Source organism: Colossoma macropomum, unplaced genomic scaffold, assembly GCF_904425465.1.
Source record: "Colossoma macropomum unplaced genomic scaffold, Colossoma_macropomum, whole genome shotgun sequence".
Classification (NCBI taxonomy): domain Eukaryota; kingdom Metazoa; phylum Chordata; class Actinopteri; order Characiformes; family Serrasalmidae; genus Colossoma; species Colossoma macropomum.
The window spans coordinates 14,293,698-14,582,055 of NW_023494785.1; the positions used below are offsets into that span (position 1 = coordinate 14,293,698).

Here is a 288,358-nt window from a genome sequence, read left to right on the forward strand (position 1 = left end):
CTTGCATTGGATCATGTTCTATTTGAAGTGCAGTAGAGACAACCAGTGAAAATTCTGTTTTGCACTTTCTGATGTAATACAATGTTTTTCATTACAAATTACTATCAAAAACCAATTTAGTGAAATATAGAATCTTTGAAATACATGAATTTCAGAAGTCCTTCTGTGGAGTTAGATTTAAGCCAGACGATATTTATTGAAGTGTCTACATTTTGTACTTCACGTTCATATCTTATCAGCTTGGACAAGTTCGTGTTTTGGTTTGCTATGTGCAAACCTTTGGCAGCACTGTAGAATCACAGTCGTACAGTGTGCTATAAAATATGTACGTTACCTTACTTGTAAAGTCTGCACTGTGGCTATATTACAGTTTGTGAACATGAAAGCAAAAAGGTGAACTTTACCCACCATCTTTATGATACTTTCATTCGGTTTGACTAACACAAGTGTGCGCCTCATTCCTGACGCGCGAACTTTTGACCGCGCCGTTGCGCCTCTTTCGGAATCGCAATCGTAAGACCCAGAGAAGACCTGGCAACTGTGGTCACTTCTGGATTGTGATTGATTGACACTCTTCACAATAAAAGACCATGTCTTCACTGGGCGGTTTTTGAAGAGGCTGCATTTTAATGATTCGGTGCGAGCTCGCTAGTAACTAGACAGAACCAGAGGTAGGAGCCCAGGCGCTTTCTGTTGCTCCCAATAAATTAAAAAAAAAAAAATCAAGAAGGCGTGTCAGATCTGCGTCACCTGCCCAATTTGCACAGCGCATGCGCACCATTGTCACACATGCTTAGAGAACGTTACTTTTAATTGCGTTACTCGATCTTTCTGCAGTTTGGAATTGTAATTGAGCTGTAACAACACGACTATAGTGTGTTCTGCGGCAGTTTACACTCTTCTCTGCTCGGGTGGTGAGCTGATACTTGTATAACATGGTAATAAATTGTGTTAAGGTGTGATTATCTACCTGAGCAGCGTTCTTGGCCTCAAGCATGAACAAAGCTGAGCAAAAAATGTCTTAGTTCCTATGTAGTGTGCACTATGTAGGTCATTATATAAAGACCGCCACACACAAATAGTACACTAAATGTCTAAATGAAAGCCATTTATATTCAGTCATAGCTGCACAACATCTTGTCTAACATTAAGTACGCTATTTGGGTGTCGATGCCATAATTTCATGACCTGTGCAGCGCACTATATAGGGAATAAGGAGCCATTTGAGATTTAGCCACAGACATGCTCTCATGCTGAACCAAAGTGATAGTAACACTTTGTCCGTACCCCACTTGCCTCTCCGTGCTCTAACCTGAATGTTCTTACCCATAAATGAAATATAATACTGAATCTTGGGGGGGGGGGTTCCCCAAAAAACTCGGGAGAGTCAAGATCCATATTGCAGCTTTGCTAAAACAACTCAACAGAGTCAGCTTTTTGAAGAAAAACAGCAGCTGTGTGCTTAGCTTCTACTCAGAATATCAGATCGAACTGATAGCCATCTAGCCTACTGAAGCTTTTTACACAACGCTTCCTTGCAGAATACCAGCCCGCACTCTGCAGAAGAACATGTGAAAGGGGGTTTGTAAACTAAATGAACCTAAACCCTTCTTGACTTTTTAGAACAGGGTATATTAAATTCTTTAAGTGAACTAACCTAGGCGTGCACTGATGCCACAAAACAAAGTAGCATTAAACTAGGACAGAGAATGAGACTGCTTATGCTGTGGGTTCAGCAAAGCACCCCAAGTGGGGTACAGATCAGGCAGTGTCGTAAAACACAACGCAGTGTGCACGTGTTACAGTGGAGCACGTGCACGGTGCAAATCGGGTAGCGGCAGGGCAGCTGACTGGATGTGAATGGGGCAAAATGTCAAAAAAAGTGAATAATACTCATTTACAAATTGCAGTTTTGCATAAAAGCTCCAAATGAACCCGTTCATTTTTGCTCAGGAGCGATCTTGCAGCATCTGACCAGAAGGCCTGGTGAAGTGATAGTTACCTTAATTGTAAATGCCTTGAGACAACAGGGACAAGTCTTTTACTGTGAAGAGTGTCAATTAAACACAACCCAGAAGTGACGTCTAAAGTTCGCATGTCAGGAATGAGGCGCAAACTTGTGCGGGTTAAACCAAACAAACTAATCACAAAGATGGTGGGTGAAGTTCACCTTTCTACATTCATGTTCACAAGCTGTACTATAGCCACAATTCAGACTTTAAAAGTTAGGTATATATTTCATGGCACACTGTACAATTGTGGTCCAACAATACTGCAAAAATTTTGCACATAGCAAACTGAAACACAACCTTGTACAAGTTGTTCTGAATGAACTGGAAGTACAAAATGTCAACAAAATACAAATCTGAAAATGGAACTGAAGGTAAGACCCCAAAATTAATCACAGAAATACATTTAAATTTAAAAGCTAATCTACGCCTTTAAAACACAATTCACAAATACAGTGTTTTGGCTTAAATGTAACACCTCATTCTGTAGGTCAGATTCACATGAGTCATCTGAACATGTGCTTCAAGGCTAGAAGGAATAAAAAACTCTTGACCTTTTTGTACAAAAGCCTCAGTGGTCTGTTGTAACTACCAGTCCAGAATCTTTAATCTTTTTACTTAGAACTTTTTGGACCCCACTGTAGCAATAGAGTAAAACACAAAGCAGTCCATCCTTAAAAATAGGTTTCATGTTTATTGCGTAAAAATACTGTATACTGCATGATAAACACCAATCTTTGACTTCCCCTTTCAGTATTTACAAAAGGCAAAAATTCCAGACGAACACTCAGCACTGATGTCGTCTTTGTACTGATACAAACGTGGGATTTATTCACTGAGATGAGCGTAACAAGTGCACAATCTAGCTCATGTTTCCTCTGTTACTGAACTTCTATTTTTGTTTAAATTAGATCAGCCACTCACCGTGAAACTTCCCTGGAAAACCTTTACCTGGGTAGTTTGCTTAAGGGCACAAATCAGTAGGATGGTAAGCTAACACTTCCACAACAGGCCATATACCTTCCAGGTCATCAGTGATTAGCTTAGGCCACATAAGCTGGGGTAAAGAATTTTTAGTTAGTGTCTGAAAGTGTAGATTTCCTGGGCTTTCGGTCATGCTGAAGTGCACAGGAGTTCAGAGCAGCCTGCAGACTTCACTCATCTGGTGTAGCCAGCACAGGGCCAGTGGGCTGCCTATTTAGTTCAATCTTTATCCACATCTGTCAAACGTCCATAGCAGGTTCTCCATTCTTCACCTTCAAGGCATTGACTGGCTAAACATTTTGCATATATCCATGTGTTTAACAGAACGTACTGGTTGTTTTCACTACAATCTGCATATCCGTTGATAAATGTCTTCACAAGCATGGTATTCTTGTTTTCCAGCACAGTCTGAAATGCCACTAAAGGTCCAGTGAGTTTCAGCATGACTGTTTGATTAGTTCTACCAACCAGAAATGGAAGAAATTCTTTTTAGGGTGTTTGTCCAAGTCCATTAATAAGTCATAGCTAAGTCTTCTCTCATGGTCAGTGCAATTAGAATTGTGCAAGTCTGCAGCACACCAACGGCCCACGGCCGGTCCACGCTGGTTCAACAGCAGAACAGCATGTTCTCAATGGTTACATAGGGGTAGGGTTGGGGTATTTCCTGGGATGTTGTGGGCCCCTAAGTGGGGGCAATGGGGCACGTCTACATAAAAGAAAAAAAAAGAATCAGTATGGTCCGCAACAATTCAAATAAACCAATTTTAGATGCTTAAGTTTCCCTTTTTTGAAAGCTAACAGTGGCATATTATTCTGAGATGTTCCTTTGCTTTTGAACAGAAAATTCTTTTAACTAAGTACATCTTAAATATTATAACACAAAACTGAACAATTTATAGATACATTTATGTAATTACTGCTTTCTAACACTAGCCCCGAGGGCCTGGCGAAAATGGTTGCTAAATAGATTTGTATTTGGCAGCTTTTCGTTAGAATTTTCCATTCCACCTTAAATGGAGTGGCAGTTACCGTAGTCTTTAGCAGTTACATTCTGGCACCTGTACAGGCATTATCATTTATATATACATGCACACACATACTGTGTTAAGACAGTATGCGAACCTTGTTGGAACAGCAGCAGCAGAGGGAGTGAAGCTGGAAGAGGGAACAGCAGCTTTATGGTTCCCGGCTGGCTCAGAGGCAGGCAGCAGGCGTAGGGGAGGGGGATAACCAGAAGGGTCTGCAGGCAAAGGCTTCTTGGGCACTGGAGGTTTGGGGGGAGGAGGGGTCTGGATCTAAAACAGCAGACAGCAAAACGTCAAAAGCCAAGATTCTTTTAATGAAGGAGAAAGATGATCACTTAAAGTGATGATTCAAGGAAAAATCAAATGAACAGTTTCCAGTTTATCCTGAATACAGTTGATCAGCTAAGGCATGTTTGGTGGCTGAAGTTTGCTTCTTTGGTTTTGTACTGGAGCTACAAGATTGGAGCTATATTGTGACATACAGCTTGCACAGTGCTAATTTGTGGGGTCTCTCATTACCTTTTAGTTACATTTATCTTGTAACTCCAGTGCAAACCTAAAGAAGCCAACACCAAATGTGCCTGAAGTGAAAAGACATTGTGAATTAGATTTTTTTGCTGAACCATCACTTTAACTTTCCCTTGCTTTCCAAACAGCCCAAATGAATTGGAATTCATTCTAAAAAGAGGTACCGCAGCAATCAAAGACAATAAGAACTAAACAGAGACTTGAATGTCCAGCAGAGTGGAGCAATAAGCACATGGCCTGACTGCAGCATACAGGGCTGCCAGCCATCTCTCTGCACAGCTGCAGGGTGCTGGTACCTGTCTGTGTGAAAGGACAGGGTCGGGGGGGAGAGGCTTGCTGGGTGCAGCCGGGCGCGTCACTGTCAGCTGGAAGATCCGGTCAAAGATGCAGGATTTTAACAAAGAAGAAGATGGATGAGGACCACCACTCAGTACTACCTCTTCATCTTCACATTACAACACTCATCCACCCAAAATCAAGCACAGAATCACAGGCCATGCATCGCTACTGCATCGCAGGAGAACGATCAACTCATTCCCTTCATTAACTCAAACACATAAGCTTAATTACATTATTTTCAACCAAACTATCTCAGTGTTTACCGTAACAGGTGACAGAGCAAGTTGTCATATTTTAACAGTTAATGGTAACAAATAGCAGTTTCAATTTACTTAAGTTTTGAGTGACTTTTACTAGTAGGGTAAATATGTCTCAACTGCAAATTCAGAAAGCATTTCCCCCAACAGGCCATCGCAGATTTGCTTAATACTTTCAGGAAAACTGAAAATTTCATGCATTTGTCATTCATATATATCAAAATAGCCTTTTAAAATGGCACTCATTTTAAATCAAATTGCATTTAGAAATTGTATATGTGGGCTATGTCAATGTGACAACAGCTAAAATCATACTCATAACACCAACATGACACCAACAGATGTGAGAATCCTCACTAGGGTTTCTGAGTATCTGCTAGACTTTGACTCACTCTGTCTCCCTTGACAGCAAACAAAAAAACCCAAACAAAAACCACACCGATTACAACCAATAAGCCCGGCAACACATTCAAACACATATTAAGTAAGGTTTCTCACCAGGGGCTCATAATGCACATGGACTGTTTAATTGTGGTCAAAGAGACTTCTTTTTAACCCTTTCTATGTCTAGCATTATTTCTGCCGTGTTATCTGCTTTTCTCCTTTAACAGTGTGAATTCTTAATTGTGTTGTCAAATTCATTTTGATGTGTAAAGAATGTGATTAACAAAGTCAAAAATGTCAATTTGGGTCACCAACTATCATTCTGAACAAGCAAACAAATACATGGGAACATACTTTATGTTTGATTCACCCTTTATTGTTACTGAGATGGAACAAATAAAAAACAAGTCCTTAGAGATCTGAATTCTGTTTTGAACGTGTGCTTCTTTTAAAGAGATAGAAAACATGGTACCATACAGAAGACTTCAGTTCCACATGCAAATACATGTTACTATACCTTAATCCTCTAGTGGCAGAATTTAATGATAAAAGCGTGTTAATCTCTAAATGTTAGTCTCTGAATGTTTCACAATGAGAGATTAGGTAAGATAAATACAGTGTCCTCCATAATGTTTAGGAAAAAGACATATTTCTTTTTATTATTTCCCTCTGCAGTACACAGTTTTAAATTCCTACTCAATATTAATAAAGGGTATTTTTATACATTTTACTTTTACCATGTAGAAATTTCAGCACTTACCCTAAATACCCCCCCCCAACAAGATGACTGTGACGTGGCAGTAGTGTGTACAGTAAATTTGTCATGTTTAGTACTTTGTTGAACATCTTTTGTGTGCAAAGTCTATGACTCAGACATCTTCCTTGGCCTACATTTATTTAATTAAGGTACTGCGTATCTTCTGTGGTGATGCTCTGCCAGGCTTGTACTGCAGCCACCTTCAGCTCCTGCTTGTTGCAAATAGTACCTGCTCTGTGAGGGTCCATGGGGGTCCTGACCACTGAAGAACAGGGTAAAAGGATGGACTACAGTCTGTAATTGTAGAACTACAAAGTGCATCTATATAGAAAGTGGAGCTGATAAAATGGACAATGAGCATAGAAACAAGGAGGTGGTCATAATGCTATGCCTGATCTGTGTAATTCTAACATTTTCTGGAATCCTTGCCACAAAGAATTCAGGCTGTTTTGAGAGCAAAGGGAGGCCCTACCCAGTATTAGTATAGTGTTCCTAATAAAGTGCTTGGTGAGTATATAAAAACACCCTTTATTAAAATCTGAGAATGTCTACTTTAATCACGTGAACTGTTTGAGTACAAATTCCAAAAGTACAAATGTGTATGCCTTTGTCCTAAATATTATGGAGGGCACTATATAAAACTGTATAATGTAATTAATTTGCTGCTGAGAAACCCTGCTTTAAAGCATTCAGATCTGTTCAAACACCCAGTGCACCTCAATAATAATTAATAATCAATCTCACTACTTGTACTGGAAATAAACAAAGACACATGCACTGGCACACACATCTAGACCACGAGCCATACAGTACTGAAGAAAAGATGCTAGATGGAGATTAGGTGTGATGATTAATATCGTAGTAAGGTGAGAGTCTATGAGACACTGAGATGAAGACTATCTGGTTGTGCGAGTTGGAGCACACAAACACGCCGTCATGCGTGGCAGCAACCCATCTCTACCTTTCGCTGTGTCTTGCTCTCTGAGGGGGCTGGGTCAGGAGGGAGGGGCTTGTTAGGAGGGGCGGGACGTTGCCCTGGTGACTGGGGCGGCAGAAAGAGCAGCAGAGTGTCATACACACACATATACTAGTAACAGTCTGCAGGTACTATGAATCTTTAAGACATCATAGTTACAAACAGTTGCAAATACATGTGTGTATACACAGCCCTTTCCTACTCATACACTATGGTAAAGAACTATCTAAACCGAAGCAAATTCATTGCCAATGTTAAGATACACATAGATCAACTATCCCTACAGAATAGCTGAAAATTCCAGTAACTGATATCTGCTGATTTAATTTAAGACGCTCAAAAATAAAATAGCCTTCAATATCTTTAGTTAAACAGTGCTCTATTGACTGTATGACTCGGTTCTCAATTGTATCATTTCTTAATATCAAACAGCCGTTAGCAGTTCTGTTGGTTTCTTTTATCTCTTTTTTTTCATTTTTCATCAGTTCTATTCATAGAAAGGCACTCGAGCTATGCTCATGCTAAAAGTGAGGTTTAGATGCATTTTACATGTTTTTATTTTACCACTGATGGTGATGTAAACTAACCAGTTTATCCTAAATAGCTGTAATGTACTGTACAGTGCAAAACTCAAAGACCTCCCTACATTTATTTAATTTCCAGTCAGTACAGCCATTAACTTTAAGTTATTAATTTTCAGATATTTATGAGAAGACTAACTGACTAAACAGAAAATAATCCATTTGCATAATATCAAAGACATGCATAAAGTCAAAGGAAAGTGAGCAAAAAATCAAGAAGATACACAGAAATTGGCACTCCTAACAGCCTTGCAGGACCTAGAAGACCAACAAAACTGTCAGATAAACAGTCCTTAAAACTTTCATCTTTGAGAGAGAGGAGAAAATCAAGCTCCACTCTTGCTTTAGGTCTGAAAAAATGCACAGGTTTTTCTGTCTATCCTTCAATTGTGAGAAGACAACTCAACCTTATTAGCCTGAAGATGTGTATGACATGAACATGCCGAACTGTCAAGAAGCGCAGAAAAGGAAATAAAAGAAAAAAAAAGAAAAACTGCAAATCAACCAAATCAACCTGCTGGTGTTTTCAGAGCAATGGACTGATCACCGCAAATCCAGATCTCAACAATCACTGAATGTGTTGTTGGGACGTAGAACATACAACCAACTTCTAAGACTGAACTTTGGAGGTGTGAAAAATATCCCTGCAGATTTCTTTAAAAACTGAAAGCAAGTTTTCTGAAAAGAATAGGAGCTGTAATAAAGGCAGAGTGGACACACTAAATATTGAAAAAAAAATTGTATGTAATATTTAGTTGCAGACACTTCCATGTAATTGTCTTTTAAATATGTTTTCTGCTTTTTTCCTGATGCTGAAAAATGAACAACCTGTAATTAATGGCTGTCTTGACTGGAAATAAAATAAATGAAGGGTGGTCTCTGAAGCTGAAATGGGTGCTTAAGCAGGGAAAACACTTAATTTCGCAGGACTGGGGTACTCTATGACCAGGACTGGGAACCAATGCACTAAGCTGACAGTTGATCTTAAGAGTGCAATGATTTCATGCTTTATCATACCACTGATACTATGTATTTGGTTACTAGCTTGTGCCAATAATGGCGCCTATGGTGTGCACTCTTGTCCTCCAGTCTCCTCTCTGGCAGAGGGGACAGTTTACCTGAGCAGGCTGTTTAGAGACAGGATCAGGTGGGAGAGGTTTAGTAGGAGGAGCAGGCCTGCCCTGAGCCTGACCAGAGAGAGAGAGAGAGAGAGAGAGAGAGACGTAGACAGCACATGCACATATCAAGTTAACAAAGGACATTGCCAAAATGACGTGTATTTCAGTTTAAAATGCAGTAAGCAAGAAAAAAGAAGCTGTGGTTTTCATAGAACAAGCAGTGGGCTGAGGTTAGGTAGAATGATGTACAGAATTAAGTCATGTCTCATTTGAGATGGATGTGAGATTAGAAGTATTTACACTTCCTAAAATGCTGTCACTCTCAGTAAACGATGTGCGAATTTTCTTGCACCCCTAAAAGGAAAGCAAATGCAAGCAGGAAGCAGGTGATGCAAGTGTTTTCGACACAGCTTTAGTATAACAGATAGTTGGCAATTACAGGGAAGCAAACATTCAGTCAGCGTAACTACCTGCAGTACAAATCGGGTGTGGACTTGCTATGAGCATTATAGCTGTAAAACCATCTTAACAGATGGAGAATTGAGATGCATCCATCATAAGATGCTTTTGGGAAACCTGTCTTTGTTTAGTTTCGTAAGTACCTGCCTAAAAAACACAGATCATACAGTAGAAATAGGCTAATCAAAAGCTTCAGTCCATACAGACTTTAACATTATTCTTGAAACTGATACCACAATCATTTGACTCTCTGCACCATATATGCATATAAATTAACCCTCTAAAACTCTAGCATGATTAATCATTCCCTGAATGACAAAAAACACATACCAAAAACAAGCTGCAAGCATTTATAATACGAGGAACTGAGAAACTAATTTTAAAGGATCAGTGTTGCGCTGCTTTCGACGACCATGAAAAACAAAGCATTACATCTAAGTACCCCTTTTACATGTAACATCAAATGCAAGTGTTTCAGTGTCTCTGTGGTGTCTGACCACAAACAGAAATAATGTCAAAGGGGTCAGTCTGTACCTTGCTAATGGCCTGTGTGAGCGGGATGTCATTCTGCGTCCACTGGTACCTCAGTGGCAGTACCTGCTCTCCATTACGAGCATTTCCTCGCTCAGTGGCTGGAGTCCTGAGACAGAGACAACACAGACAGTCAGATCGGTTCATTTTAGTGGAGTGGTCTAAAACACATGTACAGTGTAACTGTACATCATAGATATAGCTACTGAACACTAACGAGGCTACCGCAGAGCTGGTGTGAACTCAGGGAACAACCCAAGAGAGAAACATGAATGTTGTGAACCATTCAAAGGTATATTACAGACACGTTGAGAAGAGACATACATCTTTTACAGATGACTGTTGAGAATGCCTGTAGTAATATATACAATGGACATCATATTTCTTAATGGTATAGAAGTTTGTTAGTGTAAATTCTTGACAAACTTTCTTTTTCTGAACAAACTCATTAAAGCACACACCGGGCACTGAGCTACCAGTGATACACTATCCTAAATTTACTAAATTCACTAAATCAGACACAGCTACCATCGCTGTACATATGTCTTCAATCACAAAATACCTCTCCAAGTCCACCTCTGGTAGTTTCACACAATATTCAATATGGGCCACAGACACTCTACTGTGATCAAGGGTAAAACAGAGAAAAGTGGGAATCAACTTCTGTTGTGGTTTACATCTGCATGTCATAGCCACTCTTTGATGTACTGCATGAAGCTAAGACGTTATACATTTAAAATCATATAGTTTTCAAATGAGTGTGCTCAGTGAGATTAAACAGGGACTGTACAATGTCACATGCTTTGCAAGTGCACTTGGCACAGAACTTCAGTTTACTTAATTTCCATTAATGTCTCATTTTCTCAAAATAATTACTTATGATACTGAAATAATCTAATAATAAGTCTCACTTACCAAGTTGAAAATTGAGAACAAAAAGTAATTATTTTGACCTTATGAGTCAAAGTTTAATTCAAAACTTTTTATGGTGGGAACACATTGTCATACAAATGCACATTAGCCAAACACATGGTTAAGTGTTGGCAGACTGTTGGTAATTAGCGCCTCTTTAAGTAAATCTGCCCCATAACCTGTCACACTTACTATCACAGCGAATAACAGCGAATAAGGAGAATGAGGTTTGGTTTTACGCACTGTTTTTCTGAGTGCTAATGCTGCATAATTGGCACTATTCTTGATTCAAACTGCATTAAAAAACAAATTGCAAGCATAATTTTAAGACACTTTATTGTGCAGTCCTACACTACTCCGTCATTATAACAGTCTACACTCTCAGTAACACAGCCTGCACTCTCATTTTCTCCCTCTCTCTCACCGGCTGAGCTGCCTGGCCTTGCTGAATGGAGTGCTCTTGAAACAGAAGATGCTTCGTCGGCAGCGAGGGAAACGAATGGCCAGGAACAGCAGGATGACCGGCAACACAAACAAGAAGATCACTAGCAGAGCCACACGCATGGGATTGGAGTCTGAACACACACAAACACATACAGATATTTAGAATAGAGAATATACAGAAGGTTAGAATAGTATTTACATCCATGATGCCATGGGTATTAGTGGTATTTATACATGACCATGCATGACTGTACACTGTGCATGGGTGAGTGTGAAAGCATGCAGTGAGTGGGCACCTTTGGGCTGGCGTGCAGGGCCGCTGTCTACACTGCCTCCAGCTCCTGAGTATCTACAGTCTGGTGGAGCCCAGCCCACATCACAGTGACAGTTCTTGTTGCTGTTGCACACCTAGACAGGCAGAGAGGGAAGTGAACAGTTTTTCTTCGTTTCCTCTTTGTGGTCTCAGGATTGAAGTGATACTGTCTGTTGGTTTTGTGTTGTGTTCTAACAGAAAAATCTTAGAATCAGCATCATACATTTACAGTTTAACGGTGTGCACACGTTAGCCCTTAGCTCCTAGGTGTGGCTCTGTGAAACTAAAGTGAGGTAATCAGAAACCTCAATTACATCTGTAGTGCTCTGAAATCAGAACCAATTCTGATGTTTTGGCCTTTTTTGCAAGACAGAGATTACAGCACCTCTAACTGTAATCTATGGGCAAAGGTTAAGCAGAGTGTCAGTTCTGCTTTTAAAGTCAACTTAAAACCAAAATGGATCCTTTTTACCTCGTTAGTTTATGTCCCTGGTCACGTTAAGCACAATTCATCACAACATACCATTTAATAGACAAAAATTCTTGCTTTCCTGCAATCTTCCATCGAATGTAAAAACTTCTGCCTGCCTCTAAAATGTCTTTTTTTGTATTATTATGTATAATGTGAATACAGTAAAAACAAACTGTATTATATCTAACTTTCCCTCATGGCTACAGGTTGTGTGCTGAATTGACCAACTGCTCAGAAAAAGAGAACGCAGGTTTCAGTAAAGAGGCAGTGCTAAAAATGTCAACTGCTCACCCCATGACCGTTACACTTCCTGTGACACTCCTCAACACCAAACACAGACGCATCCTGACAATGCTGGTCTAAACACACCTAAAGACAGAGAGGGAGAGAGAGATGCACACATTATAAAACAACAAACTACATTATCTCTATAGCATAATTGATGCATCAGCCACACAGCTAATAGATAAATGTTTAAAAAAAATAAAAATACAACAGACATGACCACACAGATGAGAGCTGCATTAGCTATACCAGTGTTTTTAACCCCAGAGGGCATTGGTGGTACTGCTAAGGGTCCGCTGGCAGTCCAACGTAAAAGACACAGCCAGCTAGATAAGTTTATATTTTCAGTGAAAGTCAAGCCAAGCTTTTGTGGTCGGTTGTGTGGGCCACAAGGTGCAAAAGGTTGGAAACATTTTTACTTCTGAGAAAGTTTTCCCTCAAATAGAAATATATAAATATGTTGCTTGCAAAACTATTGGTTTCCAAAGGCAAACAGGTAAAATGCACTGATTCGTATACAGCACCTGTATTGTACAAACTCTCACCTTCCCAGGAGCACAAGCTGTTCCCTGCGCCACCATGGCTGGGTCAGAGACATCGTCACCCAGGTCAAAATAAGCCCCTCGACATGTGAAGTCACTGTGGTTCAATCTCACCTTAGTTGTCAGAATTTCTGCATTAGAGCCCAGCAGGGGGCGATCATTCCCACCCTGACACTGGATTCTGCCACAGTGCACATCCCTGGTGAAAAAAAGGGTGGATTTCTTAAATAAAGAAACAAAAGTGCAGGACTTCAGCTTTACAGCAGCGCTGTTCTATGTACAGTAGCATGTACTAAGCATCACAGTGGCAAAGAGATATTTCAAGTATATTTAAATTAAAAGATATAATAAAATATTCAGTACAATATTCAGTCCTCATTCACTGCAGCAAGTTAAGGGGTCTGTTTTATTACATTTCCAGAAATCAGTGTGATTTTGGTGAAAATTTCAACAGACTTCAACACATACGCATTGGAGCAGGGGATGTAGGTGCCGTTGGGCGCTTGGCCACAGTTGCCGTACTTGTTTCCCTGTTTGTTGACGGAGGAAAAGCAGACAGGAGGGGCACGGGTGGCATCTGTGAAAATAGCAATCACAGATTAGTCCTCACAAAATTTCCAAAGCAATAATTTTACAAAATGATTAAATAAAAGACATTCAATTATTGTCTTGTACTGAACTGGTAGGACCTGCTGCTGGTGAAAAGACACAAACCCACAAACTCCTAAATAGACAGGTGCTACTCACTGGCTCCCCACAGCAGCTGGCACTGGTCATCCAGACTGGCACAAACTCCACTGTAACAGTAAGAGGCACCATCCTGGCACGGCTCGCCATTCTGAAGGAACACATTGGGTGGGCAGTACGGGGAGCTTCCAGTACAGAACTCCGGCAGATCACACTCTCCTAACGGCTCTCGACACATCCAACCAGCAACACGCAGCTGCAGAGAGCGACAGAGAGAGAGACAGAGAGAGAGACAGAGAGAGAGACAGAGAGAGAGAGAAGGGGCATTAAGTGCAGCTGTTATTTCAGTGCTAGCAGTGAATATGAATGAGGTGTAATGTAACAGAATCAGCAGCAGAATAAAAGTAATACATACTTTACAATTCTCACAGCAAATGCCATCAGAGGAACACTGTGCACCTGGAACCAGCTTACAGGTGCTGGCATTACAGCATGGATCATTACATTCCTGCAAACATACAGAGGACATTTTTCTTATAGACATCTTTCAAAGCATCTTAAAGCAACAGTTTTTTAAACATTAAAATGTACACAATTTTCTACTTAAGCTAAATGTATATAACAAGTAGCTTGTGTGCAGTGATCACCATTGTACAAATTGCAAGTTTTCAAATAGACATGCTTATGCGATTTATGACACTCTATGATGCACAGTTATCTATAAAAAGAGACAAAAATGGAGAGAAAATTCAGGCATCAAGATTGCCAGTACTGTTTTTAGCTATTCAACATACTTTTTCCATTTTTATAGAAACCAATATACCACATTTGCATAAACCATACTATCAATATCATGTACTTAACCTGGAATACATGTCCAACAACTAAATTTAGTAGAATAAGGAAAATTAATGCAAAATTTGTTTTGACTACAGTGATGTCATTTTGTACAGTCACACCTTGAATCTAACAGTTGTTTCTTTTTTGGTTATATGTAATTTCCTTACTTTTATTCTCAACAGAAGCAAACCTCAGAAACTAAACATGTCTTAACTGATTTACTACATTTGACAACAATACAACAGTTGACTGAGGGTGTTCAAACTTTGCATACAATTTTATGTAAATTAATTGTTGCCTCTTACATCGAGCAGACCACAGTCACACTCCTCGCCCTTCTCCACATACAGGTTCCCACAGCGCGGCCCTCCCAGCAGCTTCTCTGGCTGGGGCACGTTAAAGAGGCACATGCCCCCACCGTGCAGCAGGCTGAGAGAGAGATCTCGCTCACTGCAGCTGCTGAACAGCTGACCAGGCATGAACCTGCATTAACAGAGCACACAACTGAGGTCATAGTGTGCCAAGTGTGCAGATGTTCACACACACTCTCACACACACAGAGTGGTGATGATTAGTCAACAGTCAGTTAGTTGTCCATGCCACTGATTTCAAAATTCACTGGGTCGATGTATAAATTACTCAAAAACAAAGTGCTATATAGTGTTTTATAATGTTCATGTAACACACATTCATTCTAATAGACTGCAATTCACAATAACATGCCCAGGGGGCGATATTGCTTCTATTGTTTCATTGCCCTGTAAAAGAAAATAACTGATTATTGCTGGGTGACAACGGTCAGAGAACTTGTAGAGAGGAGAATTACCACTCTGTAATGAGTTCTGGGTTTCTCACAGGTTAGAGGGCTCACTTCGCGGGCGCCCCTTGGTGTTTTGCAAACATGTTTTTGATATAATGAGGGAAATAGGAAAAAGGCCAGGCTCTCCTTAAACTGGCTCTGGAAATGGCCAGGTTTTGACCTCTTTTGAGGTCAAAGCTTGACTTTTCTTTACATCATGACCTTTTTGCTGAAGGTGAAAAAACAAAAAAACACTTAATGTCTGCATGTTGAAAGCAGCAGCACTTCTGATTAAATGTTGCAAATAAATCAGTTTAATTGCAATTCAAATCTCAGTCTTAATCCTATTTATTGTTTTCTCACAAAAAGGAAGAAAAATGTAGGAAATTTGAAACACTCTAAAACAACTATATGTAGTTTTCCCTATAAAACAACTGACTAGATTTCTAAATCTGAGCTGGAACACCATTCCATCCCAACGTTTACTCCCAGAATGGCATTCTGGTGCTTTCTTATCCATTTTTACCCCTGTTTACTGCAAAGACAGAACATTTAAAGATGGGGGGGGTGCTGTGATGGTGCGAAGTGAGAGAAGACAACACAAAGCTTCATGGTTTAATTAATACAATAATAGTTAATAGATTAATCAATAATCATTAGTTGCAGCCCTACGACCCACTTCTTGAAGCACATTACCCTGTGGAAGGCTCCATGATGCAGCCCCCAAGGCGCGGTTCGTTCTGGCACTCGCAGAGACGGTCTGCCGTGTCATGGCTCATGCCCAGGTTATGGCCAAGCTCATGTGCCACTGTGGACGCCACGCCCAGCACACTCACCAGGTGATCCTACAGGACAGAGAATAAACAGTTGTGTGCTGCCTGCTACCCCAGAACCACAAACCAACATCCTCACTAACTGTCTACAAGTTGATGAGATAAGCTTAGCTCAGTAACAGATCTTCACACATGCAGGTAAGTGACAGGCACAGGATCACACATGCTACTGGCTGGTTGTCAGAACACCTCAGTACACTGAGATGTTTCTCCTGCTGCATAATGTCTGTCTGTTACTGTCTAAGTGAAAACGTGTCTGCGTTCGGCTGGAACAAAAAAGAGAGAAAAAAACAAAAACCTTCACTTTTCAAAACCTAAAAGCGGGAGGACACTCAACAGAATATATTATCATGAATAAAACCATGACTGTGATAACTGATGTGAGTTATCATCATGAATAATATTACAACTGTGATGGTCTATGGTAATATTTGCTGAGATGGACGGTCAGTGCTGTAATCAAAAAGAGCCTCACCACATTAACACCTCCAGATCTGTCCTTGGAGCACATGGAGGACTGAGAGGCCATGCCCACTGTTGTGCCATCAAACGACTCACCCCTGTTGGAGAAATAAGCAAATATAATTCCACTGTAGGAAAAAATAAGTCCGAATTATTATTAACACTATAGTAACAAGACTAACTAGCCCCACATTAGATCCCTTGAGTCAATTCAGAGTGCATACACAGTGCACCACTTCATCTCATGCGTCATAGTTTACTGATTATGAAATATAATTGCATTCTTGCCCACTTTCCTACAAAGCATCAGAACCTACATGACTAGCTGTGCATTGTCATGGCGTAGTCGTGGCAGCAGCTCTCTGGTCCTCCACTCCAGGAAGCGGTTGAGTGTGTCAGTGGGGCTCTTATCTACCAGGATTTTATCTTGATCACTCCAAATCTCCAGCCCCAGCAGAGCTACACGCACATTCAACGGCCGGTAGAACTAATGCACACAGCAAAAACGTGACAGGAGAGGGAGAACCAACATCAGGCACAGTTCATTTGCTTTATCATAATACAGTTCAATACAAACACAACCTTAACCTCTGGCTTCAGTCTGACCATAAGAAGTTTGCCAGTGACAGTTGTTTTCAAAGTGAGAATTTAGTCACATTACCAAATGGACATCAATATGTCCTAATGGAGCACTATGCTGCATTTTATTTTGCTTGTACTAAACAATTAAAAATATCTACTGGTTTGCTGTTAACATGGTAAATCATGTAAGAGAAACAGCATTTTATAAATATTGTCCCACTTGATAACACTAGGAGGGCTAACTATATAAATATATCCTAGAATTCAAAGAAATACATTTTCTGCTTTATTTTTAGATTTCAGTGGAGAAAGCTACTTAATGCTTATTTAGTGTTGCTAGCACGTTATAACCAAAGAGATAAAAAAAAAATTCTAAATGGAACTCACCCAGTCTACCTGGTTGGCCACATCCAGCATTCGATAAATAATAGTCTTGTTGTTCTTCTGATAATTTAGGTACTGTGACAAAGAAATGTAAGCAAGAAAATAAAACCACTGCATTTGAATAGCTACAATTTTAAAATATCCCATAAAAGTGAAACAGGGATTTATACATTACCAGCAGATGGCGTTAGAGTACGTGCTAACATTTCATGAGGGTTCGTGAACTATATGTTGTGCATTTAAAATTATTTTTTTTTACCTGATTAAATGAATACCACTTTCTCTAGCAATACTTTTAAACAACACAGAATGGACTGCTGAGGATCAAGCGTTTATCCTTTAGGTCAGTAAATATCACAACAGTTAGAATCTACTGTTATTTTAGAGCACATTAGATTTGAAAATAAAACTATGATTCTGAAGTTTAAGTGCAGAATGTTACTTTTAATTTGGAGATAATTACAACTACATTGAGTGAATCATGTAGGAATCAAGTTTCTTTTTGTTCCGCAATTTTGTGAGACCAAAAGTAATTAGATGAATTAATATTAAATAAATAAAGTAACTGACATTAAATAAAATTATGTTTAGTACTTGGGTGAAAATCCTGTACACCAGATGACTGCCTGAAGTACACGACCCACAGACATCATCAGACACTGGATATCTGGATATAAGGGTGTATAGTAGCCTAGCGGTAGGAAAGCAACCAGCAACCAGAAGGTCAAAAAACCCAGGACTGAAGGGGTATTTCTTGTTAGGCAGGGCACATGAGCATATACTGTCCCAGGCCAAACTATTTTGTTGGTAACACTGTGTTGCTTCCATATGGGGCACAATTAGGCAGCAAAATTACAATTTTCCATTGTTGGATCAATAAACCGCATTAATGATGTGGCCATTTATATATCTTGCTGGTTTCACAGGCTATTCAGTAAGGAAAATGCATGCTCAGTGGAGCACAGGACAGATGATTAAGCTGTAAATCAAAAGCATTCCAGTTTCCATTCTAGTTTTTGGATGTACAGCTAATTTTGAGGCATTTAGTTAGATCTGAGCAGCGAAGACGCTTCTATACACTTCAGAATTAATCATCACATAGCTGCTGTCAATGATCACACCTCACACCAGTTCCACTGGCAGCTGTAGGTGTTGCACAGGTGGTACAGTCTGGATTATTTACTTTTTTCTCTTCACGCTTTCCACTCTCCACTCTGGTGCAGGTTAATCATGACCTCATTTGCCTCAGCATTTCTTCAGGAACTTTATAGGCTACTTTTTAGCAAACTGTAACTTTGCTTTTTTGTTCTCGAAGTTAAAAGTAGATTCCATCTTGTGACAAATCCTCTAAGGCTATGCTGGAGTATTTTTAGATATCTCTCTGATTGATTTATTCTCTTGTGCATGAACTACTAGCGCAGTGACAAAAAGCTGGCCAAGAAACTGAAAAGACAGCTATTCAATTACTTTTCTTCTACTTTTTCTTTATAACTGGGGGGCCTACATTTAAAAAAGAAGTGATACAATTCACTCAGTATTGGCTCTTTACCAAATAAGGCTTTAGACCCCACCCTCCCTCCTCACAACATAACTGACTGTCTGAAATGCATTAATGAGGAGAGACATTCCACTAATTAGTTTTGAACAAGAAACATGGTTTCCATGTTTTGGACATGAATTCATACATATTTATTGATTATCATTTAGATTTGTCTTAGAAACAACTTTAAAATGTTTTAAATCTTTAGATGAAAATGTATTTAAGAAAACTGAAAAACATACAGTCAGGTGTATCAAAACATTTAACTGGTCATGTATATGTATCCTCAAATTAATTTTGGCAAAAAAATTCCCACAATTTTTCCCTTACTCCAAATGCACTTTATCAAATGTTTGCTTCTTATAGTTGCACTGTAACTACCAGGCTAATGTAACAGAACTATGTTCTTGGGTGACACAGACATCCATTACTTGTTAGCCAGATTAGCCTCATAGCTTGTCTTGGCTGGTCAACTACATTTGTGGTAAAGGGGGAAAATTGTATGAATTTGTTTTTTTGCCAAACTGTTCTTTGAAAGTTGACATTCTGCACATTATCTTTATTGTCAGTGTTTTATTTCAAATCCAACATGCTGGACTGCAGAACCAAGCAAATATTCTGTCACTGTCCAGAAACATACATACTGCACTCTATATGGCACAATATAATAACAATAGAAATACATGCTCACCTCCTTGTGGTCCGCCACCAACACCAGTTCAATATATTTGGTCTCTGAGAGAATGTCTCTTTTACTCTATAGAACACGAGCATACAGAATCAGAGGAGTGCAGAATCCTGGATTCACTTCATATCATGATCATAGACATCTGTGTGAACAATCACAAACACACTCATCTCTCCTCTTCATTGCATCCCTTACCCTGTGTACGTGTGGGTTGATCTGAATGGGTGGTATAGAGGTGTGAGAAACGCCACAGCCCCCCGACGCAGAGCTCAAGTGGTGGGTTGGATAGAGCAGGTGCATTCCCTTCTCTTCCTCTGATCTTCCACTCCCCTCCACTCCTTCATCATCCTCCTCGTCGTCTGGCTGAAGCTCAAAGCTTAAACTGGCATTGATGAAGATCACCCCTCTACAGAGAACAGCAGGAGAGTTACTTTACTAATATTGACTTCCCATTCCCCACTGCAGATTACATTACAGTATATACATAAACGTCTTGTGCCAATATAAATAAAACACTGCTGAACATGAGATGCTGTTCTGGACAGACATTTGGTTCAGCAGAAAGCTTTATGACCATGTCTTATTTTTCAATAAGATACAACCAAAGAAGAGCAAATCATTGTAGGTTCTCTTGTCAATCAAACCGGCCAGACAGAATTGATCCTAATGTCTGTAATCTCAGCGCACTGTTCTAATGTTGACTTGCCAGGAGCATCTCTTAACACTACACTGTCATTATTGATGTCTTCTCTGTTTTTTGCTCTAGGCATTTTTTCTGCATATTGCAATTATGTTGGACATGCACAACATAATTGCCATGCAGCTTCTAGTTTTAAATCTTTATTTATGTACACACACAATTAAGCTACAGCACTGTACAAAAGTCAGAGATCACCCTTTCATTTAGTCAATTTCCGTCAAAACAGCAAAAGCAAGTTCTCAGTTACAGAAAAAAAAGAGACAAAAGCCTCCAACATTAAGAATGAAATTAAATCTATCCGTATTTTAATTGTTCAGTATTTTAATTTTGTGCACTCTACTGCCACTTTAACTCTTTTACCCTTCCAATCTTACAACCAACCAGTTATGGTTGCGTCCTCTTAATAAAAGCTGCTCCCAAAGGAGTCACTGCCATTATTTACCCTTCAAACACTAAGATTCACACAATCAAATAACCAAACTCACCTAAATTGCCTTACAAATGTCTTTCTTATGTGCATTCAAAATGACTAAAGGAGGTATTTCTGAGGAAATTACATATAAAATAATCCACTTGCATAAGAAAAGGTAAAGTCAAAGGAAATAAGTAAAAAAAAACAGAGTTTAAAAATCATTAGAAGAGAAAATGAGACTCCTAAGGCCTGGTAGAACACCAAAACTGTCACCATCAGATAAATAATACTTAAAGGTTATATATACAACATTTATAACATTAATATAGCAGCAAACAACTATTTTTTTATGTAAAGACATAGTGGAGTAATGGTGTCCTGAGCAGAGAATGAGATCCCACCCCCTCTTTGTGTGTTGCAATCTGTTTTTTGTTTTCATAGCCGGGTTGGCTGCATGTGCATGTTAGTCCCGCCCTGTGAAAACGGTGGCTCTCCGCACATTTTGTTTTGCCCTCCCCAGACAGCGACCGCCCACATAGTGCATGCACCACTTAAGGTGGAACGACAAAATTCAAACAAGAGACTAAGGCGCTAGAATGTAGTCCTAACTGCTGCACCTTTTTTGCGCTGAAGCCTCAGTATTTACTGAATAATAAGTCTTAATATGTAATAAGCCTGGGATTTTCAGGGGTTAAACCCTTCCTACATCTAAAATGGTCTTTCCTCTTCACAGTACAGTATTTCTCAGAGAAAAAAGTTTTCACATACTAGGGGCCTGCAGTGATGACATCATTGAGCACATGGTTTTCCAGCGTGAATGAATGCAAGTTGTAATTATGCCTCTGCTTATAGCCCTACACAAGAAACACTGCACCAGCTCCTGACTCAGCTCAACCCCATGCTAAAGCTGAGCCTGGAAGGAGAGATTATGGTAGCTGGGATCAGTGTTCCCTTTTTAATCCAGCTAAAAATTTCATAACACTTATTCCAGCTCTTGCACGTTCTAATGATCACTCTCACAATCCTCCAATTCACTGCATTTACTTTTGACAAGTTGTTTACTTCTAGCAGTCTCTGGCCTCTGTTCAGATAGCACTGATCCTTAAGACCAAGCAGCCTACTTTCCTGTTACATAATACAGTAGAATACATGATACAACAAAGTAATTTTCTTTTAACACATGTTGTTCCAACATAACTATAAAAAAATACTAATACAAAGCTTAAAGCAGATTCTCAGTAGTAAATGCCACCAGTAATACAACAATCATAAGCAAAGAAGAGTTTAGAGAAGGGGTGTGCGAGGCACAAGTATGTACGTGTGTAAAATATATTGACAGCTAAAATATTATTCTTGTGTGTGTATTTGTGTGTTCTGTATGTACATGTAGTCACTAGTGTTTACTTCAACAGACAACATAGAGGATAACCCAACAAGGGATGTGCATTCCAACAAATTTTTATATTTAAGTACCTGCAAGGGTTCCTGCATGGATATACGGTTAACTGCGGTTAACTAAGAAGAAAAAAAAATGCAGAAAGAAAAAAATAATTTGGGCTGCAATGAATGTGGAGCTGCTGTGCCTTTGAGGTGAAAGCACTAGTGTTGCACAAAATATTTGCACCAAAATACATTTGGAGTAAATACACCTGAAAATGGGTTATATTAATCAAAAATAATCAAAGTCAGTAAGTTTTCATATCTATCAATTTGATTAGTAGCATAACAGAGGCTGCCTCAGATGAACTAATAAGCTAAAATTACAGCTAATCACCATAACACTGGAGTTATGGAGTAGCAAAATATAACATAACATGATTATTCGCGAATATGAGCAAAACATTCACATTTTACATTTCTGTTACAACATAAAATCACCATTTTATTGAATTGTTAGTCTATATATTTTTTACCTCTTCCTGTGACGAAACACAACAAATACCTGTACCAGTCCCTAAACCCAAGCAAGAAAAATTAGAGGTTCAATTCCCTATCCAGGCAGGACCACTGCTGATATGTCAACAGTAGCACTTTTCCACCAGACAGTGTAGTACAGCACAGTACCGTTACAAATTCATGATCACACATTTTGTCGTAATTTCCACCGCCCAGTGAGCTGTACATTCAGAGTGCTGAATTTAGGTACCATTTTTTTCCAGGGTACCAGACATATGGTACTGAGCCATATGGGTGCAGATAGAAATAGTGCAGACCATTGTTTGGTTACACGCAATTGTTGCAGAATCGTCAAAGGTTGTCACTAGAAAGAGACAAACATCATACATAAAAAAATAAAAATAGTAACTACAATTGCTCTGTGTGACTTGTCACATAAAATCCAATGCAGAATAAAAGGTTAATCAGAACTTGAAGATTCTCCATTATTGTTGCTGTTGATCCCTGTAACACTTGCATTGTGTGACAGATCATGTAACCATTACACAACCTCAGGAGAACCCCACCTACTTTCACAGGTAATGGGAAACAGACACAGGAACCTGATCAAGGTACGGATATTTCCTATTATAAATAACATAATATATATATATACATACTCATATATATATATATATATATATATATATATATATATGTGTGTGTGTGTGTGTGTGTGTGTGTGTATTCATTCTTCAAAGATTATTCCTTAGAGTTCTAACCTGTCTTACACTAATTGCACCTTATGCATAAAATAAAAAGTAAAATTTCAGGTTAATGGTATCAGTATCAGCCACAACAAGGTGCTAATTATCAGTTATCGTTATTACCCACAAATTGTATTTTAGTGCATCCCTACTAGTCAAAGAAAGTACAAGTACTAGGTCTTACCGTAGGCCAGCACAGGTGCTAATAGCCACACGGGACTCAGGGAACCCTCTGACGGAACCATGATAATAACAGTGAGTCTGAGAACAGAGAACAGGTCTTACTGAATATTTCCCTCTCCTTTAACAACACTCCTTCCCTCTCCCACACATGCATGCTAAGAATTATTTTAAAGTAATTGTTGAGTAAAAAAGGTAATGGAAGCTTATATTCAACCAACTAATTCTGTCCATCTTTACAGACACTACACAGGCACGCCTTTTTGAGATTACTCAACAATTCGCATGCTCTAAGGCAAATCTGTGGTGTAGCCATGCAGTTTGCATGATGCTAACCGGTGATCATAAGCTTCCGCTACTTGTTAGCTAGTTTCATAGCTCCAGTGCAAAACTAAAGAAGCAAACTTCAGACAAACATGTTTTGGCTGTGAGAAGAAGCAAACTGTGCATTTGATATTTTTGTCAAACTATCATCATTGAAACAGGCAAACGTACTATACTATTATAGTTCTATGTTTGTTATTTTGAGTGAAACTACACTTTAGAACCTTTTTTATATGGCAAGCATCTACAATAGTAATATGACACCCACCATTAATTTAAGGGATTTAAACACCAGGCTCCAGTAACATATAGTCAAAATATACAACACCCTTTTGCCCTTAGACTTTCAGCTCCTGCCCTGCCCAAATATCTCCCCACACCCCTGCCTTCCATATAACACTATCACAATTCAATATTTCTATGGCTGAGACTGACTGATTAGGCATATCAGTGGGTAACATTACGAATTGATATGTTCTGCACTGTGTAAGACAATGTCAATATACGAGGTAAAGAAATATACAGTGATATGCATTATGACTCAGAAATAAACATACCACTGGGCTCTCCTCCATGGACACCCCAGTTCCATTTGGCAAGTAGAAGAAGACATTGGGCGGCTTAGGCAAGAGATCTCTGCAAAATCCAGATGACGTGAGTAAACAGGGTGGAGGAAAAGGAGATGATTAAACATAAGGGAATGTAAGATGGACATTGTGGAGCACTGCAAACATATGCTGTGTGTGACTGTGCACACTCACTGATTTTTCTCCAGCTCCAGTAGAAGGAGGCTGTCTCCTACTCGCAGACCACATAGCAGCGTGTCTGGGTGACCGTTCTGCAGAAGAAGAGCAAATCACGAATCACTTGAAAGCCACCATCCAGGGATTTTATATTATAATCAATGAGACTTAATCATGCAAAATCAAAGTTATAAAAAGGATATATCCAGTTCTAAAATCAGATTTCGCAAGACACATTTAAAGACACTGTAAAATGCTTAATCCATACATATATAACTTCACACATAAACCGAATTTTGTATTAATGAGCCAAGTTATTAAGAAACTGTGGACCTCATGAGTAATCTTTCATGGTTATTTCCTCATTGTTTGGTGGAAGAACTGTATATTGTGATTATTATTGATAACTAATTAAACTGAAGCATTTTATTGCATTTTACCACTTTATGCCTAACAACACCCCAATAACCAAATCATTAACTAAATAACCATACTAAACTAAACTAAACTAAAATCTACTAAACTAAAATCACTCTAAAGTTTAAAATGGAACCCAACAGGCAAGTCGCAAGCAGATATCGATGACCTTTGCTATCTTCTTTTGATACCTTCCAAAATAACATATAAATGCAATGTTCAAAAAAAGGAAAGGATATCATAATAACGATATTAGAAGCTATAAATTCTGATTAAAACAGCTTGTCTCAAATACATTTTCTGTGCATTGTTAGGTTGTCAGCATTCCCTAAACAGTTTTTTTTCTGTACAGGCTCCAAAATTAAAAAAATTATATTTAATTCCTTAAAAAGTTCCTTTTGGTGATGCAGGTTTGTTGTGACAGGAGCCATTACTGTTTCACAAATTTTACAGCACTGAGAGTGAGAATAATCGTCACTGCTGAAGCACAGGTTAGCAGTTCAGGATACAGTAGTTTTTGTGCTGTGCAAGTGTTTATATTTAGTAACTGGCTGTTTAGTTGAATGGTTAAATGGCTCAGCCTACACTTGGGAGAGCATGATTTAAGCCCCGGATAGGAAGGCTCTTGCTGGGCTTCTACGTTCCTCTCTAATTATGTCACGCTGGCGCGGTGCATGTAAGGTAATTTGGATAGGATCCATGTTGTCATTGCAGCCTTTAACAAATCATTGTCATGATAACAATAAAAATATCATTTCTCATGCAGCCCTTGTGCTTTAGTTAATTATACATACTGTCATAGTCTTCTCCATAGCAAAACGGCTAACAGTAGATTCATATGTTTATTTGTAGATTGTACTTTTTTCTTTTTTCTCATTAAAGTGGAGTTCGGTCTAAAGCCCTACAGCGCTAAAGCTATTGAGAAATCCCTGAGTTGTTGTGCTGAGATAATCAGACCTTTTACCAGAATTACTCAAGTGTCCTTCATCATGACTGTCTGTGATTCACACTGTGTATCCTCTTGTCTACATGAATCAGCACTGATTCAGAACTGCTAGCTGTGTGGGAGCTTTTTGTGTCAGTTAGCACAGATGATAATTTGCTGTTGCTTTCAAGTTTTGTCTGGTGCTTTTACTGGATGGTAATTGGTGTCTGGCTTAAACATATCATCTTAATCAGGTTACTATTTTGCCATGCATGAGACAAATTCAGCTGCATAGCCCAATGTTTTTCCAACTCAATCTCTTTCTGCTGTATCCTTATCTGTTGACCGATTACCACAATCATTTCCCTTTACTCTAAGAAACAGGAAACCCACTGGCTGCAATCCCACTTAAAATGGAATCCAATAGGCAGATGGTAAGCAGATAAAGACACCACTGAAAAATGCTGCAGTATTACTTCAAAATGCCACATATCATTTTCGAAGAATAAACTACCGGAATGATTCTCTGTTGTCATGTCAGTATTAGAGCCCATTTCACAGAAAACTGAATTGTCACTTCTTCGTTGAAATAAAAGTGTTTGTTAGACACTGTTAAAAACCTACAAATCACACTCCAGTCCAATTAGTCCTTCTATGGAAACTAAGATGCAAATACAGGCCATTTTGAATTCACTGTTTTTATGAAGTCACAAAAATCACCGTATTTACATGTGTCTGCTTATTCAGCCTATAGCAGTTTATCTTCGCCCATTCATGTTAAAGGAGTGTTTCAGTCCAGACTGCCTTTTAATTTAGGCACAATCAAGTATCAGAACAGAGCACATTTGAATATACCAGTGTTAAAGGCACAGTTATAAAAACAGCCCATTTCATTCCGGAATAAAGGGAGGTTAGAAAATGGTCAAAAATGAATCACAACTGTTTTGGTAAATAAAACCAAACAAACGTCATAAGCTGACCTCAGCGGGGGAAAAATAAAATGAAATAAAATAGGAATGATATACTTTACTGGGCCTGGGTCAGTCGCTGATGCCTCTAGAAATCATTTATGAAGAACCCTGGTGCCCGTTGAGCCGCAGTTGATATATGCAAATACTTCTTATCTCCTCCTGCTCTCAGTGCACACCCCACACACATCTACATTAGCAGGAAAGATCTGCTGAGTAGGCTGCTGACAAAGAGTAAAGCGTGCAGCAGCGAAGGAGACAGAGCTGAGCTATAAACAGACTGCTCTTCCTCTCTGCTCTCTCAACACACTCATCTACCGCTTGCTCCATTCTCTCACCTCTCCCCCCCTCTCTCTCTCTCTGTAACTCACAGCCAGCTCACTTCCTCACTGATCAGCCTCCACTGCACTGTTTCCTGCTCACAGACACTGACACACACTCAGACAGAGACAAACGCACACTGATACACTGATCTCGCTTTCTCTGTGTTTCCTCTGTCATTCACATCCATTTTTAGCTTATGAACGCTGCCGGGTCCGCTCATGTGCTGTGCAAAAGTCTTTTTGTTAATAAATCACGACTTGTTTGCTTGGCATTTAAAAATCTATTTTTGGCAAATGCAAATGAATCACTACTTTTTGTCCCTTATACAATCGATGCACTTGCAGAGGAATTAGAAACAAAGCATCAACAAATCTGAAAAATGAAACGTTACACCACTAATCACAATATTGAGTTTTTCTGTTCGATGAGGTGGAACTACACCATGAAATACTATAAAATATCATATCACACAATGTGCTGCACTGAACCCAATTAAACAGAACTAACTAAGCTTTTTTTGTAATAAAACATGCAGTTGGTCACTATTCTTTAAGTACTGACAAATATACTCATGGTATGCTCATAAAAGTGTTTTGATGTAATTTATCAAAATAATGACAAAATATTGTGCCCACCTCTATGCACAGACACATACATATACAGCATACTGACACACAGATGTAGACACACACAGATTGACACAGACATACAATGACACACACATACCTGTATACATTGGGGCAGATTGATTTGAGGACAATGTATAATAGCATTTTTTTTGATTGCTGGAATGGTACAGTAAAATAACTAATTTACACAATTCTCCACTTAGTTGATCAGCCATGTTTGGTGCCCAAATTTTGTTTCTTTAGCTTAGCGCTGGAGGTACAACACTAATGTTGCTGACAAACACTGGTCAATAGACACCTGAACGTTTTCTGTCAATGCTGTTTAAGACAATGCGTGTATGTGAACTATAAACATGAACAAAACTTCACCATGTAGCTGAACACAGCCATAGACAACAGGACTGCGACTACCCTTTGTGTTCATGCATGTCAAGGACAACACAGATTACATTTGTAATTTCTGTTGTTTCTATTTTATAAAACACTAAACTTGAATCTCCAAAATTAAGATTCATGATGCATGTGAATGGGAGTCAGATCCTGTGTCTAAAAAGGCTGACAGCATTATTTTGCAATACAGTAAAGTTTTGTTCATTTTACAGTTCACAGTAAATCCCAAACCATCAACAAGTCTGTGCGACCTTAATGAAGACCTAGATGCCGCCTGAGCAGGTTGAGAAAAAAATTCTGAATGTATTTGCAGAAAAGATTTGGGTGACTATTGACTTCTAGTGTTTGTAGGCAACATTAGCCTTGTAGATCCAGCGCTAAACTAAAGAAACAAAATTTGGGCACCAAACATGTGTCGGCTGATCAACTTCATATGGGATAAAGGGAAAATTGTGTAAACATGTTTTTAGCCAAAACATTCCTTTAAGACAACTTTGATTCATGTAATATATAATTAAACTACAACTCTTCAGCGATTTGAAAACTGCACTTTTTCAAACTATATATATATATATATATATATATATATATATATATATATATATATATATATATATATATACACAAAGTTAATCATACACACATGCCCCCACCAACTGACACATAAACACCAACACTAATAACACAAACATTCACACACACACACACACACACACACACACACACATACATACAGATACACTGACACACAGACGCACACACATAGGCTGAAACAGACACACATCCCTGTATGAGTGTGGTGTAAAAGTGAAACCTTAGTGAGTTTCCTGCAGCGCTGCCTCTGTTTCCTGCCTTTCTCTTCTCTCTCCTCATGGGAACAGAGGGCTTCACCGCTGAGCTCTCTCACCATAGCTATCTCAAAGGAAAACCACCATTATCACATATCACAGCCTGACTGGCACCAGGGGACTGGTTACTGCCCATCTGAGAGCTGCTAAACACTCTCAGGACCGTACAAACTTCGCCTCAGGGTCATCCTTTATAGATTTGTATTTAGAAGTTGTCTGATGTTTAAAATGCTGTGGCATTCAGTTACAGCCAAAAACAAACACAGTTAGGACTTCAGACAACTATGGCTTGTTGCTACTTAACTTTTAGAAGTCACAAGGTATTACTACTTAAGTGTACTATTCAAACAGAATTACACAATCACATGACTAATTGTATAGTAACATAGTGAAGTACAGGTACAATATATATTAACAGATTTGAGTCTGTGCATCGGTCTTTTTTCAATGCCCTCCCCAGACTCTGTACATTCCACATAATTTCTCCGCTTGTTTTAGTGAGTTCAAAGTGAGAATGTATATCAAATAACACCACACCTTTGTTATGTGCGGCAACAGCTGCAACATCTAGAGAGGTAAAACCCTATTTTCTATTCTGATTCCTACCCAACATGACTCTGCTGCTTTCATGTTGAAATACAGTGAGCAGGGATAATGATTTAGAAAAAAGTCAATTTTCCCATGATAGTTTTAATCCTACAGATCCTGGAGAGTCCTGAGAGTTAAAGAACAGCCTTTCACAATTGTGACTGATTCATCATGAGGTTGTGTGAATGTCAGTGTGGAGAGGTGTGGGCGATGAGCATCATTCATTACTCCCCATCTGCTATCAATTAAAGCAGTGGAGTGACTCCTTAGACTCTCTGTTCCACTGCTATCAACTAGGGGAGTAATTATTCATAGATTTTTAGGCTCTATGTGATTTTGTATGAGGTCAAGATTCAATACATTTACTAGATGGTTGTGGTGAAGAACTTAATCACAAATGCCTGAAAGCATTACTGACTATGTGGATCGGGGTGGATTCCAACCTTTGAGCAACCCAGGCAAACGGCCAACTGGTGACTGCAACACATATGAGGCAACAGATACTGGATTATGTGACTATAGACTGATCAGGAACTAGTTTACACAGCTGGACAAGAGAAAGGTAGATGGGGGGAGAACCAAGAAAATCCTCATGGGAAAGTGCAATGGAACAGAGGAAGAAAAATGAAGTGAAACAAGGAGAAAGTGAAAAAGAAAAGAAAGCAAACGGAGGAAGAATACAGAACAGGAAAAGAAGCACATTGGGGGAGAGAGAGAGAGAGAGAGAGAGAGAGAAATAGGAGTGATTGACATCTCTCAGAAGTGAAGATTACAGGACAATAAGTTTAGAGGAGACAGTGAAATCTGGCAAAGAGAAGGACAGCGTGAGAGACAGACAGAGAAAGAAAAAGATACACAGAGAGAAAGAAACACAGAGGGGAAAAGAACGAAAGATTAAGACTGAAGGACAATCAGTGTTCCATCTTGAGCTGTCCAGAGAATTAATGATGCAGAATCACGACCAAGACAAGCAGCTAACACCTCCTACACCTCCTACACCACACAGAGTTCTTCTCCTTCTGTTCTCCTCCTCCTTCATTTCAAGTTTCTCTTTTCTAGGGATGCACTGATATGAAATTTCTGGGTCAACGATGATCAGCAATAATTGTTGTGTTGTGGCCGTGCAGTGAGTGTAAGACAGGCCAATTCTATAAAGGTTAATTTTACACAACCATAACATACATAAATTTTACATGACAGTTAATATTAATATTTACAGATCTATCAGCAGCTCTTATCTAGAGTGACTTACAGCAGTAGGTGTCTTGCCTAACTGGTATAACAGTGGAGTTCCTGCTTGAACAGAGAACTGAACCTCACATCTTTTGTGTAGGCACTAGTGTTATTGACTATGCTTCATCTGAGTGAGCTCAAAGGGGTAAAAATCTCCAGGACTAGTCAGTATACATGGGTCAGAGTGTGCGTGAACACAAAAAGGACACCCAATAATGAGTTGCAATTATCAGCTACAAGTCCAGTATTGGACTGATAATAGTAAATAAATGTCCCTTTTTCTGCAAATCCTGATATATCCACCTCTGACTTTCTTCCAACTGGTCTCCTTCACTCACTTTTTTCTTCCATTCAGCCTCCACCCTCAGTTTTTCTTATCCAATCTTTCCCCTCATTGCATTCCCCTCACCCCTCTTGTCCTCCATTCATATCTCACTACTCTCTGCAGCTCGCCATCAACATCAAACCCTTTTAACCTCTCTCTGACCCCAATCACTCGCACTCTGCTCTGCCCTGACTCTCCCTGTACTGCTTTCTCTCACTGTTCAGCATACCCCTCTACTCTCCCCATAACCCCCCACCCACTCTGTCTGTGAGGTAATGTCCCTAGGCATGTGCTCTAGCCAGCAGAATGACCTCAGCAGTACATGAATGCTAGGTGTGGTCCACTGAGTTAGAGGAGGAGAAGAAATAGAGGGGGCGGATGGAGTGCGTGAGCGACGGATGGAGAGAGAAAGACAGAGAATGGTTTCCTTCCATCTTCCTTCCAGTTACTCACAATGGAAGACCTGCCCTTATTGCTTATTACATTAGCACTGCATCGTCTGTGGCCATGAGCAGGTAATTTGTCATGAGGCAAGTGAAGTCAGGGCTGTTACTGCAGTGTCTCAATATTCAAACAATCTATATCAAACTTGGCACACTCAGATACAGTTACTCTGTCTGAATTTTTATAATGATGGAAAAAACATGTTCTTTGATCACGAGCCAAACTTGTTTGTGGATCCAAACCAAAATGTTTTGCAATTCTATGATTTACAATAAGGAAACAACCACTCCCAGTCTCTTGATGTTCTCTTGGCTTGCACACACACACACACACACGCACACAGCCTCCCAGCATTTCCAGAGTTTTAAGAGGATCAGAATGGGAGAGTAAAGCTCAATGCAACTCTGTGTTCCCTCTGAAGGAGCAACGCCCTGCCTATCACACTCAGCTGCCCTCTCTTCTTCCTCTTTCTTTTCCTGGACTGTGGTTGAAAAGGAGAATTCTAATTTTATTCAGTGCAGCAATAAGTCTGTAGATTTACTCCAGTGTAGAGCTAATTATTTTTATAATGAAATCACAATTTGAAATAAGGCAATTTTGAAAAGAGCTTAACATTATTCACGGTTGTCTGAACAAGTTTTATGTGGAGAAATCTGACCATTTGATTTAATAATGCAGAGGCCGTGGCCTGGCATTTTGGCACACTACATTCAGCAGTCAAGCTTTGATCCTGAAGGAATGGATGTTCTGGTCTTCCTGGCAAAACAAGGCCTGACGCATAAAGAAAATAATTGTAATATTGGTAATAAAAATCGCAATTAGAGATTTTCCACAAATGCTTCAGGCCTACTCCAGAGTTTTTAACATTATCTTTATCAGTGTTTACTTTTGCTCTGGCTACATTTTATGTTTTTCCCCCAATATGTTCAATTCAGCAAATAAACAGAATGCATTATGTATGTGCATCAAAATGTGAAAATCATTAGCAATTTAGTAAATTAGCACCCGAAATTTTGCCTATGACTGCACAGCCAGTTAACATGTACAATATGTTTTACACATTTCCCAGAGTTCTGCAAAAAAATCTGCCCCAACACCTGTCCATTGGCTTCTAATATAAGTCTGTTTCAAGTCAACGAGTTTCTTCTCCTTTTCTATGTACAGGGAAATGATTGACTGTGGTAACTGAACATGTCACAGTTGCTGTAGACATAGATTAGGTTGAAAATTGGCAGAGTATTCCAGTTTAACTATTGTGGTGGGAAACATTAAATATACACACACTGAATTAGAAACCGATCCGTAGTCTAATCAGCATTACAGAGGAGCAGAGCAGGGACATTCTAAATGTGTGTTTAGCCTCTCACAGCAAACCACTGACATTTTAAAGCAACAGAGTTCAGATAAACTAGTTAAACGTGAGCCAGTCGTGTGAGTATGGCAGCTATTTAGAATGTAGGAAAGATCAAAGGACTGTTAAAGAAACTCTGATTAACTGTGCTCAACTGCAAACTCTCGCTTTTCTTTCTCACTGACAGCTGTCCTCCCTTTGGTCTGCCACATTCCAGCTTCAGAAAAATCTGTAGAGTCAAGTAGTCACAACCAGTCACAGCACACTACACACACACACACACACAACTTGCAGTGCATATGGTCCACTGTTCACTTACTGTGATTATCTGATAGACAATGAACTCAAGCATGCTTCTGAATGGGAATGTTTAATAAATACTGCCTCCATTGTAGATGTCTGAGATAATGTTCATCAGCAAGCGCATTTAATTGGGAGGTTTTTTTTTTTTGGTCTAATTCCACATCCTCTGGATACAGGCCACCTCCCTGAGGCCAAACTTGGCTTGGAAAGGCTGATGGTAATCATTTGAATGCCTGGACAGAGAGAAAGAGCAGACTTTGTTTGTGGATGGGTGTCAATGAGAGAGAAACGGAAAATGCCTGTAAAACACACATATACACACACTCCCCACACCCATGCCATCCCCCACCTTTCCTCTTTCTCTGAACATAGACACACACTCATTATTCCCCACCTTTCCTCACCATTGGAAAACAAGCTAAAAACAGAGCATGGTTGCCGTGGTTGCTCTAGTCAGCCCTCCAGCTCTCTATTCATTCTGATTCACTGACCAATACTCCATCAGCATATTAAGAGTTTCTTGGAATTCCAGTTTCAGTTATTAGATCAGTTAAGCTTTGTTAACCTAAAATCACAACTTTTAGGCTGTTTTCACAACTTGTTTGTTTTCTAAACTCTAAACCAGAGTTTGGGTTTTTGTGACACTGTATCTTTTTCATTTGGTTCAAATGGTCTCGCATAGCAATGGATAAAGTGCACCGAATTATATACGCAGGTGTTTGATGATTGGTCAGAAATTTGGCTGGGACTGAAGCATTCTTACACGCAAACCAAACAACATTTTTAACTTTCACTAGCCTAACACTGTATAACATCCAGATTCATCCCTCATATATATTCTTAATATAAATGTACTATCCTACCTCTATTTGGTATTAAAATAGAGCCACTTATTACACGAATGAACTTTTGCATCAGGTTGCTGATGCTTGGCCTAACATAAGTTCTGTGATTCATGTGCCAAAATCAAATGCATTGATTTGTTATTCTTTTATTGCTTGTCTGCTGTTATTAGCAATATTAGCCTAAAAACTACACAATATAATAATTGTGAATTACCTTCTGTAATTGGCTGAACCCAGTGCTCCCCCAGTAATAGTAGCCCTGTTCAAACTGACTCACTGTAATGTAACAACAAAACCTGCTAATAAACATGGCTGCACACTGTGATATTCTAATTATTATGCCTGGTACGTAACACTGACGTGTCAATACAAGCTATCTGTGGTAATCCGTGGAAATCAGACATACACACTACCAGTCAAACGTTTGGTATTATATGCACAATTAATAATTGCTGTCAATTTATTCACTTATATCTTAGACAGCATAGATTGAAATACCATATGCTCACAAAAAGTCATTTTATGATGTTTTATTTAATATTTCACAGTTTTTGGAAGACCAACGGCCAGATTCACAAAAGTGTTTTCAAAAAAGAAAATCTTCTTAAATGTGTTTTTTCCTAACTTCATTCTTAAGAAAAAAAATCCAAAAAGAAGATTATCTTAGGAGAATATTTGAGAACTTCTTATGTTTTTTTTTTGCATTTAAGAACATTGGGCCTCTTTCACCAACTGGTTTTAAGAAGCAGTTTTGATGAAGATTCAGATGTTCACCAATGTTTTCTTATCTGGGATTTGTTCTTAGGTAAGAACAGAATCTAAACATACTCAAGAGCTTGAAGGTGAGAACAATTCTGAAAGAACACGTCATGAATCTTACCTAGACTTATTCTTAGGACCTTTCCCAAGAACAAATATAAGAAAAAACTTAGGAAGATACTGGTGAATGAGGCCCATTCTTAACTTCAACTTCTTAGTGTTTGTCTTAAGAACCTTGGCAAGTTTTTTTCTTAAGAAAGCTTGTGAATTTGGCCCCAAGTTCTTTATAAATATGTACTGTAGAGCTGTGGAATATGGCAAAAAAAATTGTAATATCATGATTTCTCATGAAATTTTCACGATACATGATATATGTCACAATATTTATTTTTTTAGACATCTGATCAGCTGGAGGACAAAAAAAGAACAAATATAAATAGAAATAGAAATTTTAGAAAATACTCTCAAAAACTGTGAAGACTGTGATTTTAATTCAATATTTTGCATACCGTGTTGCACAAAATCCAGTAAAATGGGACTAATTTTGCTCTCTTTATAATGAAACATGTAGTTGGTCAGTGTTCTACAAGTACTGACGATATCCATGCCATATTGCCCAGCCCTTATGTAGTGTAAATATTTATTTACAGTAATTTCTTAATTACCAGCCTCAAGATTTCTTCTGGATTTTTTCTGTTTCCCAATTAATAACAAATCTTCTATAGCTATAGTCATCATTCTGCACACACCTTACATTGCTTACAGCTTTCTAATAACCAATTACCTATGAAGCTGTGGAGTACTAGCATTATATTAGAATAATTTTGTACCTGCAACCAAACTGCTTTTACATTAGTTTTTTATTACTATTATGATGATGTAAACATTAACTTTTAAATGGATATTCCAAACATTTGAATGATAAGGTACCTTATCCTGTACAAATCAGCCAGTGAGATTTCTTATAAATGACATGATAGAAGCTTCACTGTTAAACTAATCCAGCTGAAGTAAAGCTTTGGAAATAGATGACTTTGCCATTGTAGGCTGCAGGTTACTAAACAAACCTAAGGTAAGAATATATAACACTTGATGATGAAAACTCAGACAGGGTAAAACAAGACGGGTGGGTGTTTATTTGTGTCTTCTCAACACCTGCCCTTCCTCACCAGAAATGTCCAAAGCTAAGCAGAAACCTTTGATACTGGAACAACTGTTAGTTTAGTCTAGTCCAGCTCCTGAACACTCAGGGGTTTTGCCCAGTCATGCCTTTATTGTGTGCCTTCCTAAATGAGGGAGTGAGGAGTGAGGAGAGGTGGATTTGCTGCCTCGTTTCCTCCTTTCTGCCCTCCTACAGTGAGGGAAGGAAGTAGGTGCTCTGGCATATTTTACTGAAGGCTTCCTGAAATAAGTCTGATCTGAGAGGAAAGGAAGCGGAGGCAACATTAAGGGGACGGACAATTCCTGTGCAGCTGAGAGGACCTCTGAAATCATATCCTGCCAAATTCCCCCCTCTACCCTGATCTAGATTAGAGAGCAACCGAGCGAGCAAGAGAGAGAGAGTTATTGCAATATTTAATACATCACGGTATTTGATGATGTATGATTCTGCATTAATAACGTTAATGAACGCTCGCTTTCATAGTACTGCTACTTCATGCAACAAGAATGTCTCACAAATCTGACACAGCTTGTTTTGACTGGGCTGTTTTCTTCTATTTTCTTCTCTTAAGACTGCATCAAATAGAAACTCACACAGCATTGTGAACATTACCTACACAGAAACCACATTTCCAGAAAGGAAACTTACTATTTGTTTTAAACCATTCTTTCTAAATTATATGGGCATCTGAATGACATACAGTACTGTGTAAAAGTCATAGGCAACCCTTTCATTTATTTAATTTCCAGTCAAAACAGCCATTATGTACAAGCTATTCATTTGTCAGCATCAAAAAAAAGCAGAAAACGTATTTCACTGAAAATGACACTAAATTCTCTGCAGCCAAATATAAAATCATTCTTTCAGTATTTAGTGTCTCCACACTTTGCCATTATTACAGACATTCCTTTTGGGGGAATTGCTTTGAGTTTTTTTAAGTTCTTGCACCGTTGTTAAGAGTCTTATGTTTTAATCTCCTGTTTTGGAAATTCAAGGCCTCTTTCGAGTGAATCTCCCTGTATTTCCTTAAGTCATTTTAGATTTAAATGAGAAAGAAACCTGTGAGGCAGCTAATGTGTGTTTGGATAGTTGCTAGTGTGAATGTTCGATAGATACAGATATAATGCTCACCATCTTTCAATGAATACTGCAAAAACTGAAAAGTGGTTGCTTGACACTAACACTTATATACCAGTATAGACTATACATTACTTAGTACTATCTGCAGATCACTGACATTTCATCTTACTTCACTGGGATCCCATAGGGAACCCTATCTCAAGTCCTGGAATGCTACTGTATTGTTCTCTTTCCTGACAAATCCTTCCAACTTCCAATCATGATTATAGATCAGTGGCACCCGTAGCCTGGTTCCGCCTGGGTCTGCTCATGAGATACAGATACAGCTCTATCACTGACAGATGGATTAAAGCTTGCAGCTGCATTAGCCTTTTGATAAATAAAGTGTCCGACCAGACGCCAGGCCCCACCTACAGGGAAAATGATGGGAATAGGCACTGAAAAGGCATTCTTGGACTAATTAAATCTGACTGCAGTCACAGATAACCAGCCTCAGTGTCAGCACACAGAGAAGCTCAGCACCGAAATGATGTTTACCCGGTCTCATTTGGTGTTCCACAAAAACGAACTAATCCACTTATAAAAATATGATTATCTCTGCATCTCTGACACGATTCAGCCACAATACCACACACATGCTAAACAGTAGCTGCAGTATGTAGCTAAAGCCTTGAATAATGAGTCTGAAAGTGAAATTTTAATTTTAATATGGATTATGGTAAAAGCCAAGCTTACATTCTGGCAAGTAAATAGGGAACTAGAAGAAATATGAAACAAACTCCAAATGTGCATAACTGCTCACCCAGCTATTTTTAAATTTGTTTCTTTGTTCAGCTGAAAGTTTAGTACATGCCTCCAGATTGCACCACAAAACATCTCTTGAACTTTCCCTCACCTGCAAAACGTCACTCAGGCTCCTCCGGTGTCCATCCACAATAGCAAACGGCCTCGTCCTCTCCAAAGGCTTAACTCCTCTGCTGCGACCTGGCACTAAAGACAGAGAAAAAGACAGTGAATTATACTAATTATTTATATTATCAGTGACAGTGAATCATACAAATTATATATTAGTAGAAAAGCATAATGAATACAGATGCTTCCAGACAGACATACTGCATGATAAAATTAAACAACTGACGTCCTACCATGCTCTGTGGCATGTCTAAAAATGCTGAGCAGGTCCACCTGACCTTGCTTTTGGATGAAGATGGCAAGAGGGACAGATTTACACAAGAAAAAAAGAAGAGCAACCGTTCCTCAGGTGCCCAAGAATGTCAATGCCTGTCCAATGCCTGTCCACAGCTACACAGACAGGGATTTTATAGTAGGTTTGCAGTGCATAAACCCCTCATTACAAAGGTGAGTATACATGAACGCGGTCCGATGAGACATCCTTCACCATATTCTCCACAAGTGGTAGAGTGCATGTGTGGCTTACACCAAGAGAACAGTACAGGCCTGAACGCTTGAGCCCTACAGTGAGGGGGTCTGGTGGTTTTGTTGTGCTTTGGGGTCATTTTTCCAGCATGGTTTGGGTCGACTTGTCCCCTTAGAGAGAAGGGTCACTACAAATCAATACAAAGTTATTCTGACTGATCACCTTTATCCTATGATGAAACATTTCTATACTGATGTGAGTGGTCTCTTCCAAGATGTCAGTGCCACATCCACAAGGGCACAAGGGGTCACTGAATGGTTTGATGAGTATGAAAATGATCATATGCTGAGGCCTTTGCAGTCCCTCTATGGGAGATTTTGAAGTGCCAGACAGTGTTATCCACCACCATCATCAAAACACCAACTGATGGATTATATTTTGAAAGAATGTTGTTCCATCCCTCATGTACAGCTCCAGAGATGTATAGAACCTATGCCAAGGTGCACTGAAACTGTTCTGGTGGCTTGTGGCGGACCAACACCTTAATAAGACACTTTTTTTTCCCTTTAATTTGTTACTCCTCTATTATTATTAATATTATTAAGTGCCGTCAAGTTGTTTCCAACTCCTCAGAGCATCAGACTTGTCAATGGTTAGTTCAAGATTCCTCTAATTGTACCCATGCATTTTGTAGCTGGTGGTTCTCTTCCTCTTTTACCTTCAACTCTTCCAAGCACAATGGTCTTTTTCAATTAAATGGTTCTTCTCAGAATGTGTCCAAAGTAAGATAGCTTTGGTTTGGTTATCTGGGCTTTGAGTGAGAGGTGAGGCTTGATATGGTCTACGATCCATTTGTTTATTTTTTTTTGCCATCCAAGGTACTCTCTAAAAGTCTTCACCAACACCAAAGTTCATAGGCATCTATATTTCTCCTGTCACACTTCTTTATTGTCCAGCTTTTACATCCATACAGAACCACAGAGAAGACGACAGCCTGGACAATTCTGATCTTTGTTTGCAGAGACAAATCGTTAGATTTAAAGATCTTTTCAAGCTGCTTCTATCATTATATGATCTGCAAACAGGATGAACAGGTATGGTGGTAGTGCCAATGTAGAACCATTCTGTTTGTCCATTTTCTGTCCTGACCGTGGCTTGCTGATCAGTGTAGTTTCCTCATCAGAAGAATAAGATGCTCTGGTATTTCCATTTTCTTGAAGGCTTTCCATAATGTAATGTGGTCAACACAGTCAAAGGCTTTGCTGTAGTCAATAAAACAGATGTTGACTTCCTTCTTGAATTCCTTGGCTTTTTCAGTGATACAATGTATAGTGATTGAAAAATGAGGGGAGGTCAGCATTTCTTATTTTCAGGTCTAACTGTTACTTTTTGGGAGCCAACTGGATGTGATCCAAACAGGGAACCCAACCCAGTCTCAATAACATTATCATCATCATCATCATACTCATCAGCAGGGCATTATCAACAATAGTGCACTACAGCAGGCTCAAACAAGCGAACTTTCCCATCACTGCTACGTAACAGTCACCCACCTATTAGATGGCTACACGCAGTTTCTATTCTTTCTTGTAATTTTCACTGTAAATAGTATTAAAAAACATGGTTCATCTTGGAGGTCCAGTCAGTACTCCTTTATAGAAAAAAATATCCAGAATAAATATTGTGCTTGCTAGTGTACAGAACATGAAAGAAGAGGCAGCTGAGGTATAGTGAGACATTTTTCCAGGTCACTGACAACAGGGAGTTTCCACTTATCTCCATGGTAACATGCCATATCGACTACTTGTAAGCAGTTATTTATTGATGCCAATATTATATAAACTGTAATGGTAACTTCTATACACTATTAGGATGGGTCATATAGCCTAAAATGTATCATGATAATGATAAAATGTTATATTGCTCAGCTCTACACACTACACCACTAAACACTGAGCAGTTTTGCATTAAAATTCACAAGGGACTGTTGATACTAGGTGTGTTACAATATGCATATAAATAAACTCATTTTTATTTTATACACTGCTTAGATAATATTTATTGCAAACTGAATACAGTTACATTTTAAACTATTATGCTTTGTAATATTACATATAAAGACATAAATGGAATTGTTTCCACTGTTCTACTAAAAAACACTCCATGATAATCCTAAAAAAAACAACCACAAAACTCCCTTGTCCTGCACCCAAAAGCATGTATACTTTGTGTATATTTACATGTATGTTTTCTATGAAAATGACTTGTTTGTTATACTTTCACCAGGTTTTGGGACTTTGACAAGAAAAAAAGCAAAATAAACCCTGGAATTTATTTTTGAAATGTATGTACTGTTACAGTCCTAATGGATACTGTCTGAGGAACATAACTAACATTATTATATAACTGCCTGCAAGTATATGAAACTTAGTCCCAGGATGCAATTCATCCCTATCAGTACCCCTTCAACACTACAGGCATCAAGGAGTCTGTGTGTTACAGACAAGCATCTCCATGTGGGAAAAACCTAAGGGTCAAATGAGGACAAACAGTAATTCTAGTGTACAATGTATAACTTGCCAAACATGAACACAATCTACTGGACTATAATGTGCATGTTTCCTTGACATCTACGGTTACAGTAGTGGAGATGTGTCCAAGCGTGGTGAAGTTTCTCAGGCTACTCTCGGGAAATAAGCAGCTGCACATAATGTTTGTGTATGTTTTATGTCTGTGTGTGTTACCTACAGCTGCAGTAACTCTGTATACACAGATGTGGATTAGCAACAGTCTCAACTCTGAGTAGTCTGTGCCAGACAGCAAAAGCAATGCATTTAAATTAAAATCTGAACTATACACATTTAGATACAGTCAGAGTAGTGACAATATTTATGAATTTTACAATGACGTTATTCAATACTGCTGCTGTTCATTCATTCTATAATTTCTCAAGCAGCCACATGTATAAGCACATTGCCTGCAACAGCAGTAACTCTGTATACCATTCCCATTGTCTTTTCAAAGAATCCAGGTTTTGTGCAGTTTGTATTTAGTAAATTACTGTTAAAGTTGTGCCCAAAATATTAACATAGTAATACCAATCACCTTTTTAATATTAATTTTGGGAAGCTCTGGTTTGTCTACACTCCCCTTAGACGACACAATGCTGTCTTATTCACTTCCTTTCATGCTGCACTGTAAATGACATCTGTGCTCAACCTATTAGATCTTGGATACATCATCATCCAATCATCCAAACATCATCTAATTTTCTCACATGAATCATAACACAACACTGTGTACCATATGGTGACCATGGCAGTAAAGTACCATCCAGTGGTCAGACCTGAGAGAAGCGTTTGTGTGTACTGAATGTGAGTAAACATTCATACATGCTGGCTCTTTACTCACTACTGAACTTCATAGTGAGAACCCTTGACACTGGACCTACTTTACAATACAATTTTTGCTCAGTTGTAAAAAACAACAAGGAGTTTATTGACTTCATTCACACTTTTTGTTCTTGTGAAGCCCATACATTTACATACTCCAGATTGAAACTATCACATTTTTCTAGCTTGATGTTATTTAACTAACTCAACAATTATCTATTAAGACAAATCTGGTAACTACTCTATAGGGAAACTTAACTTACTTTAGTGTACACTCTTTTAAAATAATTGTGCCAAATGAGGTTCTCTGAAGCAATGCCATAAATGAACCACTTTTGGTTCTCTAAAGAGCCTTACAATTTCAAGGACCCATATCATGAAAATAACACATTTTCAACAGTTTTTTTTGGAATAAACGAGTTTGATGTAGAATGCAAATATGCCAAAGTGTTAAATCATACCATTCACTCCGCAGTCCATATAGTCCATATGAGCAGCAAAAAAAGAGCCCATTTTGAGTTAATTGTTTTTGTGATGTCATAAAAAACGAATGCATCTACATATGTCCATCTATTCAGCCTACGGCAGTTTAGCTCTTCCCATTCACGCGGAAGTCAGAAGAATTGTACCAGCCTAGACTGCCTTTTGACTGATGCACAATTTAGGACAGTCAATCAGAATACAGCATATTTACATATATCAGTCTTAAAGGCACAGTAACAAAAACATCCTGTCTAATTATAAGAGACAAACAGATATTGGAAAATGGACATGTAAATATTAAGCATGACAGATTTTGCTACAGAAAACTACAATGACCGAGGAGGAGTTCTCATAGGAAATGACAAGTAGAAAGAATCCTCATGACTTTATGACAAACTACAGATCACAGGTGTTCATTTCTGATTCAAAATTAAACATAATTTTGTGATCTCCTTGCTTAAATATACCTGATTCAGTTCATTCATTTCCAGATTTAGTTGGTGTATCTGAGCAAAGAAATCAGCTAAATAAACTAAATCTCCCCATGCTTGTCTTGGTGTGAATGGGAAGCTATGTGGTTTGTGGCCTGCACTGTAAATCTGACAGGTGCTGTTCTGACTCCCCGTGTAAGTGCACGAGGTGCACGAGACACACACTCCTGAAAAGTGCCGTCGTGGCAAACAGTTCAATGCCTCATAAATCTTCCCAAGTTTGGTTTTAATATATGGCATAGTTATCTGGGTCTAAAGAGCTCTTTGGATCATAGGGACAGAAAACACACCTCTATGCTCTTAAAAGTATTCTGGCTCTTGGCTTGGATGTATGGCTCTTGGAAACAGAAGAGCCTTGAGCTGATAACTGAGATAATTAAATATTTCAATAATTTGAATACTGCCAATATTATGCAAATTGTCATTTTTTCATTCCTCTTTTGCATTCAATGTGAGTTTTTTAATTGCTGCACTTTTACTTAAACATCCCTCTTGTACAATGATTCTATTCATTGTTCAGTTAAAAATGCATGCATTATATCGTTTATCAAGATAATTCTATTGACAATACTTGTTTGTCTGTATTTACATTACAGAACTTTTATATTATGTGAGTTTTCTGAACTTTAAAAAGGCTCTTCACACAGCACATCTCATTTAGAAAAGTGGTTCTTTGAAGAACCATCCACTGAAAGGTTCTTTAGGGCTTCAATTAGTCCTTAATGGCATCTTTATAGTACCTATAATTTTAGTAACTTACATTGTAGGCCTACCAAGTACAGCTCCCCTAACCAAGGCTCAGTGAATGAGTGACTCATACCTGAGTGTGAAGAGTGAGATATTTCAGTACTGTTTGGTCCATATCTGTCTGCAGCAGCTCTGCTATCAGTATTCAGCACTCCCACAGGTGCAGATGATGCTGCTGGCTCGCCATCTTCCAGCGGTCCAAGGCTAGTGTTTCCAGGTAATAGAGTCTGTGTGGAGGCCAGAAGAGGAGGAGTGCCCTCAAACAGCAGCACAGTGAGAAAGGCTCGCCATAAAACCGTTATCAGGTGGCAATCGGGGGTCATCCTCCTCTATGTTTCATTACACACCACAGGCAGCAAAAAAGTCCAGATCTAGAGCCAGTCTGACCTCTCACAGCTCTCACAGGACTTCCACGGAGCCAGCACTAATCAGAAGACTTAAATCCAGTCCTTAGTCAGTCTATGGAACAGCAACACAGTGCCTGGCTGTTCGCACAGGCACTAAAACAGCAGTGTAAAAATGCGTAAAGGCGTAGTAGCTCGTGTGTCTTGTCTCGTTCACCTGCTGCTGAGTCTACGATCAAAACTGAAGGCTGGATCTCGGCCCTGTCCGCTTATCACTCTTTCAGAATCAGAATCAGTTTCACCAAGACGAGAAAAGAAATCGCTTCTACTTTTTCTCAGTTCCTAACCTGCGTAGATCTCCCTCTCTCTTCGGCGTGGCCGCACGGCTCTGGAGCTCCTGCTGAAGTGAATGTTTACATGGAGGAATCGCGTCTAGCTCCGAGCCCAGCCCAGCAAGGCGGGATTTCCTTCAGCATGTTAACCCTTCACTGCCCGGTGATTTGGACTGCAACATCACTGCACCTTCTTTCTTTATTTGTTTCTTAGTTTCTTTCTTTTTGGGGGGTAAATATGAAAAGTAGTCTTAACGCTCTAACAAAATAACTCATTTAATGTACGTCAGTTCTAGAGATAATATCACATCACAGGACAGATCTTTATTTAAAGAGACAGTAACTTCAGGGACATAAAAATATTGATAATATATAATCTAATTATGAAAATAACATTTATAGTTTAGAAACGACTTAAACTCTCATACAATATGAAAAGACTGAAAGAGTTTATTGATTGTACCTCCTATATTCATAATGGAAATAAAAGACAACCATAGGAAGCATGAAAAAAACCTTATGTCTAATAAACCAAAACATAACACTAATATATGAACATAAAAACATAACCTAACACTAATGTGTGTGTGTATATATATATATATGATTTCTAATTTAATAATATATATAGAGGTTTACTGTTATGCTGCTAATTTAAATTTGAAAATCTATATATCTATATATCTATATATATATATATCTATATATATCTATATATATATATATATATATACATATGACCCAGAGTTTTTTTTCTTGATAACATTAATTTGTCCATTTTACATTCTGTTTTTCAGCCTAAACCACCAGAGTCGAATAAAACATCATAAATAAATCCATAATAATCCATAGTTACTGACTACAATAAGACACACTTAAGACACTCTTAATTAGGCTATGATTACAGTAGCTAACTTTCTGCATAAACAAATCACCTTTGTAACCTTTACTAAGGCTTGACAAAGATATGCATGATGGGTAAGAACCATCAACACAGTGGAAGTGACATGCTTGTTTATTCATGGGGATGTTTTTTTGTTTATATTTTTTCTATTTAAATAGTAATGCCTAGTTGTGTTGAAGGTTAAAATAGTTTGTTTTGCTTGCTGAGAGAGTATGAAATCAGTTGACATAGTAAACATCTGTATCAGAGTCGCTGTCCTGAGGCTCACTCTGTGTGTAGACTGAGCAGACGTAGCAACTGCTCATGTCTCTCCAGCACTGCAGACAGTAGAGAGCGGTGCAGTGAGGAGCAGGACACTGCACGGCCTGGCTCTGTCTCACAAACTCCTCACATACCCAGCACCAACAAAGCCTACAGCCCACCCACTCCAGAGGAGACAGCAGCATAGATAACACCTGGGAAAGAGAAAGAGAGAGAGACGGGGGGAGGTTATCAGGGTGATTCTGTCATCCTAGTTTCTATTTGTTGATTATGGTGATATGATGAAAGTGTTGCAGAATTAATTGCAGAACTGCAAACTTAAGTTTCCTTCGGTCCATTATTCTCTCAGATTCCTTCCATAATATTCTAGGACTAGGATCTGCATTTACGATCATGCCAAAAACTCTCTCTAGAGTTTATTAAAAATTCATAGTAGTATTCATAATGCATATGAATACAACTTTTAATGCCACTGAAAAGTGGAATTTTAACCCTTAGAAGTCGCTGGCAACAACAAAAACATAATCTTTTATCAATTATTTGTCAGCAGTAGCTCGTTGAAACAAGCTGAGAAATTCTGTCAAAAGTGCAGATTCAAAACTTTCAAATGCTACCAAACTGTAAATAGAAGAGAAGATATTTTATGATTTGAATGTAATGAAAACGTATAGTTGTGCTTAAGATCTTGTTTTATGAAAAGAAAATTAATCTTTAACATTTCTTTTTCTGCAATTTATTAACATTGAAACAAATGGGGAGAAGTCTGAGGTGCTGATTTAAACCTGTTTTACAGAATGTAAATTGAATGTAAATGATACTCATTATGTAGCTATGTAATTGTCTAAACAACAATAACTCTAGACTTCTAAGGGTTAAGCATTAGCAATAAAGTTCTGAGCTAAAAACCAGTGTGGATGGTTTATAGTTCTTTTTAGGAATGAAAGTTTAGTGAAAGTCGTGCATACAAACCACGTTTGGTGGTATTTGTCGCCTCCTCAGTCGTTTGCACAGTCTGTTGACACATGAAATGCGTCTCTGGATCTGCAGGTTATAGAGGAAAAGAATGCGTCTTTTCTCTCTCTGTCCAGGACAAAAAACAGGCAGGTCAACACAAATGGAAGATCCAAACACATTCACAAGAAATTAGTTATGTGTAATATATAAGATACTGTCCTAATTTTTTTAAGTGCTCAATTTTGTGGGCAATGTTTAAAGCTCTTCAGCCATTGTATCGTTAGGCTGACCACTGCATGGCTGACCACTAACATATCACTGCATGCATTATTAAATTTGCATGTAAATATTTGTCTTATTGTACATGGCATAATTAATCAAATTTTTTACATTTATTTTTTTGTTTTACACTGCCGAAAGACATAACCATATTCACTGCCCAAGCATAAAGAGAAAAAAAAACATTAAAGCCAAGTATGCATAAAGTGCAAAAGTATAAAAGTATCCAATGTTAAACATAAAGCATTCAGTTTCCCAATGAAATGGGAAAATGTCTTCTATATTGTAGAAACAGAAAGTAATTGTTGCCATATGGCAACATCACACATTAAAGGGTTCATGAACTTATGAATCCTGGAGCTTTCAGGGAATTCTACAGCTAAACAAGAGTGGAGTCTGACTGCTATCACCTAGTTATGAATCTTATAAATTGGACAATATAGAGCATTGCTGAAAGCAGTGAGCTATATATCTGAGAGTGAACTGTGTAATAGTCTTATTGATGTGGCAGCTGTTTCAATCCTGAAGGAGCACCTAATCCTTACGGCCGCACGGGCCCTCAGAATACTGTGTCTAATGCTATTACTGTAAACCCTCTTGGCTTATTACTACCACACACACACACACACACACACACACACACACACACACACAAACACACAGGACGTTTCTCCTCTCTCACACTTCATTTTCTGTTAAGCCAACTGAACTCAGTGAAACCCAATGAAGCACAATTCCAAGTTTCAAAGTGCTGTGAATGATGCTAACAGCCAAGTCCTGTTTTTATTATGTAAGAGTTTTACATCATTCTGCAACTCTTCTGAGACATCAAATGCACTGAAATACTGCATTATCTTTTCAATGGTCTTGTTGCCTAATTGGGAATTAAGATTAATCATCCAAAACAAATATGAGCCCAGTTGGCTGTTCACCCTGAGGAAGCTAAAATGTTATTCAAGTTATAAGTAATAACATTTATTTAAAGTCCAATGGGCCTTCATTTCCACACAGAGCTTGCAACACTGAACAACGTCTGACCCTGTATCACAGAAAGCAATCTGTGAGAACTGAGTGGAACCCTGGAGTTTATTGTTGTTTCATAAATGACAGTAAATAATAACTATATGAGGGAAAGTAATTTTGTGCAACATTGTGCACTGTTTGTTTCGATTTTGCTGGATATGGGGGACCTTTAACGTTTGTTCAAACCTTCCTGTGCCAAGAGCGCAACAGCAAAACAACGGGCTGCACAATAATAAATATTCTCCTGCTGGAAATCCTGATTTAAACACGCATTGACTGGGAGAAAGGCCAGCAGCTGAACACACATCATGTGCTGAAGTCCCTCTATTTGTCCTTTTTGAGTGTAAGACATAAGCTCCTTGCTCCTAATTAGTTGCTTATGTTTCATGCTTTTCAATGCATTAGTTACTATAACAGATCTTTTTAGATCACTGTAGCTGTGTTTCTCAGCTCCAGTGCTAGAAGCCGCTTGCACTGCACATTTCTTCTTTTACCCATTCTCTTAAACCAGCAGGATCAGCTCAATTTAAAGAGCTTAAGAATGCATGTTTGTGCTGGATAAAATACAATTACAAAAGTGAGCCGCATAGGGAACATGGCTGGAATCAAGAACTGTGGCATTAAACAGTGAAGGTGGTATTTTTTAATCACAATTTGATTTTTCATAGGCTTCATCACGTGACTAAAATGAAAGTCAACACCCAGACAAAGCCTCCAGGCAAATGCGTTTGAAATACAAAGCTCCATTAATTCCTACTGCAAACTGACCTAATTTGTACAAAAGAAATTGAACAAAACAGCTTTGAGAATGTAATATAGTTCATTCAAACTAATTGAAAACAGGGAACCTACCCTTTAAAGGGACAATATTTCCTCTATTTTATTTTTACCCTTGAGGTCCACTAATAACATTTGTGTCCTTTTATGCACCAACAACACAGTAGTACGTCATTCTTACATGACCATTTTCCTTCCTCTCTTTATCCCTCAGAATTAAACAGGCTGTTTTTGTTACTATGCCTTTAAGACTGATATAAGATAAATTACCTCTGTTCTGATTGGTGGCCCTGTATTAGGCCCCATTCAAAAAGCACTCAGAGCTAAAACACAGCATACAACTTCAATATGAATGGGCGCAGCAAATCTGCTGTGGGCTGAAAAGTTAGATACTTGTAAATGTGCTGTTTTTGTTGTGACATCACAGATACAATGAATTCAAAACAAGCTGTTTTTGCAGTTTATTTTTTGTAAATTGACCAAATGGACTGGGTAGTCAATGGTATGTTTTGAAACTTTAACAATGTTTATATATGTAACTTCAAACTCCTTTATTTGAAAAAAAAAGATGGATATTTGTTTTTTTTCGTGATATGGGCCCTTTAAGACTTATTTATGTAAATTATCTCTATACTGATTGTCTGTACTGTATTGCGCATCATACAAAAAGCAGCCCAGGCTGAAACACTCCTTATAACTGCAATATGAATGAGTTGAGCTGAACTGCTATAGGCTGAATAGGTGGTTATATATGTATAAATTTTATATCTCAAAAACAAAGAATTTTTGAGATATAAAATGAGATTTGAGATATTGCAGCTGTTTCTATTTATAGGCTAGGGAGTTAATGGTATGTTTTAAAACTTACACATTGTATTCACATTTTCCACGATATGGGCACTTTAATGTGTCTTTTGCAAATTTCCTGGTCAGTTATATCTAGTGTAGTTATACCTTGGATGAACATCTAACATTACTCATTTGACTTTTCTTTATTGATTGTTTTATACTTTTACTCACAATCAAATTGGGATTGTAGATTGTGTTGTTAATAAGTAGTCATATGTGACCAAATGACTAGATTTAATATGGTAGATTAAGTAATAAAAACTCAGTATTTAGCCTTATGGTGTTACTGATTTAAGAATTTTGTATATAAGAAAGTTCAGAGAGGATATGGAGCAAGGTAAAATTTCAGATATGGACATTAATGGGTTAAATCTAAAGTTCAAGCTGAGTATTGAGTGTGAGAGGTGAGCTGATCATGTGGTACTGTGTGTGTGTGCGTGGATTAATGCTAGGCATTAGCTGTGTGCATGTACAGTATGTAATATAGTACTAGAATTAGCGCTATGGATATCATGTTACATCTGTTTGGTTATGTAATACTAAACGTGATCGGCGCTTAGCAGGGAGAGATTGCACATGCAGCACAGTGAGTCATTCAAGCTGCTCTGCCCTGGGACGGATAAGAAGTTCCTAATGAATGGCCAGCACACTTGATGACTTGTTTACTGTGAACGTACTGAACCACCTCAAAAACTAAAACACCCACTTGTTACAAGAAAAAGAAGAGTTTTGCAAAACATGTAAGTAAATTTAACAGGGTCTGAATAGCTGGGTCTGAATAGCATGAATAGCAGGGTCTGAATAGCATGTTAAACACACGTTTAATAAACAATCCTCAATATAATTATCATTAAAGCAAATGTTTATTGTTTATTAAATCTTCTGCAAGTGACATATTCCTGCCATTAGAGTAGGTAGTGCACTATGCTGTGCACATGTTGTGCACTAAAAGCAGTCAGATCATAACTTAGTATTATACTGTATATTTGCTGTAATGTACCATGTTTCTATGCATATTTTAGTGTGCTTTACAATAGGTTGTTTGTAGAATGTGACTATATTTTCTAAGCATACAAGCACTATGAGAGCTATGAGATATGTAGTGCTGGAGTTGAAGCCTACAATCATGTGTTTAAGCAACTATGATAAAGCAGATGCCTTATTACGTATGACACTATACACTAAAGATGTCTGCTTTCCTTCTTCTTATTTATCAGTAAAGGTTTGTTGTATTACCTTGGGGAAGTAGAAGGTGGTGATGACCCTCCGCAGGCGGTTAGTGTAAACCTGCAGGCAGCACATGAGGCCCATCAGCAACAATGGGAGGACACTCCATAGGTAATCTGCCTGGCTCAGAGCACGAGGCTGTGGGAGACACTCTGCATGCGCACATACACACACACACACACACACACACACACACACACAAAGTTTTTTTAATATAATGTTCGTACACACATACATTTGGGTCCAAAAGTCTGAGACCACATTGAAAATCTGGAATTCTTTCATTTAAACATAAATGAAGAAGAAATATTACCGATTCTTCATTTCTGTTTACATTTAAGCACATGTGTGACACTGACCTTGATGCTGTGGTCAGTGAACCATTTGTGTGTTGATTTTGAGGTGTGCTTTGGATCATTGTCCTGCTGGAAGGTTATTAATCTTCCTACCTGAGGCGGTCAGGTTTTGATTGTAATTCTTGATTTTGTTGCTGGAAACCATGTATCTGAATAAATTGACTAGGGCCTTTGGAAGAAACATATCTCCCCAGTATCATAGATCCACCACCATACTTCACATTGGGGATAAGGTACTTCTCTACATGGCTTTCTTGTGTCCATGCCAAACTCACCTCTCTATCTCTATTTTGGCCTCATCTGACCATAGAACACCGCCCCCTTGAAAGTTCCTGTAACGTCTGGCAAACTGTGGCCACTTGAGTTTGTTGGTCCTTGACAGCAGATTCTTAGTTGTTTTAAGCTACTTAATTATTGCTCTGATAGTGGAAATATGCATTTTCAGCTGTTTAGCTATTTTCTTGTAGCCACTTCCTGATTTGTGCAGTTCAACAAACTTTTGTCTTACATCAGTGCTGTTTTCTCTGGTCTTTTTCTCTGGTCCTAAAGAATTTCTAGGGGTGCCAATAATTTTTTTTTGTTCATCACAAGATTTCTTTCAATCACTACACTTTAAGTAAAGGTTAGATTTTTGCTAATATTTTGAATCAAAGATGAAAAAGAATGAGTAATTAAGAATTTTTTACAGCTTTTTTTGCTCATAATTACCAGGGGTGCAAAATTCAGTCTTAAAAGTTAGTTTCCTTTTCTGCTTCTCATGAGCCAGGGCCAAACACATTCAATGATGTTGAGGGCTGTTCAGTCCATTGTTCTGAGAACACCAGTAGCTTTGATTTTCACTTTTTCTTTCTTCATGTTTCTTGTTTTTTCAGTAATGACTTCTTGACATCTACACATCCTTTCATGATTTACCCCAGATGCAGTTGATCAGGAAGATATTTGGTTTCTTGAATTCACTTCTTTTGTTTACAATGGGATATGCTGGGCTAGCATATTGCTAACAAGCACTGGACTGTCTTCATACGCACCTCAAAAAGATCAACCAGCTAGTCTATAAAAACAAAAATAAACTTCTCTGCATAAATGAGTGACAGGGGGGCCATTGTAAATAACCGGAACTACTTTTACCTCAGCACAACATGTGGTATCATTCGACGCAAGACATCCAAAGGTGGGGCTGTGTGAAATCTTAATTACAGAGTTGATACTTTTGCAAGATACTTTTAATGAACTCTTGCTAGTTTGTGGTTTATTGCCAAAAGCCACAGTTTTCATGTTTCTGCATCATTAGAGAATTTGTGGTAATATTCCTAACTGCACACAGACTTTTGTGTCCTGTTTACTGTTTATACAAAATGCTTCCTTTTTGTAGCTTTACTGTTATTCAAGGTGCAGATTCCAGCTAACTGTCTTATAGTTATGAAACCTTAGCTATGCTAAAAAACACAACGAAATACCTGCGTAGTGATGGTTTGATGTACAACACACCCCTTGCAATCCAGCTTGAAAGTGGAGTAGTACTACAAAGCAGGACGTCGTATGGATAAAAATCTAGTTCAAGTTTTAGCTTACATGTTTAAATAAGGTCTATCTGTCCAGACTAAATTATAGTACTAACTAAATTATTTATTTTTTAAACTTGTTTACATTGCTTTTTGAAGCAAATAAATTGCCAAGATCTTGCCATGTATTTCCCAGATAAGATTAGTGATAGCCTAAGTTCAGTATTTGTTAGTCTAGCATCTTTCTCTGTGAACTAAAGAAGCAGACATCAGATATCAAACATGTCATAGTTTACCAGCCTTATCTAAGGTATTTGATATATCATTCAATTTTTTTCGATTTTTTCTCCAGACTATTCCTTTAAGTGCTGTTTATCTGATGTTGACAGTTTGGTGGTCTACTTGGTCTTGCATGGTTGTTTGGTTATAATAATAAAAACTCTTTGGAAACTTCTGTTTTTTTCACTTATTTTCCTTACATGTAGTCTCCTTCTACATGTAATAAGGGTCCTATATGTATTATATGTTTATGCCTATATGTAGTAAGACCGACTCTAAAGCTAACCTGTTCGCATACACATATACACGGACGTATTTTGAAAAAAGTAGGCCTTCATGAACCCATTTTGTCCTTGCCTCAGAATCTGAGACCGGAACAAATAAACAATTCTAGTGACAACTGAACAGATCAAGAGCGATTACAGGATTCAGAGCCACCTTTTTCTGAACGCAGGATGACATTCTAAAAATATGACTGACTTAACATGCCTGGATGGCCTGATCTTCATTTTTTGGTCCCTGAATGATATAATGCCATATAAATGAACTAATAATGCAGAAGGTAATCAAAATAAAAACTACAGTGTGTGAGATCTGCCATGGCCCTTGTCCTGCTTAAAAATAGCCCTATCAACAGCCACTGCATGCACCCATGTGCTGCTGGCCTACCATCATCAGACCTGGTTGGACAGAGGCCAGACTAAGCTCTCCTCAGTTTTAACTGCCTCATCCAGCAACCTTGATCAGCTTAAGCTCACAGCCAGACCAAACATGCTCATGCAATATTCATGTTAACGCAGCTCTTTTATTATAGATCTCTGGCCTGAAGACACTGTCACACATTTTAAGTGACAGACAGACTAAGAGTATTCTTATAGAACGCTATTCTCAGAGAATGCTTAACAACTCTCTGGTTCTCACCATCCGTTGTGTTTGCATATTAAATCAAATATCATATGAGTGATATGACATGCACGAAGAGTTGAATGCAGTGGAATGGAAGTGGTGTTAGCCTTACTGTAGGCTATATTGTGAATGGACTATAACCACATTACATGCCACCTCTGACCTCTAAAGGAGGAAACCAAACAGCTCATTAACTAAATCCAGCTCAGCAGAGGTTGAAGAGGTTGCTAAAGACTGTGTGCCAAGGCTTCAACTATAAATGTGGGACCTTGAATGCTACTAGAATCTATGATTCACAAGACGGATTCTCTGAGCCTTGGTGTCTGATTTGGATTAAACAATGGCAGTAAGTCAGCAGGTAGGTCACTTACGCTGGTTACTGGATTGCATGTCCAGCTTGGAGGTGGTGTTGAATGCACCGATAGTTTTCCGCAGGAGCTTAGCTAACATGGACTCTCCATCAACATCAATGCGTATGTCATGACTGCCTATAAAACCAGCAACAAGAATTGGCACACATTTCAGAAACATTTACAAATACATCGTCACTGTCATATAAATATGTAATTTTTTTGTTTTCATTTTTACACCATTTGAAAACATTTGCTGGCCTTTACATTGTGTAAACATTTCATAATATATGTACCAGTAGAAACAGTCCAAAATTGCTGGGAATACAATCTTACTACATTAGTATACAATAAAACTACTCATCCTATAAAGTTACAAGGTTCTGTTACCTGTGTTAAAACACATATGTTATACTCACTTGTAAGGGAATACTCTGTAAAGGTGTGTCTACGGATGATGTTGAAGATGTGGTAAAGAATACCATCAGTGGCCAGAATAACACTTACAAAGAGAGCCAGAGAAACAACCTGCACCAGGCCCGCTATCTATACAGTAGAGATTACATTTTATCACATCTTTATGTCCTTTTATGGTTTAGTAACAGCAAAGCTAAAGCTTCTATTTACAAATCCAAAAAGGGTTAGTACTTATTTAACGTAATCCTAAAGACTGTACCACAAGTTTGAACTCGCTGGGATGGATCTTCAAGCTCCAAGGGTCTATAAAACCGCTCCTTTCTGCTTTCTTCAAAGGCAACAGGTACCTCTTACCCTGAAATATTCATTCATAGTCAGCTTAGAGAACAAGGTAACAAGTATCCGTGGTATAGGGAAACAACCTTAGTCTTACTGCTCTCTTTCGCCGTGTATCAATCTGCCTAAAGTAGGTTGTAACGTAGACGTTGTCAAAGCAAATATCTCGAGTGTACTTTTGTGCGTATCCAAAAGCCCTTTGGAGACCAAAATCAAGAAAAATAATATGTTTATGACCTTCAGTAAATACAAACTACCTCTACAAAAACTACTTCACATCAGTTATAAACCTGTCATTAAGTGCAAAATCATGACATACTAAGTAACCAGTAGTAGCAAGGTGTGTATAAGAGAGAATACGTAGACTTACGAAGTAAAAATAGTGATGAACGTGAAAGACAGGAGCATCTGCACAATCTTTGCTATCTGCTCAACAATATCTCTCTTCTCCTGAAATGACCTGCTCAGCTCGTTGCGAAATTCATTCTGAAGATCTGTGACTCCGTATGTGGACTGATCCAGTTTCTACAGAAGCCACAGTACAAGACTAACTTTATCTGATACTCAGGACATGTACATGTACAGAACAGTCTGCTACTGGTCCCAGTGTGTATTGAACCTTTAATCAAGTAAACTTTCATAATTACAGAGCCAAAGAACTACATTGCAATAGTGATTCTCAAACTGGTCCTCCAGGCCCCTAGACGATCCACACTTTTGCTGTCCCACATTTTTGTGTTTGGAGTTGGGATAAAGCAAAAATATAGCCCGTCTGGGGGTCCCTGAGGACTATTCTGAAAACCACTGTGCTACAGAATTTCAACAATGTTCTCTATCAGAATACAGCACAGACAGACCAAACAGGTAATTAAAGTATTCCAAGACAAACTGTACCTGAAGCACAATGTTTGTTGTGAACTGTTCTCCAAGTTTACTGATGGAGAAATTGAGCTTGTCAAAGGTTTGGCCAAAGTTGCCCTCTACTGGGATCTCCTCCTTGCACCATGGAGTCATTACTGAGATAAATATAACTCTGATTTAGCACAAACAAGTGTTATCATAGTAAAACTACATTAAAAAAAAATAATTGAGTTTATTCAAGTGGTTTAGAAAAACTGACTGCCTTGATTCAAAGTTATGTCACTAAATCAGGTAAAGTCATCTATGCCACATCAAGGCAATTGATAAAAAAAAAAAGTAATAACTTGTCCAAAGCACAAAAACAAGTTTTTCTACATGATCTGAATACAGAAGCTGTCCTTTAGATTGTGTGGCAATTTCATGATAAATGGGCCGATACAAATGCTCTAAAACTACTTGGAATAAAATCTCTTCATATTAACTTAATATAACATAACATAAATAGCCATTGTATTTTATTTCTATCCTCTGTGGTTTACTTGTAACATCTGTGTGGGTTTATATGTTCATATTTACATGACTATTTTCCAACTTTATATCTCAGAATTAAATAGGCTGTTTTTTTGTCACTGTGCCTTTAACACTGATATATGTAAATTAGGTCTGCTCTGAATGGCTGGCCTGTATTGTGACTCATTCAAAAAGAAGTTCAGGCTGAACAATCCCATAGGGTGAATGGACGGATATAACCTGATGTAGGCTGAAAAGGCGAATATATGTGAAGTAACACATTTTATGCAGCTTAATTTCCATATAAGAACCTTATACACTAGGTATTGGGGGTACATTTTACAACTTTAATAATGTTTATATGCTACATCAAATTGTTTTATTTAAAAAAAAAGGGGGGAAAAAAGATTTTCCATGATATGGGCCCATTAAAAGTTAAGAATGTTTGGACATATGTTTTTGGGATGAAAATACTGTTACCCAACAGACAAACATAGTCATCAACATAACCACTTACCTCTCATGACATTACACAGGAATTCGAACTTCATAGGCACACAGAGGAAGTGGTTGATAACAGGGGATTTAACTGTGTCCATGCACTCCTCCCACTTAGCACTGAACCACTGCTGACAGCGATCAATGCCTTGATTCACCACATCTACACACAACATTATATCCATTACAACACAAGACACAGTGACCATGCAAATTCATCTAATTTACAGTGTTGATGAACCAGCTTAATGGATACCACCAAATGATGACTACAGCAGAACATAAAACATAGAATGCTCTTAAAAATAAAGGTCCTTTGGTTTGGATGAAGGGTTCTAAATAAAACCTTGTAGTGATGTAAAAGGTTGTTGAAACTTTATAAATTCTTCACATATCTCATCTAGAAAAATTTGGTTTTCTAAAATCCACTGAAAGGGAATGAAAAGTGTTTTTTTTTATAGCATCACTGTGACGAACACTTTCTGTCCACTGTTGAACATACACCTCCTTGAATTATAAAGGTTCTCCATATAATACGGTGAACTAAAATAACAGTAACATTCAAGTTGTTCTGTAAGAGTGTGGCACCCACAGTCACAGCGCATCATGGTCTTTGCAGCATACTGTTCCTGGGTACTATTTCCTGCAGCTATGGGATTCTGGCTGTCATATCCGTACTGGCCCATCACCTCATCCCTGATGCCCTGGAACTGCCTGCTCACATTCTGGGCCTCTCTCTGGAGCTTCACATTGTCATGCTGTGGAACAGGAGAGAAGCAGGGGCTGGACAGAGCATCACAGCACTTGTTCAAAGGCTGCGCAATTGTTGATTAAATGATAATCATGATTTTTTTTTGGTTTAGAATTGAGATCACAGCTCTGACAGTTCTTTAAAATATAACATTTAATTTGTACAATTTGGATGCACCTGGTTAAATCACATGTTTTGTTGAATTTTTTTTTTGTTGACTGAAAATAACTTAACACATCCTCTACAGAGTGCAAACCTCTGCATATTTTGATGCACAATTATTTTCTTCCTATTATTTAACATCATGGAAAAAATAAAACATAAAATATGGCATGTACAAAAGTTTTTAATTTTTAATTAATTTGTTATGTCTCAATGTTTTTCCAACATGTCAAATAGAAATTGTGCAGTATACTGTGCAGCTTCCTGTAGAGGATGTGTAACTTATTTTCACTTAGAAAAACAAAAAACATATCATTTGACCAGGGTTGTTTAAACTTCTCCATGTGACTACATATTTAAGCACTTACTTTGCAAAACTTGCAATGTTTGAGTAATAGCAGAAAAAATGTCTTATGTGTTATAAAAATATAAACAAACCAAAGTATAAACACTAGACTCATTGTCTTAATGAAATCAAGAATAATTGAAATAAATATCCAAATAACATATATAAAAATAATCACCACAGTCATCAGTCACTGTAAATAGGGGGAATGGGAGTGTTCATTTTCTTGTGCTGGCTCTTAGTGCAGAATGACCCAAACTGGACTGCACTGAAATGAATTGTGACCCCAGTTTTGAAACAAATAATTGTGCAGCACAAGCTTAAACTACTGAATTTGTAAAAAACTGTAAACTCCTAAAAAACTGAATCGTTTAGGTATGTATGAACTGCTGCTGCAAAACATCTGAGTCTTGAAGTGCAGACTAGTAGAGATGCAAATACGGATGCATTCAGAGTACACTAAGATATTAGCTGTATGTCTTGAATATGACACTATTGCACAGTTGAACTCACCACTATATCCTGCAGCACCTGAACAAAAGGCTCAGTCACTGCCCTCCACATGATCTTACTATGGCTGATTTGCAGGTCTATGTTACAGCCCATGGAGAAGGCCACATCCTGGACATTATTTTGGATATTTGAGATGGGACCTTAGAGAATAAACCATGGCAAATGAGACTAACATGTTAAGTCTGGTAATTGTTCAAAAGAGAGGTTTAAACTCAGCATCAGCATTGACATATCTCCTTCTTTGCCACTGATGTGGAGCAACCACACAAAAGTTTATTGCTTAATTGTTTGACCAGCGTACCTGAACCCAGTCTTAACTCTTAGAAAAGAATAGCATAAATGGTGCTATGAGTTATACAATGATGTGGGATTAAGTATAATGAGTTTGATTCTTTAAAGATTAAGTTGTGTCTCAATACTACATCCACCCAGACTGCATCATCTGTAGTTATTTGATTAATAAAGTGGCTCAGTTGTGTATGAAGTTGCACTACACAGGGCAAGACAAATTATATATATATATATATATATATATTTTTACCTTGATAGAGACCATGTAGGACAAATACTATAAGGTACGCCTGTCCACGGGAGCCAAGCATACTAGGAAACATCAGGAGCACTGTGCAGCGAAAAAACGAAGAAAACATCCCACCTAGGACACACGCTGCTGTAAAAGCACAGACAGTTGATCGGGAGTGCATTACTCTTAACCAAAACACCACATCACCATCACAAAATTAACATGCTGTATGCTCACACATGCTAACATGCTGACATACCTACAAAAACATATCCAGCAATGACTCTGTGGAAGGTGCTCATTGAAATGTTGTGCATAAGTCCAAGGAATAAAGCTATAATAAAGATGAAAACAACATAAGCCCTCTATGATTTCAACTAACCATAATGTTAAAATACAATGCAAATACAACAGTATGCTCTCACCAGACCCACTGAAAGCTCCAAAGACAGCCCCCATGAAGAGTCTGGCTACAGGGAACTCAGATGCTGGACTAAACAGGAACTTGTGTACTATACTGGGCAGGATAAGCTCACTGACTTTCTCCAAAGCTGGGGTGAACAACAAAATCACACTATCAATTAATTATTCAGGGAATAGTGGTGGCTGAGGTCTCACTTAAAGTTTTAACATACTTGAATGGGGTGGCTTTTTTCGCTTAGTCCTACCGAGCTCATCCATTTCTGATTCCCTCGTTGCCGATTTGGAAAAGTCAGATCAACTCAAATGGAATCAGTTGTGTGATGCAATAATGAGATTCCACTGAAGCTGAATTGTGTGATGCAATTATGAGATTCCATTCCATTGAAATGTGACCAGAAACGGCCTATGTGTGCTGCCTAATAGAAGATCCTCTGAGAAAGGTGTCCATCTGTTTGGGCGTTGAGATTGAAAGCAATGTGTCCTAGCAGCACAGGTATATCATCACCTAGAACTTTCAGAAAAAGGTAAGCTCAAGACAGTGCAGAAAATATATTAGCTCATGTATCATTATCAGGATAAACACGTCTCATTTTGTTTCTCATCTGGTTCAGGATGAAACCCAGGAGGAATGTATTCACACCTGTTGGTAGACGTCTGTCATGGCTGCTGGGTAGTTCAGCAATGCAGCAGGCCCGACGCAGTGTAGTAGGCTTTTTCATTGGCCTCCTCCTCGCCTCTGTGTATGGCATGACGGCGCTGTATATTCAGAACTACGGCCTGTGGTACTGTCTCATCACCACCACCACCGTTGCTGTTTTCACAGCGTTTGGAATGGGCCTCTCCATCCGAGTACGGACTAACGTAACACTGATGCTGCCCATGCTCTGCTCCAGTAAGACTCCATACATATGACTTTTAGCATAAAACCAGAGGTGGGTGGAGCCTAAATCCACACTGAAGTAGAAGCAGCAGTAGTGTTGTTTCCGGAATAATGACAATCTAACATATCACAGCTTGATAAAGACTAGGTCTAACTCTAAAATAAAACGTTGTCTAAAATAGAAAGCTAAAGTTTCAGTAACTAAAAAACTAAACTAAAGTGAGTGCTGTGAGCAAGCTGGTCTCTGCTGATCTGGTACTGGTCTGGTGCTGGTTTAGCTGGTCACTCATCATGGTCTTGCTGACTAACCAGCATACCAGCATCCAAAAATCGTTTTGCTGGTGACCTGTCATGCTGGTCTTTGCTGTTTTTTCTCGCAGAATAGTTTCTGCCGGTTTCTGCCAACAGTCTATACTATCGAAGCAAATTTCCCATAAATATGCTACAATAAAATACATACATGAGACAAGGACAAATGAGGCTTTTTAAAATGATTATTTTAAAAATTAGTTTTTGTATCTGCAGAAATCTATGCAATGTATTGATATATGTCTTATAGCATTAAAAATGGTATAAATATATTTTTAAACAGGCTTATCAATTTGACCAACCAGAAAATATCAAGTGATGTAATCAGGCATTAATGAAAAATATTATGTTTTAAAGTTATTTATGACTAAATCTGTATAAACTATTCTTTGTACCTGGACACCGTTTGGAATAAATCTTTGTCCTTGAATTCAAGTTCATGCATACACTTTTTCAAGTAAATAAAATTTGTTATAGTAATAACACATGTTTATATGGGACATTCAACTGAACCAGCCTGACAATAACTCAAAAATGACATTCAAAAAGTACTGCTGACCACTGCACCAGGTCACTCGGGGCCTTCTTTATGGTGCAATACCCTGCCCTCTGTTTCTTAAAAGCAAAATAAAAGTCCATTGTTGTTGGTTGTGCTGCATGACATTTAATGAAATCACAGTTTCTAGACAAATGCTTTGCAATGAGTTGAATGCTTTCAAAATTACCTTATGTTTGTTGGTTGTATTTTGAAGTACTGAAAAAGTAGAATAATGTGATTATATGTCATGTATTTGTTAAATTATTTAACCAGAAAATAGTGGACACAAAAAATAAAATACACATCATATCAGTGACCCACAAATGTTTATGTAACAGGTCTACTTGTTAGGCCTGTGTCAAAATCTCAGTTTCTGGATTTTAATTTCACTTTCATTTAAAATTCATCATGCTTACTGATCATATTTCACCACCCTCTCTCCCCTCATATATTCAGTCTAAGACAAAGATGTAGAAATAGTACGCAAACTACCGACAATCATGCACTAAAATGTATTTTATTGTTTTTTCCCTCTGTTTTGAAGAGGAGGGCAAAAGGTTCCTGCTCTTTCTCATCCTCACCCTGCTGGTCCAAGGCCCCTTGAGCAACACAGTGGAGAACTTTGAGCGAGCGGCAGACAGTGTGGTGTGTGGGGCAGAATTAGCCATGAACCAAACCCAGCTGCTCATGCAGCGAGCTGCTACTCCTCTGCTATGTAAGACTCATACACGGCAGCTGTTCACACACACAGTGCCCACTGCAGCATATTTATAACACAAAAGATACCAACAGCAAGCACATGCTATCCTCAGGGCTCAAAGAGTACTGTTTGTGTTCAGCTGACTTTAATTTTGTTATAACTGTGCATTGATTTGAACTTTCAGCGTCAGTTATTTTCAATAATTATAATATTTAATAAAGTATGGGCTTTTTTGTTGAAAAGATAACTGGGGGTATTTTAAAACATGAAAATATAATTTTATTTTAAAATATAATATAGTTAAAAATATAATTAAAATTATTTGGTCTTTATTCTATCACTGTAGCTCCTCCAGTTAAATTTGCATATTCAGTATATTTTTAAAATAATACTGGATTTTAGTAAAATAACTGAATGTAATCCCACTGTGCTAAAACTTGGTGCACTGAATCTTTTTTAAGAATCAATCATGAATCTAATCATTGTGAATTTACAGTTTTATGGCATATCTATGATTTAGATGTTCAAGTGACTGTGTGCTTCTATCTTCCTGGATGTGTAGCTGTGCTGAGTAAGATAAAGGATGTTAGCAGGAATGCCTACTCGCTGTCCGGCAGAGTCCAGAACTTCATCACTGCACTTACAGAGTCTGTGCGCCATGTCTGTGAGTGAATCTTACTGTACTACAGTGACCAAAGGACGAAGCAGAGGACTTACAGAAACTATACTCAAAAAGATGAATCAAGGGGGTGTTTGACGCAAACAGAAAACGTGACATTATTTGCAATTGAACTATCTCTGTCCATGAATGCGTTCTTTAATAGCAGCTGTCACTAGTTTGGGCAAGAAATCCCTTTTAACCTACTCAGAAAATGTAGCACGCTTGTGTTTACAATTGCAACCTGACATTTCCGGTTTAAATGAAGTGCTACTAAGCTGGACTACAGATATATACAAAAATTTGGGCATTGAATTTCTAAGAGAAAATAAGTTAACACATCCTCTAGAGAGACACTTCTGCACATTTTAATGCACAATTCCTGTTTATTTGCTGAATTTAACATATTGGAGAAAAAAAAATGAATTGTGGCCTGTGCATTTTTTTTTTATTTTCTTAAACTCAATAAATAGAAATTCTGCACTAACAATTCTGTATTTAAGTTCTCTGTAGAGGATGTGTTAACTTATTTTTATTTAGAAAATCAGCAAAACATGTATTTGACTGGGGGTGTTCAAACGTTTGCAGATGACTGGACGTTGTGGCAGCTAATCAAAACTAGGCAGGTTGGAAACAGAGACACTTAAAAGGATGGGTAGTACAAAAAAACAACAATAATGATGAGCCTTAGCTTAATTACACAACAAAAAGCTACATCTAATATACCCTAACAATGCGACCTTTAACATGCCCATGAAATAAATAGCATTTTCTAATTGATAACTAAATTTTTGAAATGTCTCTAATGGTCTCTCTCTTTCTCTGGTCTTTTTTCAGCTCGAACTCTGAGAAATGTAATGCACTTCCTGGCGAGCATCGGTGACGTATGTAACGATAAGATGGGCACACCCTATAAGAAGTGCAACATAGTGTTTGATGAGGGTCGTGCTGACTGTATGGAGTTGCTCTCAATCTTCTCCTTTCTCTGCCACATCGTAGATGGCTTCAGACCTCTCTGTGGCCTCACTCGTGGTCAGCCTCTCCACAGCTTTGTTATTATAACCTTTGCAGTCCTGTAATTAGCATCTTCACAGGAAACCTCTGACCACAGCCTGCCAACTCCTTACTGTAATAGAGTTTGCTTTTTTCCTTTTAACCCAGCTTGGTTTTGTGATATTGGCAATGGTGTGATTAGTATGCATTAGCACATATAATTCATTGTTTTATTATGTAATTTTTCAGCATTTTAGAGGAATGTATAATCGTCATTTATTCATAACAGTTTAATACACACCGTGTTGCCTGTTCATTAGGTACACCTACTTGAATCTGCACTCATTGGTTGTGTTATCAGGGACATCTACCATATAGGTGTAGTTAGTGTTAGTTATTTTCTATCCATTCGTCAATGTTCACTTTCTGACCTTAGGTCCACTGTTGGCTGGATATTTTTGGGCCGTTTTCAATCCAGCATTGACACTAATACTAACACTAATAATGTCATTGTGTGATTCCATAGAAGAATCCTTTTCGTTCCCTGCATGTTTCTTTAAAGAACTGTTTTTGGAAATGAGATGAGTGAGTGTGAAGAACATTCTTTAAGTTTAAAGAACTTCCATGAAATGTAGAAAGTTCTAGGTAAAACCCTTGAATTAAAAGTATAACTTCTTTATGTGAAGGTTCTTTTAAGCCTTTAAAACAGGGATGTACAACTCTGGTCCTGGAGGGCCGGTGTCCAGCAACGTTTGGTGGTTTCCCTATTCAAACACACTCACTAAACCTGGCAATTAACAGTTGAGTGTAATCAGGTATGTTTGAGTTCGCAAATCATCTAATTGTGCTGACCTCCGGCCCACCAGGACCAGAGTTGTGCATCCTTGTTTTAAAAGGCTCCTCACATTTACATATCTCTTTCTTTAGAGAAAGAAAAGTGGCTCATCTATGACTTCACTCAAATAACCCTTTTTTTAAAGAGTGTCGTGTTAGTGTCACTACTGTGCTGAGAAAGATCCACCACCCAAATAATATTTGAACGTGGAGGTCCTATAGTGATCCCTCAATGAATGGGATAGAGGGGAGCTGATAAATTGTGCAGATGGTCTCAGTAACTGTATACATACATAGTGCATCTGTATGGTAGGAGTACCTGATAAAATGGTCAGTGAGTGTAGGTACTAAATGGTCAAACTTGTTACTCTGGTAACTCAGTGTAGTTTAGCTTATATTCAGTTTAATATTACTATGCAAAAGTACTTGTCACAGCTCACTACTTTGTCTGCCATCAGTGCTGTGCTCCAATGTCAGTGGTTTAAGGTTTATGCTTTTAAGGGATCAGTGTTTAATGGCTGAAGTAGCTTTAAAGGTTTTCTGAATGCTGAGGCTGCACTATGGCTTTTCCATCCCATCACATTCCTCTGCTGCCTGACCATGACTCACCCATTTCCCTCTTTTCCTGCATGTTTTCTTTTCAAATGAATTATTGTTTTATATCCGCTGTTGCCTGAGCGGCACTGCTGCCTCTAAATCCAAACATGACCTCACACTGCACACACAGCTCAGGACAAACATTTACAATGCCGCTGAATTGTAGAAGTCTTTTTGAGCGTGCTCCAGTTCAGAATGCTGTGAAAGATATTAGTGAATTTTGTAAAGATGTGTTTTTATCAGTGACTATATTTGATTTAATATTTCTCCCTCACTTCTTCCTCAACAGTTGGCGAACTCTTCTGTATTTTACCCTCATACATTGCTGAACATCTAAAGACTAGACTGGCTTCCCGTAAGTGCAGAGGCTCTTACTTTGCACTCTACATTACACTGTTTTTCAATATCGCTGGTTTTTCATGGCCCATTAACTTCCTCATTATATAAATGGGTTGCCTGTTCTTGTCATGTGTTTGTTGTTTTCTCACTAGCGACTATCGCAGCATTTGATCAAATGAAGAAGGAATTTGAGTTCAACATGTCAGCTTCTGTGGACTTTGACATGAACCTGAACAGGAGTCAGTCCTTGCAGGAAATGGCTCAGGAGATCATGGAGGAGGTGGCTCAGGAGCAGGAGCGCTTCCTGGAGCTAATGGCTGTGCTGGCCTATGTGAGCCTGTTCCTGCTGCTGTTCATGTACCTACAGTGCGTCCAGCAAAAAAACCCTTAGTTACTATTGCCTTTTAGTCTACAGTGTAGGCAAATATTCACCTTTCTATGAAGTAATGGAAGTACTGGGTTGGAGTGGGCAATATGAGTGTTAAATATAATGTAATGCAATAATATAAAATTGTAATATTTGAAATATGACACATCGCAATATTTTTTATTGAAGAGAATTTGAAAGAGACACAGTGTGCCAGCTAATAAGTAGTATTTTTTTTCAACAGTTTACTACACATCACTACAGTTAATTAAGCCATTTTAAGGTGTTTTCATGACACACGACACATATTGCAAATTTTTTTCTGGAGCAGAATTTGAGACAGACACCAGCAAAGCAGCAGTGCCATGTCAACAAAGAGTTCAGCACTTTTGGTCACACTTTATTTTGAGAGTCCCCTATAGGTTATTTATTGATACTGATGTCTGGTGAAACACAGTTGATTATCAACAGTGTTTGGTCAGGGTCAGGGTGATGTTTTGGTTGTGGGTGGAGGTTGGAAGTTAAGGTTAGGGTTAGGTATAAGATTTGTGATGTTTAAGTTCTGTGTGGAGGTTAAGGTTAAAAGTGATGTTTAGGTTTTGTGTGGAGGTTAAAGTTTGGGTTATGTTTAGTGAAACATGATATTAATGGCTAATATTATTTTCCCTGTCCACTGGTGTATGATGACCTAATCAAAAATCAGATGATGTTTTAGGGGCAAACAAAAAGGAAAGAGGCAAGATTCTGTCTTTTAAATTATATGATGAATCATGCTTAATATGAGGTAACAAGGTAAAAAGGTCAATAAGGTTAATTTTGATCTCAGATTGACTCTAAGTGCTGACTACCTTCACAGTATGCTCAGAAAGGCTTAACATAGCATAATCATATCACTTACCCATAGTACTCATTTTAATGCAATCTGCTAACTGATGCTTTGTGTGTGCATTTTGCTTTTGTGTGCAGGGCTGTCCTGTACAAAAAACATTACCTTCACACGGATGATTTCGACAACTTCTACATAACAGAGCAGTTTGTAGAGATGGATCGCAAGTTTTCCAGACAGGGAAGACCAGCAGTACTGCCTCTCAGGGAGAGAGAGGCACTCACCTACATCACACCCTGTGAGAAAGAGTGTGTTTGTGGTGTAAGAATGCATTGATGAATTGTGATGCATTGATCTAAAGGTGGCGATTCAACTGCATTTGTTCTGGAATGATAATAGTTTGGAATTATAATATTCAGTAACGTATGAGGTCATTTCTGGCCTAAAAAAAGTCTTGGCCTATTTTCAAACATAATAATCCATGCTTTAGACATAGCTAACCTAAATTAGACTTGTTTCCTTTATCACACCCTTGTAAGACTCTTTGCGGATGACGGCTCGTGAGAGGCAGGCTGTTGCGGCTGGCCTCGTGACCCTGCTGCAGCACATGGCAATGGGCTGTGTGGTGATGGCCCTGGACCTCATGGTGTTCTGGGTGTTTGACATGCTGCATCACCAGGCTCAGGGAGAGATAGTGGCCAGAGGTGAGAGGCATACCGTCACGTCGTCACTGTGCTTCCTTCAAGGAGATAAAAACTATTTTATATCTAGGCCTGGTACGATAAGCAGTTTTGAAAAGTCACTGTATCAAAATGACCTATATTAGTTCTGTGCAGTCCTTTGTGTTTAATTTCTAGTCAAAACAGATGTTAAGTACAAGTTATTCATGTTTCAGAAGATATAGTCCAGACCTTAACATCACTGAATGTGTTTGGGATTACTTGGATTGTGAGTTGTCCAGAACAGTTTACATTTGCACCAGTGATGGTGAAAAAACCTTAATCATGACTAAATATTCAAATATGGTAGCTAGCACCCCAGTGTGTTAGCTCACATTTGCAATGTAAGGTAACTTACTGTTGTGTGTGTAATTTAAGTAAAGCCACAACCAGAGTTTCGTAGTGCTGAACACTTATGCATGCAAAAAGGGAAAAAAAAAACTAGACCAGTTTTACCTGTAGCTTTCACAGTTATCAATAAATAGTGCTAACTCACTAAGTGGTTCCAGCTTTAATTACTTCATGCATTAACTAGGTTCAGTGTTAGTTGCCGGCATATTTTGACTTATGATGCATACATGCAAAAAATTAAAAAGAAATTGTGAACATACTTAATTTATTTAATGATGTTAGATTGAGAATGAAATTGTGATAAGTGGCTTTTCCATACATTAAATATTGAATAGTAATCACTACTGAAATATGGGAGAAAGAGACTGGCACGCTCAGTCCCCACTGACACACAATCAGTGCAGATATGAGTTTTGTATAATGTATTAAGATCTATATTTATAAATATTTGTATCTATATTGGGTGAAACCTATACAAATTATTGCCCTTTTGATAAATAGTTCCCCAATTTCAGAGGAGCAAAAGTTTTTGGACAAATGGCTGCTCAGCTGTTTCTGTGTCTTTGCGTCAGTAGTTCATGAGTCGAGAGTTGAGACCACAGTGGATGACTGAATAATTCTATCAATCATTAGGAAAATCTGTTGAATAATAAATAAAACAGATCAAGAATATTGCACACTTTAAAATCCCCATTTTCTCTGCAACATATTTACTTCCTGTTTTCTGGCATCACATGATCCATCACTGAACTGTGGTGTGTGTTTCTCCAGCTCCTGTGGTTGTTGATGTCCAGGTGAATGGATCTGGATATGCTTCTGACATCTTCAAGGACATTGTGGCCTCTTTTGACATCTTCCAGAGAGGAAACATCACAATCCTGAGCAAGAAGTGTCTGATGGAGCCTTTAGAGCCAGACTACATAAGCTACCTATTCATAGGTATTTGATGCATACGGATGATTCAAGCTGCTACACACTTGTGTGTGAACAGAATAGTTATCTAGGGACATCTAGTGGTCAGAACTGAGACAGTTCAGTGTGTCGGCCATTTTAGTGTTATCGATAGCAGAAGTAGAAAAAAACACAGACGCAAAGTATCTTCCCATTGCAGATAAAGCTATAAGAACCACAACAAAAATTTATTTTTAAGTGCAAGCTTAAAAAAGCCATTAAAAAGCAGCCATCTAGTAGCTGCTGATCAGGGAGTAAAGCCAAAACTGACATTTCAAAAGAATTATTCAGTTGTGGATTACAGTTGTTAATGTATGATTCATTAAATACACAAAGTGCAGAAAATTTACTTAGGATTAAGCAGGTTTGTGTCCTTTAAGCATAGGAAAAGCAGTTATGGAAGGAAAAAAGCCCTATTGTTAACTTACTAGAACATAAGTGCTTTTCTTCTAAAGTCTTGCTGCCAACTTTATTTTATATGGTGCAATTAGACAACAAGTTTCAGTTTTATGGTACAGATGGTTAACAATTTGCTTTCTAGAAGGTGACTTGCAGTTGCAGACTTTTGTCCTTTGCTCATTTACAGGCTTTCTTTATGGTCTTACCTTCTTCCTGGTGCTTGGAGGCAGTTATGCTAAACGTCTCCAGAGATCTGTGTGTGCACATTATCATCCTCAGCGAGAAAAAGTAAGACAACTGGCACTGAAATGTGTTAAAGGTTCATTTTGCATTAATATCTGATTTTTTTCTCAGTAACCCTCCTTTCACAATACCTAAAGATTTCTCTAGACTTCATTCAAAATTCTTTTTTTTTTTCTTAAATTCTTTTCAGAAATTACATCTGCTTTTCTACCTAAAAGAGTGGAATAATGCAGTCTGGCATTTCCATACAGCACAAATGGATTTTAAAGCACAAGTTTGAACCCTTAGCAAAATAAAAAAAAAAGTTTCTTCAGAAATCAACTGTGATAATAGGGATTATAGGGAGTTTGTCCCTATTAACAGCCGCTACTCTTCTGGGAAGACTTTATACTAGATGTTAGAACATGTGCTGTGAGGATTTGATTGAATTGAGCCATAGGTACATTAGTGAGATCAGCCACCAATGTTGGATAATTTGGTTCTGGATCACAAACACCACTCTAGCTCATCCTAAAGGTATTGGATGGAGCTCCATCACTCCAGAGAACACAGTTCCACTGCTCCACAGCAGGTGGGGATTTTTACCACTCTAGTTGACACTTGGCATTGGACAATGTCATTTGTGGATGCTTGTGAGTATCCCATTCTATTAGCAGTGCTTTTCTGTGGAGCTTGTACAATTCAACATCTATATCAGCAATGGATGCACCTTAAGTAGTTGAATTCTCCAATTGAATACTTCGGGACACATGCTGTTTGTTGTATTTCAAAATTGTGTTGTTTTCACAAAAGGTATCATAATACAGCACAACAGTTAACTGATCCAATACAACAAACCATAAAATAATCCATACAGAAGTATTATAAAGGATTACACAGTTCAGGTCATTCATGGTCAGAGTGAACATTCATTTTTTTGCTTTACCTCTGTGTGTATCTGCCAGTCCTTACTGAAAGGAGGAGGAAGACAAATGGAATGGTAACTATTTGAAGAATGCTACACATAGAGGAGTTTCCTCTCTATACCTCTCCATGGAGAGTTATAGAGAGGAATGTTAAGTACTGAAAACAAGCACTGAGTGAAACATATAAGAATATTTTATACAATAATACTTTTTTTTGCAATATTTTCTATTGTACATATTGCTACATTTACATTATCTGTATCTTGATGAACCTTGACATACCTGCACAGTACCTTCATTTTTAACAGTGTACATAGTTCCCCCTTACCATAAGTAATAGGACAAATGGCTGCTCAGCTGTTTCTGTGTCATTGCACAAATGTTAAATGTTCAAGAAGGATGTAGCAACAAGGCTACAGATCTCAGTAGTGGATGGCTGAGTAGTACCTTCATTCACGAAGAACATCTATTGGACAGATCAGGAACGCTGTCTAGGTTGCAGCAATAGATGTATGAAAAAGATGTATCAAAAATTAGCATAAAGAGCAGAATTCATCAACTTCAAATAGATCAAGAACAAAAAGACTAGTTTCCATCTGTTAAAAAGGCCATTGAAAGCCTTCTAGCAAAAGGCGCCACGGACAGATGAGGTGAAGGTTAACCTGTACCAGAGTGATTGAATGAGGAAAGTGTGGAGAAAAAACAGAAATGCTCATGATCCAAAGCATCTAAGAAACACAGTGGTATGCTCATGTATGGCTGCCACTGAAACTGAATCACTTACTTTATTGATGATGCAAGATGAATTCTGAAGTGAACAGAAGCACCTAACTGCTCAGATCCAACCAAATGCCTCAAAGCTTACTAGATGGTGTTTTACCTTCACCAGTGACTTAAAACACACTTCTAAGCAATTTTGGAGTTTTTCAAAGCTGCAAAAAGTGGACTGACCAAGTCAGTCATTCATCCTGAGGTCCACTGAGCATAAATTCTGCCTTCAGAAGAAAAAACTGAAAGCACAAGCAGAAACTGAAACTGACTGCATCACCAAGGAAGGAACCAATGTCTGGTGATGTCTTTGAGTTGCAGATTTTGGACAGTCATTATTATCCAATCAAATATAAACTGGCAATTTGTCCAATTGTTTATGGTCCACAGAAATGAGGTCTATATTTAAAAAGAGTTGTGATTCCTATATGGTTCATCCAGTGTGCTGTATCCCATTGCTTAGCGAATATTCATGATTATAATGATACATTTTGCAACTGCAGTGTACTAAGAACACACTGGTAACCCAATGTGGGTTGGCTTGCAAGCTTGGCCTACTTTATTTTGACCTTTGATTAATATTTGTTGGATCATGTACACGTCCACACCCAAAGAATGTCCATGATTGATCAAAGGTTTATTTTTTATAATTCAGACTTCTACAATATCAGTATTGTGGAGGCTGATTTCACAATAACGATTAACCACAAACAATACACTGCATCCCCTTCATTGTTTTATTGTTTCATTTTAAATGCAATATGCTGGAATACAGAGCCAAACAAAAATGTGTTACTGTGTAATTATTCACGTATATGTCTTGAAGAGACAAAGAGACAAATGACTGCATTGTTGTTTCAGGAGAGGATCCTGTGGCTCCGTAGACATATCCTCTCTCAGCGTGGGTCTCTGGGGAAAGCTCTGCTAAGGGCGGTGGCCAGGGGCAAGGAGGACCAGGGACACAGTAGTGTACTGCAAATACTAACACTGCGGTGAGTCATACCCTGCGCTGTTTGGGTGGGTGGGGTGGATTAGCTAATGATTAACCAGTCCTGGAGTAAATACTATTCTGATAAACCTACTTTAAGAATGGTTTAATGTTAGGTGCTTGAAAGAGGGATAGCAGTGAAAAGACCTGTGAAAATACTACTAATTTCTGTAGTAGCAGTGAATGACTACCACCTGGCTAAAGTGGACATTGGTGCTTAGAGTGCCTGGCCAGCAGTTGAGCCACCAAAGCCAAATATGTGTGTATTTGTGTGCAGCCTGCCTGGTGGAGCCACCATAGCCAGGTTCCTGGGTGTGTTTGATAAGTCCTGCCTGGCCTGTGGGACGGTGATGAAGAGCAAAGACTGTCCTGATGCGTACACCTGCTCTACCCCAAACTGCACAGGTTCCACAGTCAAATCCTTTTAGCATTCATATTCCTATAATTATTGCCTTTTAGATCACCATGGCATGGATTAGGTATCTCTAACCCTGCTCCCAGAGTCACCCTTCTTCAGATTTCAGTCTAACACACTGGTATGCACATGCATTTTAAACCCTCATGGACTGGATCAAGATGTGATAGATTAGGGTTGGAACTAAGCTAGATGTTCTCCAGGAAGAAGGTTGGGTACATCTACACTGGATGTTAGATATAGATATTGAATCAACTTGTGTATACAGTATCGTACGAAAGTCCTATGTGAGGAAACATATGTATATGCATATACATATGTATGTAAACTGGTGTTTTAACTTTAAAAAGTTAGTTACTGGGCTGCCTTAACAATTTGAGTTAATTGAACTTCAAATTAAGTAGACAGAGTAATGGGCAGATTTTTGTTTTGTTAAACATTAGATGTTCAATTTGCCCAAAAATTTGAGGCAGCCTTGTAATCTTTTGAAGTTAGAACACCAAATTTTTAACAGTGTATTTATATGAGCGGGAATGTATTTTTTGTTTGGAAAAAAAAAAACACTACAAAACATTACAATAACTTCAAATACCCAAATAAACAATACATTATGCTCTTATGTGCGTGTCTTAGCTTAACCATTTTCTAAGCTCTCCCAGAGCAAGTCTAGTAATCACAGTTACCATCCAACACCTGCTGCAGTTAACCAATTCTTCATTAAATTAATTGTGTGTACTGCTGAAGACATTTTACAAATACAAGGTTCATGGCTGCCTAAGTCTTTTCTACATTACAGTATGTGAACTATATACACACTAGACACCATGTGCATGTAACTCTGTCTCTGCAGGCTGTTTCTGCATGCAGTGCTTTAGAATTATGGGGAGGATCTGTGCTGTTTGCATGGGGCCCCTCACATTCCAGGAAGACTCTGAGCAGGAGCTGTGAGTTGACTGTTATTTCCTTTATGAAAAGACAGACATGAAGGCAAACCTGAGGTTTACAGGTTTACACTTGATTCGTAACAACAGAAGAGAAATAAATCAACAGTGAACAGAAATGCTCAACAATTACGTTACCGTTCAAAAACTTCGCATCATTGTTCAAAAGTTTGGACTGTTTTCAACAATATAAAACCAATTTTGTTACTTGTAGAGAATTATTGTAAAATGATTCCTACAATTTGTAGGAAGTTGTAGAAATGAAATCTTTTATAATGAATAGAACTGTAGACATTAATAATGGGGAATGCTGTACAGCATTGAGAATGAACTTAGAAAAAGGTCTAGAACAGGGGTGTCCAATCTTGACGTGGCTGCAGGTTTTCAATCCAAACAAGCTGGAGCACACCTGATTCTACTTGTTTAATCAGTTGGTCTTAGTCTTCAAACATTTCATCAGGTGACCTCCTGCTTTGTTGAAGTGAAAACCTGCAGATAAGATTGGACACCCTGCACCAGAATTTCTCACATTTGACAAACAGTGACCAAATCTTGCTGATCATTTAGCTATTCACAGTAATTTTGTAAAAAAAAAAACAAAAAACAAAAAAAAAAAAACAACAACTACATCTACAGTTGTATGCAAATGTTTAGGCAGTCCTGGTCAAATTACATTTTATTGATTTTCTATGTGAAAATAAGTTAACACATCCTCTGCAGTAAACACCTTACTGTACATTTTAATGCAAATTATGGTTTATTTGCAGAATTTAACTATATAAACTCTACTAAATAAAAAAACAAAATCTGGCCTGTATGCATTAAACTTAGTAAATAACTAAAAAATGTGTATTAAAATGTAATTTGACTGAGTATGCTCAAACTTTTGTATTCGACTGTAATTATAGTTTATTATTTAATAACATATAGTACTTATGAATTGTGAATACGCAGAGCAGTGGTACTGCAAGACCAGGATGGAGAACGACTGGTTTCTCACATTTCACTACATGGTATTAGTTGTCCAGATTATTACTGAAAAACAAGAATCAAACTGACAAGTGATTCCAGACTTTTAAATGCTGATGTATATAGACTGATACAACAGCAAACATACTTAATAGAGCATGAAATAACTAACATTTGGGAGGAGGATCATGAATAAATTTCATATCCTCATCAAGAGGGGCTCCAGTCTTCCAGCTTAAGGAAGAAGCCACTTAGAACTCCAGCCCAAGTTTTCAGAGGTCTCTCCTTTCCTGCAGTCTCTACTCATATTGCCTCCATATGTTGAAGGCACGGTCTAAACTCGTACAATTAAATTAGTGTTTTTAGACATTCATCATTTATCTGCATTTTCACTCGCTGTCAGTGTTTTCAAAAGCTGGTAAAATCTGCTCTGCAACGTTTAGTGTTTTCCCCTGCTGTAACAAATCCACTTCAACTCAGCCCACTTGGATCAGCAGGACAAATGCTAAAACCTGGTGGTACACACTTAAAAAAGATGGTTCTTCAAAGGTTCTTTAGTAAAGGAAATGGTTCTATTTAGAACCATGAGTTCTATATAGAACCATTTCATGCTTAAATGTTTTTTTGCATGGTAAAATAGCAGATTGATGGAGAATGTGTTGTGTATGGTTCTATATAGACCTTTTTGAAAACAAGTCTATACAGCCCCAAAAAATGTTCTTCTATTGCTACAAGCTTGACATCATTATAGTAGAAGAACACTTTTTGCTGCTATATAGAACCGTTTTATTCTAATATGTGTATGCAATTTGATGTTCCACCACAGTGTCCACACTATAGTGAAAATTGTTTTCTTTGCTGCTGGACAAATGCCCAAAAGCAAACACTGTTACAAGCTTGACATCATAACAATAGAAGAACCCTTTTTGGTGCTATATAGAACCATTTTCAAACAAGTTCTATATAGAATCATATACAGCACATCCTACATTAATCTGAAGAACCTTTTCACCATGTAAAGAACCATTTAAGCATGAAATTATTCTCTATATAACTTATGGTTCTAAATAAAACCATTCCCTTTACTAAAGAACCCTTAAAGCAGAACCATATGCAGAACCATATGCATGCTCTCCAAAGTGTTTAACCACTGTTACAAGTGGATTTATAAGATCCACCCCAATCATGCTGTCTATACTGCATGTGTGTGTTCAGAGACTCCAGCGATGAGGAGCAGGTGAATCTGTGGGCAGCGGCTATCACAACACCACACATCAGTCTGAGCCGTGACAGGAGGAAGCTGATGTGGAGGCGTTTGTCTGTGGCTACAGGGAGGCCGTTGGGAGAAGAAAGGAGCACAGAGGAACTCAGTGATTCATGCAGAAGTGATTATGACCTCAGGTGACACTGATGTCGTTGTCCCTCAGCATAAACATAGGCTACCTCATCATAATACAGTTATATTTGTACCTGTTCGTGTTTTGTTCCTTGCATGTCTGAAAATCAGTTGGTGGTGTGTTTGTTTCACTGACAGAACCAGTCAAGACCAGTCCCATGACTTCAAAAGAGACACACCACCTCCACTGTACCCACCTCCTGGTCCTTCACATACCTTTATCCTCTAGTGTCCACTAAGAAGTGTCACCAACATACAGGACACAGAAGTAACACCAATGCCAATTCTTTTTGGCAGTAAAACAATTAAACATGTATACAAGAATCTCTGCCAGTGAATAAAAGTGTTTTCATTGCCCATTTCCGTCATGAAGCTCTTATCAGCTCAGTCCGTATGAAAATGGCTTTGTATCAGATGTGACCACTAGAATGTGGTCAGGCTGGTTTGGAGTTGCCTAATTTCTCTGCTTTTTCTGCCTCACTGCTTGTGGAATGCTCAATGAGGAGCAGCTCTCATCCTGCCATGAAAACATCTACCATCTCTAAACTAGCCAACTTATAGCTGAATTTCTGCTCGGTTTTCGAGGTGGCTAAACTATCACATATAGTTCCACATGTAGTGTACACGCATCAAAATCTTGTTCAAAACAGATCCTGTGGACCGCAGACTAAAACCTGCGAGTACTTATCACTCCTGTCATCGTACCGGCTGGAGCGCGGCGGGCCTGACGTGGGTGGTAGGAGGATACCAAAGTCCTCCAGGCGCTGGGGCGGTGTTAAAACACCAGCACTAACTTTAGCCACGGAGTTTAATCCAGATCCGGAGGCTAAAACCGACCAAATGGCCTCACAGGTAAGCGTCTCTGTGTTACTTTGGCACGATATACCTGTAGTGGCATGCTCGAAATGAATTAAAAGTAGCTTTATATATAAAAAAGAACGTGCTGTGGAGATTGTTCCTCTGTGTGGTCTCAGCATGAGGAACATCCTCATTCATAGGCTATTTCAACCCGTGCGTATGATAATGTAAAGTAATTAAAATATTACTCTGTAAATCTGTCATTTACGTACTGATAATTCAGCAAAAAAAAAACCCAGATACGTTCTGGTATCAAGTTAACATAAGCGAGCTTTTTCATAACTATTACTTTACATTCTTTTTTTCCTCTGTAATATTATATTAACCGCAGATAATTGGCTTTACAAACCCAGGAAAACCGCACATACTTTCTGTGATCCAAATGATTGTATAGTAAATTTCACCTGAGGGCAGATATTCCAGCGCAGTGTCCACACTATAGTGAAAATTGTTTTCTTTTCTGCTGGACAACGCCCAAAAAGCAAATAGTAGTGCTGTGTGCTTAAAGCTGCCAGGCCCACACTAGCATAACTGCTTCCTGAGCCGCTCCATTGTCTAGGCTTGGTTACCTGGCTATAGTAAAAGGGGATTTTACCTTAATGGGGGCTAATCTACATGGTATGATTATCAGGATTACTTGGAATAAATCCTGTTCTGTATGAGTGCTGGTGAAATGCCAGGCTCACCTATGGATTTGAGTTTTATCAGTGCTCTAAGCAGTGCTGCATTTGTCATCTGCTATTTGCCTAGGATCAGTTTTATCTATGAGTCATTAAGCGCAGGTAGTACTCAATTGTTGTAGTTCAGGTTTTTAAAGATTACTAACAATTTTGTTTCCCAAAAGTGATAACTTGTTTTGCAGTTTTGTATAAAAAGTATTTGGAATCATTTTGTTGTTATTCTGTAATTCATGTGTAATTCAAATCATACTCCTGTCATTTTTGGTTTAAAATTGCTCTCTTGAATCAAACTGACACTGAATTCAGTAAATTATATCCCAGAAATTAAAATAAATTCATTAATTAGGATAAAGTGCAGAGTACTACAACAACCACTCCTTTTCTGTAGTGCACAGATCTAGAACTGGCCATCAATACCCTGGTGACCCAGTTCCATGCAGCCTCACCTACTGTAGGTCCAACTTTGACAGTGGAGGAGTTCCAGAGCATGGTCACCAAAGAACTGCCAACCATGGTGAAGGTAAACTGACCTCCCTTCCCTTCCCTTCTGTGTCCGTAGAACACTTCAGCGTAGTGAATTGATAACTCATCTTCAGCAAGACTTAACAAATCTACTGTGAAACTAGAGTTCCAGTTCATTGATGAATTCCACCAGCTCTGTCTTTCCAAAGTAGGAGTTTAGAGAGCGAGCACCAAAAGATTTAAATTCATATAGAATGTTTAGAATAGACATGTTATAATGTCTTCTGTTTATGGGGCTCATGTGACCCTGCTATCCATTTTATGAATATGAGGGGAGTAAAGTTTTATGTGCTTCTTTTGCAGACTGCTGGTGAGCAGGAGGGGCTGAACGAGCTGCTGAAGGAGATGGGAGTGGAAGAGGGGCAGGGAGTCACCTTTGAGAACTTTTGGGTGCTGGTGAATTCCCTAGCCAGCACTCAGTTTGGGCTGCTTCAGAAAGACAAAAGTGTTAAATGTAACTGCCTGTTACTCTGAGGTCTAGGCAAGTGAATAAACCAAACCCGAGCAAACAACTCCAATCAGCCTCTCCCACTTTCTGCAGTCTGGTGCAATGCTATCAAAGAAACCTAGCAGGCCCTGCATCACACCTCTCAGACCTTATCATTAGCATATTATCAATTTCTCCAGACATATTCGACCACACCTGCAATCTAAATGGTTAAACACAGCCAACATTACAACTGAAACTTACAACTGGCTAATAGTTGTAAATGTTATAAGGAAGAACCTTTTTTATTTGCTGATAAGCTCTGGTGCTGCAGGTTTTTGTTTTTGTTTAAATGTTTCTGAATCATCCTGTCTTTATGATATTTTTGTACAATAATGATGATAAATGAACTGGAGACCTAGAAATTATTTTATTTTGTCTCTGTTGTTTCAAGACAAATTATTTGATAAATATCTGTTTTACACACAATACATTTTTGTATACAATGAAAAAAGTGTTGTAACAGATTATGGTGTGACATTAAAATAATACAAAATATGGAATCTTGTTAATATGATATGTACATCTATGTTGGAATAATTAGAAGAGTTCAGTGACTCAGCCACTTGTTGATACATATATTTAAGTTATACTTCTTTGTCACCCAACCACTGCAAAACTTGTGTTTGTTCTTCTCAAGCAAGCCCAAGACAAGACAGTCATTTATACCAGTGTTTCTCAATAAATGGACATAAAATATGTGCATATTCAAATTAAACGGTGCAGCTGGGTGAATTATCGAATTATAATTTATAGTGTAAGACAGAGGCAGCTCTGAGCAAAAAAACTCACCCGTGCTATAGTACAATATACTCAGTACAATATATATATATATATATATATATATATATATATATATATATATATATATATATATATATGTATGTATGTATATATATATATATATATATTGTACTGAGTAACATCAACAACAATTCAGAGAAGCACAAAAATAATATTTGGATTCCAAGATGGAGACTTGAAAAAAAAAGTTCTCTTGTTATTGAACTTGCATTTGTGAATATAGAATTTAGCAAGAAAAATCAATAAATTAATAAGCTGATTCTTGTTTTGATTGCAAATATCAAAGAATCCAAATAATAAATTTATTAAAAAGCAGAGAGAAATCAACTAAAATATTGTCAATTATATATCTTGTGAAATCTTGCTCGAATTTCGTTGTGTATGAGCAGTACCAAAATAAATGGAAGAGGGTTTCAGGATGTTCAGTGCAGACGCTGCAGCTGTGGTTAGTATCATTTTAAACCTTTATAAGAACACACCCTGCTGAAAAAAGACCATTAGAACCATTATGATTAAAACTTGATGGTTTTGCTTTCTAATGGGATGCATATGGTATCGGTCCCAGGATTCTTGTTAAACCATTAGAATCCTTTACACTGTAAAATCAACTCATCAGGAAAACACAGAATACCATTAGTGACTATTACACACCACCAGAAACCAACAGTTTTATTAGTTTCTATATTTTTTTCAGCAGGTCATTCACTGAGTAATATCAATGCATGAATTTTAAAGGACACTTTTTAAATTTTATTTGTACTTAAATACTTTTGGGGTAAAGTCTAATAACAGCTTTCCATCTTATATTATTACTAAGCCATTGCAATAAGAACAAACAAAAGAAAAGAGACGATGTTTCTGTGAAAGAGTGAAGGAATTTTTCTGATGTTTTTTTGACTGTTCAGTGAAACTAATTTTTCCAACAGGAGATCTAGAAGTCTCAGTCTTGGGTACTGTGGAGAGAATGTGCAGACCTGTGCCATCTGCTGGTTGCGTCTAAAATGTTTTGAGTCGTCATTCATTTCCCCATAAAGACATTTTGGATAAAGGAGTACAAATTTGGTAGACATTTAGAGGGCCACCAAAACACAGTAGCTACAAATAAAATTTAATTTTAACATTTTGCTGAGCAATGTAAATGTTAAAATTGAATTGAACTGCAAAACTCATGGCTTGGTGATGGTCAGCGCTACTGAAAATAAAAAAAAAATTGTTACACTAAAAAAACTGCTCCATCCATCCATTTATTGAAAAAAATTAAGTTTTTCTTGAACTTTCAAAATTAAAAGACAATTTTTTAAAGTGCAAAGTTATTTTTCAGGTCTATTTTATCACTATTACTGTTTGGCTCTAGAGGGCCTCCAAAGAGTGTCCAGGGGCCTCGAGAGCCTCAAAAGAGTGCCCAGGGGCCTCAAGAGCCTCCAAAGAGTGTCCAGGGGCCTTGAGAACCTCTGAAGTGTGTCCAGAGGCCTTGAGATACGCCAAAGAGTGTCCAGGGGCCAGAGCCGGATTATGAGGAGCCTGGTCACTTCCTATTTCCCCCAACATAGCAAAAACAGAACTGTAGCAAATACATTTTGGGCAGAACAATGCTCGCTAGCCTTACTGCTACTGAGCGCTGACTGGTTGGCGACCTAAGCCGTGCTCACTGACGTCACGGACGAACATGAGGCACTGTTTTAAGTTCAAAAGCCTTTAAAAATACAACAGTGGTGTTAAAATGTTTTATGCTGTTCTGAGTTCAGAATATTAATGTATTCTTTTTTTTGATTATTTTACTCAAATGCTCCATATTAACCCATTCATTTTGGACTCGCTCGGTAGTGCCCTCTAGCGTTTGAGAAACCCAGAGTGGTAATTCTCCTCTCTACAAGTTCTCTGCAGGGGCCTCGAGAGCCTTTTCCGTCCCTGCCCTGCTAGCATTGTATCCCACCACTTTAAAGACTTTTAGCTGCCTTTCCAGCAATAGAAAAACATTAAAGACTGTAGGAGTCTGAAGACGAGAGTAATAACAATGAAAATAAGTATATGTATAAATTAAATTATAAAGTTGATGTGACTTGTTTGACAAAAATATGACTAATATGTTCCAAAAGATGCACAAATATGGCTGTTCTAGAGCGTGTTTAAAGTGCAGAACAAGGGGAAGGTCTTCGCTCAGAATCATCTTAATTCAGACTAAATAAAACGAATATTTACGTCAGAGGCACACCGCCCCATTTCCCCGCCCCGAGTTCCTCTGATAAGGTCTAACTTCCGCCGAACACAGCGCAGCAGCTGCAGGAGAAACACCGGAGGGAGATAAGTGCCGCGGAGGAGCCGCAGCTGGTCTTATGAAGCGAAGAGGGTTTCAAATCGCTCCAGGTTAATTAGACAAGATGTCTTTTAATGGCCGAGAAGACGAGGAAGGAGAAGGAGAGAGCGCCAGCGTCCAGAAAGTTCAGAAAGAGCGTCAACATTTGCCGTCTGCAGATCTACAAAGAGATGGATGGCAAGGGTGCAGTGTTTGCGGAGCCACGCTGAGCTCCAGCGCCGCCCCCAATCTCCTTCCGTGCCTCCACGTTGTTTGTAGATCGTGCGTTACACAGAGCAATGGCGGAAACACCAAAGGTAAAACTTCACTGAAGACTTTTTTGTAGACTTTCTTTCCTAACTTTTCTAGAGCAGGCGTGTAACTTACTGGTCGACGAAAGCTAGCAGATGGGCTCGTGGCTGATTATTGTTGGTATCCGTAGGGCCTATTTACCGAGGACCTCAGTGCTGAGATGTTCACCACAGCCATCATTTGACTTTGTTCAGTTTAGATGGTTTTTATTTGCATGTCTGCAGACTTGCAGTGTTGTTAAGGCAAAGCAAAGATCCGTGCTGGTTAACTTCATATCTAACTAACTAGGCCTGTGTTAAAAAAAAAAAGGAAAACGGGTGCTGACTTTCCCTCTCATGTGTGATTCAGTATACCATACAGCTATAGCATATGTTCAAAAGTATCCAGACACCCCTTTCAATTAGTAGAATTGTTAAAAGGTGCCCCAACTGCTAACACAAGTTTTCAGTTGTGCACAGTCTGTATAATCCCCTTACAAAAGCATTGTAAACTGAAAGGGATACACATGAACGTAAGGTCACCATGTCCAATGCCAAGCGCCAGCTGTAGAGGTATAAAGCCCCCAGCATTGGGCTGTGGAGCAGTGGAACTGTTCTCTGGAGTGATGGCGCTCCGTCCAATACCTTTAGGATGAGTTGGAGTGGAGTTTGTGATCCAAAACCGATCATCAAACATCAGAACCTGACCTCACTAATTCTTCTGTGGCTGAATGCGATCAAATCCTCACAGCAATGTTCCAACATCTAGTGTAAACCCTTCCCAGAGGAATAGAGGCTGTTACTGCAGTAAACAGTAAAGGGGGATAAACTCCCTGTTAATTCCCGTGATTTTAGAATAAACACTGGGTGATCAGGTGTCTACAAACTTTTGGACATATGCTATATGATTATGTAATAATATATGCAGTGACTGCAACTGAAATTCTGATTCTATAGAGATACATATGTTTTTATGGATTAAACTGGTAATATCATGAGAGGTCCTTCAGCATGCTTAGAGGGGATGTCTGTACCTCGCGCTTCTGTATATGGACTAAAAAAGTAGGTTGTGGACACCTGTCAACCGTTAATCTTCTACTTTGACTGTCAAGGAAGTCAGAAAGTGTGACGTGTTACTCTTCTAGGCAGGTGCTGATATGAAAATGTAATATCATTCTAATTATATAAACTGTTGTCATTGTTTATGATAAAAACATACAAATTCTTTTTTTAAATAGCAATAATGTGTTGATAGTTTTACATTTCAGTCTTTGAAAAGAAGATTTAAAAAGGGAGCCAAGACCAAAACTACTAGCAGTGTCCAGGGATTATTTGTAAACTCTGAGTGTTTTCAGGATTGGTAGCTGGAAGCAAGGAAGGAGAGGGTAAAACGGCACTTTCTCTCTATGTTTGTAAATCTTTCGCTTTTAGCCTTCATAAAACTTTTACTGGCAGACAACTTTTTCTGAATAGGTAGCGTATGACCTCTGTAAGCTTGAAGCATATGTTTAGTGAAGAAAGATCCCTGTGTGTCTGTATGATTATACATGATTATATCCATCCATTCCAAATCCTGAACAATACAAGATTAACTCAGTTTTTCAACTTGTCATTTTCATTCAGCCCAGTTATCTGTAGGTAAGAAAGCTTACATTTTTTGTAATAGGGCAAAGATTAGTGTACACTCTTAGTAAAAAATGCTCTATTTAATACCTGAAGAAGGATTCTTTGACTCATAACAACAGTGGAACCCTTTTTTGGTGATATTTAGAACCTTTCTCAGAAGCATTCTTTTAAAGAACCGCATCCAGCTGGGTTTTCGTCATGGAGAAAAACCATGCAGAGAAACATCTATGCATTCAGATAGGTCTTTGAGTGTTGATGGTTCTATGTTAAACCTTTGCCTTTACTAAAGAACCCTTGAAGATCCCTTTTTTTTTTTTTTTACATTGAGGAGGGCAGTATGACCATATTTATTGTTATCGTGATAAGTCACATCACAATCTGCTTTTTTGTCTTGATGCTTTTTGAAATTGTTTTTCTGAATGTGCCACTAGTCATTCTTTTTGTCTGTTCTGTCTTATCAAACCTCAGTAAAACAAAATACCATAATGCATGAAATGAATGAATGAAATGAACCTTTTTAGCCAACTGTGTCTGAACACATCGGAATTAGACCTCTGCATTTAACCCATCCGTGCAGTGAAACACCACATACACACTAGTGAACACACACACACACTAGGGGGCAGTGAGCACACTTGCCCAGAGTGGTGGGCAGCCCTATCCACGGCGCCTGGGGAGCAGTTGGGGGTTAGGTGCCTTGCTCAAGGGCACTTCAGTCACGTACTGTCACCTGAGGGGATCGAACCAGCGAAAAATTCTGGTCACAAGGCTGGTTCCCTAACCTCCAGCCCACAGTGCATATTGTGTGTCGAGAAAATGCATCAAAGTATCCTGATGATAAATTTTTGTCCACTCTTAGTTTGTTAAATTTCTGTTTACTGCTTTTGCAAAATGCTGTATTTGGTAGACCCCTATGATCAACTTGAGAACAATGTCCACAGATAAGTAGTGGAACGGCCTGGAGAACAAAGTATGACAGCATCTTCGGCCAGTTATTTATTGGGGTTTTCTTCTCTCTTACTTTAGAGTGCCAAGTGTGTGGCCAATCTTACAGCCTGTCAGAAGTCACAGATTGCTTCATTTTTGAGGACTCTGCTCCTAAGGTAACCCCTCTTCTTCTTCTGGTTTTCCGGTGTTCTCCACAGCAGTCCATGAGTATTGTCTCAGTCATTTTCTATTTACTTTTTTTGTAGAGAGTCATTGAGCCTTTTGTCATCTATTATTGTAGTACATGAATTGGAATACATGAGTAGCAGCAATCTCAGTGAACACTGTTTGTCCTACATTTGAACCTATGGCTGTAGTTCTGTGTTTAAAGAACTGTATCTGTGTGTAGTGTGGAGGATGTGAGGAGTCTGCACTCAGTGGCTGGTGCGTGCAGTGTGAAGAGGCTTTGTGTTCCGACTGTGTACTGGCCCACCAACGGGTGAAGGTGACACGCAACCATACAGTCATACCAGAGGAACCTCCATCAGGTCAGTGAGAGAGTGTGGATTGGTTCAGTATGTTCATATGTTCATATGTTCACGTGCAAAGAGAATAGAATAAATTGTTACATGAACTTAAGTTAAGGATGTTTGTTCCTTCTTCTGTAAGGTCCCTTTTTGGAGATAAGATTTTGTTCTGACTGTGATGATCTAATAATTTAAACACAGCCCTTCTGCCTATTTCATGGGACCAAAAGTAAAAGGACAGGACAGGAAAGGAAAATAAGACTCCAAACAGCATGGTTTATTCCCTTTAAATCCCTAACGATTACTAGAGGCTTTGCAGGTGGTAAAATAGTAAAAATAAAGCGATATATAAATAAAGCAGGTATGATAAGCTTTATTAATATGTGGCACTTACACACAGCGTACTAGCCACAGATGTTTGAATCTTGTTCTAGATTGTCTCAAGTAGGTGTGAGCATCTTTTCCAGTAGTCAGGTTGAAGGGAAATTCAATAGATCTTTCAACATTTGTGCATAATTCAGCGGCTGTGATGTAAACAAAGCCAAAGTGATTCAATGTAAAGTGCTCTGTTCTAGAGAAACTTACTGACTTGGATTCCTTTTTCCTTTTGGTGGTAATACGAAACATGGTTGTGATGTTTGCAACACAAATATAGCTATTTTATTCACTAGCCAAACCAACAAGTGAACCCACATGTGTCTTTGGACAGTTTATATGTAATTTTGTTTTGTAATGTTGTGGTAAATTGGAAAAAAAAAAATTCTTTGGAGACTAAATTGCCTTAAAACACCCTGTATGTACCACTCTGACATAAAAATATGTTTTAGTCAGAAACCTTTTTTAAAACTATTGTGAAAGTGTCTTGGACATCAGACAGTGTATTCTTCCCCATTACATGTAGTAACTGTTAGTGAAGGAGCTTTTAGAGGTGGAGCTTTTTTCCTATCGCTGCCGCTGTGAACAATTCGAGCTCAGCAAATTTCTTTAAAATGGATTTCACATCAAACCACTCTGAATGACTTTCTTTATATTTTAAACATTTGATTAAACAGAAATCTTGAAAAATCAATGGATTTCCCATTAAATGTGTTGTGTTTGTGCCATTTTATTTTATTTGTTTGTTTTTTTAGGTTTCACTGCCAGCTTGCGCTGTGCTTCACACAGGCAGGAACGACTCAAGTTCTTCTGTCTCACCTGTGATGAGCTCACCTGTAGAGACTGCCAGCTGATCAACCACAGAGGCCACAGGTACTCTAGGCCAGGCATCCAGAACATGCCAAAAAAAAAAAAGTTACTTATCGGCTTGGGAGTTATATGAAGGTTCTGCACCATTTATATTATTACGTTGAAGAAGACTGCTTTTGCAAATATTTTTCTCATATTACGTACAACACAAAAATAAAAAAAATGTAGAAATTAAATGTGATTTTGCTTAAGATGAGTTGGGTTGGTTAGTTCACGTGTGTCAGGCCCCAGTCCTCGCAGGCCAAAACACTGCAGACTTCAGCACACTGCCACACCTGATTCAGCTCATCAGCTAATTAGCAAGGCCTTCATGAAGTGAATTCAGAGCGTTAGAAGAGGGTAAACGCTAATCTCCACAGCACTTTGGCCCTAAAAGTCCCCAGTTTAACATGCCTGGGTCAGTTTGTAAGAAACTAATCTGTGTCAGAAAATTTGAGTCTGTCAAATGACATTTTTTAATGAATCTTCTCGCTGCTGGTTGCTTAGGAAGCATTATATAGGCCATGTAGAATCAGAATTGGTCTGCTAACAGTAGTTTTAGCCAGGCTTAAGCACCCATTGTCAGAGAATATCAGGAATAGAAGTTTGACCTTGGAGAGGCAACTTTTCCCTGGATTGTTGTTTTTCTCTAATGTGGTCTAGATTTAAACCTTTTTTTACATTTTGTTCTTTTTTTGTTCTTTTCAAAATTCCAATATGCATGATTCTTTGGTTTTCTCCTTTTAGTACTTCCACTCTGTTACACCCAATCTGGTAAGTCTGTGTTGACACAGATCTTAGGCCAGGTTGCCTTTTAGACACACATCTTTTGTTCCCTGTCAGTTTCCTGTTGCTGGAGGAAGCCCTAGTGTCTCAGAAAGAGCAGCTGCAAGGGCTGCTGAACTGCATCAGAGAACAGAGGAGCGGCGTGAAAGCCAGCCTGTTGGATGTGGATGGAAGGTAATTAACAACATAAGAACTGACGTTGACATTATTTTCCTGTGATATAAAACAGTTGTTAGTAAATTATTAATACAAAGATTTTCTCATGGATTAGCTACATCTTTATGTTCACTAAGTGATAACAGTACTAAGTCTTATGTTGTTCTTGGTTTTGGTAGATTGCAAAACATAAAAGAATCAAAAGCTGCAGCAAAGAAGAAAATAATTAACTTGGTGCACAGCATGCGCTTGATGATGTTGGTAAGGGGTCGCCAGCTGTTTAAAGAAGTGGAGGTAACTGCTTTTCATTGTTTTCCTTTAATTTACCCATAACTCTTTTCCTTTATTTGCTAATGCTATTATATTTAGGGAAGGCTCTTTTGGTTATTTCATCACAAACTGGATTTTGAACACTGTCACAGACACATAGGCACTACTCCATATTACATAGTGATATAGCATTATACAGTTCTCTGAGCTCAGTCAGGCCCTTTGTAAATAAGCACTTATACAGTAAAACCCTTACAGGGCCTTTTGATGCTGTGGCTGAGAATAGAGGGTTGGAGCACTCCAAAGATGTTTCAGCTGGTAGATAAGACAGCTAGTCACTTACTTTTGTTCCTCATGTTTTTATAGTCAGGCTAGTAAGTCTCCCAGCTGGGCACCTGCAAAGTCATATGACCGAAACTTTCTTATTGGGATGTGGTTTGGTACCACAGAATTTTCAGCAGGAAAATTAGGTGAAAAAATAAGGATGATAGTACCAGTTGTATTATAGATTTTTTTATGGAGGGGAAGCAATTCAATTCAACAATTCAAACAAAATTGAGTTTATTTTTTTATACATTCATTACATTTACTGTGATAAACACCACTGTGCTGAATCTAATTTCAGATGATTGTCTGTGTTCTTTTTATTTTATATGAGTGGCACTCATGCAATACACTTTCAGTTGGGACTGTGTGGTTGGGCGTTTCAAACTTCTACTTTGTCGTTGCTCATTATAATTAAAACAAGCAGCCCAAAATGAGCTGCCAATTTAGCATCTCTGACAAGCGTTTGAATTCACGATTTAGTTGCTCTGACATGGAGCCCTGATTTTCATCTTTAGTGTGATTGATCACCTTTGGCATCTGTACATTAACCCTTTTGTTGCCAAATGAAGGCTAAAGCAGAGAGCTAATAGAAAGTTTTACAGTGGTTATGGCTGTGTTTGGAGCTGTATTTCTGGGTTGTGGGATGTTAGAGCTGGTTTCTCTCACTCTGGCTAGTGATAGCATGTTCCTTGAAGTGTTCTGGTGTGTGAATCATGTTGTTTTAACCCTTTGTTGGAATATGAAGGCTTGTTAGTTAGGGGCGGGTCTCCTGAATGTCCTGATATGTGGATCATGTTGGTATCTTAAACCGTTCTGAAGTTATGAAGGCTAGAAGTGACCTACCGTTTTGCAAATTGCGGGCTTAGGGTGCTAATGGTTAAGAGCTTAAGAGTTAGAGGGCTACTTTATGTGGTTTTGTTTTTATGGTTTTATTTATGATTTTGTACAGGAAGATTGTAGAATTTTTATGTTTTTGTTCTTTAGCTAATCACAAGTTTTTAAATTGTGTAATCATTCAAATGTGTTACTACCATTGTAACACAGGATGTTTATGCTGAGTATATTACTCATGGAGAATTAAAGTTGAAGCCTTATTTGATGTGATGTAAAACTAATACCAATTCTAAAGAAAGCCTGGTAAGTAAAGTAGCATATACAAAGTCTAAAAGAGTTTTATTTGAAGGGATTGGCCAAAAGAACTAAACTAATGCTACATTGATATGTCTAAAAGGACCTGTATGAAGAGGAAGAGAAAAGTCTGATGGAGATGAAGACTACTCTGAGAAGTCTGGAGAACAGACAGGAACACATCACTGCCTTCATTCAGAAGATATTGAGCACTGAGGGCCAATGCATCCTGCTGCACAAAAAGCAAGTAAGAGTGTTTTTCTACCAGGAACCGCAACTACTCTTCTTTCATTCTTATGATCAGGAATAATAAGAACAGGCTAGGATAAAGAGACTGAACGCTAAAGTTACAGAGAAACTAAAATGGCATGTGTGATGTAGCTCTTGTTTTTCACCATCAGATTCGGAAACGGGTGGAGGTGCTTCTGTCGCAGAAGACATGCCAGTGTGAAACTGTACTTCATCCTTTACTCCTCCTCAACCAAGACCTCTTCAAGATGTGCAAAACATTTGGTAATCAAGTAGTGATTGACCTGTACTCTGATGCATTTCATCAAACATTTTATTAACTGGATCAATAACAGTCAAAGCAAGGGGGCTATCTGATGATATGATGTCTGACACACACACTCACTCAGCCACTGACCTAAGCAGCGGCAGTATCCTAGATTGGTGTTAAAAATGAGGCGGTATCAAAAATGAACAAGTTTAACAGTTTGTTAAATGACATTTTGGACCGTCTAAGCGTTGACCCTGTTGTTCAAAGACTGCAAGTTCAGTCCATTTGCCTTACTGTCTCTGGGTAGATAGAGTGACTCCCCCTCCATCACAGTGCGAGGCTAGCTCATGAGCATGACTGTTAGGTTACGTATCAAAATTGGTAGTAAGTGTTCTCTCCAAAGCACGTTTAGCTGTCCAATGATGGTATGTTTGCAGCATCTCAAGAAGACATGGTGGCATCATGTGTGATAGGCAGAGGAATTGCTACTAGTGGGTAGGAATTGGCCATGACTAAACTGGGGGAAAAATGTACACAGTACTGTACTTAGTCTTAGGTCACCAAAGCACATTATTAGGGACATTATTTTCAGAAGCATTTATCTTGGCATTAAGTGTGTTTTTGTGTGTAAAACCCCCATACATCATTACAGTACATGCAAGTGAAAAGTAAGAGAAATTACTTGTTTAAAAAAAGGTATTACTATCACATTTCTTAAACTCTATCAGTCACACACTTGATTTAACATAATGAAGTAATGGATAGCCAAACCAGGTACTGTAACGACCAAATTATAAATAAGTAGTAATTGGCTTACTCAAGGAGAAGTTTGGAAATGGTTAAAAGAACGCATTCTCATATATAAAATCACAGTGTATTGTAATAAAGTTGTTTATATTAATTGTGAAGTTATTGTTTTTCTGGGCAAGTAAATGGTTATTGCAAAGATATATAGATTTTTAAATATAATTTTCTCAGTTGCTTACAACCTTTGTAAAGTACTGAGAGTGTGTGTTATGCATATGCATCCAGTTGTATCATCAACAATTGAATCAAATGTTGGGCTACATTTCTGGTAAACTAAACATTCAGAACTGTGACCATTACATTTTTAATTTGTGTATTATCTTGTCTTTCTCCAGGTTCAGTCAAGGCCAGCAGAGTTCCATTTATCTCTGCAGGGGGAAACAAAAACAGCAGTAATCTTAACGAAGCACTCACCGAAGATGACGGCTCTTCAGGATTAAACTTCAAGTCTGTTGCAATCCCTCAGTTATTAGCCCACTCACAATCCAGCACTGCCCCTGAGCAGTCTCTGAGTGAGGAGTTTGTGTGCGACTCATTGAAACCAGCACAGCCCAGTCAAGTGTTGTCAGACTCTGCTTTGCCTCTAGCAATTACGTCAGACCATGTCCAGTCTAAAGCTCCTAGTGTTAGCTGTGCTGGTGCTCCCTCTGTTTCCACTCCTGTCCAGGCCCCTGAATCTGTACCTGCTCACACAAGCCTTACTTTGCCTCAGTCTGCCTCATCTCGTGCTGTCTGCTTTCAGCCCTCCCAGTCTAGGCAGGTCGTTAGAAGCCTGTCTCACCCTCACCCTTTTCCTTCACCATCTCAGCCCCAGTCTCGCTCTGCTATACCTGGCCAGTCTGTGTTAAAAAATGTTGTTTGGGTTCCTCCTCCGCAAAGAAAAAACAAAAATTATGTGTCCGTTCAGCCACTATCTTCTCGGCCTGGTAATGTCCCTGCTATAGCGTCTCATCTGAGCTTTACTTCTTCCATGGCCCATCACTCAGCCTCGCTCCACACTGCCACATCCCAATCTTTTAAGCCCAATGACACTGTTACCACACAGTCTCCCTCTATCACACTCAACCGTCCTGGGTCTCACTCTGTTCCCTCTCTCTCCACTCTAGCTCCCTCTGCTCATTCTGGCCAGGGTGTGCCTAATCCTCAGCCAAATATCTTATCTCACCACACACAGCAAGGTCTTCCTTTATCTCAGTCCGTTTCTGTTCTTTCTGTTCCATCTCAGGCTTTGCACCCTCACTGGCCTCCTTTAGCTGTTCCCGCTACTGGACGCTTGCCTGTCTGTCAAGCCCCCCCTACTCCTCAGACCGTCATTTTGCAACATGGTCAGCCTGTTGCTGTCCCATCCAGTCCTCTAGTCTTCACGATTCTCAAAGACAAAAATACTTTTCACTCCTTCACTCCCATTCCCACTGTAAATCAGACCTCTGTTGTCACCTATACACCACAGCCAACTGTCCTACTCACAGCGCCAGTCAGTGTGCCTACAGTAGCAGTTGCTGCGACCTGTAGTATACCAAACGTCCCTACTGCCAGAATGTCAATGGAAAATGAGAAATCATCGTATCCTGTGTCAAGCAAAGTGTCTTGCCCCCCTCTGCCCATTCCCCCAAATATCTCTGTTCTGCCAGGCAGTAGTAATACTGTTTCTAGCAAGCCTCCACACCATGCTGCCCAAAAGCCTTGTGCTTCCAACAACCCAGACCGAAGTGAATGTGCCACTCAGTCTACCCAAAAGCCCCAGTGTGAGCTCCCAGTGCAGGCACCCGCTGATTCTGTGTGTGAGAGGGACATTAGCACACATGGCAGGACTTCTCCTGCTGCTGAGGAGCCAGATGACAACCTGCCCACTTCCACCGTGTCTGAGATGGACACCAGAGAACTCCAAGAACAGTGCATGTCCTTATCCCCCTCACCTGATATCATTTCTGCTGTTCCAGTACCAGAATGCCCTCCCAACAAGAAGTCCCCCAGTCTGCTAAAATCACTACTCGAAAGCACCTCCACATCTGAGCAACGGAGCTCAGACACTCCAACATCACTGCTCCAGTTATCTGAAAAGACAGATGCTCCAGCCAGTAATTTAGACGTTGTACCCACTGAGGATGCTCTCTTCGCATCTGATTCAGAACGCATATCTCCCCCTAATGTGACGGTGAGGAGACACAGAAAAAGCACACATCCCATGCCCGTATACATATGCCATAACTGCATAGACTATTTGCTGAAGCTATTACATCAGTGCTGTCACACAAAACCATTTTTGTCATGTTTTACTTTTTTTCATATTTTGTTATCTCCTATTACCCTTTGCATTGGATTAAACTTTTATGGCTGGGCTGACAGATATAGTCCATAATTACTTGGAAAAATATTTTTGTTATGTTAATATCCAATACAAATTAAGATGTTTTTTTTTCTTCTCATGTAAAGTTACCATTTTGGAGATTTGAAAATTGTTACAAATGGACAGACAGCATCATATTTTGCATTTTTATAGCAAGGTGATGATGATGATGATGATGATGATGCTGATGATGAAGATGAAGAGACTGATATTAGTGATTCTGAACTCATGGAACAGGACGACTCAGCCACAACATCAGAGAGTAAGCCTCTGTTTTTTCAGACATTTCAATAACAATGTGTCAAGCAGATTATTTTTCCACTTTCATCTTTGTTTTTAATACATCTTTATTCTTCTTTCTCTTTTAGAGGTTCCTGAATTAACAGAAGCTTACAATAAGTATGTCTGTTTTTGTTCTATACTTAAGAGTACCAGCGCAATATCTCAGTATGTACATTTGTGCCATAAACTTTGTTATCTCTTGTTGCAGGTCACTGTGTGTATCACTGCTGCGGTTGCCCATTTCTTTTCCTGCCTCAGGATCAGAACTGCCTCAGTTTCACATTGTTTCCAGTGGCCAGACAGATGAAATCCTGCTTCAGGAGATCCAAGGGGGCCAGGTATATCCTGCACTCAGCTGTGTGTTTGAGCATATCTTGAAAGTACGTGCACTCTTTTCAGGTTTCCAACAATGGAATCTTTACATTGGTCAATTTAGTGGTTCAAGAGTAACTGCAGGTGTGGGTCATTTTTGCACTTTTAAGCTACATTAGAGCCATAAAAGCCTCTCTTGGGACAGTCAGATGGCTTATCTTAATTGTTGCATTATTGCTTTTCTAGTCAGGGCAGAGATGGCTCAGGATCCCTGCTCCGCCAGATGCTGTCTCACTGTCACGGTCCAGCACTCCTGACGGCCCCCAGCTGAACGACCTGCTGGACTGCGCTGTATGTCTGTCTGCTGGAGCCACACTAATTTGTGCAGAATGTGGGAGAAGCTTTCATGCTGACTGCCATGTGCCACCAGTCCTCGTCAGACCCATGTAACGCAGTCATTCTGTTTTCATTCAATAATGTTTCCTTCTTCTTTGTATAGATGGGAAATATGTACACTACAATTCAAAAGTCTGGAATCACTGTTTTCAGTAATATAAAGGCAATTTTGTTGCAGCTAAGAATGTATGAAAAACACCCATTCATGATTTTTGTGATTAGATATACCCCAATGTAACAACTTTAACGATGGGTGGAGGAAAGACGCCGGGGACAGGTGTGACGACGGAGAGCTTTCTTTTATTATTATTTATACACAACGCAAAACTCTCAGCTTTTCAGCCCACAAAGTAAGACAAGATGCTCGCTGGGACTTTTCGTTACTTTTCTTTCTTTCTAGCTTAGCTCAGCTCAGCTGAGCTCTCATGCCTTCACAGGTCTCCTTCTCTCTCTGGGCTCTGCCACCTACTCAGGGAAGATATGACTATAAGTAGGCTGGCAGAAACATGGCACAGGTGAACATCATCAGCTATTTAGCCCGCTGGTTCAGCCTGACCGGCTTCTCTGTCCTGCATTCGACGCTCGGCCACGCCCCCTCCTCCACACCCAACAACCGAAAAGACAAGACCATGAATTGATTTTAAAAAGAAGAATATATTTGAAAATTTACAGAAACATGTAAAGGGAACATAGTAAAATGAATGGAAAATTGGGGAAATTGTGTAAAAAATAAGCAAGTTATGGTTAAGAAGTTTACACAAACGCACACTAACCGCAAACACAGAGGTTTAACTAAAGCAAAAGCGTAAAGACAGAAATCAGTTGGCAAGACACCAACACAGACTTGATCAAAGCAGTTATACATTGATGCAAATTATATGCAAATTAGACAAACTACATATACAATTCCTGTTTAATCTGTACAGATCAAAACTACTATAATGCAGACTTGGATTGGATCAGAAACAAAACTGAACACCGTGTCATTAGTCAGGTTCAGTCAACAAATAGTGTCCCTCATGCACACCCTAATGTCAGCAAGAGTCGCTCTCAGTCAGGTTTAAGACCCTGAAGGTTCCCGATTGGTCACCTTGAGCCAGTTCCAACTCCTGTACCATGTCTGGTAGACTAGATTGGAGATGGGCATAAACAAGTCCTTATCTCATGTCACAATAACTTTCTCAAGGAACAATCACTCTCCAAGCTCTGTGATGTCCATGAAGAGAACAAACATCACACAAACATACTACAAGCATCAGAGAGACACAGAAGCCAAAGAATCTATTCCTAAGTATAAAAAATATATTCTTAAAAAAGCTATTCTATATTTAACGATGAAAAAAAATCTATGTCCCTTCAGATGCTAGCCCTTTAAATAGAACAGTGTCATAGATGAGACTGATTTCTGATTAACATCTAGAAAGTTTTATATTTGAAAAGTGGTAATCAAATCTCTAGACATGTAGCTCATCAGGAAAGTGCTATTAATAGATTGTTACAGTATACATTTTGAATTCAATGTTATTGTTGTTACCAAAACATTGAAACATTGACAAAAATATCTGCTGGTATCCAGTATTCAATCTACAATATCTAAGTTATTTTTGAATAACAGCAATTATTAATATGATGAGCGATTCCTTTTAAATGATAGTGTATCTCTAGAAGCCTCTTATATATTGCATAAAGAGTGGTTGAATTTGTCTGAGTGTTTAATGCCATATACTTTAAGAGATGCTTCAAGAGAGGGGGATGGTGTTTTATAAAGTCCAGTTTCTTTTATTGTGAGATTTTAAAATAGAATTTTTTATAGTCCATTATATAGATATCTTAGTTCTGTTTCATATGACTGTAATAAATACTTTTATAGGACCTTTAGATCAGTGCCACCTGTATGATGAGTAGTCAGAGATGTAATTAATCTGAGTGTGTTTATATGTGCCCTGCAGTGTGGTGTGGGTGTGTTCCCTGTGTCAGGATGTTTTTGATGACACTGACCCATTTAGTCGTGATAGACTGACAGAGCCCTACCTCAATGTGCAGGACCAGAGGGTAAGCCATAAATAATACTCACTACTAGTTACCAGTTTATCAGGTACACCTCCCCTGTATTTGCACTGTAGGCTTAATTACTGACTGTAGCTCTTCTTTTGCTGTGTATCGCACCCCCCCCACCCTGTTCATCAATGGAAAGACAACACCATGCACTGCCACTGTCCAGATATTCGAGTGGTGGAGATGCATGTGTACGGATAGACCCCAAGCAGGGCTTAAGCCTTGCCTTTTTGCCCCATGACTGTGCAATTGCCTTTTTGGCCTGTGTATATAATAACATATTTTAAACGGCCATACTTCAAGATCCATTTCACCAAAAGGAAAAGACTTTGTAGGCCGGCTCAGGTTCCACAAGCTTCATCACTCTTTGGTGCTCCTTCTGTTAAAGTGGCAATAATACACTGTTGATCTGTTTAAGAAGGTGTCGCGGTCCATGATGTGGTTATTAATGTGGACAGTAGGGGGCACTAATTACCAAGTTTTTGTTATTGTAAAATAAAGGGATTTATGCCAGGTTCATAGCCCTTAACTCAAATTATAACTCACTGATTTGTAGTAGTGGGTAATGTTACAGCCTTCTACACTGGAGATTGATTGCCCATCTATATTTATCTACAATCTAGACAGTTGCTCAGAAAGCATTTATACTGTGTGTTTAAACATAAATAAGCTGTACTGTTCATGTAAACATATATAAACTATAGTTTCTAACTAGACATTTGCAGTTGCCCAGAAACTGTCTGTATAGTCCATATAACTACACATAACTCATGCACCCCTGCACTGCTCACTGCTCAGACAGTATTCTGGCATTTCTGGAGAATGTGTGCTTTGCCACTTCTCCAGAAATGGTTAATGAGTATTTGGCTGCCTTTGTTTTCCAGAGGTGTGAGCAGCTCTTGCTCACGTTGATGTGTGAGGAACACAGCTACCTGCTGTACAAAGCAACAAAGGTATGAACTCTCCTATGCAGTTCCATCTACAGCTGGCAGTATATAATCATTTCTATTGCTCAAGTAGTAGAGCTTATTTGCTTTGCATGTGCATGTTTGCCAGACATTATACCGTTGCTCATTGAAAACTAATATGTATTTTAAAATAGTGAATTAATAATGTACCTATTTGCATACCCATAAAGCGTACCGCAGGAAGTGTGGAATTTGATTTTATTCGTGGACGGCTGCTGGGGAAACAGACTCCTCCATACCGCTCTGCAGCTGAACTGGTCTCAGATCTCTGGGCTCTTTTTGACATCTTGTCAGCAAACTCCAAGGTAATTATTTCCAAAACAGGTTCAGCGAATGACAGAGGTGAACAAACTACAAAGCAGGAGTGAAAGTAGAAATAATCTTTGTAAAATATTAATTGAGTAAAAGTATTCTATCTATATTTCTGCTTTACTTAAAGAACAAAAGTGGCTGCAGACATAACCAGCTAACTTAGTTTTTTATGTCTTCAGCCCCAAAGGTTTATGTAATAATAGATATTTTTGGCAATATAATAGAATTGGACATGATGCTAAAGCAAATTGAACATTTTATAATGGTTTCTTATCAATACCAGGTATTCAGTTTAGAAAATCTTTGTGTATGTGTGTGTCTGTCTGTTTATGCAGAGGAGAGACTCAGTCATCAAGCTTCAAAATTCATTCCAAGAGAGACTTGATGTGGCCTTCAGTAAGAGCCTCCATGTATCCCTCCTGAGGCCTCCTGGCAGTGAGGGGCAGAAGAGGGCGCCAGAGACTGAGCTGGAAAAAGACAAGGCCAATAATACTCTTAAGAGGATGAGGGAGTTTTTAGCTGCAAACTCTGCTACAGTATCAAAGAAACCTCGCCCTGAGAGGTCCACAGAGAACTCTCCTATTTCCCAAGTCAACGAAGACTGAAATGTTTGTGTACCTGTAGGTTTACATACATTATCATTTTGTATGATGCATTTTAATCCATTTTGAACCTGTTTTGTATAGATTTTCTGTAACTTTTTGTTTTGACAAGAGTAAAGATGCACTTTATTACTTCAACTGTGTTTTGTGTTCTTGCATTATAAAGCGATCATTAGTCTATACTAGGAAGAGATGCCCAAAAGTATGCTGGCCAGTGAAGTGAAGTGGAGAGAATGCACAATATTTGTAGTGGCATGTTCTCTGTTCTAACCAAACTTACTGTACCCTGTTTTGAGCCACAGTACATTTTGATTCTGTACTGTTATAAGCGGTATCACCATGAAGAGCTTATTATTTATACCGCATGGTGCATGCAACGTGCATAAACATGGACTGAAGGTGGTGCTGTTTTAAATGATTTTCTAGACTTTTTTCTCTTCATGGCATATTTGCCTTTTGTTGCAAACCAGCGCCATGTATATAATTATTACATTTGTGACCATAGATGGCCTAACCAAATACAAATCTGTCACATGCAATCAATGATAATGGTAAGTCCGTATTTAGAATTGCAGTATATTAGTTAAACATCTCAGTCAGGGTCCCCTTAAAGCATTAATCCTGTTTTTCAGTGCTCTGCAGACCTCTAACTGGCATAGACATGCATAGCCTGCTTTAATAAATAGGAACTACTTACATAGCTGAATGACACGTCAAATTAAGGGGCTACCTTTTTGTTTTGTTTCATATCAATGTTTATGTGAAGCAGATTTGTCTGTGAAGGTCTTCAGTCACCCAGGTCTATCAACTGTCTAGTAGAAGCAAATAAGCTGGAATCAAATAATCTTGAAGGACTTTAAAATTTAGACCCCAAGTTCAGACACCTGTATGTGCTGCTCCTGCTAGACGGTTTTACTACTTGTTGTCTTTAGGACTCGAGTCCGTGCTGAATTTGAACCATCTTGACACAAAAGAAAATCACAGCGCCAGTGATCAGGGACTACAGTACCGTCGCTGTGAAACCTTGAGAGCTCTGCTTATCTCCAAGCCCGATGGCAACGGAAACCCACGCGATGCTGATTGGTGGAAAAGCCCGCTCTTCCTTAAGCCCCTCCCTTTCGGGCTATATATAGAGGACGAGCTCGGAGGAGAAACTATTCCTCATCATACTTTTAAGAGTGGTGGTTCTCTTTGCTTAGAAGCTATTTCACTAAAATGGTTGTGCAAGTTAAGTCGAACTCGCACCAGTGCAGCAAAACAATGGATGGAAACCAGCAGAAGGTGGAAGCGAATGTTCTGTTACTTGGAGCAGAAAATGTTGGCAAATCAGGTAAGAATGAAGTGAAGCTGTGGCTTTATTATTATGACTGTATGTGATGTTTTCAGTGTATTCTGAAATTGTGAAATGAACAATGTTTTATTAATATTTATGTTTTTGTTTTTTTTTATCACCAGCTCTCACTGTTCGGTTTCTCACGAGACGATTCATTGGTGAATATGGTGACATTGGTAAGTTTATTTGATCATTTTGAGGTTTTATTCCACATGCCTACATATATTTATCCACTGTGCTTACAAATGTATCATCTTTTACAGAATCAATATACAGTCATATTGACAAGATTGACGGGCGTGAGATCTCCTTCAACATTTGGGACTCCCTGTATCCACAGGTGAGGAGGCCTTCATCTCCATCACACTACAGTCTCCTATACTGAGTGTTAATAATGCTATAGCCTTGGCAGTGCGACCACAGCCTGATTTCATGAATGCTTTTCTTTCTTTCAGAGCTGCGAGACGACTGAGTCGATCAGTGAGAAGCAGCTGCAGTGGGCGGACGGGGTCATCCTGGTCTACAGCATCTGCGACCGCTCAAGCTTCGAGGTGGTGCGCCAGCAGGTGCAGCTCATCCGCCAAATGGGGAAGCTCTCTGCGTCGGTGCCCATCATCATTGTGGGAAACAAGAGGGACCTTCAACACCAGAGAGTCGTGTCGAGCGAAGAGGGCCGGCTGTTCGCCCTGTCTGCTGACTGCAGCTTCTTCGAAATATCTGCAGCAGAGACTTACCACGGCGTCCTCCTGGTCTTCCATGAACTGCTGGAGCTCATCAAAGAGACCAGGGCCCTCAAGAAGGGAGTGGCCGGAATTAAGGGCATTGTGAGGAGCGTGTCGGCTGTCTTCGGGAAGAAACGGGAGTAGAGAGGCTTTTCCTCACGAAGATAATGTTACTGACAGGCTGTGAAAGTCATCCTGGATGGTCCGATGGCAGAATGAATGGCCAGAGAGGACGAGATCTGGGCAAACTGCTGATCTGAGTTTGGGAAGGGAGAGAGGGCCAAGTGTAGAAGTCAGGTTGGACTTTGTAAGTTTAAGGCCCAAGTGAAGGTGCTAGAAAGTTGTTAAAGATGTTTCACATGTTTGCTTGATATGTAGGCTATATGAGCGTTGGTGAGGTGATAGGCCAGATCCTTGGGTAGATGTACAGCCGACAGGGTCCCAAGCAAGGAGAGAAAACAGTCCATGACTACTGTAATCGTACAGTTACAAATCAGCATAGATATGACTTAAGCAAGATATTCAGACTCAGAGTTGCTCTAAGAAGTCTGTACTCTAGGAGGATCCAAGAGGTATATGAACACATTTGTGATTCCAATGAATGTGTGAAGATTTGAAAATTATTTGTACAACCTTGTATTTGTATATATTGAAGAGTTGTGTAAATGGTTGTTGATTTTCTTGTATATCTACCACAAAGATTTCATTCACTGACTGGGTGTCTGGGGTCTATGAGATGTACAGTATACTGTCACTGTTATAGCTTATGGAAAGTACAAGAAACATATAAATAACCATACACTGCTCTGCTCTTATGATTCTCATTGAAAACTAAGCCTAGCACACGTGTGTGAGTTATGGATTTTATTGAAAATAAAATGCTGTAAATTTCATTGTTAGAGAACATGACGCAAATGAAAAATAAATATTTCAAAGAAACTGAGTTTTTTGTTTTGTTTTGCAAGTTAATACAGTGATGAGGGAGTAAGACAATGCACAGAAACATTCACATTTTCACATCTTTATTCCAAATTCAGCATAATAAATTTTGAGTTAGATGTTTTTTTATGAGAAGACATAAATTTTACAAAGTGTATATATGAGGTGATATACATTTACGTTCACAGACAAATATAATACTAGAAATGAGCCAAAAATTGATCCTGCAAATGTAATTAAATCTGACATTCAGTACTGTTCTGCCGCTGAACATGTCTTATTTGTAGCTGTAGCTATTGCAGTGCAGCTCAGGTTTATCTGGGCAAAACAAGTCATAGAACAATACTATACTAAAGCAGCGTAATTAATATCAGAAAAATTAATAGCAAATATGTATGAGACCGTGTGTGTTGGTCAGCTATACCTCCTTCAGGAAGTGAGTAGGATAGCTGACTAATGTGTGATTCAGCTCATCACATACACTCTCATACACTTCCAGACAACTTGCCTACACTCCTACACTTGCTAATCCTCCGTTGGTGTGAGATATTATGGCTGTTGCTAAGCGCCGTACCAGCTCCCCCATGTTAACTCCATGAACTGCCCTTGTATGCCCTTGACTGCCAAAATCTTGAACATTCTCTTGCTTAGATTATACAGGTTCTGTGCATGAATACAGTACATTCTTTTACTAAACAATGATTTGCTCTGTAGCTATATCCACTGTTCAGGTCAGATCTGATCTGAGATCTACAGATTCACTGAAGCTTATCATAATGACTAAATGAATGAACATTGTGATGAAAGCAAAAAAGACGGCACTCCTTCTAATCTTCTCATTACAGCAGGAGAGTGAATTAGTGCAGCGAAGCCAGGTAATTTGTGCATGATTAGTGTTAAAAATCAATTTAATGTGTAATTACAATTAACTTGCTTTCATCCTCAGTCCTACCTCTCCCATGCACTATAAGAGTCTGTACGTTATGCAACATTATGGCATTAAGGTAGAAAATGGGGTATGTATAAAATGATTAGCTCATAGACAGAAGGTAGACACTGTGCCCCACTTCTGTTTAGTTTTAACATTTAACCAATGACAACACGCAAACTGTAGTTTTGCAAAGATTAACAAAGGTACTGTTAAAATGACAGTGAATAGTTGCCAGGCCAGTGTTTGTTTGGCTATTTTAGCTGACTGTCTTAACCTGCCTAGCCAGGTTATTCATTTTCTCTTTTCTTCACACCCCCTTCCTTACACAGAACAAAGATTCACCGAGATGTGGCCCTAGATGAACTTGCTGTGTTTTCTGAACCAGTTAAGTGGGAAAAAAATGCTAGCGTATGATTGTGCTAACTAGTGGAATAATGGGAATGTGGCATGCTTTGTGTAACTGCCAAATTGGACATTTTTCAAGTTGCTTGCAGCTAACCCTTTAATAAACCCACCCCCTTGATTTCTGTTACTACATCTGACAAGCTTTCGAACCTGGCATGCCAACTATGTAATTTTAAATGTCAGGGGTACATGAATTACTCCATTAAATTTTTGCCACTTTTTGGAGCAATGCATCTATTTTTTTTTTTTAGAAAATAATAGACAACAGGTCCTGAATACATTTTTCCCTAATATCACTGGGTCATCTGAATCCACATCATAGCTCTGTATTTGGGCTTGTTCCTGATAACGGAATGACACACGACTTCAGAAATCTATAATGGTAAGAGGACAGAGGCTAGAGCCTGAAGATCACAGTCAAACAGTGAGAAGTCTCATTAAATAGGAATCCATGTAGATGACATTGTTCCAGTACTACAAGGTAAGTAAATGTGATTTTATGCATTTTAAAAGTAACATTTAGTGTGTACGCCCTATTGCATTGTGTTAAAAGCTTCCACTGTTAGCTATAAGATAGCTAACAAACAGTAATAAGACTGTCACTATTCTGTTTTTTTTTGTACACACTTAAAATGATGGTCATTCAAGGGTTCTTTAGTAAAGAAAATGGTTCTACATAGAACCATGAACACTCAAAGAACCCTCGTATGATTAAAGGGTTCTTCAGATTAATGGAGAATGTGCTGTAGATGGTTCTATATAGAACCTTTTGAAAAAAAGGGTTCTACATAGCATCAAAAAGGATTCTTTTATAGTAGATGTCAAGCTGGTAACAATAAAAGAACCCTTTTTGGTGCTATATAGAACATTTTTCTAAAGGGTTCTATACAAAACACATTCTACATCAATCTGAAGAACGCTTTAATGATGCAAAGAGCCCTGTAATCATGCAAAGGGTTCCTTGAGTGTTCATGGTTTCATATAGAACCATTTTCTTTAGTAAAGAACTCTTGAAGGTTTCCTGGCTTAGTTATCATTGCTAAGCTCCAATCGGACAAATGGTTATTTAAGGTCCGTGTTAAGCAAATGCTTAGATTATCATTCTACATATTCATATATTCTTTGAATATTCACTTTTCTTATTGCAATTCACTGGAGTCACTACACATTCACCCATGTGCCTTGTTTCCTGTTTCCACTGGTCTGTCTCAGGGTCATGCTGTAGTAAATTGGTTCACCTAGTTGGTTCTTCATAGCCTAGCAACTGTAACTATGCTTGGGATGCTGCTAAAAAACTTTACAATATGCCGTAGCATATTCATAATTCTGAAAATTTGCCCATTAGTTGTTACAAATTTTTCAATCCAGACAAAAGAAAAGATGTCTAAGATATCAATTAATGTGTGGAAGACCACATTGCCAAACTAGAAAAGAGTATTTCCAGAAAAACAACCAAATATTTTGTTGCCATTGAATCTAGCATAAGTGCCGCTATGGTAAGTGGACAGCCAGCATTGGACCCCCCCGAATACCGGGGGGTATTTCGCACACTTCTTCCAGTTCAGTGTTCATGTAATGTTATCTGGAAACGGGGGCCTAGGCTTAACAGATGGAATTTGAAAGTTTTCTATGCTCTTGTAGTTTTCTGCAATCCCTAAACTCTCTGTTCTACACTTTTCTAATAAATTTCAGGAGACATAAGAGCATATAATTATTCAGTGCTTTACTCGATAGGTGTTTACTGCTCACTGTTGTCCACCACTGGTGTGACCTGGTCATCAGAATAAGAACTAGAGCTCAGGTACTCAAATGCTCTCTGGCTCTGAGTGACAAACTGCATGATGGGAGAAAAGAGCATCTCTCTAGTGGAGGAACGTCGTCGGATCATGTTGGAGGGGGAAAGCGCTGGGGAATCCAGCTCTGGAGATCCTGCTGACAGACTGCCCTTGCGTCCATCAGGTGCCTTGGCCGGGGACTCAACTTCGGCTTCAGTTGGCTCTGGGTCTAGCAGCTGATCTTGGGCCTCAGTTGGTTCTGAATCTGGAACTTCATATGCGGAGGAGTGACGTCGAATCATGTTGGTGAAGGAAATAGCTGGGGCATTCAGCTCCAGAGATCCTGCTGGCTGGCCATCCTTCTTCAGACTGCCCTCGTGTCCATCAGGTGCCTTGGCCTCAACTTGGGCTTCAGTTGGCTCAGGGTCTGGAACTTCATATGCGGAGGAGCGACGCCGAATCATGTTGGTGAAGAAAATAGCTGGGGCATTCAGCTCCAGAGATCCTGCTGGCTGGCCATCCTTCTTCAGACTGCCCTTGCGTCCATCAGGTGCCTCGGCCTCAACTTGGGCTTCAGTTGGCTCAGGGTCTGGGAACTTATCTTGGGCCTCAGTCGGTTCTGAGTCTGGACCCTCATCTTCGGCCTCTATCGAGTCTTGGTCTAGGATTTGGTCTTGAGCCTCAGCTGGGTCTTGGTCTGGGTCTGAGATGGGGTCTTGCTCTGGCATGTCTGGAGCTGGGACTGGGGCAGGGGCTGGAGTAAGGGATGGTGCTGGAGCTGGGACTGGGGTGGAAGCTGTGGCTGGTGATGGTGCTGGAGCTGGGCTAAGAGAAGGAGCTGGATTTGAGGAAGAGCCACTGGAAAAGCTACGGCGATAACGGGCATAAAGGCTTCTGCGGCGACGTGGACGACCGTCCATGGCCTTTAGAAAAAGACTGTTGCCAGAGCTACGACGGGAGGCACCATCAGATAGCTCGAAGTCTGTCACATTCTGGTCTGAAGCTTGCTGAACCTGAAGAATAGATTTATTCTTAAATTCTAGGTGTTTATTTAAAGGGCAAGGTAACATATGGACAGTAACACTGGTCACATGATTGGTCAGTTTTTCAGTCATGTTTGATACTAGACACTTATTATTTGAGATTTGTCGTGATTGAAGTGTCAAGATTGTAAAAGCGCTAAACATCTAGAATTTAACACTTCTAAAAATATTTTTTAACATTATTAAATAAATGAGGGAATATTTTATTCATGTAAATGTTGTGGTTATAGATATGAGTGAAAATGTGCATTTTTGTATGAAAGAATTACTAGGTAATAAGAAGAGAACAATGAAATTGGTGCTTGCTGGTGGTACAAAACAAACTGTTTTCTGTGACAAAAATATGAGACAGATTTAAAAAAGAAAGCAGTTTTAGGACTTGATTGAGTCTCTGCAGATGACTCGATCTGAAAACAATTTCACTGCGCAAGTATAGCTGCAATTTGAAAAGAAAAAAAGCAATATAAAGAGCTAGAGGTGCATACGAACAATCATCTTTCTGGGAACAGAGAGTGAAGTAAAGACAAGAAGATTATCATTCATCCAGTACAGTATAATGTTGTGCTTAAATTAGAATGCATTAAAAAAAAGTGTCAGAAGGACACAAAATCAACAACAGATTCAAATTGCACTAAAAATGAATGGACCTTTACCTGGTGTTAATTGGTTTTTAATGGAAAATAAAGATATTAGAGCCTTTATTTGACTATAAAATTATAACAGTGCTACTCTTAGCTCTTAGAGTGACTGTACAGCATAAACTTTTTAAAATGGTCTTTTTTACTTTTCATGTTTTGGGAGTTCAGTGATACATTTTCAGCAAAGGATGCCAATTATGCAGTTGTCCTATCTGAAGCTCTGATAACATGCCTTACATAAAAACACACTTACATAGAAACACACTGGCACAGTATCAGATAGGGTTTACACTTCATCCTCATTTAATCGTTTATCCTCATTTAATAGTTCACACTTATAATCCACTTCATCACTGTGTAAAAATGCATTAATAATAATAATGAATGATATCAAAAGTCTAATTGAATTACATTGTGGTGAAATTTAATGATGCAGTGAATCGTTTTAAATAGAATAGTGATCAAATTGTTGCAGGATCGGAAATGAACACCTTTAGGGTGTAGGCTTTAGTCATGCTTGTATGTGTTTTCTCTCACCAGGTCATACAGTGGCGTGGTGTTGATGAGGAGCTGGATGAGAATCTGGCCCAGCTCCAGTAGTTCATCCATGACAGAGTGCACCTGAGCAGGCAGGGTCAGTAGCTGTTGGACGGGCGGCAGCTCTTTCAGCACCTTCACAGCCTCGCTGAACTGACCTACCAACAGTGAGCCCAGGACCTCTACGCGCTGCACCTGAGCTGTGTACAGCGACAGCAGCAGCTGCAGCAGCGACCACACACCCTCCAGTAGCCCAGTCAGCCCCACCTGTCCAATAATGACCACACAAGTGAGCACAAGACACTAAGGCAAGAGACTGGTAACCTAAAAAAGACCAGTACAGCATGAGAAAGAGAATGCCCAAATGCTAGTGTGACAAGTTAAATGTTTTTTGTAATTGTTTCTGTGCTTAAAACCCAATTTTTAAATCTGTTTCTGGTCATCCACCAACTGTATGTCTGCATGCGGATGAGCACTGTTTCAAAAACGTGAGTGAGGTTAGTGTATGCTTCAAAGGGTTTGCAGGGGAACACACTAAATGTTCTGTCCAAGTAAATCATGAAGCAAGAGATCCTGTAATTGCTGTGGCTTCCACTGTTAGTGTTCATCAGTCATAACAGCACACACAAAAGAGACAGTGCTGTTTTCACCGGCATGCTGTCCCAAATATGTCCATCTTTCTCTCACTCTCTCTGTCTTTGTCTCTGTCTCTCTTTCTCTCTCTTTCTGTCTGTCTGTCTCTCTCTTTCCATCCCCCTTTTTGTTATTGTTCATTCTTCTTGTCCTCTAGTTGAAAAGGGCACACTGTGCCCTGTGCATTTCTTCCCATGGCCCATACCCAGACCAAAACATTCTCAGGTTTCTCTTTCAGAATGAGGCCTGGCAGAGCCCAAATCTCACTCAGACTCATTATTATAAATGTACAGTACAGTAATCAGTACTGGCAGTTACTGTAGCTCACCATTAAAACCACTGTCAGGGATTTTGGAGCAACAAAGTGACAGCCCTGGAAAAAGTTGAAAGGAGTTTTGGGCTTGTACAGCTACAATCAATCGTATGGCTCTGAGCTTGGATCTCGCAATGCAAGAGCCAACAGAGAGAATGACATGAAGGTGGGGAGATTACAGACAAATCTGGTTTATGACTGTAAAAATAAGCAATAAGGCGTCTTAAGAGTTTTAACATGTTTTATGCTCACTGTGTATACAGATTATAGTGCAAAGTAAAATTATTGATTTGTATTGACGTTATCAGTCCAGATTCCATGTTAGTGTATCCCTAAAAATCATTTCAGTGTTCATATAATTTGTAATGAGCATTTTTCAAAAGTTCAAACATTTCCTTATAGCTTCCGTCTCTAGCAAAAGATCGTTTGCCAAAAACTCAAGCTGTCAACATAGTCCAAAATTCCAAAGCCAGCCAAGCCATCACGTGGCCTTGGAGGGAGCCCAGTCGGGCCCGGAGCCAGGCAACGTGAGTGTGAGAGGAGACAACTGCACAGAGGAACTGGAGGCCAGTTTGGCAAACTTGGGTACTCACTGCTGATGCTGAACCACCCTTCCCAGCTCAGCCCCATTAGTTTTGGGGAGAGGAAAGTGGGTCGGCCAAATGTGGGGGGAGATCCTGCTGGGTTGTTCTCTCTCCCAGGGCCAATGGACCCTTGATGGGGGGTACAGTCTGGACAAGGACACTGACAAAGCAAAACAGGGACCAGCCATATCACTAGTTGTGTGAGTCTGGAGGCAATGCAAACACATTCTCACAAACTAATAAGTCGACCGATGCATGCTAACCCATGGGCACTTGCTATGTACCTGGAGAGGCCCACACAGTGAGGGAAACACACACTCACGTTCCTGCCCTTAATTCCAGTCTCTCTGGGGTGTCTGCTGGTTTTACTAATGAGCGCTGTGTGCAGTGGAAGAGAACAGAAGTAGCAGCAGTGCTCCCAGGCTCACAGCCCCAATTACTGACTGCCCCACTGCTGGGAAAACTCCAACCTGCCTCTGCAGGACACAATATGGACACATAAGGCTCCACGCCTTTCGACCCCTATCCAAATCACTAACCTGCCCATGCACACCATGCTGAGATCTGCCACGTTTCAACAGGCCACCTCAGAGCTTTTTTTTTCGCCTTAGGGAACGTAGGGAGCTCATAAAACTGCAATGCACAATTGTGTTTCATGTTTCACTAATTGCAAATGGCAGCTGACAAAAAAAATAAACATTAAGGTCAAAAGCAAAGTCAGTTATTCCGAGGGACACAGGCTTTATCACAGCTCCTACTCAGAATGGGCATCTAAATATTGATTGTGTAAGCCTCTACAGTTAAGTAAACAGCTGTTGTACAACCCAGTCCTCACGTAGCACTGCTAATCTGATAAATCAGCATGTTTCCACCTACTGCTCTCCTGAATCTGGTAATCAAAGGCAGCAGGCCCCATGGAAAGAGTAATCAAGTGTTCTCTTGTGCACCTGGTAGCTACAGCTTGTATTCTGCAACAAATATTATGCTTTGCCCAACACTTTTAACATTTAATTTATTACCTCTGAAAATGACAACATTATCTTATCTGACAAGTTTGCTTCACAGGCCACAGAATAAGAATTAGTTTAGACAAAGCCAAAACATTAGTAATGTTTTCAGTGGCAATTTGTTCAGGGACCTTTCACCAACTTATAGCTAGTCATGTTCCTTGTACTGTACATGCTGTCTAGGGTGGTGGCTTTCTCCTGGAGAAAACTGAAAATTTTCCCCCTCAGAAAATGACTCCTCCGTGTGCTATCTCAACATCTCGGTACTCTGCAGATCTGTGTCTTGGCAATGTGGGTGGCGCAGAAAGCTCAGAGCTGCACGTAGCTGCATGTCCCATGGGGTGTCCCCGTTTATTCAACGCTGTCCTTAGCCTAAACAATCTCTCATGCTGCCCAAACACATGGCATAGTCTGGCACAGAGGGTGGATATGTCTAGGGAGAATCAAAAAGCCACAACTTTTTGTTTCTTTCTGTTCACTAAATAGAGCAGAGGGGGGGGGGGCATTTTCTGGGGCAAAGTGCATCTCAACCCCTGACGACAGTGATATGCAAAAAAACAAACCAAAATAATTTACAATAAAGCCATTAACTATCCTGTACTGAGATTGAAAACACATGATAAGTTTCAAATAGGTACTTTAGAGATACTGTTGAAAGTGTTGTCTTTGTCTCTCGGCAGTGCTAGAACATGGACACTTCTTTAGGCTCGTCTTAGAAAGTTATTGCACCTATTACACATGGCATTTTTAAAAAATACAGTACTAAAAGCCTCAAACGCTAGTTAACCTTCCAGTCCGGTGGAAAGTATCTAGCTAACACATTTCAAATATAATATTTAAGTAAATTGTGTTCACCTCAATAAAAGTAAAAAAATGCTTTTTACACAGGTAGTGACAATTTCATATTTCATGATAGTTCAGATTCTTCCTTTAATATTACTATACTTGGTAATTTAATGTTACAGCAGACTTCTGATTTCTGATAAACCTGAACTATCTTAAAAGGCAGGCTTTATTTAAATTTCAATCCAGTTTTATGATTGAAAGTCACATATTTATTCATTCAGCACATCCTTTTTTTTATTATTTATGAACACAGCTGGCAAATTGCAAAACTGAAGTTGAAATCAAACAAAATCACAGATTTTTACATGGGAAAAAAATGGAGAAACCCACAGGGCTTTATTTTAGGCCAACCTTGCCTGGACCTAAAGTGCATCTGTGCATGTAGGATGTGTCTGTGAGACAGGTGAGTGTGTTTTCATTAACAAACGCCCAGCCACAGACTGTAGCATGGCCTGTGGCGACAGTGTGACATGTAATTGCTGACTTTGTCCGACGTGCGATGTGCATGAACTCATGGTACCTTATCTCCTCGTCACTGAGAGAGTCTCAGGAGGCCTGGACAAGAACGCATAATTACAGCGAATCGTGCACAGACAGCATGAGCCTCTGATGCTGCACTCAAACAGGAAAGCAAAGGAATACCCAGGGCACTTTGAGCAGCTGGAGCATGGTGGAGGGCACGTAGCGCCTTCTATTTTTACCCTCAAAAAAGGGAGATGGCAAAAAGATGTTTTGGGTGTGGGATCTTGGAACTAGTGTGTGTTTATATACACATATATATATGTGTGTGTGTGTGTGTGTGTGTGTGTGTGTATGTGTGTGTGTACATAATGAAACCTCCAGCTACCTTTACAATTTGCTAAAATTTCATGATGAGATCTGTGTGTGTGTGTGTGTGTGTGTGTGTGTGCACCTACACATGTCTATATATTGCACATGTAGGCAGTAATCTGCACCAATTATTTATCCATTTAATGTGTGATGTAATTAGTAAAAAATATGCATCAATTCTAGTTTCTGATAGAGATCAGGCCATTATACCATCAAGTAATGCAAATTTCCATATCAGTGAGTTTATTTTCTTATATGCACTCAACTCTTTCATCTTTAAAAACAGCAGAGCTTTTGAAGTCTGATAAATCATTTGATACACAAATGGTCAAATAAAGTTAATGTGGAACTGTGGAAAATCCAGACAAAATTATTTTCCTAAACGATTAGTGTCTTTTCTCAGAAAGTTGACACAAAAGAGCCTTCTGAAGTGCTCTTGGTCACTTAAAGTGTTGTCTGAAGTACGCTAAAAGGAACTTTCTTCAACAAACCACAAAAGCGTGACCTTGTCCATAATGAGCCATGGCCAAACAGCAACTAGGCTGTAAAACCGGTCTCTGTGGAAAAAGAACCCTAACCTCAATCAGAAGGTTGCCTAATAAATGTGTTCACAGTCTAACAACAAACTAATTGTACATCCCATTTGTTTATTATGCTCATTCATTGAGAGTGAGTTGTTATCATCCAGTGCATACACCAGTGGTGTGAAAAGACCTGTCAGTCAAACCTTTTTCCCAACATTCATGATGGACATCACCAAGCAGATTTGAGACAATCTATATCTACATCTAGATGTTCTACCAGAACCTAAGACATAGTGAATACTTAGCTTACAGGTAGAAGGGAAAATACTGACCCACTGCTAATTATTCAATAACTATTATGAATTGTTTTGGAAATATTATGAAACTACTATGTACATTATTAAGCTATAAGAGTGAGAAACGTCAGTATAGACCACATATAGCCACTCTAGGTCAAAGGGCTCAATGCTCTTGGGCATGGTTCTCAATCCTGGTCCTGGAGGCCCCCTGCTCTGCACGTTATATTGATGTTAACCCTGCTCTCAACACTTCGGATTCAACTAATCAGCTAATCAGCAACCCCTCTCTGAGCTGAAGTGGGTGTGTTAGACCAGGGAAAACAGTAAAATGCGCAGAGCCAGGGCCTTCAAGACCAGGGCTTAGAACCAATTGTCTAGGGCAGGGATTGTGATTAGTCTGTGAGTAGGTGGGTGAGTGGCCTACCACGTCAGCAGCCTCTCCGAGAAACTCCAAGACACTGTCCACTCTCTCCTTCAGCTGCAGAAACCTGTGGTACATCTGAAGATACAGATAAAACAGCAGACTGCGAATACGTGTCCACATACGTGGCTCGCCATCGTCATCATCATCGTCCTCATTCCCATCCTCATCTTCATAGCTCTGCACTCTGATTTCCCAGTCACGCCCTAGAGGACAAACAGTCCGTCAGCTGTGATTGATAGTATACAGTATCCCTGCACATAATAGCCTGCTCGTCATTTATAAAATTTTCAATATTTAGTTTCTTTTATCAAGTTTTACAATGGCTTGTTTACAAGGTTGTGTATCACAATACGTCCAAATGATGAGAAGGTTTGAAGCGAAATTTCATAGATTTTTCTAAATTCCTGAATAAGTTCAGTTTATCTCAGTTGCTTGGTATTTTTGTCCATTCGGAAACCATATTTTCAAAACAGTTAACACATTACACTAAACAGAAGCTTGCTGGCCACCATAACTCTTTTTCTTTGCAAAATGGTCAAACCTCCACAAAACACTAAATACATGACACAAAAGAAAACGTCTCCATCCAACACTACAACTTACAATCAACTTACAGTAGATTCCTTTAATCAGTCAGTAAACACTGATAAACACAAAATACCAATTTCACAGGTTTCAGCCTTCATTAGTGCTGCATATCAGTGCTGTACTATCTGCTATCTGGAAAACAGATTTATAATGTGTCAGAGTGTAAGAGTATCACAATGTGAAATCTGTTCGTCTCCTGGGTTTACCAGGGATACATTTCAATGCAATGTACTGCATAAAAAAAAAAAAATCATCAGAAACAATGTATTTACTCCTTGTACCTTTTTTCTGTACTCTTGAAACAAAAGCGAGAGTGGTGAAGGGCAACACAGTCCAAAATTATGCCAAATCTTACGCCTGAGTATACTTCAGCCCAGGGTTAGACTGCATCAGAGGGGCCCAAAGATGAGCATATATACATATCTTACTGTGCTGAAATTGTCAGTAAAATTCAGACAAAACAGTAATAGATCAGATCATCAACCATGGCTTGTCCATGATAACCACGGAGGGTCCAATCTGTTGACACTGTAGTACTCATTGTACAATTACAAAAATCCCAAAATGTAAGTCTTTTTATGAATCTATTACACATCCCTCCACTGACAAACTCTCCAGCCTCCTGTTTGTCATCATTTGGAACAAAGCTGCTTTCTACTATTCTCACCTATTTTCAATGAGTATTAAGAAAAGCAAACAGCAGATACAAATGTTTCTGAATATGTTTTTTTTTTGTGCAGTAAATTGACTTGAAATGTGTCTGTAACATTAAACTGTCACTATATGTTTTCCTTTTGTTTTACACAGCTATTCAATGAACTAGTGTTTGTGTATAAGATCTGTGTTAATTGTTCTGTAAAAGTATGTAAAAATGACCGAATGCAATGAGAATGTGTTCCACATTTGCAAAAGGACTTTTGTTTTGCGAGCAAAGTGACCGGGAAGATTAAATCAATCCCAGTTTCATTAAATCTGTTTTAGTGATCAAAAAAAGCTGTAAATAAGTGTAAACAAGTCATTCAGAATGATCTGATGTGAATTCCAGAGAAACTTTCTGAGTCTAATTGTTCTCAGTGGTGTTCACAGGAATCCAAAGCGTTTAATGCCTCCAAAAGCTAGCTCACAGAAAGCTAATACATGAAATGGTTATTATACGTTGCCTGATGCCAGAAAACATTGTTTTCCAACAATTCTGAGATAAAAACCAAATATTTGCATTGTAGACATTGCAGCTCTGAATGACATTTACATCTCAGTGATGGAACTATGCATATAATTAGAAAAATCAGTGAAATTCTCCTTTAATGAAAGTCCATTAGTAACTCAGTATGCCTGATTAAAATGTGTAATTTTATCAGAGGCTTCAGTGCTCCCACCAGCACCTCCTCTTATTCACTTCCCACACACATGCACACTCAATCACATACTCTCTCTCTCTTTCACACACATTCACTCACACTGTCAATTTTCATCAGTTCAACTCACACTACCTCTGCTCTGACGCACAACAACAAAGCTCCTTTTGTCAGGAGCCGGAGCTAAATGGTAACACTAAGAGTTAAAACTAAGTGTTAAGTCACAAAGGAGAAACTGATGTCGACTGTGTTTGTGTTGAGCTACATCATGTTGCTATTGTTGTAATAGCTGTTCAAGTGTCAAAGAACCCTACAAAGACTTTCCTGCTTTTCCTATTCCATTTATATTCTATTCTATTTCCATTCAAATTGAATGTTTTGTAACAGAAGCAAAGTTGGTATTACCATCTCATTAAGAGTCTTTTTTCTCTTTTTCCTGGTGATTACACCCCTGTGTACACTGATTAGCTCTCTTGTTAAATACTATCTATCTTGGAATATCAATAGCTGAGAGATGAGTTGAAAAGTTTTGGCCTTTCAATAAAATATCACTGAAAGGTTATTACAGTTTTTCTGTACCTGTAAAACACATTTAACAAAGTGCACTTCTGCAAATGTGTGAAACATTCAAGGGTTTTGTATATTTGTGCAAAGAACAAAAGAAAAACATTTACTCACAGCTTACAGAAAATACTGTCAGAGTTATAAGTACTATCAGCACCTGTGTAAACTACATAATGCACAAATGCTAACTCAGCAGTCATCATCAGCTGTTAATGTAAGCATCTAGAATTTTTAGACAAGTGTGATCAGATGAGAAATAGGTAGTAGATAAGACTGTCATTATACAAAACTGATTTCCCTCTCTCTATCTCTCTTTATGATGGCTTGCTGGTTTATTTCTGTCTTTCTTTCTTTTTTGCCTTAGTTAAGCCTTTACATGTGAGGTTATGTGCGTTTCTGCAATCTATTGTGATGAATTTCCTCTACTGGTTTTAATCATGTTTCCTTTTTATGTTCCTGTAATTTTGAAAATCACTTTTTTTCTTAAATTCTTTCTATTCAAATTCCGATTTCTGCTCTTCTAATTTTACTTTTTGCTGTATATCACATTATAGAACTTATTTCTTGGTATTTTTATACGTCTAAATCTTTCTCTTAGTCTAGCTGTGGTAAATCACCCAACGGCATCGTAAGGACAGAGGATCTCTGACTTTAGATAAGAACTCAGAGATGCTTCAAACAGGGCAACGCATTTTGTTTTTAAAAGCTGCACTGCTGCGATCAACGGCATATCACCAACAGAACATTTGCCCCCTCTTGTGGTGAAGGATGCAAGACACTACATTTGAGGTTGGAAAGAGCATGGATAGAGACAAATCTGGATGGAAAGATTCATATCACACATATATACAGCTGTGTGTCTGACTTACTCAGTGTGGGTGGCAGCGGTAGGTAGTAGGCCACAGCCTCCTCAGAGCGAGTGAGCAGCTCATCAAGGCCTGAGGTGAGCACTTGGCCTGCTGCTGAAGCTTGAGCTGCCTCCAACACATCCCAGGTGAATTTCAGCACCCTTTGCCACCGGTCTACCATGTCATCCAGTTCCACATTCACACGATACTGCGCATCCTCCAGCCTTAGAAAAAAACTCTCCTTCACGTACTCAAGCACCTGAGTGGGGAAAATGAAGGCTTATATTAGGATTATACCAGCTACAGAACAACTATCAAACAGACAATGAAAATATCCTTCTAGATATTTTATATGATTTTATATAATAATCATCATAAGCAAATTATCAGTACGGCACATCATAAATTCCTGGAACCATAAGTCTCTTTATAACTCTATTAGTACTCTTATTTACTAATATCATGGATTCAGGGCACACACAAGGAACATGGGTGTGCAGAGGCTTCTTCAGTCATCATATTTAGTGAAAATGACCTCCGAAAATAACTTGAGTTATTTTTTTCAGTGAGGCCAAAACTCCTAAAATTAAAGGCGCAAGAGGATGCAAAAGTGATTATTTGCCACAGTGCCACAAAAGAACCACATTTGGTTCCCTTTTACTTTTCTGAGACACACATCTACACAGTGCTGGCCTTGTGAGCCAGACATATGACGATGTTTAGAGAGCCTGGTCGATTTTGACAGTGAGGCATCATTTGACACATGCAACCTACCTAACACAGACTGCGCCACAACAGTGCTACAACAAGAAAAGACCTTTGGGAAACAAAGTAGACAACCAGTTGGCAAGCATGAGATACTTTGTTTACCTGCTACTAAATGGTTTAAACAAAATCTCTTAAACTTTTATAGACAGGATGTTGTGTTTTTTTCAGTCCAGCTACAAATCTTACTCAGAAAGGCTCACTGTGGATCATAATGTGCAGAGCAGGCAACTGTTTGGCTGATCGAGTGTGTACAGCTAGCCCTGAATGCATGATCAAAAGATGTGCAGACGTGTGAGGGTAAAGAGCCTGTTTAAAGTTTAATCCTCTTGGGTTAAATTGACCTGTTTCAAAGTTTTAAAATACAGGAAAATATTTTTTAATAATTTTTGGAGTATGAAACCTTTTCTGCTGGACTTATGGCTCATTTAGCATGATTTGAAATGAAAGGGTCAATCTGACGTGGAACAGAAGAGATGTTTTGTTTGAACTGATCAACAAGCCCCCATGAGAGAAAACATGTCAAAAATGTTGAAAAAGCCTAAACAAGAATAAATGTATCGAATGTCTAGATTTTGCCAATTTTTTAATGTAAAACAAGTGAATTATTGTAAGTAAACCATGATCTGTATGGGTAGAAAAACTTGATTACTTTATATATTGATTAAATTGCTATTAACCAAGCTAAAGATAATGTTTATGGAGAAAAATATATTTTTTAACTACTTTCAGAAGGTTAAACATGCATTGGGTCAGTTTGGCCTAGGAACATTATTATTGCAATCCTTATAGTTGAACAAAGCAGCAGGGTTAAAGAACCTCTTTTCCACCACAACAGAACATACAGATCATAGATTTATGCACACAAACCAAAAAAAAAAACTTTTAAGAATCTTTATTTTTAGAGCATAGGTTTTTCCCTAGGATAGAGATTCTCACCTCATCTGCTGACTGATGAAAGATGGGAAATGTTTTCTCCAGCTGCTCCAAACCAACAACAGCATAACCGTTCACAGTTTCAACTACGGATAAGAAGAAGGGTGAAACATATGAGTTTCATTAGAGCATGTTGACACACTGCAGTCAGGGCAGAAACAGAACAGCAGAAGAAACTTTAAAACAAAAATTGACAACACGGCATTAGCTTCTACGAAAATAAGAAGCTGAAATCAACAGTCAGACAAGTTCAGTGATGTGTTTCTGAGTGAAATTAGGGGAGGGTCTCTGAGCGAGCTGAGCATTTTGTTCAATGATAGGTGGGGTAGTGGAAGGTGGAGGCGAAATGTGAAATTATTGGTGAATATTATTTTGCACTGCCTTCTACTGCACAGAGATATAATCAAACATCAGAAGATGGTTTAGAGATGGGTAAGAGCCATTACATTTTGATGGAAGATTACAGAAAAACAAGAACTTTGTCTTTCAAATATGACAGGGCTTCCCAATCCCAGACCTGGTGACCTCATTGCACACTTGATTCAAATCATTACTAATGAACAAGCTCCTCATGGTCTGGGTCAGTTGCATAGAGCATGGGGTCACCAGGACTGGAATTGGGAACCCCTGAACTACGATATGATGAAATACGCTTAATATGATAAGGAACATGAACTAACAAAGAAAACTGATTTCAGATAGACTTTAAACAAAGTTACTCTGCATAATTGTAAGGCTCACTTTAATGACAGACTTGCCAGCATAATTTGATCATTCTGTGACCATTATGGCATTATATATATTATATATTATTATTATATAAGTGTTACAGGTTCCACATTAACCTGAAAAGACTGAATAGACTGACAATATGTCTGCAAATTGTGATGGAAAGATAAGATGAACTAAAACCACAGTTCATTCAGGTCTCTTTTCAAAACATTCATGAACATAATTCCACCTGACATCAAAAATAATAACAGGGATAAGCTAAAGTGCCCCAAAATGGCTTTGTGTGGAGCTGTTTACGTTATAGTGGCTTCAGTGTGTGCTCACTCTCAGGCTCCAGACGCTGTAGAAGGGGTGCTGCCCACTGACTGGCTGCCATGGAAATGCTGCGGACACTCAGCTCTGTCATACCACCTACTATGCCCAAAAGTGGGTAACGGTGCTTGGCCCCCACGTAGATGCCTGTGACCATCTGCAGACTGGAACTGACCAGTGGTAGCTTCACCACTCGCCTCAGCGCACTTCCCTGGACACAAAGAGATTGCAGGTTGTACATTACACAACATAAATATGCTGCATTTACAGTAGAGGACTTCTGTGGCTGTGCAAAACACTCTTCTCTACACATAGACACGCTCAGTGGTCTTAGACTTCTTTGAGAAGCTTAGAATTCTAAACTTGAGCAGCTATGATTTTTGGATGCTCACCTCGCTGTTCTTTGTTTCTGACATCTCTCAGCCTCTGGGGAGGTAAAAGAGAGGAGACGAGACAAAACAGGAGCTTTGTATTAATTCCAGACATTTCAAGAGTTCATGAACTCACAAGCTAAGAGCCGTTTCCACCCTTCCTCAATTTTTGCATCCTGCGCATGAGGCAGTCAGCTGCCAGTGGGTCACAATACCAGTCTATGTTCTACCCACACACTGTGGAAATCTAGTTAAGTATTTAACACCACAATCTTCACACTTCGTCCAGTCCCCCAGCCGCTGGTAGCTAAGGGCAAGTCTGAGAGGGGAAAAAACATTATATCAGACTGCTCAATGTCTTGTATAATTGTTAGAAGCCCTTTAGTTGACTAGATAATCAAGTAAACCAATACGGTTATTAGAGATTATGTTGTCACTCAAAACGAAAGTCAGCTCTGTCAAATCTAATTAAAACATGCAGAGAGAGAGTTCTGTTTACTCTCTCTGACAGAAGAGATCTCTAGAGGTCAGTGCTATCTGTTTAAAATGTAAATATTACGATTAGATTTTATTGGATTCCACTAACCAAAAAAAGAATCAATTTTTTAGCTCTGGTCAGTTAAACAGTTAAATAATCCATCAGGTTTGTGTTTTACACTGAAGTTTGGATAATATTGCAATTTCAGCAAAACTTCAAAACATTTTGTTGATCTAATGTTAACAATACATAGAGAAGTGATCTCCCTGTCTTTTCAGCAACTGGTGGTGACCAGGCAGTTTTGCGAAACAGTGTTGTGAAAGAGAGGTGGGGAGCTCTGGAAAATCACAGTGGTGATTTTCCAGCTCAAGCACATTAATTAATCAATTAACTACCAGGTTTAGTTACTGTGCTACAGTCTTTAAAAATATGGTTCTTTCACTCCTTTGTAAAATATAAGTGACTATGTAGTTTTAAGATGGGGTTTAATATGTAGGTCTTTAGGTCATTGATTAAAACTGAAATTCACAGCATGGTGGCATAATAGGACGAAAAGAAGGAGAAGCTGATAGTCATAGTACATGATAGTCATGAGCTACATATTTACTGTCCTGGCATAAAAAGAGGGGGGAAAAGGAAAGTTGTTTTTGAATCTTGCTGAATGAGTCAAGCAACGTTCTCTCATTATTGGCACTCAGAATTCACTGTGACATTCTGCAGATATACGATAATCACAGCACTGATATTTTTCAGATTAAGCAAGTAGGTCATGGGTGCAGAGCTCATCACTGATGAAGATCCACACATCTTCTCTGCTATAATCTTAAACAGAGTACATCTGTTTGACACACTAGAACAACCGTTATATAATGTTAAAGCTTTATATAAATAATGTTTAATGTTGAAGTGCTGATTTGAAAAGTTCACCCTTGGTTTTTAATTACTTAAGGATCAACTGAATGTAGAGCAGCTTGGGCATAGATTTTTTTGTAATATGGAATTTACATAGCTCTGTTTTTCAGATGCTCCTCTAGGCTTTGACTGGCTGGGTTGGTATGTTAAATTAGGCCTTAAGCTTTGCAGGACAGCAGATCTCCAAGAACAGAATGCAGATTTCTTGTCACACTTCAGAGTTCATATCACAGCATATGGACAACTGTCATTTAACCAGTGTGGTAAGACAAGGGGATGAGCACTGAACACCACCTCCTGTGCAACTCAAAATCAAACTTACAAAGATTAATTAAGATTCATTTTCAGCTAGTGAAGTGGTTAACAGGTCAGCCCAAATGAGATTATCATTCATTTTGCAGAACTTAATATGCTTAATAAAATATTATAGTAATATTAAAGTATCAAAGAAGTTTCAAAGATGACATTATAACATGCGTTTAAAGAGATATATGGGTCAGTCAGTAATGACATATTTTCGATTTAATTTTTCTCATGAGCCCATCACACATCCACTGAACAGCTACAGTAACATTCATCAAGTTATTTTTAATTGATTAGTTCTTACCTGTTAGTGGACTGGAGCAGTTACTGTCCTTAAAAAATCAAAAACGTATATTTAGACAGTATCTTTGGTGGTTTAGTTTAGGCCTCTGTCTGCAGGATTGCTTCTCCTCTCTCTTTCTTGCTCCAGCCCCTTTAAAGCCTCCTGTTGGGTAGCAGCTGTGAAATCCAGCTCTACTGGATGGGTTTGCCATTTCCACGCTAGAAGTACACATGATGCCCTCATATGCGGGTGCGGCTGATACATGCGTAAATTGTCATTCCAAAATCGTTTTTTAGATCACTGTAAAAAAGCAATTAATGAAGTGCACTGTTGCTTACATATACATCAAGAGAACAGTACATGAACATACAGTGGGATACAAAAGTCTGACAGCACATTGAAAATCTGGAGAAATAGTGAGGATTCTGTGCTGTTCCTAAATCACTATTTAAATTCAAGGAAATTCTGAAATTCATGTTAATGTTTCAAAGATTTTACTTTTGACTAAAATTGTAATGCTGATAATATAATTTGTAATTAAAACTTTTATATTAAATTAGAAAACAATGAAAAAATACAAACATTTTGATGAACAGTCTCAGATTTTTGGGCCCCACTCTAGGTATTTGATGCTGTCAGTATTACACCTTTCTGCAGTATATTAGTATATTGCTGAATGGTGTATTTATTAGTATAGGTGTGTATGTATTAGCATAGGTATGTATATTAGTATGCTGCTGAATGGTGTATGCATTAGTATAGGTGTGTGTATTAGTATACTGTTGCATGGTGTATATATTGGTATTGGTGTGTATATTAGCATTCTGCTGAATGGTGAATATATTAGTGTAAGTGTATATATTAGTATAAGTGTATTTATTAGTAAACGTGTGTGTATTAGTATACTGCTAATTAGTGTGTCTATTAGTATAGGTCTGTATAAGAGTATACAAAATGGTGTGCTGTGGAAATGACAGGAAGAAGAGATCATGAGTGTTCTTTGAAGTACCTCTAGTACATATTACACTTTATTATTCAAAGACACTTTTGGGCAGTTTTGTGTGTAGACACTGGACATGGTTCTTGACTTGCGTGTAAGGTTCTAAGAAAAACACAGAGCCTTTATTATTATGTGGGGGTTCTTCACACTTGTATCATTAACAAAAACAAAATGGAAGATTTTTAGGGAAAATAAAGGGGTTCTTCTATGGCATTGCTTCAAAGAACGTTTTTTTAAGAATGAACTGTATTTACAGTTTGTATGTATTTTATAACAGACCTTGATACGTTACAGTCAAGGGTAAGATGTAACATATCTATTCATTACTGATACTGACTCTGCCCACACAGAGCACCAACCACAGATACCAACTTTTCTGTATATTATGGCTTATTTAAATACAAGCCTTAAATGTAGATGTTTTGTGCTCTACATCATACTTATGCATATGAAAGGCATTTAAGCTGAGCAGTGTTAAACCGCTTATAAAATGTCCATTTTTCAAATCATGTGAGATGAAATTATCATAATGTAATGATAATGCTGAGCGAGTGCTTCAACGTCAGTCCTATTGGTGATATTGTGTTAGTGAGTGTCTAGTCAAGAGCCTTTGTCAAGACTAGCAAAGTGAAGACTGAGAATACCTACACTCTTTATGCAGTTGCCTCCAGAGAGAACTGTTCATTAAGATACTTACTGAGAATTGAATTGAATGTGCGAAAGCTCATGTAGTAGTTCTAAAGAAGTGTGACTAATCTGAACTGGTGACAGGCTGATAGAAGCTGCTTGTCTGAGAAACGAATCCATCAGGAAAGAGGAAGCAGAATGAGGTCATCACACAGCCGTGATGGTGCCATCATTAAAACCCTGATCAATGGCTTCCCTTATCACAGTCATTACATGTGAATCAGATCATGTGTAGTTCTCAAATTCTTTTATTTCGTTCTCAGAAAGGTGACTAGGCCGCAGCTGCCCCAAAGAATTGAATCATAGCGGGTAATACTTATACATGCATTTTTTCTTTAACTAATTTATGCTATGGTACTGTTGTGTAGAGCAGATTAAACTAGGAAGACAAATTAGGAAGCTCAATTCTCAAAACTTTGTAAAAACGGAAGAATAAAAAAACATTTTTTCTAGATGAATACATTTTTTATATTATTTTCTACAGGAAGACCAGCAATGAAAAAGTGCAACAGGCCAAAACTGTGACACAGGCTGCTGAAGTGGCTTAGTTCTGTAGAATAAGATAAAAATTAAGGGAGCTACTCTCTTTCTTCCTGCATATGACTTGGTAGAAAGCTCAGGATTAATGTGGTTTCATATAATACTGCTCAGTGCAGTTTTTATTTGGCAGGATTGTCAACAGACATTAACCGCAACCACTGGGGATTTCACAACCCTGTTCAGTGGAAATGATCATCATCTAATGGGAATTCCCTACCACAGTAATGAAACTATTGCTGAATGAAAGCCTTTACTACCAACAAACTGAAAAGACCTGTTAAAAGTACAAGAACATGTTCTGAAGAAATTTGATTTAGATGGGTAACTGCTGGGAAGAAGAAAAGCCATACTACAGCACTGATAAAGGACTAGTGGGGATATAGTGTGTAAAGGCCCAATGTTGTTCAAGCACACTGCTGTAGACAGGAGAGAGGACTCAAAGTTACACCAGAGAGAACAGTGCTATTATACTATATAACTTTATATAGTGCTATATAAGTCCTCTACTTGCTGACTTGTTTGGGGAGAAAACACACCAGGAGGCTGAAATTCTCTTTTGTGTCACATTTAATTTGTACATTCAGTGTGTGTAAGAACACCAACATACAGGTCAGTGTGTTATTTTCAGCAAATGTCTCTGGGCATTCAGCAACGTACGTCAATTATTCACAAGTTATTCTGTTTATTTGTAATATTTGAACACAAAAGGTCCTTCAGATTTATTTTTTTGAACCAACATATTCATGGTCACAACATCTGATAACATCGTCACCTTCTCTGTATATTTTGAATCTTTTTTAGCCAATTCAGTAATACTGGCATTAAGATACAAAAGCGCTTTGTACAGTACGGAAAGCTATTGAGAGGTGAGCGGAGGGAGTGTTTTTCAGCTGAAGTTTAACTACAGCACTTGAAGCCTGTATGATGAGAAGCCCTTTTCCTTTCAGCAACCTAACAGTTGGCACCATATCCATTAGATGACTATTTTAAAGTGTAAGAAAAGGTATACCATTGGCCCACTGAAAAGATTTCTGAAACAAGGGAAATCTGAAGATTATACACATAAGCTCTTTGGGGGCTGGGCAGAGGTTGGGGGCAACAGTGTGTGGTGTGTGTATGTTTATAGTTGCATCACGGACAGAGAAGTGTCAGAAGAGTCTGCTGTGAAAAGCCTTGCACACCAGTTGTCAGGCCAGAGCTTCATAAGCCTGAATGTAACCTTTTCTCTAGGTATGCACTAACTATAGAATTTTGTGGCCAATTACCAATTATTTTACTTTTTTGCATTTTCAAACAGGTGCAGAAGGGTAGGAATGGCTAAAGATGCAAGGTGCTAATGCCAGCAGACTCATATTTTTAGGCATCACTGGAATAAGTTTTGAAATGACTCGGTGATGCTGTTAGTCTTTATTGCATTTCCCCTGTTATATTTAAATTCTGTAGTTCTCTTTTAAAACTTCCACATTTACACTCTAAAGGATTAGAGCATGACTTGGCTCAAGCAAAAATGAGGTGCCAATTCATCATCAGCAGTACTTATCGGCTGTAAATAATAGGGCTGATAATAATAATTATATTTTCCCATACTATAACATATCGACCATGATAGGCCTGTCACAATTATTACATAATAATCTGATTGGAATTATCTAAACTGAGTGTAATTATTTGAGCTAATCGCAATTATTTTCCATAGTTGTTAGTTTTCACAATCATATGTTTACGTCAGAACAAACAGAATGTGAACTGGGCGCGTTTTCATTTACTGGGCAAATGCAATGTATGTTAAAAAAAAAGCTGAAAACGCATTTATTGAGATGTCGTGTTTCTTACGAAAACAACAACCTTATAATACCTCGAAATGATGGCAGGAAGTAATGCTTGTTTATTTGAATTGAACTGTGTTGTAAATTGGAAGCTACAAAGTATCGACAGGTAGAATGCAAGATAGCTAATCAGCCAATCTGGCTACTTTAGGCTTGTACATTATTACCTGCATACAATCAACAACAAAAAGACAATTCAACTGTTAATCCCAATTGTTTATATGGCAATTCTTTTTCAGCTAAAATTTCATGATCCTGACAGGCCTAGGCCACGATACATTGTGTAATCCTACCCCTTTTGCGCACAGCACCTTACGCACATCACTGTGGTGAATCTCAAAAACAGGCTTTATGAATTATAGCTATAAGTCTGTTTGCCTACAGTCAGAGAGCCAATTACAGTCTATTAACCCACCCTAATTATATCAAATAGATATCTTACAGTTCTCTTTCAACCTTTTTACTAACACACACCATAGCATAACTATCAGGCCTCCACAAAACATGCCAGTGGTGTTCAGTGCATACAGTACAATATCTAACATCCTCAAAGTACATACACACAGACGCCCTCTCTCCGTATTGTGCAATATTTACAGTGTCATTAAGACCCAGTGAAGAAAACCTGCTTCAAAAGAGCATATGGCGTGCAGCACAGGACTGAGAGAGAAACATATAAAAAGAGGCAACTTGCGTGGTGGAAAAAACAGACATTTGAGCATGAGTACAGTGACATTCAGAGTGAGTTTCTGAGTAGATGGTGACTGGCCTCAGAGCTTTTCCCTTGCAGTTATGATACAGCATCATAATGAAGTTTGTACAAACTGGGTAGTGTATAATGAAAGCATGGCAATTTAACCCATTTTGACCTGAACCTGCAAGGATAAAGAAACATCACTCTAAAGTCATCACTATTCATCTCAAGTTGCACTGAAAAAGAACATTCAGTCAACACTCATTCAGTCAACAGTTTCTGTGTCAGCGTGCTATAGTATGCTTCTAACCAAGGCAGGGGTTATGATACATCCTGACCACTTTATATACCAGCAGAAGAGAAGGGCACCATGAAATCTTTCCCTGATCTCTAATTAAAATAAATAGGCATGTCATCCAGAAGTGATTATACAGCCCAAGAATGGATGTGATGGTCGCATTTAACTTCAATGTGACAAGCGACACTAACTCTCAGCACTGACTACTCTTTGCTTAGTTTCTAGTATTATTTTTTTTCTTTAGAGTAAATCTCGTGTTATTCAGACATGCGGTACAGTGAGACAGAGCAGTGCAGGGACAGCTCTGCAGAGGCAGACATTTTACACCTTAATTTAAACATACACACAATCACAACTGCTTAAATCAAGAGGTTGTACTCATAACAGTCTCAGAATCGTGTACATTGTAATATTTTGGTCTCTTTAGTTACTATTCTTCAGTGATATGTGTGTTTTTGTTTGTGTCTGTGTGTATGCGCATTTGTGTGTGTCAGTGTACAATACATAGCTGAAACAGCATTATTTAAAAAGGATTATTTCAGAACTATCACTACACAGCTGTTGCAAAAGTTCATTGTGTTTTTCATACAAAGTCCATCTGAAGTACCTCTGATTCACTTGGTGTTCCTTTAGTCCAAGAGATGAACGCACACAGGTATCTCTCTTACGGTCTGAGGTCTCCCTTGTCTATTTGTGTATAATGTTTCTGTATGTATGTGCGTGTATGTGTGTGTGTGTGTGTCTGTTTCTATGTGTGTGGGAGAGAGAGCTGGAGCCCTAGAATTCGCTGAGGCTGTGCCATTTGGAGATTTGTCGGCGTGGGTTTTGGCAGACTTCTTGCCAGTGGGTGGCGCCAGAGGGGCAGGGACTTTGTGTGCCAAGCACTAGACGGCCCACAGCCTGGTTCTTAGTGGTGCGGTCAAAGTCCATGACCAGGAATTCGATAGAGATGTCAGGTAGAAGGTCAGCGGGCACATCATAGATGAAGGACTCATTGAAGACGGGATTCAGCGTGCACTTTTTCACATGAGTCTTCTTCTTGGCGATACGCTTGCGGCCATAGAACACGTTTACTTTCACATATGGATCTGAAACACAAAGAGGGACATTAGGGGATTTTATTTGAAAACACTGTAATTTTTTACCATTTAAAAAAAGTGTGACAACCTTCAAATTTTAATACAATAAACCAGGATGCTGTGATTTCTGAAGGCAGTGATTCATATGCATCAAATTAGGAATGTTAGAATTAATTCCAATAATTTTAAATAGAGTAGGCTCTCATTTTTGACAAAGAATTTCATTCTTGGGATGTTTTCAAATGTAAAAAAAAAACGTAGTGTATTGTTTTTATAGTCTATATTAAACTACACTGTAAATAGTCTCTCTAGTAATCACATTTGTGTATTTGTATATTTTTGAAATAGTTAAATAAATTCTTAATTTCCAATATAATCAAGCCAAAACAAATTATGATTCACTGATTCACAGTTAGCCCAAATGTACTCGATAAGCCAAGAAAAGTTTGGTGTCCAAATCTTTCTTCTTTAGTTTAGCGCTGGGGCTACGACACTAACTTTGCAAATCAACTCAACTCGCAACGTGCTCAAACCACATCCACATTCATATAGGTTACGCAGATGTTATGATGTGGTTTAGGACGTAGTAAACCTGTAAACCTGAATCAGATTTTTTTTCCTAAATCATTCCTGTGACAGCATCCAAAAGCTGTTTAAATCTATGATCTCAGAACAATTCAATCTGATTCTGATTCAATGCATCATTAACTCTAAAACTTCAGCAGTTTATTCAGATCTGATTTTTTTGGTACAACTGATATTTAGTCTGGGGTATGTGGAAAATTGTGTAAATGTATTTTTTTGCCAGTTCATTCCTTTAAAGTGTTTAGACATGAACAACTTGTGTGTGTACTCACTTCCGGACAGGCCTGTGATGTCTAGTTTGGGGAGATGTCTGGCTTTCAGGACCACCACACTGAGCCTGTGAGAGACAGGCTGGTAGGACAGGGAAACCAGCAGCTCCCCACGGCTCACACACTGCAAAATCACACACAGTATCGTTCTTTACTTCAGTCACATCACTCGTACTCTTTTACAATTCATTTCATTTATCAATGAGACCTGAATTGTGTGCATGAACAGAATGTAGCCATAGTCTAGAATGCAGTCAATACCTAGTATAAAAGCTCTTTTCTGTGCTCTGCAGTACACTTCTTGCTGATCTACATAATGCATGTTATAAAAACACCACTGTGCTGTTTGGCACAGAGCTGAGGAAAATATACTTCTGTAAACCTGCTTTGCACTGTGAGTGCCTTTTATGTGGTCCAACTCCAGCCGTTTGCTTTTCATGCACAAAAGCCACTAGGAAAGGCAGCTGTTTATCAGCAAAAAGAGCACCAGCCCTGTAATTGGAGTCCATGCTGCACCTAAGCCTGCATTTAGCCACACAAAGTAACCAATACTCCTACAGCCTGCACAATAGTCCTGCTCAAACGATAACTGTGCTTTCTGCTGCAGCATTTGCTTTTGGTCTGAATGGCAAATGAGTAATTTCTCCAAAAGGCAAAATTTCACTAAACAACTCTGAATAAATGCACTAAAAGCATATTCAAGAAGGTAGATAAAACCTTCATGAAACTCTGTGCCTATGAAAATAAAACTATAAAAACTATAAAAATAACACGTCTATGTCACTTCTTACATTACAGCATTATTCTCAGCACATTAGATAAATTGTTAATATAAAATGCCCAATTTAAAGCAACCATACTGGCGGCGAATCATTAACTGTGTTTCTGTTACACATACAGTACTGTACGAAAGTCAGAGACCACCGACCATTTAGTTAATTTACAGTCAAAATGACTATTAAGTCCAAATTAGCATTTTTCAGTGTCAGAAAAAAACAGAAAAAATATATTTAACAAGAAATTAAACAGAAGCTTTAACAACTAAACACAATATCATATTTATAGCATTTAGTGTGTTCACTCTTTGCTTTTACACAGCTTCCATTCTTTTCATGAAACTTTCCATTCTTTTCATGAAACATTGGGACACCTACACCTTACACCTACAGAAGCTTTTATGACATCCCATTCTAAATCCATAGACCCTAACCCTAGAGTTGTTTCCCCTTTTGCATCTAGGATGACCCATTCTTTCACAAATGTTTGTAAAGGCAGACTGCATGGCTAGCTGCTTGTTTTTATAAACCTGTGGCAATGGGACAGACTGAAATACCTGAATTCAATGACTAAGAGGTATGTCCCAATACTTTTGTCCACAGAGTGTATCTGCATATTTGACATTGCTGAATATGAATACTTGGTGATGGTCTAATCTGTCTCCTGCTCTTGAGGAACCTGAAGACTGCTACTGCAACTGTTACAGAGACAGTGTGTAATATTCAGTAGCACTCCATGTAACCTACAGTCCAGTCAGCTATCACCCACTCCATGAGTAGGAGGATGAGCCACTTCACCAGTGATTAATGTTCTAATTACACACATCATAACGGAATATGTGCTCATGAGTCAATGACACATACAGACACTAATCATCAGACAGACAGATCTGATGCAATATTGAAACTGTTTATTTCTATCATTTGATGACTGAATATCATTACAACTTTGTGTATGTTTTATATTATACAGAAATGTACTTTAACTACATTACATTTCATTTGATCAAGACTTGACTGAATGTTGGTTCCTCAAATGTTTACTGCTTCAGAAGATTACATAAGTATTTGTTACTAAGTCTTTATTAACTGATTCGACATCAGCAAACACTGTCCATCACACACACACACACACACACATGCACACATGCTGCCTAACTTGCTGAGAGTATAGTTTCACCCTTTTCTGTATCCCATATATTAAAAAAAAACCTTGATCAGAGGTGGGCAATATGATGATATTTTATTGTCATAATGATCATTTTTGTTATTGTGATACATATGGTGCATTTCTGACCATATCATGGACATTGTCAGTACTTAAAGAACACTGTTTCACTACAAAGACAGCATAATTAGTCCTATTTAATTAAATTCACTGGCATTCATAGTTTTTTGATTGCAACAACTAGCATATGTGGCTCTGTGCGTCAAAATATTGTGATATCATGAAAATGTCTTTTTAGTATTGTGATATGATGTTTTTTCCGTATCATCCACCTCCAGCCTCGATTACATACATTTACTATACCATAGTCTAACAACTAACACAAACGCTGTTCAAAGTAATATAATATCCACTTATTACAGGATATTTCATTAAGGGAAAGTTAACTAACTGGAAGTTGGATAATATAATTGTTCTTATTCTGCAGTAGCGTTTACCATCCACACCTCACCATAACTTCATAATACCATAATCATTTCGCATTGTTTTCCATGTAGTTACTGATAAAAAGCTCTAGGATGTGGATATCCATTACACCTAAGGGGTTAACTGCAGCACATCAGCACAGTGCCCAGAAATAACTGAACAAGCACTATACATCAAGAAAGAGCTATTGACAGTAAGGATGCACTGTGATACCACTTTTTCCCTTCCGATACCAGTACCTGATCCCCAAGTTACAGATATTATATTAATACTGAGCATTAAAATAATGGACACAATATGTCCGTGATCTACCCATCACAAAATGAGTTCTCAGCTGCAACATGCTGAAACCACACCATTCTCGCCTGCTTTGTGTGCCATCTCTAGCATCGTTGGCCACTCACGACCATTTGCCATTTGACACGCCCACACAGTTCTAAACAGAATTTTTGGAGCATTTTTCAACTATTAAATTGTGTTAATTTATATATGCTTCTCAAATATAACACTGGTAAACCCTTGTTCCATGGCATATCTTTAGTATTCAAACAAAATTTTAAACATTTGAAACCATGTTGACAGGGGCTTTAAATGTGTAATGAAATTTGATTTTTTAAATCCTTTCTGGTCATGCCTCCCCTTTTGCCATAACAGATTGTGTAATGAGCATTTTTATTACTGCTTGTTTCAAGCGTGAAAAAATCCCATGCTACTTGCTTTGGTGTGCATGCAAGCTTTATGGTACTGGTATTCTCTACTGCCAATTCTGATACTGTACTGAAGTGCCAGTATTGGGGCAGTATTGTTCCAACAGTGATGCACGAATCTCATCAGCCAGATGTGACCTATCCATGATTGACACTGTTTCTTAATCAAGGCTTAGCCACTACAAAACTGTAATTCTGCAGCAGTCTACAAACACATTTGTTTATTTTGTTACTTGTGTATGAGTTAGTTGTTAGTTGTGTATGAGTGGATGTCACTACTTTTACCTGCATGCTCCTCTTGCTGATCTGCTGTGTGATGTGCACTCTGCCCGTACTGGGGTCCACATCGGCCAGCGGTACCAGCGCCTCCCCGATCACATCATCCCTGGAGAAGCGGTCGAAGCTCAGCACCAGGAAGTGCAGCGTGAGCTCAGGCAGTGCGCTGTAGGGTACCCCATAGAAGGTGAAGGTCTCGTCGAACACTGGCTCCAGCGTCTTACGCAGGACGCGGGTCTTCACACGGTGCTTCTTCTCTGGCAGGATGGTCATCTTCACGTAGGGGTCAGCACTGCCCGCCTGGCCATCCACGGCTGGCAGTCCCCGTGCCTCCAAGACAGTGACTACTAGGGCCTTCTTAGGGAAGTTGTAGTCGATGGCCAGGCTCAGGGTGCCGCGGCCCGGCTCATCAGCTGGGGTGAAGGGTGTGGCCGTGTTGGAGGCTGTGGTGCTGGAGCTTTGGCTGCTGCTGCCGCTGGCTGGGCTGTTGTCTAGGGTGCAGTAATCTGCACGGACGGGCAGTTCCTTCTCCAGCCGTGGTGCCGGGTGAGCGCTGTCCTCTAACCCGCTCACCTGAAGCTGAGGTGTTCCTGTCGGGCTGCTCTCTGACCCAGTACCCGCATCCACCAGCACCACCGGACATCCCCTGCCAGCCTTCTCTACATCAGTGCCTCGAACACTGGCTCTACGTGCCAGCCGCACGATCCTCTTGCTGCTGGTCAGTGTCTCTGGGTAGATGCTCATGCCCTTCAGCATGTGGATGAACTTGTATGGTGGGTCCGTCGAAGGGTCACCATGTTCTGACTGGAGGCCGTGGAGCTTGTAGCTGCCCGACATCCTCTGGTAGCGTTTCTGGCAGCAGGTCCACATGAAAATTAACGCCACCACCGCGACCACCAGCACGCCAGCGCCGATAAAGCCCGCAAGCACTGGGGACATATCTGGGAGAGAGAGAGAGAAAGATTTCAAACACTCTTAACTCTTTCAAAACAAATCTGGGATTCATTTATAGAAAGATCACATATATTTTCATGATTTTTAACAACTGTGTCACACTACACACACATTTTGACAGTTTAGATTTGACTGATATTTCAAGTTAATATTTGATGATGTACTTATTGCACACCTGAAGAGCAGAATGTTTAGTTGACATTGGGCTATTGTGCTAAAACATCAGCTTTTTACTCTTTTTACTACATTTGTAATCCTACAGAAACAAATGTTATAATTCTTCACAATGCTAATTCAGGTGGATCTGGTACCAACGTCTACATTTTATAAATGTTTGTGTATTCACATCAGTAGATGTGAATATGAAACATAGTGGATATTGGCATTAGAATACAATTCCCATATCAGTGCCTAAACAAAATAGAAGTATTGGAAATATGTTGCTACATATTGTGACTGCCTTCCAATATATTACAAATGCACTGATGAAAGACTGTCCTGCATTATTTTAACCAATTTGCTTTTGTTTGATTACATGATTCATCAGAACACCCACACACACTCATCTGGAACTATGACTGGTCAGGACTCTTACAGCACACAGTAAAACAACACTCTGATTGATTAGAGGGCTTATTTGAATATTTCAGCTTTCTATAATGTCTATCCTGCAGGTAAACACTGCAAGAAAAATGAACAGACAATATATTATAGGGATGCACCAATACGGGAATTCTGGGCTGATTTTTCATGTGAACATCTGCCCATGGTGATACTGATGCTGACGCATAAACATTTATTAAATGTAGAAACTAGAACTAAATCCACCTGGATTAGCATCGCAGAGAAAAGTAACACTTGCTTAAATCGAGTTACAAATGCAGAAAATGAATAAAATGCAGATGCTAATATAGTAACTCAGCATTATCTAAATATTTTGCTCTTCCAGAGTACCATAAATACATCATTGCATATCTGTTTAAAATTTTGGTCAAATCTAAATATCTGTCCAACGCTGATATTTTTAAGTAAAAATCTGTTGATACTGATATGATTCTGATATCCACTCCATGAACTCAATCATGTTTCCAAGGGATGTATATTATGTGAACATAATGCATCCCTATGATCACAATACATACCTATGAAATGAAGCTTCTTGATCTTTTTTGTATAAACAATACAAAGTATGAAATATTTACAACACCAGTTGGTTAACTGAGATTGACTAAGTGAACACATACTGCACTTCAAAGTGTTTAAAATTTTTTGTGTTTAAAAGTTTTTAATATGGATTATGTGGGAATTGTATATTTATAGCTTTAATTTGCGGAACATGTCTGTCCAGGAAAAAAAAAAGAACAACAAGTTTAATTTCAACAGATGCTTCAATTTAAGGTGATGTTTTAAGGACAGCTAAGATGGCATGAAGGCAGAGTAGAACACAAATCAAAGACACACACAAAGACTGGCCAAAGAGAGACAGAGATGAGGATGTGATGATTCAGAGAGATAATGGAGGCACAAAAAGAGCACATTTAGCCCATTATAAACACATACATCCAGGAACACGTGTACACAGGATTTAGGCACCAAAAATGTACAGTCCTCCTGTCAGAGACACTGTTATACAAGAAGTGAAAATGCAGTTGTAAGTTTCACAAAGGGACATTAAGCTCAAAATAAGGTATTACTATTACTATAAAAACCTGATGGGAATTATTCTTTATAATGCCTTTATTTTTGCAAGTGACATCAAAGCTTTATTCTTGCATTCTCCAAAGAACTGTATTCACTATGCACCAGCTGACTGACACCAGGCATGCAAAGCAGAAGGGAACAGACGTACCACACAGCACCACGCAGGGGCTGATTCATTCACTTTCTGACGCAAAGACTGTCATACTGCACTGGCACAAAAGGCATTACACAATGACCAGGCATCCAATGACTGTATAATGTGATTCAAAATGAGTGGGAGGCAGTGAGAGGCTGAATAGGAAGATGGCGGAGGCAGAGTAGAGCGGGAGGTGTTTTAGAGATGGAGAGGTGGGTGTAGTGCAGGAGAAGGAGGCCTGCTGGCTTGTTTATATGTCCATCTGAACAGAACTCTGGCGTCCAGTCCTCCGAGCCAGGGCTGTGCCAATGCTGCAATAGTCTCATTTTAACTAACAGACTCGCAGCACTAAAAACAGACACACAAATTTAGCTCGGCTACATGCGCTTTTTTTTTTCTGTGCCTCACTGTGGTGTAATGGTGTGGGGCTGCAGAGGGTAGAATACCAATGAGCCCAACAGAAACACAGCAGGAGGCTGCACTCACAGGCTGGCACTGGCACACAAGAGAAACGGCATTGAAAAATAAAATACATCACAATTATAGAAGCCTACAACTATGTCATGACGGCACATTTGGGTGTGGCATCTTCACAACATTACTAGCTTTCACTAACTGCTAGGAATACCAGCTGGTAAGTACTTATTAGTACACAGGCATTCATCAATCCACCCTGCAATGAGATTTTGCATGCTGAAATGTCAAACACAGTACAGAGTCAGTAATGAAAAGAATGTTTTTTTTTTGTTTGTTTTTTTTTTAGAATTTTGGATCTTTTTTGTAAAATGCATAACAATACTTTGTGTATATATTTTGTGGGCTTTTCTTTTATACCATTGTACTGTCTGCATTACAGATTTATTTTAATATGTATTAAATATATGTCAATTCTAGAATTTTTAACCTTTAATATCTATACTTGAATGCAGTATTGGTCAAAAAAATTATGTTGAATGCAGTACTGCTCAGAAAATGAAACAGTTGTAATAATCAAAACAGAAAATATTTATAATGAAATATTTATAAATAGAAAATAATACAAATAGTGTAAATAGTAAAGATATTGTACAAAATAGCTTAATAACAGTACAATGAAGAGTGGTACAATGAAAAATAAAACCAACATATATAATATTTATATGGAATAAGAAAACCAAAAAAACACCCATTCATTAGTGCTTGGTCCCCTAAAAAAAGTAGGGAAAAAACAACAAAGAAATGACATAATGTGCCATGAAACAAAGTTTGGGGAGGGATGATAATGTGCAGATTCTACATGTCCTCAGAGCTGGTGTGAAGAGGGATCAATTAGCAGACTGAGAGCAATGACTGTAAAATAGAGACGCTCCCTGGAGGCAGTGAGCTCCCTCCCCGCTGGTGGCCTTTGAGCTGAAGGAGCTGCAGTGCTTTGTTAAAGATGCTGGAGAGCCAGGGCGGGGTCTGTGTGTGCAGTCCTAATGGGGCCTTTGAGAAAAAGATGAGGCACTCGCTGCAAACAGGGTGTGTGTGAGTTTGGGCCGCCTGAGGAAATCCACACTGTTCGTATTGTCATCTAACGTGACTCCAAATTCATTGCATAATGTAAGAAATTCATTAAACTCACACTGATGCTTTGTACAAACACAGAAAAATACACAAAATGTGTGCAGAATTCTCTGGAAGTGTACGCAAACTTATATATAATATTATATATATATCATATATATATATTGCTCTAATTGGTGCAGTTTTGTACAACAGAAGATAAGGTAGTATAGTCTGGCAGGAACACTAACATATATAACAACATGCAAGAGCATGGCTTGACATTATCTGTATATTCCTTTCACATATGTGCTTTTGACAGATGTAATTAACTAATTCATAAAGACACTTGTTTGATAATATCTGGCTATAATATACACTGTCATTATCAGCTTAAATATTGTATTTTTACAATTTTGGATAAAATGAAGAGACTACAAACATAACTTTCCTCTTTTACAGTTTGGTTAATGGATGACAGATTTTTGGAAACGCAACTTAAATGAGATGTGAACTGCAGTACACTAGAACATGTCTGTCTCCCAAGTATGACAAATCAAATTGTGGAATGCGTGCACACTGTTAGCATCAGAATTTTGCATACAGGCTTAGCATTAGGCATGCACCAGTATGGGAATTCTGGGCCAGATCTGATATTTTTCATGCACTTATCTGGTGATGCTTTTGTCAATACATAAACATTTAAAAATGTAGGAACTGGAGCCACATCTACTAGGATTACCATCACAGAGAAATGTAACAGTTATTTCTGGAAGGTTACAAAAGCAGTAAAATGAATAAAATGCAGACATTTTTGCGCAGTAGCCAAGCGCTACTGAAACATTCTACTCTTCCAGAATACAATAAATACGTCATTAAATATCGGTTTGAAATATCAAATCTAAGCATCTGCCTGATGCTGATATTTTTTAAAAGCAATTATCAGCTGTGCATCACCACTTAGCATCCTTGTTGGTACAAAGGGCACAATAAAGAACTACAGGCAATATCACCCCTTGCCTGATACTTTATCTTTTACGGTGTACATGAATTGGGTCATTAGTTTTTATCTGTGATTTGGTCCCTGACATCGGTGCGATATGACACATGCGCACACTACTCCACTGTCACAACGTTTATGTTGTAAAAGAGGTGCACACAGAGCTCTCTGAAATCAAGATCGTAGGCTAAGCTTTAACCAATTTACTGAAAAAGGCTACTGGAGAGAGAAAGGTTATTTGTCTCACACACACACAAAGGTTGTGAGTCACATACACACATGCAGAGACACAAACATACTCAAATGTCATGATTAAATTTCACTTCCAGTTCTCCTTTTTTGTCCCCATTTTCTCTCAGCTGTCCATCTCTAGACAAAGACACCAGCCCTGTTTCCTGTTATTGGGCACTGCTGCCCTGCAGGGATTCCAGCGGGATGATGTCAGATTTTGGAACACTCTCAAAGTCAGCTGCCCCAGTTGCCTGGAAACACCCCCGGGGGGCTACAGACACACTCAGACAAAGCGCACATACACTGTCAAATTCAGACCCTCGCTATCCCACTAAGTAATACTGAATATAGCTAAGGACACCAGCATCGTCTAAAGCCAAGCCTGCTGACCCAAAGAAAGTCACAAATACGCTGGCCTCGTTTGAACCCTATAGGGCTATTATTAGGAATTTTCTCAAGAACCCAGAAAAAAGGCCAGGTACAAAGACACACCGGCAACAGAATTAAACCAGCTCAAGTCTTTTCACATTATACAACATGGTGACCAGCAGCTACAATACAAAGAGCGCCATAGTGCTGTCAAAATTACATTATTTGAAACATTAACTGATTAAAAATTGCATTCTCGATGAATCATTAATTAATTGACATCTTGCATGATGATAAGGCGTGTTTTAGGTAAAAAAGGTAGTAAAAAGCTACTAAACTGTCACTGGGGTGGCACCCCTCGTCACTGTGGTAGTCTCAGCGGTACATCTTCAGTACCTTTACTTGAGGATCATAACTGTGCCATACTGAAATTATATTCCAATAGTCGGATCGACTCCACATTTCCTGTCTTGGCTGCAGGTATTTTATTTTATTGATCTGTTTTAGGACATCAGGTTATGGAAAGGTACAAATATGTAGCTTTCCCCTGGGGAAAATCATTTGAGATACACAGTTGGACCTCTGTTGTAGCTTTGATAGTACATTTACATTGTTTGTACCTCGATGAACAAAAAATATACCTGCACAGTACCTTTTATCTGAAAGTGTACAATTTTTATAGTAAGAAACACAGCCTGATGGACCCCCTCATTTATATGCAATTTTAGTAGGAGTGTAAAACTGTGACAATGTGCACTGTGGAGTTGTGACAACGCTTTGTAGAAATGGACATTCTGTTAACTATGCCATCTAACTGCCATATGAGTGCAATGTTTACACACCAAAGTTTGCAAATGATCAGCATCAATCAAGAACTTACTGCAGCACTCCTCCTGTCTTTCAGTCATCACTTTTGCTTATGTTTTGTTTAAAATATTGTGAGAATACCCAATCATGACTATCATTACATTCTTTAATTTTTTGCCATGGTTTGGTTTTTATATTTCTTTTTAATGAAGGTTGTCTTATTCCAGTAAAGTATAAGTAGTTTGTAATCATTCATCTGAAGGGCCCATATTCTATTTTCTTATTAACAATCATAATTCATTTTAACATGACTCCTTTCCAACATCTTTTTATTATTTAGAATTAAACGTTTTAACTAAACTATTTTTTTTACTGTGTCTTTAAGACTGGTATATGCACATTACCTCTGTGCTGACTGGCTGTCCTGTACTGGGCCTCAATCAAAAGGCATTCTATGCTGAAACACTCCTTATAACTTCAGTGTGTAGGTGGGGCTAAACTGCTTTAAGCTGAACAGCTGAATATATATAAACGGTTTTCACAACATCATGAAAACAGTGAAATCAAAACAGGCTGTTACAGCAGCTTTGCATACAACATGAAACTATTTTATATAAAAAAAAAAAAACAAGGAAAATTCAGTTTTCCATGATATGGGACCTTTAAGTCCATTTTTATTGCTTGGGCTTTTTTAAACACTCTAATTACTTGATTCAAATATAGAAATCATTGCTAGATCACTCAGTTACTAACAGGCTACAAGTGATTGTGACAGGCCAAAAACCAACAGGACTCTGATTCTGAATCTGATTCCAGACAAGATATTCTTAACAGCATGAGAAAAAGGGACAAGATGTTCTTTAGCATCACATCAGAACACGCTGCCACAGATTTGAGCCAGAATGTCAGTACGTCCCAACAATCACTAATGACACATCGTATTTATGACTCAAATCTGCCCAAAAAAATACTGATTAAAGCAAACACTGCAGTCTGAAATTATATTATGCCTAGTAAGGTTGCTGGACATCAGCCTGACGCAGCATCTTTCTGCACTGTGTATTCTCTGTGGAGCTGAAGGAGAGGAAGGCAGAATAACTCAGGTGGAAGAGAGCGGCTCTAGTGCTAAATATTGAAACATGTTTTGTAACGTCAAAGTTCTACATTGTTCGCGCAGTTACGCTGCTGTGGTGCTCTCATCTGTGGAACCGCACCCTTTCAGTGCAGTGGAGAGTGACAGGGAATTCGTCAGCTAACAAAAGAACATCATGCTTCTTTCAAATATGATGGATGCGGTTTAGACTGTTTCATTTTTTTTCAGACCTTATAACAGCCGAGCTGTCTTATCTTCAAAAGACCAGCACAGCACAGGCTCTGTGAGAGCAAACTAATTAATCTCATCAAGCAATCAGTTATCAGCCCAGACGTTTATTAGTTGACTGAGATGTGTTATTGCTGGCCTTGAGAGCAGCATGGGCTGTATACAGATAAGCCAGGCAGAGAGAGAATGAAGAGGACACAAGGATGATGCAGCAAAAGGCACAGCAGCCACTGGCATCTGGCCCTCTCCATAAAACATGTAACTGGAGCCATGTTGTGAGCAGGACTGAGTGCTTGTTATTTACCAGCCGTCTTCTCTCTCACTCTCCTTACTGCGCTCTCCTCTATACACTCTCTCTCGTTGTCTTCTTTACATGTGACTCTTGCTTCTTGCAGAGTGAGATTAAGATATTAACATGTGTTTTGGAGTCTTTGAAAAGCTTTAAATTGTTAGGATTATTATTAGGATGCACAATGGTAGCAGACTGATATTACTAACTCATATTTCATGATGTTTTTATTGTATTCTATAAGAGGAGAATATTTAGGTGATACTCAGCTAAAGAGCTAAAATATCTGCACTTTCTTCATTTTACTACATTTGTAACCTTACAAGAATGACTGTTGTTTCTCTGCAATGATAACCCAGGTAGATTTAGTCCCAATTTCTATATTTCAAGTGTTTATGTAACAGCATCGGCACCTGCATCAATTATTACTCCAATATTTGAATCGTCCCACAATTTCCATGATGTTGCACGAGTGTAATTGTTGGTGTTAAGTTTATTGTTTGTTCTTATTTCTCAACCTTAATCACTCAATTGTAACAGAGAATTATTACAGAAATAATAATTACTATTATATTGAAATAGCAGGTAGATTACTCAGTTACTAATATGATTCTTTCTTCTGCCACCAGGTACTATTCGTTAATGTAAATATCTCTGTCCAATGACAGACTAATTTCTTTTATTTCACTATTGTATATTTATTGTTAATTCTTCATTCTTTATTTATATTGTTCTTGTACTATTACTATTTTGCTAACCAGTGTGGACCAGATAAGGGTGGATCCCCTCCTTTTAGGGAGTTTAGAAGCCTGCTAAGAAACACTCAGATGTACTTAGAAAGCACTGAGCTTCACAACCAGTCAAAGATCAACAACTTTATTCAAATCCTTAAATTCTCTGAGCCTTTTGTGATTTACTGGCTAAGTGTTCTATTGAGAATCAGTTTGACATCAGATTCAGCAGGTGTGGCTGTACATCAAAGAAACACATTTTGCCGTTCTGCTAGGATGCTGGCTCAGAAGATTCCCTGGGGTAGGCCACCACTGAAGGAAATGCATCTAAAATTACTCCATTACTTGGAACGGATATGAATCAAACAGATTGTGAAGATTTTTATAGATGTAGCACGCAGGTATTCCTGTGCGCTCTCTGAGCACACGACTTTGTCCAAATTTGGGTTTGGCGTCTCTGCTTCCGGCCCACGCCATGTGATCAAACACTGTTTTTTCTGTTCCTCCTCTTCAGTAGCGTGACTCCGGAAGACGGAGCTCCTCAATCCTACTTCTGGCACCAGATGACACCAAAGACAGTCTGCTGCCTACGTTTCATCCCACTAGATCCCACAGAAGATCCCACGGAAATGATGGGTGAAGCTACAGCATCAGCATCAGCATCACCACAACACAAGTGCAGAATTATAACTCTGTTTAATACACAACCAGCCATGTAATAAAGGTTTATCAGAAAAACCTACTGCTGACATCGACTTAAGCCCATAAAGAAAGGCCGGCTCTGTCTGACCATATTACAGATGTTTACATTAACAATCCACCAACAGCTTTCACAAATCTGTCCTAATCTAGAACAGGGGTAGAGAAATAAATTGAAAGTGCTTAGCAGACTAATCCGGTTCACTAAGTGCTTTCTGAGCAGGTCCTGCCCCAGTCCAGTGCTGGAGTCTGACCTACAAACCGCCTTCATCCACCATTCTCCTGGTGCAGATCCATCTGGTCACATCCGGACACACTGCTGATGTTTTCCCTCCCTCACCACATAATGAACCACTTCAGACATAATAATCCCCCCGCCTGACCTGTCCCTTCCTGCAAGCTCTGACACGACACTGACATTCATTCATCAGCCTGATGCAAAATGAAGCATGAAATGATGCGACATGAGAAATGAGAATGAGGTGAGAGAACACATCAGTTCAAAGACTTGCTAGGCTTCATCTCCAAAAGTCATACATTCACAATTGCCAGTGTTCATAAACAAGAACGTGACCCCTAAAACGAGGGATCAATATCCGAACGGGTCAGACAAGGACACAGGTCTTGCTCCCTTATTATACAGTTTTCCATGTGTAGGCTAGCAGCAAATCACCACTATGCACCTGCTTTTGTGCAGCTAGGTGACTAATCTCATTATAATGAATTAGCTATACTGGGTTTTCTGTACAGATCAGTGATTCTAGAAATATAGTGCATCTATAATGTGCAGTCATAAAATCCACGTTGGGGACAAGCTGGTTGCTTCACAATTACAAAGACAGAACTAATAATGAACAGTGTGTTCTTCTAAAACACCATATCAACCAGACATCTCGCTATTAGCTCTGGTGTATATTATGGGCTTAGCGTTACAGCAACCTTCGAGAGTAAACAATAACGTCATACCTGTTTCTCCTATAGACATTTTCTCATACTGCTCATCTCACTTCGAGAACTGTCGCAAATGCCAAGACAGGGTGATGCCAGCTTAATCAAACAATTATGCAACTTAATTTACATATTTAGTAGCCCACAGTTCACTGAACTGAAAACAGCAACGACAGAGCCGTTATCAACCGTCTGACTTTATTTTTAATGAATGCCTCTCTGGTGCAGATGGTGGTCCACAAGGAGAAAGAGACCATTAAGCTGCCTACTGAATGCTACTACAACACCAGACAAGATCATATTATCGTTATATACCTGATCATGAGGCGTTTGTGATCTGACAGTAAAGACTCAGGCCTACTCACCGTATGCTGCTCGTATCTCAGTGATCTCAGCCATTTTGAGGGATGGGGCGCGTTGCGTTGCGAAAAAAGCGAAAATATAAGACGGCAGAACAGCGGCAGAACGACAGCTCCTCTGGACTAAATGGAGAAATCTCGACACTTCGTGATTACATTTTTAAATTTCATACTGCAGCTGTTTTTATAGGAGCTGGTCGAGCGCTGCGGTCCACTCCTCTCTGCTCTGATCAGTGATGGTGATGGTGATGCTGCTGCTGGTGGAGCTGGTGCTGCGCACGCGCAGATCCGCTGCTACGGCAACGGGCGAGGCCCCGCCCACTCTATTCACTCTCACTGAAAAGCGGAGTGAGGGGGAGCAGAAAACAACAAGAAAGCCTCTCTTCCTTTTCTGTAGTTTCCGTTAATCACTTCTCCGAAAACGCGTTGGCTCTACAGGCAAAACATATTTGCTTCTGAATCATACTTTAACAAGTTACGGCAAGGCCTTGTCAAATTAAACTGAGGGTCTTTCTATTCCTTCAATCAGTGGTCTTACAAAGCTTTTCTTCTGGGTCTACAGGCAAAACATTTGATTCTCAAACACATCTGAATTTGAAAACCGTATACTGTACTGTCTATCATTAAACAAGTTATAACAAGGCCTTGTAAAAACAGAGTGGGGAGGGGAAGAAAACAACACATGCTCTCTTTTTCCAATTTTATTTAATCAGTTGTCTTGGAAAGCTTTGGGGTCTACAGCCAAAACATACTTGATTCTTAAACACTCTTTCAAAGCACTGTGCATTAGTAAACAAGGTACAAAATTGTCTTGCCAAAGGGTTTTTGTTGTTGTTGCTTTTGATCTATGCCTTTTAATAATGTCAAAGCTTGATAAAGTATACTTTAAGTCCTGCAGTAGCTTCAGGCCATGACACTGTACACAATAATGGTGTGCAAAGATAAACAACTACCTTACACTTTTACCACTAATGCCTCATTTATAAAGTTTGGGTGGAGACACTTGGGAAAGTGGCTTTAAACTGAAGCTATGATACCTTTCACTTCCAAGCAGACTACAGAGTGTCTGTACTATTGTAAACCTGGCAGGTGATGACCAGACAATCCATGAGCGCCAGCTTCTTAAAAATGTTTGTCTAACTATTTCCTTTGAAATAGGATATCTTTTGAAAATTAAATATTGCCAACACTGTACAAAATCTTTGCAATGCATCTTTTGCATAAAAGCTGTTTGCTAGAGCTGTTTGCTACCTGAAGCACACCACACCACTGAGAAAGTTTTAGACAGTAATACCAAAAGTGACCACAAGGTCTTTATTAAGGGGTAAATACAAGTGCAGTTTTGACATAGTGGTGATGTGTTGTATTGGTTTACTGAATCTGAGTCTGACAAACTGAATGGCCTAGATATGTTTAAAGTATGTATTAATAAACAGTACAGAGTCTGTGCTTCACAGCCGCATCTCTACAAACTTTAAAAGCAGTTCTCTTCTTATGATCTGAAACTTAATACACCTCTAGTCAGTGATGAGTGTATGTATGCTGGATCAGGCTGGATGTAAAACAAAGCTGGGCTCTCTAAATAATCAATCTGAATAGATTTATATAAAAATTGCATACAGTGCACTCACTGGTGATAAGGCACAATAGCATGTAAGAGCAGAGGAGAAATAAACACCTCAAACATCTCTCACAATAGACAAGGATATATGACGGAGAAAGAGTGGCATTATGAAACACTGAAAATGTGCAATCTGACATCATAAATAAGATCATCAACTTGTGCTTTGCTTTTTCATCGTTGCCTTGTTCTGTTCACTCCAGAGAAGTTGAATTTAAGGTATACTATTGCAAATTTAACACACCTATAAAATGGAATCATTAATCATTCACTTTACTCCATATGGTCAATATATGGAAATGTGTGGCAAAACAGCCTGTTTTAAATCCGGTGATTCTGTGATGTCACGAAAACCATCTCATTTACACATATCCACCTATTCAGCCAAGAGCTGTTTAGCCCCTCCCATTCATGTTGAAGTTTTAAGCAGTGTTTCAGCCTGGACTGCTTTCTTAATAAGGCACAATACAGGACAGCCAATCAGAGCAGAGATAATTTACATACATGTGTCTTAAAGGCACAGCGCAACAAAGAGAGTTTAGAAAATTTAGAGAATTGACCATTTAGGTACAAAGAAATTACACAAACAAGTGGACGTCAGGGAGAAAAATAAATAACAAAAAGAGTAGAATATGAGCCCTTTAAAGGGCATCTGTGTAGAGTAGTTAGATACTGAAATTCAATACTTTGATGGTACTGACTGAATTGCTTCAATACTACAGAGAACTGAAAAATTTCATTCAATACCAAATTTCAATACATAAGAAATCTGTCAGTGAATGTTGTTCCATTCATGATTGGTTGTCTGAATTACATTCTGTTTGCATGTTATCAGCAGCAGTTTTTCTTGATTAGTTTGCAATCAGTTGTGGTCAGTAAATATACCCACTTCCAGCAGCTCATACTCATGTCTGGTTTAAATCACAAACAAAAGAAGGTAATTTGAAGGAAGATATTGTCGCTGTCCAAAGAAAAACATGTATCTTTGGTGATATATTGGTGATTGTTATTTTTCTACGTCATTTGAACATGGCAGTTCTCCTTTACATTGTGTGAAAATGTCATGATGATTACATCAATTGAAATGCTCCAAAATCAGTTAGAATAAAATAACTTTACATTAACATACATTAAAAGTTAAGGGCGTTTTTGCCCTCTCCTGCGAAGTTACCATTTTGGAGATACTTGTTTTTTTTGGACAGCAACAATATAAAAAAGTACTGTTCAGGAATCAGTATCAGAGTCAATGTATCGATATCCAACAATTTTAAACGATATTCAATCCTTGTCTTATGGTACAGCAATAAAGGAAAACAATACAATCCCTTCTTTGGTACAATAAACTGTTAAATATAGCATGGTTATCACTTGATATGAATTGGTGCTTTGGTTTCACCAAAACCCACTATTTCTACAATAAAATACTGTCTGATGGTTACAAAAAGGCACTGTAGCAGTAACCCTGCTTTTCCAAAATAACAAAGATCAGCATGAAGATTGTTTATCTCTTATCAGTCCCCATATTAAGCTCTGTGACATCACTGCTTTACAGCAAGACTCAGCATTTAGAATCATCTCCTCAGCCTAGAATACCATGAGTCATCGGTTCCAGTCAGGACGGCCCACAGGTTTCAGTGGTGTCTCACAAGCCTCTCTATCAAGACTGCTGAACACTTCACTTTCAAGGTCTCATATTTACCTGGGCTTTGAAAACATCTTTCTCTCTCTGGTCTGTATTTCCATGGTAATGTGGTCAACAGCTCCGCGGACTAAACACAGGTCAGCGTGGAGGTCTGCTCAGTCTGCTGGCCGTGGCAGTGGAAAGCTCGCGTGTGTTTCTTGCCTGCTTCCATGAGTCACTGTCTGCTCATGCGGGCGTGCTGTGTATGCGAGAGAAGCTATGTAGCGTATCACCGTCTCTCTCTCCCTCTGTCTCTCTCTCCCTATTCTTGGTCTGAGGGCTGCTGTGGTGCACAAGAGCTGCTGTAATACTGCTGAAGTCTTTCTTTGTAATCTCTGTTCGCAGGTCAGTTAGCAGGGCCAGGATCAGCGAAGGGCATGGTGTGCAGCACCTCGTCAAGCAGCTGCAGGGCACGGTGGAGATGCACCTCCACCCAGCAGGGCGTCTGTTTGATGCTTTGGCGTGGGTAGTCAGGACCCCAGCCCTTCACGAAGCTCAAACGCAGTATACACAGACGCCGCAGGTCATCCACACCTATACCTGCCGCCGCAGAGAAACCTTAGGAGAAGCACAGGTGAGTATCACAGTGAATTACCACCAGGACTGCAAATTACAATTGAAGAGCTTCATTCCAAAATTTTTTGAAAGGAGTAGTGGCTTACGTATAAAGGAAAAATACATTGTTATTACTTTAATAAAGGTGGTATTAATCATAATATAGTATAGATATTTCTTGTATGTGTAAAGCCCACTCCCAACAATGTGTATCATGAAAAAAAATTCATATAAAAGGTCTTATTAAAAGTGCATTTCATATTATATTATATTAAATGTTAAAGTTAAGTTTTGCTCTCTTTTTATTTGTCAGTCATTTTTTCTTTTCTCTCTTTGTATTTTACTACATTTTGTCCTTTTATTTATTTTGTCCTTATATTCAATTAAGAAGCCATATGGCCCTCAACACTTCCTGTATTGTAATCTGTCAGTATGACTGCGTGCATCTTATTAACATTACAGAGCATTTGTAAACACTATGTTGCCTTCTTCAATAATCAACCTTGTCCACTAATCAGTGTAGCCTCTAGCCAGTGCAGCTCACTGCAGTCCTAATTACTACTGAAAGAAAAAAAATTGAGAAAATATATATGCGCTCTTGTTATATCAGAAAATGCACACATGTGCATGGGTCACAACTGTTATACACTGCAACAGTGTTTGTCTTAACCTTTGGTACATGGTATTTTTCAAAAACAAATGGACTGAACTCAGCAGAGAGAAACACTGTGTCTCAAATCAAGTGCTATAAACAAAGTCTTTCTACTTTTAACTTAGTTATGCAGAGCTAGACAGTCTCATTTTATTAAGAGGAACTTCAACAACACCCACACTCTATCTGGTATGGCTGGCAGGCTAACAAACCCCTCAGAACAGACAGCCCCAGAAGTCCTTTCCACAGAAAAACTGAATGATATGCAGGTCTTCTCAATGATAAAATCAAAACTATCAGATTGACTATCAACACCACACAGTCAAATAATGAAACTATGCTGTCTCTACAACCATCTATAAATAACCTTGTTATTATGTCACCACAAAACTCTTGAGGAAACTCTTCCGTGCTTAAGATCATCGACATGTTATCTCGATTTACTGCCATCTGACACTTTAAAAACTTTTTTAAATTCTAAATAGCATTTTACTGATTTGCAGCAAAAAGTTAATGGCTTACTTCTGTCAAGGATTTTCCGCAAAATCTCTAAAAATGGCTGCCATAAAACTCTATTAAATAACTACAGACCTGTCTCAAATCTTCTTTTTAAGGCCAAGACAAGGTTGATTTAAACCAACTCAGCATTTTTTTTTATTTAAATTATTGTTGTGATCCTATTACTGTACTGACACTAATTTTATAAAGGTATTAAATGAAATGTAGCTGAATGCTCACTCTGTTAAAATATCACCTCTGATATTAATAGATCTGCTATATAAATAACTTGCCTTGCCTTATGTATGTAGCACTAGCAACTTTTAGTGCAAGCAGTGTGTTCACACTGGAAATGAAGCACCTGGATAATGTACTAAAAGTACATTCCATGGCTACAGGCTGCTGCAACTGCATTTTTGTGTGATATTATTTTTGTTGTGCTTTTTTGCATTATGCAGCTAAGGATTTAAAAATTATCCAAAGGTAACTGGACATGCTATGTTTAGCTTGCTAACAAGCTATGTTAAATGCTAACCTAGGTGCAATTCAAGGACATGAGGTACTGCACAGTAATTTGTCATTCTGTTTAGTGCAAAACATTAGTGTTTGATTTGAGACAATACTACCCCACTATCCAGGCTCTAGAGAGAGAATTACATAGAATATAGTGTACGAATATAGTGCCCAAACTGAGACAGGCAGAAAGAGAGATGGTTAGAAGTCAAAGGTTACTCACTAACAGCAGGAGCAATGCCCCCCACACTGCCTGGCCCTGGAATGTTCCCTGCCACCGCTGCAGCCTGTGCAGCTGCAGCTGCCTGTGCAGTCGCTGCCTGCTGCTGCATCTGCCTATGGCACTGTCGGAGGTCAAAAACCTACAAAGAGAGAGAGAGTGAGGAGAAAGAGAGAGTGGAAGTTGTTAAATATGTAACCTTGAACCTTCAACTGCTTTTGTGTATCGGGCTGTACTGTAAGCCACAATTCCAACACTCTATGAAAATGGTCCTATGAGTCAGAAGAATCTTATAACATGCATTCTTCATGGAATGCACAACAAACCCTTTCAAAGACTAACTGGTGCAGACTTACTGTGTCTGTCTGACATTAAGACACTTTTGGCGCAATCCATATATAATGATGCAATATTTCACCTTTATGTAGGCTCCTGGGTAGATCTTGTGCACAGCATCTCCTGGCGCTCTCCCTGCCTCCCTGTCCAGGTAGTAGCTCTGCACAAAGACAGCGTGGTCGCTCAGGCAGCGCATCCACACGTCCCCCTCTCCACGGCACTCCAGCTGCACGCCCTTACCAATGTGGAGCCTGGGACAGAAGAAAGACACAGTACACACTGGAATAGCATAATGAGCAGTAGTACACTCAGCGCAGGCTATGAGAACACTGTCGATTGTAGATATTTACCTTTTACTGGCATTCAGCTATTCAACTCTAATGCTAAACCTCACTCTAACCTTAACCTTAAAGGAGAATTCCACCAATTTTTCAAAATTCCCGCATAATCAAATCATTTAGATGTGAACAATGTCATTCAGAGTGATTTGATGTGAATTGCATTATTCTACAGAAACTTACATGTCAGAAATATTCCTGACTATTGGTGATAGGGATAAGACCTCTGATCAGTTTACTGACTCTAAAAGTGGCCTCACAGACAGTTATTACATGAAATGGTTATGAATATGCTGCCTGAAGCCTTATGATAGTTTTGAAAAACGTTTTGGCCTAAAACACATTTTTTAACCCGGTTCAGGTGGAGAGGTACATGAAAGGCACTGTAAGTCAAAATAGTTCCCAAAGAAAATGTAATTGTTTTCATTTTTATAGCTATTTTACCATTATCAAAATGATATATAAAACCTCAGAAATAACTTTTAGGTGAGTTTGAATAGTACATAAAAATAGCTGCATTTGTATCGTAGACATTGCGACCACCACTGTATATAAATCTGAGTCACTTTCTCCACAATGCTGCATTTCGCATCAAACCACTCTTAATAAATTTGTTTACATTTTAATGGTTGAACTATGCAGAAACTGCGAAAAATCAATGGAATTCCCCTTTCACCTCACCTCAAAAATCTAAACCTTACACTAATCCTAAACCTGGTTCTACACCTAATCCTAACAGCAACTGTGTTGATAATCAGCTGAGCTTCACTAGATTTCAGCATTTTTCAGTAAGCAGAGGGAACCATCCCATTAAAAAAAAAGATATCCTTAATATCTCTCTAGTTTCTGCTAAGATAATAATGAGATCAGATGGAATAACAAACAGAGCGAAAGAGCCCAGTAATCTCACACGTGTATCCTCCTATTAGTTAATTGTGCTCAAATTTGCCAAGATACTAGCACTCCGGAACTGAACTCTCATCTCTCCTGTATCTCTCCTGTGTCTCATGTCTCCTTTACGTCTAATGCTATTTCTACTACAGAATTGCAGGATTACCATTAAGTCTGCTGAGCCATCAACGAGTGAAATTTGTAATTCTGGGATTAAAATAAAGTGTGCCTGGGATGGTTACTGGTTTTAATTATATATGGCAGTATAAAACTCAATAATAACCACATTCAAATTGTAATATTTCCAATAATCATGTATATTCTGAAAAAACATGGTTCTTTCGTAAAGAAAATGTTTCTATATAGAACACTGAACACTCAAAGAACCTTTTGCATCATTAAAGAGTTTGCATCATGAAACGGTTCTTCAGACTGATGGAGAATGTGCTATAGATGGTTATATACAGAACCTTTTTGAAAGGTTTCATAGTTTTTGGAGCTGTAAAGATACTAAAAAAGTTTATTAATGTAATATCTGTGGTGATATGGTTGTGTATTAGTGAACTGGTACTTTTGGTCACTGATATCATGATATAAAATGTTCATACCATCTCATCCGTACAGTAAAAAACACACTCTCACCGTGCTCTCTCACTGGCGTCTGTGCGATGCACATTACTGAGTTGCCCCAGACAGAAGCGATCTCCTCCTGATGGGTCCACGTACCCGTCCACAGTTACCATAGGGCAGTTAGCCAGCACCTTAAACATCTCTCCCACCTGGATATCCATCTCAAAGTACGAGATGGAGCACCAGAACTCTGGACCTGGAGAACAAGTGGAAAAAATATTTTAAGTAAAAAAAGTAGTTTATATATGACTGTTTGTGTTTGTGTATGTAGTGATGAATGAACCTGGATGGTTGGAGACTGGCTGTGGGTATGAGGCTGGAGTGTGATGTTGAGACCCTAGTGAGAAATATTACACAGAAGATTAGATGAGGTTTGATTAAAGGACTAATTTAGAGTAGACACATTTACCAATACTTATTAAAATAATTTGAAAAATTATGATTTAGAAATGCTGAAACATCTTCCCATTTCTACTATAAGTTTGTTTGGAGTCAGTGGGTTTTCTGTTCTTTTACTAAGTACAGGGAAACACATCAAAAAGATGCCTGAGTTGGTCAACTGCATGATACAGATGTGGCGTATACGAATAAGGTTGAAAAATGATGAAGGATTCCTTTAAGTTCAAAAGATCAGTGAAATTACTTTAAAATGCAAACCACCATCAACAAATGAACTGCTCAACATGCTCAATCCCAACAATGCATTAATACAGAGAATAAACAATCAACCAACTTACAGAAATGACCAGTGTGGTGGGGAGGGGCTTGCTGTTGACTTCTCCCATTTTGTTGGGATCCCACAGGTGTGTAGGAGGCAGTACTCGTTCCTGTCCAAGTTGTAGCTGAGGTTTTGAAGAATGTATTAGTGTGTCAAAAACAGGTTTGCTGAACTTACAGTGTCCTATAAGCACTTACTGAGCATTTATTGAAAATCAGGGCTCATATGTACAGCACTGTGCAAAAGTCAGAAGCCACCTTTTATTTATTTCATGTCCTGAAGCCGAAACCAAGTCTCCTGAAAAGAACAGACGCAGGAAGTAATAAAGACAAAGGGTAAACACACAATACAAAAAAAAATTGATATCATATTTAGTTATTGGTGCTTGGCTATTTTGACTGGAAATAAATGAAGGGTGGACTCTGACATGCACAGCTCTGTACACTGAAAAAAGTGAAAAATTGAGTTTGAATTTATTTTATTTTACTTTTCATTTATTTTCATAATTCAGCTGTGTACATCAGTGGTCAAACCTCTCTTCTGGGCCCCCCAGACAGTACAGATTTTTGCTCTAGTAACTCGTAACACATAGGTATAGAGCAAAAATGGGTACCGTGGGGGTCCCTGAGGACCGGTTTGAGAACCACTGTAGTACATCATTACATTTTACATCAACACAATTGTGCCTTTCAGTTTATTTACAATTATTTGCGTTTATGTAATCTGTTTGTGTGGATCTCACTGTAAGCTTTATGATTGAGCTTCAGGTCCCCTTATATATGCCCATATAATCAAACTCATTATGATTTTTAAATGTGACTCTGTTAGCAGTACTCACTGTGGTAGGAGGTCTGTGTCTGTGTGTGTTTGGGGGTGCTGTAGTCACTCTGGCTGTCAGCGGGTTGTTGGCCGGAAGCCTGCGTGTGTGTGGTTGTGTGTGTTGGTGGGTGTGTGGCAGTGGGGGTAGTCGGGGGAGAGCTGGAAGCCAAAGCCCTGCTTGGAGGAGAGGCTATCTGCAGCAGGCCTTCAGTACGGCTCCCCTGCAGGGACAATCTGGAACTGCTCGCTGTACATAGACGAACAGACCGACATTAGAATAAACAGTAGAATAAGCAACCTCTTTAGATGACGTCTGAATATACACTACTGTCCAAAGATTTGAAATCAGCTGTCATCTTAATCTTTTTCATTACTTTATATACAGCTTATACTACATACATTTAAATATTATAAAACCAACATATGAAGATACTTTAAATATGTTATTCACCATTTCAAGTATTTGGGGAACAACAAACGTTATTAAATGATAAATAGTAAACTGTAATGTTCCATTCACAATAAGATAATATAATAACAAGAAATAGGCTTTAATAAAATGCTGATTCTATCCTATCAGACCATGTCTAATCTAAAGATATGCCTAGACATGAGACTATCTGATCTTGAGATCCGATATCCAGGTCAGATTTGCTTTTCATGTTTATCTGATTGGATTCACAAATTGTAGATAAGGTTGTGATTTTAAATTTTTGATGAAATGTAAACAAAAGTGGTCTAAATTGAAATTGAAAAGATCAGACTTGAATATTAAGAGTTAATCAGTGGTAGAATTATTTTAGATGTTGATCTTTTTACCTGTGCAAGACACTTTTAAGAATGCAAGCCCAGATATTTGAAAATCTTCATGTAATATTCTTTTAACGACAAATATCCCTTGCTGTTTATGAGAAAAATAAGCCTTAATTTAATATTTTAAATTACAAAATTTATTGAGAATAATTACCAGAGATTTAATTCATTGTTTTCTTGGTTTTAAGACAGTGAGACTCACCAGGTGGGGAGAGGGGCAGGCTGGGGTAAAGGGTTACTGAGGGAGGGGAGTGGTGATGGGGCTCTGGAGGCAGCTGGAGGGGGGGCAGTTGTTGGCTGTAGTGGTCTGGGGCACGATGGTCCTGCTGGGAGGGCAACCTGGATGGCCCTTCCATCTGAATACAGTCATGAATATACTCTTCCTTTATTGGCCTGCCCGACGAGGGCAGGGAGAGGGAAGCTAGTACAAAAAACAGCATGAGAATCTTCAGCTTGGCATGAACTAGGGTCTTTTAGGGATTTTATTTCAAGCTGTTAAGGACATTACCAGAACTTTTTTATATTTTCTGGTATAATTACATTTCAGTACTGCCTATTAAGTCAAATTCACTTCAATGCAAATATACATAGATATATTGAACAGACTGATTCGGAAAAAAATGGCCAAACCTGTTGTTTTTTATCTTTAAATACACAAGTATAGGCATCCTCCTTTAGTGCTTCAGATGAGACAAGCTCCACTGAGTCTACCTCTGACACATTTAGAGATGTTTTCATACTTTGAGCACGAGCAGGCTGACAGTAACATACAATCAAGTGTAGTGATAAGCAGGTAAAGGAATACCTGAAAACAAGCCCCACCCCCTGACCTCCAACAACATTCAGATATGGCAACAGCAAACAGACAGTGACAACAAATACGATCCTGAGCCTCTCACCTGTGGTCTGCAAACTCAGTCCAACTGCATGGAAAAAGAGCAGAGACAGAAACACCAAAGAGCTGCAGTGAGCTGCAGAAAGCTTATTAGGCAATTTTGTGAATAAAAACTAATTACAATGTAACAAATTACAATGCTGACACTAACAGAGTACTGTATTCTGATCATGAGAATCTGCTGAAATTGTCTTCTCCTCTAAGAATTATTTCCTTTGGCAAATTGTAGTGAATTCTGTGAATCTTTTTTAGACTTCTTGTGTGAGTCTACAGCGCACAGTTGTATAAAAACACTCTTCAGAATGTTATAAACAAATAAAAACGTAATTTATTTATTAAGAGTTCAAGATTCCACAGATTCCACTTAGGCCTAGCCATGAGTTACACGTCTGCTATTCTTTTGGTCTAACACTCCTATTTTCTTTACTCTTTAATGAGAGCTGCACACATACCGATGCCGGGAGACACCACCCGTTCGTAGTGGTAGGGGTTGACACACACGTTGTCATACTTGAGATCGAAGGCGTACTGGCAGAACTTGACATGTTTGAGCTCGTTTTTGTGGAGGTCTGGCCAGCGCCACAGTCGAGCATATATGACATGGGGAAAGCCTTTTCGTCCTGCTACCTGTAGGAGTACAGACAGGGCCCGTCAGACTCTGGATGACGAGGATGAGAGAAAAAGGCAATGCTTACAAAGAGGAAGAGAGTATAAGAAAAGTAGAGACAGTCTTGGGGCAATGCTAGGAGCAGGAAAGAGAAGCAAGACAAGGAATATGTTATTATAGTACATTCCCTATCACATTCTGAACATGTTCGACTCTTCCAGAGATAAGAAGATAGGAGAGAACAAAATAAAAGGGTATGGCAGAGAAAAGATTGTAATATAGCAGAGCCTGAGGCCTGAGTGTTGAAGTGGTGAAGCTTTAAAGCTCCTGCCGAGCTCAAACACGGTATGATTCAGACTGATTCAACCATTCCAGCGGCATAACATCACCAAAGAAAAAATATTGGTGTGTGAAGGACAAGCTAAGAAAGAGAAGGAAGTGTGCGAGCATGTGAGCGCAAAAATAGACATGGATAACTTTAAAAGGCTGTAAAAGTAAGTTTGGAACATTGTTACAATGTAAACCTGAAGTTAGCAAAACATAGAATAATTAAAGCTATGTTCACAAAATCAAAGGTAAGATGTTTGTAGAACAGGTTTAGGGTCAATGACACAAATTCTCCAGGGTTTATTTTGTTTTTTCCATCTGAATTTATATAACCAAATCATAAGGCAAATTATTCAGTAACTGCATGAAATAAATGTACATTTTTATTTTATTTATTTATTTTATTTTTTGTAAAAGCTCCCCTCAAATTAACAGAACATGTGTTTTATGTCATATACATATTGCTATATGCTTACAATTTACTGCTGAAAGCCAAAAATGTTAGATGCTCTTTGTATTATTTTATAAAAATAATTTTTACAGAGCAGATCACTGAAGAGACACCATCTGTTTATAGTTTAGAGTTCAGCTTTTTCTATTATAAGGGTTTAAAATTACATTACCCATCTATTTGACTGGAAAGAAGACAGTTACAGCTCTCATACGACACCCACCTTTTGAATGTAGCTTATGAAATATGAAAGTCATGAAGAATATGACGAAGTGCGTTTTGGAACTACCGGTGGTCTCAAGGAGTTGAAGAGGTTAAAGACATAATACTTAAATTATTGAAAAAGTGACAAATATTTTCAGATGATGCACTGTAAAAAAATCCTTTCACTCAATGTAATTGAACTTTTAATCTAATTAGAAATCAAAATTACACTATTTAAATATTTTGTAGCAAATGAATGCCTTAAATGAATTACCAGTACCAAATAAGTACCACAATGTTATGAATGGAAATATGACACAAAACATTTATGCACATTAACTGCTGGGCTTTGTTAAAAACATTCCGCCAATGATAGCACCACACTGGTATCAAAGACAGTCTAAGAACTAAGTATTCAACTATTAAAGTAAAAGCCTAAAGTGGCCAAACTGATTAACTAACTATCTTACTTCCTAGCTGTCCATGCTTAGTGACTTTTGATTGACGACAGAAACGGCTTAAGCTGAAATAAACAAATATCACTCACTGCTGCCCTCCAAAGGAGTAGTAGCATTAGTCAGAAGTTAAACCTTGTGTTGTTTTCCTAACATGATTTAGTAAATGTTTTTTTGATTTCTTTTATCTGCACGTTTTTGCCTCAAACTAACTGACACAAATGTTGTGATGTAAACAAATTATTGTGAAAGCAAAAGACTGTGGAAAATAATTGTGGTAAGCTCAAATAATTGCAATCAGGCAATCGTGCAACAAATGTGATAGGTCTAGAATCATCCATTTCAGAGGATTATATGTTGTCTACTCAATACTCTGATCATAGGTTGGGCACAGCCAATTGTATACCTTATACCTTATGACACAGGTTTGCAACCCTGGTCTTAGAGTACCCCTTCCCTGCCCATTTTAGTCTTTTCTCAGCCCCCAACACACCCACTTCAAGTCATGAAGGGCTTATTAATGAGCTGATTATTTGGATCAGGTGTGTTGGTCTCCAGCCCTGGTTCTGGAGAGCTACCCTTCTGCAGAGTCCAGTTCTAACTACAATGTGCTACAACTGCTCCAGCTAATCACCCTCTTCCCAAGTCCCTGATTGGCTGAATCAGACGTATTAGAGTTATGTAAGGGGTGGGACAGCTTGCTGAATACAGGTTGGAACTAAACTATACAGGAAAGTAGCTCTCCAGGACCAGAGTCAGAGACCACTGCACAAAAATGTGCAGAGCAAGGGGTTCTCCGGGACCACCGCCTTAAGATAATGGTAATATACGCTGGATTGGTAAACTGCAAAACACTATCATGGTGTACAGAAAATATATAAGTAAAACACATCCAAGCCTAACTTTACCTTGGGGATAACTTGTAACAACCCAAAATTAACTTCATTTTAAGATAACTGATGCAAAATAAGACCCAGGGAACAGGAACCAGCAAACTGCTTAGAATGCTAGGAAGCTCTGCTTTCCAGCTGGCTTTCTGTCTACTAAAATGTCATCAAACGTCATAACCTCTTATCATTCAAGTGGCAGTAAATCTATCATGGACAGTTCTTTTTACTTGGAACTCACAATAGGACACTGCTAAATCAAAGGTTACCAGTTTCACAAATGAAAAAATGAAAAAAATTGTTGAACACACTCAAAATGTTTACTTCAGTGTAACTGTTGGATGTGTTCAATTAATGTGTCCAATTAATGTCCAATAACTTCAACTTTGGGTCCCAACCAGTAAAAGTAAACTTGGAATATTGTTGGCATTATCTGTCCCAACCAGTTGGCCAAATACTACAGGGATGTTGTGATATAATTTGCTGCTCTAAATACTGTTACAGCAATGTCCCACCCAAAGGAGCTACCTTCCAAAGAAAGGGTCAGACTTGGCATTCACTTGCATTTCCCATTATGTTTAACTAACACACACACACAGACAAAGGGTAATGCTGGACAGACACTTCCCAATCTCAGTCACACACACACAAACATTTCATAATTAACAGACTTCCAAGGCAAAGTGGTACATTTTGTGGCATATAGCCACCTTGGAAATGCAATTTTAGAACTGGACAAACAGATCTTGGATAAACACTGAGTGCAGAACTACAGTGAACACACGCTTAAAGCATGTGTAGATTGTGTACGCATACTTCAAATACTGACCCTCTCAGACAGACACACGCACACATACGCACGCACACACAGACTCAGAGACAGACAGGCTTTAACTTAACCCTGCCCCTTTCCTGTGTCTCAGACAAAACAACCCTCTCTCTCCCTCACCCCTCCTTCTCCCTCTCTCTCTCTCCCACTCTCTCTCTCTTTCTCATTCCCTCGCACTGTCTGCAACTGGGGGAGGGGAGAGGAACTTTGAGCCTCTTTTCTGTAGTGCGTTCTTCTTTCTATATTCATCAGCCAAAAAGTACAGAACAACCATATTCACATCACCACAATGAAGTCCTAAACTGGGTGACAGAAGCCATTCTGAATACAAGTGGTGTTTTTGCTTTTCACTACTTCAGTACATGAGAGTTTTTGTCTTAGGATGATCGTGACAAAACTGCCAAAGCAACACACTACAGCAACATGTGAATCTTCAAGAGTGTCATTAAGTTCAGTAACTGGTTCTGCCACTGCTATTAAAGTTCAACTGTAGGCGAGTTACAACATTTTAAAGGGGAATTCCACTGATTATTTCAAATTTTCGACAGAAATAAATGGTTAAGATGTAAACAAAGCCATTCAAAGTGGTTTGACTTGAAATACTCAGTTCAAGAAAAAGCTTTCTGAGTCAGAATTGTTCCCATGGGGGTGATAATGCTTCTAAAAGCCATCTCACAAAAAGTTTTTTCCATTAAATGGTGATGAATATTTTGACATTGTTTTACAATAGCTTTGAGATAAGATTTTGGCCTTAAATGTATTTTTTTAAATCCATTCATGGCAGATAGAGACAGGTAGGCTGTTAAATAGCAAAGTAGTACCCAAAGGAAACTTATTTTTTCAGATTTACCACTATTTCATCATTATCAACATTACACATGAAAATTTAGAAGACATATGTAGGTTCACCGGTCATTTTGGATACTAATTATGTTTGTATATATTTGTGTTGTAGACACTGCAACCTCTGGTTCCTATCACCATCACTGTAAGCAACTCTGGGTCCATAATTTTCTCTACAATACACCATTTCACATCAAAATGAATTACTTTGTTTACATCTCAACACTTGAATTGTGCAGAAAAAAAAACTCCTTTAACTTTTTTACCATGTTAAGCTTTACACATTACTCTAATGAGACAGGTTACACCATAAAAACTACCTTTTTTTTTGCTCAATAGCCACTAAATAGGTCCAGCAACCCCAAAGCAGGTGTAGGCTGCAACTCACTTTAGTTTAATATATGAAGTTGAACTCTAAACATTTATATTTACAACCTGTTTACATTTAAACTTATATATAATGGTTACAACCAGCCGAGAGTAAGTAAGAGAGTAAGTCTATAATCAATTGCACTGTCAGTCAGACTGAGCACTGCCTACACAGAGGAAGAGGAGCAAAATAGCCTATCAGTCACACCACAGAGGATTACAACATTGGACTTCAGTGGTGTTTCACAATGTTCTGACTGCCAGCACTGGACTGGATCAAAGAGGAATCTGCTATTGTGTGAATTTAGAATTGCACTGTGGTGTTTCAGAGAGTTGCATGCATACGATAAACAGCGTTTAACAATGTGTAATCAGCTCTTGTGAAAGCATATTGTCACTGTGGCAACAAAACCTTGTAACCTTACAGAAGGAAAACCTTCTTCTGAGAAGCTAACAAGATTTTATTCCATGTAATTTTGGACAATTTCTATTGGGCCACTGGCCATGAAATGTTGACATAATGTACAGGCCAACTGACATTTTCAAATGGTGTAAAATGGAATTACGAGGTTTTTATAAGACAGCATCGATATGTGGTGATTTCTTTTATGGGCTATTAGTTGACCGGTAAAGTTTAATTTCATTGCTGTTTAAGCTCAGACCTGCAGCCGGCCGTCCAGCGTTCTCTGGATGGTCACACACTTGCTGGGGTGGACTCCGTTGGTGGTAATGGCAGTTATGAGGGAGTCTAGCTCGTCTTTTTTCTCCTTCAGCTTCTTCACCAGACTCTCGATGGCACGCTTGGCAAAGCCCTCATTCTCCCCACCCTGCCGGTGGCACATGAGGCTGTGAACGATGCTCAAACATGCGTCACTGCTACTCGGGGAGCTGACAGACATCCTTGAGCCCTAGATCAGGAGAATTGTCATTAAAGACTACCTTATTATATCTTATGAACATTTTCACCTGCATTCAACCGCAGTTGGAACACTCACAGTGTTGTTTAAGTCAAGTGCAATTCTTTAGTTTTTAATTACACACACACACACACACACACACACACACACACACACACACATACACACACACACACACACACACACACACATCTTCTAAGCCGCTTATCCTTATGGGTCGTGGGTGGAAGGCAGGATACACCCTGGACAGGTCACCAGTCCATTGCTGGGCATAGTTTTTAAATAGTTTTTCCTGAAATATGTATGCACAGTGCTTTTTGCTGTAACAATTTATCTTGGGACCAATAAAGTTTTCTATCTGTATGTGTGTGTGTGTGTGTGTGTGTGTCTGTCTATCTATCTATCTAATCTATCTATCTATCCAAATACTGATGAGGGTGCCCCAGAAAACGCAAAGCAAGGCCACATCACAAAGACAGAGTGGAATATTATTTTCTATCATATTTCTCATGCTGAACTTTGGCAGGTCCTCTAACACTGGCAAGAGGAGATGAGTTTTCAAAGGAACGATCATTTGAACAAGAGAGGTCTACTTAGGAAAAGACATAAGACAAGATGAAGACTAGTAGATTACTACTTAGCATTAGTATTTTATCATGGATTACCATCTTTTTCATAACCATTGCTGGATGTGTATCATGAATAATCAATTATAGCATTCCAGTAATTCCAAGTAATTCCAGCATTCCAACTCAACCATGCTCAATACTACATAAAGTTTTAAACAGTAAGTACCTTGTTCTTATTCACATTCAAGCCACAAACACATCACCTGAGCTGTTACTGATCATCTGAACTGTTATTTCTTACAACTAGAAACTTTTACTGTCTAACGTTCTTGATCAAATGCTCCTTAATAAACACCGTACGCGCCTCATGTAGGAACAGGCAGTTAGAGAACAGAATGTAATGAATTAAAAAGTGCACTTACAGCTTTACTCTGTCACATGTGTAAACGCTGTGGTCTCCTCTGGACTGAACTTGTGTATGCCTGTCTGCCTCTGTCTGTTTTATCTGTCTCACTCTCTCTCATTCGCACATCCTGCTGCTCCCAGACGTTACGTTCTGTAACAGAGAGGTGGGTGAGGGGGGGATGGGCGGGGTTTTTCGAGAATCCAGCCAATCACCATCGTCCTCTCATACAGACACGAACTCACGGCCAACGATGACGCGACTTTCAACGCCTGCTGGTCTGCAGACAGGATGGTTGAACTGTCATTAGTACTGATAGCGTCGCCTCAAACGAACTTTTTCATTTCAGTTCAGTTCTCTCGCCGCTCACACTACCTGCCTTCTTTTGGACTGACTGAAATCAGTTCATTTCAGATATTAAGAGTTTTTCCACAGAGTACCTTTTTATCAGAACTACATCTACAGCTGTGAACCAGTAAAGGGCTTATTGCATGAAATTCTATTTCTAATTCTATTTTATATGTAATAATATCTTAGTTAATAGTCTTACAAAAAAATCTGTAGCCTAGATTTTTCCATGACCAGCGCAGTGTTTTTAACAGTTTGGCGCATTAATACATAATTCAATTTCTGACGCGACGGCTCCGGACGCGGCTGAGCCAATCAGATTTCATAACCGAAACAATCTGTTTAATAATAATGAGCACATGAGTAAAGACCGTCGCTGATTGTTTGCGCTCTGAGGCCGCCAGGTGGCGACTTAGAGATGGTCTGAAGCTGAAATGCTAATTTTCAGTTAGAGTGACTCGCAGAGGCCAAGAAGAGGAGAGGCGTGAATTCGATTGAAGGTTCATTTGAGTTGCGCTGATCTAATAAAAACGTTAACGTGTGAGTGAAGAAATCTGCGCTGCTTCAGTTATAAACTGGATTCACATTTATTCTTACATTTAAGATACTGAATGGCGCTTTGAGTGAAATTACGCGTCCGGGATTCATAACGAGAAAAGTTTTCCTTGATCCATTTTCTCACTTGTCGGAGCTTTAGCCATTCACTGTTTGTCGCCATTTGCCGCATGTACTCACGTTACAGTTGTGGATGTGTTCATTTAGTGACATAATAATATAAACATACTGGCTGTGTTTTGGTAGCTATATGTGGTAAGAAAACAGTTTGCTAGGTACCAAGCTGAGGTCCCTGAACCGCACCCCTCGTTAACATACGTTATGTTAGCTAGGTTAGCTAACTAGCTGAGTTGGGGTTTGAAGCGTTAACGAGGCTGAAGTTGAGAGTCCCACTCCAGCTTCTAGTCCGAATTTTCTCGTTCCACCTTAAGTGGTCCAGTAGTTCCACTCAGGCGCCTGAATGTAACTGCTGCACCATTTAAGGTGGAACGGAAAAATTAGAACAAGAAGCTGGAGAGTGGGATGCCAATTTGAGCTCCGTGCAGCGTTAGTTCTCGCTAGCTGGTATTATCGATGTGAAAATGGCGGCCACCGCTGTAGAGTGGTGTTTCGCATTCAAATCACGTTTAAACGGTATCTGGTTTTTTGCTTAACGCAGCCGAATTGATAAAGCAAAATAAGTAACGCCAACCCTTTGAGTAATAAAAGTATTATTTTTACTTTCATCAGCCCAGATTTAACTAACTAGCTAGCTAACGTTAGCTAGCCGTTAGCTAACGTTACAAAATGTGTTCCGTGTTTAACGATTGTAGTGGCCTTAAGGTTTTCAGATTTTTTATTTTTTTGTCTTTTTCAGTGACCTTAGTGGGATAAAACTGTTATGTAGTATTAACGTTAGACTGTTTTCTTTCTTTTTGCTTTGTTCGTGTTGTTACAGGCGCTGTCCGCGTTAACCGCCGTGATGCGTAACGTACAGTAAAGCTAACGTTACGTTAGTTGCAGAACAAATAGAACGCTAACGTACCGATTTACGTTAATTTGTTCACTTGCTAACCTGGCTTTATAGCAGCTGTTGATACACTGCGATGTCATCTGGATGGGAACTTCAGGTCCTCACATTTATAACTAATATAACCTGCTGTATATGTTCCGTTTGTTTCTGTCCGTTACAGTGTCGGGTGTTGAAAATGAATTCTCCATCCTCACAGCTCTATCTGAAAAGCACATCTTCGATGTCTTTACATGACCGGTCAGTCTGAAATGTTTGCATAGAAAAACACAAAAGTTCAGTACAAATAGGCTAATAAATATATATACACGTGGACTGTTAACTGCTGTTCATCTTTCTCTTTCTCCCATTTTTAGCTTCACCAGCTTGCTGAAGAATAACCAGCCAGAGCTGAGTGACATCGGAGCCAACATGCAGCAACAGACAGCTTCACTGAAGAACCAACGGCTGGCTCAGCAGATGGCCAACTGGCCTTCAGTATTGGCTGCCCTGCAGAAAATACCGGTGAATTTCACTTTTTGTACAACAAAACTGAATGTTCTCTTCTAAATGAGAGGGAGCAGGTAACAACCAAATAATGGGGTCACTCATGTAAACGAGAGATGGTATGATACGAAAGCAGTCGGGGCCATTTCTTGCTATAACCGGTATAAGCAGTTTATAGAAAAAGTGCAGTGAGGCCTAAGATTTTTCTGTTCTTGTATACAAAAGAATATGATAGGGCTGAGTAGGATGTTGCTCATGGCACCCAAATGGTGACTCTGAAAGCAGTTACTTCAACATAGGTGTGTTTCCTGACTTATCAAAACACATAACGTGCTTATGTTAATGCACTTGATGTACTTATTTTGCTTAGTACAGTGTTAAAAATGCTGTCAGAGCAGTTATGCAGGATGAGACACGGTCCTTGGTTGCCAGGTTGTGTGATTTAGTTCCTAATTGTGTGTTCTGAATTGTGTGATGCCTAACTACGTGGCTTGCAGCAGTTCCACAGTATGTTTAGAGTTATTTTCATGCTCATGCATTTTATATGTGTTTTAAATGCACAAATACACCGATCAGGCATAACATTATGACCACCTCCTTGTTTCTACTCTCATTGTTCATTTTATCAGCTCCACTTACTATATAGGTGCACTTTGTAGTTGTACAATTACAGACTGTAGTCCATCTGTTTCTCTTCATACGTTGTTAGCCCCCCTTTTACCCAGTTCTTCAGTGGTCTGGACCCCCATGGACCCTCGCAAAGCAGGTCCTATTTGGGTGGTGGATCTCAGCACTGCAGTAACACTGATGTGGTGGTGGTGTGTTAGTGTGTGTTGTGCTGGTCTGAGTGGATCAGACACAGCAGTGCTGCTGGAGTTTTTAAACACATCAGTGTCACTGCTGGACTGAGAACAGTCCACCCACCAAAAATATCCAGCCAACAGCATCCTGTGGGCAGCGTCCTGTGACCAAAGATGAAGGACTAGAGGATGACCAACACAAACTGTGCAGCAGCAGACGAGCTATCGTCTCTGAGTTTACATCTACGAGGTGGACTGACAAGGTAGGAGTGTCTAATAGAGTGGACAGTGAGTGGACAGTGTTTAAAAACTCCAGCAGCACTGCTGTGTCTGATCCACTTGTACCAGCACAACACACATTAACACGCCACCACCACGTCAGTGTTACTGCAGTGCTGAGAATGATCCACCACCCAAATAGTACCTGCTCTGTAAGTGTCCATGGGGGTCCTGACCGGATAAACCGGATAAAAGGGTATCAGTGCTGTATGTTGTGTAATCTGTGAGTATTCAGTAGACAGTGTGATCTTTTGCCTACAGTCAGTGTTACATGATACAGCAGTTTCTTCCAGAAGGACTTCATGTAGCTCCAGGGCTTACCACCATGTTTTGCTTATTGCTTTGATCTTTGTGTTTTCTACTCCATGTCTTACTCGGGTATGGAGTTGATACATGCATCATTTTTTCCCTTCACCACACAGAGTATGAAGCAGCGTCTTGGTAAGCGGAGCATTAAGGCAAGGCTAAATAGACCCTTGATGAGGGGAGGGTTGTGGGGGATGGCGAGGCACTGGGGCAGGCCAAAAGGAAGAGGAGCATTGTTCAGGGGAACATTATCAATGAGATGTGAGTGGAACTTTCTGCATGTTTATTTTTGTATATTTCTTCAGTTGACACAGTTTTGGATTTTTGGAGTGTGAATTTTAATATGAAGTAAGTGTTTGTGTGTGTGTTGGATGTGCTTGCTAATGCCTGCCTCTAATTGTGTGCATGTGTAGTGTGAATGGGTTTGAGAAATTGTCATAGAATCATCTTCTAGACATCTTTTGCCCCATTTCTTTTCCAAGTACAGGTTACTTTTATGATGGTACAAACTTGGTTCATGTGAACTGTCATTTTTGTCAAATAACCAGACACCACAGATCAAGTATATTGCTATTCTAGTGTCATCTGCTGCCATTTTCTGAGTGTTTTGATTTATAGGTGGTATAGATGATGAATTAGGTTTTGAAATTTCAGTAAACATATCTAAAGATCTCAAATTAGAGGTCTTGGTTTGTCATGGACATTCTTTATCTGCAGGCATGAAAGGATTGCAAGGCGTAGTCTCTGGTTTAGTGACACATGAAGGCCTGACTCACCAGCAGCGTGGAGCTCATATAAGCAGACCAGGAGTGATGCAGAACAGAGGTGTAAGAGGATGTCTGAGAGGCAATGGTAAGAGATTCATTACTGACACTACAACACACATCTTCTGTGCCTCATTTTTAAGGGAAAATCTCTTTTCAGCCCAGAACATCTTATTAATGTTGAATCATGCAGCCTTAATCTTTTTTTTAGCATCACTCTCATATTGAAGTCCTTACTTACCATGTTCTCGTGCTCAGCTAAAACACTATATGTGTCTAGCACATTCAATAGCCCACCAGACCATTTTCTGTCATTTTTTGATATTTTGGCGAATGTTAAAAGTCCATCACTACTTAACCTCAGATATTTTTTTTTCTGTTTGATCCGAGTGAATCTCACTCATAGGTTTGTACTGTATGTTAATTTTGTTATCCCTGCAGTCTAGAGGAGGATGGATTCCTCTTTTGAGTCTTGGCTCCTCTCAGTGTGTTTTCCTCAGGCTCTTGAGTTATTTTTTTCTGCTTACAACTTGTTCACAGGGTCTGGGCGCAGATTCTGTAAAACTGATTTTTGACTGCTTCTTTTGTAAAAAATTGAACTGAATTAACATTTTGTCCCTTTAAAAACAGCTAACCAAGGGGACAAATGAGCTTGCAGTGCATTGCTGCATGAATGTATGAGGGTGAAGGTGATTTGTATGAACTTTCTGTGCATCCACTGTAACATCTGAGTAAATCTGGTCAAGTTCAGATTTCATTTATAATCAGTTTTAGTGTAGTCTTTAAAAGTTTCCGGCACATCACAACTGTCCCAAAGATGCCATGCCACCTGACATTCAGATTTCATCTTGCTTCAGTTTTGTAATCATTGTGTCTTTCTGTCTCGCTAATACTTGAATTAACATGAGCTTTTTGTATGTATGAGTGCAAAGCCCCCGCTCTCCCTCTGCATGTAAAGGTCTGGCCACAGGAGGGCGTGGGGCGTTTGTAGGTCGTGGCTGGGGTGGAGGAAGATACAGAGCAGAGAATCGCCCTGTCCCCACTCGAGAGCAGCTGGATGAGCAGTTGGATGACTACATGTCTATGACCAAGAGTCACCTGGATGCACAGCTGGATGCATACATGGCTGAAGTTGACTGAGGAGCTGCTGTAGATTGGTCTGGCTGTGGGAACAAGGCTTCACAGTGCTTTCAACTTTGGGGACAAAAATCTTACTGCTACAGCATGCTTCCTCTGCTGATATGTTTGGCTGAGGGGGGGGAAAAAGGAAAGGAAAGCTATTGGACATACTTATTTGAGACTTGAGACCAAACCATTTACTCTTATCCTAACCCTAGCCCCTGCCATTGAAAGGCCTTTCTACAGAATGAAGATGCTTCCGTGCCAGACAAGGGCTGTAGGTTGCATGTGACATTTCCTTGTTCTTGCAATCTCTGCCTAGCCAAGCATAGTTCATGCTGTTTTATTTACGAGCAGGAAGATCATCAGTCTTTTTGGTTAAAATGGTATTACGCTGTTTGTCGCAGAGCAGTGTTTAATTGTGCTCCTTGTGACCCACAGTATTGCATAGTTTCAACTATTCCATGATTCATGATTATAGAGCCATTTGTGAGTTGAGTTGTATCAAGTGCACGGAGGCAAGGAGTAATTGAAACTGTGCAGTATTATGCAATTGCCTTTTATGTGCTGTTGTAACGTAACTGGAGATGTTAAGTAATGGCTTAATTTGTAAGGGTTTTCCTGATGTGATCTTGGATCTCTGCACATAATTGGTCTAAACCATTGGTCCTCGTGTGCTGTAGTACTCTGTAGTTCAGCATTTTCTTTGTTCTAATCCTTAGTTAATCTTCTGAGTGGTTTGATTGCTTAATGAGCTGTGTTAGGCTGGAGCTGACTGAATCTTTAGGTCCTTTGTAGTTGACAGTAGTCTTGAGCTCCCTTGCCAGGCAGATAAATACAGCTGAGATCTCAGTTTTTGTTATTCCATTTAGACACATTTCACTGAGGAAAGATTTCATTTTAGACAAAATGCTAAAGTGAAAAGGATTTCTCGGCACTGAATATAAGATTTAGGGCTTGTTTTAGAATTCAGATTTCTGTGTTCTAAAATATTTTGAGCTTAGAGATTTAAGCTGTACAAGACCTGGCCAACATTGTTTTTGATTAAATGTGCCGCCAGATTTGTTAAGCACTGTAAACCCTGGACCTACAGCACTAAAACAATGCAGTTGTCATTCATGCTAAAGGTTTTGGTGGGGAGGTGCTTTGGCATTTTTTTCTGTCCTCTTCAAATTTTTATGTCCTTTATGGATGCAATGCAAAAAAGACAGTTTTCCACAGATAGAAAAACTGTGAGCCTTTAAATACATCTTTGTGTATTGTTTTCTTGAGCAATTTGTTTTGCACATTTGAAATTGAATTTCAGCTCCTTACATGCTTTAAATTACATTAAAGCTGTCAGTTCAAGCTAAATATAGTTATTGCTTCAATTTAAATATTACATCAAGATGAGAGTGATTAAACCATTTTCCCTGAGGAGGTGTAGGTGTATTGCTCTGTCCAGTCTTACATTTTTTTTTTTGCTTAACTGTTGAGTGGAAGATCCACTTTTATATGCCATGATTGGTGCCATATTCTTCATTTATTAAGTCTTTATTCTGTAAATACACTATATGTCCAAAAGTATGTGGACACCTGACCACTGAGCACCTCTGTATGAGCCTGCTGGACATCCCATTCCAAAATCATAGGCATAATATAAAGTTGGCCTTCCGTTTGTGGTTATAACAGCCTCAACTCTTCTGGGAAATCTTTCCACAAGATTTTGAAGTATACAGTTAATCCCAAACATGTTCAGTAGGGTTGAAGTTAGGGCTCTGTGCAGGCCACTGGAGATCCTTGTCAAACCGTGTTTTTATGGATCTTGCTTTGTGCACAGGGGCATAGTCATGACTGAACAGGAAAGGGCCTTCCCCAAACTTGGTACAAAGATGGACATGAGCAATTCTCTAAAACGTCTTTGTATGCTGTAGCATTAACACAACCCATCACTGGAACTAAGGGACAGGGCCCAATCCCTGCAAAAATAGCCCTAGACCATTATCCTTCCTCCACCACACTAACGTTGGTACAATGGATTCTTGAAGGTAGCATTCTCCTGGCATCTGCCAAAACCAGATTCATCTATCAGTAAAGCGTGATTCCATCATTCTAGAAAATACATTTTCTCTGCTCCGGAGTCCAGTGGCAGCATGCTTTACACCACTCAAGCTGACACTTGGCATTGCACATAGTGAGCTTAGGCTTATGTGCAGCTGCTCAGAGATGAAAACCCATTTCATGAAGTTCCTGATGCCCAGTTCTTGTGCTGATGTTGCTTCCAGATGCAGTTTAGAACTCTGTAGGGAGGGATGCAACAGAGGATAGGCTATTTTTATGTGTTACAGCACTCGGCTCTGAGTTTGCATTGCTTCTAGCAATAACACTTCCATTTCACAATAACAGCATGTACAGTTGACCAGGGCAGACATTTTACAGACTGACTTGTGGCACAGGTCTCTAAAAGAATACTTCATATTCCATTAATTACAAAAAATACCTGTAGAAGTATACTTTTTGAAGTAATGACATCCGCAGTGTCATTCAAGGTAGGCAAATGGTTATAGAAGTGTAAAGAACAATGCTGCATCTTGGTCAGTTTATCAGAGGTTGTGCACAAAAAGTCTATTGAGTTTGTCACATGAAAATTAGGTGGGAAATATCAAAAATAAAACAATAAAAATGAGTGTTGAATTATGGAAGTAATTACATAACATTCTGTTCATATATCTTGGTTCTCATTTCATGTTTGTCATGATCATGTAATCACCCCTAATTTCTTTAAAAAAAAAACTGCTCTTCTGTGTCGAAGGCTACAACAAGTACATCCCATGGCCACAGTTCTATCTCTGTGGACGGTAGATAGGTATGATATTACAGCAGTCTTTTAGATCTCTGCTGTGGTAGCATTATAGGTTTATTATGCTGAAATTATCCTTAATGTTTCTTCATTTTGCCTTGAAGGAATGCAACTGCCGGTATGTTTTGGTGAGGGGAAATTTGTTAAATTTTGAAACTGTCCAGAACCTAGATGTATGCAAGACTTTGTATTGTCATTTTAGCTTGCTGATATATGATGAGTTATTGTCAGTTATGAGTTATGTCAGTCCTTATTATTTCACAGCAGTTTATGTGAGTATTTTCATGTTTGACATCATATTGATATTGTGACAAAATGAGTTTTGCAGTATTTTACTGTACATAAATTCAAATAAGTACTTAAGAGATAATTATAATTACTCTGCACAGAATAGAGAGCAAGAATAGACACGTCAGAGCTTCAGACATCTGCATTTCATTGCTGTCAAAGAAAAGTAGCAACATGCAAGTAAAACAACTTATGTCAAAAGCTCTACAGTCAGTTCTGGGCAGTCTGTTTGAAAGCGATACTTTTAAGTCTGCTGAATGTTTCATTAGTTAGTAAGAGAACAGTGACTGGATATGATTTATCTGGCTCAAATAAAAACTGCATGTGGTAGTAATTTCTTCCTTTCTTTGTAATGAGAAGGCTGACTGTGCAGTGATTTTTCACAGACCCTCCCATACCCATCTGCCTGGCTGCCCTGAAGTGGAACAGCCAAATACAAAGTCTTTTCTACTATTCTTAAAATTGTACCGGTTTACAGGGAAAAATCTACCCCTTGTGTGTGCCTAGGAGACCATGGAAAGCCTTCTAGGAATGACACTTATAGAGTGGATATAGCCAGGTCTAGAATTGCTGCTCAAACAGCTACCCATTGGGTTAAGCTGACCAAAGAAAAAAGGAAAGACCGTCAAGACAAGGTACTGACATGATGTGTAAAGAAAAAGTCTTCAGTGCCAGCAAAAGAAGACTCATGAAGATGGCCGAATTTGCTTTAACTTCTAACGATGGCCCAAGTCTGAGGACTGTAACACTTAGGAATGATGATAAAAAACGTACAAGACCAACATGCAGGTGGTATACCAAGACTTGTCTGCCAGCCACCGCTAGTCTAAGTGACCACGGCAAGAAGCTCCTCAGCCATGGGGTTCATGAACAGGTATGCTTCTTTGCTTCTCTGCACAGGTATGCTTCTCTGCTTCTGCTATAATGTTAGCAAAGAATAACTTTCTGCTTCCCAGGCACGTCTTGAGGAGCCACAGGAGATGTAAGCAAAAAGATAATGGATGCTCGGGCAGTTGCCAAGAAATGCACAAAAGAGAGAGTGGAGGAACTTTAAGTCTTAAATAAGATTGTGTTTTCTGTATTTGCTATTCTGCTATTAGATCAACTATTCATTACTTGAGGGCAGACAATGCTCGGATCATCCGAGAGATTCCGCCTTTTTGACGGTCTGGAAATGCATAACAGATCAGAATAAGAATAACAACAATGGTCTTAGTCAAAAAGGTATGTGGGAAGGCCATAGATTGTTTTAATTTGACTAAGGAATAGCACATATGTTGGAATTTCCTTTTTCCTTTCAGACATCCATCTTTGAGATGGATCTTGAAAATAGGCTTAAGGACATTGAAGGATATGATGCGAGAGAGGCAGCTGAGGAGAAAATTGAGAAAATAGATAGACAGGTGAACAATAAAGAGAATGAGGTTCAGAGAATGAAAACTGGCAAAAATTGGTTGAGGAGGTCAGGATAATAGGTGAGAATAGATAGGCCAGGTTTGTCAAACTGGGTTGGTTCTGCACAACTCTGCAGAGTTTAGCATCCTGCCTCGTTAAACATACCTGATTCATTAACTAATTTGGAAGGTCTTTACAAGTCGAGGCAAAGTGTTAAGAGAGGGAAAACGTTAATCTCTGCTCTGTTCTGGCCTGGGATGGACCCAGTTTGGTCCCCCTGAATTAGGCAGTGCAGTTCTCCTTTTATGAGAATTAATGGAAAAACAGCATGAGTGTTCAGTGTTGAAGAAGAGGTGCTGCACAATTGATTTGCTGTGCTGGCAGTGTTATCTGTTTTGTTTGCCTTACAGGTTTCTCTGCTGGCGGCCTTGTATTACTGCTAAACGTGGCAAATAACACATCTCGAAATACATACGAACTTGAACACACAACAGCTGCGTTGAACTACATTTTACTTTTCATGCAGTCATTCTTGCTTTTTAAGTTACTGATTGCATAGCTAGGACCAGTGCCTTCTGTGATCTGGAAATGAATAAATGCAAGTTTACACAGTGTTTACACAGCATAGAGCTGATCCTGCAGGGCTGGCAAACTAGGTTTCTTCTAAGCCAGAGCGTTGCAGATTTTAGCATTCCTCTTCGTTAAACCTACTCATCAGCTATTAACAGGGTCTTCATGAGTTAAATTCAGGGTGTTTAAACCCTGATCTCTGCAGAGCTGTGGCCTGGAAGGAACTCAGTCTGACACTTGTGCTGTTTTCCTTTCCACATAAGGGTTGAATGTTGATGAGCAGACCCTCTTTTAGAAAAAAAATCAGTGTTATTTTATGAGTGGTATGGAGCAGCCTTTCACATATCCACATTATAACTAATACATGACAAGCTTTACTCTATATGAGAGACCCATCATTGCTAAATTCATGCAGAGATGCTTTGACTGTAATTTATTTTATGTAAACACTCTTGCTTTCCCTTTTTGTCTTGTCTTCATGTGCTGAAGAATTAGCAACCAGAGCCACCATGTGGGAGCTGCAGGTAACTTATGTTGAGGACCAGTAACTGGCTGAGGAGACAGACATTGTTTTAAAAGGGATGTTATTCTTACATAGTTTACCCAGTGTGGTTGTAAATACCCTCAACTTAAAGTAGACAATTTGTCACTCTCCAAATGTTTATGCATACACTATCCTGCCTGATTACACTGTGTCCAAAAGTATTCAGACAGCCCTTCTATAAGTGCAGTCAGCTACTTTTAGGTGCATCCATTACTGACAAAGGGATTCAATAGCACATCTTCATAGAAAAGCATTCTCAATAGAAGGGAATGCACAGGATAAGATAGAGGGGTATAAAGATTTGGACTGTGGAGCGGTGAAACTCTGTTCTGTGAAGTGATGGAGCTCCATTCATTAACTTTGGGGTGAGTTGGAGTTTCATTTGTGATCCAGAACTAAATATCAAGCATCAGTATCTGACCTCACTAATACTCTTGTGGCTGAATGCAATCAAACCTCCACAGTAATGTTCCAACATCTAGTTTAAAACCTTGCTAGAAGAGTAGAAGCTGTTACTATTGCAAAGTGGGTACAAACTCCCTATTGATACCCTTGATTTCAGAAAAAAGTGTAAAATGAGCAGGTGTCTACAAATGTTTGGACATACAGTGTATGAGTAAACTGTTGCAAACCTGAAGCCAGCATAGAAGATCTTCTGTAATACAGTGTTTAGTCTCCAGAGGGCATACAAACTCTGTTGTTGTCTGGGTACTCTGCTGCTATACTAGAGAGATCCATATCTGTGGCTAGACTGAGAATCAAAGGTCTGACTTTAAGTACTCTTGATTTGTGCGGTTGGAATTGAGGTTTTGTTGTCTTAGTTGATGCATACTGAACAAATGCAAACACCACAATTTTTAATGAGAAGATTTTACTAAAAGTCATAACAAGTCATGAACAGAATTCTCACATTAGTATCTTGTGTGACTACCATTTGCCTGTAGCAGTGCAAGATATTTCTTAAAAAAAAATACCTGGATTTTTTTTTTTTAGCAAGCTGCTGCAAAATGGGTGCAAAACCAAAAAGATTAAATTTCAAACTAAATTTAAACTAAATGTTTGACCCAGTTTTGAGAACTACCATAACACACAAAAACATTCTGATTCCCAGAGCTCCAGATATCAGCTAATGCTGATACAGAAAGAGAGGATAATGCTGGAAAGATTACTGAGCCTTCTACACCTGGGAGAAGTGACACTGGCCTGTGGAATCTGGAAGGAATATACAAAGTGAGGGCCAAGTGACAGACACAAACATGTCCAACCTTCCAGCACACAAACTCCTCTCAGGGCCATTTGCCACACAGAGATGTAAGTAATGGAAGGAGCAAATAGATGCAGCCTCTGTTTGCATCTTGTATGTTTGACATGAACTGATGATAATGTCAAATATTCAGTGTAGGCTAAATGTGTAGAATCTTGTTCATGTTTTGCTTGTTTTAAACTATGTTGCCATTTTTCTTCTAGGGAAATCTCTGTTAATCAAGTAAGTAAGAATGTGTTATATGTCAAGGTCGTATCTACATCTAATGTTAAAGGGGCGAAGCTACGGTGAAAAATGTAATCATTGCTACATGTTTTGTAAACATGCCTATTTGCCTGTGGTGGTGCCACAGTTGTCGCGATAGTGAGATTTTCCTGTTTAAAAGGCGAGCAAGAGGAGCTTGCATTTACTAGGCTCTACATCAGTGTATTTCTTTATTACATGCTTGGGATTCCTGAATGGCTGTATGACATATTTATTCAGTATCTGCAGAGTATTGTTTTTGGAGAACACTGAAGGACAAAAACAAAAGGAAACAAAATTGCAAATTCTGCCAGTGGGACTGAGAAATACAATGCTGCACTACAGAAAGTAATACATAATATGACAAATAGCATATTAATTTTTTAGTTTTAGGGCAGATTGCCCTTTTAAAAACAATGTTAAAAATTGATGGGCTAGAAGCCCAGTTGGGAGTCATACCAAGTATGGCAGAAGAACTGAAATCCAAAGCTGATTGTTAAAGAAGGTAATGCACATTTCTAGTTGCAGTGGCCATAAATATCCAGCAGGAGGTGCTAGCTGCTGTGCTCTATAGTTGCTACAGAATACGTCTTTGAGATCTTTTCATCTCCCCAGACAATTTTAGACAGGCTTTGCATCATTATCTTCATTCGAATATAGCAGTTGATTCTAATTCTTGTCTCGTATCTGTGCACGAACATTACTAAACTACAAATTAGATTTCTCCTTCTCCGTCTAAAACTTGATTTCCAGAATTTATAAATGCATATATATTTATGGCATTACCACCAAACTATTGATTCATGATGCTTACAGCTTCAGAGGATCCTCTGTTCTAGGTCACTTATATCAATGCACACAGTTTAGCAGCATCAATAACAATCACAAACTCCATCAAGTACATGTTTTTATCCATAACCCACTTATAGATCCATTCATTCATCCATCTTTTCCCTCACCCTTCTGTGTATCCTTTTATTCATGACCTCACTGATTCATTCACCTATTCATCTAACTGTGTCCATTTGCTGGTGAGGTCATTATCTCTTTCATTTAATGTGAGTTCTTTGGCAGCACTGATGTGAGAGGAGATTTGAGGTGACAGGTATTGTTTTTGCATGTGTGTTTTGTGTGAACAGCATGTTTGTGAGGGTGGTTGGATAAATTTATGGAAGCAATATTAAAAGCTGGTATTATTTTCAGCTGACTTAAATCTTAAAACAGACTATTAAGACTATTACCAAGAGGCACTATTAAAAATGATATTTTTTCACAGAAAGAAATGCATCAGACGATAACAGTTGTTTAAAGGAAGGTACTGAAGAGGACAATAATCTTGTCTTTTTTTTTTATACCTGCACCCTTTATATGTATTATGGCAGTATATTTGTATTTCGAATTCAGCCTACACTATCTGCTCTTTACATATCAATAGTGGGAGATCTGTTCGAATGGTTTTTAAGCGCAGTGGAAAATCTGATGTCACTCTGAAGACTGAAGACCAACTGATGATACATCTATATATTGACCGATGTTTCCATTTTTTTCTCCACCTATAATACAGGCATGAAGGGTTCTGGGTTCGTTGTGTCTGTGTGATGAAGAGGTCTTTGTATGTGCAGCTGTTATACAACCCCTTAAGTTCAGCCTGCTTCAGGTCACACAAAAGTAAATTATACTTATCTTTAAAATTCTAGAATTCAGCGTAATTATAATCATTATAATTTTCCAGCCATTATGTACTACTGGAGTTCAGACTAATGAGGGTGGTGGCGGCAATAAAAAATGTCTTTAAAGCCTTGACATGTAATTGTACTGTGTTTAGTGCAGGAGTCCAAACTCTTTTACCATTATGTTACACAAATATAGCTGTTTTATTTACTATCCACAACTACCAGTGAAGCTACAGAGTTTTATGTGTAATGCTAATGATGGTAACATAATAGTTAACTATATAGTATAAAAAAAAAGTTTGTTTTCGAATTGGGTGAGGGATATGCTTAGGGTAACGTTGGGCCACTTGTCACAATTCAGACAGCCTTCCTGTATGTTTCCAGTAGTTTACAAATCTGTGTCTAGTAACATGTGAGAATGTTTTAGTTTGCTACCAGAGTACTGAGCAAAGGACAATAGAGTCCCTCTCCCTGTGCTAAGTAATGTATCGGTCAGTCAGTCAGGCGCCAGAAACATCATACACCAAAGCCTAGCAATGAGTAAGCTCAAGAGGAGTTTTGTTATCTTAAGATCCAAGCTTGCAGTAGACGCATACATAAAAATGTGTGTGTACCCCAACGTTTCTATGACGAGTGGCACAGGCTACTGGAACGTGGCTACCTTTAGTCCTAAAGCAGAAAATCAGCAGGTGAACCTTTTATTGGTTAAGTATTTTGGCTATATTGCCTCCAGGTTGTCCTTTCTACTGCTCTTTTGTCCGACCATGCTGATTGAAACAGCAAAGTGGTAATGGTTTTTCGTTTTCTGTATGATGAAGCGGAGGACTGTATGCATGACTGCACAGACAGCTGAGAGTGCCTTGACACAGAATTCCTGGCTTAAAGTGGGCTGTTACAGAAGAGTGGATAAACATTACAGTGATGTGATGGCCTCTCTTAAACATCTGACGTGTATCTAGTTTTTCTTCAGGCACGGCATCAGAGAAACATAAAAAGACTATTGTAATTTGTGTACATTAATGGGATTTCAGCTTTGTCCAGGTTATCACTGGCTTCACATCACCATAGCAACTGTATATACGTTTGAATACAATTTCTAATGTGCACTTTTTAATTACATCAAATTCAGGAGTGTGCATTTGTTTGTTGCCACTAGATAAGAACCTTCTGTCCATGTCCATGAGGAGTTATGTTAGTGGTTCCATTGGAGAAACAATGAGACTCAAGAAGATGAAGTACAGAAATAGACGACTCAGACAACAGACCTCAGAAACTGAATTGAAGACAGCCTTAAAGGTGAGGGAGTCAGTGAATCAGTGAATCAGCCTCAGTTTAGCCCACACAGCATGACTTGTATGATGAAACATGCTTTCATATACTTCATTTATTTGTGTATCTGAGATGACTCAATGACTGAACATTTACTCAGTTACATGTGCTTAACCCCTGAAAATCCCAGGCAGACTAATGCTTATTATTCAGTAACTACAGGGAATTAAGTGCAGACTTGATGAGCTATTCTTAAGTTTCAGGAGTTTGTAATAAAACCTTGGGCCTACCGGTGGACCCTGATCATTGAAGGGGTTAATTAGAACTTTAAATTTGTACTTTCATGAGTACTTTAAAAACTATAATACTTTTACTTACACTGAGGTGTAAGGAAAATAATTCCTTTTTATTCAGTTATATTTTAGTCATTTACATTTAGTTACTAATTAATTTCTTTATCTTTTGCTAGTGAAAGCATCTGTGCTGGTCTAAAATTAGTCACACCTCTCACTTTTGAAGATTTTTATTTATTTTAGACCAAATAGTGCTTAGCAAACATCGGCAGCAATACTTAAAAGAGAATTCTATTTTTCGGTTTTTATTTTTAAGTTACTTCATTATTCAGTGGTTAGATGTAAATAAAGTGATTTAGAGTGGTTTGGTGTGAAATGCATTGTAGTGAAACTTACCAACTCAACTCTGGTTTGTTTACAGTGGTGGTCACCAGAGGTTACAATGTCTACAATACATATATACCCATTTTATTTATTATCGATAACTACCAGTAACCCTACACGTGCCTTCTGCATTTTTTTTATATAATGTTAATACTTGTAACATGATGACAAATCTGGTATAAAAAAAAAAAAAAGTTTTGTTTGGGTACTATTTTTCCTTACAACCCCCTGCATGTACCACCATAAATGGATTGAAAAAAAAATCCAAGCTTATCTACCTTGAAACAGTTTTAGACATAAAGCAGGGTATTTGTTGCTATTTCATGTAATTATTTTCCATGAGGAAGGTTTTAGAGGCAATAAAGGCATCAGATGTCTGTTTCCTATCTCTACCACAATTCTGACTTAGTAAGATTCTCTAGAATTAAACATTTCATATCAAACAACTCTGAATTACTTTGTTTACATCTTCATGATTTAAGTATGCAGAGATTTGGAAAAATTGATGTAATTCCCCTATAAGTACTTTTTTGAAAGCTACTTTTACTTGAGTTACTCTTTAACGAAGGACGATACTTTTGCTTGTGTATAGGTTTAGGCTACTTTACCCACCTTTGGTTGTGTTTTTGAAATCTTTGGAGAACTTTGGAGAACCTAGTTGCCTTTGAATACTGACGTAGTTACTTTCTGCATGACACACACACACACACACATTCACATTTATATTTATCCACACCCACATTTTCTAAACCACTTATCTTTCTGGGTTGTGGAGGGTTCTGGAGCCTATCGCAGCAGTCATTGGGCAGAAGGCAGGCTACACCCTGGACAGGTCGCTGGTCCATCGCAGGGCAGGCACTTTCTGCAAGACAAACATAATAATCTGAAACACTTTACAGTTGAGATAGGGAGACTTAATGGAAGCTTGTGTTTTGAATGGTCTGTTCTTGAATGGCTATTGATTTCTTTGGTTTTCTTCAGTTCAGTCTTACTGATGCTGTTATGTTAATGGCACTGCATGGATGAACACTTTATTTGGATCTATTCAGCTACAGCTAGTCGCACCACTTTTGTTGCAGAGCAGTGGATGATGATGAAATTCCCATTCATGAAGTTCACATAATTTGTAAAGTGTGTTATTTTCACAAAGGTTCTTAATTGCTTTATCCTTCTCCAAATATCAACTGTTATACTTATTTTTGGGTAATATAGATAAGATACATATTATATTAAGCTTCCTGAGGTTATGACACATCAATAATATTTCTAATCAGCTGGCAATCAAGTAAGCATAGATGGTGCTGTTTAATAATTAAAAGATGTCGCTGTCTCCTTGACAGGTTCATTAGCATTATTAAAAACTGTGTTCAGTAGTGTGTGGTACGCTGTTACAGTGACGTATTTGATCAATTTAGCTCAATCCAAACATGTTTTCCTCTATGTGTAGAAATAAAAACCATTTCAATTTGACAAGTAATGGAGAGCATTGAAGCTATGAAAGATGCATACACACTCACAGAGGTCTGTGGATTGTGTTTGCCAGCAAGTATACATTTCAATACACTTGTATTTATACATACATGTAATTTTGTATTTTTACATCTTTTATAATGTTTCTCTGTATCTTTCTATTGTTAAATACTCGAAGGTCAGGACAGATATATCCAGTTGACCAAATTTTTAGTTTAATCAGCTTGTTTGAAGTAATTTTCTGGTTAGGCAGTTAAATAAGCAAACATGTGGCAAACTTAACAGTGCAGAAAATCCTCTCTGTTAAAATAGCTCACTCTGCAAGGGTCACCAAATTCATTAAGGTTCAGAGTGATCTGTTGTGTCGATGCACTACTGAAATTATTCATTTGAGTGGATCGTGCAGTTGATTTGAGATGTCATTGAACTCAGCTTTATTCGTATTCATGTGCCCAGAGTCAGCTGTTGATGTTTTATTTAATAGCGTACCGCTGCTTGCGGCATCATCCACATATTATTCAAACATGCTGATGTGACACAGACACAGCAAGACAGGAGACACTGTCATAACAGTATGATGGCACCCTTCCTCCTTCCTCGCTGCAAAAGGACTGACACTTCAGAAATCCTTAACCTTTTCATGCCAACGCGAGTAGTCACATGGGTCAACTCACTAATCGCCTCATTCACAAAGCCTTTAGAACACATTGAGCTGTTTGAATGGTTGTAACGAATGGGAAAGAGGACTATGTACTCACAGAGTCCTTTTATAGGGCCGGTGTAATTATCACAACCATTTATTAATTATCAAGTCCTTAGCAAGGGTCAAAGCATAGACATGGTTAGCATAGCATGTCTATAATATAGAGTCAAGAAAAACAGGAAGCAATGGTCAAGAATCTGGAAACTGTAGGAATGGTAAAGAGACAAGGGAAACAAAGAAAAAGGCAATCTAGGGAGTGTGAGAACTGGTCCTTTGTAGCAATGTAGCCTGATACACATCCAACTTTTAATGCCTCACCATGAAACAAAGGAACCCAAGGACTATAAATACACTAGAACACAGCTAGATGCAGGTGAAGCTAATAACAGGGTGAGGCTAGAAACAAAACGCAGGTGCGGACAACAATGCAAAATGAGGAGTTATGACAGAGGGACCATGACACTGGGCTGCATTTTCAATTTCGTATGTCACCTCAAAAACAAGTACAAGAAAAAAAAAGCACAAAATGTGTATGTGACTTGTCTAATAAACTTAACCAGACTCGTAATAAAACTGTTTTATTTTATTGTTTATTTATGTATTCATTTATTTTTAATTTTAATATGAACACCTATGATTTCTTGCACACTATAAAACATGATTAAACAAATGTTGTTGTTGTTGTTGTTGTTGTTGTTGTTGTTGTTGTGGGGAACGATTATTCATTTTCATAGCTACACTAGAGCTAGAGCTTTGTCACAATTACCCCAAGTGTGGTCAGTCAGAAAATATAGGTTTTGAGCTCATTCTCTGTTATTGTGCTAGAACTACAAGGCTAAATTTGCTATTAAGCAGTGAAAACCAATATCTACCAATTAGTGTGGCAAATATCCATATAGTGACTGCTACAACCCATTCCAGTTTGTACAGTTGTATCGACTTACAGTGTGGCTTTGTAGTCTGGGAAATTTAAGTTTCCAAAATTGCATAACAGCAACATGCGTTTAAATGTGAGGATGTGGACTTATACAGGGACTTATACAAGGGACACAATTCGCTTGTGTAATTAAATCTTCTGGGAATTCTATTTTTCTTTGTAAGAGTGCTTAGCTTGTAAAGTAAAGTTGGTTAATTTGCACATTCAGTGGGATTATGGAGAGGGAGAGCTATAACTAGCTTGTGTCTTACAGAATAAATAATTTGCTATTACAATATTGTAGTATCTTGGCAGAATAGGCGAAATGGGAAAGGCTGTGATTTCTGCTATGAGAAGTGCTCTTTATTAACACCCGCAAAAAAGGCACATACAGACACAGCTGGGAAGCAGGCAGGTCACTTCTAGCCATATGTTTTCTCCTTATGGTAGATGCACTAACCCCTGCTATCTCACTCAAGCCCAACACGATATCAACACATACCATTTTTAAACTGACTAAACAATAAAACAACAACAACAATAACAGCAACAGGTGTCTCTTTCATGGAGCGGGGCTGGAGCACACGGCTCAGCTTTGCATACCATGCCTCTAAAGACTCTTCTGAAACATGGAGCGTGTGGTGGACGCCACAATATCTTTTGAGATCCACAGTGTGATTTTCTGGATTCTTAGCACAGCATCCTAGCTAAGCCCTCTCTCAGCTCCTGTAGTGTCTGCTACATCCAAGTATCATGACCACAGGAAATCATAGCAGAACTGGCCTTTAGTATGCAGCCAGTGATTTTTGGTTCAGAAAGAGCAAGCTTTTCAAAGGAAAGGTGCAAAATCTCACAAAGCAAAAATTTACACATTAATTTTAGCCCATAACTATTCAACTAGCTTTGGTTTGTTTAGGCTAAGATAGCCACTTCCTCTCTAAACCCTAAGATTAGCATGGTTTTACGCCAGGCTCTAGCAGTCCCTGAAATGCCAAGTCACGAGCAAGCAAGTTTATTTGTAGAACACAGGGGTTCTTAACCTTTTTCACGGTGCAACTCTTTTTTGAGGGTTAAAAATATTTTGTGACCCCCTCTTTGCGAGACTGCACCCCACCGCCTTCCAGCCCCCACGCATTTTTTCCAGCTTGTTTATTTTTTAACTCTAGGCAAGGAAAACTGAGCTCTTGCAATGAAAACCAGTATATGGACTTTTTTTATGAAATCATATAAGCATGATATGCCATTGTATGTAGTATTCAGAATTAGGGGATCACTAAAATGTAAATAAAGCATGTTGGCCTTTTAATGTAAAAGGATGTACAAAATAAAATAGAAAGCAAAATAACTGATAGTCAAAAATGGTTAATGTATTTTTTTTTTTGTTGGAAGGCCACAACTGTCTAGTGTTTAATGAAATAAGAGATCGGCTAGGTTTATACTTAGTTCAGAAAGCAGTTCAGAGATATATCTAGGTCCAAGGCCATTTAGAGATTCATAAAAAAAAGTACTCTATTCTGTAACAGACTGTAAAGCAGTGTAAATATTTGAGAATAGGACTTGTGTGCTTAGTTCTCTTTGTCACGGTTAATATTCTGGCAGCTGTGTTTTGAATGAGCTATAGCTATTTAATCAGTTTTTTTGTAATGGCAGTGAGAAGGCTGTTACAGTAACATAGAAGGCTGTTACAGTAATAACAAGTATCATGGGAGCTCATTGGTGCTTTTGAATCCCTTTCCTCAGTGCCTGCCTGCAGTGAAAGCTGCATGACTTTTCTAAGGTTTTTCACAAGTGAGATGCTCTGGCTTGCGCTACCTGAGCCCACTAACATTGCTGTACATTTGTACAAATACAAGTATTCTATTTATATATTTACTTGAGTAAATGTACTATGAAAGCAGTACTCAAGATTAGGACTACTCAGTTTACATCAAAGGGGGAGAATTTCTTGGCAATACATTGACTATTTAGTGGATGTGGAAAGTTATTCATAGCACATTATATGTTGTGTGCCTGCAGTAGCAAGATTTACCGAAATTCAGATTTAGGTTCCCTGAGCCTTTAGGTATCAGAAGTAGAATTATTATGAATTCTTATTTTGTTTTGATGGACAAATTCCATTAAGAAGACTTGTGTGACTGCGGACATGAAAATGTTTTATATGTCTGCAGTCTCACAAGTCTTCTTAATACAACTCAATTCAACAAACTGTATTATAAATTGTTTTAATTTATTTTTAGTAATTTAATTTTTAGTAGTTAGTAGTTTAATTTTGGTACATTCACAAGTAAGTACATTTGTATGTTTACTCAATGAAGATATAAATAGAGCAATTGCAGTTTTGTTCAAGTAGTATTTTACCAAGAGTACATTTACTTTTACTCAAGTACCAAAATATTGTATGTTGCCCAGCCCCATTGCTAGTAGCTTATCTTAGCAAGCTTTATTAATTTCTAAAACACCTGCTTCTTTCACCCTTGCTAAAAGCAGTTGTTTTATTCTCTCAGTTTTCCTTTCTAAGACAGGCACTTCTGGCCTATCTGGTATAATTTTAAGGAAATAAAAATGATAAGCTAAGCAAATACTGAACAGAAATTCCTGGGTGGTCATACATTGTCATCTCGGAATGATAGTAGCCTTAGACAATTCTAGGCAGTCAGCAGCCACCCACCTGCCACCCAGCTCTGCTATTGCAACTGCATATTCACGGCTAACATCCAGCATCAAAGAAATCTATGGTGTAGTGTTGATTAGGCACAGAGAGTGGTAGATTAATGCCCAATGATTGTTCTCTCAGTGGATAGTCATCTCAGTGCCAGCCCATTGCAGCACAGCACTGTTAGCGCTCTTTTTGGACCTGTGGATATGGCTTTGGCGTTGCCATGGCACTGCTGCCGTCAGTCCTGCGTTTAACTGGAGATGGGGATAGAGATGAGAACCACTGGACTGAACACCGCTGTTAGCCCCCATTTACGCTGGACTGTGCGGTGCAGGTCTTGACAAATGACCAAAGAATTGTGGTTGCACCTGCTATGTTGCGTATAACAAAGCTTTCCTTTACTAAAGCTTTTCCTTTAGCAAAAATAATCTGCTAGGTAGTTTTGCTCATTTAAAATTTCAAGTACAATAATGTAAAATGAACATGCGCCTCATATTTCACATGATGTTTATAACATTACTATAAAGATAGACGTAGTCCATGCTGTCAGCTGAAGGTCGATGTAATGTTTTAGTGATGAAGCAGTGCCCACCTGTCAGTACTGTATTTCATTCTGCTTCACTGCAGAAGACACCAGAGTTTATCCCCCCGGAGTGGAACCGCCTATTTGCTTCCACCTAATTTGTTTTCCAACCTTCTGGAATGGAATCAAAAATTGATGTTGCTTGCTCTGCATAATGTTTCCAGTCACACAAGCAGATCAGATGTTCCTCTGTTGTCTGGGTTGTTTGCAGTTTTACTTTAGCCTGCAGACAGAGGACAGTCTGAGATTGAATGAGACAATTCCATCAGTGTTTGAAATTGCAGCAGAGAAAGCAGGATTAAAAAAGCAAATGAAAAATAGCTTTATGCTTGGGTTTGTGTACTTTCAGGTTGAATTATCCCATTCTAATTGCAAACTTATAGAAGAATCAGCTTAGTTATCTAACAAAATCATTATGCTTTAAACATGTAGTACACACCCGGATCAGTTTGCACTGCTTGATGGTTGTTTATGGTTGTACATGTTATTTTAGCTGAGCCTTCTGGAAGCTGAGGGGACTCTTATCCAATGTTTCTTTCAAAATCACTCTAGTAGGGCGTTCATCACCACTTTGCTGAAGTAACGGCCTCTACTCTTCTGGAAAGGCTTTACACTAGATGTCAGAACATTGCTGTGAGGATTTGATTGTATTCAGCTACAAGAGCTTTAGTGAGATCAGGTAGTGATGTTGAATGATTAGTTTTGGATCACATGCCACCTTCAACTTATCCCAAAGGTATTGGATTTAGCTCCATCACTCCAGATAACGCAGTTCCGGCGCTCAACAGCGAGAGTTGCCACAGTTTGAGTGGCAGTTTCCATCGGAAGAAACTGTAACGTGAAAATGCTTAGATTGTGGGACGTTCTGTATCAAATAATGAAGTTCATTTTTTTGGACATATTACCAAAATCAATGACAATCCAAGGAAATCCTGGACAGGTGGCAACTCTCAATACTAGGGGGCTTTATACGCTTCTAGCTGATGCTTGTCATTGGCCATGGTGACCTTAGGCTCTTGTGTGGGTTCTCTACATTCCGATTCTGTTGATTAGAAGCAGTGTCTTGATACATTTATACATACAGTGTTGTTCATTTACATTTGTAGCCTTTTTTTCTAACTTTAGGGTTAGGGTTAGGTTAGGGTTGGGGTTAGATTTGTAGCTTTTTTCCTGACTCTTTTTCTAACTAATGTCTGCCATGGAGCAGCTAGTCATAGCTTTTAATTGACAAGAGTGCATGGTAAGAAGTGGTGTTTTATGAGGCCTACACTGTGGAATGTTTTCGGAAGTAATAAATAGCTAATCAAATGCTTAATACTTCATTCTTTATTGGTTTTTGTGTTTCATGTATCAAAGTGTTAAAGGCATGCTCACTTCATGGGGTCCTTAATATTAGCACCTTACTATTACTTACAATATAACTTAATATATTATGCAGGGTAGAAAGATTCTTTCACTTTCCACAGTCTAACAACTTCATGCCATGGTAACGTCATAAAGACACATCTGTAGAGATGACCAACATTATTCTCAGAACTTAAAGGTATTTTAAAGGAACAGCAATTTCATATTTCATATTTCATCACTCACTTCCCCTTTTCTGTACATCAGTAGAACTAATTTCAGCATTTTGGCAATTGTCAAATGTGTCTAAAAAGAGGTAAAAGAGAAAAGCTTGAAAGGCTCCATTTGTATCCCAGCTGTGCCTGTGGAAAACTCCATAATGAAATCTGCAAGGGAGCCTGTGGTTTATGTCAATCAGAAGAGTGTGTGTCTGAGTGACTTCCATAAAGCGCTACAGGATCAACGACTACTGGAGTGAATTGACGACTTAATCGCACTCGCCCTTAACTGTCTCACGTCACCATTTAAACATGCGTACCCCTCACATTCACTGCTGAATCTGAAGCAGAGAATGTATGTGCACTGTAAAGAAGAAACTGTAAAAGGCCAAAACTGTGAAGGTCAAAACTCTGACAGCACAGGGTACCAAACACTGGGCCTCATTCACAAATGTCTTCCTAATTTTTTTCTTAAATTTGTTATTGAAAAAGGTCTGCAGAAAAAGTCTACGTCATTGTTTACTCTGTTTTTATAATGATTAATCGTGCGTGCCAGTTTTTCTAATGAAATATGAAATAACACAAAAAGATACACAGAATTCAATTACTCATTCAGTGGACAAGAGTGCAGAACTGATGAGTTAAAAAAAGAAATGATTTGATCTCAAATCTGAGGTCAAAAAACTTATTGTGAAACACAGAAGAGAGACGCTGACCAGTGGAGAGAGAAAGAAGGCTTGCACGGAATTATCTGAGCATCAGGGCCATTATTGGAGAGACAGCATGCTCAGTTGTACCATAAGCTGAGCATTTATACACAGACCTTGGCCTCATATCAGTGATTTCATGTCTTAGGCCATCTCCTATCTGAAGGTATCCGAAGCTGTTTTTTTTTCAGAATTAATACAGTTTGATGGTATATTTTATGTAAAAGCTTTAGCTATAAAATCATGAAACATGCATTTAACATGTAAACATGTAAACACCAGTGTAAAACCTAAAACCTAAAAAAATATTTTTGTGAATAACTGTTCTCTTCTTCAACATGTCCATGTGTTTAAAAAGTGTTACCTAAGTGCTTAGCTTGCTTTTGCAGTACAGACCAAACATTTCATAATTGATATCCCTAAAGGTTTGTGTACAATGGTTTGTTTTTTGTCATTTATTTACAGATTAACTCCTACTGAGGCAACCACACTCTGGGGCAGAACCTGGCACCTCACAGCCAGTAACTCCCTGCAGCAGTACCTCCATGCATGCACCCAGGTCTCGTTCAACTGCCCCACGACTGACCTCAGGTATGGTCTTGGACAACTGAAAGAGAATTGCTTTACCCAGATAGTCTTGACACTGGCCATAGTCTCGGATACACTGAAAGAAATTTCTACAAGTAAAAAAGAAATTAAAGATATGCATTGAAACCTGTAAGCAATAAATAATCACACTGTAAAAGTCAAATTAATATTTAACCCATTATTTACAAATGAGCAAATAATTTCTGTCGAACTTGGACAGCAAGTCTGTTGTCCAGTCCCAAGAGCACATCCTCTTGTTGTTGCGGTGACTCATGGGGAAGTGGTACACCACATTTCATGGCAATATTGTGCAACATGATTATCCTACAAACCTGAACTGATGAAAAGATGCCTGAAGATTATAACATGCAAAACGTTCCGATTCATTTTGGCTGAGGTAGTCTATAAGCTCTCTGTTTTTGCCAGAATAAAACACAATTTCTGAGCTGTTCTGTTTATACACCTTCTCTGGTTTGTGAAGCAGCTTGCCACCTGCTGTGTCCAAACACATACAGCATTCTTTTAAGATGCCAATGGGGCGCTCGATGGTAGAGCTACTATGTGTATGCTGCCGATTACAGGACACCTCCTAGTGAGCCTGAGGGTTGGCAAGTGGTGTCATTAACCAAGGGGGCAGGGCATATCCTCGATCTCCTAATTAAACAAGCCATTATAGCAATAGAAGCCCACTGTTGCTGGAATTACTCAAAGATGCATATCAATGAGCCATGTATCTTCACCAGCTACCCGGTTCAAAGCTCATACCCACAGAACTGTTTTGTAATTTACAGGAGTCGTGTGCACCACCTAGGAAGCGGGAGACCACAGAAACAGGCCTTCTTTGGGCCTATAAATAGCAAGATCAATCACTGATTATTGGATGGCATGGTTCCCAATTAACAAGATTGATGTGAATTGAAGTGTTAGTGTTGTGTTTATTTATTTTAAAAGACCATAAGGCTTTGTAAAATATTGGAAACAATGTTTAAAAATATTGTAAATGATCATTTTGTTGTAATTTAAATCCTATATTATTATACAACTGTAGAATTGAAGAAAATGTATTAACCAGTTATTTTTCACAAACATGTCAGTACTCAAATGTGCTCTTGAGTGTAGAACAAATCCCAAATAAGAAAACATTGGTGAATGTCAGAATCTTTGTAAAAACTGCATGAGTGGGTTTTAAGAAGTAATTTCGTCTTAAGACACATTGGTGAATGAGGCCCAATGTCCATAAATGTAAAAGAATGATAAAAACCGCAGTCTGAAAAACAGTTAAAAGTCTGGCAGCAAAGTTGCCGGTAGAAAACTGTTAAATAACAATAAATACAATTACAGTCCAAGTTCTTAATTCTTCTTTTTTTATCCAGTTTTTCCTCATAATTTAGTCAACTCTGACCTACTTATTACCTCTTCCTAGATCTCACAACACTGCTAATGCATGTTCTGTTGGTCTGCTGATCATTAACTGTAAATTTACAGCCGTTAAACTGTTATGTGATCTATGTGTTAAGTGACACAAAATTATACACTACATGTAATCGTAAACATTTTTTATTGCAGTGTTTGCCTTTTATTGACAAATTCTTGCACAAATACAGCCATGTTATCAAATATATATATATATATACATATATATATACACGCACATATCATAGTGTAACTACATTGTTACACTATGATATATAGTGTAACTATATTGTTTATATAACTATAAGACTGCTTTTGAGACTGTGCCTTTAAGACTTATGTATGTAAATGACCACTGCTGTGATTGGCTGTCCTGTATTTTTCCCCATTCAAAAAGCAGTCCAGGTTGAAACACTACTTATAGCATGAATGAGCAGGGCTAAACTAGACTGAATAGGTGAATATACAGTCGTATGCAAATGTTTAAATACCCCTGGTCAAAATATATGATTTATTGATTTTGAAGTGAAAATAAGTTATCAAATTCCTCTAAACAGACGTAAAAATGGCAAAGTTCTGCAAATTTTAGTGCACAATTTCTATTTAACATTAACATTTTGGAAAAAAATAAAACATAATGTATTAAATGAGCCATAATATTTGCCCAAGCCACATTTTATGTTTTATTGTTTCCCCAATATGTTAAATTCAGCAAATAAACAGTAATTGTGCATTAACATGTGCAGATGTGCAGAAAAATTATAATGTGCATTAAGCTTGCACATTAAAAAGTGCAGCAAAAAATAAGTACACATCCTCTACTGTGTACTGTGTGTTAACTTATTTTCTCTTACAAAATCAGCAAAAACATATAATTTGACCAGAGGCAGACACACTTTTACAACTGTATGTAAATGCATATTTCAAGAAAGCAAGGACAATGTTTTTTTTGTATATAAGCCCTTTAACTCTCAGACTTTGAGCCCTCTGTAGCCCTATGTGCTATTTTACAAAGGAGAATGATTTGCTTTGTTTGTCAGGCCTTTTTTATAAAACACATTTGATTATTCACTAACTTAAACAAATCAAGGATTAGGCACATTCACATTTAAAAATAAAAAGGTTTATAAATGGCTAGTGGCTTGGACATATAATTCTAGGAAAAAACATTAATTGATACAGAACCTGTATGTTATGTGGTTGTTCTTTAAACTTTAAAAAGGTTCTTCACTCCCACATCTCATTAACAAAACTTTGCATTGACAGCTTCTTTAGGGAACTAAAAGGTTCTTCTAAGACATCACTTCAAAGAACCCTCTTTGTATCTTTATTTGTAAGAGATGAATTGTGCTTAGCCAGACACAGGCTTGCTCGGCTGGACTGCTGAACTAGCCTCCTATTTGTAGGTCCCTGGAGAGAGCCTCCTTGGAGTTGCCCACTGAGGAGGCTTTTCCTGTTAGTGCAAAGAGCTGGAAAGCATCAAGTTTATGGCTAATTTTATGTAGTACTCTATGAAAAATGAATGCGGCTGGTGACTAAACAGGAATGTTTTCATTGTTTCAGTGCACATGCACACAGTTTTAGTGCTTATTCTTTCATTGGTGCAGGTTACATATGACTGTAGGCTTTCGTGAACCTCTGGAGAGGGCGTGAGCTTAATGGCTATGGTCTGCAGAGAAATACAGAATGGAAGGTATGGCAAATTCAAAGAGTAGGGGAGGGGGGCACTATTGTGTTGCATCCTGTTTTGGTAACCCTATCCTTCTGCCTGTGCCACTCTCTCTGCAGGGCTCACAGCACTGATCAGCACTGATTCACAGACATGAGACCAGGTTAGTTTTGATTTTTGTTCACTTATTTCTTTATTTTTTCTGTGGGCAGGATGAAGATGGAAAATTAAACATCGGTAGTGACGGCTTCCACAATATTTGTTGCTGTCATGTTTGAAATATGAGGCATTCTGCTTATTTATTTCATCAGAACATAATTTTTGATGAGTCATCTACTGCTCCATTCATTATTATGGACACTTGTTTCTAATACACTTCTTTCAAACCTTAGAAGCCTGTTACATTTTAGAGTACTATTATCATATTGAAATTATTTTATACAATACTGTGCAAAAGTAGGAGACTACCCTTCATTTATTTCCCTTTAAACAGCCATTAAGTACAAGTTATTAGTTTTTCAGGAGGTCCTTCTGAGGAGATCAGATATAAGATTATCCATTTCCATAAGGAAGAGAAAAGCTTAAGAAAAAAAAAGGATGTTTTCAAGTTTGAAGTTCAAAAAAATGATTAAATGATATAGACAAATTATTACTCTTAACAACCGTGCAAGACCTGATAGGCCACCAAACTACTGTCGCCATCAAATAAACAGTACTTAAAGCTTTCATCTTTGAGAGAGAGGAGAAAATCAAGCTCCACTCTAGATTCAGATCCGAAAAAATCCACTGTTTGCAAATCAAACCAAGCAGCTGCTGGTGTTCTCAGAACAGTGGACTGGCCACCCCAGAGTCCAGACCTCAACATCACTAAATGCGTTGATTAGTTGGATCGTGAAAGGCAGAAAATGCAACCAACTTCTAAGACTGAACTTTGGAGGAGTGGAACAATATTTTACTTTGATAAACTGAAAGCAAGTAGCCCACAAATAATGGACACTCTAATACTGGCAACTGATGGACAAACTAAATTAAAAAAAAGTGATGTATGTAGTCATTAAGGCCTCTGTGTAATATGTTTTCTGCTTTTTTTCCCTAAAGCTGAAAAGTAAATTACTTGTACTTGATGGCTGTTTTGACTGGAAATTAAACAAATGAATGATGGCCTTTTGATACAGGTATACAAGTACAACTGTTTTTTCATTATTGTCAACATTGATTCTGAGTTTTGAGGAGTTGTGTATATGGAGTGGTATGGTTGTAGATGAGGGGAGTTGAAGAGGGAAACGTAGCAGGGTTAGGAGGGCGCCTCTTGGTCTGGGGAGAGATATGAGCTCAGGTCAAAGCCAGTTCAGCGGCCAGAGAGATTTAGAGCGGGGTTCTGACCCTACAGCTATCTCTGCTCTCTGCTAGTACTCCTCTCACAAACTAATGGCTTTATGGCTCACTGACTCCGACTGTATTGATTTGTACACGGCATATAAAGTGGCTTTCTGAAGAGCAAGGGGGAAGCACGCTAATGAGAAAACTATGACCACCAGTGCACCTTTAGAAATTTGTAGAAAAGAATAATGCATTACAGTTCATTGACAAAGAAAAGTTGTGGATGCCTGGCTACTTGCACCCATTTCACACAGTTAGATACTTGTGAAAGAGCAAAGGAAAGATCAGTAAAGGAATGAGCAGTTTTATCTTTTCCTTTTGCAGTGTTCTGTGTAGTAGTGCCATTGAAGTGCCACATAATTCATTAAAAAGCTCAGTTGAAACTACCAAGTTCTTGTATGCCATTTCCTAAAGAACCTTTCATTGGATTGTTCCATCTTTAGTGGTTTATTCCTTTACCTAAAGAACCTTTTAATGGATTGTTCCATTGCCTAATAAACCCTTTTAATGGACTGTCATGTTGCCTAAATAACCTTTCAGTAGATTTTCCAAGCTTAATTGAAAGTTGCCACTGAAAGAACCTTTCAGGGGATGGTTCTTTAAAGAGCTCAGTTGAAACCACTCAACTGTAAAGTTGTTTAAAATCAGAATCGCTTTATTTCACCGAGTATTTTACACATGCAAGGAATTTAGGGAACAAAGGTCAATTCTGGAATGGCACTGCCTAAAGGACCTTTCAACTCAGTTAAAACACTCAATTAAAAGGTTCTTTAAGGAACCAAAAGTGGTTCTGCTTTGTCATTGCCTAAATAACCTTTAAATTGATTATTCTTTAGAAATCAAATTGAAACCACTCAACGAAAAGGTTCTTGAGAGCAAAAGTTGTTCTTGTATGGCAGTAACTAAAGAACCTTTTAATGGAAATAAAAACTCAAGTGGAAACCACTCAGTTGAAAGATACTTTAAGGAACCAAAGTGGTTCTTCTATGACATGACCTAAACAACCTTATAATAGATAGTTCTTTAAAAAGCTTGATTGAACCACTCAGTTGAAAAGTCCTTTGGATACCAAATATGGTTCTTCTGTGGAATTTCCAAGAGAACCTTTAAACAGATCTTTCTTTAAAAAGCTCAAACCACCCCTTGAAACCACTTATTTGAAATGTGCTTTAGAGAACCTGAGGTGTTTTGTCAACAGAATTGCCTAAATAGCCTTTCAGTGGCTGGTTCTTCGAAAAGCTCAATGAAACCGCTTATTTAATAGGTTCTTCAGTAAACCCGAAGCTTTTTCTATCACATTCACATGTCACAACCTTTCAAGGGACGTTTCTTTAAAAAACTCAACTGAACTCAATTGAAAGGTTCTTAAGGGAAAGTGCTTTTCCTAAGCCATTGCTCCAAAGAAGCCTTTTGGCACCTTCATTTTAAAAGCGTTCATCAGTCTCTTTCACCACCTCGCTCTCGCTTCCTCTCCCTCCCTCCAGTAAGAGGAGGAAGAGCGCTTTAGAAGGATAGACGTCTCTGCTTAGGTGGGCACACACACATTCTTACAGCTATACAGTATTAGTCACACATCCCCTGCTCAGTCTGCCTCAGGGCTGCAGCTCAGTGAGGATTCCCCAGCTTAGGGGCAGTAACTGGACAGTTTGGTCCATCGCTACAACCAAGAGCGAGGCTGTGCATCTTCACCCAGGCAGGGCTCACCCTGCAGGACTGCTCAGAGGCAGCAGGACTCTTCTAATTCCTAATTGCTGGAGGTGTTCACTCTGCTACTTCACCACTGGACTTTTGAAACATTAAATCTTGGACTGTTTCTTCATGTAGAAGCTTTCGAGTTCCTCAATGTCCATGAGATTGTGCCTTTAGCCCAGTGCATCCAGGATTACCACAAATAATCAGCTATTTACTCCACGTCATCTGCTTCCATGATCAGTGAGTTTGCACTCTGTAAATGTTTGGTTTTTGTTTTCACCTAAAATTGGCTTCACTGGCAGATTTTAAGGGTTAATTTAAAGCGTTTGGCTTTGTCAGAGCCGCTCAAGTGCTGTACTGCCAAAGAAAAAAACTCTGCTTTGTTCTTCACAGCACTTTGGCGTGCCCACTTGAAAGATCACTGTGGATATTCTTCAGTTTTCTCTCAGTGCTTCTTTTTGTTTAGCCGTCCCTCTTTACCTCTACATGTACTTCAGCACATCCGAAACCTTTTACTGATTACACTGATTCACTCACTCACTGCCCTCTCCCTCTCTCTCTCTTTCTCTCTTTCTCTCTCTCTCTCTCTCTCTCCCTCTCTCTCTCCTACCAGCAGCAGTAGCAGCAGCAGCAGCTGAGCGGCATAATCACCCGTAGTTGCCGCACAGAGCGCAGCTCGGCATGGAGATAACACAGTGCTTTATTTAAGGTAATCCGATTTGAGCGAAGCACGGCTGGTCTAGGCGGTGTGCGAGGACGCCTGGGCAGAGCACACAAAGCATTAGACCACTCTGAGAGTTAGTCAGCAGCTGTAATGTGCTCTGTACACCCTCATCAGTGCTGCCCACGCCAGTGTGTGGTGAGTACTCTGTAATTGGATTGCGCTGCCTGATGCCTAAATGGCTAAGATGATGGAAATTATAGTGAGATAAGTGCTTTTTGTTTTGGGTGATAAAAGGGCGAGGACTTCAAGAAAGGTTCTTTCGCTTAAAGCACTTCCGTATGTATTTGTTGAAGTTTTGGCATTTTTTTAGTGTTTACAGTAGAGTCTGGTTTGGTATATTGGTGGTCATTTATTTATTTGTCGTTTGTCATTTGCTTTGAAGTGTTACATGTTTGTAACGATAATGATTCTATATGTAATTTAGTTTTCTCCTCATTTCTGTTGATTTTATGAACTACTACACAGTGTACATGTCATTTTAAATACCTGTAGAAAGATTGCATTACTGTACTGATGCTGATGTTCTAATTCATTTATGGGACATTTCTGTTGGGGCTACAGCAAGGTGATGTTCTGTTATTTCAAAGCTTTTATTTATCCATGAAACAAGACTTTGTAATGAAATGTACTGGGCAAAATTCAGAGACCCTTCATTCCAATTTTCCAAGTTATTCATTCTTCAGGAGATTTCTGAGGAAATTAGATATAAGATAATACACTTGCATAAGGAAGGGGAAAATGAAAGGACAATCAGTGAAAAAACAAGAGAAAGTGGGACTCCTGACAACCGCACAAGACCACCAAAACTGTCCCTGTCAGATAAACAGTACCTAAAGCTTTCATCTTTGAGAGAGAGGAGAAAATCAAGCTCCACTCTTGATTCAGATCTGAAAAAATCCGCAGGTCTTTCTGTCCATCCTTCAACTGTGAGAACAACTCAACACTATGAGTCTGAAAGGATGTGTAGCTGTCAAGAAGCCGTTACTGAGAAAAGGAAATAGACAAAATAGAACATTTGCTAATCAAATAAAGAAGCTGCTGGTGTTCTCAGAACAGTGTACTGACCGCCCTACAGTCCAGATCTCAACATCACTGAATGTGTTTGGGATTACTTGGAATGTGAAAAGTAAACTTTGGAGGTATAAAAAAAATTCCTGCAGATTTCTTTGAAAAACTGAAAGCAATCTTCTGAAAAGAATGGAAGCTGTGAAAAAGGCAAAGAGTGGACACACTGAACACTGAAAATTTAACGTCATGTTTAGCTGTTGAGTCTTTTTCCAATTTTTTCTCAGACACTGTCACACGTCGTTTTTGACTGGAAATTAAATAATTGAAAGGTCTCTGACTTTTGCATAGGTCTCTCTCTCTCTCCACACCCCCCCCCCAGTCCCTCCTAGATTCCTAGAACATGTTTTTTCAGTTCATTTTTACTATACAATTTTTTAAAAAGATTATTATCCATCAAAAACAAAATAACAGTGAATAATAAAACAAAAGAAAACAAAAATAGCATTACAAATACTTTTGCGGAGACAGATAGTTTTACTCCTTATAGAACATCTTGTGTGATCCAGTGTGTTCAGTTTCTGAACTTATTTGTCAAAACATTTTCACAGTAAACATTGTTAGTGTTTCTGACAGTTACCATTTTAATATTTCTTAAGGCCTTTCCAGGTGTGGGTGATGGTCTTTAACCTGTTTCTGTAAAGTTTGATGAGGGTGAAGAACACTGGAACACACATGGCTGAATTTTGGTCCATTCCTTCATGTTGATCCTTTCGAGATCTCTAATGTCCATGAGGCTGTGTATAAAGAATCCCACCTTGATTGAGTCAACAGGTTTTTGATCAGGGTCAGGGTTGGGTCTAGAGATGATTTTGTTTACACAGTCATTGCTGCACAGCCATTGCTGTGTTGGTGTTTGAAACGATTGTCTTATCAGTCCTCCTACAGTTTCAGCTGCCTTGCAGAAGCAGTTGAGATTTTAGTTCAAATGTCCTGACACTTGGCAGAATTTACAGCTTGACTTATCTTCTGAATTTATCTAGCTTTTTGTATTAGCTAAAGGCAAAAGCCCTGGAATAACTTGCAGCAGAACAGCTGCAGAGCAACCGTGATCCAACATTACATTCGATGGTAGATGTGAAGTGCTTTTATGCGGCCCTCTTTTCATGCTGCACATGCCAGTGATGGAGAATGCCAGCAAGTTCTATTTTAGTCTAATCTAGCTAATGCACCAGGTTCCACTCAAAATTTGAATGACGTTTGGCAAACTCAATAGGCTTGATTTTGTTGGCAGTCCTTCTCTTGGTGCAGTCTTTCTAAAGAGTTTGCTGTTGTGGAAGTGACGTCTTAGTGTTTGTAACACACAGAAGCGAGTACAGCTGGGAACAACCAACAGTGCTACAATGAATAATCTTGGATTTTACTTTGGGGGTATCCTCAGATATATATTTGTCTATTGGATGATGCAGAAATCTTTCAATACTGTAAATCCAGTGTGAATCTTTTAATTCTATTTATTCGAAGTAAAACTGTCTGATAGCTAAGCTGCAGATGTAAGACGTTTGACGAGCTCCCCCTATAAACCCTGAATTAATGTAAAAATAATCTCTGGGTAGCATTAAAGTCCAAGTTCTAGAAAAGCCCATTAGCATCAGAGTTCATATAGGTTCTACCACATGCCGTGAGACATTGTTCTGTATATCAAGAGCAAGAAAATGCAAATTCCCAAAGCAGAGGTAAAGCAATGTTGGAAAGAGGTTCAAAAGCAATGTCTGATCCACATTGGAAATGAAAGCACACACATGACTGTCTTTTTCTGTTGCGCATAGGACAGTTTTATTTTTGGCACACTTTATGAATTCACATCAAGGGAATGCAATGCAAAGTGAAACTGGCATGTTCATCCTTTCATTTGATTCTTTGTTTCTTTGTTGTATCATATTGATTTAGAAAAATAAATTACGTTAGATTTTTTTAAAAATTATTTACTGTTTATTATTTTCTATTATTGTTATGTTTTCTTTTTCATGTTTTATACACAAAACACAAAAAGAATCTGAATTTGATTAAATGCATAGAACACTGATATTCCATGAAATGAAAAGAGCTTCAGTGCCATAAAAGGAACACTTTTGTTTCCCTAAATAACCTCCCGAAGGATTGTTCTTTAAAGAACCACTTTAAGAATTTGAAAAAACTTTTAAAAGGTTGAAGAACCTTCATATAACATAAGGTTTCCATATCAAGTCAAAAACAATTTTGGAACTGTTGTTTTTCAAAGTGTATTTCTATGGGTTATTGTTGCCATTAACACATAGTAGTTGTTATGTGAAAACAAAAGCATGTTGGAATGTGCTATGAGCTCATTGAAACAAGTAGAGAAATTCAGTCAAATGCTTCTTTGTAAACAGAAGAGGAGATATTTTATTCTGGCTTTTTATGATATTTCCTTATGATTTGAATTAGTTAATATTTTGCCTGTTTTGTTAAATATCCTTGTGATATTTGCTTATCTTTGTGATTATTTGTTATTTGTTGACAGCAAAACAATCAGAAAAAGGATGTGTATTAACACTTGATTGCTAAGGGTTAACTTACAGGAGTAAGAAATGGAAAAGTGGACCTACCAACAGGTCCATGAATGTTAAGGGGTTAATCTAAATCTGTATTGTGTAGTAACCATGTTAAATTGTTTAGTAACTTCTATAAAGCTAATATGTAAGTTATATAGTTTAGAATGTAGAATGTTGTTCCACTCTTAAAAGTTTGATGATTAACCACCTAAGCCAGGTGCGGCCAATAAGCTAAGATGTTTGATATGTCACGTGTGCTTTTTTTATTTTATAACGAGAGATACTAGGCTGACGTTGCTTCAAACACTGTTCGTAGCCTGGGAAAATACATGCCAAAATCTTAAATTATTTGCTTGAAGAGTCTATTGAAAAGCAACGTATACAAATAAAAAAAATAGTAAAACGGCACACATAAACCTTATTTAAACATTTAAGCTAAAACTGGAACCACATTATCATCTGCATAATGTCCCACTTTGTAGTACCACTCCACTTTCAACCTGGACCTGAGGCATATTGTACACCAAAACATCACTGCACAGGTATCCAGTTGTGTTTGTTTGCATAACTAAGTCTTCATAACTGTGAGACAGTTAGGTAGATGTTGCATCTCTTAATCTAAATGCTTATTATATGGTAATGACATTAAATTAGGTATTTCTGGAATAACGATAAAATTATGAAAATAAGGTGTTGCGTTCTATTTTGTATAAACAGAAAACAGAACAAAGAAATCTAGGTGTAGTTCAGTATATTATAACCGATTCCCTAATTATGTAGAAACACGTAAACTGTGGCCTTTGGCAGTGAACCACAAACTAGCGAGTAAAACTGTCGTGCAAAATCTCAGTGTATACAGTGACCATTTTACCTGACAATTACAAGGAAGTTTGGACAGGATATTCTAAAATCTGCAGATGTTCCAAGTAAATTTCTGCTAAGGAGAGATGGATTTAAGGCAACCTTTCTTTGTTACTTTTCCTCCATCTTTGCTGTTCGGTTTGTGTAGACTCAGCTACTGTCATGCTGTATGCAGCTAACATGCTTTACAAACCCTGCTTGACATAGTTTGACTGTAGAAATAAATGAACGCATCATTTCACCGTCTTCATTGCTGTTTAGTTCAAATGCTGTTTTGTAGCTCTCATTCTCCACAGCATACACACTCCACCTGACACTATCCACAAAACCCCCAATTCCTGAGGAGTCACAGAATGTCCAGTGAGTCAGTGGTGGGTCCAGCATCCAGCTTCATGAAATCAGGTTCAAACATATATAGATGAGGCTCATTTGTGCTGAAAGTGTGGTTGTAAAAATCATAAGAAGTCATTGTTTTGATTTTTCAAGTTATTATCTTATGATGCATCTGTGTGTTTAGGAGTACACATGGCCTTTGTTTGGTCTTCATGTGGGGAATGATACCACATATTGTGCTGAGACGAAAGTGGTTGTAGTTACTTGCAATGGCTGCCCCACAGTTCATCTATACGGAAATTTTTTAGTGTTTTTGTTTTTATAGACTAAGCAATACTGTGTTGATTAGTCTGTGTGAAACAAATGAAGATGTGGATGTGTTTTGAGTAGGTTGAGAGATGTTTCTGGGCATGTATTTATGAAGATGCATTTGGTGACAGCCTACATCCAGTGTTTGTTAGCAGCATTAGCCTTGCATCTCGCACTGTAAACTAAAGAAGCACATTTGACTTTGCTAATGGATTGCATCTGGGGTAAGTGATAACTGTTAAATGTGATGTTAATCAGTGCCATGATATGTGATTTTTGAGCTGTGTGGACACAGTAGTGTCCCCTGTGCTGCTGTAGAGACTGACGTACATGTATTTGTTTATGTTTGCAGTTTTTCAGACGATTGGGGCAGTGAAGTGTGGTGCTATGAGGCTGCTGCTGAGCTTTTTAGGGGGAGGAAGACCCTCTCTGTCTCTGCTGCTGCTTCTGCTTTGCTGTCCTCCCAGCTCCACCCATGTGAGATTCTCTCACCCCCGTGAGCCCCACAAACACACGCACAAGCATGAAAATATCACGCTGGCTGTGATCCTGCCCAGGCACAACACCTCCTACCCTTGGGCCTGGCCCCGTGTTGGCCCTGCAATAGACCGGGCCATTGCCCTAGTCAACTCCAACCCGTCTCTCCTCCCTGGCTACAGTCTGCGGCATGTCTTCGAGAGCAGCGAGAACGCAGATGGAATCTGCTCAGAATCCATCGCTCCTCTCATGGCCGTAGACCTGAAGTTCGCCTACGAGCCGTGGGCCTTCATCGGCCCAGGCTGTGACTACACCTCCTCCCCCGTGGGCCTTTTCACCACCCACTGGGGTCTCCCCATGATCACGGCGGGAGCGCCAGCTGTGGGCTTCTCTGACCGCTCTGACGCCTACACCTCCATCACCAACACGGGCCCCACTCACAAGAAGCTTGGTGAATTCGCCCTGCACATCTGCAGGCACTTCAGCTGGAACCAGCATGTTCTGCTCATGTTTGGCGACAGCAAGATGGGTGAGCGTGAGTGCTACTTCGCCATGGAAGGCCTGTACACTGAGCTGAAAGAAGTCAACATCACCACGGATGAGCTCGTTTTCGAGGAAAACAGCCGACCGGTCAACTATTCAGAACACCTGCAGGAGATAAAGGAGAAGGGCAGGGGTGAGTGGTTTCTTCTTCTGCAGTAGTGAGCGGGCAGATTTTTTTTTGCATGTGCTTTTATAAGCCTTAATCTGCAGGCTTATTACTCTACATACTAAGGCGTTTTTTTTCACTAATTACATGAAAAACTAACACTTAATCTCCGTTATTGTTAGTTAAGAAAACACAAAAAAACACAAAAGCGTGTTATTTCTCATAAGTAGTTCATTAAAACAAGTGCAGAAATTCTATCAATCTTAACCTTTAATTGATACCACATTTGTGTTTGTAAGTAGAATGAGATTTTATTATGCAATTTTAATAGGATATTAATTTGATAAAAAGTTGTTATTGTTCATACAGTCTGTCATGTTTTGATGTCATTTGTTGACATCAAAACAAATGGAAAAAGGCATTGCGGAATGTAAAAGTAATCCCTTATAGAAATAACTATGTAATTAATTGTGTACTTATGTAGTTATGCTATTGGAGTGAGAAATGGTAGTCTGGACCTTCTAATGGGTGCATAAATGTTAAGAGGCTAATCTTAATGCTTATTCTTCACTAACAACTATAAATTATTCAGTAACTGCTATGAAGCTAGTATGTACATTATATAGTTAAGAGTATGAGGAACTGTACAGCCCTTTAGCTTTAAGGTTTACGATGATAAGCTTAATCTAGGCTTTAGAACAATTTTCAGTCAGAATTCAAGTAGAAAATGGCTTTTTCTACTCCGTAACTCTCCTTGTCCTGATTTAAAACAGTCATATTCTTCTAGATAAAGATGTTCACTCAACTGTAGTCACATTTGAATAGAATAGCGACATAGTTCTGAACTACAGTTGCTTCCCCACTGGGGTGCCAGTCCCTTCTCTCCTATTCTGTTTCATACACATCATGCTGCCACATTTTTTCCTCATGGCTTATATGTCAAACATTTATGTCAAAGGTACTTGTATTACAGCAGTTTCAACAGTTTTCTGGCCCTGAGTTTGTCTTGTCCTTTCTATTTCTTACAGCGAGGCAAACAATAACTCTGCTGTGTTATCTGTAATTGTTTCTTTTCTCAGCCATAACTTGTCTGATTTATTGTCCCATGTGATTGCTCCAAACTCTAGAACACAAGGTTAACATCTGTCACCCCACAATATACTGCACAGATTTCCACTAAATGCCCACCTGGGACAGAGGGAGGAAGTGCCAGAGAGAGAGAGAGAGAGTGTGAGAGAGAGAGAGAGAGAGAGAGAGAGAGAGAACAAGAGAAATGCACAGTGGCAAAGAAAGAAAAAAGTTATTACTACAATAGCTGTTTTTTCTCTTGGCTGCCATCAGTACCACCCAGGACTGTAAATGAATTGATTGAGGCTCATGTTGTGCATTGTGCTGAATTACAGCAACACATACAGTGCCTCTTATTCCAACAAACTCTTCAATAATATAGAAGAAATCGATTCATTTGAATTACATTGAACTCTGGCTGTCAAGGGGCATTCGTGATCCATGTTTGACTGAATAAAGCATTCGTTAACACTGAAAAATACAACAGCTATATTATTCCAGGCAAATATACATACAGAAGCTATCTCAGGTATTTCATTATGTCATTGAAAGGCATCCATGATTCTATTTATCTAGTTTTTTGCTTTCACCACCTTACAACTAGCATCCTTGAAGGTAACATTCTTTTACCATTGAATTAATGTCCCAATAAAAGGAGTCAAGTATACAGGATTAGTTCGTAACATGTGCTTTAACTTTTCTCTCGGGTCCCAGAGGGCTTTAAAAACGTCTTACACAACAACATTTATTAACAGAGGTCAGAGCGTCATCACCGTATAAGGAAGCTCAGCACATTATATCAGATCAGTCGGCATTTCCTGTGAAAACAGACTTCGTCATTCGTCCACTTTATTCCACTTTCCTGGCTATCTAGTTCCAACTGGTCCATTGAATGGAATCAGAAGAAAGATCATTTAATAGGACTGGTTAAGAGTCTGTAAGGTCTGATTTCCATTCTGTTAAGCTGGCAGAGATATCAGAGTAATTGCTGTTTTTTACAAGCCATCACTACAACTTTACTCATGCAGTATCTTTTAATTCACACCACAGCCAAATCATGGAACGGGCACAATAAAATACGGTAACATTACAGGAAAGGGAGCTCACCGTGAGAAAGGCAAACAAAGAAATGAGAAAATGTGTGTTGTGAGGAGAGCAAGGAGAGGGCGATTGAGGAGAGATCAAGAGGTTAGGGAACCAATTTATTAGTCAGTTAATTGTTCAGTTATTAAATAAGATTTATCATTCAGTAGCAGCTATGAAGCTAAGGCCAAATTCATTAGATATTTTGCTATCTGTCAAAAAAAGCATTGACACACATTGCTGGTTTGTTGGGGTGTTTGTGGCAGAAATCAAAGTGAGTGAGAAAGTCATTCAAACTTGAAAGCTCATAAGCAAAAATCGCTGGCAGTTGCTGTTCTTTTTCATAAAATAATGCATACATGGTGTATATAAGACCAGTTGTTCTCCGGCTCTGTTTTTAGAGGTGGGTTGTACAGCTCTTACTGTGAGTTTACAGCAGCAATATAGTTTCTTCTCCGTTTTGTCTCTTCTTGGCTGGCACATGTTACTCTAACACATTTTTTCAACGGACAGTGGAGGAAAATTTTCAAGCGATGTCATGCTTTGGTGTGTTGTCCATCAACACATTGTTTTCATTGAAATCAATGGTAAGTGAAGTTTTTCACAAAAAAAAGTCCTTGTGAAAGTAGCCTTATATGTAAGTCATGTAGTTATGAGAGTAAGGAAATTAAATACAGACCCTTGGTGTTTAAAGTGTTTTTCAGGTCCAGAAGCAACTGCCTCCTGACTGTGTTTTTAGTGAATGTGTTTTAGTAAAAGGAAACACGTTGAAATGATTGTCTGTGGTAATCGACCAGATGCAGCGGATAGGGAGCTGAAAAATGCTGGAGTAGTTCTTTAAGGGGTTAAGGTGTAATGGTCTGTTGAAGTAGATATGTGTTTGAGTCCCGGCTGCTAGATAAACACCTGTGTAGGGGTCACCTGCGGAGCTGTAACCTTTTCCTCATGTCTCATCAGCCGACAGGAAATGCTTCTCAACGTGGCCCCGCCTCACCTCCTCCCTCCCTTGGGCATAATAAATACATGCAGTACTCACATCAGCAGAAGCAGGAAGACACAGCAGGGGGGATGCAGGCAGGGGATATGACACCTTCCTGCTTAAAAAAATATTCCACTTCAGAGTACTTCTCTTTGTCCTCTTCTGCTGCTGTTCAGTCTAGAAAGTTCTACTGTCGAATATGACATGAATGTGATTGGCTAAGAGGAATGTCAGTCATTATTTTGCAAACAGTTAATAAAAAAAAATTGAGACATTTTAGCATATTAGCGCAGCATCACCTAAACATTCTGCTCTTCCAGAATACAGTAAATGCGTCATTAAATATCATTTCGAAGTAACATTCAAATCTAAACGTCTGTCCCATGCCGATATATATATATACATATGTATATATATATATATATATATATATATATATATATATATATATATATATATACATACATATGTATGTATATATATATATATATATATATATATATATATGCATGTGATGTGTGTGTGTGTGTGTGTGTGTGTATGTGTGTGTGTGTGTGTGTATATAGTTTTGTTTTGTTTTTTTCTGAAAGCAAATATACTGATTCCAATGTCAATAGTACATTGTAGATTAAGGGATTAGTCTTTAATCTTTCACACACATAAACGTGTATGTTTATGAGTTTTCGATTGCACTACATGTCCCAGTAGTTAATTATTGCTGTGCCTACACCTAAACTTAGACCTAAACCTTAAATGTCACCAAATCTTTTGCCTCTTTCAAGTAAAAGACCAGCAAAAATGCCAATAAAGCATCAGAATTTAAATGATTTGCTATCATTGTGTGGACGCACACCAATAGTTCCTACAGCAAAGTCTAATTTTCATGTATCTCTGTGTTTAAGTGTTAGAGTGAGTAAAATGCGTCGAGATTGGCAGACCATACTGCAGTGGCCCCAATTTAAGGCTGTTTCTTTCACAGCTTCTTTCATCAGGGCTGCTAATGGCCACGAATCAGCAGGAGCTTCAACATCAACACACACTCACACACTCACACATAAAAGCTGCTCAGCTGATGAGGACCCATCGTGTTTCTCCGATTTAATCTCCCCTCGTTTCAAATCACTTCACTCACACTTTACTGTGTGTTACTACGGCAGTAACAGCAGCAAAGAGGTCTTAAGTTCCATAGATCAACACTTGGACCTTGCTAACTATCTATTAGCTATTCTCATTCAATGCAGTGTTTAAAACTTAGATTGAGTACACCTGTGGCTCTAAAATTCTTTACAACCTAGATTTCGAATATGAGTATCAGACCTGAAGAGATAGAAAAGCTCTAGCAGAAACATTCTAGGCCCAGGAATAGAAAAATATACTTGGACCGCAAACTACATACGATGTGTGTTATGGAAAGTCCATGTGGTTCAGGTGTCTTTCTTTTCTGAAACCGACACACTGTAAACAAAAAATTGTAAAATTATTGGGTAAAATGTTGATTTTAGTTAGTCCAACATAACTGACCTCAGTAATAGGAACACATGAAATGCTTAGTTGTAAAATCTTAAATATCCAGTTGTTGAATTAATTGTACATCAAATAAACATCTTCAGTTGAACATTAAACATTTTAAATAGAAAAATGATGCATAACATTTTTGTGTAAACTTAATATCTGATGTTCAGTAAAGTACAGTAAATATCAGGAGGATGAAGGAGCCTGAGAGGAGAAAAGACCTGGTGGGATTGTGTGATGGAAAGCATCTCAGCTAGTGGAGAAACTGATCAAAAATGCTAAAATATATTCTCATTGGCCTAACTGGAAAATAGTACAAAAAAATGTGAATTAATTGAATGCTTAATTAAACTAAAGTTTGAGTTGGGTGAACTGTAGTGTCCTCCAGTTAAGTTTACTCAAAAAGCTATGTGGCAATTTGTCTTATGAAATTCAGTTGAACTGATTTTTAATTTTTTCGAATGTACCAATATTGCACCCTGAATATCATCCAAAACTGATCCAATATTTCTTCTTTAAAAACTACTGAACTTTGAAACTATTTTTATTTGATGCACTTCACTTAAGATGATCATCCAAATGTAGGCTATGATGCTGAAACTACTCAAGCACTCAGGTACTCTGCTACCCCACAGCAAGAAACACACAGCTAAACAGCTTAACAGTGTTTGCTGTTTCAGGGTATTGGATCACATTCATTCTTCTTTTCCCTCCAGTGTCCAATCCAGTTAGTAGCATTCAGTCACTTCAAAGAAACTCTGAAGGTAATAAAGGTGGCATTCCTGATCTTCACTGTCTCCCACAGTTTACTCAAGATAACCGTTGACTCCATCTGACTCCAGAGGTCTCTCGACTTGGGCTTCCTGGAAGTCATGCCACCGTAGCTGCTGCACTGCATGTGTGTGGCGTTAGTCCCTGCTGTCACCATGGTTTCAGGGCGAGGGAGCTGAACTAAACTGCTCGCAATTCTGTGCTGAGCGTTCCATTGCTCTCTGCTCAGGCCCATCATTTCCATCTGGCACTGGTTAAATATTAAGCCGAACTGGGGAAGACTGGAGGCAGAAAGAAGAACAAAACAAAACTCTTTCCCATAAGCTTGGTGCTCTAGCTGATAGTGGAGGAAGGAGGGGGAAACATGATTTGATGTGCATGAATAGCCATGGACCTTGTACATATACTTCCTGCTAGAGGAGGAATGTGCTGATTAGAGGAATCTGCTGATGAGTTGCTTGTTCTGGACAAACCTGGTTCAAACAGTTACTTCTGTCAGTGGAAACTCAGTAACTCAGCCCTTAATATCTGTGTTTTTTTCTGAAGTGGATTAACCCTTAGCAGTCTAGAGTTATTACTGTGCATTCTGTTTAAGTTTAATTATGTAATTAAACCAAGAACTACATAGTTTCTTTAAGCAATAGAACACTTAAGGTAGGGTAACCAAATCACAGCCGTAATGTTATTTGTGAAGATGTACCGCTGTGAGTGTTCTGTTGCTTTTATACAACAGTTATACTAAATGAGCCCCGAATATTGCATTTTTTTGCTTTAGTATTGGCAATTCCTTCCGCCCAAAAAAGTAGTACGAATAGAGATATTAGACAAATAGAGACATTAAACAGAAACAATATCAGATTCAGCTTTTTCAGTATTTGCCAGATAAACCAGAATGTGGTTTTGTTCCAGTTAGTCTGCAAAGTATTTCACTTCTTGTGTGTTGAATAATATTCTGTTTGTTTCTGGCTTATTTCAGCTTTAGTAATGTTTCATCACAGCTGTTGACCTGCTGTGATGGGTCAAGAATTTGATGTAGACCAACAGCCAGGTCGAATATTATCTTATAGAACTTAATCTAATGTATCCGTTTTCTGTTTTGTATGTGCTAAAGTATAAACTAGTATCAGTTAGCTAGAACACAAAGTTAGTCGTTAGCAGTGACTGGTGCTCAGCAGAATGATAGTTATTACGAAAAAAGTGACATTATTTGTGATAACAGCATGTACACTCTAAAAAGTGATGTGTTAAATAAGAACACACTTATTTGTGTTACCTGTTAACACTTTTTGTGTCATATTGTTTTCTGATATACCTGTGTTCAAAATAACGCAAATTAACATAAATTATATTATGTGTAACACATTTTGTAACTAGGTAACTAGGTCATTCTGCTGACCTAGAATGTTTATCAACAAATCAGATTAGATGCTTTCCTGAGTAATTTTTGAATGCTAGTACATTTACTTCTACTCAAATATATAGAAAAGTAATCTACTTTTTACTCATTTTACATTTTGGTCATTAACATTTAGTTACTATTTGGCTGGATGTGCTGAAGTTCTATAAGTTATTCGGTACTTAAGCAGTCTTTTGATCTTGAATGTTTGTGCTTTTGCTCAAGTTACTCAAGTTTTTACTTGAGTTATTTCTTCGCAGAAGTAACAGTACCTTTACTTGAGTATGGGTTTAGGTTACTCCGCCTCTACTTTTTTTTTATCAAATTCGAAGCATAATAAAATATTTCCTCTGTTGCTTGTGAACACAAGTGTGAAATTGATCTGAAGTTACACTTCCAGTAGGACTTCTCTGCTGGTTAACTGATTGACTTACTGTTGAGGAACAAAAACTATCAAGATACTTTTTACTGGCAATAACTGAGACTTCTACAGGTTAAAGTGGAGTATAGAGTCTGGACAATCCTGAAATTCATTTGGATTGTGAAGCACATGGTATCAGTTTACACACGATGTATGACATCATGGCCCAGAACATTAGTGACACTTTGTGGCCCATTGATATAAGGCTGTGTAGGCCTCTCTGGAGCCACAGAGAGGTTTCTGAGATGATTGAATTTGGAGGCCCACACAGGCTCAAAAAGTGTGTTAAACTAGATTAGATGTAAAATATAATGTAACACAGATTTTTGAACAAAGTTTGAACACAGTTTCAGACTGTGGGCCCAATTAGCTAACCATGTATATCAAAGCTCCGCTAGATTATCCTGCCATCACGTAGCTGAATGAAAGAGAGTAGAAAAATTGCCTTCATCCATCCCCTTTTCCAGTGGTGCCTGAGAGTTAACAATGAAAGTGTGAGAGTTGACAAAGCGAGCAGCAGAATAAAGGGGCTCTTTGCAAGATGAATGCTGGTTCCCAAATTGATGTACCTAGGATCTTTGTAGAAGTGGTTAGCATTATTATTAGCCATGGGACTTTTGGTGAGATGTCCCACAGCAGCCAGCCAATTACATGCAGGACTGCACCAATATGTGAGAAAAATCCTTAGTGTTTTTCAGTTCCTTCTTTCTCTTGAAAGACTCTTGAGAGTACAAGAGTCTTTTGGTCAGTGTTGGGTAGATTAATTGACCCCTTAAAATTCCAGACTTATTATATAAAGTTTATTATTCAGTACAATGCAAAAGTTTGGGCACCCCTGGTCAAATGACACATTTTTATTGGTTTTCTAATTCAAAACAAGTTAACACATTCTCTACAGAGAACACATTTCTTCCCATTTTAATTCACGATTACTGTTTATTTGCTGAATTTAACATACTGGAAAAAATAAAACAAACTATTGCCTGTGTAAAAAGCTTGGGAAGCATTATAAATTAAGCAAATAAATAGAAACTGTAGAATGCTATAGTAAAATTTGTTCCATCTAGAGTTGTTTGCGATTGTGTTACCTTAATTGCAATCAAAAAAATAATCAAAACATGTAATTTGATCAGGGGTGTCCAAACGTTTGCATAAGCTGTAAGTAGAGGTGGGCAATATGACGATATTTTATTGCTATCATGGTAAACTTTATCATGATCAACAAAATGCATCGTCTTTACTTAAAGAACACTGACCAACTGTCCACTCACTGTCCACTCTATTAGACACTCCTACCTTGTCAGTCCACCTCGTAGATGTAAAGTCAGAGACAATAGCTCATCTGCTGCTTCACAGTTTGTGTTGATCATCTTCTGGTCCTTCATCTATGGTCACAGGACGCTGCCGACATGACGCTTTTGGCTGGATATTTTTGGTTGGTGGACTGTTCTCAGTCCAGCAGTGGAACTGAGGTGTTTAAAAACTCCAGCAGCACTGCTGTGTCTGATCCACTCAGACTAGCGCAACACACACTAACACACCACCACCACCACGTCAGTGTTACTACAGTGCTGAGAATGCTCCACCACCCAAATAGTACCTGCTCTGTGAGAGTCCATGGGGGTCCTGACCACTGAAGAACTGGGTAAAAGGGGGCTAACAAAGTATGAAGAGAAACAGATGGACTACAGTCTGTAATTGTAGAACTACAAAGTGCACCTATATAGTAAGTGGAGCTGATAAAATGGACAATGAGAGTAGAAACAAGGAGGTGGTCATAATGTTATGACTGATCTCTGTATGTGTGTGTGCGTGTGTGTGTATGTGTTTATATTGTGGTATAGGTTGGTGTATTGTTGGGGGTGATGCCTCTGCCTTCCACAATGCAGACTAGTGTTTAAACCCTGCCTGAGCAAACACCCAACCCTGTACCACTAAGAGTCTTTGTCAAGCCTCCTAACACTACCTTTGCCTACCTCATCAAACTGTAAGTCACTCTGGATGAGAGCCTCTGCCCATTGCTGTTAATGTAATGTAAGTTTAATGAGTGTAAAATAAAAGCATGGACCCACTGGCGGAAATGTAATGGAATCCGGTAGAATGAAAGGGAAATTAAAATCCGATGTTGATTACACATTATATGAGTAAGTAATCAGTAAAGTAATATTTTACATTAATTAAAAGGTTCAAACTAATCTGATTACTTTCGAATTACTTTTAGACTGTTTCTAATTTAACTGCTTTATTTGTTTTCATAGTTGGTCATTACAATTCAAACCTTCTGAAGATCCAACCCTAGTATCCTTCCTTCTTTCTCTGAAAACTACACATAACCTCTGTTATCAGTCTTAGTGACGAAACTATTGTACAGTTCATAGAGACATACAGTAAATTAAGAATTTATCTAAGGATTTATTGATATTGCTTAATCAAATGTCATTCTTAAGAATAGTAAACTATGAAAAACCAAGTTATGTATATTTTGAAAGGTATCCTTGGATTACAAGTGCTTGATTTTTCAGATTATGTAATCCAGATTACATGTATCCCATGGTTACTACACAGCACTGCTTACTGTTTAATAATTCTTGAATGTTACTCAGCTGCCTGCATGGCTGGCTAGCTCTGTATAGCCACCCCCAACATGCCATGTATATGCTAAACTCTGCTTGAGTGCTTGGTCATCGCTTATCGCATTTAAGAGACAAAAAAAGAATCTCTCGTGGAGGAAGCGTTATTTATTAGAGACTCATTTTATTGTATGTACATACTGTTTTTTGGCTCCCCATTGATGCCCTTTACACCCTATTTTTATTGCTGTTACATAATCACTGTGCACTTAGACTGGGGAAATGAAAAATGAAATGAGAATTGTCAACTGTGCTAAAGCCTCTAGGTTAATGAAAAATAAATGTGGTGACTCATGTCAGGCTTTATGGGATTTGAGAATGCTCAAGTGGCCTAATCTTTATGACACAGAGCTATAGGAATGACACATCTGTCAAGTCAAGCTGAACATCATGTGGGAAGCGCAAACGAGGGACAATAGATGACAGACAAAGCTATGTTTTTGTTTTGCAAATTTGCTGTGCAAATATTTTGTTAATATGGCTACATTCACATACTTTGAAACCCTGCAGTTTTGCACAGTAAAGTATTAGCTTGTTTTAATTGCGATTGTTTGCATCAGCAGTGTTTTTACATACATTCATGATTGCTGGCACATTCTTTAAATTGCGTTCCTGATTGTCCTGACACTCAGCAGGCATTGCCATCCTGGATTCTAATTACAGCACATGGCATCTCAGACATTTCCTCTGATTCCACATTATCGCAATTGTAGTAAGCGCATTTTGTGTGGGAAGATCTTCTTTTAGCGTGTTTTCGCTCTGGGAGTATGCTGATTGTACAGTACGGCCCTTTGACTATAGAATTATTTGCCACTGGCTCTGTTTTTTCGGAAATGGCTAGAGGAAGCCTTCAGAGGCCCTGTGCTCTGTTTTGTTCCTTATCAGAGAACAGAGGGACATTGTAGCAGATGTGATCGTTTTCCCCCTCAGCCAGACTAGGGAGATGGAGTTCAACACAACTCACACTCTGCAGCTCTCAACTTCCTATGTGCCGTTAGCAGAGATCTGTAGAAGTGAGTCAGCTGTCAAACGTACACTGTGAACTGTCAATAACTTGAACAAGTCTTAACAAGTCAGCTTTCTGCTTGACATGTTTTCATTCCCTCAACTTAGTTTAGTCAAAAGTTCTCCTGTCACACACATTTGGGTACTGCATCTAGGTTAGGTCTATAAAATACCATTTAAGTTGAGCTTACTCAAAAAAAAACAGGGGTTGCCTCCTTATAAGCTGAAATTGCTTATATAACTAAACCCCAGATTAGTTATTGCTTGTTCCCACCCACGGGCACCACTTCAATATTATTAACCCCTTAAAATACCAGGTTTATTACATACTGAGAGTTATTATTCAGTAGCTACAGGGGCTTCAGTGCAAAATGACTGAACTATTCTTAGGTTACAGAAGTGTGTAATAAAACTTTGGGCCCACCGGTGGGCCATTTAAGGGGTTTTAACATGCCCCTCATCCATGTAGACTCACCGCTCAAATGTGCGTTACACCTACATTACACAAGTGTCTTTTCACTCTCAGCACGTTAGCCTCATTGAGGTATTTGGCTAGCCATGCAAACTTTGCCTTGCAAAATGTTTTTTTGAAGAATTTGAACATATTGTACACAAAATACACGAATAATTGCTTCATCTGGCAGCAATTTTTGGTTTTAAAATCATGGTATAGTACCTTATTTTGTTGTTGTTTGCTGTGTAGCCTTTAGCATGCTGATGAGCAAACTAGCAGAGGAAAGTGATGACGTAGTATCAGCATTCACATATGACGGATAGAGTAGTTTGTAACCTAAAGCCCAGCAAATCAAGTGTTATTGCTTTAAAATGTTAAGTAAAAGTAGTTAACAAGAATTGATGTCCTCAAGTCTGAAAGGCATGAGGTAGTGTGATGACTAATGGAGATAACTCAAATAATCACTGTGAGCAGATCTAAAACTCTAGCATATCATTTACTTGTCATGATGTTATTCGCAATAACATACAACCTTGAGTGTTCTATTGCTTTTATACAGCAGTTAAATAAATAAAGTAAGAAATAAATAAACTGGGCCGTGAACGTGACATTTAATATGATTTAATGTTAGCAATACCTTCTGCCAAATTATAGTTCCTTAACAAGCAGCTTGTTCTTACGTCAGAGTAACGAACTCCGCTCACTCGCTGCACAGCCAGCATCTCATTCTCCAGCTTCTTACACGTAATTCCGGAATTTTTGCTAGATCAATATTAATGTTATTTTGTTCCAGCCAGTCTGTAAAGCATCTTACAGCCCATTTTGTATGTGGTAATGACAGTTTCAGAATTTAGTGTAGTCTCATCTTCAGAGTGTGACCAAATCAGCTGTCGGTCAAATTTAATCTTAAAAGTATCCATTTTCTGTTTCTGCGCAAAGTAAGAAGTAAAAACATTCAAATGGCTTGAGCGTCTCCAACAGCTGTCAAAATTGTTGCTTAGCAACGGCGTCTCAGCGGAGTGATACAGTGTTTGTGAAAAACCTGTGATGTTATGGCAAAATAACAGCACGGTTAGAACGCCTCTCAACCAATCAGCTTGCGTGGCCGGAACTAACTGTTGTATAATGCTACATAGGGCAAAAGCAGGGTCACGAGGCAAGGAAAGCTTGAGGAAGGTTGAGAAAGACCTGCTCCCCTGAGCCTATGTGTTTAGTTCTAGTCAATATTTAACTTCTCTGAGACAACAGTTCCTCCCTAACCTTTAACTCTGCTAAATAAGGGAGTTTTAAAGTCACCCTCTAGGGCTTAACATCGTGAGATGTCAGTGCGTGTGAAGAATCCAAATGGATCTACTATACTATCTCTCTGTGCAGGTGGCCTGGTGCCACTCTTATATTTCTCTGTGGCTTTCCAGCAGATCAGGACTGTTTTTTAAGCATCGCATGACATTTCTGCAAAACATTGTCTTACTTTTGTCTTTAAGCTTCCTTTCACAACCATGCCAGAATTATTCTGCACGTGATCTCTGTTGACTGCTCAGCACATTTGAATCCTGTGAGGACTTGAACACTGCAACAAAATGATTTGTTCTAAAATAAGAAGCAAGTAACCTGGCTACCTCAAATCTATGTGTTACTGTCTGTCAACTTGTTTAAAGTTCAGTGTAATTAAAATCTTAAGGCTGCCAGGAGGACTTTTTTTGGGCTAAATCGTCAAATCATTATATTACAATGAATCCTTGTCCTTTATCAGCTAAATAGAAGTATGTTTCTAATATTGAATGCAACAATTGTAGCAGCTGTATTTAGAGATGTGCCATTTGATATGTTCTTTGCTGCTCTGGTCCCGCTACAGCTATTTCTGTACGACTGCAAGAACCTATTGTCCTCTTGATACGCCTATTCTCTCTCTCTCTCTCTCTCTCTCTCTCTGTCTCTCTCTCTCTCTCTCTCTCTCTCTCTGTCTCTCTCTCTCTCTCTCTCTCTCTCTCTCTCTCTCTCTCTCTCTCTCTATCCCTCTCCCTCTTTCAATCTCTCTCTCTCTCTAGTCCTGTCTGCCCTTCTGCCCTTTGCAGTAACATCATTCCCAGTGTCCTGATCACTGTGACTGACTCAGAGTCTAGTCCAGAGCCGTGGTACATCTTGGCTTGTCCATTTAAATGTAGCATTTGCTTTTAATATGAGCTGTCAGTCTCCCTTTTTGATGTTTAAATTTGTGCCTTCAGGATGCAGACAGCATATTCAAACTATCTGCAAACTACACCGACATCAGATCACACCTAAAATGTTCTCTCATGAGTACCACAGGTCTTACTGATTTGTTAATAAAATTAGGCGATGTTCAGATTCTACAGGTTGATCAGAAATCACACCTATGAAGAAAAACACATTCGGGAATTGATGATGCGATTTTGTTTTGATGTTAAGGGGAACTCTTGTTTGAGAATGTGAGATCATGTTATTTACTAGTTTCATTTTACAGTTGAAAAATATATATATATCTCGCTGCTGTCGAAGCAAAACCTTATATCTCCAAAATGATAACTGATGATCATATCAGTCATCAAAGACTTTTGAACATATAAAATTTTATTGGCCAGTATTAGTGGATATAATTTTTAGCTCCTTAAAATCGCTATCAGTATTAGTTATATAGCTATCGCTATTAGTTACAACTTTCCTACTGGTCAGACCATAATACATACAGTTGTATGCAAAAGTTTGGGCACCCCTGAAATTACATGTTTTTTTGAGGTGAAAAGAAGTGCACATCCTCTACAGAGAACTCACTTCTGCACATTTTCAGGCTCAGTTACTGTTTATTTGCTGGATTTAACATTTAATTTAACAAAATGTGGCCTGCACAAAAGTTACGGCACCTTTTTTCTTTGTTTTGGTTTTATTTTTTCGAAAATATTAAACTCAGCAAATAAATAGAAATTGCTCACAAAAATTTGCAGACCAGTGTCATGTTTAAGTTTGTTCTTTGTAGAAGATTACTTCTACTCACTCACAAAATCCACAAAACCTGCAGTTTGACCAGGGGTGTTAAAAACGAGTGAGTAATGTTTTTGGACTTAGAAATTGTCCAAATACAGGATGCATTTTAATGATACTCTCTCTCTCTTTGTCACTCTCTCCCTCTCTCTCCTTTTCTTTAGTTCTCTTTCTATCAACTACTGACCCAAGTACCCAAGTTATGACTCCGTGTCTCTCCTGTGACTCATGCTGTTTTCTCTTGCATGTCATGTTTCATTGTTTAGATTCTGCTGTTGCTGGATGCTTTGAGCATGGCTGGCTGGCCGGCAGACTGTGTATGGCTCTAATGATCTGATGGGCTGTGTCAGTTAGGTGCTTGTAGTTGGAGGGGAAAGTAAACCTGGCCCTTAAATACAAAGCACTGCTTGTACTCACTGCTTTTAAAGGGTTAAAATGGTATAAAGGTCTTATTGCTTTGGCTGCTGTAACATGAATAAGAGCATGTTTCAGTTCATGCAGTTTTCCTGGAATGTTCATGTTTGTATCAATACCTTGCTGAGCCATTTTAGAGCAGTCTACCAATGTTTGATCTTTCTTTGGTGTGTTGTCCATTTTCCCTAACACTCACCTTCAGAAATCTCACTCCCACGCATCACCCTTACTTACAGCCTTCTACTTCCTTGTGATTTGACAGCTGTGGGCCAGACCTCATAGATCATAGAGTCAGTTTTATTGTCTGCCAGATTAGTGCATGGTTGTGTCACTGTCTTTGTCCTTGGCACTCGCCGCGGTCTACTGTTTCAGCTGTAAACACAGAGAGAGTGGCCTGATGAAACTCTCCTCCAAACCTCAAGCTCACTTCAGTTAACCCTTAAAACACTTAGGATCTGCCTCTAAGGTTCCGGACATCCCTTCATCTCTCTCCTACACTCTTAATAATAAACGGTTCAAAATAGCTTGGATGTAAGTTTCTATGAAAAACCTTTAGTTGGTTTACATTATGTGAAGATTTTTTAATGTAAAAAAGGTTACATGTTTTTCACATCTAATTTATAAACATGCTTCTTTCAAAAAAAAAACAAAACATTGAAAGGTTCTTTAAGGCAGTGGTTCTCAAAATGGTCCTCAGGGACCCCCAGACAGCCCACATTTTTACAGCATTCAGAAATGCTGCTGACTTCTCTGGACTTGAGCTGAAATGGACTGCACAGTAGAAATGTGTAGTCTGACAAATCAGCAAATCACATTGTTTATGGAAATAATGGATGTTGTGTTCCCACGGCCAAAAGAGAAAAGGAGAACCCACATTGTTACCAGTGTAAAGTTAAAAAGCCAGTGTTTGTCATGGTATGGCGGTATTAGTGGGTGTCTTGCAAATTGTTTAAGACACCATTAAAGCTGAAAGATATATACATATTTTTCAGGAACATATCCTGCCTTCTAGTCGAAGTCTTTTTTACAGAAACGTCCGTGTTTATTTCATCATGAAAACACAAAGCGTCATTCTGCACGCATTATAAAAGCATGGCATATCAGAGTGTGCTGGTGGTAGACTGGCCTGCCTGCAGTCCAGAACTGTCTCCCATTGAAAACATGAGACACGTTATGAATCAAAAAATACAACAACAAAGGCCCCATACAAGACTTGTATAAGGGAGAATCAATTGTTGTCTTCATCCCAAAATGATAGGTGTTGTTAAAAGGAAAGGTGATGTCTGTCCCAACTGAAATGTGTTGCAGACATCAAATTTGGAATGAGCATATGTTCACAAAATTTATACAATTCGTAATGTAAAACATCAAAGGTTATGGTGTTTTTGTACCGTTTTCAGTATAATGCAGGTCAAACCAAATTTACTATTACTGCTTTTTGTTTTTATTAGCACTTCACATCCTAACCTTTATGGAATTGACGTTTGTTAACATGAAAAGCATGAAGCATACTGGTCATAGCTCTTGTCACACTTTCCCAAGAGCTGTTTAGATTCAAGTTTAGCAGTCGTGGATTTCAGTTAAAGAGTGGATTCTGCAATCGGTGGTGACTACAAAGTGCATTTGAAACCACATCATATATAACCTGTGTACATTATATTCCAGTCTCTATTATACTGCTTTTTATCCAAAGTTAGGTTTCATAATGTGTCTACTTTCAGTCTTTCTCTTCCAGTGTGTGTGTGTGTGTGGGGGGGGCGTGAAGTGCTCAGGCCTTTCTTCTCATGTGGGCCCAACCTTGTTTCTCATTTTCCTTCTTCTCCGGTTTCTCTCTTTCACCTTCAAGCAGATTCTCATTTACAGAGAAAAGCCTTATTACCTGCGCTGTACAGCAGCCCACACAAATGTATCGAATTAGCACAAATAATGCAAGACAATCCGTTTTCCCAAGCCAGTTTGAGGGCATGCTGCTAAATTCAACTTTGTGTCGTCTAGTGTGTTCAGATTTGTGAATTTTCTGAATCTTAATTACGGATTCTTCTCTTATTTTCATTCTCAGATAGTTTAGTGTATCAAGGATCCAAACTATTGAGTGTGGTGTTGTTCGCACACAGACGAGCACAAACTCGCAGACGCCCTTGTGTGGTACTTGTACGCAGGCCTGCAGTAATTACCCTCCTGCCGTACTCGAAATGAAGTGCTAGTCGGGAGTCTGTCTCTTTCTCTCTCTCTTCCTTTTTCAGTCAACGTTAATGGAGCCTTTGCAGTTGCCATTCATTCTTTTATAACCTCTCTTTTCCGTCCTCTTCCTCTATTTCAGTGCAGTGTGTGTTTTACTTTTTGCTTAGTCATTCGACGTGTGCATTAATGTCTGTTCTTCTGTATTGATTTTGTTCATTTATGGCTTTAAGCAGACATGGAGACTGTGCAGGCTGTAGACCATAACCCAAAGCAGAGGCAATTCCAAACCCAAAACAGTACAACAGAGACCAATACCTGTTTCCAATAAACCACTGATGTCTCTTTTAAACGTCATGCATGACAAACACATTCAGGAATGTGATGCTATTTTGTACAACCAAACATAATGCTCTCTGCTAAAAACCCTGGAGTAGAAGTTTAATACTGTGAAATTTCATGATATTTCCACTCTTAAAGGGACACTCTAGGCAGAAAGAAAACTTCAGCCATTGCTACATTTGTTGTAAACATGCCTACTCATCTTCTACAGCAATGTGGCAACTGCATTAGAAGTGATATTGTCCTGTTTACGGACAAAACCCCCTTCTGATGTGTTGAAATAATTGGATTAAGCCTAGTCCTGAACTACATTTTCCTTTCAATGAGAAATCTCCTTTCAGAATGCTGTATAATCCAGGACTAGACTCACTAACCAGGACTAAATTTGTTCACCTCTACATCAGTGGTACATCAGTTGATTTCTTTATCGCTATGGGGGGGATTGCATGATGTATGTATGCGAGGCATGCTGAGCGTTGTGGTTAGAGAACATTAATGGATGAAAAACAAAAAGAACACAAAATTATGAATTCTGTCAAACCGTTGAGGCTGAGGGATTCAGTACTAAGCTATGGAACATTACATAACAGGAGAAATAACATATTAAATGCTAGTTTCAGGCCTGAATGCCCCTTATATGTTAAGTTTTAAGGTTATTCATATTTGGTTTGTTTTATATTTATGTACTTTGTGAGTATTTGTCATTATCTGAATTTCAGAAGTGTGACAGTTAAGCGCTCAAATCATATTTGATCATTCACAGCTTACAAGTTGCAATCATAACAGTCAGTAAAGCACTGTGTAATCCAAAGCATAGGCAGTTCTACAGAGAAGACCAGAACAGTACAAGAGGGAGACAAATGCCCATTTTATCCACCCCCCACCGCCCACCCATGTGTGTAAGTGTGAAACGTATGCAGCGGCAGTCTTCTGCTCTTACTGCTATAAGCCCCACCGCTGAAGTGTTAATAGATCGCTGACATAATGCTAAATGCTCCCTGGTGCCATTTCTCCATCAGGCCGGCTGGCTCACCGTGGCCAGCTGCCTCCCCGGCCTCATCAGGATGGATTTGACCATCACAGCACTCATGCTTTGCTCTCGCACACACCTGCATGCACAGTCAGGCTGCTAATTCCTGTCTAGCAGTGCTGGGTTGACACTTCGCTCTTGCTGTATGCCGAGTTAATCTTGTTATGCTATTGATCGCCCAGTCAGTGCTAGGAAATTGAGGCTAATGGTTGAAGTGCAAGGTCTATTTTTGGACCTGTGACTCAAACAGAGAAATGCTTTGAACACCACCTTTCATATATACAGAAATGGCATTTAAGTGTCTTCTCATGCTTTATCAGCGTTGGTTGGCATTGATTGATTTTCAGTATTGTGCTGGGTTTTAATTGTGTTCTTGACTAACCATCCCCCCTTTCTCTCCCTCTCTCTGTCTTTTTCTCCTATAGTGGTGTTTGTGTGCTGTTCTTCAGAAATTTTCCGGCAGTTGATGGTGCAGTTCCAGAAGGCGCGTCTTCCACAGAAAGAATTTGTCTTCATCTATATCGATGTGTTTGGACGCACCCTGGCATCGCATCCTGCCCGGCCATGGGCCAGAGATGACAGTGATGATGAGCTTGCCAAGAAGGCCTACCAGGTATGCAGGGATGGACAATAAGACTACCTTTGTAATTGGTTTATAAATTGTTTAAAATTAGTTAGGTAATAAACACTAAAAGAATTTTAAAATCATTAATAAGCGTATATAACACATAACAAAAAAGAAAACAGTGACCTGTCACTTGCCAACTAGTGACTCACATTCATACTGTTTATACCTTGGATACTGCATGAAAAAGAAAACAAAGTAAGACAAGTTACCAGTAGTAGTCAGTCAGCATTACACGTTTAACCTCCAACAGGATGTCTTGTTAGTCAGAAATGATCATTTGGCCTACATTAACATATAAAATTATTAATTCACATTCTAAGGTTGTAGTAATATTGTTTACCTTGACATGGTAATAAATTATTAACAAATATCATATGAAACTAACAGGTATAATAATGTAAACTGATGGGGAAAACAAAGTACGATAAGTAACCAGCAGTATCTGATGTTTAACAGTATAGATCAGGGGTGCACAACTCCGGTCCTGGAGGGCCGGTGTTCAGCACAGTTTGGAGGTTTCCCTGCTCAAACACACCCACTTAACCTGGCAATTAACAGATGAATATAAGCAAGTGTGTTTGAGCACGTAAATCACCGAACTTTGCTGGACACCCGCCCTCCAGGACCGGAGTGGTGCACCCCTGATATAGATGAATGTGGGCACACTATTTGGCAAGCAACAGGTAAGTGTTTCCCTTTCCATTTATGTGTTATAACTGTATATTAATGATTTTAAGGAATTTATGACTTACACAGTAACCATTAATAAACTCATTTTTTAAGCCATTCATGAACACTTTATAAAGATACTCTTATTATAAAGTGGTAAATTTTTTTATTTGTATTTATTCTAATATTAATGTTTTTTAACCAACAAATGTTTATTGCACAGAGAAATAGATTTACATGTCATTATTATTGTTTATTTCTGATAAGAAGTGATTGCAGGCTTGTAAATGGTCTATATGTGCATAATATGATACCCAATCCCCTTTCTAACTGTGTTGACCATCCATCAAGGATGCCAGGACCATAATCTAACACTTTACAGATTGACACATAGTGATCTTCAAAGTGTAAATAATGCTTCCTTTCATATGTTCCAATATTTGAGAAAAGCTTAACACTTTGCTAGATTTTTTATAAAAGAGACAGAGGGGTATAAACTGTGATCACTTTAGTTGCAAGCGAGCTTGAAAGGGTTAAAGCTCAGTTTTTCGACTCAATAAGCTACTCACCAGTTAGTTCTACTGCCTGTCTCTGTTTATTCAACACATACCATTTATTATGTGTATGCTTAAAAAATGTTATCTTGGATCGATCACATGATAGACTGTGGGCAGAGAGATGGAGGACATAGATGTTGACAGCATCTGGATACAGGATGCATTTTCACTTCAAGTGTAAACAACACCATTTAGAAACTGGACTTGAGTCGAATAAAACATCATCACATCCAACCACCACAAACTGGAGACTGAATAAAATTCGAATAACAAATAACAGTGATCTGCGTAGAAGTGTTAGCATGTATCCGCAATTACAGCTAATAACATTCATTTCAACATGCAAGATTAAAGCTTCAAGTGTGCAGGACAGGGTGTAATCCAAGGCCAGGGCTGGGGAGCTGTTGTTATTTGTGGGTCTCTTTTCAAATTTAAGCAATTTGTGACATTAGCCATGTTAAAACGGTCAGTTTCTTAATGGAGCCTTTTATTGAATCTTTCCATTGAAGCACAGTGAAGTTTAGACAATTCTCAGGTGGATTTGATTGTTATGCTGATAACATTATTTGTAATGAAAAGAAAAATGTAATAAACTAGAAAATAATGCAGAATAATGCAATTTCAGTAGTGGTCTGTTTTAGATCCCACTCTAAATTCGAGTTCTAGTTCAAAACACCATATCATTCAGTGCAATAAGGACAGCGCCAGAGAGAGAGCTGAGTGAGTAAAGTACACTGGAACTAGCCAAATTGTGCTCATGAATCAGGGGATGCAGTGCAAATAAAGAGAGAGCTTAAGTGAGCGGTTATAGAAAGTGGAAGATGAGACAGATATTGGAAAGAGACATAATATCTGGGAGGGGGAAGAGAGTGAGACAGGCAGAGAAAGAATGACACTGCAGTGTATTTTGTCATTAAAATGTGTGCAAAAATGCTTATAGACATCAAGAGAATAAAAAAAATAAAGAAAGGGAAAGAGAAATGAGGAGAAGAAAAAAAAACACAGAGGTGAGCAGGTTCAGCAGAGTGGTATAACCTGCAGCTCCGACTGTGATTATGATCAAATCAATCATAAAGCATGCACACAAACAGCAGACAATCAGCGGCTCCAATAACACTAGAGCCCTACAGACAGAAGCAGCCAGGGATACACACAGCATCCAATCAGAACACTACATCTCTTTGCCTGAATCAAAAATTTGGCTTTGTGCTTGGCAGAAATGTCGTATGCACTGAAATGCCCAGTCGTCACAGTCATACTACAATTTTCTGCTGCAGGTTTAGTCCAAAACTATCTCTCAGCTGTTGTTATTCTCATTTCAGGAGTAATGAGGTGTTAATGGAAAGTAAGAAGAGTTTTATTCTGAATTGCCCCTGTGATTTGAGTCAATCATTTTCTGTGGCCTCTCCATTATTCATTTTTGTAGCTTTGACCGTGTTTTCCTTTGGGGATCCAGCACAATCAGGCTTGCTCTGTCTCTTTACACCTGGACTAACACATGAGCATGTGTGTGCTGGTGACTAATAGTGCCAATTGACCTATCCATGCCCTTCCAGCAAATGCTATGCTCCACCCACATGTGCGTTCGTTTGTAGCAGTTGTTGCAAGGTCAGACAAGCTTGAGAGAATGCTGGGAAAACCTGCATTCAATCCAACAAAAAATGTAGCACATAACTTTGGTAAAAAAAAAAAAATACCTGACTTTAGGAACCCTCAAGTCCTTCTGGGCCTTCCGAGAAGGCCTAGTGATTTATGGATGCTAAAAGTACTTGACTACAGTTTTTGATGTTTATATAATATAATCATCATGATTGTTGTATTTAAATTCTACAAGTATTGTAGTAATACTCTTTATGTCACTGTTACGTTATGGTTGGAAATAAAATGGTTAAAACCTAGAAACTCACGACAGTAAATTTTCCAATCACATTTTTTTTCTGTGGTATCAAGGTAGAAATAGCCAAGTGAGCCTCCATTGTTCAGGACTTCAGATGCTGGGCAGAAAGCTTTACTAGGGAATTTGTAGTGACGAGATCTGCCATTGAGTAAAGTATCCAGGGCTGGTCCGTGCTAGAGAGTGCTCCCAAGACAGTCAAAAATATTTGGGTTCCTATGGAGCTTTTGTGGAAAACTGATGGTAATACAGACATTTGCACTTGTTATCTCAACATAGAATAGCACAAACAATTTCAACATTGCTGTCATATTTTTAGTGCTTTTCGCTCCAGTTATGAGACTCTGTCACGTCTTATGTACGTTCATGACGTCGGCGGGTGCAAACTGCCCTGTTCAGTCAATGAGTTGTGCAGCTCACTGACCAATCAGCTCAGTAGTAGTAATGCTAGCATTCCACTGTTTGCTGTAGGAAAATGGTTGATTGGAAAATAGTGGTTGATTTTTTTATGTAATCCATTCTTCAGCTTTCAATAATTAAAGATATTTCCTGTGTGAAAGACTAAAAAAATAAAATTAACATATTTAACCGTTTAGTTCCACTCACCCCCATTCACTTGCTCACAGGCACCCTCTAGCATTTTCCAGTCATGTTTTTGTATAATGAGATGAATAGGAAGTGGCTGGACTGCCTTTACAGCCAACTTTAGTGAGGTGGCTGGAGTAAAACTGGAGTAAGATTTTGAATTCTGTGCACAAGTGCGTATCCACTTTTATGCTACTTAAAAAAGTCATTTGAACCACAGCTTGTAGTCATTAGCAAGTAGACCCATGGTTCCTGACCCAGTCCACAGGGACCCCCAGCCAGTCCACATTTTTGCTCGTACGCAGCTCCAGACACCTAAACAAAGCCATTATGAACACTAAATACCTTGTACAGGTCTGTTGTAAGCTAGGTTGTAACAAAATCTATTTTGAGGCACCTACTTTTTTTCTACTGACTAGTTTCTAGGTTTTCAGACACCATCAAATGTTCATAATTTTAATCAAGTATAACTGGCTGTCTTGTTCAAGGCCAGGGATAGTTAAACTGTGCTTACTGTGTTTGTTTGTGTTTATTTTTGGATTAGATTAGATTTATTTCACACTCATTTTGTAGTTTTACAGGAGGCAAAACTGAATTGCATGAGTATTTACAATGCCCACTTATACCTTTATAAAAGATAGATAGATAAAAGAAATAAATAAACAAAATAAGACACTATATGCCTCATAAGGATGCAAACTGTTCTATAAATCTTCATTTAACATTCTTGTGAAAAAGGAAATGGGTGACTTTCAAAACCTGTCAGTTCTCAGTTTTGGGATGTGTAGTGTGTTACTGTCCCTGGTTCTCCAGCCTGATGTCTGGGCTCTTGAAGATGGTAGCCACTCTCTGAACAGGGAGTTTAGGATACTAAAAGCAGACCGTCTGCACAGTATGTTTCTTTTCTCTTGGAGGGTTGGCAATGCAAGAGCTTGAAGGGCTTCTTGACACAAAGAATAAGCCCTGCCGATGGTGATTTGTCATCAATCTGGTTCGACAGACACTGTCTTAATCTTCCCAAGAAATTAAGTCTTGCATTTGCTTTCTTTACAATAGCATATGTGTGATGGTCCCATTTTAAATCTGACTGAACCTGGATAATTTTGCAAGATGGTGGCTGTTGTCCAGACTGGTAAAGAGGTGTCGGGGGAGATGGGTTCCTCTTAAAAGTCATTACGCTGCATTTGGTTGGATTCAACGTATTCAATGTGACTGCTGTGAACCCACCTGTCTAGATAGTCCAGGACCATCTGGGGAGAGGTTACATTGAGACTTCGACACACGTGGATAAGGTTTAAATCATCCACATACTTCCAACAATTTTAGAAATCAATGGCAGCATCATTTACAAGGGCTAGGAAGATAAGTAAGGCCCCAGTAATGTATCTTGTGGCACTCCCCCAGTAAGCTCTTGCCAATCATACTAGCAATCCTGATGCCGAAGTCTTTGCCGACAGCCAGACACAAAGCTACAGAGCCAAGGCATTAAGGCAGTGCTGACTCCATTAGTCATTTCATAGCAACAGTCAAATCCACTTATCAAATGCTTTTGAAAAATCAGTAGTGATGAAAGTACTGGTAGTCGATTAAATATCAGAGGCTTTATATAAAAGTGTGAAGGATACTGCCTAAGGCATGAGTAGCCAATCTTCCAGGTCAGATTCCACTAAGCAGGGTCAAGATTTATGGTTATATCTCTTTTTACCCAGACTGCAACAAACTCTTCAGCTATTTTACTGATCTGAGGGGTTAGTGATATTGGTCGTAATTGGTTAGCTGTTGGAGGTTGAGATTTAGAAACTGGGATAATGTTTGCTTCTTTCCACTGTGGAGGCATAATCCCTCCTCCGAAGGATGTATTAAGAATATCATGTAAGGGATTGCTGAGTTCACAAGCAAAGTCTCTTAAATGAATGTCACTTTCATTTTCCCTTGCACTTTCCAGCTGGTACAGATGTGTGTGGGTTTTAGAAAGTAATGTTGAAGTAAAGCAATGAATAGTGAGATTACTTCTTTCTTTAAGTCTTAATTAATCCTATTACATTTTGAGAGAAGTAATTAATCTTTTGTAATGAATTACCTATTTGTGTAGCTGCTCAAGCCCTGTTGGCAGCAGATGGTCAGGATACAAAATTAAAACAAACAGGAGTTTAAACTCAAACAAATTAGTAGCTGAGCTAAGAAATTTAGCAAGTGTTTTGCTCATGGGATGGAGTGACATCAGAGTGATCTGTGAGAGAGAGTGACAACCCTGTCCCTCCAGCCTGAAAGTGGCACTGCATCACACTACATCGCTATCTCTGGCCACGTTAATGCAGCCAGTGTCCTTTCAGAAGGTTACAGTGTGAACCAATCCAATGCCATCATGCATAGAGAATTAAAATATCAAATAAAATATTTGCAATACATGTTTGTTCAGAGCATGCTAGTTGGCTGGCTTTAGATTACTTTGCACAGCATTGAGAACTTGAGAGAAGACTCTAAACCGTGAGAGTAGAATCTTTTTATGTTAACTCCCATTGAAAGTTAAGAATGTTTTTTCCTTTTTCTCTGAAGTTACTTTTCAGATAGGAGGTTTCATTCCAAGACTGATATGTTAATGTCTGTTGCAAGGTTCATATAAAAGTAGGCAATGTCTTTTACAAGCATAAAAGTAGAATGGCCTTAACACTAACATACTGTAAGAAATGACTTAAATGAGCATTATCATAGAGGGGTTCCTGTTTCCTGGCATTTGTCTGACTTTTGACATAAATGGCCTGCACTGAGGCCCAAGCTGTAATAGTCACAACTCAACACTGAAATATATAATATGCTATTTTTAAATGATAATTATTTTGTGTTGTGCCATGCTGTCACAGTACAATGCAATGAAGCCAATGAAGTGCTGCTCAGGCAGGGGTTATATGTTCATTTTTTCGTGTTTGGGTTAGAACTCTTGCGGCTGCATTCTGTACAAGCTGTAATTCATCTTTTTAGGTAAGCCAGTGAACAGTGAATTACAATCATCCAAGTGGGAGAAAACAAAAGGGTGAGTCAACTTCTTAGCATCATGTAGTGGAGGATCTGGCCGGACTTTGGCAAAGTTTCGAAGATAAAACAATGCTGTTTTAGTTACATTTTCAATGTGAGGTTTAAAACTGAGGCCAGAGAGAATTTCAGCTTATCTTTGTTGATTTTCAAGAAACAGTTAGGGAGTTAGCTAAGTAATAAGGTTGACCGTGATACAGAAAATAAAGTTCAATACTGTGAAAAAATGAGAAGAAAATCTAGTCTTTAACTGTTCACTCTAGACATTGTGCTGTAAAATGTGGCACTCTGGTTAATTAGCCAATACCCACCACAGAGGCTGTTATAGTAACTAAGCAGTAAAATATGAGATCAACAATTATGTGTTTAAAATTTATTTTTTTCTTTCTGGTTATGGTAATGAGGGTGTTTTCTAATGACCTAGCCAAAATGAAGGTTGTCAACCTCACTATAGTGTTTTCTTTGTGATATAATGCTTCCTAGCTGGTCCTCCTGACCTATAAGCAAGCATCTCCTTAAATAAAGTTATGGCTTTACATTAGGGGTGGGTAGTATGACGATGTTTTATCATTATTGTAATCCATTATGTCACAATACACTTTTCTGAGCATATCATGGTTATTGTCAGTACTTAAAGAACATGTTTCATTACAAAGTGAGCATAATTAGGTCTGTTTAATTGGATTTAGCACAGCGCAGTGTGTAAAAAAAAAAAGTTTTGGAAAAAATCATTGTAGTTGTTTTTATTATTATTATTATTATTATTATTATTATTATTATAGTATTTTTGTGTAATTTTGTCTGTTCAAACTTATTAAACCTCAGTAAAAAAAAATAAATGTGGTGATGCAAATTGTGTGTCATAAAAATATCTTGAAGTTTCATGATCCACTATTTTTGCCAAATCGCTCACCCCTACATTCTGTAGGGATTCTAAACAAAATGTGCTACAGCTTCTCCTCAGGTTGAATGGGATTTTTGTGTTATGTAAAGCTTGTCCAACCTGGCAACAGTTGCTTCGAAAGAAAGCATTTGTGGGTGGAGTAGGGCAAAGGTCAGTTAGAGCTTGTTTTTGACCTTGTCCTAGAGGCACTGTGGAATTTTTTGTTACCATGTTCTGAATACTTTTTTGCAAGCGGACCAGAATGGCACAAGCAATAGAAATGGTTGGTGTTCTTTCAATTGGTGACCATATTTTTTAAAATATTTCATTTCATTCAGAGGTTTGCTTAGCTCTACTGCCGTCTGTGGAGCAAAGCACAGTTCTCTGTTCCTGTACTTTAGCTGTAGGGGTAATAATAATAAATGTGGCTTCCACTCACTCATTTATTTCACCATGAGAACCTCACATGTATTATACCTATTATACAGCTCTGACTGATCAAGCTGGGGAACTAACCCTTTAGCTCAGTGCCAACTCTTGACTAAATTTAAACCTTGTGTTATGGGAGATCTGATTCACCTGTTTAGATTGAAGGCTGCCCTGAGTGAAGTTTCAGCAGAGTGGGTTCTGCTTGGAGAACTCAGAAAGGCACATTAAACCTGCTCTGTGACCCAGTGATAACACACTCCTGTTTATACGGAGGAGGATTCCCAGAGAAGCGATGAGAAAGCAGCACGGGAAGCACCTTTAGACTTCAATACCGAAACTATTGTGGGTTTATTTTACAGTTATTCATCAACCCTTGTGCCTCCCACTCTAGAAGTGTCATATAGAGTAAAATTCTCTGCATTCCTCCCACTGTAGTGGCTTTGTCCGCACTGAAAAATGGTGCTTTGAATATAAATGTTTAAAATGTGTCAAACACTTACTAAAATATGTTATATCAACACAATTCTTGTCAAAAGAATTGAAGTGGAAGACGGCAATTGTGTTGATGTAACATGTTTATGCAAACGTGCTATATACCAAATACACATTAGAAATGATTATGTGATATTTTCATTCATACATGTAGTTCATGTCCATTGAAGGCCTGCATTTTCAAACAGGATGCATTTTGCCGCTTAAGCTTCTACCCTGAGTAGCACAAATGTGCTGCAAATTAATTTTGTGGCTAGTGTTGCACAGTGTATCAAAAGTTCAGTGTCTTTCAATATTACACCAAGATAATCAGTTCAATACTCTAACCTTATATACTTTGAGTCCTACTGAATTATGCATGCTAGTTTGACTTAGATGAACAGAGATTCCTCCATTAACATATGAGTTTTACTCATTATTCATAATATTTTGTTCTATAGGGCTGTCAAAAAATCAGAAAAAAACATTCTCCATTTGAAAAGCCCATATCATGGAAAAGCAAAATTTCCCTACTACTTTGAGTTTGATGTGCTATGTAAACATGGTTCAAGTTTACATGTATACACCTATTCAGCCTACAGCAGTTTAGCCCCACCGACTGACACTGATGTTATAAGAAGTATTTCTACTTGGACTGCTTTTTTAATCAAGCACAATATAGGGAAGCCAACTAGAACTGAGAGCATTTTCATAGCAGCCTTAAAGGCACAGTTACAAAAACAGCCTCTTTGAGTCTAAGATCTTTTGAGTCTTCTCTGATCAAGAGAAGTTGAGAAATTGTCGCGTAAAAAATGAAATATGATTGTTTTTGTTACATAAAACCACACAAATGTAATAAGTGGACCTTATGGGAAAAGATACAGTACAAGAAAAACTTAGTATATGAGCTTTTTAAAAAACAATGCATTTAGTTATGGCTATATGAGTGGACAGAATAAAGTACTTTAGAATGTATTTATTACTTTCCGTAATTCAGTATTTTTATTCTCATCATGTGAACACAGGATAAACATGAACCTGATGAACCTGAACATAAAAATCTTGTGATTTCCATACAGTGAATAAAGATTTTGCTTCAAGCTTTTTTTTACAGTAGCCATAAAATGCAATTTACACTTGTATTGGAGGTCCCCCAGTTAAACTAGGCATTTTTCCCTTTAATGATATTGATGGTGAAATGTAGATGAATAAAACAGTAGTGAACTGAATTTTCATCTTTGTAGATGAGCAAGCAAGACAACATTGATAAAAATATGTTTTTATTGTGTTTAAATGCTTTTTTTGTAGCAGTTTTACATGATTTTTTGATATTAAGAAAGCTGCAGTTGTGTTCTCCGTTTTGTCTTGGCATGGTCATCTTTGTGGAAAGATTGTTTTGTTTTCTAACCCCTCCCCATTCACCCATCATTGTTCGCTAGCAGCTCAACACAGAGTGACGACATTTTACACACAGAGAGTTACAGGGAAAATGTTTTAATTTGATCTTAATTAAGAATATCTAAGTTGATTTGCATTACTCTAGCAAAATGGCAATGCAGAAAGAGGTTAAAAGCCATTTAAAGCTGTATTTGAGCATCACAGATTCTTTCAGAGCAACAAACAGCATACAAGCAGCTGGGCTTCAACCTGCATGACTATAGATGTTTCAGAGTGTCAAAGTATGAAAATGCTTTAGCAGCTTAAAAATAGTGATGTTAATCTATTGCATTAGTGTGTTAACTTTGACAGTCCTAATTCTCTTAGAAACAATCAACCTAAGCTATAACCCGTTTTGGATTTGTATTGAATATGAATGTAGGCTATATTGTATGCAAACCTCACACTGTTACTCTTTCCTTTAAAACACATCGAACGAGGCCATGTGTAAATTATTTAGTCCCTTGATGTATAACATTTGAAGAATTTTGTATTGAAGTCAGCAATAAGAGGTGTTAATTGAGCTGTGAACATTTTTGTTCAGTCCTGTGTTCAGTGTTCAGACATATACATTTTTAATATTTCTAATATTTGTATTATTTTTATCATTTCTGCCAAAGTATTGTTTTGGTATTAAGTATTGGGATTCTTTCACTTCGTATCAGGATCAAATCTGGTATTGTGAGTGACAACTCTAATTATGAGTGTGTTTTATCTCCTCTTTTATTCTCAGAGTGTGAAGATTCTGACGTACAGAGAGCCACCAAATCCGGAGTATAAAGACTTTGTTGCTGATCTCAAAGCAGGTGCAAAGAAGACGTTTAACTTCACAGTGGAGGACTCTCTGGTAGGATACATCAGCCTCATGAATGTGTGTGTATGTGTGTGTGTGTGCGCATGCGCTGCTTGTACTTTTATGTGGAGTCACCATGGATATGGATATTACAGTATATTAGCCTCTGCAGCCTTTTGCAAATGCATAGTGTGACTCAGTCTTGGTAAACATTTAGAATAGCTGTGACCTTTCGAACAACTTCATCTGATTCTAGTGGCATGAATGTGAATGTAACCTTGCAGAAAGCTTTACCTCTGCAGAGTCACACCTCAGTTACTACATTAGTTTCTCCTTGAAAGGCACTTTTCACTCTCTCATCAGAGTTATTCTTACCATATCTGTGCAAATCCTAAGTGTCATGCTCCTGCCTGAAGGGTGTAACTCATCACTATAGCTGTACAGCAAATATGCTGATTTTTTTTTGTTTTTTTTGTAGGAAAACAGAAAAACAAGTCTAACCAAATGATCCTGTCTTTGTGAAGTGCTTTTTACCAAAGCTACAGCTGAAAGTGGAGAGACCTATGAACTCGAATCTGAAAGCCACATTAACATTTTAAATAGATGTTTAAAATCACAGGTAAAATCTGTCAGAAATCACATAAACAGTTTGTAGCGTTTGGCTTAAATGAGGTACAGAAAAAAGTTTTTTTGGGTTTCTGGCTATGACACACATGCATATCTCCATGCATATCTCCATACAGTGTCACGCTTGTGGCTTTACCATCAAGCTGACTGGTTTACTGAAGGTAACTTTCTTCATAAGCTTATACGTGATCTCATTCATTTTTCAACCAGTTTCCTCTTCCTTTAAAATGTCATGACTTTTGTGGAACATGAATAGATTTATTGGGACATATTTTTATATTCTAGTCATATATTTATATTCTAGTGTTTCATTAATTTATGTTTATTCACTTCGTTCTCAGTGTTATGCAGATTTCTGCATTATAGAATTATCCAAAGCTCTATTCATCATTCTGAAAACAGAAGGATTACTGAAAACAGTCAGTATGTTTACATGCAGATATTTTTGATAATCATATTATATTCATTCCTATTACAGATTAAGACTGAGGTGTTTATATGCTCACTCTACTCAACAATCTGATGAAAATCTCTGTTTACATGCACAGTACAAATAATCAGATCCAAAATTATGCGCGTGCGTAGAGTACCACCACAGTGTAGATGTTACCATGACAACGACAACGAGCATCAGTCAGAGCGAGATGAGCAGCAGTATGTTACCTGAGATTTCAGTTGCCGATTTTAATTTGCTCCGTAGTTCATGTAAACCCACTGTCATTCATTGGCTCATATACTTGTCTGAACAGTCTTTTAAAGTTTGAAGCATAAACTTTGTCTCCTCTGCAGACCAGTTTCTGGCTACTGCCATTTTAAACATTATATGTTTCTTTCATGGAGTAAATGCATGCGAAGAGTGTGCCTAAACTTTCTGATTGGGAATGTAATCAGATACAGGCATTTACATTGCTATTTTTATTCTTCTATTTAATGGATTATTTACAGGATTGCCCACCTCGTCGAATTGGATAGAAATTGTATATGGAATGGCCTTAATCCAACTAGTCTATTCCGATTGAAGTGTATACATAGACATATTCTATTCCGATTGGCTATTACTCTGATTATTAATGGATTATCAGGCTACATGTGAACGTGGCTAGTGATTCCAAACATTTAAACAGTAGTTAATATCAAAATGGATGGTCCAACCTGCTGCCTGGTGCACTGTGCACAATGCTGTTTGGCATATTAGAGATTATTATGCAGAAGTGTAAAAACAACAGCTGTTTTTATGTGCTGTGAAACACAGTGGATCTAAGTATTTTATGACTGACAGAAGAAACTCAGTCTGTTTTGCTCTGTGATTAACAAAACAAGAATCACTGGCAAAAAGGAATAAACATGTTGAAAATGAAGACACAAACTTTAACATCTTAACGTGAATTACAGTTGATAACATGATCAAAATGCACTCCCTAATATTTCTTTCTTTTATATTTCTTTTGACTGTACTTCAGTAAGGTTTAAGCTAAGGTTTAATATTTCTCCTTTTGAGATTGTTGCAAGAATATTCAAAGATTAGTTCATGTATATTTAGACATTTTACATAAGAAAGTACAACCCCATTTCCAAAAAAGTTGGGACACTATGCAAAATGTAAATAAAAACAAAATGCAATGATGTGCAAATCATTTAAACTGTATATTTCATTGAAAGTAGTACAAAGACAACAAATCAAATGTTATTGTTTTTTTTTAAAATATATGCCCATTTTGAATTTGATGCTAACAACACGTTCCAAAAAAGTTGTGAGCAACAAAAGGCTGGTAAAGTTGTGTAATGCTAATAAAAACACCTGGTCGTTGATTGGCAACAGGTCAGTAACATGATTGGGTATAAAAAAGCATCCCAGAGAGGCTGAAACTTTCAGAAGTAAAGATGAGGAGGGGTTCACCACTCCATTCACCACGTTTCACAACGTAAAATAGCAAAGAACTTTTGCTTTTCATCATCTACGGTACATAATACCATCAAATGATTCTGAGAATCTGGAGAAATCTCTGTATGCAAGGGACAAGGCCCAAAACCAGTATTTTCTGGCTGTGATTATTGGGCCCTCAGGCAGCACTGCATTAAAAACAGGAATGATTCTCTAGTGGAAATCACTGCATGAGCTCAGAAACACTTCTGAAAAACACTGTCTGTGGAAACAGTTTGTTGGTGCATCCACAAATGCAAGTTAAAACTCTAAAACACAAAGAAGAAACCAAATATGAACAGGATCCAGAAATCCAATCCATTTAAAATGGACTGAGGGGAAGTGGAAAAGTGTCCTGTGGTCTGACGAATCAACATTTGAAATTCTTTTTGGAAATCATGGACACCGTGTCCTCTGGGCTAAAGACCTCTCAGCTTGTTATCAGAGCACAGTTCAAAAGCCAGTATTTATGATGGTATAGGGGTTCATTAGTGCACATGGCATGGGTGATGTGCACATCTGTGAAGGCATCATTAAGGCTGAATGATATATACATGTTTTGACATGCTGACATCCAGATGATGTCTTTTTCAGGGAAGGCCCTGGTTATTTCAGCAAGACAGTGCCAAACCATATTCTGCATGTATTACAACAGCATTGCTCCGTACTAAAAGAGTCTGGGTGCTAAACTAAACTCCAAACCCGTCACCACTGAAAACATTTTATGCATTATGAAATGAAAAATACGACAAAGGAGACTGTTGAGCAGCTGACATTTTACATTTTACTTTCAAAACTACTGCAGTTGGTCTCCTGCCCCCGTCCCAACTTTTTAAAACATGTTATTGGCATCAAATTCAAAATGGGCATATATTTTTCAAAAAACAACATTCAACATTTAATTCCTTGTCTTTGTACTATTTTCAATGAAATATAGGGTTTAAATGATTTGCACATCATTGCATTTTGTTTTTATTTATTGATTTTGCACAGCGTCCCAACTTTTTTGGAAATAGAGTTGTATATTAAGTGAGATTTTCTCACTATATTGTCAGATAACTTTGCTTGTTTTAAGAAATAATGCTTGATATAAGCAATATTATCTACCAATGTAGTGAGATAACTTTGGTACAGAGTAATGTAAAAGTTAAGTAATGAGTAGTGAGATTACTTTTTCCAGGAAGTAATAAGTAATGTAACCCTATTGTCTGTTCTGACTGAAAAAGCTTTGAGAGCTTTGAGAGAGCAGCAACATTTTTTGCTTTCCACACTAGTTTTGCATGTCTCTGCTGTGCTTGGATAACTTTGTTAGATTTTCCTCTCAACATTTAAAAATCACACAGATGGACCTCCTCTCCATAATAGAGATCATCACTTCATTGCCTTGTTCATAACGATCTGTCTATATGCAGTTGTGTCATCATGTAACAACATGGAATAGCCCATTATAACCATGACTGGTAAGGGACTGCAGTGAAATGAATGAAAGTAATCACTACAATTGCAGCTATTAAAACATTTTTAAAATGTACATATATTTCAGATAATAGTCTATTTGCCATCAGCATGTACAGTATATTTGATTTGTATTTTTTATTGGGACCTTGGCTTATGCAGGCCATAGGCGGCTGCTTACCTTTGCCTAGTGCAAACCTACCCCTGGATAACATGATGCTGTGTTGGCCCAAGTATAGTATGAACTAACTGTCAACTTGCACTTACATTACTCGTATCAACAAAATTAGTAAATAGAATTCCAACAATTAGCAGAAAAGAAGAATATCTTTGTTTTCTTTTGTCTCATTTATTTTTTGCTGTCTCCTTCACTCAACCTCACTTGGAGTCAAAGGATTGTTGTCTTTTTTCTGCATGGGCCATGCCAGGGTGATAGATCGCTCCCATTAGGCTTGCTCTGATGTGTCACAGAACCTTGAAAATCGTCTAAACAGACCACCTTTTGGAATGCTGTTAAGAAGAAGTCGGCCCAGGATCATTACAGCAGTAAACCTTGCAGGGAGAAGCACATTCTGCGTTTATGATCTGGGTAAGCCTGGTCACCATGGGTACCAGAGCCAGTGAGCTTTTTTTTTTTTTCTTTTTCTGTCCGTTTCCTTTTCTCAGTAACAGCTTCTTGACAGCTACATGTTTTTCCAGACTCACAATGTCGAGATGTCTTCTCACGGTGGAAGGATGGACAGAAACACCTGTGAATTTTCTGATTGTGGTGGTTGTGGTGGTGTACCAGGTCTTGAACAGTTGTTCGGAGTCCAATTATAAATATGTCTTTTAATGTCTTTTTTTGCTTTTTCAGTTACTATCCTCTGACTTTTATCCTCCTCATGCAAGTGGATTATCTTATGTCTTATATATATTATTTTCTCAGAAATATCTCTTAAAAAATTAATAACTTGTACTTAATGGACATCCTGACTGTAAAAGAAACAAGTGAAGGATGGTCTCTGACTTGTGCACAGTACCATATATATAGTGCTGCTTGAAGGTTTGTGAATCCTTGAACATCATGTGACTTTCTGCATAAGCTTGACGTGTGATCAGATCTTCATTTAAGTCATAAATAACTATTGCACATATATACTTTTGTATATTTATTTAACAAAGTGATCCAACGTTTTAAATTTTGGTTGGCAAAACTTAGTGAACTTGTAGGGGATAATTAGGGTCAGGAGGTTCAGTCAGTTGAATGACACTCAGGTGTGAGTGTGGCTAACCTTTCCCTGTTTAAAAAAACATCAACCTGAGTCTTCACCCTCAAAGTATGTTTTTTACCACGCAGATTTGTTGCCATGTCTGAGTCAAATGAGATTTCTGAGGCCCTCAGAGAAACTCATTAGCCTGGAAGAGGTTCCAAAACTATTTTTGGAGAGTTTGGACTTGCACCAACTCACAAACGCACTGTCAGGCAGACAATATACAAATGGAGATAATCCAACATCGTTGTTACCCTTCCCAGGTGTAGTCATCCAACAAAAAATGACATCAAGGTGTGTGCGTGTGTGCGTGTGTGTGTGTGTGTGTGTGTGTGTGTGTGTGTGTGTGTTTTTGTGTGTGTATGTGTGTGAATGCATTCATTTCCATGCACACTTGTGTGATCTGGAAGTTTTCCATCTGCTTGTTTTTGTGTTTTGACTGGATGACCCATTTAATTATGTGTCTGATGTTGAAAGGTAATTTAATGTGTATCTCACATACATCAAAGCACCTTTTGGTTTTGAGTGAAACTGACTGGTTCACCTGTTCATTGCTAAACTGTGCCATGAATTAGGTCTACCTGAGAACACATCTAGTTTGAATGCCTTTCACTCAGCTTTCAGATATGATATAAAAGACCATAACTCAGGTATAACTGCAGTGTCGGTATGTGTTGGCTGCTGTGTCAGCGTTCCTTCAGCTTTCTGTTGAAAATAGACCAAATAAATATACGGCATGCTAAGGGGTATTCATAGTCCCCCCCAGGCACAAACACTATGGCATATGTTTTGCCATGATCTTGGGCACAGCTGTGTGTTAGGTCGCACTGCCTTATTAATCATTCTGGCAAACAGGCCATAACATGAAGGAGAGGCCCACACTTCAGACTGACCTTTAGCCAGAGCAGAATGACCTAGCTCCAACTGGTAGGTTACATCTACAATCAACTTTACTTCTATGAACCCTTAGTTAACCCCTTAACTCTAAGGTGTACTCACTCTAATAACTATACAACTTACAAATTAGCTTTATATTATATATAATATAATACATATTATAGAAAAGTCTGTTTCCCCATTCACGGAGTAACCAGCAAGCTAACCACATGTTGAGTGTTACAAGCTTACCCATTCATATTTCGATCAGTGACCGGTCACCTCCTTTATAATGTCTAGTTACTGAATAGTAAGTCTTATGAGTAATAGCTGAATAATAAGCCTAGGGCTCAGGAGGATGATGGGGCAAAGAAAGTTCAGGAATGCTCATGCTGATACTCGTACTGATGGAGGACTGAGAGCATCTCCTTAATCTCAAAGCTCTCTGATTCAAGTGTTTTTCTGGCCTCCCATTCAATTATACGCAGAGAGAAAGTGCTTTTGTATAATATACTTTACATAAAAGAAATGTCAGAGACTTGTGTGGGTAAAGCATCTATGCTCCACTAAAAGCACACATACATCAGACTTACACTACCATTCAGATTTAGACTACTACTGTTGTACTCACTTGCCATGTCCATTTTTGCTATTCTACAGTTGCAAAAGTTTGGGCACCCCTGGTCAAATAACATGTTTTGTTAATTTTCTAGGTGAAAATAAGTTAACACCTCCTCTAAAGAGAACATACTTCCCCACCTTTTAATCCAAAATTTAACATACTAGAGAAAAAAAAAGTGGCCTGTTGTGGCACTGTTATTCTGTTATTTTCCTATATGTTAAATTCAGCCAGAAATCATGCATTAAAACTTTCTGAAAAATGGCATAATTAAGTTTGAGGATGTTATTGTTACTTACTTTAACTTTTTTAATTTCACTTAGAAAATCAACAAACCTGCTATGCTATGTGGGATATGAGAGGAGAGATTTATAGGCCTGGTGATAGGCAGGGAAACGAGACCCAGGTGTTAGTATTCGACGAGGTGAAACATCGGACATTTGCGCTGCTGAGGACTTGGAAGCAGTGGGGACAGGCTGGCTGGCAGGCTGGGTGGAATCTGTTACATTCTTATTATTAAAACATTTATGGCAAGCATTTGTATGGTAGTGTACCTACGTGCATGTAACTCCCCATGTTGGAAGGTTGCTTTTGTAATATCAGAATCAGAATCAGAGTATGACATGTAACATACTGAACAGACTAGACGAGCACACAAATTAACATTTAGCTAAGGGACAAATACAATAAAAATAGAATAAAGAATAAGAAAGTATAATAAAGAGCCAACGTAAAAGGAGTTAGAAGTGGTGTGAATATCTGTACATATGCAAATATTAATGTCTGTACATATGCAGGTCTGAGGAGACTGTAACTATTTCAATAGTATATTACAAGATGACATGAACATTTGTAAAAATGAACATTTGTACAGTTGTGCAAATAAGCATTATGTTAAAAAGAAGTTTTGCTGGAGGTTTATAGTTTCAGTTTCAGTTTGAGTTTAAAGTGTGAGGTGTCCACTGTGATTAAAAAGCGCTACAGCTTTGGGGAAAATGTTGTTAGCAAATGTTGTCTGGTTATGCTGGATTTGATGGCCCTGAATCTTCTACTAAAGGGGAGAGACCGGAAGAGGTGATGTCCGGGATGAGAGGGGTCAGCTGTTAATTTCCCCGCATGCTTTATCACCCAGCTGTTGCAGATGAAGAGCTGTCAGACTACATCTGATGATCGGCTCTGCTGTTCTGCGAGTTTGGTTTGTTCTTTTGAGGTGGAGGAACAAGACCAGATGGTTATGAATGTTGTGAGTATGGACTCAGTGAGGCTCTGCAGCAGGTTACATTTTTACAGCTATTAGGAGGAACATTCTGTGCTGTGCTCTCTTGGCCATGGAGACTTTGTTCCTCTCCCACATCAGGTCCCTGCATATGGTGCTACCCAGGAACTTGAGCGACTCATATAATGCAAAAATTAAAAAGAATAAGCTAAAATTTCAGGGTCCTACATGGTGTTTATGGTTTATGTCAAACAGTTTCTGATGTGCCCCTGGCTTCTGTTTTGTCATTTCTGTGACAGAAGGGATTTGAAGTGCTGAATTTCCTCAGAACATGTAACATATAAGAAATGTGATAAATTGTAGGTCACTAAAATTGAGTTAATGACATTAAGATCATGGGTTATTTTATATAAGATTTTCTAATTAGATTTGTTTAATCTGCAGATGAACATCATCTCTGGAGGCTTCTATGACGGCCTGATGCTGTATGTTCATGCGCTGAATGAGAGCTTGGCAGAGAGCCAAGGCCGACCCTCCAGTGAGAGCATCACCAAGAGGATGTGGAACCGAACATATTACGGTCAGAACAAACCTCCATCTTTACCACATTAACTCCCTGAACACGTGGAACAGGTTCAGGGTTCACCCTTCACAAATGACCACTCAGCTTAATCTGTGTCGATTTGTGTGTAGCTGTTTTTTTATGACACTGCCTGCACTGAAAAACATGGTGTGTTGAATAAACTGACATGGTGCATTGAAAGTGTCAAACAGTTGCACATGAATAAAATGTTGCATCAGCACGACTGATGTTGTTTAGTTCACTTCTTTTTGAAAGATCTGTGTTGATGTAACATTTTATTCATATCCATCCGACTAAACATTCAAAGCATATAATGCATTTCAGACCTCCTGTTTGTCAAGTTCACTTATTACATCCCAACAAAAGCATAAAGAAGAGAATGTTTCTTTTTTACAAAAAGAAAACATAAAACATAATGAAACCATTCACATACTTGAAATGTTGTACTTTCTTGGTTCTTGCATTTATCCTGTGAATTTTGAGATAGGAATGCGTTCTATTCAGCAACACTTATTGTTGAAATAGCTAATTGCGGCTTTCAGGCCTGTGCAGAGGGGTTTGAAATGCTTGCTTGAACTGACTATTGATGTCAGATCCCACTATCAATTTTAGTTTTGTTTGGATGTAATTTCATAGATATTTGTTGGTCACGAGTTGGGTTAAAATTTCATGCCCCCCAAAAAAATAAGTGTTTCACAGTTTTTCTCCTTACTTTATTCTTCCTCCCAACTTTTCACAGTTTTTAATCTAGAGAGCCGGAGACACTGTTGTATTCTGTCTGCATTTTGTTTCCAACCAAATTTTTAGGCCCTTTCACAGCCCTTCTGTGGATGTACAAACATTTATCATTATTCCTTCTGACTTTGCAGTTAATGCCTTGTATAATATCAAGATGTTTTTATGTGTGGGATGATTGGCATCAGTAATCACTGAGATTCACATGCAGATCAGATCTGTGCAGTATGCATTTGCAGCATGCGCAGTGCTGATGGGGTGATGTGTTATAATTAATATGGTATATTTCTGCTACTCAGCCATGTGACTGAGGGCTTCTCTAAAGCTCAGAGGATTTACTTGCATATTGACAAATGTGAAAAAAGGAATCTGGAATATCTTTCTCTCTCTCGCTCTCTCTCCTTTTCTAGTGTCTGTCTCTTTCTCCTATTCCTCTCTCTCCTTTTATCATCTTTCTCTCTCTCTCTGTCTCTCTCTCTTTTTCTCTTCTCTCTCCCTCTCTTCCTCTCTCTCTCCCTCTTTCTCTCTCTATCTCTCTCTCCCTCTCTCACTCTCTCTGTCTCTCTCTCTCTCTCATTCTAACTATCAGACGCTTATTTTAATACAGATGAAGAGATGAATAACACAGTCGTTTTTTGTTTGTTTTGAATGGGTATCGTTCTCTACTATTGAGTCATTGATCCAGCCTTGTGTTGGATGTCGTGTTGTCCTGGTAGAGCTGAATGAAATATTGAGTGGTCAGTGAGCGCTGGCAGGGCAGGTGTAGTGAAACTGCTTCTGCTCACTTTTCACTGCATCGCCTCCGATCAAACGACACTGCTCAATAAAGCAAAGCCTCCTCAGATGGAAAGAGAGAGTCTGATTAATCCCCAGCTTCTTACCTGCTGAGTGAAGTGGCTGCTGCTGCTGGACTGCCAGGTGGTTTCATTCTGTTATTGCACAAACCCTGGCTTCACATTGTGTTATAAAATAGAACAGTCTGCAGTTGTAGCTGGTGATGCCCTTTACCAGACTCTGTGTGCACATGTGTGTGTGTGTGTGTGTGAAGCTCATATGTTTCAGGTGAAGAGAGCCAGTCTCTCGCTTCTACAAAGGAAGTAAAACAAGGTTGTAATAACAGTAATGGCAGTAAGATAGCGGGAGTAATAATTTGCATTAACCCATTAGTTCCTTAGAGTTACTAGAGTTTTACCTTAGAGCTCCTTAGAGTCATTAGGTTTGTAAATTAAGTTCCTTAGAGTTATTTGAGTTTTACCTTAAAGTTCCTTAGAATTATTAGAATTGTACCTTAGAACCTCTTAAAATTATTGGTTGTACCTCAGCGTTCCTTAAAGTTATTGGAGTTTTTACCTTAGAATTCCTTTGAGGTTTTAGAGTTTTACCTTAGAGTTCCTTAGATTTATTGCCTAGTTTTTTTTACGTTAGAGTACCTTAGAGTTATTAGAGTTTTACTTTTGAGTTCTTGCGTTTACATATTGACGGTAGACAGATTACGGCAAAGCTGGTATTCCATTGTTTTCAATGGAGCCAGAACAGAAAACTACCACCAGTGGCAACGTTCCACTGACCACAGCTCCGATGTTCAAGAGTTCAGTTGCCAACTTTGACAGCCAGTTGAGCTACAGAAGCAAGTTAAAAATCTGATAGGCCGCGATATACAACCGCAACACAGTAGTGCTAAAATCTTCACAGCCATAATGTTGGTTCACCTTTTTTGTACGACATTTGTGGCATCAATCATGTAAAAAAATGGGCGAAGGTCAAGAATATAACTCACTCATTACTCTAGTGAGCACTAACGCAGATTTGAGTGCTTGTCATATGCTACTGCATTGGAGTGTGTTTTAGTTTATTGCTGAGTGAAATAATAAATGTAATGATTTTCTTTTTGAATGACACAGTTGAGATTCTTCTTTCTGGCCGAAATATCGCATTGTAAGTATCATAGGGTTCACTCAGGCTGAAAATGCACTGGTTGCTTGATCAAAGAGTCGGCTTGTTGGTCAGGTGGTAAGTGTATATCTCTGCTATTTAGGGAACCTGGATTTAAGGTGTGGACATGTGAAGTTATCTCACTGCATTAGTGTTGTAAGTGTGACAGTGTTGTGGGAATATCAGGCGTACAACATTAAGGTACAATAAGCAATGCAGACTGGGGCAGGTGGATGAGTCAATGGGTAACACAGTCACTGGTAACATATTAACAGTTTTTTTTTACAGTAAAAGTGTTTTACCATATTTTAGTTAGAATGAATTACTGTCAGTATGCAATAATTCACTGTCATGTCATTAATGGTAATGTCCTCAAAAATTCGATACAGTATCACACTGGATTCTAGCTAGCAGTAGTGAGCTGCATTCTGAGTAACAGTAACTTACAGCCAACTGGCTGCCTCCAAGTTACCTTAATATTACATGACAATTTTTTGCAGTGTTATTTTCACCTAGAAAATCAACAGAACATATAATTTAACCAGGGACGTTCAAACTTTTGCATACCACTGTATATAATATTTTGTATACAATTTGTGTTATTTTTCTATTTTCATTTGACATGAGCATTTGGTGAGATGCTGTAGTATTTACTGCCTATTCTCTTTCTTTTCCTAATGAATGTAAATGAATAATGTAAAATACAACATGCTTTTATTATCATCTGTATCGACTGCAGTAACTAAATTGTTGCAAAACCAAATGCATGTTTTTGCCTTACTTGGACACAAGAGACGGTATTAGAAAACCTGCAGTTCTTCTTTAGATTAAATCTGTTACAACATATATGTATCATTGCACTGACATCATTCAGTACAAATCTGAATCTCAGTATCCTTGCAATATACACCATGCTTCTTAAAAGAGAGGCATTAGAGGCTGTAGAGCATGCTGGATGTTCAGTCTTTTTAGTGTGGAGCTCTGTGCAGATTCAGTGGTTCATGCAGTGTACTCTCATTTCCTTGTGGCCCACCTCCAGTGGCAGTGACCAGAACTCTAATCGGTTCAGTCCAGAGCTTCAGTCTGACACTTTCTCTTTAAAATCAGCTTTCTGTCAGCTTCTCCGCCTATCTCTCCCCATCCATCTGTCCCTTCTGCTCTGTCTCCCCTCCAACTATCACTCTCTGCCTCCCTGCTTTTAGCTCTCCATCCTCTCCTCCCTCCTTCTTTGAGCCCCTATGAATTTCTGTCTCTTTCTCTCTCTCTCTATGGTTGACATGGCCCTGGTGCTGATGGTCTAAAGCCATAAGGATGCTGGCCAAGCTCTTTCAACAGGGGTGTGCGAATGGGGGTGGCAGAAGGGCAAAAGATCTTACCGACAAAAGGGCCCCTTGATTCCCATTGGGAAAAAAAAAAAACATCAAACACTCATGCTGTGTCCCAACTGTGCAATAAAAGATATAGACTATGTACTACTCTTCAAACTCCATGTTTTTCAGGTTAGCAATATATTAACATACTACACAATTTTGTACTAACAGCAAGTATTAAAGTATTGTTGCTGTGATCCATTACCGATTTTTAACAAAAAATATTTAATAATGGATTTAAACATTTATTTTTGTATTTATTTATACTGTATATTCAAAAAACAGTTAGAAGTAGTGTTTAGTATACACTAGAGACATAAGGGTCGATTTTCTGGAGAGGGATTAAGCCTGGTCCTAGACAAAGATTTCTCAGTGGAGATTCACGTAGTTCAGGATAGGCTTAATCCCTGCCTGGGAAACCAGCCCAACACATATGAATTAAACTGCACATTGCCTCACATTTCAACAAAAAGTTTTTTCACTAAAAGTACTTGAATTTACAGTTTAAATGTACAACGGTACCAACAAAAATGAGTCTAAATCTTTTTCTTTTTCTTACCTCAAAGATTAAATCTCCCATTCAAATGGAAAATCTAAAACTGCGATTTTGCTTAGAAAATATAATAGTGGTCTGAGTTTTACATATTAGAGCCTTGTCCTGGGTTATTTTAATTGTGCTACAGAAGCCCTCAAACAGATTGGGATATTTTACATAGAGCCATGGTAATTGGCAGACTTGTCAAAAAGATTGTGTGGAATTGTGTGGCTAACCAATTAGGATGTTATCTGATGCTCTTTTGTGATGTCCTTGGCCAAGGTAAAAACACCAGGATATTTCTTTGGCGCTCAGTGGTGAGATATATATGACATTTTCCTTTCCTTTCAACCATCTTTCCCTCAGTGCAGCAGATCGTGTAATTTAGATAATCAGCTCCAAAGCTGGTCACTATCAGAGCTGTATATCTGTGTTTGGCTGGACAGACTCAGGGTCATTCTTTCTATTCAGACACGCTTTTATTAAACACAGAAAGGAAATTATACCCTATGTCTTTCTCACATGGGGGACAGATGAAAAAGATAAGTTCAATACTCTTCATTGTACCCCTCTACATTCATGCTCCAAATGAGCATCACTTATCCATCAGTTTAGCATGCAGACCTGACCTCAGGATAGCAGAGCTCTGTGGGTTGTCAGGCTGCAACAGACTCTGAGGTTTTAACTATGACACAAAACATGGAACTGAGGTAAAACCTGAGCTGAAATTTATACATATGTATTTATAACCTGGAAGCTGTTTTACGTTAAGTAAAAATTTGATGACAAATGGATTAATAGAAGTGGTCTTAAGTTGCTTGAAACAAATGTTTATGACATTAATGTATATTAAAAATTTTGCACTTTTCCTTTTCAGACATACAAGATTTAGTTACAGTGTTTTTTCAGAGAGCATAATAAGGTCTGCGCGAGAATGAAACTGAAGCCCAAACCCGACCTCTGTGAAACACCGGGTCAGTTTGACCTGGCTCGACTGGTAATGCTAAATTTGAGGCCCAGCCTGACCCGAACCCTCTTGAATGTGTGGACAGAGATGGATTACTGCAGATGAACAGTATTTATAAGTATTTTTTGTGAAATTGCTGATTGTACATAGCAGCCTCCATTCTCATCTGATCAATTTTAGCCCTGCTGCGCTAAGTTCTTCTTGTTATGCTGATACTCTCATTACTACTGCAGAAATGTTTAACATTTCAAATGATCCACTGTGACTTTTCCATTAACCCAACATATCCCTCCCAGAATGAGCCTCTCACTTTCCACAACTTCTGTAATCTCCTCATCACTGCTTTAGACTGTGCTCTATACCAGTGAACACATTGATGTCTGTAGTAACATTGTTGAAAGTTGAAAAGACAAATGTGCACCAGAGGGCTTTGGCATGATGAAGCCCAGTTTATAACAGTGGCGTCAATGTCGGCTTTGAGGGGGGGCATACTACTCATACTCCCTGACCCATCACGTGATAAGCGTTTAATACTAATAATTAGCATAAAAGATATGTTACATTAGGAATATGTAAAACCCTCTTACACTGAACACGTCAGATAATTATAATTATATTTAAAAAAAAGTGATAGACTATCAGTCTGCTTTATAATGCAGCATCATAATGATGTTGTAACTAGCTTCTTCATTAACATTAGTTTTTCTTTAAAACTGCTCTTTAACCTCAGCAATAGAAAAATCATTATCAGGACATGCACTTCAGTATCATTGTATTTGTTAAAATATGCTTCTAACCAACAATCTTTTTCCCAACCAGACAACAGAGCTCAAAACCGGAGCTCAAAGACTCTCTGGTCAAAAACCTTAGTTAACCAAATGTAGGTGTCATGTAGGCATAAAAATCCACATTTAGATGTAGAAGGTTTTTCTAGGTCTAATGAAGTAACTAAGTGATTAAATCTGCCAGGCCTACTAAACTAGCTAGCTAGTTATTGCTAACGAACTAGAGTACAACATTAATGTACATCCTTGACAGTCTTGAACGTTGAAAAAGTGGAGCTGGCTCAGCCTGCTGTAGTAAAGGAACATGAAAGATGCTGACTGTAAACGGACTGCATTTCCCATGAGTCTGCATGCAGGGACATAAATATATGACCGGAAATTATGGATTTAAACCGAAGATCCCTGTTCAAGCTACAGATGTTTAAAAATGATATGATTTGAGCATGTGTATTTTTGTTCAAATTTAATTTATTTTTTCAGGGGATATTCTCTCAATTCTCTCTCTTCTCAGAATTTTAAGAAAAAACATTAATGATAGTGATGGACAAACACATATAGAAAGACTTTATTATAAGAGAAAGGTGATCAGTCAAGATAACTGTACTGATTGACAGTGAGACTGGCGACCTGTCCAGGGTGTATCCTACCTTCCGCCTAATGACTGCTAGGATAGGCCTTAGCTCTCCCCGCGACCCAGAAGGATAAGCGGTTTAGGAAATGTGTGTGTGTGTGTGTGTGTGTGTGTATGTGAGTGTGTGAGATTTACAGTGACCCTTCCCTCTTAGAGGACAAGTGGGCCCCAAACCATGCCAGCAAAATGCCCCCCACCCCACTCCCCGGCATAATAGAAACACTAAACAGTGGTAAATTTCAGGCCTTGGTGTAATACAGTTATTTTGCCTTGGCGTACGGCACACAGGTACTCACCTGCTTGTGGAGAATATGGCTCATCTGACCACATACACCTGCATTAATCTTTCAAACCTCCCTAGTAATGAGCCCTCTTTGAAAGTCACTAAGATCTTTTCATCTTGCCACCTTAATCCAAAATTGAGGGCAGCTGGGCCAACTGTGCCACAGAGCGTGGTAGGATGCTTATTTCTACATGCCTGGTAGCAAATCATGTTTTTCCACTCGTTTATTTGGGTTTCTCACCTGTCTGTAGATGCAGGGATGGATAGATAGATAGATGCATAAATCACTTACACTCATAGACATATAATACTTATAATTTTCCTCCAGCTGATCAGTATGAATATTATCTATGCTTGAGAAATCTGTCTCGTTTCTGAGAATCATCTACACCAGAGAATACTTAGCAAAGCCAATTTTAACATTCTGATTTTGTCCTATTTTCCAAGAGCCTTAGTTACTTAGACCTTTTAGTCCTGGTCAGATCACAAGGGACCAATCCTCCATACAACGTATAATCTCCATTATAACCCTTCAGACCTGAGCTGTTACTGCAATTTCACTAACATTAGCCTTCCTATTTGGAGAAGAAATAATGACAGCATGTTTCAGTTACATTTTAATCATTTTGCTCTGGTAAATCAAGTATGTTAAGCACAGACTACTCTGTGACAAATTGTTTTAAATTTGGATGTCACTGTGGAGCTCATGGAGGTTGTGTGATACCTAAGACTGCTAATATAACTGCACTTTAGTGTCTTGGTGCTCACAGGCTCAGTCATATAAATCTCCATCTGAGCATCGACATCCAAATGAGTCTCCATTTTCCTTTGAATGGGAAATCCATCAGCAAAAACTGCTCTCTTGTTTAAGACTTCTTTCTGAATAGAATCAATATTTCATCTGAAAGCACGTTAGTACCTACACAATAGATGTTTCACTGACTGTGTTCCCTTTTTTCCTTTCTTTTTCTTTTTGCATTACACGCTACGTGTCATGTTCAGTGTAAAATACAGGGAATAGTTGCCCTACGTGATGACCATCATGTGGAAGACATGAGCATCACATTCCACATTATGCTGCTTGCATAAGAATCCAACCCCTTCACACTAGTACTTGTAGAACCACCTGCTGATTTTTACTCATTATTCCTGGCAAATTTGCTCCAGATTGTTCTGGTTGGTTGGATGATGCTTGTGGACTGCAATTTACAAATATTGCCCCAGATTCACAATTGGATTGAGATCTGGACTTTAACCTGGACATTGTAGGACATTCATCTTTTTGTTGTTCCTCCACTCCTGTGTCGCTTTGGACATTAGCAGACTTGTCTTGCAGTATCTCCTTGTATTTTGCACCATCCGTCCATCCTTCAAAGATGCCCAGTCCCCAGTCTTTTTGTCTGTCTCCCTTTGTCTCTTCATTTGTCTCTTTCACCCACTTTGTCTCTCTTTTGCTCTTTCTCTTCTCTCTCCCCCCTCTCGTTCCCTCTCTCCCCCTTCTTTGTATATCTCTCCTTCCTTTTGTATCTCCCTTTCTCCCTCTCTCTCTCCTGTATGGGTTTGACATTTTCAGACTGGTAATGGCTAAGCTTTTCATATCTGTTTAAATGTCAGTGCTGCTTTCCCCTGAGTGTCTGCTTGTGGCAGAATAGTGTGGAAGCTGTTGGAGCAGGAAATGAGAGTGCTGCCACATAGCCCTCACACACGGCCTACAGATCACACAGGGCACGCCGGGGCTGGGAAAGGAGAGACCTGAGGATGGGGAGCATGGGACTCCATCACATTTAATCACTTTAACACATGCATGAGCACACACACACCTACAGACACACACTGTTGTCTCTGCTGCATGTGTGGACTCTCTCCATTAAAACACATTATTGTGTGACTATGATCCCTAAGTGACTACACTGTAAGGCCTCATGCTCATCCAACATCAGAAATCAAGGGTATTAATAGGGAGTTTATCCTCACTTTGCTGCAGTCACAACATCTACTCTTCTGTAAAACTTTACACTAGATGTTGGAACACTGCTGTGAGGATTTGATTGCATCCAGTCGAAAGAGCATTAGTGAGGTCAGGTACTGATGTTGGATGATTAGTTCTGGATCACAAACTCCACTCCAACTCATCCTAAAGGTATTGACTGGTGTTCCATCACTGCAGAGAAAGCAGTTCCACTGCTCCACAGCCCACTGATGGGGGGCTTTACACCCCTCTAGCTGATGCTGGGAATTTACACCCCTCTAGCTGACATTGGGAATAGTAACCTTAAGTAATGTGCTGCTATAGAAAATGCTCAGACTGTATGTTGCATTCTGCAGCAGAGACAAAATTTACTTAATGTCCTGTAACAATCCATTCTTTTTAATGTGTTTCCATCATAGATAATTTAGATCTCTCTATTTCTCTGTCAGTTCTCTTTCCCAACATGGTTGTTATCGGCTTTGTAGCATCGCGTCAATCATAGCTGGTAATAAAATTACATCGTCCTATCAGTGTGTGTGCGCAGATGTTAATAAAGGAAAACTCTTCTCTCTCTCTGGGGTCTGTGTGCAGGTGTGACGGGGCCCGTGCAGATAGACAAGAATGGAGACAGAGAGACAGATTTCGCCCTGTGGGACATGACTGATACCAACACCAGTATTTTTCAGGTAGCTGTGGTCCCTCTGAGACACTCACTCACACACATACCAGGGCCTTCAGGCAGGTGTTATTTTCTCAGAAATCTCAGATAGGGCTAGCTGTTGTTCTTTCAGATGATGATACTCGCTCACACATTGTGAGCACTGCACATTACTTTCCCATTGTGCAGCACTGTCACTGCCAAATCCAGCATAATTACGTTCCTGCATTCAATCTAATTCCCTCTCTCCTCTGATTGCTAGGTCGACCAGCCAGAAGGTTAATTACGAGTTGTTTATACGGTTAGCTCTTGTCACACATATGTGTGTGTGAGTGGGAGTGCGTGGGAGTGAGTCTGGCAAGTGTGTGTGAAAGAGAAAGTGAGTGGGAGGGCATGAGAGAGTGGGTAGATTTAGAGTTTTGCTGGACAGAGGTCAATAGTCTCAGCTGGCTGATCTCAAGCATATTAAAGCCTGTCAGTGATCATACTGTTTTATAGTGTTGTGTAGCCCACCGGCTCAAAAGAGAACCTGCGGATTCTGTGTTTTCTGATCATTGGGATTGTTTGGCATAGATTCTTTGATGTAATGAACTATAGACCATTTCACTAATCAGTACTAATCTCCAAATACTGTGTTTCTAATGTAGAAATATAATTTTAAGCCTTAATAATTACAGCTGTTTAAAGAGGCCATATCCTTGCACTGATTTTTCAAAACCTATCCATATTTCACTGGTTAATATAGAAATAAAGTCAGTCAAAGTCTTCATAACTTCAAGTGAATAGGCAGGCTAAACAGCTGAATGTTGCATAAATAGATATGTAACAATGTGACACAAAAACATTGAATCCAAAACAGGCTGTTTTTGCAACTGCTTTCCATATATGGACCCTGTGGAGCAGATGGTACATTTAGAAACTTTTACATTGTTTGCATATTATACTCAGTTTTCCTTGATATGGGCCCTTTACTTCAAATGCCCCCACTACCACAAAAACAGGATTTATAGCATTTTTTTTCCAAATAAGCCCTCTAGGAGTTACAATATCTAAGCCTAATTATACCCTCCAAAAAATGGGAAGCATGGTGGCACTGTTGCCTTACAGCAAGAAGGGCCTGGATTCTTTGTGGAGTTTGCATGTTCTCCCCATCTCCCCGTTTTCTCTAGGTGCTCGGGTTTCCTCCCACAGTCCCAAGACATGCAGTCAGGCAAATTGGACATGCTAAATTGCCCCTAGGTGTTAATTTGTGTGTGAATGTATATGCCTGTCTGTCTGCCTTGTGATGAACTGGCGAACTGTACAGGGTGTTTCCAGCCTGCTGCCCTATGAGCACTGGGATAGGCTGCAGACCCCCCACGACCCAGGAGGATAAGCGGCTTAGATTGTGTGTGTGTGTGTGTGTGTGTGTGTGCGCAGACTTTTTAAAATTAGTCTCTTTAGAGACAACACTGGCATTTGCCTGTCAGTTATGTTCTGTTTTATTTTGTGCAGATTGTAGCAGTTTACAATGGTACACAGAAGCAAATGCAGACTCTGCCTGGTATGGGCTTCCAGTGGCCAGGTGGCTTAGTTCCCCCTGATGTGCCCTTCTGTGGCTTCAAAAATGATAAGCCTGTCTGTATTGCACGTGAGTACAACATCTTCCAGTCTACAGTACTTTTCAGTTTGGATAGAAGGGATTCATATATGAAAACTACAAAATAACACATATGGAATTAGACAGTGATCAAAAAGGATCAAAACTGTATTATGTTTTAGATTCTTCAAAGTAGCACCCCTTTTTTTTGCTGCAGCTTTGTGCACAGTTGGCATTCTCTCAGGCAGCTTCATCAGGAGTCATGTGGAATCATTTTTCAATAAGCTTGCCAAAAAGCCAATTTTTGAATTAAAAATTTTGTTTTGGAAATACATTCATATCAGGCATTAACTTTACTGTTTGAAAAGTTTCATTTCAAAATGATATCCATTTGTAACAATAATGGATATAATGAGTCTTTCTTTTGAAAAGAATTATAGTTGGCATATAATGGAAAACAATTTTTTTGTTTCTCTAATAAAGGTGATATTAACCGCAATGTAGCACTGATTTTGTACAACCCCATTTCGAAAAAAGTTGGGATGCTGTGCAAAATGTAAATAAAAACAGAATGCAAACATGCATAAATCATTTAAAGCTTATATTTCATTGAAAATAGCACAAAGAAAACAGAAATATTATTGAGTTTTGAAAAATTTCTGCCCATTTTGAATTTGATGCCAGCAAGACGTCTCAAAAAAGTTGGGACAGGGGAAAGAAAAGACTGGTGAAGTTGGATAGTGCTAAAAAAACAGATCTGACATCTCACAACTAATTAGATTAATTGGCAACAGATCAGGTACAAGATTGGGTGTAAAAAGAGCATCCCAGAGAGGCTGAGTCTTTCAGAAGTAAAGATGGGGAGGGGTTCACCACTCTGTGAAAGCCTGCATCATCTATGGTACATAATATCATTAAAATACTCAGACAATCTGTAGAAATCTCTGTATGCAAGTTACAAGGCCAAAAACCAGTTTTGGCTGGCCATAATTTTGGGCTCTCAGGTGGCTCTGCATTAAAAACAGACGTGATTCTGCAGTGAAAATCACTGCATGTGCTCAGGAACACCACCTGAAAACCGCTGTCTGTAAACACAGTTTGTCGCTCCATCCACAAATGCAACATGAAACTCTACCGTGCAAAGATGAAACCATATATAAACAGGATGCCACGCTTTCTTTGGATCCGAGCTTATTTAAAGTGGACTGAGGTGAAGTAAAAAGAAAAATGTCCTGTGGTCCAACAAATCAAAATATGAAGTTATTTTTGGAAATCATGGATTCTGCATCCTGTGGGCTAAAGAGGAGAGGGACCATCCGGCTTGTTATCAGCGCACAGTTCAAAAGCCAGCATCCATGATAAGAGGTGCATTAGTGCACATGGCATGAGTGACTTGCACATCTGTGAAGGCACCATTAATGCTGAATGGTATATACAGGTTTTAAGCAGCATCTCACTGTTGTCGGAACAAAACTTTGTATCTCCAAAATAGTAACTTTCCAGGAGAAGGAGAAACTTTTACATTTTTCACTTTTAATGTAAGTCAATGTAACCAGACTTTTTGTGCCATTTCTTTTGGTCCATTTATCATGAAATTTACACACAATATAAAGGGCAATAAACATTTTTAAATTATATCAGAAACTGAGATTTTCAGGCCTGGCTTATTTCAGCAAGACAATGCTAAACCACATTCTGCACATATTACAGCAGCATGACTCTATAGTAAAAGAGTCCAGGTGCTAAACTGGCCTGCCTGCAGTTCAGACCTGTCACCACTGAAAACATTAGGTGCATTATGAAATGTAATGAAAAAAAATGACAAAAGGAGACCTTGAACTGTTGAGCAGCTGAAATCCTATATCAAACAAGAATGGGAAAACATTTCACTTTCAAAACTATAGCAGTGTCTCCTCAATTCCCCAATGCTTACAGAGTGTTGTTGAAAGAAGAGGTGATGAAACACAGTGGTAAACATGCCCCCGTCCCAACTTTTCTGAAATGTGTTGCTGGCATCAAATTCAAAATGGGCATATATTTTTCAAAAAACAATATTTCTCAGTTTACTGTTTGATATGTTGTCTTTGCACTTTCAGTTAAATAATAGGGTTTAAATGCACCTCAATGCATTCTGTTTCTATTCACATTTTGAACAGTGTCCCAACTTCTTTGGGAACAGGGTTGCAGGTGTAATCCACTCCCATATTAAAATAAGAACATTTTTGAAGGTGGTCTATAATGCATTTTGGTCTATAATTCTCATTTATATTTGTCTTAGAAATACCTTTAAAGACTTTAGATCAAAATGTCTTTAAGATGATGAACAACATGCCTTCAGTCAGCTGTGGATACTGTACCTGCAGCCTTTACTAACAGTCACATCTCCTCTCTCCTCATTAATTTACCCTTTGTTTCCTTGTAAGATGCATCATCATCCCAGGGTTTAGCATGTCTACAGTCATCTGGCATTGACTGTGCAATTCTCCCTCCCCCGTTCTTTAATGTTCCACCTTATCATTGGCACTTCAGTTGCAGGATGCAAGTTCACTTAGTATGAAAAGCCTCTTTCTCTCACATTCTGTTTTCAGGGACAATTACAATACATCAGATGGTTTCTATTGTTGTGTTCTTCATCCTCGTCATCATCTTCACCGTCACTGTCTTCATATACAGGTAAGTGCATATTACATGTTACATGAGTGCATATGGAATGAGCATCTTCATAGACCAGCTCTGTCTGTTTTTGTGTTTGTCTCCTCACTTCCACAATTATGGATCTCATCCTTTCTTTTTCTCTCGCATGCTCACTCACGTATAAAAGAAAGCTGAAGTTGGAGAAGGAGTTGGCAGCTCAGCTCTGGCGGATCTCCTGGGAGGAGATGCAGATGAGCAATCTGGAGAAGGTGCTGCGCAGTGCAGGCAGCAAACTCACCCTCTCTCTGGTGAGTGTGAAAGCTCTTCTGTTCTCCAGAAAATGTAATTTATTCAGTTTTGCCCTTTTCCAATTTTCCAAATTTTTCCAGCCAGGACGTGGTTGGTGCCTGAAGTTTGCTTTTTTTAGTTTTGCATTTGAGCTATGAGGCTAATGTAGCTAAAAAGTAATGTAAATTTCTACATTTTCTCCTCACCTGTGTATAATTTTTCCAGCTGTCATTACTCTTCTAATTTCTGTATATTTCTATCATTTATCTATATACCTATTTATGGCTTTTGTTATATAATTAATTTTTAATCTTTTCTGTGCATGATGAGCCTTGAAAAATTAATGATAAAGTAGCCATTACATTACAGTCATACTTGTCATACCGCATCTCAGTCTCTGCTTCTGTAATAATTTTCATCATTTCACTTCCAAAGGAATCTCCACTCTATGAAAAATTAGAGGGCATTAAGAGATTTGAAAAATCATGATCTTGCTAACAAGATTACAAAAACATCAGGACAAAAACTGCTTTTTAAACAGTTACTGTTAGCTGGGTAATTTAGCCAGCTGGTAACAAATATGTTAATTTTGAGAAACTCATTAGTTTGTTGTCAAGAAACTAACAAAGTGAAAACTACCAACCTTGCATTAAGTTGTTTAGGAGAAACTCATTTTCAGTCATCAAATACACCATCCTGTTTCTTTTTTTTTTTGTTGTTCTTTAATTCAGTGAAATCAATTATTTGTTTGTGATGTCTCATTGGCTGTTTCATGTAACCTGTTTCATGAAGTTGAGACAGTTGCAACAGTTGCAGCCAAGTTTCCAGTGAGTTGAAGGATGCTTTGCAAACTTCCAATATTTGTTACCTACATTAGTCTTGTAGCCGCAGTGCTAAACTGAAGAATCAAACTTCAGACAATACGCATGTCTTAGTTGATTGTGTTTGGAGTAAGAGGAAAACTGTCAGTTTGACTTTTGCCTAAACCATTGCTTTTAGAAAGACTAAGATCTTCTCTGAAGCTGCTTCATTCTTCCTTTGCAGCGAGGCTCCAACTACGGCTCTCTGCTGACTGCTGATGGGAACTTCCAAGTGTTTGCTAAGACCGCCTACTTTAAGGTACACACCTCCTCACACAGGCCTGGTCACACTGCCTGATTGCCATGGTGAGGTTAACCTTCAATTGATTCTTTCGAATGTCAAAGAACATACACTACACTGCTCATCCTCAAAATGTTTATCTGATCTCCAGGGAAACATTGTGGCCATCAAATATGTCAACAGGAAACGCATCGAACTGACCAGGAAAGTGCTGTTTGAACTTAAACATGTGAGTTTATGAGGAGACGTTGCTTTTGAGGGACTGTGTACTCTTAGATGCAAATAGATGCAATTTTCAGTACTGTCTGACTAAAAGACAGTGCTGTGCCAACATTTTTGATAAAAATAACAATATTTCATGGTTATTTGAAATCAAACATTGCACAAAACAAATTTCGACTTCTGTAGATTCAAGTTTTTAAAAATTTCATTAGTATATATTTGTTGTAAATTTGATGTATATAGAGTAAAATTAAATGTTTGCTATTAAACATTAAATTAAAAGTTTTTTTTCACTGATTACTCCATTAATTGTCAAAATACAATTACTTGGTAAATTAACTGATTACTAACATAATCAATAGTGATAGCCCCACTCTGTCCACTCTGAACATGCTGTATGTCAACAGCCCAGGTGCATTTTTTTTTTCTGAAAGTGTGTATGTGCATTATTCTCTCTCCACTGTTTTTCAGATGAGGGATGTGCAGAATGACCATTTGACTCGCTTCATCGGAGCATGCATTGAGCCACCTAATGTCTGCATTGTGACAGAGTACTGCCCACGAGGCAGCCTGCAGGTACATCCTGACTTCACTTCACCCCCTGCACAGCTTTGGAATAAATCTAAACCTGCCTTTGTGTCCTCCCCGCCCTCCACCCTCCCCACATGCCCTTTAAGCTGTTAATCATAGGAGCATGTTCAGTGGTAACCATGGTATCTGCACTAAACGGGAAATGTCTGCACACAACGTCATTACACAGCATACTCGGACTCTGTGTTCTAAAGGAGCTCTGTAGAGTTGACGAAAGCAAAGTGATGCTGGTTCAAGACCATGATTGAAACTGTTACGTAATGCATGTGCTACAAAAAGGTTTCCAGTAGGAGCTCAAGTTCTTCTGTATGGCAACATAATGTAGTGTGTGGTGTCCATGATATGAGCACCACTGCTCTGTCAGGAAAAGAATACTGTACCGGTTTCATGCCTGTCAGCTTAACCCTAACAGAAATATGGGGGCTAGTGATGGAAAACCTGCAGAATTAGATAAAAACATTGAGCCAACTCACCCCCCCACTCTCCCCAACCTTGTGCCCTTAACTCTTCGCTTTCATTGTCTAGGCCTTTTATGAATACAATTTTACATTTTTAATTTTTTTTATACTGCCAGTACTTTATTTATTTATTTGTTTGTTGATACAGATATTGGTCATAATAATAATAATTGAAAGTAATAATATCTCTGTAATCCTAAACAATCAGAAATCTATGCCCATGTATTCATGTGTCCTGAATGCTGCACTGTGTTGTATGAGCATGCAGCTTGCACTAAAGCATTTTGTAATATCAAACAACAATTTTTATAGCATGGCAGTGCACACTGTTCCCCTAGATTTGACTTCACAATGTGTCAAACATAAAGCTGCATTCAGGGGAATTTTCAAGGGAACTGTTTAAATGCCATCTGTTTTTATTTAGCATCTATTTTTGGTAAGCTTTTTAAATGTCAGCACACAAAATAAGTATTTGTGAAGTGGAGTATTGATCAATAACCTTGAACCCTAAAATCCAAATATAATGGGCTGTTACTGCAGTGAAGCTGCATAGCACACTAGGATTTGCAAAATTTGAGAATGTGAAATCTCTTTCATGGAATTACAGTGTAAGTTTGTATGAATTACTATAGGTGTACTTCATAGCTATTTACACTGCTGAGTTTTAGCAACGTCTTCATAAGGAGGTATAGCTAACCTTGGTGAGGGATGTGTCTTTGTGTGTGTTAAGGACATTCTAGAGAATGAGAGCATCACGCTGGATTGGATGTTCAAATATTCACTAATCAACGACATTGTGAAGGTACGTGTATATGTGTTTTGTTTGTGGCCACATTCAGCTATTTCCCCCCTTTGTTGTTAACTAGCTGAATTGACTAGTAAGATTTTAGACTCTTTGGGTTGTCTGATATTAGATTGTAGACTCATTGGGTAGTCTGATTTTCGGTTTTAGACTCCCTAAGTAGCCTGATTTTCCATTTTAGACTCCCTAAGTAGTATGATTCTACATTTTAGACTCATTGGGCAGTCTGGTTTTAGAACTCTGTCTATCCTCACATCTGCTTTTTATCCTCACAGGGTATGGCCTTCCTTCACAACAGTGTGATTGTATCCCATGGCAACCTGAAGTCCTCGAACTGTGTGGTGGATAACCGCTTTGTGCTGAAGATCACTGACTATGGGCTGTCCAGCTTCAAGACTGAAACTGACCCTGAGGATGCCCACTCCTACTATGCACGTGAGTCATATGACCTGCTTCTTAGCATCACTCAAGGGGTTCTGTGTAGCAGCCCTGGTTTCTCTGCACTGCCATTGCAGAGCGTTCTCTGCAAATAAAACAGTAAAAGAATCAGTAAAGCACTGAAAGGCCAATAAATAAAAGAACATGAGCAAAGTACAGCAGGAGAACAGCAGAATAGCAATAGGAGAAGCATACAGACTATAATAATAAATAGGTAGTTAGAATCAAGCTGGTAACAAGAGTTAAAACATTGAAAATATTCTATACATGGACATGAAAAAATTAGTATTATGTTTTTGAAAATGAGCACAGAAATTAGGTAGTCTGTTGTGAAGTTCACATCCACATATTGCTTATGCCGAGGTTGTTATTATTGAGTGGTCTTTAACAAAGTTGCTGTTTAAATTTTTATTTTGTGGACTGTATTTTCATTGGAGCAAAAGCTCAGCATCACAACATCAGCTAACGTTCAGTGATGTTCAGTGCAAATGTCTTGGACACCCTTTTCAACCTGCCCTTCTTTCACCTTCCGGACCCTCTACCTGCACCACATGTCTTGTCGTAGGCATCGCTGGCAGACTGAACAATGCACCAACATTCTGGCGGTTTGGACCTCCAGAATGTTGGATAACACAGTCAAAATTGGCTAGCTGAGTGACCTAACTCCTCAACTTTGCCGTTTTCAGATGGAGCAGAGAGAGGTCTGTGATCAGTGAACACTTGAAACTTTGCCCCCCTAGAAAATCTTTACATTTGTTAATGACTGCCTTTTTATGGTCAGCAGCTATAATTTGAAGGCTCTTTAATTGGTGTCGATACTTTCTGCATCATGTAAGCCCTTGCTAGCATAGGCTCATTCCCTCCCCTTTTGCACCTGGGCAAGCACAGCTCCAAGTACCTGAAGACCGGCATCCGTGTAGGGCCAGAAGAGACGGTTGAAATCTGCAAACTGGAGCTACCAGGAGGGCCTTTTGTCAAATCGTGGAAGGTTTGCTCACACTCTGAGGTCCAGTCCACCTCCTGCAGCTTGGCACCCACTGTCAATATATTATTAAGGGGACCCACCCTCTTTGCAAAGGAGAGAATGAACCTTGTATAATACCCCAACAATCCTAGAAGAGATGTGACCTCTTTTTCTGTGTTTGGGGGATGCCATGTTCAAACAGTTTCCATTTTCACAGGATCACTTGCTACCTTGGCTTTACTGACTAGGTACTGACAAGGTACTGAACTGACTGTCATAAAAGGCTGAAGGTTCGGTCCATGGTGCCTCAACCAACCAAAAGCCTATGCTTGGTGTGGTAAATGGCTGGAAAAATCTGGTGAATATGCAAATATATTGTACACATGGATCAGAAGGAAATTGTGCACCAGGCCTCCCAGACAGTTTTGCATAAACTGCTGAAAGGCTACAGGGACGTTACAGAGGCCAAAGGGTATCCGTTCAAACTGGTAAAGGTCCATGGATGCGGTGAAAGCTGTTTTCTCCTTGTCAACAGGATGGACTTCTACCTGTCAGTAGCTACTTGCCAGGCCTAAGGTGGAGTACCACTCTGCCCTTTTCAGACTTGTGAAGGACTCCTCTATCCAAGGTAGGGGATAGGTGTCGTCATGAGTCACCACATTCATCTTCCGATAATCTATGCAGAAACTCCACATCCTCTGCTTTTCTTCACCATAACTGCTGGTGCTGTCCATGGGCTCAAACTTTCCCTGATGACACCTTCCTCCAACATACTCTGAAGGAGAGTCCTTAGCTCTTGGTGGAGTGCAGGAAGCACTGCCCAATAGCACTCCTTGATAGGGGCCACTTCCCAAGTGGGAATGGTATGAAAAACTGCATCCCCTTTACACAATCTTCAAGAAGCACCCTTTCTCCACCTGACATTAATGCTTTGGTGAATGCCAGTCCACATAACCACCTCCAACTGTGGTGCCAGTTGTACTGGAGCTTCAGTGCTTAGCCTGACAACTCCCTGGCTGGAATTCCTGTTCCTCTCAGACTTCAAATTCCAGCAGACTGTGAAAGCTTGGGCTCAATCCCATTTCTTATTTTTACCCCTACCCCTTGTTTTCCAGTGTCACCTTGCCCGTTGGAATTGGAGTTACAGGGGGTAGTGGATGAAATCTTCTGCTATAAAATGGGATTATTCTCAAATAAAAAAGAATATTACTTCATTACCAGGCTACTAGTGGTGCTCTGTAGGCAACCCTGCCAGTCTACAGTGATAGCAGAGGAGTGGTAAAGTTCAGCAACCTCACTGCTGGTCTTTAGTTAAATTTATGGCATCATATGCCTTTAAAGATGGGGCGATATGTCAGTTATTTATTATCACCCACCCCTAATTCTTCGGTGATATGAAGCTGAAGTCAGCTTTTCACCATCATCTTGTTCAAATTTTCCCGTTCCACCTTAAATGGTGCAGCAGTTACATTCTGGCACCTCAGGCACATCAGTTGTTATGATTCAATTACAGATACATATTGAAAATGACCATCTCTAGAATACTCGAAAGTAATGTTTCATTGGTTGGTTGTAGCTCCACTAAATTACCAATTAGCTTCTAATGGATTAATGGCATTTGTGGTAGACAAAGTCTTATTTAGAGCCTTTTTGTCTCTGCTGCTGAATTGTAGGCCCACCAAGTTAATCAGAGTCGCATGTAATTAATGCTAATTTCTATTATGGATTTTGATCTCCGCAATTAGTTAAATGCAGAGAAAAGCTACAATTAATGCATTTTATTTTACAGTGTGAGCCTAATTATAACAGCACCAGTCTGGCCTGTGTGTGTAGCTCATGGCAGTGTTTTGGATGTAATGCTGTGCTTCATGTAGGGAAGCTGTGGATGGCGCCGGAGTTGCTGAGGATGGGTAGCCCCCCTGCCTGTGGTACGCAGAAAGGAGATATCTACAGTTTCGGCATCATCCTGCAGGAGGTGGCGTTGCGTAGAGGTGTCTTCTACGTGGAGGGAGACGCACTCAGCCCTAAAGGTCAGACAGACTTGCCTGTGTACACTCTGACTAAGCCTACAACATAACTTTAGCTTTTACATTGTGTTAACCCTTAAGCCTAATCCTTCACATCATCTTTAACACTATATAACCCTACAGCCTAACCTTGAACCTCATCTTTAACACTATAAAACCCTACAGCCTAACCCTAAACCTCATTTTCTAACACTATATAACCCTACAGTCTAACCCTAAACCTCATTTTTAGCAGTATATCAACCCCACAGTCTAACCCTAAATCTCATCTTAAACATTATATAACCCTACAGTCTAACCCTAAACCTCAGTGTAACACTATATAACTCTACAGCCTAACCCTAAACCTCAGTTTAACACTATATAACTCTACAGCCTTACCCTAAACCTCAGTTTAACACTATATAATCCTACAGCCTAACCCTAGACCTCATTTTAACACTATATAACCCTGCAGTATAACCCTAAACCTAATTTAACGCTATATAACCCTGAATTCTAACCCAAAACTTCATTTTTAACAATATATAATCTTACAGTCTAACCCTAAATCTCATCTTTAACCCTACAGTCTAACCCTAAGCATCATCTTTAACCTTACAGTTTAACTCTAAACTTCATCTTTAACCCAGTGTTAACCCTACAGTCCAACCCTAAACCTTTTTAACACTATAATAACCTTAAACTATTAAATAATACAGCCTAACCCTAAATTTCAACTTTAACCTTAGACCTAAATTCAGATAAAACAGTATGGGAGAATTGTAGTCTGAGGAAATTCCATTTTTGGTTTGGCTTGATTTCCTCTGGAAATACAATTTCAAAGTAGCATAGTTTTCATGGCAGAGGTAATGGATTTGTGAAGTGACATACTTGTCGTCCTAAGGATTGAGTTTCAGAGCAATTTGTGTGAGCGCAGTGTCAGTCTGTATGGAGGTTAAGAAGGACTGAAATAGTGCAGTTCCATCAGCTTCCACTTCAGAGTGGCTCTGTGACACTGGCGGTTGACTCCATCTTGAGTCCCTCACATCTTATGTCTCTCTCCCTTCCGCCAATTACTCTGAAGAGGCACTGCAGTGATGCAGAGGAGGCTCTAATGGAGTGAAGCTTTTCATGTTTACTGTCCATACAGCAAGCTTGTGCATGCACACACACACACACACACACACATTAGTATGAAAACGCTTGGGCACCTCAGTCAATGAAATTTCTGCTGATTCTCTGAAAATAAATTCACCCTCAACCAGGAACAGACTTAAGCACATTTTAATTTACTTTCATTTTAATGCAAAATTACTGTTTATTTGCTGAATTTAACATACTGAAATTGAAAATTGAAATCATGAAATACAATTTGCAGAAAAATACTATATTAAAGCGTATTGTCTGCAGAGGGTGTGTTAACTTATTTTCACTTAGAAAATCAACAAAATATGTAATTTGACCAGGGGTGTTAAAACTTGTGATTCCATCCTAGTGACATGCATGAAGAGGAATATAATTCTGGTCTGGGTCCGTTACGCCCCCTACTGCATCATGCCAGCCATGTACCACCATTCTTGCTGTGTAAAATCACATTTCCAGATTTACAGGAAAATAATCTAACCATTTTGTCATTTCTTACTACTTGTTACTCAGATTAATCATAGGACTCCATATGTATGTGATAAGCACGGGACAAATAAGCTTTTTTTCAGTAGCAACTGCTATGACTCTGCTATTGTCTGTAGGTCTATGGCACAAATGGTTGCTGTTATGCAAAGAGTTGTATATTTAGTGTTGTCCTGCAAGAATTCACACACAGCAAGCACTTGTAATTAGACATAACCAAAAAATAGAAACATAAAAACGTAAAACTGTGCCCCTGCATTGTAGTCAAGCTTCCATAGAAATTTCACTTTTGAATTTATTTCTAGCATACCATTATAATTAGATGTTGGTAATAGAAATGTGTCATTGACATCATGTGCAGTCAGTCACTTCAGCAAAAGTATTAAATCTTGTCTTTGCCATAAACTTTCATCATCCCTAAAGAAAGTGTTTAGTTCCATTTTGGTGGGTCAGGTTCAGGTCTGAATGGTGCAGAATGGAAGCATTACTGGTAAACTGGAATTTCAATATTTTACTCCCAAATCTATGCTTGTATGCCATGACTTAAAAGAGAATCTTACTTGTATGTAGTTGTTGCGATGTGATACAACAAGTAACTGAAATAGTGGCCAGTGTGAGAAAGGGATAAGGCTATTAATACTAATGTTAAAGGTAGACTTTTAATTATTGGCTGATCATACTCTAACTGTATTTAGTAATATTTCACTGCTGATCATATGTGTCCCATTGTTGATTCTAAGTACAGTGCAGCAATAAATAATCACTGTATTAAGTGTTGATTAATTGGTTCTAAATCTGGTTTCTTTTCTGAGCATTCTTCAAAAAAGAGAAACCAGTAAATTGTGTTTGACCTGTATTAAAATACCTGAAAATGGTACAAAAACACAATATTTGATTGTTTTGGTGAATGCAACACAGCAAAAAGTTGGGACAGGAGCATGTTTACCTGTGAGTTACTTTACCTTTCCTTATAGCAACACTTAATAATTGTTTGGACACTGAAGACACCAATTCATCCAATTTTGAAAGCAATTTTTTGTTTTTCATTTTTCAACCATACAGGGTCTTCGTTGTCATATTTTGAGTTTAATAAAAATGGGAGAAATCGATGGGAGACAGATTTGGTCTTTTTTGTAACACATGCAGAATATGGCTTGGTGTTATGTTGAAATAAGCATGGTTGTCCCTGAAAAAGAAGGAATCTGATAGACCTTTGATAGACATTTGCTCCAAAATGTGTTCAATTTTAATGGTGCTTTCACAGATGTACAGGTTACCCTTTAGTGCCACCCCTATACCATGACAGACCCTGGCTTTTGAACTTTACACTGGTAACAACCAGGATGGTCCTTTTCTTCTTTGGCCAAGACACCATCCATTATTTCCATCAACATCATTATTTCACATCTAACATTTATTCCTTTTTTTCTACAGCTTCGAGTGCCATACTAATCGATTTGAAACCCGTGAGGTTATTGATTGTTAGATCCCTAGCGTCTGAATAGTAGTGTATTAGTTATACGCTGTACATTTCTATCTTTACAAAACCTCATGTCTCCAAAATGGAGAAGTGATTTTATTTCAAGCAATTTTAGACAAATTCTGTTGGTCAGCTGGTGTTTTCAAAAGTGTTTGCAAAAAGATGCAGTTATGAGGTTGATGTAACAGTGACAACATGTTAGTTTGAGAACAAATGTTTCCACTAAATATATCAATACATTAAAAAAGAGGTGTAGACAGGGATCAGAATCAGTGAGAGTCTTGCATTTTTCAAAAGCTGTGATGAAGCCAGCAGATGTTTGTGCTCAGTAGGATTTTTCTTTCCATTTAAGGATCATTTGGATGCAATAATGTTGAAGTAATGGTTCATTTAACCCTGGTGATTTTGCTGAGTTTTATGTCAGAAACATGGTGAGAATGTTGTGTTAAGGTGATGTCTTAGTGGGATTGCATATTAATGCTCTATGAAGCAACAAAATGTCTTGATGCTAACAAACGATAGTGTAGACAGAAAAGGTAGATACCGTGCTGTAGTGGGCAGCAGTGAGAGTAAGAGCGGAGAGGACGGAGGCAGGGGCAAGCCGGGTGTTGAGTCAGTTCAGCCGGGCGTGCTATTTCTGGCCTGTGGAACCATTAGCCTTGGCCAACATCACCACTCTGTGCACTTTACTGATGTTATCAGGCATTGAGAGACAGCCGTGAGCTTAGATCTCTCTCTCTCTGTCACACACAAACACACACACACACAAACACACACACACACACACACACACGGATACACACACACACACACATATCATCGTAACATAGACATTATACCTATATCATACATACAGTGCTATTACCAAGAGAATAAAGATAATGATGATGTTTGATTTTTTAAAGGCCAGCGTCCACTGCACAGCACCCATTTGACTCACCCCAGGCACTGAGTGAGCATCACCCAGACATTTCATACCAATTTCCAGCATGAGGCTGACTGCAGCAGCATATGGTCACCATAATAATGAGATTAGGGGCAAAAAGCCAGGTACACTGAGGTATAAATATGGCACTGGTAAACAGAGGAGCAGAAAGAAAGAAAGAAAAAAAACATTGATAGACAGACAGACAGATAGGATTTACGTATATCCACCTTGTCAGCATACAACGGTTTAAAAGTCAGAATGTTAGACTGAATGAGGCAAAACACAAGGCAGCCAACCAGAACATTTGTATGGCCATCAAGTACAAGCTATTCATTTTTCAGCTTCAGAAAAAAAAAACAGAAGGCAGATATTTAACAGAAATTACATTCAGAGATGGTGAGGTCTGGGCTCTAGATTGGCCAGTACATTGTTCTGAGAACTAAAGCAGCTTTGTTTGATAAGTACATCTTGATGTTCTCAGCAGTAGCAGTGTGTTTAGGGTCATTAAGTTGCTCTAGAATTAAATTATTTCCAGTCAAATGATTTCCAGAGTGTTATTGCATAATATTATTATTTTTTATACACGATGATGTCTTCAAGTTATCAGCTCCAGATGCTGTCCCCAAACTTACACTAATCCTCCACCATGCTTGACTTATGGTTGTAGACCTGGTTCAAAGAGTCATTTGTTGCTTCGGTACACACAGCCTTCTGTTACTTCCAAAGATCTCAAATTTAGACTCATCAGTCCATAAAACCTTACTCCACTTCTCCCATCAAATACAGTGTCCAGTTTTTGAATAGTAGTGTCTCTTTGAAGGGCAACATATTGCCAGTGGCTCCTTTGCGAACAGCTTTTCTTGGTAGGACAAAGCTGTAACTGGTTGGTTTTAAGATTGGAAGGATGGAAGAGTTCAAGTCTGCAATAGAGTGCACAAAAGTAAAGCGTGGAGAAACTGAACACAAATGAATTATAATGCATTGTACTTGTACTTAATGGCTGTTTAGTCTGGAAATTAATTGAGAGGGTGGTCTGAACACTGTATCAGTCTAAGATGGCCAGTAAATAAAACATCATATTTTTCTAAAACATAAAGAGAGGTTGGAAAGTAGTCAAGTAAAATTTAATTATGACTGTTTTTCATCCTGACCTAGGAGGATAAGCGGCTTAGAAGATGAATGATTGAAAGTTTTTTCATGCCCAAATTCACACAAATGTTATAAGAGGAGTTTAGAGGGAAATATGTCAAAGAAAAATTGTGACTCCTTGAGTGAGTTACAAAATGTGAATATCTACATATGATATAAGAAGATCTTCCTTAATGAGATTTGTTCACATGTATGTTGTAGTGTCAGCATAGAGTAAGACACAGGCCATGATTCCACAATGTGAAGTCCTCTTTATTGAACACCGGGGCAGAAAGGCACATCCAAAACACTAAAAGGTCACCACTAGCCACTGGCTTCACCCTCACGGTGACCAACCCTCAACACAAAACGCCCACACCACAAGACACAATAAACCTCGAATAACAACCAACACATCTATACAGTTACAAACAACGACTTTTAAACGACATTGAAGGTTGCACCTACCATGAGTCTCCGCGTGTGGCCACTTGCATGGTCATGCTTCCTGAACTTCTCTGAGGCAGTGCAGCAGCAGGTCGCTACAATGTTATACGCATATGTATATTGTTGTAGCTGAGATAATAACAGAATAACTACAAAACACAGAGAAAAAAGACATATAGAGGAATAGGGAGCTAAAAACATGAGACTTTTTTTCACACTGCACAGTTAGTACAGCATAAGTGCTCTGATTGAATAGAAATGGCACCTGCTCTCCTGTCTAATGCCTCTGTTTTATGGTTTTCTTCCTATGGAATACGCACACACATACCATTTACAAATGTGAGAAAATGCAGAGAGCTTTAATTGCATTCGGTGCTTGTCAGTCTACTGAAAGTCACTTGAAAGACACTTGAATATAGGAATTCAGAGCAGAGCAGGCAAAACATGTGCTGATAGAATAACAGCATTCACCGACACCCCCGTTCCTTCCTTAATGACAGCCGCTAAAAGCCGTACGCATGGATTTAGATGAGGATAAAAGGCGGAACAAAAGATGAAATAGTGCTAAAGGAGAGAGCTGAAAATGACGAGCTCATTAAAATGAAGCAGGTGACTCAAATGAGAGGAGAGTGCAGCAAAAATATTTTCATTTCTCTTCATTTCAGTTTAGACTCACTGTTGTGTTTGTAGAGAAAAAACTGTCTATTTTTCATCTGTCCAGTTTGAGCTCAGCCAGACCAAAGATCACAAAGCTGTTAAAAGCGGTGGAACCTGAGGTTAATTACATTCTCTCTCTCTCTTTCTCTCTCTCTCTCTCTCTCTCTCTCGCTCTCTCTCTCGTTCTCGCTCTCACTCTCGCTCTCTCTCTGTAGAGATAGTGGACCGTGTGGCTCTGGGTGAGTGGCCGTATTTGCGGCCGTCTGTTAACTCTCAGGCTCACAGTGAGGAGCTGGGGCTGCTGATGCAGCGCTGCTGGGCTGAGGAGCCAATGGAGAGGCCTGAGTTCAGCCACATTAAAGTCCTCCTGCGCAAACAGAACAGGTCTCACTCGCACTCGCACTCCTTCACTTTCTGCTGTACTTTTCAGCTGTTGTCTTTTTATCTCTCCAGAGATGGCTAGAGTAGAATGAACCCTTAGTTATAAAAAAAAATCTTATATTTCATTGTAGTCAGGAAAATATTAGAAGTAAAAGTATTCTAGAAAAACCTTTTAAGCACTTTTAAGTGCTATTATTTTGATCACTGATTTTCTCCCTGAAATGATGCTTACTTCATTTATCTGCCCAGCACAAACAGCACACAGCACGTCGTTCAGCACTCACTGTTTGTTCTCTGTCCGTTTCTGTCTCTGTGGGCTTGCTGTTTCAGGGAGGTCAGCAGGGACATTCTGGACAACCTGCTGTCTCGCATGGAGCAGTACGCTAATAACCTGGAAGAGCTGGTGGAGGAGAGGACGCAGGCCTACCTGGAAGAGAAACGCAAAGCAGAGGCCTTACTCTACCAGATACTGCCCCAGTTAGTCTTTACCAGACATATTGCATATATATAAGCATCAGTATGCTCTACCTGACACTGCAGATGAGTTTTAGTGCCTTAACATGTCTGCTAAAATGTTATGGCGCTAAATGTAAAATGTGTTTTGTGCTGCAGTTCAGTAGCGGAGCAGCTGAAGAGAGGAGAGACAGTACAGGCTGAGGCTTTCGACTCAGTCACCATTTACTTCAGTGACATTGTGGGCTTCACTGCACTGTCTGCAGAGAGCACACCAATGCAGGTACACACCTCATCCTTCAGCTACAATATTCTGAAAACATACAATATATTAACTAGTTTTTATGTAGTTGTATGAAGCAATATTTTCCTTGATTTACAGTATGAATGGGGAGCTGAAGGCTCAAGGACTTTCAGTTGTATGCAAACGTTTTTACACCCCTGGTCAAATAGTGTGTTTTGGTGACTGACATGATAATAAGTTAACATGGCTTCTACAGAGAGCAAATGTGAATATGACATTTTTCTACACATTTTAGTGCACAATTTCTGTTTATTCGCTCAGTTTAGTATATTGGGAAAAAAATGTTATGATGATATATGATATAAAATGTGCCATGACTTTTGCGCAGGGAGTATTGTAGGTTTTAAACAGTAATTGTGCTTTAAAAAGTGTACTTAACACCTATAGAGTATGTGTTAACTTATTTTCACTTATGAACAAAATCAGCAAAACACCTTATTTGACCAGAGGTGCCCAAACTTTTGCATACAACTGTACTCATAAAACATGTGATCTTAGATCAGCAGATTCAGGCCTTCTCCAAATACCCTGTGTAAATTGAAGAAACAGTGGAGAGGCTTCTTTCTATTTTATGCTTCTAAATTGTGGAACTCATTACCTCTTACAATTAGTCAGTCAAGTTCAGTAAATATTTTTAAGATGAATTTGAAAAATTAACTTAATCTTTATTTAAAATACTACATATTGTAGGTTCTTTTATTTGCGAGGCATTTAATTTTTTTGGTTTGGTTTGTTCAATTGTAATGTACTTTGAGCTGCTTTGTCTAAGAAAATTGTTCTATAAATACAACTTATTTTTATTTTTAGCATTATTATTATTATTATTACATGAATTTCAAACTCCCTAGACAGCAAAATTTGATGGAAACAAGTTTGTGGCAATCTTGGGCAAAACCACTGAATCAACGTTGATCTCTGACGTTGATTATGCACTGATTTTGTTTATTGTGCTGGCCATTGATTAGTTGGAAAATTGAACATTGATCTAATATTAATTGAACAATACTTACCAGTGGTTGAATAATTGTTGGACTAAGTCTTTGTCCTGATTTTGATTTAGTGATGAAACAATGTTTACTCAATGGCTGCGCACTATGCTGCTAAATTCAGTTCAGGTTTTACAAAATATAAACGTCACTCATACATTTTTAGCAGATGTTCTAATCCAGAGCAAATTACAGAGTTGGGCAAATCCTGTTATCTTATCATATCTCTCTCTCTCAATTATTCTCCATGACTGTGAGACTCTGAGTTGTCAAGCACAAAGTGTTTTTCCAACTTGTGTTGGTAATGACTGCAGGGCCAAAGCAGCTTCTTAGTTTGCTTATTTGATGGATTTATAACTGATAATTATCAAATGCTAATACTATAACTCTAAATTACACGAACTTGGAGGCCCTATTAATCTTCATGTACAGTTGTTGTGAAATTTTAAATTGATCAGTTTAAGGTGATTAGCGGTGATTTTAAACCAGTATGCATCTGCAGCACCTGTAGTTTGAAAGTAATAATTTCTGTGCTGAGCCCAGAGCTCACATGTACATTCAGGCTATGATGTTTTCAGTGCAACAAATTTCATTTTTCATTTTTCAAAAAAAATATTTGGTGCCTAGAACTCAAAGATATCGTTGAATATAACGTCTATTTTTACCTATTAACAGCAACACTTTGAGACTATGTAGAAGTGGTGGAAAAGCCCAGTTGGGATGTCCTTCTCCATTTTATTGTTGTACTGAGTAGATGAGAGTTGGGATTTGGTGGGTGGGATAGCCCCCCGCAAAATAAACACTGTCATTTTATTTGTGACACTTTGCTCAGGGTGCATAGCCTATTGCAAATTTCAAGATAAAACCCTGATTTTATATCTCTGTAAGTTGAACATATTTTCAACACTGCACAGTATTCCCGTAATATTAATGATGATTCATCATCACATTTTCAACACTGAAAAGCCAAACATCATCACTCAATCAATGTCAATGACTTTTTAATGTTGAAAACCAAATACCAATATTGGTTTAATCTTGATTTTTTAACGTATATCATAAATCAGCAGCCACATTTCATCACCGAATCAGTGCCACCTCTCTGTCAGGTCTTGGAGGCCCACAGACATGCAGAGCTTAGTATTTTCCCTCCTGTAACACCAAATTAAACTAATGAGGGCCTTTATTATTAGCTGATGAATTGAATGTGATGAATAAATGAAGTAGACTGCTAAACTCTGCAGTGCTTTGCCCTCCATGACTGGAGTTTGTTCATTCTGCTCTAGGCCAGATATGTCACTGTGATCTGTTGTTGTCTATCTTGTAGGTTGTGACTCTCCTCAATGATCTCTACACTTGTTTTGATGCCATCATAGACAACTTCGATGTTTACAAGGTATCTTTAAACTCACATTCAGTGTACCATTTACAACACAATGTTTTTGTCGATAGCAGGCCTGTTATATGAATGTAATACGGCAGTATAGATATATATCTTCTAAACCGCTGGGGTTGCTGGAGCCTATCCCAGCTGTCATTGGGGCAGAAGGCCTTCTATGTACTACTGGTGTCTAAATTTATCATTTCTAACTTCTTTCATACATCTGTTTGTCATGTAGGTGGAGACAATTGGTGATGCATACATGGTTGTATCTGGTTTGCCGGTACGTAACGGGAAGCTGCATGCCCGAGAGATCGCTCGAATGTCCCTCGCTCTACTGGAGGCCGTGAAAACCTTTAAGATCCGCCACCGACCCAACCAGCAGCTCAAACTGAGGATCGGCATTCACAGTGGTGAGTACACCACTGGCTGCAAGTTATGAAGAGAGAGGATATGAAGCTTGTGGTGAAGACTCTCAAAGGCTCTGTATCCACTTCTAGCGCTGATGGTGCCCTGGGTAGAGCTTGCTAGAACTCCTTCATAACACAGAGGACATCTGTGGTTTATCTCATTAAAGATAGTTTACTTTTTTCCAACATGTATCATTGTGCATTGCATAACATTGCTGACAACTTTAGTAACAAGACACTTATGACTCCTTTGAACCTTTTTACTGGGTTTAAACATTTCAGTAGATCAATTGTGTCTTTCAAACTGAAATCTCATTTAAAAAATAGGAAACTCACTGTGTAGTTCTTCAAGTCATATGCATGTCCTTATATGTTCTACAAACTTTTTTTGGGTACATCCGAAACTGTACTCCTACATTTTGTGACTTTACAATTCTTCAAAATATGTTCTGAATGAATTTAAAATACAGTAAGACATGTGTGATTATATTTTGAGATTTCCCAGAGATTTATTGAAGTTTTTAAAACATAACTCATTGCCTCATTGGACTGCTTATATAGCAGTGGTTCTCAAACCTGTCCTCAGGGACCCCCAGACATTTTTGCTCTAGCCCTGTGTGTTGCAAGTTGGGTTGGAGCACCAGTTTGAGAAGTACTGGTTTAAAGGAATGGATTAGCCAACAATTTAATTCACACAATCGCCCCCCTCCCCTTACCCCAAATGTAGTTCCTTGCTTCTTTAGTAACAGCAGTAGTTCAAGTCATGGAAGACTTTGGGTGACATAGACTTCCATTACTTATTAGCTGCATTAGCCTTGGAACTCCAGTGCAAAACTGAAAAGAAACAAGCTTCAAACACTGAACATGCCTTTGCTGATATATTTTGGGTAATTGTGATATTTTATTTTTTATTTTTTTGCTGAATTATTTCGTTGAGAAGCTGCAGAAGCGTGGGTAAGTTTTGAAACAGGCATTGTTAGCAAAAGTTATGCTAAACACAGTTATAAATGATGGAAACGAAAATTTTAATAAGGTCTAGGTGGGAAAACAACAAACCTGTCCTTTGGCCCCAGCATGAGTCACCTTTCCAAATCATAAACTGCAGCTAGTGTTTCTCTCCTTAATGAATATCCATGAAAGTGTATCTGTGCGTTTCAGGTCCTGTGTGTGCTGGTGTGGTAGGACTAAAGATGCCTCGGTACTGCTTATTTGGAGATACAGTGAACACATCGTCACGTATGGAGTCCAATGGTGAACGTAAGTAATTTTAGTCATCCTGTCCAAATTCCTTCTGCTTGTTAAGATCAAAATGCTAAAATACTGTGTGATGTATAATGATGCCAGCTTTGTTACTGCAGTACTGTGGCTGTAAAAGGAGTTTAGTTCAGTCAAAGCCTACAAGCTTGTTCCTACTCCATGCATTGTTTTTGATGCTAGACTTCTTGTTCATGTTTTCCATAAAGGTTAATGGATTCTGACAGAACAGCAGATTCATCTTATTTGCTTGCTGTTACTGAGAGTCTTCCTAATGAAAAGTGCCAGACATCCAATTACTAAAACCTGGTTTTATAATGAAAGCCAGTGATTTGATTTGATTTAGAGTTGAATGCAATTAACTCTCTTCCCAGTGCTGAGAAATGAATGGAACATGTGGAAAAAGTGGATAATTATAATCAGTGATGCAGATTAAAGTTTGAGGGATGTTAACTAACTCTTTGAGATGACTAGCATAAAGGTACTGCCGTTGTCCCATATTGTCAGGCCACTCTGCTCACAGTGCTAATATCAACCATATTAATTATACATCTCTTAAAATGCATGCAAATGTTGGTGCCATCATGCAATTAAACCATGGGGTTCACACGCATTTTCAAAATGTACTGGATTCTGAACCAATTTTCCAGACAGAAATAAAACCTCATATTTGAATTTATTTCAGAATAAATCTTATGATGTGTTTGGAAAACCTCCCCATAACACTTTAACTTTGGAGGATGTTCAGACTGATTTCCACTGTTAAAAATCTTGTTTAACCCTACCTGGCCCTATGTGAAAAGTAATTGCCCCCTTATCTACTAAATCAACCACTTAACCAAATTCAGTTGGCTATTGGGTTCAATTTCACTAGCCACACCCAGGCATGGTTGCTGCCAGACTTGTAGAACCGTAAACATCACTTAAATAGAATCTGTCTTGCAACGTGAAGCAGGCTAGGAGGTCTCAAAAAGCAGCAAACGATGCCACGTTCTAAAGAGTTTTAAATATAAGTGCGAAACAAAGTAATTGAAATGTAAGAGCATCATACCAACATTCAAACATGGTGGTGGTAGTATTACAGTCAGGGGCTGCTTTGCTTCTGCAGGACCTGGACAACCTTTCATAATTGATGGAACCATGAAATCAGCTCTCTATCAGAAATTCCTGAAGGAGAATATCCGCCCATCAATTCATGACCTAGACCTCAAGCAGTTATGCAGCAGGCCAATGATCTAAAGCAGACAAACAAGCCCACCTCTGAATGGCTCAAAAAAAAACAATATTAAGGTTTGGAGTGACCGAGTCAAAGTCCTGAGTTGAATCCAATTGAGATGCTGTGGCAAGACCTTAAACGGGCAGTACATACTCAAAAACCCTCCAGTGTAGGAGAGTGGGCCAAATTCCTCCACAGCGATGAAAAAGACTCATCACAAGTTATCGCAAGAGTTTAATTGCAGTTCTTCCTGCCAAGGGTGGCACAACCATCGTTAAATTTAGGATGGCAATTTTTCACATAGGTGATAAAGGTTTTATCTTCAATAAGTGGAATAATCATTTAAAAGCTGCATTTTGTGTTTGCTTGTGTTGTCTTTATCTTACATTAAAGTTAGTTGGATGATCTGAAACATTTAAATATGAGAAATTTACAAAAATAGAAGAAATTGGGTGGGGGCAAGCACTGTATAAACTAAACTGAATCTGAGTTGTAAAATAAAGCAGATTCTTACTATGGTTTTATGGTATTCTTAACATCTACTTCAGAAACCTGTCTTTGTACCATCATTTTACGACATATAACTAAGCCGGTACTTTAAGGTGTTTCAGATTTACTGTGCTGTGTAAATTTAGTGTGAGTACATTTGTACTTATCACCTTGTTATTCCAGATAATTGTGAGGTATTTTACTGTCTTTTATCAGTTTACTCACTGGAACCTGTTGGATATTTCAGTTGAACTGTCTTGGCACTCATAATAATAATAGAGCACTTTGAGCTTGTACCTCACACCTGCTTATACTTAGAACTTAGGATACTGTAAATGAAAGCATCACCATTAAATTTACCTTCTTCATGCTTCAATCTTTGCAGAGTTTGCATGTTGATAATGCATATTTTAAATTCTTCTTCTAATTCTTCCAGTAAGAAACAGTCTGATAAACACACCCACTTATGTACATTTTATATATGTATGTACGTATACATATATATCTATATTTATTTATTTATTTTTAATGGAGTATTGTCAGACTATAAGTGTGGATAAAATGGATAAAACATCACAGTGGAGCCTTTGAAATGTGATGGAAGGCTTTTTATTGTTTAGTGAAGTCCATGTTTATTGTTTGTTTGTTTTTTTTTGTTTGTTTGTCTTGACTTGCTGGTAGTAGAGAATTCAACAACTAAAAAAATCACAGACATAGATGATAGTGCTGTTGGTATGCTTTAATAAGAACATTGCATATTTCCGGCAGCCCTGAAGATCCACGTGTCCTCAGCCACACGGGACGTCCTGCAGGAGTTTAACTGCTTCCAGCTGGAGCTGAGAGGAGATGTGGAAATGAAGGGCAAGGGCAAGATGAGGACCTACTGGTTGCTGGGAGAGAACAAGATGAGTGAGTGAATGGAGCCAGGTGCAGGACCCACACAGTGCACTAGTGGACCACATGAAGACCCTCATGAAGGCTATCACAGCTGCCAGGACTCCTGTCCTCCTTTGCACACTCCATCACTCGCATCCCAGTACAACATGTTGTTGGAGTTGAGCTCTGACTTTTTGGGTTAATGGATACATTGACACGTTGTATGCCATGAACAGCACTCACTGTTGTTTTTGCTTTTATAAAGACCACAAAAGGAAGAGGAGGCCATGTTTCCAGCTGAACTGTATTCCTGATGAACATGTAATCCTGTTTAAAATCATGAGTAAACACATAGTCTTATTAGTCCCATGCTGTAGTAAATGTGTAATCCTGTTGTTTTAGAGGATTGTGGAGCACAAGACCAACTGAGCCTGGTGACCATTCGATATGACTGTGATTTAGATTTCAGGTGGCAATGGCTGTACTAGAATATTGGCCTATTTCAGTTTTGTGAAGTGAAAATAATGATCACACATGCTTTTGTAACACGAATTATAATTTGAAAGATGTCCTTGCACAGTAGTTCTTCACCTTGTAGCTAGCTGTTAAGACTGCTCATGGTACTTAGTTATTCTTTTGTCAGTAAATCAAAAGCATTTCTTATTATGCCAATTAGTCCACTGCAGGAGCTGTATATACTCAATAGTGAGGCCCTGAATTCCTGAATTTATCCTTGAGAACTGTTAGGATTTGGTAAGACAGAGCTCCTATTGGCTGTGTGTTTGTAAGAAACCTGCACCAGTTTCAGGCGTAATCTAGAACAGTCATGAGAACGCTATAGAATTTGGATGCATTATTTTGATTTGAACATAATAGGGCTCCAAAGATCAGGTAGTGATTAATCTTAGCAAAAGACTGAACCTGGACACTGATGAACAATGCTGCTGAATTTCTTTTTCACTTGGAGAATCCTCTGGCAATACTGAAGGGTAGCAGAGTGGACACTGGCTATGTGCTTTGACTTTGCTGTGTTTTTTTGTTTTCTAAGTTCATTTGAAATGTAAACTGTAGATCACTCTAACTATGCTTTAGCAAAGTGAATTAGCAGTTTATTTGAATATATTTCTATCTGAAATATCTGAAACACTTACCTTGTTTTTGCAAATTAGCATTTGTTTTATAAAAAGTGAAATGCCTTTGAACAATGTTTTTTTTTACCAGTTTGAGATGTGTTGACATTTAATTGTGGAATCTATTTTGGATCATAAAATATCCCACTGCAGTTTAATTCAGATGCATTTGTATAGTGCTTTTAACAACAGATGTCATCACAAAGCAGCTTTATAGAAATACAAGGCAAGGGAAAACTCTAAAAGAGCGAGAGGAAAAAACACAGAGGCTAATGAAATCAAGAGGGAGCCCGTCTTCCTAACATTGAGAGTTATAACAAAGAGAGCTATGAGAATAATGAATATAGAAGTGAGGTGAGCCTCAGTATTAAACAGAAGCATTCGGACTGACCAATAGAAAACCAGTGACTAAAAGAAGACTCAAAAGGGTTAAATCTGTTGGAATAGCAATTTAGATTCATAAACTGAATAAAGTAAATATATTGAGACAGATATACAAATGAGGTAAATATACTGAGAATATGTTAATATGCACATGAACAGGTCATGAAACCAGTACACAAGAGATGTTTTTGTTCCCTATTGAAATCTGCACTTGGATTAAAATGTCAGATCTTTCACTGAAGGTCAGGATTTTAATTGTACAAATTTAGTAAATGAACCTGGCTCATGTTAGAAAGGAAATGGTATAAAAACTGATTGCATATTTGCTCTGGGGGTTTTGGAGACTGTTCCTTTAGTGGGACTAAGATATCCTCTGTTATTCAGTGGAAGACTTAATCATTAGATCTTAAAAACTATTGGCGAGTTTAGTTTCATACATACCCCTCATTTAATTGTGTATTAATGATTTTCAGTGTATTCATTTGATTTTTAATAAGTAGCATTAAACACTGTAGCATTAGCCATCACTGCACTGTTACTTGCATGAAATACTGCAATTGGCATCTATAGTAACATAGTAATAACACCATTGCCCTGTTATGACATGTTCACCCCATGCTTTTTATTTAATATTGCAATGTAACTTTTATTTCTCAGAATTACAGCCGGAGGCAGGAGAAGGAGCAAGTTGGTGTAATCATAGCCTCCAAAATTGCAATCTTGGGCTCTCAGACATTACAGGTTGAAACTTTCCTCTCATGGTTTTGACTGACATATAACTGCAGCTCCATCTGCTGGCCACTCTTTTAGGAAATCAGAGTAGCTTTCCTACAGTGTGAACATGGGAATTTTAGAAATTGACTCAGACAGAGTTTGTACTGATTGTGTTTAACAAATAGTAAATACTATATTTAATAACACTGTCATTAAATCTTCTAAATAATTCATCCTGATATATACAGTAACTCAACATAATGAATTCAGGACACACAGCAGCAAACCTTTTTAAATAACACTTTTATGAGCTTCTCAAAAACATTAATGCATCACACTGAGGTTTTTCATCACTCAAACAATAAATGTGCACATGCGAAGGAGAAGTTTCTTTCCGGAAAATTAACTTCCACTCCAGATCTCAACACATCATTTTCCACTCATTTTCACCAGTTCATGCTGCTTTCTTGAGCTCTTCTGTTCTGGAAGGAGTGTCTCTCTGCAATTGCCTGTGGAACTTCTTCTGCAAGTAGTTTCTGAGAGGTCACTGGAAGTGAAGTGGCTCCTATGCTGCAAAGCGCTTCTTCAGTAAATACTTCAGTCTTCCCTTTCTTGGTGAACTGCTGGACAAGTGTGTGCATTTGTATGCTTTTGCACAGTCACATGAAGTGTGAAGATCATTTTCCGGTTGAAGAGCCACACAACAGCGAGCTGCTACGTCAGGGGGGCGCGAGCAAGACTCAGTCCTTGATTTCATACACTGTAATAAAGACAAAAAAAATCAGTTAAAAGTCTGGCTGCAAACACAGCAAGATATACAGTATTGAATTTAATCATACAGTGTTTATTTGGGTCCAGCTGGGATTATATGAACTATCAAAGCTACATTTATAGTTATTTGCCATGGTTACAAAAGAACTATTGTAGGCAAACTCCCACATATGACACCAAATGAAATTGCTGGTTGGAAAAATTATAAAAATATTAATCAACAGAAAATTGAAAGGATTTATTTTGACATTTACAGTTCACTGCTAAAAGTAATTTATTTGTAGTTTTGACCCTTACAGAAAGGATAGGTACTTTAACGTGATTATTTGTGACGTGTCTATAAAACACATGTTCACAAGTAAACACGTGACATAGATAAGATGTAATCACATGTGACCTGTTATGCCCTGAAATTTCACTTTATCACGTTATTAGCACATGATCCCAAGCACAGCTATATAGGAATCCATTTCATCATGTTATACCATTATATTACATGTATAAGGAGCACAAATGGATGAATGATGTGAGAAAATAACAGATGAAAAATAAGAATGTGCATCTCTCGTGAGAAGTCCACATTTTTAATAGTTCACAAGTGAAAGTTGTGCGATTTTTTTGTAAAATTAAAGAAATACACCCGTGAAACAGGATCAAAATAAATGAATCAGGTATCATTTAGAGTAATGTTTGTTGGTTGGGAAGACATCTGTTTTTCCTTCTGCAAACCCACCTGCTGCTCCTGTTCGCTGGGTCTTGGCTGTGGTTGGTGCTCCTGGAAGAACAGCGACTCCCTGCGGCGGACGCAGGGACTTTCCCCCAGGGTGATGAAGCCGTACGGGGTGGTTATTTTGGCTAGGTGGAGCAGAGACATCGCCGCTCTTGTCGCCGGGTCTGAAGAAGCGCAGGTGTGAGGCTCCATGTCCGCGAGGCCGAGTGCTGAGAAAGGGCAGCAGCGGCGGCTGAGCGCTCTGGTAGACCGCGGAGAGTGAGCGGAGGCCGGCAGCGTGTGGCGCCGAGGGCCGCCCCCTACAGAGCAGCCCCCAGGCCGCCCCGCCGCACACAGCGGTGGGATGGTGAACGGAGGCACACGGGCAGGAGTTAGCGCCATATCCCGCAGTGAAACATGCCTCGAAGCCACTGGTTGAATGTCCTGATAACCTGGAGGAGTCTGAAGGGACTTCCCTCGCTTAGCAACTGAGCTCGCCACACTAGGAGACTGAAGGTTCCTGATGATGCTCGCTCCTGGCATGTCCAGATGTTGTTAGAGTTACTGCTTTCCAGCTGTTTCTGTTGTAGTCGATTATGGTTGTTGGTTTTTAGTTATTTTAAACCGGCTAATACACTCATTTGAGAATTTCTAACACTGAGTAGCCGACTGGCAGAGCTCTTCCTTGCCAAATGAAGTCACTACATGGATGAAGCTCAAAATACCTTTTCTGCTGACGCAGGTGCGTAAGCCCCGCCCACAACGACTGGACTCCACCTGTAAGGTAAGGATCTCCGTCACCAGCAGCTGTGGTTTAGGCCAGTAGTTCTCAAACTGGTCCTTAAGCACCCCTAGACGGTCCACATTTCTGCTCTATGCCTAAGTTAGGTTGAAGGCAAAAATCTGGACTCTTGTGGTCCCTGAGGTCCGGTTTGAGAACCTCTGGTTTACGCTGCACTTCATCAAAGAGGACAGTAAATTGCTGAGAAAAACTCTACATATTTTCATATTTAGTTTGTACACTGTATGTCCAACAGTTTATAGGCACTTGCTCAGCCAACGTTTGTTCTGAAATCAAGGGTATTAATAGTTTGTCCCTCTCTACTTCAGTAACAGCCTCTATTTATCGAAGAAGGCTTTATATTAGGTGTTGGAACATTGAGCCTCAAGAGTATTAGTGAAGTCAGATACTGATGCTGGATGATTGGTTTGACACTTCATCTCATTCCAAAGATACTGGATGGAGCTCCATAACTGCAGAGAATGTATTTCCACTGCTCTACAGCCCAGTGCTGGGGGGCTTTATACCCCTCTAGTTAACTCTTGGAATTGGCCATAGTGACCTAAGGTTCTTGTGCAGCTGCTCCACATCATCCTATTCTATTGATAGTGCTTTTCTATGGACAAAATACAAGCTCTGTGTATGCACTTAAGCCTGAGTCAGCAATGGGTGCACCTTAAAATAGCTGATTTCACTGGTTACGGTCTGGATACTTTGGCCATGTATTGTATATGCGTGAAGGAATAGGGAACACTTTGAAACTCTTGTTTATTCCAATTTCAGGGAATGTTAACTAGTGTATTTGTTTTGAATGAACAAATGGAAATAATGTAAATTACCAACTAAGTAAAATAATAGTGGGAAGCTAAATGAAAGAATAGACTATTAAAAAAGATGGTTCTTCAAGGGTTCTTTAGTGAAGAAAATGGTTCTAAATAAAACCTTGAACACCCAAGGAACCCTTTGCATGATTAAAGGGTTCTTTGCATCCTGAAAAGGTTCTTCAGACTGATGGAGAATGTGCTGTAGATGGCTCTGTTCTTTTTTTGAAAAGGGTTCTATAAGGGCTCCTCATGGCCATGCCTCCTGCACTCCTCCAGCTGAGCAAGCCTACATCTCAAATATAAATAAAGAAATAAGTGAATAAATAAATATTTGAGAAAAATATACTAAATAATCTGTAGCCCTGCGTTTTTGTAAGTAATAATGTATCTGTCCTTAAATTTTAATAAGTGATGCTAATTTATCTGTATCTGGGTTTAGCTTTCTACTGTCTTGTTTAGTAAAAGTATCATGATCAAGAATAAACAATATCATTAATGCCTTCAGAGAAGCTACGTTGAAAAGCTGCTGTAGGCAACGTTAGCACTAATGCACTAATGCACTAAGTTTGTTGAAGGGGTGTCTGGATACTCTTGGACATATATTGAAGGGGTGTCTGGATACTCTTGGACATACATTGTAGGTTTTCCAGTCGAGAATTAAGGCTAGTCCTGGACTACGTTTTCCGTTCAACTGAAAAATGCTATATAGTCCAGGACTAGGTTTACTCCCTGCCTGGGAAACCCATCCACAATGTACTTGACTTAGTATTCAGCCTATAGGGGGCGGTAGTTGTAGATTGCAACTTTTGCCCTCCGGGATGGGAAATGGTCGCATCACCCGCGAAACGTCAGTTTGTTGTGGACCGGCTGGCTAGTGCAGAAGCTAGCTAGCTACTGATGGCTACAAAGAGCTGTTTCAGGGTAAGCAGTTTATTAGTTGCTTATTAAATGACTGAAGGGGTGAAAAAGGCCCCTGTCTAAAGTGTTGGACAGACGACACTGTTACCTGAACAAAGCTGTGAATACAACGTTTCTGCTAACATCAGTTAGCTGTTTAGCTGTGTTGTTAGCAGCCAGATAAATGAATGTAGCTAGCAACATTGCTCTGTTTCAGTCGGTGCTGTCTGTAGTCTAGAGAAGCTTGTAGCAACAATATAAAATATGTTAGATAGTGTAAAAAGAAGAAAATATTTGTTTTCTGTTTATCTTGCTGAGGCGACAGATAACGTGCAACGTTAGCAATTCAGCTAACAGGTTTTGTACTTTACAAAGGAATGGACTATTTAGCTTGCTAGCTAAAGGTAACTGGCCGCCCTGAGCACCATTCTCCCCAGACTGTGACAGTGGACAGAAATTTATGTTTTCGTTCAAGATTAGTCATAAAATAGCGCTCTTTCATCTTTGCATCAGTTAGGTCAATGGGAGGCAGTAGTTAGCTTTAGCCAGCTTAGCTTGCAAGCTAACTTACTGTGTATGTTTACCAAAAACAACATTGGTTACGCAGACTGGTAGCTAATGTGTCCTGGGGAGTCTGCATTGGGTAGACTGAGGTCGTAGGGACAGTGAATGATATGATAATATGTGACGGACATACAATAGACCCTGAATGATAAAGCCCTACTTTTATTGAATTTCCCTCTAGCAGTGAGTTAATTAATGTATTTACACTGTTTCCTTCAGTCATTTCCAATTATTGCAAAGTATTATTGTCCATAATGCTGTAAATCTATTGGTCATGTTTGAAATTCTGCTGTTACCATTGCTCTTCCACATCTTTGTGCTTTTAAATGATGATTAATGGGTCTTCAAGTGTTAAAGCTAAGGGAAATAAAATGTATTGCTCAGTTCGCATTCCAGATGAAGTCTCCTTGGGAATGTTTGATTAGAATAATGAACTGGACAAGCACAAATGTGTAATTTTCCGATTTGTATTAGCCCCAGAAGCGAGATGAAAACGGGCCGAAGACGCAAGTCCAGCTCCCCAGAGCCTCAAACTGTTCCATCAAAAGTTGTCCGGAGGGATTCTGTCTCTGGATCCCATGGTGGCTGCAAACTGACACTCAGTCCAGAAAAGAAGATCTCCACTCCTAACAAGAGAAAGGCCCTGAACTCTTCTTCTCCTAGAAGGCATTCTCCTAGATTTAAATGCCATGTTCAGACACAAGGTACAGTAAGAAGAAGCTGGTAGATATGTTTAAATGTTCAAACCTGAGGTCAGCATCAGGCTGATGATCAGAGGAAATAAATGCATGCTAATTCTAAGTCCCAAGCTAGCCTAAAAAAATATCACAAGATTGTTGTCACAAAATGTAAAGCAAAGTAAAATAAGTCATAACATCAGAAAGCACATAATATAGCTGTGAGGGAGAGATAGTATTTGAGTAGTTTGAGCATGATGTGTTAGTATAGAAATATTATACAAAATATTTCTATTTACAGCTTAGTAAGTTATAAAGAAAAAAGTGCAAGGGATCGCTCCAGTACTCAAGGTTTCAGTAGTGGCATTGGTATTGGAAAAGTGGTCTTGTACCATCACTACTTTGAACATTACTTTAGACCATGTCATTGAACTGTAAGGTTGAGCAGTGTTCCTACTGAGGTGCTCTGCAGTTTACTGAAGCTATTTTTGTGTGTGGGTCTGGCACTAGAAAGTGATTAGTGTGTTTGTTTATAGATAATTCAGAGAGGAAAAATGACAGTGTGCAGTCGTCCAGCAGTCCTGAGTCAGCTGCCTTTCACTCAGAAGAGGACACAGAGCTGGGACTGGTCATCACACTAGGTGCGTTCATCTTTCAGGATCTTTGAATTTACTTTGTGAATTGTCTGATTTCAAACACTAACAATAATTTACTAAACTGATATTTGTACATGGCAAGTTATGTTGGTGATGTAGTCTTTACAGAAGCAGTTAGAAAAGCTTTTGTATTTTATGCTGCGTCCTTGCCATTGGGTTATCTAGTCTCATTCTTGATTTTGATTGGTATTTTTCTCTGTAGATGAAGAGAAAGGTGAGAAACAGGACCAGCTAAGGAGAAAAACAGGTGGAAAAATGAAGAAAGGAATACTAACAAATAATGATAGATCAATGCCAGATAAAGAGGGGACAGCTGAAGGAACTGATCAGGAGGAGGACAGTGAAGCAGAGTTCAGAAAACTGGACCGAGATTTAGCCATCAAGTCCAAACAACACAACCTGACCTCTGTCAACGTGCGCAACATTATTCATGTAAGTCCTGCTGAGGGTATGGCACCAGACCTTGCTCAAACTGAATAGTTTTGATTAGCTTTAATGTGTGATGGTTATCTGTTTAAACAAGCATGTTTATGTTCACTGGAGATGTAATCACTTGTGTTTTTCCTCTTGGCTTTTGTTCAACTACAGGAGGTGATCACTAATGAACACGTAGTGGCCATGATGAAAGCAGCCATTAGAGAGACGCAGGACATGCCCATGTTTGTATGTATTTTTCCCCTTTTTATCAAAGGTTATAAGATTTTCCAGCATTTGTAACTTTTTAGGTTTATGTAATCATCCTGAAATACTCTTGTCTTTTCAACATAGGAGCCCAAGATGACTCGTTCAAAGCTCAAAGAGGTTGTTGAGAAAGGCGTGGTACGTTTGGTGTCTTTGTTTCTCTTTTTGTTCTCAAAAACTTTATTTTATGTTGGTGTTGCATGTGGAGATTTATATATTATTTTCCTTGTCCTTTTGACTTTGCTTTGTCTTTCAGGGAATACCCACCTGGAACATTTCACCCATCAAGAAATCAAATGAAATAAAGGTATCCCAATGTAGAGTCTTCTGTATCTTATTGAACATTACAGTAAGTTGTGTTTTGTTACAATGCAATAATAATAATAATAATGCTTTTTTATTTTTTCTTTCTCTTGCTCTCTATTTTCTTAAGCCTCCTCAATTTGTAGACATTCCTCTTGAGGATGAAGAAGACTCTTCAGACGAAGAGTATCATCCTGATGAGGATGAAGAGGATGAGACTGCAGAGGAGGTGCTGATGTTTTGCTTACTCAGCCTGTTAGAACTACAGTAACAAGCATACAGTTGATAATTTGTGGAGTATAAATGCAATTGATTGTGTATTTGTGACTCTCAGACTATTCTGGAGAGTGACATGGACAGCATAGCATCGTCACCACGCATCAGTAGACGAGGTCGCTCTTGCACACCCATAGAGCTCTCCGAGTGCGATGAAGAAAGGAGCAGTAGTCCACGACCGGTAACTTGTAACAATTTACACACAGTTCTTCCCAATAAGAGTTTAGAACTTCGATTTGAGGACCCCATACAATTTGGGATATTGAGGGTCTGTATATTTTAACTTTTTTCTTAAGGTTAAAGTGTAGGTCCACATATAAGACGTCCAGGAAAAGGGTGAATAGAGAGGCCTTTTTCTATATCTTTTCATATTTTCTGTACATCGTTAAAGGTGTTGTGAAGGATGTGTATGTTTGTTTACACATTTGAAGGAGAATCCCACCATTTTTTCTGCATAATTCAGTTGATGTAAACAAACTCATCCAGAGTGGTTTGATATGAAATGGTTAATTGTAGAGAAGCTTACTGAATAGGATATCTTTTAATGTTTACCTTTTTGTGAAATAACTTTTTTGTAAGAAGGATTTTAGAGGAACTAAATGCTTCAGATATCAGGTTCCTACCACTGTGAACAATTTAACTTAGTAAGGTTCTCTAGAATGGAGCATCTCACGTCACATCACTCTGAATGACTTTGTTTACATCTTAATTTTTTAATTGTGCAGATGTTTTGAACAATCTAAGGAATTCCCCTGTAAGGGCCATTAAGATGTTTAAATATCTAATTTAATTATCTAACATGTTTCCAGAAGTGTTTTTGTTCACCTCTACCACCAATAACTAAGCAGTGCCTGCTAATAGTTGTGTTGTAGTAGTTTACATTAAGGGAACGTTAGTCCTTTTCAAAACTTTAATAAAAAGTCAATATCAAACTTTTTGATTTCAAATTTCATCTTCGTTCATTTGTTCACCGTTATTCGGTTATTTGATGTAGTCAGATGAAGTTTAAAATTGCACATAAATGTACATTCTGCCCTACAGAAGCCCAGGCCATCAAGGCATCTGAGAGTAGAAGTGGTGCCTATGGGCCCTCCTGCTCCTCCCTCTCAGTCCTGCGGCTCCTCCCGGCCCCCTAAGGCCTTTGACTCTTTTATGGAGAAATTGGATGCTGTGGATCAGGAGTTGGAGCTCAACCCCCTCTGCATGGAGCCTTACCAGGTACATGGACAGGTACATGGACAGCTACATGCCTTTCCTGAGGGTATACTTTGAAGTGCTCTTCCTAGATTATCTATAATTTACCTTTATCTCAGCTCTGTCCATGTCACAACTGTCATTCAATATCAGGCCAAGTGAATAACCATAGCAGGGGCACATTTGGGTTGAGCTGAAATGAACAAGAAAAGTCCTATGATTATAGAATTTTCAGATCATTTTCATGTAAAGATCTATGACCGTCTTCACGTGATCTTTTGCTTGAATTTATTTGTTTTTTAAGCAGGCAGTATTTTGAATCCAAAACAACTGTCAGGTGTTGGAATATGAATTATGGTCATGAGTAAATTAAGCTATATCACTGTAATGTAATACTGAAAATTCCTCCTGATGTGTATGGCTGTTTATCTCTGTTTCTGCATGTCTTTTCTGCCCTGCAAGGTTTAGTTCCCACTATAATTTAACTCAGCTAGCTGTGATTTCCACACGCTTGTGAAGAGTGTAATTATCTGAATGAGGTGGGTTAAATTAGAGCTGTAACTATACTTATAGGTGGATTTATAGGTGTGGGACTTTATTTATGTTTATGTAGATCCACATTATCTCCAATGATAAGCAGATAGTGAGAATCCAAGTCCGTAAATCTTTTTGGATTTAAAGAACTTCTAAATCCCCTGTATTTCAGACTCTGAGCAGTAGTGAAAGTGCAGAGGAAAGCCTGGTGGCATGCCGTACACGTTCAAAGCGCCCATTGAGGGACGTCCCGCTGGACCAGCTGGAGGCAGAACTGCGCGCTCCTGACATCACGCCAGACATGTATGACTGCGTCTCTGCGCTGGAGGACAGAGAGTGGAGCCAGTGGCTACAGGGCCTAATGACCTCACAACTGGACAATGAAGGTCAGAGTTCACACACTACACAAAAGGATTTAAATAAATTCAAGCTGAGATAGGGATAAGTCTGCATTTCAGAACCATGGGCTGGCAGTGGACTAAAGGTTAGAGTGTAAGCATGGGGTATTTGCTAATGAGACGTGCTGTCAAGGACTGTTTTCCTAGACAGATGCTTCACAACGTTTTAATGGCTTACTTTAGATGTGGTGTCTGTCTGTACTTAGTTTAATGTGTCTATGTTTGTGCGTCCTTGTGGTTTAATGGCTGAGTGTCTGTTTGCCCTCTTCTGTTTTTGTTCCCTGACCTTTCCCCTACTCATCTCCTTTTATGCATCACCACTATTTGAGTGTGTTTATGTTTGCACCCCTTTTGTGTGGCCACATTTGTGTAGTCTGTAGCCCTTACACTGAGTCATCTCTCTATTTCCCTCTCTTTTCCAAGCCTTTGTGCTGGAAGATACATCATCTACAATGGTGTACCAAACTTGATGTCTCAAAACAATATTTATTAGTTTTTTTTTGTGTGTTGATGGATAACTTTAGAAGTCCTAAAACCATGGATTAGTGTTTTCTAGATTTCTAGTGTTTTTTACTAGATTATTTTAATTACTTTCACATAGTTATTTGTGTCGTTATGTTATGTTGACTTAGCAAACATTCCTTGTATAACAATCATTTCCTCTGCACTTTTTCTCGAGGTAACAACATAATTAGTATGAAATCTTGCTGCTGTTATCTTGCAGGGCAAGCGGTGGACCTACATAGAAAGTATCAAACAATAATCAGGGTGTGTATCAGTTAGTTCTGTGCACTGAGGGCACTGGCAGAATTTAATTTGAGGTCTGTATTGGTCAGTATTGCTGGTGGTCCAGTTAAGAATCTGAGCCTGATGTTTGCTGTGGTTACACTCTGCAGTACACCAGCATTCTGTGAAAGAAACTTTTTGTTTGTTCTGAGATTGTGAAAAGCCATACCATTTAAATTCATGGCTGTGAGACTGCAGCAAGGGAAAAACATATTTATCATGAATGTTCAGGATGTCCTTCTGTCAGTAGGTACAAGTGTGGTGTATTGTTATGATCTATGTACTATTTTATGTCATTATCTCATGATAATGACAAGTAACTCAATATATTGAGGAAACAAATGCAAACTAACTTAATCATAAGAGAGTATAATAAAAAAAATGGGGCTTCCATAGATAACAAACCTAGTTAACTGCAGTGTTTTTTTAAGGAACGTTTTTAAATGTATAAAAAGTAAGTAAATAGATTTTTTATTGTGATATATTTGGAAAATATTATAATTTTGAATTTGATTAATACCATCCAACACTGCACAATATTGTGCTTTGTCAGTCTTGTTTGTTTATTGACACATTCTTATAATCTCTCTCTCTCTGCATGCCTGTCTGTCTATCTCTCTCTCTCTTTTTTCTCTCTGTCTGTCTGTCTCTCTCTCTTTCTCTCTCTCTATCTCTCTCACTCTCTCTTTCTCTGTCTCTGTCTGTCTGTCTCTCTCTCTGTCTGTCTGTCTCTCTCTTTCTCTCTCTCTCTCTCTCTCTCTCTCTCTCTCTCTCTCTCTCTCTCTCTCTCCATTCATTCTCTCTTTCAGAGGAGGGTGATGATGACGATGATCCCGAGTATAACTTCCTTGATGATCTTGATGAGCCAGATTTGGAGGACTACCGTAATGATCGAGCAGTTCGCATTACCAGTGAGTTCAGTCAGGCTGTCACTCCTATAAGACGCTGTTAAATGATTCTTTGTCATTAGATAACCACATCTGTTCACTTTAAAGCACTTTGTCTTTTCTTGTAACTCAGTATTTTGCTTCTAATTCTTCCTGCAGAGAAGGAAGTTAATGAGCTTTTGGAGGAACTGTTTGAAACTGTAAGAGGATTCAAAATAAGGAATAATAAACCAAATGTCTTTTTAAAACGCTGTTTTGGTATGTGCTCACTTTTATATCTCCTCCTTAGTTCCAGGATGAATTGGGAGCCAATGAGCAGGATGACGAGGGCCATGAGGAAGACGAGGAGCGGGACGAAGAGATATCGCCACAGAGCGCTGCTAAATTCAATGTCCCGCAAGCTATTCGGTACAATACACTTTACCTATCCAATGATCCAATCCATAATTTGTGCATTTAGAATGAACATTTTCTCTTTCTGTTTTTGTGGTGTTAAGCTGTAGTCACAACTGTTGCATCGTTATTTTCTTTGCTGGGCAGAAATGAAAAGTCACCCCACCCCACCCAGTCCCCCTTTTCCAGCACAACCCACTTACCTTTTCCACATCGAGCAACAAGGAGCATTATGTTGACTCAGGAACAGTTCTTCTTTTTGAAGAAAGATGAGACCACTGCATTCCCACGTTTTCCCTTTCAAGTGGATTGCATTTCCGCCAAGCAATTTTTTTTTGCATTCCATCTGACTGCTGCATTACATGCATTCAAAATGAGCAAAATACTCTTAGATTTTTCTATTCTTTCTTTTCATTGTTTTTTTTATTCTTTTGTTTTTCTTTTGCTTTGCCCCCCTCTCTCGTGTTCTTGTTGACACAGTGCTATCTAGCATCTGCTGCTGTGTCTGTGAATCCAAGAGTGTGCCTCTGGGCACGTATTCTGTAAAGCACATCGCCACTGCTGTAATACTTGGCCAAACCACTGCTCTAGTCTAAATGGTCCTCGGTCATATCACAATTTATTTTATTTTTTTTTTGACGTGGTGTATGCGGCAATAATGCTGTGTTTTAAAAAATTCAGCATATGCTATGTATCCAAAAGTTGCTTTAAGGTGCACCTATTGCTGACAATTGCTCACGCACACAGCTATAATATCCATTGAAAAGTATTGCCAATAGAAAGGGATGCTCTGGAGCAGCCATACCTGAGCCTACAGTCACCATGCCTAATGCCAAGCGTCACTTAAAAGGTTATAAAACCCTACTGGGCTGTGGAGCTGTGGAACTGCTCTCTGGAGTGATGGAACTCCATCCAGTACCTTTGTGGATGTGCAAGTAGTGTCTCAGCCACAGACGTTTGAGTCGACTGTAGTAAGCTTTACCGACACGGCAGTGCTACCAGAAACTATAAATACAATCTCACAATCTCTCACACATACTTTCACACACACTGTCAAAATGAAATAAACAAAATAAAATATTTATAGCAAATGTGTATACACAGTTCTCCCTTTGGGACAGAGCAGCAGAGGGGTGCTGTGTCTGTTTGGGTAGGGAGGCAGATTGATGCGCTCACGGTGTCACCTGACTTATGGCAGAGAGTAAGTTCAGTGTGAACACTTAAGAGCTACAAAACACGAGTGAACACGTACTAACACTTATTCACTGCCGAGAGCATACAGGTGTGTGTTTGTGAATTGCTGGGAGTGTGTTTGAGGATGCTAATCCTATCTCCTGTTGAAAGGTGTGTGTGAGAGACGTGCAGGTTCCAGGTATGGCAGACAGGAATAGATCTCATTTACCGGAATAGATAGCAGCTGTGTCCCCAGGCTTGGTCTCACGCACACACATGTGCATAGATGCAAATACATCGTTTGAACACACAGAGTTGAGCAGGAAGGTGCACAGATTTACACACAGAGACACACACATACTCCAGCTGTACACCAGTCATGTGTGAATGTTTCAGTGGTAGGATATAAGTTGGATTTTGTTAATTCTGTCATCTACATGTACATGTGAGTTCAAGCAAAGTTACAGGAATAGACCTTATTTACTGGATTAGATGGCTGCTACATGCCTGGTCCACACCCACAAACAACTACCTTTGTTCCCCTCTGTCCATCGCTGTTGCCACTCTGTGACCCTCATTTTTTCAGTGCTTGTACAACTGAGTAGAGCAATTAACTGAATTAGAAATAATTACATTTATAAATGTAAATTGTAGGGATGTACCGTTTTGGGAAATGTGAGCCGATGCCAATATACAATATTTTTCATATACATACCTGCCATTGCTGGAACAGGAAAGGGCCTTCCCCAGACTCTTTCCACAGTGCTGGAAGTATGTTGTAAACCCTGAAAAACAGTCCCAGATCATTATTTCTCCTCAGCCGAACTTCACTGTTGGCACCATTCATTTGAGTAGGTTGCGTTTTGCTGACATCAGGTAAACCCAGATTTGTCCATCAGACTGCCAGATAGTAAAGTGTGATTTATCACTCCAGTTTCACACGGAGTCCAGTCACCGTGTGCTTTACACCATTCCAACCAGCATTTGGCACTGCACAGAAGTTGGGTGTAGCTTCTCAGACATAGAAACCCTTTTTGTGAAGCTCTCACAGTTCTTGTGCTAATGTTGCTCCCAGGGGCAGTCTGGAACTTTGTAGTGAGTGATGGAACAGAGGATATGAGATTTTTATGCACTGCACACATCAACACTTGGTGGCCCCGTTTTGAGTTTGCATGATTTACCAATTCGAGGCTTAGCTGTTGTTGCTCCTAGCTGCTTCCATTTTACGATAATAGGACTTAAATTTGACTGGAGCAGAAATTTCACAGGCTGGCTTGGTGACATCATATGACGGCACATTTTACAGAGCTGTCCGCATACTTTGGGCTGTATAGTGTACATGAATATTTATATTTAATAAACGATCTCTCTGAGTTTAAAGCACCAATAATCGGTTATTGGTATCGGTCACAAAATGTTCAAATATGTTGGGCCCCAGCTCATGTTAAGTTCCATATCCCAGATTCTCTGTGATACTGGCTGAGAGACTGTTCACCTTGGGGGTTTGTTCAGCGTGGCATATGTGTGCTTGTGGGCGTCACGTAGCTCTGGGAACAGACGCTCATCTCCTGCCTGATGTGAAGCTCAAAATGTTAACGAGCCACAGTGACGTCTGTTCTGCCTTTTTCCACGTTGACATAAAGCCCTGTATGTGTGTTTGTGTGGATGTGAGACTCTGTTCTGTTCTCTTTGGGGGAGTGTGTGTGTGTGACTAAGCTTTAATTGACTTTTAGTACGGTTAGGCTGAGAGAGCTTATGGGCAAATCATGCTCAATGAAGCGTGAGAGTTTTTTTTTATTACATGAATATGGCTGTAAAACAGGGATTTGGAAGGGAATTTCCCTGGTTCCAAGACATGTTTCTGTTATTAAAGAAACTTTGATGCTCACTGTTTATTAATACTTTGTGTTATACATTTACATCTTTTATTTATTTACTTGTTTATTTATTTTGTACATAAGTTGTATATATTCTAGTGGTACATGTCTTTTTATTTTTTATTTATTTTTTTTGCTTGAGTATCGAAATAGTGAAATTGAAATTAGTGTTTTTAATTCATTAAAAATGTCGGGGGGGGATATGTGGCGGATGTGCAGTATGGGCAAATTTACTATGATTTCTATGATCTGTGCACATGTGTTTTATTAGTGCATGTGTGTTTTAACTTATTAAAACTCTTCTGTGTGGCTGTGTAAAGGTTTGAGGAGCCTCTGGCCCACATGTTGACCACGTGTAGGCGTACAGTCCGAGAGCAGCTAGACGCTCTCCAGCAGCGGAGAGAACAGCAGAACCGTCCCAGCTTGAGCACACCAGGGCCCACCATGGTGCTCATCCCGCCCCCCTGCACATTGGTGGTAACGCCCACCCAGAAACGACAGCTGCAGCAGCAGATCCAGCAGGTATGGAGAATGGAGCCTGATATTAGGTTGACAGGAAACAGTGACACTTTCTGATAAATACAGGCACTTAATACCTAACATTACATCATTCATCTCCCTTAATTCCTTCAGTTTTGTTCAGTATTGTTCAGTAATTAATTTTAAGATTTATTATCAAACTTCTTTAATGACCACATCATGAAATCATAGTCCTTAACTATTGTGTTACTGACTGACTATGATTACTATTTGGTCACTACTATTAAACTAATGTGTACAGTGGTGTGAAAAAGTGTTTGCCCCCTTCCTGATTTCTTATTCTTTTGTATGTTTGTCACACTTAAATGTTTCAGATCACCAAACTAATTTAAATATTAGACAAAGATAACACAAGTAAACACAAAATGCAGTTTATAAATGAAGGTCTTTATTATTAAGGGGAAAAAAAAATCCAAACCTACAGGGCCCTGTGTGAAAAAGTGATTGCCCCCCCCCACCCACCCCCCATTAAAACATAAATTAACTGTAGTTTATCACATCTTTGAAAAGCTGAGTTCAATTTCCCTAGCCACAC

At 38.8% G+C, this 288,358-nt stretch overlaps 12 protein-coding genes across 19 annotated transcripts in view; 7 read left to right on the forward strand and 5 right to left on the reverse strand.

The window, feature by feature from the left end:
• Positions 1–2,683: 2,683 nt before the first annotated feature.
• Positions 2,684–44,574, reverse strand: adam15 (ADAM metallopeptidase domain 15). 4 transcript variants are annotated; one of them, XM_036583458.1, is made up of 25 exons: positions 43,888–44,574; positions 38,219–38,313; positions 24,751–24,827; positions 24,547–24,625; positions 23,670–23,746; positions 19,927–20,137; positions 19,735–19,800; positions 17,507–17,578; positions 16,855–17,024; positions 16,551–16,635; positions 15,939–16,087; positions 14,749–14,926; positions 14,019–14,111; positions 13,664–13,859; positions 13,385–13,493; positions 12,920–13,115; positions 12,381–12,458; positions 11,601–11,712; positions 11,285–11,435; positions 9,952–10,057; positions 8,959–9,027; positions 7,245–7,325; positions 4,843–4,911; positions 4,116–4,288; positions 2,684–3,699 (listed from the first exon to the last, which is right to left on the reverse strand). In XM_036583458.1, the coding sequence occupies exons 1-25, from the start codon at positions 44,135–44,137 to the stop codon at positions 3,630–3,632; spliced, it is 3,012 nt and encodes a 1,003-aa protein (XP_036439351.1). In that variant the 5' UTR covers positions 44,138–44,574; the 3' UTR covers positions 2,684–3,629. The 4 variants fall into 4 exon arrangements, with proteins under 4 accessions (XP_036439351.1, XP_036439360.1, XP_036439374.1 ...); XM_036583467.1 differs by lacking the exon at positions 7,245–7,325; XM_036583481.1 differs by lacking the exons at positions 38,219–38,313; positions 43,888–44,574 and adding an exon at positions 27,100–27,199.
• A 1,038-nt stretch (positions 44,575–45,612) lies between these two features.
• Positions 45,613–59,755, reverse strand: dcst1 (DC-STAMP domain containing 1). The gene is made up of 16 exons (XM_036578198.1): positions 59,710–59,755; positions 59,500–59,625; positions 59,334–59,408; positions 59,093–59,221; positions 58,552–58,691; positions 57,372–57,537; positions 56,799–56,942; positions 55,805–55,926; positions 55,281–55,435; positions 55,008–55,107; positions 54,834–54,929; positions 54,577–54,703; positions 54,179–54,295; positions 50,774–50,916; positions 46,625–46,735; positions 45,613–45,849 (listed from the first exon to the last, which is right to left on the reverse strand). The coding sequence occupies exons 1-16, from the start codon at positions 59,753–59,755 to the stop codon at positions 45,613–45,615; spliced, it is 2,034 nt and encodes a 677-aa protein (XP_036434091.1).
• A 395-nt stretch (positions 59,756–60,150) lies between these two features.
• Positions 60,151–75,694, forward strand: dcst2 (DC-STAMP domain containing 2). The gene is made up of 14 exons (XM_036578814.1): positions 60,151–60,389; positions 61,769–61,939; positions 62,487–62,588; positions 63,420–63,614; positions 65,296–65,361; positions 65,498–65,711; positions 66,679–66,836; positions 67,078–67,242; positions 68,380–68,547; positions 69,146–69,246; positions 71,736–71,866; positions 72,140–72,267; positions 73,128–73,221; positions 75,403–75,694. Exons 1-14 carry the CDS (start codon positions 60,179–60,181, stop codon positions 75,590–75,592), a joined length of 2,094 nt encoding a protein of 697 aa, XP_036434707.1. The 5' UTR covers positions 60,151–60,178; the 3' UTR covers positions 75,593–75,694.
• Positions 75,695–76,306: 612 nt separating this feature from the next.
• Positions 76,307–78,633, forward strand: LOC118816885 (protein S100-A13-like). Its single transcript, XM_036583493.1, has 3 exons — positions 76,307–76,435; positions 77,510–77,641; positions 77,947–78,633. Exons 1-3 carry the CDS (start codon positions 76,424–76,426, stop codon positions 78,115–78,117), a joined length of 315 nt encoding a protein of 104 aa, XP_036439386.1. The 5' UTR covers positions 76,307–76,423; the 3' UTR covers positions 78,118–78,633.
• Positions 78,634–81,193: 2,560 nt separating this feature from the next.
• Positions 81,194–97,206, forward strand: trim33l (tripartite motif containing 33, like). The gene is made up of 17 exons (XM_036583504.1): positions 81,194–81,544; positions 84,170–84,246; positions 84,480–84,618; positions 85,728–85,845; positions 86,665–86,781; positions 86,943–87,057; positions 88,592–88,735; positions 88,890–89,001; positions 90,130–91,949; positions 92,295–92,403; positions 92,510–92,540; positions 92,632–92,761; positions 92,982–93,181; positions 95,081–95,183; positions 96,071–96,139; positions 96,325–96,459; positions 96,802–97,206. The coding sequence occupies exons 1-17, from the start codon at positions 81,313–81,315 to the stop codon at positions 97,069–97,071; spliced, it is 3,921 nt and encodes a 1,306-aa protein (XP_036439397.1). The 5' UTR covers positions 81,194–81,312; the 3' UTR covers positions 97,072–97,206.
• Positions 97,207–98,243: 1,037 nt separating this feature from the next.
• zgc:171704 (uncharacterized protein LOC100124619 homolog) lies at positions 98,244–100,034 on the forward strand. The gene is made up of 4 exons (XM_036583513.1): positions 98,244–98,398; positions 98,524–98,577; positions 98,665–98,741; positions 98,857–100,034. Exons 1-4 carry the CDS (start codon positions 98,284–98,286, stop codon positions 99,265–99,267), a joined length of 657 nt encoding a protein of 218 aa, XP_036439406.1. The 5' UTR covers positions 98,244–98,283; the 3' UTR covers positions 99,268–100,034.
• A 3,102-nt stretch (positions 100,035–103,136) lies between these two features.
• Positions 103,137–119,469, reverse strand: plin6 (perilipin 6). Its single transcript, XM_036578210.1, has 8 exons — positions 119,321–119,469; positions 117,345–117,378; positions 116,965–117,163; positions 115,912–115,994; positions 114,229–114,466; positions 110,853–111,055; positions 105,392–105,658; positions 103,137–104,186 (listed from the first exon to the last, which is right to left on the reverse strand). Exons 2-8 carry the CDS (start codon positions 117,366–117,368, stop codon positions 103,137–103,139), a joined length of 2,064 nt encoding a protein of 687 aa, XP_036434103.1. The 5' UTR covers positions 117,369–117,378; positions 119,321–119,469.
• A 2,606-nt stretch (positions 119,470–122,075) lies between these two features.
• On the reverse strand, positions 122,076–141,004 carry syt11b (synaptotagmin XIb). Its single transcript, XM_036583522.1, has 4 exons — positions 140,766–141,004; positions 129,700–130,631; positions 126,281–126,401; positions 122,076–125,432 (listed from the first exon to the last, which is right to left on the reverse strand). The coding sequence occupies exons 1-4, from the start codon at positions 140,797–140,799 to the stop codon at positions 125,122–125,124; spliced, it is 1,398 nt and encodes a 465-aa protein (XP_036439415.1). The 5' UTR covers positions 140,800–141,004; the 3' UTR covers positions 122,076–125,121.
• Positions 141,005–143,097: 2,093 nt separating this feature from the next.
• On the reverse strand, positions 143,098–158,927 carry si:dkey-239n17.4 (mothers against decapentaplegic homolog 4). Its single transcript, XM_036583527.1, has 12 exons — positions 158,820–158,927; positions 157,574–157,819; positions 152,392–152,566; positions 151,944–151,967; positions 151,247–151,465; positions 150,251–150,478; positions 149,432–149,536; positions 148,978–149,031; positions 148,707–148,890; positions 146,918–147,086; positions 146,503–146,641; positions 143,098–144,619 (listed from the first exon to the last, which is right to left on the reverse strand). The coding sequence occupies exons 2-12, from the start codon at positions 157,808–157,810 to the stop codon at positions 144,408–144,410; spliced, it is 1,746 nt and encodes a 581-aa protein (XP_036439420.1). The 5' UTR covers positions 157,811–157,819; positions 158,820–158,927; the 3' UTR covers positions 143,098–144,407.
• Positions 158,928–160,200: 1,273 nt separating this feature from the next.
• Positions 160,201–164,487, forward strand: chtopb (chromatin target of PRMT1b). Its single transcript, XM_036578827.1, has 5 exons — positions 160,201–160,952; positions 161,069–161,216; positions 162,700–162,844; positions 163,301–163,435; positions 164,321–164,487. The coding sequence occupies exons 1-5, from the start codon at positions 160,789–160,791 to the stop codon at positions 164,485–164,487; spliced, it is 759 nt and encodes a 252-aa protein (XP_036434720.1). The 5' UTR covers positions 160,201–160,788.
• A 25,930-nt stretch (positions 164,488–190,417) lies between these two features.
• npr1b (natriuretic peptide receptor 1b) lies at positions 190,418–272,536 on the forward strand. Of its 5 annotated transcripts, none has more exons than XM_036583539.1 (24): positions 190,418–190,807; positions 191,181–191,426; positions 196,454–196,596; positions 196,725–197,525; positions 216,204–216,391; positions 227,095–227,208; positions 235,566–235,701; positions 245,503–245,597; positions 247,064–247,199; positions 249,737–249,821; positions 249,970–250,090; positions 251,115–251,189; positions 251,323–251,400; positions 251,865–251,969; positions 253,173–253,244; positions 253,520–253,679; positions 256,521–256,676; positions 263,140–263,308; positions 263,636–263,782; positions 263,918–264,041; positions 266,376–266,444; positions 266,668–266,842; positions 267,998–268,096; positions 270,567–272,536. In XM_036583539.1, the coding sequence occupies exons 3-24, from the start codon at positions 196,581–196,583 to the stop codon at positions 270,713–270,715; spliced, it is 3,270 nt and encodes a 1,089-aa protein (XP_036439432.1). In that variant the 5' UTR covers positions 190,418–190,807; positions 191,181–191,426; positions 196,454–196,580; the 3' UTR covers positions 270,716–272,536. The 5 variants fall into 5 exon arrangements, with proteins under 5 accessions (XP_036439432.1, XP_036439427.1, XP_036439457.1 ...); XM_036583534.1 differs by having other exon boundaries at positions 191,184–191,426; XM_036583564.1 differs by lacking the exon at positions 196,454–196,596 and having other exon boundaries at positions 191,181–191,276.
• A 4,260-nt stretch (positions 272,537–276,796) lies between these two features.
• gon4l (gon-4-like (C. elegans)) overlaps positions 276,797–288,358 on the forward strand; it is a 24,710-nt gene continuing 13,148 nt past the window's right edge. Inside the window, 15 exon segments of the mRNA XM_036583577.1 lie at positions 276,797–276,908; positions 277,923–278,152; positions 278,662–278,766; positions 278,984–279,213; positions 279,370–279,444; positions 279,550–279,600; positions 279,719–279,769; positions 279,896–279,994; positions 280,100–280,222; positions 281,083–281,271; positions 281,942–282,155; positions 283,763–283,864; positions 284,000–284,040; positions 284,130–284,248; positions 287,604–287,805. Of these exon segments, the coding sequence (XP_036439470.1) occupies positions 277,936–278,152; positions 278,662–278,766; positions 278,984–279,213; positions 279,370–279,444; positions 279,550–279,600; positions 279,719–279,769; positions 279,896–279,994; positions 280,100–280,222; positions 281,083–281,271; positions 281,942–282,155; positions 283,763–283,864; positions 284,000–284,040; positions 284,130–284,248; positions 287,604–287,805 (1,818 nt within the window). The 5' untranslated portion in view covers positions 276,797–276,908; positions 277,923–277,935.

Excerpts from the sequence above, each read along its gene's own strand:
- trim33l (XM_036583504.1), top strand. The coding sequence starts at position 81,313 with ATGTCTTTTAATGGCCGAGAAGACGAGGAAGGAGAAGGAGAGAGCGCC. Across the intron at positions 84,247-84,479 it reads TTGAGGACTCTGCTCCTAAG|TGTGGAGGATGTGAGGAGTC; the intron begins GTAACCCCTCTT and ends ATCTGTGTGTAG. Across the intron at positions 86,782-86,942 it reads CTGTTGGATGTGGATGGAAG|ATTGCAAAACATAAAAGAAT; the intron begins GTAATTAACAAC and ends TGGTTTTGGTAG.
- si:dkey-239n17.4 (XM_036583527.1), bottom strand. The coding sequence starts at position 157,810 with ATGTCTGTCAGCTCCCCGAGTAGCAGTGACGCATGTTTGAGCATCGTT. Across the intron at positions 151,968-152,391 it reads GGTGGTGTCTCCCGGCATCG|TTGGACTGAGTTTGCAGACC; the intron begins GTATGTGTGCAG and ends TTTTCCATGCAG. Across the intron at positions 149,032-149,431 it reads CCACCACACTGGTCATTTCT|GGTCTCAACATCACACTCCA; the intron begins GTAAGTTGGTTG and ends ATTTCTCACTAG.
- npr1b (XM_036583539.1), top strand. Across the intron at positions 253,245-253,519 it reads TAATCAACGACATTGTGAAG|GGTATGGCCTTCCTTCACAA; the intron begins GTACGTGTATAT and ends TTATCCTCACAG. Across the intron at positions 253,680-256,520 it reads TGCCCACTCCTACTATGCAC|GGAAGCTGTGGATGGCGCCG; the intron begins GTGAGTCATATG and ends TGCTTCATGTAG.
- zgc:171704 (XM_036583513.1), top strand. The coding sequence starts at position 98,284 with ATGGTTGTGCAAGTTAAGTCGAACTCGCACCAGTGCAGCAAAACAATG. Across the intron at positions 98,399-98,523 it reads AGAAAATGTTGGCAAATCAG|CTCTCACTGTTCGGTTTCTC; the intron begins GTAAGAATGAAG and ends TTTTATCACCAG. Across the intron at positions 98,578-98,664 it reads TGGTGAATATGGTGACATTG|AATCAATATACAGTCATATT; the intron begins GTAAGTTTATTT and ends CATCTTTTACAG.
- chtopb (XM_036578827.1), top strand. The coding sequence starts at position 160,789 with ATGTCATCTGGATGGGAACTTCAGGTCCTCACATTTATAACTAATATA. Across the intron at positions 161,217-162,699 it reads CTGCCCTGCAGAAAATACCG|AGTATGAAGCAGCGTCTTGG; the intron begins GTGAATTTCACT and ends TTCACCACACAG. Across the intron at positions 163,436-164,320 it reads AGGATGTCTGAGAGGCAATG|GGCGTGGGGCGTTTGTAGGT; the intron begins GTAAGAGATTCA and ends TGGCCACAGGAG.
- plin6 (XM_036578210.1), bottom strand. The coding sequence starts at position 117,368 with ATGTCAGAAACAAAGAACAGCGAG. Across the intron at positions 117,164-117,344 it reads CAGAAACAAAGAACAGCGAG|GGAAGTGCGCTGAGGCGAGT; the intron begins GTGAGCATCCAA and ends CTTTGTGTCCAG. Across the intron at positions 115,995-116,964 it reads ACAGCGTCTGGAGCCTGAGA|TTGAAACTGTGAACGGTTAT; the intron begins GTGAGCACACAC and ends TCTTATCCGTAG.
- adam15 (XM_036583458.1), bottom strand. The coding sequence starts at position 44,137 with ATGACCCCCGATTGCCACCTGATAACGGTTTTATGGCGAGCCTTTCTC. Across the intron at positions 14,927-15,938 it reads ATCATGGAGCCTTCCACAGG|GTTCATGCCTGGTCAGCTGT; the intron begins GTAATGTGCTTC and ends CTGTTAATGCAG. Across the intron at positions 9,028-9,951 it reads TCACACAGGCCATTAGCAAG|GCTCAGGGCAGGCCTGCTCC; the intron begins GTACAGACTGAC and ends CTCTCTGGTCAG.
- dcst2 (XM_036578814.1), top strand. The coding sequence starts at position 60,179 with ATGCAGCAGGCCCGACGCAGTGTAGTAGGCTTTTTCATTGGCCTCCTC. Across the intron at positions 65,362-65,497 it reads AAAGACTAGACTGGCTTCCC|CGACTATCGCAGCATTTGAT; the intron begins GTAAGTGCAGAG and ends TTTTCTCACTAG. Across the intron at positions 69,247-71,735 it reads ATCATCCTCAGCGAGAAAAA|GAGAGGATCCTGTGGCTCCG; the intron begins GTAAGACAACTG and ends TTGTTGTTTCAG.
- dcst1 (XM_036578198.1), bottom strand. The coding sequence starts at position 59,755 with ATGGATGAGCTCGGTAGGACTAAGCGAAAAAAGCCACCCCATTCAA. Across the intron at positions 56,943-57,371 it reads GACCATGATGCGCTGTGACT|ATGTGGTGAATCAAGGCATT; the intron begins GTGGGTGCCACA and ends TGTTGTGTGTAG. Across the intron at positions 55,436-55,804 it reads CAACAAACATTGTGCTTCAG|AAACTGGATCAGTCCACATA; the intron begins GTACAGTTTGTC and ends TGGCTTCTGTAG.
- syt11b (XM_036583522.1), bottom strand. The coding sequence starts at position 140,799 with ATGGCTGAGATCACTGAGATACGAGCAGCATACG. Across the intron at positions 130,632-140,765 it reads TGAGATACGAGCAGCATACG|ATATGTCCCCAGTGCTTGCG; the intron begins GTGAGTAGGCCT and ends TCTCTCTCCCAG. Across the intron at positions 126,402-129,699 it reads TCAGCAAGAGGAGCATGCAG|TGTGTGAGCCGTGGGGAGCT; the intron begins GTAAAAGTAGTG and ends GTGATTTTGCAG.
- LOC118816885 (XM_036583493.1), top strand. Across the intron at positions 77,642-77,946 it reads AACTGCCAACCATGGTGAAG|ACTGCTGGTGAGCAGGAGGG; the intron begins GTAAACTGACCT and ends CTTCTTTTGCAG.